The 285,528-nt window shown below is 43.0% G+C and overlaps 5 protein-coding genes across 14 annotated transcripts; all 5 read left to right on the top strand.

Annotated features, from left to right (window-relative positions):
• The first annotated feature begins 42,963 nt into the window (after nt 1-42,963).
• LOC109893000 (beta-2 adrenergic receptor) lies at nt 42,964-50,225 on the top strand. Its single transcript, XM_020485962.2, has 2 exons — nt 42,964-43,161; nt 45,035-50,225. Exon 2 carries the CDS (start codon nt 45,038-45,040, stop codon nt 46,265-46,267), a length of 1,230 nt encoding a protein of 409 aa, XP_020341551.1. The 5' UTR covers nt 42,964-43,161; nt 45,035-45,037; the 3' UTR covers nt 46,268-50,225.
• Nucleotides 50,226-60,969: 10,744 nt separating this feature from the next.
• LOC109891851 (actin-binding LIM protein 3) lies at nt 60,970-179,815 on the top strand. Of its 3 annotated transcripts, XM_031826965.1 has the most exons (23): nt 60,970-61,611; nt 90,112-90,264; nt 120,853-121,036; nt 133,703-133,815; nt 136,824-136,950; nt 137,233-137,326; nt 139,254-139,341; nt 142,264-142,322; nt 142,637-142,708; nt 153,963-154,118; nt 154,705-154,734; nt 156,851-156,986; nt 157,864-157,962; nt 159,114-159,164; nt 162,692-162,808; nt 171,453-171,517; nt 171,956-172,109; nt 176,047-176,079; nt 176,690-176,748; nt 176,923-176,983; nt 177,095-177,102; nt 177,392-177,472; nt 177,620-179,815. In XM_031826965.1, the coding sequence occupies exons 1-23, from the start codon at nt 61,599-61,601 to the stop codon at nt 177,731-177,733; spliced, it is 2,067 nt and encodes a 688-aa protein (XP_031682825.1). In that variant the 5' UTR covers nt 60,970-61,598; the 3' UTR covers nt 177,734-179,815. The 3 variants fall into 3 exon arrangements, with proteins under 3 accessions (XP_031682825.1, XP_031682826.1, XP_031682827.1); XM_031826966.1 differs by lacking the exon at nt 159,114-159,164 and having other exon boundaries at nt 162,674-162,808; XM_031826967.1 differs by lacking the exon at nt 153,963-154,118 and having other exon boundaries at nt 61,008-61,611.
• Nucleotides 179,816-179,917: 102 nt separating this feature from the next.
• LOC109893001 (actin filament-associated protein 1-like 1) lies at nt 179,918-219,977 on the top strand. Of its 6 annotated transcripts, none has more exons than XM_020485964.2 (18): nt 179,918-180,065; nt 210,974-211,099; nt 211,258-211,341; nt 211,484-211,569; nt 211,653-211,773; nt 211,886-211,984; nt 212,056-212,267; nt 212,445-212,717; nt 215,028-215,121; nt 215,732-215,887; nt 216,177-216,388; nt 216,547-216,692; nt 216,845-216,917; nt 217,614-217,743; nt 217,882-218,055; nt 218,244-218,434; nt 218,805-218,933; nt 219,123-219,977. In XM_020485964.2, the coding sequence occupies exons 1-18, from the start codon at nt 179,963-179,965 to the stop codon at nt 219,147-219,149; spliced, it is 2,436 nt and encodes an 811-aa protein (XP_020341553.1). In that variant the 5' UTR covers nt 179,918-179,962; the 3' UTR covers nt 219,150-219,977. The 6 variants fall into 6 exon arrangements, with proteins under 6 accessions (XP_020341553.1, XP_020341552.1, XP_020341554.1 ...); XM_020485963.2 differs by having other exon boundaries at nt 179,919-180,065; nt 217,611-217,743; XM_020485965.2 differs by having other exon boundaries at nt 179,919-180,065; nt 217,611-217,728.
• Nucleotides 219,978-231,913: 11,936 nt separating this feature from the next.
• On the top strand, nt 231,914-244,541 carry LOC109893002 (grpE protein homolog 2, mitochondrial). Of its 3 annotated transcripts, none has more exons than XM_031826968.1 (4): nt 231,914-231,955; nt 241,505-241,664; nt 241,814-241,895; nt 242,213-244,541. In XM_031826968.1, the coding sequence occupies exons 2-4, from the start codon at nt 241,599-241,601 to the stop codon at nt 242,536-242,538; spliced, it is 474 nt and encodes a 157-aa protein (XP_031682828.1). In that variant the 5' UTR covers nt 231,914-231,955; nt 241,505-241,598; the 3' UTR covers nt 242,539-244,541. The 3 variants fall into 3 exon arrangements, with proteins under 3 accessions (XP_031682828.1, XP_020341557.1, XP_020341556.1); XM_020485968.2 differs by having other exon boundaries at nt 231,919-232,034; XM_020485967.2 differs by lacking the exon at nt 231,914-231,955 and adding an exon at nt 234,206-234,405.
• An 11,544-nt stretch (nt 244,542-256,085) lies between these two features.
• LOC109893003 (H/ACA ribonucleoprotein complex subunit 2-like protein) lies at nt 256,086-259,986 on the top strand. The gene is made up of 4 exons (XM_020485969.2): nt 256,086-256,416; nt 256,676-256,745; nt 256,847-256,952; nt 259,027-259,986. Exons 1-4 carry the CDS (start codon nt 256,251-256,253, stop codon nt 259,150-259,152), a joined length of 468 nt encoding a protein of 155 aa, XP_020341558.1. The 5' UTR covers nt 256,086-256,250; the 3' UTR covers nt 259,153-259,986.
• The last annotated feature ends 25,542 nt before the right edge of the window (nt 259,987-285,528 follow it).

Consider the following 285,528-nt stretch of genomic DNA (forward strand, 5'->3'; position numbering starts at 1 on the left):
CAAAGGTGATGAGAAGAGTTGAAGGAGAGATAAGTGTGGAATTCTTTCCTAGCCACCGTGCTTCTACACCTGCATTGCTTGCTGTTTGGGGTTTTTAGGCTGGGTTTTTGTACAGCACTTTGAGATATCAGCTGATGTAAGAAGGGCTATATAAATACATTTGATTTGAATTGAATTAAAAATGGTAGTAGAGCAACCAGTGAAATTATTCTGATTTATTGCATGTGAAAAAGTGGTCTTTATATACTTATTGCAAATGTTATCAACTCTACAGCACAAGCAGAGAATACATTGGAGAACATTGGCATCATTGTGAGTGCAGAGTGCAGCTGAATGCTTTTTTGGTACCCGCGATTTCACAGCCGAAGCCTTGCAAGTAATCGTTTCTACGAATTTCTACCCTCACAAGTCTCTGAGACCGTGTAGTCAAATTTATTTTGTTTGTGTAATGCTGTTTCTCTTTTCCGCAATGGACTTTCATTTTTTCTCCAGTTCACTACCCGTACAGTAGATGGCGGCATTGCACATAACATTTGCGGGTTCACCATTATACCAGAGAAGAAAAAGAGGCATCGGCCACCCATCAGGCCCAGCTATAGTTCTTCTTACTGCTTTCCCTGGCTTGTCGCTGTCTCAGTGCAGTTGTCCTTTGTGGCTAATGGTTAGCCTATTATTGTGCCTGTAATATCTGCATCAAAACCTTACACTTCTGAAGAAATTCCAAGAGAACCCTACAAGAAACAACAAAAAAGGAAGCTATACTGTTAGCCGCACACTGACGTCGGTTTCCCTGGTGCCGTTCGATCCGTATCGGCAGTTGGGCTCAGCTCAACAGACAGGGTAGCTCACTGTGTAGCGACTTTAGAAGGGGTGAGTGCAACGGCGTTAAGAACGTGCTGTAAACTCACTCCACAGCTAGCTTGATATGTTGATGATGGAGCTATTCAGTTTCCTTTTGTGTAGCTCAAACGGTTGGTACGTTGTCAAGGACGGTCAAGTGTGTTTGTGAGCAGAGGATCACTGGTTTCAGGCCGTTGGGGACAGGGACAGTGGAGAAAGATATCCTGTGAGCAGCACATCTCAGTTGCAGGACCTGTACTGGGCTGCAGGCCTTTTGTGTCTGCCTGGAGCCAGAGTGGCAAACTTAATCTGACACATTTCAAAAGCAAACCCCTCAATGTCAGCGCTCTCTCAATCAAGCTTGATTATTAAATTCCTCAATTTATCCATCAGTGTGAAGGCCCTGGTGTAAGTGAATAGGGTGATTCCTCACGAAATTAGAACAAAAAACAAACATGGTTTTGGCGATATTCATGACATTTAATTCATTCAATTACTGTAAATATGCCAGCTGTTCTGTGCTTGCTCTCAGAACGTGCCCTGGAATACCATTGGTCTCCACGGCCTTGCGGGTGTTGACCTGATTAAAGATCTTGCTTACGTTAGCCACGGAGAGCAAGATCAGCCAGTCCTCTGGGTTGGTGATGGACCTCACACTCGGTGCAATGTGTTTATTGTTGAAGCGTGCAAAAAATGCATTGAGTTCATCTGGTACAGAGTCATCGTTGAGCAGGTCATGGCTGGGTCTTCCTTTGTAATCCGTAGTAGACTGTAGCCCCTGACACATGTGGCGGGCAGCGTAGCCTGTGTAGTATGATTCAACCTTATCCCTATATTGTCCTTTTACTCCTTTGATGACTCTGCAGAGGCCATAGCGGGACTTTGTGTACTTGTTCATGTCCTCGGTTGTAGCCTCAGGGTCCTCTACGATGGCACTGTGTGCGGTAGCCCTGTCCTTTAGTGTAGTGACAACCTTGGTGTTAATCCATTTCTTTTGATTGGGGAAGCAGGGAACCCTCACCGTGGGGACAACGTCGCCGATACATTTTCTAATGAAGCCGGTGATGGAGGTGGTTAGCTCATTGATGTTATCGGCGGAGTCCCGAAACATATTCCAATCAACAGTAGTGGTTGTGGTTGAAACACCAGGAGGTTGGTGGAACCTTAATTGGAGAGAACGGACTCGTGTTAATGACTGGAGCAGAATCAGTGGAATGATATCAAATACATCAAACACATGGTTTCCAGGTGTTTGACGCCTTTCCATTTGCTCTGTTCTGGCCATTATTGTGAGTCGTTCTCCCCCTCTCCTGTGGTTGAAACATTTGGTTTAGGTGCACCACAGCCTCTTTCAATGGCCCCTCAGGGAGGCCTTTAAATGACCTTGTTTTAGATAATATATCTAGTGATTAGGCATGGCATGGGGGCACGAAGCTCCCTAATGATGTTATCACATGAGTCTTCCTTCCTCGTGGTAAATAACAAGGTAGTCTGTCCTTTTTCCCTACGGTTGCTGAACGTCACATTTGTCATCTGACACTGAAGATAATGTGTTGCCTTTGTGTGTCTTTGATGCTCATGGCTGTGTTTGAATATGATCTTCTCATTGTGAAAAAAAACTATTTCGTACAGTATCAGCTCTTTTTTTACGGACCATGGCAAATAGGCCTACAGCGTGACGCACAATATAAACAGCTCATTTAGCAGATTCAGATCTCACTTCATACAATGATCTTTTATTGTTGCGGCCATGTTAATTAATCAAGTTGCAAAATGGGATATTTGGATGCTGTGATATTTTAAACGGATTCTTCTAAGATGTAAAGACTTGTGTTGTCCAATATTGTGCACATTGAGGCTCTTATAAGAGTTAACATCAACAGTACTTTTGAACATTGAGGAGTAACAGAAATGGGGCAATAATGATGATGAAGCATCCCTCCTCTCTGGACCTGTCCTGGTGCCAGGCGTGTCCTGCCAACACCAGCCATACGTTTAGAGGGGTGATATTGGCATGCACAGCCCAGATTATATGCATTATCCACATTACTTTTCCTGATAAACATTATCCAGTCAAGCGTATGAGTGGCAAAACAGGGTCGATCAACCTCCTTTGTAGATATGTTTGCATCAAACAAACGTTGTGGCTCCTTTGAAATAATGACTTACTGTTTTGTCTTTTAGTTGTGATAAACATATATTGAATTGTGTATTTGTGTCAGGGTAATGTGTCGCATAATGACATTGGTGTCACGCCCTGGTCTTAGTATTTTGTGTTTTCTATATTTATTTGGTCAGGCCAGGGTGTGACACCCGATTATCGTATTAACCCCTCGTTCCATGTGCCTCTACTCAGGCCGGTGGTGGCTGGCCTGCTCCAAGAGTCTTAGGTGCGGGAGGTTCCTCAGCCCCCTCTGGACATCCGGGGGGGGGGGGGGGGGGCTGGCGTACTCCGTTCGCTCCGTACTGGATTCGAGGCGTCGTGCTAGGGGCCTTCATTATCTCCTGGAGTGGGAGGGGTATGGTCTGGAGGAGAGGTTCTGGGTTCCGGTCGAGGACGTGTTGGACCCTTCTATGCTGCAGAAGTTCCACCGTCTTTGTCCAGATCGCCCTGCGCCTCGCCCTCCGGGTCGTCCCCGAGGCCAGTGTCGACGCGCTACTGTCACAACTTCCTCCGAAGTCCGTCCCTCTCCTTGTTCGGGCGGCGTTCGGGGGTCGACGTCACCAACCTTCTTGCCATTGCCGATCCACTTTTCATTTTCCATTGGTTATGTCTTGTCTTCCATTACACCTGGTTCCAATTCCATCAATTCCATGTTGTGTATTTAACCCTTTGTTCCCCCCATGTCCTTGTCTGTAATTGTTTGTTGTCAGTGCTTGTTCACGTTATGTTCTGGTATGCATTGTGTTATGTACTCATGTATTTTATTGTTCTGTATCCGGTGGGTTTTGATAATTAAACTTAGCCGTTGGAAACACAGTTTTGCTCTCCTGCGTCTGACTTCTCTACCGCCAATATGCACCCTTGACACTAAGAGCTTTCCAAACTGGGATTGTGCAACATTCGCCCATTATTCTTAACAAAATTATTCAAGCTCTGTGAAATTAGTTGTTGATCATTGCTAGACAACCATTATCAGGTATAGCCATGTTTTTTCAAGTAGATTTAAGTCAAAACTGTAACTCAGGCCACTCAGGTACATTCACTGTCTTCTTGGTAAGCAACTCCAGTGTAGATTTGGCCTTGCATTTTAGGTTGTTGTCCTGCTGAAATCTGAATTAATCTCCCAGTGTCTGGTGGAAAGCAGAACCAGGTTCTCCTCTAGGGTTTTGCCTGTGCTTAGCTCTGGTCCGTTTAGTTTTCTGTTGTGAAAAACTCCCCAGTCCTTAACGATTACAAGCATACCCATAACATGATGCAGCCACCCCTATACTTGAACATATGGAGAGTGGTACTCAGTAATGTGTTGTATTAGATTTTCCCCAAACGTAACACTTTGTGTTCAGGACAAAAAGTGAATTGCTTGATCACATTTTTTGCAGTTGTCACGAGTCCGACCGAGGGTGGTTTCCCTTCCCGGTCGGGTGGCGCTCGGCGGTCGTCGTCACCGGCCTATTAGCTGCCACTGATTGTCTTTCCTCCCCCTCCTTGTATGTTTATTGGTAGCACCCGTTTGTGATGATTAGTTTGTCTTTATTAGACAGCCGGCCCGCCTGGTTGTTGTGCGGGATTATTCATTGTAACCTTCGGCTCTGTAGTAGAGGAACGTGTTAGTTCCTGGTCGTGCATTTTTCAGTAGTCATTTTTCCCTGTGTTTTGGGGCCGTTATTATTGTGAGCACCCTGTGGTGCGTTGGTGCAATTAAAGAGCACAGAATTGTACTCTCTGTCTCCTGCGTTTGACTCCACACCCACGACACCCGGAGTATTAAAGCAGTATTACTTTATTGCCTTGTTGCAAACATAATACATGTTTTGGAATATTTGTATTCTGTACAGTCTTCCTTCTAACTCTGTCAATTAGGTTAGTATTGTGGAGTAACTATAATATTGTTGATCCATCCTCAGTTTTCTCAGCCAAGTCTGTAACTGTTTTAAATTCACCATGGCCTTGTGAAATCACTGAGCAGTTTGCTTAATCTCCGTCAACTGAGTTAGGAAGGACGCCAGTATCTTTGTAGTGACTAGGTGTATCGATGCGCCATCCAAAGTGTAATTAATAACTTCACCATGCTCAAAGGGATATTCAATGTCTGCTTTTTTATTTTTACCCATCTACCAATAGGTGCCCTTCTTTGCGAGACATTGGAAAACGTCCCTGGTCTTTGTGGATGAATCTGTGTGAAATTCACTGCGCGACTGAGGGGCCTTACAGATAATTGTATGTGTGGGGTACAGAGATGACGTAGTCTTCAAAAATATATGTTAAACACTATTATTGCACAGTGATTCCATGCAACTTATTATGTGACTTGTTGAGCACATTTTTACTCCTAAACTTATTTAGGCTTGACATAACAAAGGGGTTGAATACTTATTGACTCAAAACATTTCAGCTTTTCTTTTTTAACTAACTGGCCTCCACACAATACCCCATAAAGGTCAAAGTGGAATGATTGTTTTATTTTTTTCAAAAAAATTATCACAAACATTGTGATTCCACTTTGACTTTATGGGGTATTGTCTCTAGGCCAGCGACAAAAGAAAATCTAAATTTAATCGATTTTAAATGCAACAAAAAAAAAGTCAAGAGGTGTGAATACTTTCTGTAGGCACTGTAGCTCAGTATTTGAATTGTTTATTTCATACAGTAATTTTAGCTCATCTTTGTCAAGGGTGTCAAATCTGTACAATTCCATCTACAGTATACACTATTTCACTATTTCTTCCACAGCCATGCAGGCAGGACGTAGTTTTACAGCAGATACGTCCCACAGCCCAGTGTTAACCACCAGATGAGGCTGATAAAAACCAAAGTACAGCTCTGACACAGGACACCCACCCTAATAATCAGGGGTGTGGTGGGTGAGTAAACCATAACCGCCTCTCACTGTCATATATTTAAATAGGGGATCACACACAGCCAATAAACAGCTGAGCCAACAGGCCTTATTGACTTCCTGTAGTCAGTGTGTGTGTTTTGAATGTCAGGGGAGGACAGTTATTATTCTGACTTGCCTCCTCCCACATACTCAGAGTGGTAGAGCATTACATAATACTCTGTTTATAAGGTAGTACAACACACTGGCAAAAGGAATAGAGAGAGATGAACATTTCCTCCTGGCCATATAGATATGAAGAGTTCAAAGTGCTTAATGCCACATCGGTGGGTTAGTTTGTAGTTGGTACTTTCTGTATGCAGGTATTTATAGGAGTGGTTACTTATACTGTATAGATCAGGGAATTGGTTTTATAGAACAACTGTGAGAAGGCCACTTCTGGTAACTTTTTAAAAGGACATTCTACTCCAAAATGCATGAAAATGTAATTACGTTGATACCGTCTGAAACATAACTGATGCACGCCACTGCTTGCTCTGTTTGATACAAATATGTTTTTAACTTGTCACTCTGTTCTTAAAGGAATAGTGCGAGATTTTGGCAATTGAGTCCTTTTTCCACTTATCAAGAGTCAGATGAACTCGTGGATACCATTTTTATGTCTTTGCATGCATTAAAAGCAGTTGAAGGTAGTTACACATGCCATTGTCTATGGGAACAGCTAGCTGTTCCATAGCTATCTGTTCCATAGCTATCTGTTCCATAGCTAGCTGTTTCCATAGCTAGCTGTTTCCATAGCTAGCTGTTTCCATAGCTAGCTGTTTCCATAGCTAGCTCTTTCCATAGCTAGCTGTTTCCATAGGTAGCTGTTCCCATAGCTAGCTGTTCCCATAGAACGCTAGTTAGAAACTTCCTTCAAACTGCACGCAGAGACATCTGACTCTGGGTAAGTAGAAAAAGGGCTTAATTGCCAAAATCTCGCACTATTCTTTAAAATCTCATCTTGGCAGAAATATATATATATACACTGAGTGTACAAAATATTAGGAACTCCTTCCTAATATTGAGTTGCACCCCCTTTTGCCCTCAGAACAGCCTCAATTTGTCGGGGCATGGACTCCACAAGGTGTTGAAAGTGTTCTACAGGGATTCTGGCCCACGTTGATTCCAATGCTTCCCACAGTTGTGTCAAGTTGGCTGGATATCCTTTGGGTAGGGGACCGTTCTTGATACACACGGGAAACTGTTCAGCATGAAAAACCCAGCAGCATTGCAGTTCTTGACACACTCAAACCATTTCGCCTGGCACCTACTACCATACCCCGTTCAAAGGCACTTCAATATTCTTTCGTCCCCATTCACTCTTTGAATGGCACACCTAATTCATGTCTCAATTGTCTCGACGATTGTCTCGATTTTATTAACTGAGGAAACACTGACAGACCATCCATACTACAGCCTACAGATAAAGGAAGTGTCCATGCACAACATTACTGTCTGATAGGGCTCCTGGAATGTTTGGGTGGCTGGTCAACACCATAACTGATGTGTGAAGTCTAAATTAATCCTGGTCCAAAATAGTTCTGGTTTATGCCCAAGACGTTGGTCCCAAGTACCATGTATTGTGACGTACAGTGTCTATTTATTGTACAAAAACAATCTACTGGCAAGCTGACATTATATAGGCTATTTGTAACTTGTAAAGTGAACCGTGTGTGGTGTGTGTGTGTGTGTGCGGTAAGCCCAACGAAGCTGACTGCAGACGAAAGTCGGCCGGGGGGAGGTGCATCCGCGACAGCTGAAAGTCGGACACTGTAGTGGTTTTCCAACAGCAAGGCTGAGATCAACATGGCAGTGTCAACAGCTGCTATTTTGAAGGTTTTTATGTATGAACGTCAAAATAAACTTTTCTATACCCTTATATCCCACACTCCCAAACTGAAAACGCGTACAATTATTTGATTAGAGCGAGGTTTCCAATATTAATTTAGTTTGTATCCCCTGTAGCTTTAGAATCATGGCAAAGTTGGTTCCTGTTTCAGCCATGCCTATGGCCACGTTCACATGGGTCAAACAAAAACACCCTAATGATTGGTTGACAAATAACGCCTCCCACAATTCAGGTGATGGCTGCATAGTGCGAGCGAGCGTGTAGTGTGTGTGTTTGACTGTGTGTGGGTGGGTGGGTGTGTGTGTATGCAAGTGAGCGTGCCGTGTGTGTGTGTGTGCGCGCGCTGGCGCGTGTATGCAAGTGTACATGAGTGTAGATGTGGACAGTAATACAGTATGTTTCTTTGTGTCAGTGTAATAAAAATGGTGAATTAGGCCACCCAAACAACTTTGAGCTAAGCACACACGTATGGTTGTCAGCCCTTCTTGCGTTGCTGGTTGTAAATAGGCCACTGTTCAAATCAATACGTATTTTCCTGATAGGGTCCCACTGTGTTGCTGCTGAACAGAATACTCTGTACAATGATGACTGTATTGAGCTCAATGTTGTTTACATTCCCCTCATTTGTATGAGATGGTTATGAGCGAGCTGTCCTTTTAAGGCTGACGTGTGGCACCATGCATGCATTCTCAGAGAGCTGATACATATGGCTCACGTAATAAAACCTTACTGCCTACTTTATGTTCTAACCTAGGGGATCATTTTACCTGGCAGGGGAAGGAGAGGTGTACAGTGCCAGAGCCCTGTGGCGGGGTGGCGGCACTCTGTAAAAGGTCACTGGAGGACTGCCAGCTTGGCTCTTTACATAACACACTAAGCCAATGCTACACTGTCCTCAGCTCAGCAGAGAGTCCTATTGGTTTCTGTAGTCATTCTCCATGGTAGACACCCACCCAGTGTAACCCGCCTCCTCTCCACCCCTCCTGTCTCGTCATACTGCCCGACTGTTCTCTCTGAGGAACAAAAGAATGCAACACCCTGGCTGCTGCACATGTTGGGCTCTGGCTGGCCTAATGTAGTACTGTCTTTGACCTGTAGGGGTGGTAGTGGTCATGCACTCTTAAGGAAAGGGGGATACCTAGTCAGTTGTACAACCGAATACATTCAACTGAAATGTGTCTTCCGCATTTAACCCAACCCCTCTGCCATAATCAACATCCACATCTTCAGTGCCTGGGGAACAGTGGGTTAACTGCCTTGTTCAGAACAACAGATTTTTACCTTGTCAGCTCAGGGATTCGATCCAGCAACCTTTCAGTTATACAAAAATAAACAGCTCAGGGATTCGATCCAGCAACCTTTCAGTTATACAAAAAGAAACAGCTTCATATTATAATAAACAAAACATGTAATGCTAGCTCCATCCTTGTGGTGCAGTTGACTAATTCCATGGATAGAGAACAGAAGATCATAGCTTTTGAATCTCACTGATGTGGTGCCATTTGTATTTTTTATGATTAATTCCTGCATTGCCTGTGTCCTATCTGTGCTTGGAGGTCAAAACAGTTAACCCAAACTAGTTAACCCCCAAAATGTATTGAAACATGTTCTCAGATTTTCATTTAATTACCTTATAATAATTTCCATTCTCAGAACGTTAACAAAACGTCCCAAGAAAACCCTAGTAAAACTTTCTCTGAACCTCCCTGCAACCTTAAAAGGAACATTCCGAGAAGACACTAAATGTTCACTTCCATTCTCAGAACATAAAAAAAAAAAATCAGTTTTACCAATCAGGAATCTTATGGCTTCATTCCCAGAACCAATGGGAAACCAAATACATACATTCCCACAACTTCCAAGGAACCAAATAGCTGGGTTGTCAAATGCTAGCTGGGTTGTCACCTATAGCATAGATTGGGCAATGCTCGAAGAAACATGTGTGCATTTAAGTGCAGACAGATGAGAACCTTGACGACTCCACCCAGGTAGTGGCAGTGCTGGCAACACTAGCATGTAACCCATGGGGAGGGGGGTCACACTCAAACATTCAGAGAGAGGGCATTATTGTAGACCAGGTGGCACAAAATAATCAAAGGTCTGACTGCACAAAGATGCTTGGGAAAATGGCCACAATGGGGGACTAGCATGTGTATGTTTCAGGGGAAGGGGGTGTATCTGATCTCCATCACCTAGGACTTGACAATTGTTAATCAAATCTCCCTATGTTTCCCCATTTTTGCTACATTTTGCATGCCTTTTCAAACAGCTGCAACTGTATATGCATTCGTAGTTGGGCTCTGGGATGGAACAACTTTTGAGCATCTGAGTTCACGGTTGTTTGTGGGGGAAAGGGGTTGAGTGTGTATGAGTGTGTGTTTGTTTGTGCCTCAGCTAGCTCGTCGGGATTCCACACCTTAGCTGGCTCGAGAGGTTTTCTTGCCTCGGTTTTCCTCAGCAGGCGCCCACCCCACGTCATGCCGGCCCATCAGGCTCCCACGCCTCAGTCGGTTCATCGGGCTCCCACGCATCAGCCGGTTCACCAGGCACCCACGCGTCTGCCGGCTCGACGAGCTTCTACGCCTCAGCCTGCTTGTCTAGCGCCCATGCCTCACCCGGCCCGTCAGGCTCGCCCAGGTGGGACGCCTGCTCCCACTCACACTCTCTGGCACTCGTGGATGCCAGGTTCCCTTCATTAGGTTGCCCTGTCACCATCATTACACGCAGCTGTGCAATATTTGTCTCACCTGGACTACATTACTGTTGATTACCCCCTATACAGTGGCGTGCGAAAGTATTCAACCCCTTGGAGTTAATTTTTTATTTTGTTGCCTTACGACCTAGAATTTTTGATTTTGATTTTTTTGGGGGGGTTTGTATCATTTGATTTACACAACATGCCAACCACTTTGAAGATGCAAAATGTTTTTTTTGGTGAAGCAAACAAGATATAACACAAAAAATTGAATTTGAGCATGCATAACTATTAACCCCCCCAAAGTCAATACTTTGTAGAGCCACCTTTTTGCAGCAATTACAGCTGGGGTATGTCACTATAAGCTTGGCACATCTAGCCACTGGGAATTTTGCCCATTCTTCAAGGCAAAACTGTTCCAGCTCCTTCAAGTTTTTTTATTTCATTTTTATTTAACCAGGTAGGCCAGTTGAGAACAAATTCTCATTTACAACTGCGACCTGGCCAAGATAAAGCCAAAGCAGTGTGACAAAAACAACATCACAAAGTTACACATAAATAAATGTACAGTCAAAAACACAATAGAAAAATATATGTACAGTGTGTGCAAATGTAGAAGATTAGGGAGGTAGTAAGACAATAAATAGGCCATAGAAGCAAAATAATTACAATTTAGCATTAACACTGGAGTGATAGATGTGCAGATGATGATGTGCAAGTAGAGATACTGGGGTGCAAAAGAGCAAAAAGATAAATAACAATATGGGGATGAGGTAGTTGGGTGTGCTATTTACAGATTGGCTGTGTACAGGTGCAGTGATCGGTAAGCTGCTTTGACAGCTGATGCTTAATGTTAGAGAGGGAGAAAGAAGTTTCCAGCTTAAGTGATTTTTGCAATTCGTTCCAGCAGCAGAGAACTGGAAGGAAAGGCAGCCAAAGGAAGTGTTGGCTTTGGGGATGACTAGTGAAAGCGCGTGCTATGGGTGGGTATTGATATGGTGACCAGTGAGCTGACATAAGGTGGGACTTTACAGAGCAAAGACCTATGGACCTGGAACCAGTGGGTTCGGCGATGAATATGTAGCAAGGGCCAGCCAACGTGAGCATACAGGTCGCAGTGGTGGGTAGTATATGGGGCTTTGGTGACAAAACGGATGGCACTGTGATAAACTACATACAGTTTTCTGAGTAGAGTGTTGGAGGCTATTTTGTAAATGACATCGCCGAAGTCAAGGATCGGTAGGATAGTCAGTTCTACGAGGGTATGCTTGGCAGCATGAGTTAAGGAGGCTTTGCTGCGAAATAGGAAGCCTATTCTACATTTAATTTTGGATTGGAGATGCTTAATGTGAGTCTGGAAGGAGAGTTTAGTCTAACCAGACACCTAGGTATTTGTAGTTGTCCACATATTCCAAGTCAGAACCGTCCAGAGTACTGATGCTAGTCGGGTGGGAGGGTGCGGGCAGCGATCGGTTGAAGAGCATGCATTTAGTTTTACTAGCATTTAAAAGCAGTTGGAGACCTTGGAAGGAGTGTTGTACGGCATTGAAGCGATGATGGTTTAGCGATGATGGTTATGATATCGTTTAGGACCTTGAGCGTGGCTGAGGTGAACCCATGACCAGCTCGGAAACCAGATTGAATAGTGGAGAAGTTACGGTTGGATTCTAAATGGTCGGTGATCTGATTTTAGAAAGGCAGGGTAGGATGGCTATAGGTCTATAACAGTTTGTGTCTAGAGTGTCTCCCCCTTGAAAAGGGGGATGACCGGGGCAGCTTTCCAATCTTTGGAGATCTCAGACAAAATGTGAAAGAGAGGTTGAACAGGCTAGTAATAGGGGTTGCGACAATTTCGGCAGATAATTTTAGAAAGAGAGGGTCCCGATTGTCTACTAGCCCAGCTGATTTGTGGGGAACCAGATTTTGCTGTCTGGATTTGGGTGAAGGAGAAGCGGGGGGGCTTGGGCGAGTTGCTGCAGGGGGTGCAGAGAGTTTGGCCGGGTTAGGGGTAACCAGGTGGAATGCATGGCCAGCCATTGGTGATAGCTTATTGAAATGATTGATTATCGTAGATTTATCGGTGGGGACAGCGCTTCCTAGCCTCAGTGCAGTGGGCAGCTGGGAGGAGGTGCTCTTATTCTCCATGGACTTTACAGTGTCCCAAAACATTTTGGAATTAGTGCTACAGGATGCAATTTTCTGTTTGAAAAAGCTAGCCTTAGCTTTTCTAACTGACTGTGTATATTGGTTCCTGAAAAGTTGCATGTTGCAAAGTTGCATATTGGGGGGTGGGGGGGGGGGATGTTTTTGTGCTGGCAAAGGCAGTCAAGTCTGGGGTGAACAAAGGCTTATATCTGTTCTTAGTTCTACATTTTTTGAACGGGGCATGCTTATTTAAGATGGTGAGGAAAGCACTTTTAAAGAGCAACCAGGCAGCCACCTGCTTGCTGTATTGTTTTAGGAAGCGTTTCACAGTGATGGGGGGGGGGGGGGGGGGTTGGGGATATGAGGCAGTGTATTTAGAGGGCAAGTTGGGCAGGATGATATCTACAGTACCGTGCGAAAGTATTCGGCCCCCTTGAACTTTGCGACCTTTTGCCACATTTCAGGCTTCAAACATAAAGATATAAAACTGTATTTTTTTGTGAAGAATCAACAACAAGTGGGACACAATCATGAAGTGGAACGACATTTATTGGATATTTCAAACTTTTTTAACAAATCAAAAACTTAAAAATTGGGCGTGCAAAATTATTCAGCCCCTTTACTTTCAGTGCAGCAAACTCTCTCCAGAAATTCAGTGAGGATCTCTGAATGATCCAATGTTGACCTAAATGACTAATGATGATAAATACAATCCACCTGTGTGTAATCAAGTCTCCATATAAATGCACCTGCAATGTGATAGTCTCAGAGGTCCGTTAAAAGCGCAGAGAGCATCATGAAGAACAAGGAACACACCAGGCAGGTCCGAGATACTGTTGTGAAGAAGTTTAAAGCCGGATTTGGATACAAAAAGATTTCCCAAGCTTTAAACATCCCAAGGAGAACTGTGCAAGCGATAATTTTGAAATGGAAGGAGTATCAGACCACTGCAAATCTACCAAGACCTGGCCGTCCCTCTAAACTTTCAGCTCATACAAGGAGAAGACTGATCAGAGATGCAGCCAAGAGGCCCATGATCACTCTGGATGAACTGCAGAGATCTACAGCTGAGGTGGGAGACTCTGTCCATAGGACAACAATCAGTCATATATTGCACAAATCTGGCAAGAAGAAAGCCATTTCTTAAAGATATCCATAAAAGGTGTTGTTTAAAGTTTGCCACAAGCCACCTGGGAGACACACCAAACATGTGGAAGAAGGTGCTCTGGTCAGATGAAACCAAAATTGAACTTTTTGGCAACAATGCAAAACGTTATGTTTGGCGTAAAAGCAACACAGCTCATCACCCTGAACACACCATCCCCACTGTCAAACATGGTGGTGGCAGAATCATGGTTTGGGCCTGCTTTTCTTCAGCAGGGACAGGGAAGATGGTTAAAATTGATGGGAAGCTGGATGGAGCCAAATACAGGACCATTCTGGAAGAAAACCTGATGGAGTCTGCAAAAGACCTGAGACTGGGACGGAGATTTGTCTTCCAACAAGACAATGATCCAAAACATAAAGCAAAATCTACAATGGAATGGTTCAAAAATAAACATATCCGGGTGTTAGAATGGCCAAGTCAAAGTCCAGACCTGAATCCAATCGAGAATTTGTGGAAAGAACTGAAAACTGCTGTTCACAAATGCTCTCCATCCAACCTCACTGAGCTCGAGCTGTTTTGCAAGGAGGAATGGGAAAAAATGTCAGTCTCTCGATGTGCAAAACTGATAGAGACATACCCCAAGCGACTTACAGCTGTAATCGCAGCAAAAGGTGGCGCTACAAAGTATTAACTTAAGGGGGCTGAAGAATTTTGCACGCCCAAATGTTCAGTTTTTGATTTTGTTAAAAAGGTTTGAAATATCCAATTAAATGTCGTTCCACTTCATGATTGTGTCCCACTTGTTGTTGATTCTTCACAAAAAAATACAGTTTTATATCTTTATGTTTGAAGCCTGAAATGTGGCAAAAGGTCGCAAAGTTCAAGGGGGCCGAATACTTTCGCAAGGCACTGTATATAGACATGGAATCACTACTCACTTTAATAATGTTTACATACTGTTTTACTCATTTCATATGTATATACCGTATTCTACTGTATTTTAGTTTATGGCACTCAGACATTGCTCGTAAGAATATTGATATATTTCTTAATTCCATTCTTTTACTTTTAGATTTGTTTGTATTGTTGTGAATTGTTAGATACAACTGTACTGCTGGAGCTAGGAACACAAGCATTTCACTGTGTCCGCAATAACATCTGCTAAATATGTGTATGTGACCAATAACATTTGATTTGTTTTGAATAGTGAACTCTCCAGGGACTACCCTAAGTGCTCCAGGATTTCTACAGTGCTAGCTCTGCAAATATTTGTGATTATTCTGAATAGATACTGATTGTGAACTGCAAATTATGTTGTCTGTATCGTGTCCACCGCACGCTTGACTCTATTGTACTTTAGGTTATACTACAGTACACACAAACAGTATCTACTGTAAATGTCCATTGAGAAACATAGACAGTAGTGCATTAAATTGTTTGAAGTTGTACTGACAGACACAGCATATACTCTCTCTAGTACATCTGTTTTTCCAGGCCAGTGACTGACAAAGCATGTATTTTATACCTGTGTTTACTCCCTCCAGGGGCCTGATGCATTACTCTGGCCCAATTAGCATTGATTGAGTCCTGATGAATGTCCTCTGCCTTTAATGTTTGCCACAGGCCGCACTGACATTGATGATTGTGATTAATGGCTTGCTCTACAGGGCTTTGCAGATTGATAGCATATTACAGGGATCAGGGCCGGCTCTAGTCTTTTGTGACCCTAAGTGTGATTTGGTTGGGGGTCCCCCCCCCCCACCTTGCAACAAAACATTTTAGTGGCCCATCGCTTGACGGTGGAGAGAAAATGTGTAGATTTAAAGTACATTTCCCGCAATTCTACACATTGCCATTGGACGTAGAGAAAATGTAGTAGTTTTAGAGCAAGTTTTCTGTGCTTTGCTGTAGATGTCCTGAAGGGCGGCAGTGTGCCCCCGGTGATGCGTTGGGCTGACCACACCACCCCAGGCGGAGATACAGCCTGACAGGATGCTCTTCAGCCTCCTGAAGTTGGAGAGGCACTGTCGCCTTCATCACCACACTGTCTATGTGCATGGACCATTTCATGTGGTCAGTGATGTCCGAGCCAAGGAACTTGAAGTTTTTAGCTCTCTCCGCTGCGGCTCTGTTGATGTGGGGCGTGCTCTCTCTAATGTCTCCTGAAGTCCACGATCAGCTCCTTTGTTTTGTTGATGTTGAGGGAGAGGGAGAGGTTATTTTCCTGGCACCACTCCGCTGGGGCCCTCACCTCCTCCCTGTAGGCTGTCTCATCGTTAATCAGGCCTACTACTGTTGTGTCGTCTGCAAACTTGATGATTGAGTTGGAGGCGTGTGTGGTCACGCAGTCATGGGGGGACAGGGAGTACAGGAAGGGGCTGAGCACACACCCCTGTCTTGAGGATCAGCGCTGTAGAGGTGTTGTCTCCTACCTTCACCACCTGTGGGGCGGCCAGTCAGGAAGAACAGGACCCAGATGCACAGGGCGGTGTTCATACCCACGGCCCTGAGCTCAATGATGAGCTTGGAGGGTACTATGGTGTTGAATCCACGAACACCATTCTTAAGTAGGTATTCCTCTTGTCCAGGTGGGATAGGGCAGTGTGCAGTACAATGGCGATTGCATCGTCTGTGGATCTATTGGGGCGGTATGCAAGTTGAAGTGGGTCTAGGGTGTCAGGTAAGGTGGATATGAAACTTAACTAGCCTCTCAAAGCACTTCATGATGACAGAAGTGAGTGCTATGGGGTGATAGTTCAGTGATGCCTCTTGCACTGAGATGCAGTGTCTTAGACCACTGCACCACTCAGGAGCCCATTTGGTTTTGAGTATGAGAGAGTGGAAGTATGGATGTGTTTGTATTTATCATTTGATATACTGACCAGTATCATAATCAATCCATATTTAATCAATTCACAGTTATATGCATACTTTCATCATTACAACCTGATCCGTTATTGTTAAGTAGTTGTGTGAAGGAGAGTATGTGATGTCATTTTGTTGTATTATCATTTTGTTCTTTTTGTTCCCTCTCTCTCCTCAATCTCTCTCTAATCACACTTGATGAGTTGCACCTGTGACAGAGGGGAAGTGTATTTATTTGGGTGCTATGGGGTGGTGCGTCAAGTCTCCTCGGTTCTAGGCCATTGAGAACACGCGAGAGGTTGTCTCCGTGAGGAGCCTTTCTGTATTGCCATCCGCACCCTGATTTGTTTGTTATTTTCAACCGAGGGTCATGTAAGAAGCTACATTAAAATTCTGGGTGGATTTTCCTCGGGATTTTGCCTGCCATATCAGTTCTGTTATACTCACAGACATTATATTAACAGTTTTAGAAATGTTTCTAGCCAATGCTACCAATTATATGCATATCCTAGCTTCTGGGTCTGAGTAACAGGCAGTTTACTTTGGGCACCTCAGTCATCCAAAATTCCGAACAATAACCAGTATGCCGAAGAAGTCCAGCAGCCTGGAGATAGCTTTTCAAGAACGAAATAATACTGGTTTAATGTCATCCATTTCACTGGACACCTGGTATAATTTTCAGAGCCAAACATACAGTACCAGTCAAAAGTTTGGACACTCTGTTACAGTTTTCTTCTGGTGAAAGCCAAAACAGCCCTATTCTGGTGCAACAAACACAGAGACAGGAACAATCACCCACGAAATATCCAAAGAATATGGCTGCCTAAATATGGTTCCCAATCAGAGACAACGATAAACACCTGCCTCTGATTGAGAACCACTCTAGGCAACCATAGACTTACCTAGAATACTATACTAAACACAACCCCATTAATCTACAAATCCCATAGACAAGACAAACACATAATCACCCATGTCACACCCTGGCCTAACCACAATAATAAAGAAAACACAAAATACTAAGGCCAGGGCGTGACACACACCTACTCATTCAAGGGTTTTTCATTATTTGTACTATTTTCTACATTGTAGATTATTAGTGAAGACATCAAAACTATGAAATAACACATATGGAATCATGTAGTAATCAAAAAAGTGTTAAACAAATCAAAATATATTTTTGATTTTAGATTCTTCAACTTCGCCACCCTTTGCCTTGATGACAGCTTTGCACACTCTTGGCATTCTCTCAACCAGTTTCACCTGAAATGCTTTTCCAACAATTTTCCAACATATGCTGAACACTTGTTGGATGCTTTTCCTTCTCTCTGCTGTCCAACTCATCCCAAACCATCTCAATTGGGTTGAGGTCAGGTGATTGTGGAGGCCAGGTCATCTGATGACCACTTCTTGGTCAAATAGCCCTTACACAGCCTGCCGCTTGATGCTTTTGCAACTGCATTTGAAGAAACGTTTAAAGTTCTTGACTGACCTTCATGTCTTAACGTAACGATGGACTGTAATATTTATTGCTTATTTGAGCTGTTCTTGCCATAATATGCACTTGGTATTTTACCAAATAGGGCTATTTTGTGTATACCACTCCTACCTTGTCACAACACAACTGATTGGCTCAAACGCATTAAGAAGGAAAGAAATTCCACAAATGATCTTTTAACAAGGTACACCTGTTAATTGAAATGCATTCCATGTGACTGCCTCATGAAAACTGGTTGAGAGAATGCCAAGAGTGTGCAACGCTGTCATCAAGGCAAAGAGTGGCTACTTTGAATATTCGCGCTTTCAGTTTTGCGTGAATACTTCCATCTATGCAAGTTTTTTGGTTTGGATAAGTTCTAACTCTCACAGTGTGTCACGTTCTGACCTTAGTTCTTTTGTTATGTCTTTGTTTTAGTATGGTCAGGGTGTGAGTTGGGTGGGTTGTCTATGTTCCCTTTTCTATGTGGTGTTTTTGTGTTTGGCCTGGTATGGTTCTCAATCAGAGGCAGGTGTCGTTAGTTGTCTCTGACTGAGAATCATACTTAGGTATTTTCCCACCTGTGTGGTGTGGGTGATTAATTTCTGTTGTGTGTTTGTATTCTGCACCAGACAGAACTGTTTCGGTTTCGTTCCTTCACTTTATTGTTTTTGTTCAGTGTTCAATTTCTTTATAAAAAATATGGACACTGACCACGCTGCGCATTGGTCCTCACCTTCCACCACAGACAACCGTTACAGAATCACCCACCAACCAAGGACCAAGCACCGTGGTAATGGGCAGCGGCAGAAATCTCAAGACTCCTGGACATGGGAGACGGCAGCGCGGCTGGGACGAGAGGCAGCCCCAAAAATGTCTTGAGGGGGGGCACATGGGGAGTGTGGCTAAGTCAGGTAGGAGACGTGAGCCAACTCCCCGTGCTTACTGTGGAGAGAGGTGGACCGGGCAGGCACTGTGTTGTGCCGTGAGGCGCATGGTGTCCCCGGTGCGCAGGCATAGTGGGCATCGAGCCAGGTGCCATGAAGCCGGCTCAGCGCATCTGGTCTCCAGTGCGTCTCCTCGGGCCGGGGTACATGGCACCAGCCCTACGCATGGTGTCCCCGGTTCGCCAGTACAGCCCAGTGCGGTCTATTCCACCTCACCGCACTGGCCTGGCTACGGTTAGTATCCAGTCAGGTAGGGTTGTGCAGGCTCAGTGCTCGAGACCTCCAGTGCGCCTCCACGGTCCGGTCTATCCGGTGCCTCCTTCACGCACCAGGTGTCCGGTGGCAGCCCCCCGCACCAGGCTGTCCCTCCGTCTCCTCCCTACAGGTGCTCCCGTCTGTCCTGAGCTGCCAGAGTCTCCCATCTGTCATGAGCTGCCTGGGTCTCCCGTCTGTCCTGAGCTGCCAGAGTCTCCCGTCTGTCCTGAGCTGCCAGAGTCTCCCGTCTGTCCTGAGCTGCCAGGGTCTCCCGTCTGTCCTGAGCTGCCAGAGTCTCCCGCCAGTCGGGAGCTGCCAGTGTCTCCCGCCAGTCGGGAGCTGCCAGTGTCTCCCGCCAGTCGGGAGCTGCCAGTGTCTCCCGCCAGTCGGGAGCTGCCAGTGTCTCCCGCCAGTCGGGAGCTGCCAGTGTCTCCCGCCAGTCAGTCGGGAGCTGCCAGAGCCGCTGGTCAGCTGCCAGAGCCGTCCGTTACTCCGGTGCTGCCGGAATCGCCCTTCACTCCGGAGCTGCCGGAGACTCCCGCCTGTCCGGTGCTGCCGGAATCTCCCGTCCATTCGGGATCCGTTGCTAGGGTCCCCAGTCCGAGGTCGGCGGCAAGGGTCGCCGCTCGAAAGGCGCCACGGAGGCAGGTTAAGAGGCGGAGAAAGACTATGGTGGAGTGGGGTCCACATCCCGCGCCAGAGCCGCCACCGCGGACAGACACCCACCCAGACCCTCCCCTATAGGTTCAGGTTTTGCGGTCGGAGTCCGCACCTTTGGTGTGGGGGGGGGGGGGGGGGTACTGTCACGTTCTGACCTTAGTTCTTTTGTTATGTCTTTGTTTTAGTATGGTCAGGGTTTGAGTTGGGTGGGTTGTCTATATTCCTTTTTCTATGTGGTGTTTTTGTGTTTGGCCTGGTATGGTTCTCAATCAGAGGTAGGTATCGTTAGTTGTCTCTGATTGAGAATCATACTTAGGTAGCCTTTTCTCACCTGTGTGGTGTGGGTGATTATTTTCTGTTGAGTGTTTGTATTCTGCACCAGACAGAACTGTTTCGGTTTCGTTCCTTCACTTTGTTGTTTTTGTTCAGTGTTCAATTTCTTTATTAAAAATATGGGCACTTACAACGCTGCGCATTGGTCCTCACCTTCTTCCACCAACAACGGCCGTTACACAGTGGGAACAACATCCTTTATGCACTTCCTGATGTATTCAGTTATAGAGTCCGTGTATACGTCAATACTATTCTGAGGCAACCCAGAACATTTCCCAGTCCGTGTGATCAAAACAATCTTGAAAAATAGAATCCGATTGGTCAGACCAACGTTGAATATTCCTTACCACGTGTACTTCCAGTTTAAGTTTCTGTATATAGGAAGGGAGGAGAAAATGGTGGCGTGTTCTGATTTGCCGAATGGAGGGTGAGGGAGGGCCTTGTAGCCATCCTGGACGGGGAATTAGCAATGGTAAAGAGTGCTCAATGAGCGAGTGCACAGGAGATGTTTATAGAAGTTCGTTAGAGTTTTCCTCAGAATTCCTTTATTAAGTTTCCACTTTGCTCAAAGTCCAGTGTAGTTCCTTGAGAGCCATTGTGGTTTCGGCTTGGGGAGGCAATTACATGGCCGTGATGATGACCAAAGAAATTCTCTCGGGAGGTAATGCATTTGATGGTGAGGTATTCCAGATCAGGAGAACAGAAGGACTTGAGTTCCTGAACTTTACCATAATTCCATCATGAGTAGTTCACAATGAAACGTACACCTCCAAATGTATTTTTCCCAGAGAGTTCTTTTTTCAGGTCCATGGGACGAATATTGACGATGATGATGTAGGCTAAATCAATTGTTAATCAAATGTTATGCTGCTGTGGCAGTACTGTTGACTGCATCTCTCAAGCCATCCACATCTGGATACCGGGTGCGCGCAATCTCCGTACAGGGCAGATCACCAGGCTCAACCAACTGACGGGGATGGGAGATGGCAAACTTGATGACGACCTGCGGGCAGTGGGTTCTAAACAACAATGTCAATTTTTTTTATAAACAACGTTTTGGTGGGTGGAAATTATACCACCAACCAAAAGGGCACTTAGGAGACTGGAAGGGGCATGTGCTCTGTACAGGTAGCGTCCGGGGGCCCTAAGCAACCGCTTATGTCACATATGCCTGGAACTGGCACTGGCAGGTATGATAAATATGCTAAATCACCTTGTGCTTTAGTTTGGCTGCTTTGCATTATGGATAGGCCTATACAGTACAGTACAGTAGATTGTGATCTTGATTCCTTTCATCGTTTCCCCATGTTTGTGTGTGACTGGGGGAGGATAGGGAGGATGGGAAGAGGGACTGGGTGTGGTGGCTCTCTGGCCTCTCTATAATGTGACTCTCCTCCCAGCCGGCCCTGACCTGTAGGGAGCAGAGGAAGACAGATGTGCAGTGACTAAGCAGTGCTGTGGGCGTGACCTCACCTTCAACTGCTTTATATCCGGTCTTTGTCCTCCATGACGGGTGACGCCCCAAATCAGATCCAACGTCTGCTAAATCACAGTTGTAAGATTTTTTGAGTGTTTTCAGCTGTTTGGAAACAACCAATGTGTTATGTTTTTCCACGGTGGTCATATCTTTTTAGTTTGGAGAGAAACATTTATTTTGTTCCTATTTGAGAACCTTATCTGACATAGCGAAATTATTTCATGCTTCAGCACTGAAATCCACCACCTCAGGCATTCATGATAACAATTTGCTGTGTGTGCTTATGTTTGATGACATTTGCACCAAAATACAAATTTTTATATTACTTTCATAATGGATAGTGATGATAGTGTTTTATTTTATAGGGCTTATTGACAGAAAACAAATATGTGACTGACTGGCTCAAATCGGGCTTATCTAGCAACATTTTAAATGTTTTTTTTGTTGTTTTACATTGGATAAAAGTAGAGACTCTGAGCTACAAAATGGTATTTCATACACTGCATTTTGAGGAACATTTGGGAAGTAATTCTGCTTTGAAAGTTGAGAAACTTGTAAACTCACGTTTGAGAAAAGGGCCTTTGAATTTTTTGGTACTTACTGGAGAGCTCTCCTTTGTCTATGCCCATTCAGAATTGTTCACACCCTCTGAAGCCAGCCCCACCCATCTCTTTAAGGATTCACATGTGAGGTCATGTGCTAAACAGTGAGTAATGTAGTAAAGAATAAGACTTAAAGTGGTAAAAGTAGTAACCTACAATAAGGAAAAATTACAGGTAAACAGATCAAAATATTTTAGAAATATTAGATGACTATTCCCCAGACACACTTGTCTAAATTGATGGGTCATGTGAAAGAAATGCTATAACCCCCAGCCACATCGAGTGGTGGAAAAAGTCAAAAATAAAAATTCCATATATTAAACCAGACAGCACAATATTTTTATTTTTTATTGACGGATAGCCAGGGGCACACTCCAACACTCAGAAATAATTGACAAACAAAGCATTTGTGTTTAGTGAGTCTGCCAGATCAGACGCAGTAAGGATGACCAGGGATGTTCTCTTCATAAGTGTGTGAATTGGACAATTTGCGTCAAAATGTAATGAGTACTTTTGGCTGTCAGGGAAAATGTTTAGAGTAAAAAGTACATTATTTTATTTCGGAATGTAGTGAAGTAATCATGTCAATCATGGCTAGCAGGAAGGTTCCTGACTTTTTATTTTGCTAAACCAACTAGGCTCGTAATTTAACAACTTTATTCGTATTTACAGATTACATAAACGTTTGTTGTTAAGGTACATGATAGTTCACATGTTCGAGAAGGCATTTTTGTCCAAAAATGCATTTTAATTTAAAAAAAATATTCCTTCGTTCAAGCGGATCTCCTGTGAAGTCGTGACTTGCGACATATGCCTAGTTTCCTGAAACTGGTCACATATGAAACTGTAACCAGAAATACATATCCTTGAAGTTCATTGAAGTATATCTGATAACAATATGGAGCATAGTGAGGAACAGACACATGGATGGAGACAAAGAGACAGACAGACAGACAGACAGACACAGCTCATTCTGAATGTCATGCCTGTGTCATCCATGTGAATGGGGCAATTCACTTTTTACATTCCCACTGAGAGATAAATGAGGAAACCAATATGCTGGACATTGCATGGACAGAGGAAGACAGAAAGCCCATCTCTTCCTCATTACTGTCACTCAGTCAGAGATTGCCAGGAGAGAGTAAGCAGTGCGTATGGGCTTGTGGCATGATCATTTTTTATTTATACTATTCATTTAGTCCGTCAGTCCAAGTATGCCTCTCACTCCTTGATTTATTAAGAATTCATGCATCCAATACAGCATTCTGGGACTGATAGAGAGCAGTGACTGATTGAGGATAGAGTTCTCTCTGCCTTAGGTTTATATCGCACAGGGACGGTAAGCACTCAGGGACAGCGAGAGAACTCTACTACCGGTGGTCATTTTGGCAGTTCAGAGATCACACTCACATTCTCTGGAAAAGCATAAACAATACAAAGTGTAATGTACAGACGACATGGATGAAGAGGGTACTGTATGTAACAAGCGATGTGGCCCAAGGGACACCTTATCATGTTACTGTCGGGTTTGTTAAATACTGCCTGTAAAGTGATTGGTCAGAAGCTCCTCTTCCGGCCCGCCAAATCAGTCATCCTACACAACAAACCTGTCTCTTTGAATCTGCTGTAGCACTAAATGTTGGACTGAAGTGACTCCAAAGGAAACCGAGGACAGTCTAGCCATACTTGGTGACAATTCCAGAGCTAACCCCACAAGGCTCATGAAAATCTGATATGGACAGGTTCCTGGGAAACATTCACGGAATAGGTCACATATAAACCACACTTGTTAAATGCTTTGTATTGTGCTTTGAATTGGAGTTTCTCATGGTTACTGTAACCACCTTGAGTGATAAAGGTCTGCTAGAGGTCTACATCATCCTGTAGTAGTCTACAGTATGAAGTCATAACATGAAAAAGGCCCCAGAGCTTAGAACACTTCTTCTACTGATATACCGTTGCTTATGGTTGATGTTCCATACAGAAAGATGTATAGATAGTGAGACTTCAGGCTTAGCAGCCAATTTGTAAATGCAGTTTTCTCATTGGAGAGGGATTAGGAATGTGTTGCATCAAATTTAGTGATGGCTGTACTTGTTACTTACAACCTCATGCTAATTAATCACATTAGCGCACGTAAGCTCAACTGTCCCGCGGGGGGGGGGTTACCATTCCTGTAGAGGTTAAATTCATACACACTTTCCATATTCATTCCTCAACTTTAGGTGCTATAAGTTCTCCAAACTTTGTTATTCAGTATTGTAAATGTTTTGTCTAAAAGCCAAACTATCCTCTTCTCTCTTTTGCGTCACACTGAGAATGGTGGTGCTGACTGGGAGGAAATGACTCTGTCTGGTTATCTGTGCTTCATAAATCTTTCATCTCTAAATGAAAAGGGCATATTTATTATATCCCATTTGTCTTTTCCTGCATCATCGCAAAAACAGAGCCCCACAGTCATAAAAAAACAATTAAACTCATTATTCTAATTCATTATTCTATACATACAGTATAGGCCATACATACAGTGCCTTCAGAAAGTATTCATACCCCTTGACTTCTTCCACATTTGGACTTCTTTCATATTTTTTTCTCACCCATCTACACACAATACCCCATAATCACAAAGTGAAAACATGTTTTTAGAAATGTTTGCAAAGGTATTGAAAATGAAATGATAAAATTATTTCTTTACATAATTCACACCCTGGAGTCAATATATGTTAGAATCACCTTTGGAAGCGTTTAGAGCTGGGAGTCTTTCTGGGAAAGTCTCCAAGAGCTTTGCAGACCTGGATTGTTCCATAGGCCGGGATATGCAGTCATTGTAAATAAGAATTTGTACTTAACTGACCTGCCTAGTTAAATGAAGGTTAAATAAAAAATATAAAAAAATGGTACAACATTTTTTTTTTTTCAAGCTCTGTCAAGTTGGTTTGCTAGACAGACATTTTCAAGTCTTCCATAGATTTTCAAGTCAATTTAACTAGGCCATTCAGTAACATTATATTTAATCTTGGTAAGCAACATCAGTGTATATTTGACCTTGTGCTTTAATTTATTGTCCTGCTAAATGGTGAATTTGTCTCCCAGTGTCTGTTGGAAAGCAGACTGAAGCAGGGTTTCCTGTAGGATTTAGCCTATGCTGTCACGGTCGTCGTAGTGAGGAGACCAAGGCGCAGCGTGATATGAATACATGTTCTATATTTAATGAAGAAAGAACACTGAAACAAACTTACAAAACAACAACGAATGTGACACTATATAATCTAAATATTCAGACACAGGCAAATAGACATAGATAATAACCCACGAAATACCCAAAGATGCCCTCAATCAGAGACCAAAAATACCCTCAATGTCACGGTCGTCCTCCTCTTCATCTGAAGAGGAGAGGCGAGAAGGATCGGAGGACCAATATGCAGCGTGATATGTGTTCATGTTGAATGTTTAATAAAGAAAGAACTGAACACTAAAACACTATACCAAAGTAGTAAACAAAATAACAACCGTGACGCTAATGTGAGCTGCGCTGAAACAAGCCATAAACATAGACAATCACCCACAAACAAACAGTGCAACCCAGGCTACCTAAGTATGATTCTCAATCAGAGACAACTAATGACACCTGCCTCTGATTGAGAACCATACTAGGCCGAAACATAGAAATACCCAAATCATAGAAAAACAAACATAGACTGCCCACCCAACTCACGCCCCGACCATACTAACTAAATACCAAACACAGGAAAATAAAGGTCAGAACGTGACACTCAATCAGAGACAACGATAAACAGCTGCCTCTAATTGAAAACCAATCTAGGCAACCACAGACATGCATAAACACCTAGATGGTAAACAACCCCATAAACCTACAAAACCCCTAGACAGTACAAAACACATACATCACCCATGTCACACCCTGACCTAACCAAAATATATAAAGAAAACAAAGAATACTCAGGTCAGGGTGTGACATATGCTTAGCTCTATTCCATTTCTTTGTATCCTAAAATAGTCACTAGTCCTTGCCAATGACAAACATACCCATAACATGATGCAGCCACCACCATGCTTGACAATATGAAGAGTTATATTACGCTGTGTATATTACGCTGTGTATTCAGGACATAAAGTTAATTTCTTTGCCAAACTTTGTAGTGCCTCATTGCAAACAGGATGTATGTTTTGGAATATTTGTATTCTGTACAAGCTTCCTTCTTTTCACTCTGTCATTTAGGTTAGTATTGTGGAGTAACTACAATGTTGTTGATCCATTCTCAGTTTTCTTCTATCATAACCATTAAACTCCTATCATTGGCATCATGGTGAAATCCCTGAGCGGTTTCCTTCCTCGACAACTGAGATAGGAAGGACGCCTGTACCTTTGTAGTGACATACCATGTGCAATTATTAACTTCACCATGCTCAAAGGGATATTCAATGTCTGTTTTTTTTCTTCCATCTACCAATAGGTGCCCTTCTTTGCGAGGCATTGGAAAACCTCCCTGGTCTTTGTGGTTGAATCTGTTTTTGTAATTCCCTGCTAGATTCAGGGACCTTACAGTTAATTGTATGTGTGGTGTACAGAGATGAGGTTGTCATTCAAAAATCACGTGAAACACTATTATTTCAATTTATTATGTGACTTGTTATTAAGCACATTTTTACTTATTTTGGCTCGCCGTAACAAAGGGTTTCAGTACAGTACTTATTGACTCAAGACATTTCAGCGTTTCATGTTTTATTAATTTGTAAACATTTCTAAAAACATAATTCCACGTTGTTATTATGGGGTATTGTGTGTAGGTCAGTGACACATCTCCATTTAATCCATTTTACATTCAGGCTGTAACACAATTCTTTCTGGAACAAGTGAAGGTTTGTGAATTCTTTATTTATTAAAGAATTAACACTGACCAAACTAAGCCGCTATACAAACGACTGCTGACAGGCAACTACACAAAGACAAGATCCCACGAAACACAAAAGGGAAATGGCTACCTAAATATGATCTCCAATCAGAGCCAACGATAAACAGCTGTCTCTGATTGAGAACCATAACAAGCCAACATAGAAATACAAAAACCCCTAGACCTACAACAACCATAGACATACAAAACCCCTAGACAATTCAAAAACTAGTGTACCCACCCGTGTCACACCCTGACCTAACCAAAATATAAAGAAAACAGAGATATCTAAGGTCAGGGCGTGACAGGAAAAATGTTTAGAATTGGAGGAAATGTACTTTATAACTACAAAAATGTATCTCAGCTTAATGGAGAAATGTGTAGAATTGCAGGAAATTGGCTTTAAATATTAACATTGCTCTACACCACCAAGATTGGCCTCTAAAATGTTCTCTAAAAACATGACCCAACAGTTCCCACAACTTTAATGTAAACACTTAGCACGAACATAACATCTCTACTAATAAACTGTGTTTACAGAGAGGTGCAGTGGTGAACTCCTGACGTAGTATATCCAGGACAGAGGCTTAACAAGCCAGTGTTAAGCCCTGATAGCCTTTCAATGAATAGCCTGAGTCAAAATCAACAAGATCATGTGTCATCTTGTCTAGAAGGCATTAAAAGCTTGTTTTCATCAAAATGTGGTCCATTGATGCTTTTCTTTTTCTGAACTGGTGGTTTTTCTTGTATCATCTTCCTACAGGCCAAATTCACACTATTACGATAATGAAATCAAAATAGATAAATGGGAAGCTTTGGAGGCAGTTGTTTACCTGGTTAACTCTGATGGTATAGGATAGAGATGGATTACTTAGTATGTGTCGAGAAAACAAATAAACCTATATTGATCCAAATGTACATTTTCAAAAAACAAAGCCAAAGCAGATCATTTCTGGAAGTTCTGAAGAACAACATTGTGTCTCAGTAGTTTTTCTCAGAGACTTTGTCTTGACTTTGTCTCGGTCTTTGAACTTATCCTCCATCCTTTTGATGTAACAGGAAAAGATGTTCAGATTAAATCTGGAAGGAGCAAGTCCATTTCATTTGTTAAGTGCACCAGATTTGTCTTCCTGATTGCTTTGGAGCACAGAAAGCTTTCATCTATAATTGACCGGATTGCATCTGTGGCTATTTTCATTACTTCATCACTTGCTTGTCTCCCCTGTACCAATAAGAAATTAATCAGGCTGGAGAGAACGTCGCCTTCCCTCCATGGGGACAAAGCAGACCTTCGTCCATCACTGTTACTGTGGAGACAGAATAGGTAGAACTGGACTTCCTCACTCACTCTGTTTCCCTCAGCATGCTGCCTTTAAGGCTAAAATCTGGGATTTGTTTTCTAGCAAAATGACAGCCCAGCCACTTGTTTGAGTGTACTGCCGAGGGATGGGTCTAGGGAAATGTAACCCCTCTCATGTTCATAGACATTCATACTGTCCAGTAGGTTTTCACTCCAACCGTAATCTAGTGCACCTGATTCTAATTATTAGATGGTTGATATGCTGAATCAGGTGTTATAACTCGAGATGGAGAGAGAACCTACAGGAGAGTAGCTCTCCAGGAACCGTGTTGAAAAGTCCTGCACTAGTGTCTAGATGAGTCTCTAGAAGGACTGACAGTTCATGATATATATATATATATATATATATATATATATATATATATATAATCTTAATTTTCCTCATAATTGAATGTAGAAACGGACTGCTTCGCTCTCTGAACCCTCGAAATAGAGTCTTACATTAGGGTTTATATATATATGGTATTGTTGTTTGTAAACATTAGAGGAATAAACCCTGATGTAAGACGCTATTTCGAGGGTTCAGAGAGCGAAGCAGTCCGTTTCTACATTCAATTATGAGGAAAATTAAGATTAGACAGCGGCAGCGTACAGGAGCTCATAAAACATGACTTGATCCTCTAGAAGCAACTATAATCTCTCGTGACAGACAGGAATTTATAGACACTCGTCAGGTATTACTAATCAATGATCATCAACTCCAATTTCCACTCTTACGGTAAGATTTGTACTAAGCTTATGAGGCATTTGTAAGTTATATTCTTTAAGAATCAATCTGTAAATATCAAGATTTGAAATGTCCATTCAACAGATTTCCAGATCCCAGACTGCACCTTTTAAACATGTCACCAGTGGAAAAATACAATATTCATTAACCCATTGTTAACCTCTTGGTCACCTCATTGGGCATGGGTAATAAGCAACCTCCTAGTTCCTAGGATCTCAACACACATGCATTTCCTTGTAATACTTTGTAACACTCACATCAAATATTACGCTTAGTACAAAGACGTTTGATTCTTTATGTATGCATGCATGGGATACACCCCCCCCCCCCCCCCTACAGTATGAAATATATGCCTTAGAAAACACCCAGTCTCTCCCCCTCGGCAGGAACCAGAGCTGAACTGCACCACTTCCCCTGGACCCACACTGTCCCTCCACGTCTCATCACACTGACCTGGCACCGAGGTTGTGTCCAAATTGGCACCCTATTTGCTAGTATGTTTGATGGCCAATAGGGCTCTGATTAAAAGTACAGTAGTGCGCTATGTAGGAAATAGGGTGCCATTTGGGACGTATCTTGAGACACCATCTGATTTAGACAGTTCAGCAGAGTGAATGTGGTCTGCTGTCTGCTTGGTATCTCCTTCCTGTGGAACAGACCAGACAAAGTATGGAGTTGTTATGAGGAGGGGATGAAGCGTTTGACTTATTGTTCTGCTGGATGTTATATTGTAGATGTCTCCTAGGTTAGATCACAGGGCTCACGCCACTTGACAGTTATCTCTAGGATGCAGTTGTACAGATAAACTGGAATACGGATGCGCAGATACTGGAAAAACTGTGCCGTCACTTCATGTGAAACTAAACCTGGGGGACATTTATAGTAAAGGCATTCAAAGTTAATCAAGCTGGTGGCATTGTAGTATATAAATAAGTTATTGTACTGTGTTGATTGTGCTGTGTCAAAGTGGTTGATATAAGCTTTGCATTCTGCATGTGACATAACCTACTGTAAAGCAATCACTTTTGCATTTGAAAACACAGATTCCTACTCATTATTGCGTGTACTACATCACTTTTGTTTTGAGCCAACCTTGCAGTTGTCCAGTGCCGGGCACCTGACTCACGCTCAGGAGGCAGCCCGGTTCTAAAACAAAATTTATCCGCTGGGCATTGATGTCAGTTTGAAATTTAGTTGAGTTGTCAACTAACCATGCCATTAGATTTAGGTCAAAATTAAGGTGAAAAAATATAGTTCTCTTACGTTTACAACTTTTTACAAATCCAATCACTTTTCCACATTGATTCAACGTCATCACATTGAATTGTTTTGTTTAAATGACGCGGAAACAACGTTGATTCAACCAGTTTTTGCCTAGCGGGTAATCCCTGTGCAAACTCCTCCCATCGGGGCAACCCAGGCCAGATAATCGAATCCCTTCATTCAAAAGACTATTTGTACTCTCTTGGTATATTAAGACAACCTGCTCCATGAAGTACTCCAAATTCATGCTCAGGTGAGACCGATGGGTGTCCAGATAAGTCAAACAGGAATTGGAATTGGAATTGCCAATGAGCAAGGCAGAGGCTAAGGGAATGAAATGGTAGGGGCAGTCTAACAGAGACTCTAAAGGCAGGCATCTTCCAAGTACAGAACAAAGTCTGGGAGGACGGCAGGAAGAGACAGAAGAAGGAGGTCATCTTTACAAGGCTAAGGATGGGACACAGCTGGTTGAATAAGGCGTTAAATGTGATAGGAAAGCATCCAACAGGAAGGTATAATTAACTCCAGGAAACAGAGACAATGGAGCATGTACTGATACAATGTGGGCAGTGTGAGAGATGACTGAGATGAGGGAGAGGGAGAGGGAGAAGGAGATACAGGAATTGAGTTTAAAGAGAATACTGAGTAAAACATCATTAGATACAGTGTAAAATATTTAAGTTTTTTTTTAAAGAGAAACAGGGCTGCCAGTTAGAATTCAGTTCCTTCCTGTCTCTGGCCCAAACTCCAGTGCAGTAGGAGGCAGTAACGTTGGATGCCAACAACAGATAAACACCATAGAACAAGATGTTGGTACAGTGTGTATAGCAACGCGCATGCCCGCCCACCTGAGGATCTCTCCTTTTCAACCATCTATTTCCTGTGTTTGAGGGGTGCAAAATCATATCAAATCAAATGTATTCATAATGCTCTTTTTACATGAGCAGATGTCACAAAGTGCTTATACAGAAACCCAGCCTAAAGCCCTAAACAGCAAGCAATGCAGATGTAGAAGCATGGTGACTAGGAAAAACTCCTTAGAAAGGCAGGAACCCAGGAAGAAACCTAGAGAGAAACCAGGCTCTGAGGGGTGGCCAGTCATCTTCCGGCTGTGCCGGGTGGAGATTATCAGAGTACATGGCCATTAAGGCCAAATAGTTCTTCAAGATGTTCAAACTTTCATAGATAATATTGACCAGCAGGTCAAATAACAATCACAGTGGTTGTAGAGGGTGCAACAGGTCAGCACCTCAGGAGTAAATGTCAGTTGAATTTTCATAGCCAAGAATTCAGAGGTCGGGATAGCAGGTGTTGGAGGGAGGGAGAAAGAGAGGGAAAGAGAGAGAGAGTTGAAAACAGCAGGTCTGGGACAAGGTATCACTTCTGGTGAACAAGTGTTTCCGTAGCCGCAGGCAGAACAGCAGAAACTGGATCAGCAGCACTACCAGGTGGACTGGGGACAGCCAGGAGTCATCAGGCCAGGTAGTCCTGAGCAGAGTATGTCAACAGAGTGGAGCTGGAGCAGATGGAGGAGCGGAGAGGTCCCAATTTCGATTCAAATCTAATTTCATTTGTCACATGCGCAGGGAAATGCTTACTTACAAGCCCTTAACCAACAATGCAGTTTTAAGAAAAATACCTGAAAAAAATTGAAATAAAAGTAACAAATAAGTACAGAGCAGCAGTAAAATAACAATAGCGAGGCTATATACAGAGGGTACCGGTACATAGTCAATGTGCGGGGTCACCAGTTAGTCGAGGTAATTGAGGTAATACATACACTATCGGTCAAAAGTTTTAACACCGTTTCAAGGTTTTTTCTTGATTTTTACTATTTTCTACATTGTAGAATAATAGTGAAGACATCACAACTATCATGCAGTAATATATATTTTTTTTAATGAATCAAAAAATATTTTAGATTTTAGAATAGCCACCCTTTGCCTTGATGACAGCTTTGCACACTCTTGGCATGCTCTCAACCAGCTTTACCTGGAATGTTTTCCAACAGTCTTAAAGGAGTTCCCACATATAGGTTGTAATCAAAAATCTCAAATTTGGACTCCAGAGCAAAGGACATTAATTTCCACCGGTCTAATGTCCATTGCTCGTGTTTCTTGAACCAAGCAATTCTCTTCTTATTACTGGTGTCCTTTAGTAGTGGTTTCTTTTCAGCAATTCAAACAAGAAGATTCCCAGAGTCTCCTCTGAACAGTTGATGTTAAGATGTGTCTGTTACATGAACTCTGAAGCGTTTATTTGGGCTACAATTTCTGAAGCTGGTAACTCTAATGAACTTATCCTCTGCAGCAGAGGTAACTCTGGGTTGTCCATTCCTGTGGCGATCCTCATGCGAGCCATTTTCATCAGAGAGCTTTATGGTTTTTGCGACTGCACTTGAAGAAACTCTCAAAGTTCTTGACATTTTCCCTATTGACTGACCTTCATCTCTTTAAGTAATGATAGACTATCATTTTCTTTTTGCTTATTTGATCTGTTGCCATAATATGGACTTGGTCTTTTACCAAATAGGGCTATCTTCTGTATACCCATCCTACCTTGTCACCAAAGAACTGATTGGCTCAAACGCATAAATTTTTCGGGAACGGTGTCCCTTCCACGGGACGGTTGAGCTAACGTAGGCTAATACGATTAGCATGAGGTTGTAAGTAACAAGAAAATTACCCGGGACATAGACATACAGTGGGGTAAAAATTAGAAAAGAAATCCAGAAAATCACATTGTAGGATTGTTTATGAATTTATTTGCAAATTATGGTGGAAAATAAGTATTTAGTCACCTACAAACAAGCAAGATTTCTGGCTCTCACAGACCTGTAACTTCTTCTTTAAGAGGCTCCTCTGTCCTCCACTCGTTACCTGTATTAATGGCACCTGTTTGAACTTGTTATCAGTATAAAAGACACCTGTCCACAACCTCAAACAGTCACACTCCAAACTCCACTATGGCCAAGACCAAAGAGCTGTCAAAGGACACCAGAAACAAAATTGTAGACCTGCACCAGGCTGGGAAGACTGAATCTGCAATAGGTAAGCAGCTTGGTTTGAAGAAATCAACTGTGGGAACAATTATTAGGAAATGGAAGACATACAAGACCACTGATAATCTCCCTCGATCTGGGGCTCCATGCAAGATCTCAACCCGTGGGGTCAAAATGATCACAAGAACGGTGAGCAAAAATCCCAGAACCACACGGGGGGACCTAGTGAATGACCTGCAGAGAGCTGGGACCAAAGTAACAAAGCCTACCATCAGTAACACACTACGTCGCCAGGGACTCAAATCCTGCAGTGCCAGACGTGTCCCCCTGCTTAAGCCAGTACATGTCCAGGCCCGTCTGAAGTTTGCTAGAGAGCATTTGGATGATCCAGAAGAAGATTGGGAGAATGTCATATGGTGTGAAGCATGGGGGTGGAAACATCTTGCTTTGGGGTTGTTTTTCTGAAAAGGGACCAGAACGACTGATCCGTGTAAAGGAAAAAATGAATGGGGCCACGTATCGTGAGATTTTGAGTGAAAACCTCCTTCCATCAGAAAGGGCATTGAAGATGAAACGTGGCTGGGTCTTTCAGCATGACAATGATCCCAAACACACCGCCCGGGCAACGAAGGAGTGGCTTCGTAAGAAGAATTTCAAGGTCCTGGAGTGACCTAGCCAGTCTCCAGATCTCAACCCCATAGAAAATCTTTGGAGGGAGTTGAAAGTCTGTGTTGCCCAGCAACAGCCCCAAAACATCACTGCTCTAGAGGAGAACTGCATGGAGGAATGGGCCAAAATACCAGCAACAGTGTGTGAAAATGTACAGTAGCTATTACTTTGAAATAATACCATGCTATTGTTTGAGGAGAGTGCACAATTTTGAACATAAAAAGTTATTAATAAACAAATGAGGCATATTTGGGCAGTCTTGATAAAACATTTTTAACAGATCAGTCTAAAATGTTGCACATACACTGCTGCCATCTAGTGGCCAAAATGTATATTGCAACTGAGCTGGAATAATGCATTATGGCCTTTCTCTTGCATTACAAAGATGATGGTACAAAAAAAAGAACGGTTCTTTTTTTCTTTGTATTCTTTGTATTATCTTTTACCAGATCTATTGTGTTATATTCTCTTACGTTCCTATCACATTTCCACAAACTTCAAAGTGTTTCCTTTCAAATGGTACCAAAAATACTCATATCCTTGCTTCAGGGCCTGTGCTACATGCAGTTAGATTTGAGTATGTCATTCCAGGCGAAAATTGAAATAACTACCTCATGAAGCTGGTTGAGAGAATGCCTAGAGTGTGCAAAGCCAAAGGGTGGCTATTTGAAGAATCTCAAATATAAAATATAGTTTGATTTGTTTATCACTTTTTTGGTTACCACATCATTCTATATGTGTTATTTCATAGTTTTGATGTCTTCATTATTATTCTACAATGTACAAAATAGTTAAAAAAAATAAGAAAAACCCTTGAATGAGTAGGTATTCAAAATCTTTTGACCGCTCGCTAGTGTATGTGTAGGTAGAGTTATTAAAGTGACTATGCATAAATAATAACAGAGAGTAGCAGCAGCGTAAAGGGGAGGGGGGGGGGGGTCAATGCAAATAGTCTGGGTAGCCATTTGATTAGATGTTCAGGAGTCTTATGTCTTGGGGGTCGAAGCTGTTTAGAAGCCCCTTGGACACTTGCTGTGTGGAAGCAGAGAGAACAGTCTATGACTAGGGTGGCTGGAGTCCTTGACAATATTTAGGGCCTTCCTCTGACACCATCTGGTATAGAGGTCCTGGATGGAAGGAAACTTGGCTCCGGTGTTGTACTGGGCCTTACACACTACCCTCTGTAGTGCCTTGCGGTCGGAGTCCGATCAGTTGCCATATCAGGCAGTGATGCAACCTGTCAGGATGCTCTCAATGGTGCAGCTGTAGAACTGTTTGATGTTGTTGGAGTCGTGCCTGGCCATGCAGTCATGGGTGAACAGGGAAAACATAAGGGGACTGAGCACACAGCCCTGAGAGGCCCCCGTGTTGAGGATCAGCATGTTGGATGTGTTGCTACCTACCCTTACCACCTGGGGACGGCCCATCAGGAAGTCCAGGATCCAGTTGCAGAGGGAGGTGTTTAGTCCCATGATGTTGAACGCTGAGCTGTAGTCAATGAATAGCATTCTCACATAGATGTTTCTATGTCCAGGTGTGAAAAGGCAGTGTGGAGTGCAATAGAGAGTTGCATCATCTGTGGATCTGTTGGGGCGGTATGCAAATTGGAGTGGGTCTATGGTTTCTGGGATAATGGTGTTGATGTGAGACATGACCAGCCTTTCTTAGCACTTCATGGCTTGCTACGAGTCGGTAGTCATTTAGGCAGGTTGCCTTAGCGTTCTTGGGCACAGGGACTATGGTGGTCTGCTTGAAACATGTTGGTATTACAGACTCAGACAGGGAGAGGATGAAAATGTCAGTGAAGACACCTGCCAGATGGTCAGCGCATGCCCGGAGTACACATCCTTGTAATTTGTCTGGCCCTGCGGCCTTGTGAATGTTGACCTCTTTAAAGTTATTCCTCACATCGGCTGCGGAGAGCGTGATCACACAGTCGTCCAGAACAGCTGATGCTCTCATGCAAGTTTTAGTGTTACTTGCCTGGGCTGCTCTCAACTGTACTTCCCCTTGTAGTCTGTAATAGTTTGCAGGACCTGCCACATCCGATGAGCGTCAGAGCTGGTGTAGTACGATTCGATCTTAGTCCTGTATTGACGCTTTACTTGTTTGATGGTTCGTCGGAGGGCATAGCGGGTTTTCTTATAAGCTTCCGGGTTAGAGTCCCGCTCCTTGAAAGCGGCAGATCTGCCCTTTAGCTCAGTGTAGATGTTGCCTGTAATCCATGGCTTCTGGTTGGGGTATGTTCAGTTGAAGTCAGAAGTTTACATACACCTTAGTGAAATACATTTAAACTCAGTTTTTCACAATCCCTGACATTTAATCCTTGTAAAGATTCCTGGTCTTACGTCAATTAGGATCACCACTTTATTTTAAGAATGTGAAATGTCAGAATAATAGTAGAGAGAATGATTAATTTCAGCTTTTATTTCTTTCATCAAATTCTCAGTGGGTCAGAAGTTTACATACACTCAATTAGTATTTGGTAGCATTGCCTTTAAATTGTTTAACTTGGGTCAAACGTTTCGGGTAGCCTTCCACAAGCTCCCACAATAAGTTGGGTGAATTGTGTCCCATTCCTCCTGACAGAGCTGGTGTAACTGAGTCAGGTTTGTAGACCTCCTTGTTCGCACATGCTTTTTCAGTTCTGCCCACAAATGTTCTATAGGATTGAGGTCAAGGCTTTGTGATGGCCACTCCAATACCTTGACTTTGTTGTCCTTATTAAGCCATTTTGCCACAACTTTGGAAGTATGCTTGGTGTCATTGTCCATTTGGAAGACACATTTGCGACCAAGCTTTAACTTCCTGACTGATGTCTTGAGATGTTGTTACAATATATCCATATAATGTTCCTCCCTCATGATGCCATCTATTTTGTGAAGTGCACCAGTCCCTCCTGCAGCAAAGCACACCCACAACACGATGCTGCCACACCTGTGCTTCACGGTTGGGATGTTGTTCTTCGGCTTGCAAGCCTCCCCCTTTTTCCTCCAAACATAACGATGTTCATTATGGCCAAACAGTTCTATTTTTGTTTCATCAGAGCAGAGGACATTTCTCCAAAAAGTACGATCTTTGTCCCCATGTGCAGTTGCAAACCGTAGTTTGTCTTTTTCTATGGCGGTTTTGGAGCAGTGGCTTCTTCCTTGCTGAGCGGACTTTCATGTTATGTCAATATAGGACTCGTTTCACTGTGGATATAGATACTTTTGTACCTGTCTCCTCCAGCATCTTCACAAGATCCTGGGATTGACTTGCACTTTTCTTACCAAAGTACGTTCATCTCTAGGAGACAGAACGCGTCTCCTTCCTGAGTGGTTTGATGGCTGGGCTCCGACTTTCCTCCATCGCGTCATCCCTCTAAGGCCTTTCTGTTAGCCTGCTAGCCCCGTGCCGCTAGCTGCCTGAAGCCACGCACTGGACTTGTATGATCACCCGGCTATGCATACCTTTCCCTAACGTAACCATGCCGTGTCGATTGCTGTTCTGGTTTGTAACTATTGTTTTATTTCACTGTAGAGCCTCTAGCACTGCTCAACACGCCTCAGCTAACAATTTAGTTCCACCTCCCACACGCAGTGACATAACCTGGTTTAAATGCTATTTATAGAGATATCTCTTTCATTATCACTATATGCACAGGTTTACCCCCACTGTATTCACATCCTACTATACCTTTGTCTGTACATTATGCCTTGAATATATTCTACCATGCCCAGAAATCTGCTCCTTTTACTCTCTGTTCTGAACGTACTAGGTGTCCAGTTCTGTTAGTCTTTAGCCGTACCCTTATCCTACTCCTCCTCTGTTCCTCTGGTGATGTAGAGGTTAATCCAGGCCCTGCAGTGTCAACCTCCACTCCCATCCCCCAGGCTCTCTCATTTGTTGACTTCTGCAACCGTAAAAGCCTTGGTTTCATGCATGTTAACATTAGAAGCCTCCTCCCTAAGTTTGTTTTATTCACTGCCCTAGCACGCTACACCAATCTGGATGTCCTAGCCGTGTCTGAATCCTGGCTTAGGAAGACCACCAAAAACCTTGAAATTTCCATTCCTAACTATAACATTTTCCGACAAGATACAACTGCCAAAGGGGGCAGTGTTGCAATTTACTGCAAAGATAACCTGCAGAGTTCTGTCTACTATCCAGGTCTGTACCCAAACAATTTGAGCTTCTACTTCTAAATATGAAACAAGTCTCTCACCGTTGCCGCTTGCTATAGACCGCTCTCTGCCCCCAGCTTTGCCCTCGACACCATATGTGATTTGATTGCCCCCCATCTATCTTCTGAGCTCGTGCTGCTAGGTGACCTAAACTGGGACATACTTAACACCCCGGCCATCCTACAATCTAAGCTTGATACCCTCAATCTCACACAATTTATCAATGAACCTACCAGATATAACCCCAAAACCGTAAACACGGGCACCCTCATAGATATCATCCTAACCAACTCACCCTCCAAATACAGCTCTGGTGTTTTCAACCAAGATCTCAGCGATCACTGCCTCATTGCCTGCATCCGTAATGGGTCTGCGAGCAAACGACCACCCCTCATCACTGTCAAACGCTCCCTAAAACACTTCTGCAAGCAGGCCTTTCAAATCGACCTGGAATGACATTGACCTCATCCCGACAGTAGAGGATGCCTGGTTATTCATTAAAAGTGCCTTCCTCAACATCTTAAATAGGCATGATACGTTCAAAAAATGTAGAACCAGGAATAGATATAGCCCATGGTTCACTCCAGACCTGTCTGCCCTTGACCAGCACAAAAACATCATGTGGCGTTCTGCATTAGCATCGAATAGCCCCCGTGATATGCAACTTTTCAGGGAAGTTAGGTACCAATACAGTTAGGAAAGCTAAGGGTAGCTTTTTTAAACAGAAATTTGCATCCTGCAGTACAAACTCAAAACATTTCTGGGACACTGTAAAGTCCATGGAGAATAAGAGCACCTCCTCCCAGCTACCCACTGCTCTGGGGCTAGGAAACACTGTTACAACCGACAAATCCATTATAATTGAGAATTTCAATAAACATTATTCTACGGCTGGCCATGCTTTCCACCTAGCTACCCCTACCCCGGTCAACTGCTCGGCACCCTCCACAGCAACCCACCCATGCCCCCACCATTTCTCCTTCACCCATATCCAGATAGCTGATGTTCTGAAAGAGCTGCAAAATCTGGACCCCTACAAATCAGCCGGGCTAGACAATCTGGACACTCTCTTCCTAAAATTATCTGCCGAAATTGTTGCAACCCCTATTACTAGCCTGTTCAACCTCTCTTTCGTATCGTCTGAGATTCCCAAAGATTGGAAAGCTGCCGCGGTCATCCCCCTCTTCAAAGGGGGAGGACACTCTAGACCCAAACTGTTACAGACCTATATCTTTCCTACCCTGCATCTCTAAGGTCTTCGAAAGCCAAGTTAATAAACAGATTACTGACCATTTTGAATCACATCGTACCTTCTCCTCTATGCAATCTGGTTTCCGAGCTGGTCATGGGTGCACAGCCACGCTCAAGGTCCTTAACAATATCATAACCGCCATCGATAAGAGACATTACTGTGCAGCTGTATTCATCGACCTGGCCAAGGCATTCGACTATGTCAATCACCACATTCTTATTGGCAGACTCAACAGCCTTGGTTTCTCAAATGATTGCCTCGCCTGGTTCACCAACTACTTCTCTGATAGAGTTCAGTGTGTCAAATCGGAGGGCCTGTTGTCCGGACCTCTGGCAGTCTCTATGGGGGTGCCACAGGGTTCAATTCTTGTGGCGACTCTCTTCTCTTTATACATCAATGATGTTGCTCTTGCTGCTGGTGATTCTCTGATCCACCTCTACGCAGACGACACCATTCTGTATACTTCTGGCCCTTCTTTGGACACTGTGTTAAGAAACCTCCAGACAAGCTTCAATTTCATACAACTCTCCTTCCGTGGCCTCTAACTGCTCTTAAACTAAAATAAAACTAAATGCATGCTATTCAACCGATCATTGCCCTTACCTGCCCGCCCATCCAGCATCACTACTCTGGACGGCTCTGACTAAGAATATGTGGATAACTACAAATACCTAGGTGTCTGGCTAGACGGTAAACTCTCCTTCCAGACTCACATTAAGCATCTCCAATCAAAAATTAAATCTAGAATCGGCTTCCTATTTCGCAACAAAGCTTCCTTCACTCATGCTGCCAAACATACCCTCGTAAAACTGACCATCCTACCGATCCTTGACTTCGGCGATGTCATCTATAAAATAGCCTCCAACACTCTACTCAGCAAACTGGATGTAGTCTATCACAGTGCAATCCATTTTGCCACCAAAGCCCCATACACTACTCACCACTGCGACCTGTACGCTCTCGTTGGCTGGCCCTCGCTTCATACTCGTCGCCAAACCCACTGGCTACAGGTTATCTACAAGTCTCTGCTAGGTAAAGCCCCGCCCTATCTCAGCTCGCTGGTCACCATAGCAGCACCCACTCGTAGCACGCGCTCCAGCAGGTATATCTCACTGGTCACCCCCAAAGCCAATTCCTCCTTTGGTTGCCTTTCCTTCCAGTTCTCTGCTGCCACTGACTGGAACGAACTGCAAATATCACTGAAGCTGGTGATCCCTCACTAGCTTTAAGAACCAGCTGTCAGAGCAGCTCATAGATCACTGCACCTGTTCATAGCCCATCTGTATACAGCCCATCTATCTACCTCATCCCCATACTGTATTTATTTATTTAGCTCCTTTTGCACCACAGTATCTCTACTTGCACATCCGTCTTTTGCACATTTACCATTCCAGTGTTTAATTGCCACATTGTAATTACTTCGCCACCATGGCCTATTTATTGCCTTAACTCCCTTATTTGACCTAATTTGCACTAACTGTATATAGACTTTGTTTTTTTTCTGCTGTATTATTGACTGTATGTTTTGTTCATTCCATGTGTAACTCTGTGTTGTTGTATGTGCCGAACTGCTATGCTTTATCTTGGCCAGGTCGCAGTTGCAAATGAGAACTTGTTCTCAACTAGCTTACCTGGTTAAATAAAGGTGAAATATATATATATTTTTTTGGGGGGGGCTAAGGTGTATGTAAACTTCCAACTTCAACTGTACATAAGCATGCAGACCCTTTAGTCAGTACTTTGTTGAAACACCTTTGGCGACGATTACAGCCTCCAGTATTCTTGGGTATGAAGATGCAAGCTTGGCACACCTATATTTGGGGAGTTTCTTCTCTCAAACTCCGTCAGGTTGGATGGGGAAAGTAGCAGTACATTTTTTCAGGTCTCTCCAAAGATGTTTGATCAGGTTCAAGTCCAGGCTCTGGCTGGGCCACTCAAGGACATTCAGAGACCTGTCCCGAAGTCACTCCTGCAATGTCTTGGCTTTATGCTTCGTGTTATTGTCCTGTTGGAAGGTGAATCTTCGGCCCAGTCTGAGGTCCTGAGCGCTCTGGAGCAGGTTTTCATCAAGGATCTCTCTGTATTTTGTTCTGTTCAACTTTTAATCCTGACCAGTTTCCCAGTCCCTGCCGTTGAAAAACATCCCCACCGCATGATGCTGCCACCGCCATGCTTCACCGTAGGGATGGTACCAGGTTTCCTGCAGATGTTGTGCTTGGCATTCAGGCCAAATCGTTTAATCTTGGTTTCACCAGACCAGAGAATCTTGTCTGACAGTCCTTTAGGTGCCTTTTGGCAAAATTCAAGCAAACTGTCATGTGCCATTTACTGAAGAGTGGCTTCCGTCTGGCCACTCTACCATAAATGCCTGATTGGTGGAGTGCTGCAGAGATGGTTGTCCTTCTGGACGGTTCTCCCATCTCCACAGAGGAACTCTGGAGCTCTGTGAGAGTGACCATCGGCTTCTTCATCACCTCCCTGACCAAGGCCCTTCTCACCAGATTGCTCAGTTTGGCTGGGCGTCCAGCTCTAGTGGTTAGTGGTTTCAAACTTTTTCCATTTAAGAATGAAAGCCACTGTGTTCTTGTGGATCTTCAACACTGAAGACATTTTTTGTTACCCTTCCCCAGATCTGTGCCTCAACACAATTCTGTCTCTGAGCTTTACGGTAAATTCCTTCTACCTCATGACTTGTTTTTTTCTCTGACATGCACTGTCAACTGTGGGACCTTAGATAGATAGGTGTGTGCCTTTCCAAAACATCTCCGTTCAATTTGATTTACCGCAGGTGGACGCCAATCAAGTTGTAGAAACATCTCAAGGGTGATCAATAGAAACAGGATTCACCTAAACTCAATTTGAAGTCTCATAGGAAAGAGTCTGAATACTTATGTAAATAAGGTATTTCATTTTTTTTTTATGTGCAAAATTTATTCAAACATGTTTTCGCTATGTCATTATGGGGTAATGTGTGTAGATTGATTGGGGGGAAATTATTTAATCAATTTTAGAATAAGGCTGTAACATAACAAAATGTGAAAAAGGTCAAGGGGTCTGAATACTTTCCGAATGTACTGTAAGTGAGATTGTATATAATAACCCAATCTATGCAGTCATGTTAATATTTAAGAGGGTCTAGTGTCTACTGTATGTCAATGGACTATGCCTAATTTCACTTGTTTAAGTGAAAAAAACTTTGTACTGTGCTAAAAGGCCCTTATTCACTGCTCCTGTTGTCTACCTGCCTGCTGATTGGCTGCTGCCAGAGTGTGATGTCATTCTTGCCTGCTATAAGGGCTATGACTAGATCAGGAGCTACATTCAACAGTGAGAGAGAGTGGTGTTTTAGAACACAGAGCAAAGTGGGACTGTGAGTGTGTGACACAGCAAAAGAGGAAGGGAGAAGGCAGTCAGCCAAAAAACATTTCTAATGAAGTACAAACGCATAATGGGAGCTACAACATAAAAAAAGGAATACTTTTAGATTTTATGGGAGACCAGGAGAACATTTGGAGGTGGGTAAATGGCTTTAAAGATTAAATTATTTATTTATTTGTGTTTTCTGATTGAGCAAATGCATTAAGAATGAAGTTAGAATTTTCTTTATGATATTTTAAATACAATTGCCTCTAAGAGATCTTGGATGAAATATTTCAGAATTCATATCCAACTTAACTTATGCATCCTATCTTGACTTTATATACTTTACAGCCTATATACAGTGGCAAGATGTGAACCCTTTGGAAATACCAGGATTTCTGCATAAATTGGTCATAACATTTGATCTGATCTTCATCAGACTAACACAGTTTGCTTAAACTAATAACACACAAACAATTATATGTTTTCATATCTTCACTGAACATACCGTGTAAACATTCACAGTGCAGGGTGGAAAAAGTATGTGAACCCTTGGATTTAATAACTGGTTTGAGGCTCCTTTGGCAGCAATAACCTCAACCAAACATGTTCTGTAGTTGCGGATCAGACCTGCACAATGGTCAGGAGAAATTATGGATCATTCCTCTTTACAAATCTGTTTCAGTTCAGCAATATTCTTGGGATGTCTTGTGTGAACTGCTCTCTTGAGGTCATGCCACAGCATCTCAATCGGGTTGAGGTCAGAACTCTGACTTGGCCACTCCAGTTGGGTGTATTTTCTTCTCTTGAAGCCATTCTGTTGTTGATTTACTTCTGTGTTTTGGGTCATTGTCCCGTTGCATCACCCAACTTCTATTGAGCTTCAATTGGAGGACAGATAGCCTAACATTCTCCTGCAAAATGTCTTGATAAAATTGGTAATTCATTTTCCCGTCAATGATAGCAAGCTATCCAGGCCCTGAGGCAGCAAAGCAGCCCCAAACCTTGATGCTCCCTCCACCATACTTTACAGTTGGGATTTTGATGTTGGTGTGCTGTGCCTTTTTTCTCCGCACATAGTGTTGTGTGTTCCTTCCGAACAACTCAACTGTAGTTTCATCTGTCCACAGAATATTTTGCCAGTAGCACTGTGGAACATCCAGGTGTACTTTTGCAAACTTCAGACGTGCAGCAATGTTTTTTTTGGACAGCAGTGGCTTCTTCCGTGGTGTCCTCCCATGAACACCATTCTTGTTAGTATCATAGAATCGTCAACAGAGATGTTAGCATGTTCCAGATATTTCTGTTAGTCTTTAGCTGACACTCTGGGATTCTTTTTAACATCATTGAGTATTCTGTACTGTGCTCTTGCAGTCATCTTTGCAGGACGGCCACTCCTAGGGAGAGTAGCAACAGTGCTGAACTTTCTCCATTTATAGACAATTTGTCTTACCGTGGACAGATGAACATCAAGGCTTTTAGAGATACTTTTTAAAACTCTTTCCAGCTTTATGCAAGTCAACACTTCTTAATCTTAGGTCTTCTGAGATCTCTTTTGTTTCAAGGCATGGTTCACATCAGGCAATGCTTCTTGTGAATAGCAAAATCAAATTTTATGAGTGTTTTTTTTATAGAGCAAGGCAGCTCGAACCAACATCTCCAATCTCGCCTCATTGATTGGACTCCAGGTTAGCTGACTGACTCCTGACTCCAATTAGCTATTGGAGAAGCCATTAGTCTTGGGGTTCACATACTTTCCCCAACCTACAATGTGAATGTTTAAATTATGTATTCAATATAGACAAGAAAAATACAATAATTTGTGTGTTATTAGTTTAATCACACTATGTTTGTCTATTGTTGTGACTTAGATGAAGATCAGATCAAATCGGATGACCAATTTATGCAGAAATCCAGGTAATTGCAAAAGGTTCACATACTTTTTTGCCTATTTATTCTTTGTTTTATGGGTCCTTTTGACAACATGTTTCTTATCTCCTGTGGTTTGTTGATTCAACTGGGCCATAGATCATGGAGAGTGTGAGCACGCCTGCCGTGTTCAACATATCAGATCTATCAGTGGAGATGAACTCGTCGTCTCGCCAGTGGTCTTACTCGGAGTACAGCGAGGCTGTAGCAGTGCTACTAGGCATCCTCATGGCCCTGCTAGTGATGGGCATCGTCTTTGGTAACGTGCTGGTCATCACCGCCATCGTGCGCTTCCAGCGGCTGCAGACGGTCACCAACATGTTCATCACCTCTCTGGCCTGTGCTGACCTGGTCATGGGCCTGCTGGTGGTGCCCTTCGGCGCCTGCTACATCCTCCTCAACACCTGGCACTTTGGCAGCTTTCTCTGTGAGTTCTGGACGGCGGCGGATGTCTTGTGTGTGACGGCCAGCATCGAGACGCTGTGTGTGATCGCACTGGACCGCTACCTGGCCATCACGTCGCCGCTGCGCTACCCATCCCTACTGACCAAGCGCAAGGCGTGCGTGGTGGTGGTGACGGTGTGGGGGGTGGCCGCCCTCATCTCCTTCCTGCCCATCCACATGAAGTGGTGGGTGTCTGATGAGCCCGAGGCGCTCAGCTGCCTGGAAGATGCTCACTGCTGTGACTTCAACACCAACGCTGCCTACGCCGTAGCCTCCTCCGTCGTCTCCTTCTACATACCCCTGGCGGTCATGGCCTTTGTCTACGGACGCGTCTTCCAGGAGGCCAGGAAGCAGCTGGAGAAGATCCGTGGCAGCGAGGGGCGCTTCCACGCCCAGATGATTGACAACAACCACGGGCAGGATGGTGGGGACGGGAGCGGCGGAGGAGGGGGGAACGGAAAGAGACCTAAGTTCTGTCTGAAGGAACACAAAGCTCTAAAGACGCTGGGAATCATCATGGGCACCTTTACCCTCTGCTGGCTGCCCTTCTTTGTGCTCAATGTGGTGGTGACCATCTGGAAGGTGGACAACATTAAAATGCCTTTCAGGATATTGAACTGGATAGGATACGCCAACTCAGCGTTCAACCCCCTCATATACTGCAGGAGTCCTGAGTTCAGGTATGCCTTCCAGGAGATTCTGTGCCTGAGAGGGGCTGCTTTCCCCACCAATGGATACATATATAGGGGTCACAGCTTGCGCCTAAGCCCCAAGGACAAGCCAGGCAGTCTTTCACATAACGTTGGGACCGTGGAGCTGGGCTCTCTGTCTAGTGTCACCAACATAAACGGGTATTGCAATAATCATCCTCTTGCCTCCATTGTCTGAAGCGCAGGGTGTTACAATGAGACTTGTCTTTCTCGTTTAGTCAGACCCGGTATGCAGACACGGGATAGGAAATGACATGTGAATCTATGTGAATCTATTTCCATATTTAAATGCATTACTATAAGAATATTATTCTATGTGTAGGTTATTAAATGTTTAATACTTTTCCTCTTAATATTGAACAAAAGTCTGCAAAATACATAGGAAGGCTATGGTTTGCGGATGTGATCATGTGTGTGTGTGGTTTGTGGACATGAGTATGTGCACATGTTATGTTCTCTAGTGCTTATTCCTGTGTGCAAACACCACGGTTCAGGTACTAGGTTCAAGTTTCAGTTGCACAAACATTTGTTATATTGTTCTAAGTTAAAAACAAATTACCTCATCAGCATCATTTTCGATTCAGCTCCTTATCTTAGAGCTCCGAGAACAAATATTTATAGTCTGTTTGTATGTTGTATGAAAAATGAATAATGTTGTTAGTTGAACTGATTGTTCTTTACTGGCAGCGGGCTGAATGAGATGGAAATGCCAGGGTAGGAGAATTAACAGGCAGAACAAGAGATCAAATCAGGGTTAACAGTAATATCTGTGACCCCCACTAGTGGCTGTAGCCAGCTCTCTGTCTGTAACACATTCCATATTGATCTGGGTCTCTCCCAGAGCCAGCTCAGGGACTTCTGTCTGTGTGATTCTGTACACTCCCTCTGCCATGGCCCAGAAATCCAACTCTCTGATGAGGGACAGCAGGTGCACATAATCACAGGCAGGCGCTATTACCAGCTACACCACACACGTTGCCCCATTCCTCCAACCACTCTTCAATACCTCAACCTTCACCCCCCCTTCCCAATATCACCATTTCATAACTGAGGTCACAGACGCCTGTCCTGCCGCCTCTCAGACAGTGAATAAGGACACACAGACAGAAGCCTTTAGTGTGGACCTTACTTTTGTGACTCAGTAACCCCTGCAAGTACAGTGGTCAGAGCAGCAATACCTTAATGCTGGGTAGTGTGGCCACCACTGTACGTCATTCTGATACCAATATCCAGCCAGTATACTTAGTCTGTAAAGCTATGTTTAGGAATTGCTTTCACACTCTACCGTGCTGGTTTTCTTTTAAATGACTAGCGTGGATACTGAGAACTGTTGCTGATGTTATTGTGCTGCTCTCTGTTAATGTTGCTCTTGTGTTGTTGCTGTGAAGTTTCAGTGTTTACAGAGATTGCTGGACAAACTGTCTGATTGGGGATACAATTAAAGTGTACCATACATTTACACAATGTACTGACTAGCTAAAAAATATAAGGAAATAAACCCCTACACTATAGCATCGGCATAACCTGCACACATTCTTGTCTGAGGAAGATAAACTGATTTTCAGAGCAATTTACAGAAGCAATTCTACGTGCCTTGCACAAGGGCACATCAGATTTTTCACCATAGTCACCTCAGGGATTTGAACGAGAAACCTTCCAACTACTGGACCAATGCTCTTAAACGCTAGGCTATCTGCCACCACAGTAGTGATGAATGATGTAGGAGTCTGGGTGGATTTTGTCCAGGTGTTAATGAATAGAAACCTTGGTATCACATTCAGGCTGTAATGAACTAGGTTAACGGTGTAGCACACAGTGTACTTGCACTACAATGTATTCGTAGACTGTATCTCAGCATCATGTCAGCCAAGTGAAAAAAGTTAATCTAAAATGTTCACTTGCTGTAAATGTTCATAATTATTGAAAAAAATTCTTAGTATATAGGCCTATACTAAATCCTATTACTTTACAATTGTTTGGATAGCTATGTGTGTGTATGTGTCTGTCTGTATATACTTGTGCTAACTGTATGAGTATGACTGTGTTTAGACCATTTTTGAAGCTTTGAATTCATAGGAAAAGATGACGTACCGTGTGTGGTAACTCACTAACCCACCCCCTTTTTTTATGGACACGAGGACACTTTGATGTATGTACTGTACATGTGAATAATGTATTATCCTAACATCGCAAAATGTTACCATGAATGTATTGTCAACTTCAGCCACACACAAAAGTAGGAGAGACATGGGCTTAGATATTTACATATACAATTATTTCATTCCACTGAAATCTTTTGTCATTTGCCAAATGAAATTACATTCTCAGTGAGTTATCAAAGGCAGAATATTTAACAGTGGGAATTTTTGCTAAATATAATATTTGCTGGAAATATTTGCTGGACATTTCATTTTGTGATCTGTGTCTTTTCATGTCTGACATGTGACATGTCTGATATTAAACCCATTTTTGTTACATTCAGACCCGGTTCTGTGTAAAGGGTGAGAACCTGTCCACCTCTGGTAGTGCTGTTAACTACCCAGCAGACAGAAGGATCACTCACCACTATTTTGTATGACAGTCTATTGCTAAGGCCAATGTCCTACATTATGGGACTGGACATTGTGCCTGGATTCCATGGACAACACAACATTGCACATGCCCACAGCTGTTTGCACATGCCCACAGCTCCCCACAGACTTCCCTCTGCAGGAGTTTAAAAAAAATCTGTTCCGGGAAGGAGACTACAGAGATGTCATGCAAACAGCTGCGTCCATGTTAAACAGCAACACTGCACTGAAGAGCAGCTCCTCTTTTTCACAGATCATGACCTTCTCCACTGTAGGGTGGAATGGTGCCCCTGAGCACTGATCAAAGGAACTGAGTTTACATTTCTCAATCTCTGCTGGCCTGAAATGAATCACAATCTAATGCCCCTGAGTGGTTCCCTGCATTGCAGGTTCCACACTGTTGCTGTGCCATGTTGGTAAAATGGTTAAAAAAAAGAAGGAAAGTGTACAGTACAGTTTCAATTGCAGATACAGTATATTTCAGTCGTGTCAAATTATTCTGCAAGTGTAACGTATTTCCAGCATTCTGTATTCGCTATTACCATTGTAAAGCCATGGCTTCTTTCTGCATTGTTGCACTTCATACGTCCGTGGGTCTGCTGCTGCCAGCCAGTGTTGTGGTTACTGTATATCTTCTCATAAACAGAGGTGATTTATATGGTAACTGGAGAGACCTCTACTGCTGACCAAGAACAGAATCCGGAGGTGACATTTTGTGGTGACGGCAGCATTTTCCATGCTGCTTGACGGTCACATGGTATTTGTGAAGTACTCCAGCACCAGTCACTATTACTCCAGGTAATTGTTCACAATTATTCTTATTTAAGGCTAGAATCCTTATTTAAAACAATAACAAATTGGTCACCCTGGCTGTGTTTTGGTTGAAAGCTGAGGGGTGGGCATGGAGAAATGTAATCACTCTCAAAATTATAGACAGAGCAATGGATGTAAGGAGTGATCATCCATGATATCAATATTATAGTGATATCATTGTTTTGAGGCTATACAGTGTTTGTTTATGTTATATTGTTTACAAACATTGGAGTAAAACAAGCTTGTATTTTGGGTTATAGTAGGGTACGACAGTTGAACTAAGCTCAATAGGCACTTATAAGTTATATTCTTCAAGAATCAATGGGTTTATTTCATTAATATATAGGTCCAAAATGGGTGTAGCAACTAAGGATTCTAGCTTAAAGGGATACTTCTGGATTTTGGCAATGAGGCCCTTTATCTACTTCCCCAGATTCAGATGAACTCATTGACATAATTTTTATGTCTCCGCGTCCAATAAGTTAGAGGTAGTTTTGCGAGCCAATGCTAATTAGCGTTAGCGCAATTGCTGGCGATACTATACTAGCTTCTAGTTATTGCGCAAATGTTAGCTAGCAATTGCGCTCGCGCTAGTTTGCAACTTCCTTCAAACTGCACGCATAGACATAAAAATGATCCACTAGTTCATCTGACTCTGGGGAAGTAGATAAAGGTTAACCTAATGTGACATGGTATTTTTATTTAATAAATTGTTTATTGTTCTTAAATGGTCAAATATACTTTTTGAAGTTGTATGAATCTGTTAGCATCTTATTTTCAACAAATATATCTAGACATTCTCTAAAATACACACACATACACACACTGAAACACACAGACAAGTTAGTTGTGTGAATTTCTTATTAGATCATTTCAGTGGGGCATCAGCCGGTAACCCAAAGACACTGAGGAAAGATTTCCTGGGTGTTCTCTGGTCTGCTCTGTAGTAAACAGACCCTATCCAGCAAATATGCCCCACCTGTTGACAGATTGTCTCACTTTAATTCCCCAGAACAAAGCAACAAGCCCAGTGCTTAAACAGAGCCCTATGGGGCTGGACACTAGCAGGCAGGAATGTTGGCCAGGGTCATAGACCGGTAGCCACAATAGAGACCAGTGACACAGACCGATCTGACAGTGTCTGAGATATGGCCAAAGTCCAATGTTTTGCATTTCTCTGCTTTGACACTCTGCTCTGAGAGCTATGAGTTAATCATTTAGAGGTTTTTCAGGCCCTCTGATTCACATTGTTTGAAGAGAATGATGTTCACCATCTGTTTACATCACTGTCGGCCAGCTGTAGTGGACGCGCTGCACAGCATGTAGCCATAGACTCAATATGCTTTTTGAAATGTGCCACCATTTTGTCCTCCTGTGCTGCGCGTCATCCTATCCAGCTGCTTATATCCAGGTTACAGGTCATGCTGAGAAAAGGTCAGATAGTTGTACTATGTACAATAGTGTAGTGTATATAGTACCAAATGTTAGTTAACAGATTATAAAATAGTGCTTTGCCAGACAGTGTTTAGGGTTTTGAAGCAAAATGTCTGACACCAAGCCACTACAAATAAACTATTTAAGACTAATGAGACATTTCAACTTTTTTTTAATAAAAAACATTTAAACCAAAAGACTGACAACACATTTAAACCCGGCTGAACTCACACATGCTTACAATTAATATCTGCCTTGCTGTGCTTGGCAACTGGTGGAAGGGTGAGAGAAAATGATGGCTTCATGGCATATTCATCATCAGAATTCTGGAATAGGAAGGGCTTAGTCGTAATACACTGCTAATCGAGGAGTCTATTACATTTACCCAGTTTGGCCATCAAAATGTGCCTAAATTCCAATGATATGAGATCCTCCCTTCCAGGGTCAGAACATTTGCAGTTTTCAAGTTAATTTCCTGCAATTCTACACATTTTGCCATTGGGTAGAGAGACAATGTTATAGTTTTAAAGCTAATTTCCTCAAATTAGTCACATGTTGCCATTTATGGAATGTTCATATGATATCTGAGTGAGATTGACTAACAAAATCAATGCGGCCCCTGGAGGTCAGGGCTAATGGGTCAGTAATTCGGCCATGATTACTACAAGGTTTAAATAGCTGGCTAGACTAACCTAGCAATCTGAAAAATATGTTAGCTGACATGGGCTAATTGATTGACTGTCATTGAGTGACATAACAAGAGGAAAGCTGCTGATGCACTGCCAAATTTTGAAATTGCACCTTCCTTGTTTTGGTCTGGAGCTCCCTAGAGGTCGGGGGCCCTAGGCGCAGAGCATGGTCTGCGTCTAAGCACTGCTCCCTCCCTTCTTTATCCTCTATTGAAGATATTTTTACAGTATGTTCATTTAATCTGGGAGTCCACCTCATAGAGCTGAGCATAGAGCTGAGGTGTTCAGGGGAGTGAGGTGGGTGGTGTTGATACCTGGTGTCTCCTGTAATCACATTACCCTGGTTGGGCTCAGGGAAGGTTTAGACTGAAGTGTGTAGATACACAGTCTCCCGAGGAGAACGGGTCCACTCCAGATGGGCTAAGTGGACATTATGCAGACAGAATCAGACTGAGGCTTTGCCACTGATCGCCCATTTACACAGTGTAAATAATGAATGAGAGGTGTTGGATCACCTGTTGAATCCCAATGAGGCTCTCATTTAGTGATGAGGTTGTCAATAAAGCAAGAGATGCCATCATTTTTGAGAGCTAATAAAGTTTCCATTTATAGTCTTATGGGCCAATCCAGTAGTCCAGCCTAAATCAAAGGTGATTGTTGATTCCCGCATTCACATGAAAAACCTTTTGCACATGGAAAAGTTCAAAGTTTTCACTGAGTGTACAAAACATTAGGAACACCTATGACCTACAGCACGGTCAAACAAGTTAATGTTGCCAACATTTTCGGGCCCACTAAACAACTATTGATTTAGAACCACAGAGTTACCACAAGTCGCAAAGAAAACAGGAGCTGTCGCCATTATTCCAGCACCATTTCGACTTCAACATTTCGACATCATCAAATCACCTCTGCTTAGTCTAATACAATGACAACTAAAAGATACCAAAAAACAATTTAGTCCAATCTTCGTAAGCTAAATATGATGTGCCTGTCCATGGTTCTGATTTCTGTTGTGCATGTGTGCGTGTATGCATTTGTGCGTGCGTTCATACAAGTAGAAAAACATTTTAGTCTCACCCTACTTATTGAGAAATGCCAATTTCATCCTCCTCTCTTTCATGTTGTCGAAATGGTCTATGACTCCGTTATACAGTACACACTTACATTTCTTTGTAGTCCTAGACTACCTAGCTAAAATGCTTGCTCACTAGCCTAACTTCTATTCATGGGCAACGTTATAGCTAGTTAACATTAGCCTTCTACATCTAGCAACCAGGACCATTCACAGATGAGATCGCTCAGTTTAGATTAACGCTGATTGGCAAATTTGTTATACTTTTTTTTTTGTCAAGATAGGCCAGATGCTAGCTGGCTTCCCTTGCCTTCTATGCTACGTGCAGCAACAATGTCATATTCGTTTGGACCAGACAGCATCAGATAGATGGCCTACACATAGAGAGACAGAGGAGCGCTCTTTTTCTCACTCGGATACTTCCACCTGTGAGATACATTCAGCCTCTTTAAAGGAAGAGGCTAAATGGAAAAATATATACATTATTTGATTTAATTATTTTTTATTGTTCAATTTTTTGGGGAAAAGTGGCTTCATCATCCATGAATACACACCACTGCAGGAGAATCCATGTGAAAGCAATGATCCCTTATTTATGTCACCTGTTAAATCCACTTCAATCAGTGTATATGAAGAGGAGGAGACAGGTTAAAAATTATATTTTTAGAGACAATATTTTTTAGAGACAACTGAGACATGGATTGTGTATGTGTGCTATTCAGAGGATGAATGGGCAAGACATAAGATTTAAGTGCCTTTGAACGGGCTATGGTAGTAGGTGCCAGGCACACCGTTTTAATTGTTTCAAGACCTGCAACGCTGCTGGGTTTTTCACACTCAACAATTTCCCTGGGTATCAAGAATGGTCTTACCACCCAAAGGATATCCAGCCAACTTGACACAACTGTGGGAAGCATTGGAGCAGTCTCTGCTGCAGTCTCTGCTGGTCCTTGCTTTTGGCATTGCTTGTTCTTGGCATGCGTGCTCACTTATGTTCCCTCTTCTGGATCTTCCTGGTCTAATGTATGGGAGTGATGAGGAATGTAAAGGAATATGTCTTTTACAGTGTTCTTTGTCTTCAAATAAGGGTTTATCTGTCTTCTTAGGCAATTAAATTCTATGATTCACTTCTCAGTACAGTATCTGTCTACATACAGTAACACTGGCAGTGTACAGTTCTCCATTCTTTGAATGTCTCTTTACACTGCTCATTAGCAATGAGTTAGTTATCCTTGCTAAAATCATTCGTGGAGACCTGAGTCATCCACACATGGGATTCTGCAGAGGCAGAGATGTCTAACATGTGAGGAGAAAGGGCCTTGAGGTGTGTGTGAGTGTGTGCGTGTGTGTCATGGTGCCCACAAAGACTTTGGTCAATGACCAGATACCGATCTGGCAGATGAACAGCATGTGAGACCCTCAAGATGTTGTGGTCCTTATATAACTACATTTTACAATCTTGCAAGAAAAAATGTTTGATTTTAGAATTCAGTTGTTCACTTAGCCTTGCCTTGTGATCAAGAAAAGCTTCAAGGCAAAAAATAATCACATTCTGTGATAGGTATCTGGATTTGTTGTGGTGTGATAGAAGCAGGAACAACCAAGTTCCCCAGTATGATTCTGGTTGTCAAACAGGAGGATTAAAGGTCATTCTCTGAGGTGGGGGCACCGGCAATGTGTCCTGTTAGCATTAATAAATACAAAGTTAGCTTTTGGCAGCTTTGCTTGTCATCCCCCGCTTGGTCTTGGGTCACAAAGAAGACCAATGGTAACACAGTACTATAGGAGCAACATGATGCTGCTTCTCCCATCCCATGTACAGTGCCGGCCAAATATATTGGCACCTTTGCACTTTTCTTAAATAATTCTTTATCTCTTCTTAAAATGTAAAATAAATACAAACTTTTGGTCGCCACACATTGTTATTGGATTTTCAACATTGCAGAAACATTATTTTGTAGCCATCATTGAGCTTGCTGCACCTTTCTACTAGAAGTTTGTCCCACTTTTCAGCATTAACTTCTCTATCTCTTCCATGTTTGAGGGGTGTCCTCCACCAACTGCTGTTTTCAGCCCTCGCCATAGGTTTTGAGTTGATTCAGATCTGGACTCTTGGCTGGCCAATCTCTTCTTGAACCATTCCATTGTTGAACATTGCACTGGGTTGAACATTGCTCTGGATGGAACATTGTAAAACAATGTAAAGGTTGAACATTGCACTCCAAATCACCTTGATAATCTCCTGATTTCATAATGTCTTTCACACGTTCAAGGCCTCCAGTACCAGAGGCATAAAAGCAACCCCACAGCATAATCAAACATCCCCATCTTTGATTGTAGGGAGAGTTATTTGCTTTGAATGCATCATTAAATGACAGAATCTCGCAGTATCCCTTTAAGTACTAAAACTATGTAAATCTTCACCTGAATGCGAGTTTGTCTTTAACTCCTGAATGAATCATACCCCAAACACATGCTAACCAATGTACACATTACCAATAACAGCGGAGGTTAGCGTGTCTTGGGGGTATGATCTTTGACCCTCTGTAACTTTCTCACTCATCATTATTCACGACTCATTCAGGATTATCCATAATCATGGTAGCATCCACATTTATGTAGAAGTGTTTAGAAACATATTATATTCTTATTTACAATAAAAGTGACTCAAAAATGACACAATACATTATTTAACATTCATTTCTATTGGGTACAAAATCATCTGAAACACAACCCGCCACCATGGCACACTTTGTACACAACATTCACATCAGCAAACTGCTTTACCACACGATACCATACATGAATATTATTAATATTAATACATAGTTTTAATATTTAACATACCTTGTCGTGCCCGGAGTCTGGTATGGTGGTTTAATCAAATCAAATCAAATGTTGGTCACATACACATATTTAGGAGATGTTATTGCAGGTGTACCGAAATGCTTGCGTTCCTAGCTCCAACAGTGCAGTTGTATCTAACAAGTCACAACAATACACACAAATCTAAAAGTAAAAGAATGGAATTAAGAAATATATAAATATTAGGACGAGCAATGTTGGAGTGGCATAGATTAAAATACAGTCGAATAGAACATATGAGATGAGTAAAGCAGTATGTAAACATTATTAAAGTGACTAGTGTTCCATTATTATTTAAGCTCCTGACCATTTATGCCTCCTGCTGATGGGGGTTTGAACCCTCTGTCTATGACCCTACTATCTGTCTCTCTCTCTTTACATTTCCCGCTGTACTGTTAAAAACAAAACAAAAAATAAACATGAATTGTCTTTGTAAGCTGAAATGTATGATGCCTCTCAAGTTGGATATTAAATCAATACATGTAAATTAAGCATGGACCAAGGTCTCCCCTCCAACACGCCCTGTCCCCTCCAACTGCTCTCCCCTCTGTCTGCTACTGTTATCCATCTATCAGCTCTCAGGGAAGCTCACTGGGCTGCCCATGTGGTAACCATTGGTTACTGAGATGCTGTCATCCCCAGTGCCTTACTCAGTGGTATTCCCATCATAATGAAAGACTCCCGCAGTTTCTGTGGAACTAAATCAATACAATCAATAAAAAAAGAGGGTCCACTATGGAGAAATAAAAGAGCAAGTCTATAAGAAAAGAAGAGAGCAGCAACGAAGTTGATTTATGTTTTGCTTACGTTTTTACTCAGTGGCTTATTTGCTACTGCTGTTCAGTAGCTGGACAATAAAAGACCTCGCTTTAGTGTATGTCAACACTGTTCCACATGGCACTTACTGTTCGAGGAACTGCTTATGTTTGACTCCTGTTGCTCTGTGTTTATTATTTAGGGAGGAATGGACAGTGCGTGCATATATGTGTGTCTGTCTGTGAAGTATGTTTTGTGGATGATAGGCTTTCATTATGTGATGGCAAGAAAAAAAGGGTTGAGATTTGTCGCCAAATAGGATCAAAACGATGGCTTTAGAGCAGTGGTGCATTTCACAGTAGAACACAATGTTTTTCTCACCTAATGTGCCTCCAATTAAATGAAGGGAACATTGCAGGAGCAAAACAGCGGTCCTTGTCTCCTCACTCAGGCACACACTGACTCACCTTCTCAAGACCCCACAGCAACACACATTATATGATCTCCTTTGTCATACAGCTGGTTAAAAAAAGAGGCCTCACATCCTTTATGTAAAGACAAGAATACAGTCACTCGACCCTGAGTAAGTTGGTATGAATGTATGAATGCAACACTGATTCACTGTTAGTCAGGAGACAGAGGTTAACTTTCATTTATTCCTTTTGATAAAAAAAATAAAAAAACACATTTATGTTTTTCAGCCCTTATGGCCTTCACCAGAATGATACAAATATCTGTATCGTATTCTTACATGGACCTGTGTGTTTTTTTTGGGGTTGAACCTCAACTTGCGTTGGTTGAAGCACTGTACAACTGGAAGCTGTACAGTGCTTCCTGGAAGCTGCTGCTCACTGCAGTTATTCAAATCAGTCAGAGGGTCAGGTCATCTGATGAAAACAAATAGATCATTGATTACCTGTTAAGATTTGCCCAATAAATTACATTCCTACCGGTTCCACAAACTGTATCTATTGAAATGACTATGTATTATAGTCAATTTGATTTCATTCACCTAGGAGTTATACAAAAATAGTGATATTGTATATTCTTTTGGTGAAAAGATGTAACAAGTGTGCCTTCGACACAGTCTCACATCTCTGTGTGTCTACCAGGCTCACAGAGATGCATGTCGCCACCTGGGTGTCAGAAGTGTGGAAGAAGAAAAGTAGTTGGGTGTCATCCGCATAGCAATGATGTTACGGTTTTCTAGGTGTGAAGGAGAGTCGGACCAAAATGCAGCGTGTAGATTACGATTCTTGTTTAATGACAAACACACTAAACACAAACACTACAAAACAATAAACGTAACGAAAACCGAAACAGCCTATACTTGTGTAAACTAACACAGACCAAGGACATCAGGACACTAAGGACAATCACCCACGACAAACTCAAAGAATATGGCTGCCTAAATATGGTTCCCAATCAGAGTCAACGATAAACACCTGCCTCTGATTGAGAACCACTCCAGACAGCCATAGACTTTGCTAGATAACCCCACTAGCTACAATCCCAATACATACACACCAAAACCCCAAGACAAAACACACCACAATACAAAAACCCCATGCCACACCCTGGCCTGACCCAATACATGAAGAAAAACACAAAATACTTAGACCAGGGCGTGACAAATGATAGGAGAGACCATGTGGGGATATGACGAAGCCGAGTGACTTGGTGTAAAGAGAAAGGAGAATAGGGCCTAGAACCGAGCCCTGCGTACACCAATAGTGAGAGCATGTGGTGCAGACACAGATCCTCTCCATGCAACCTAGTAGGAGTGACCTGCCAGGTAGGATGCAATCCAGGAGTGTGCAGAGCCTGAGATGCTCAGCCCTGAGAGGGTGGAGAGGAGGATATGATGGTTCACGGTGTAGAAGGCAGCAGATAGATCTAGGAGGATGAGGACAGAGGAAAGAGCGTTAGTATTGGCAGATCGGAAACCTTCTGTGAAACTGGTTAGGTTCAAGAAGATTGTTCTGGGAGAGAAAACGAGGGAGTTAGTCATAGACAGCAGGCGTTTTGGAAAGAAATGAAAGAAGGGATTCTGGTCTGTAGTTTTTGATGTCAGAGGGGTCAAGTGTTGGTTTCTTGAAGAGGGGAACAACTCTGGCCATCTTGATTTCAGAGGGGACACAGCCAGTGGTCAGCGATGAGGGAAGTGAGGAATGGGAGAAGATCTCCAGAGATGGTCTGGAGAAGGGAGGAGTGGACGGGGTCAAGTGGGTGGACGGAAATCATTAGTCGCAGGATTTCATATGGAGAAAGAGGGGATAAAAAGATCAAGGCGTAGGTGAGTTACACTATACAGTATATACAAAAGTATGTGGACACCTCTAAAAATCAGTGGATTCAGCTATTTCAGCCACACCAGTTGCTGACAGGTGTATAAAATTGAGAACACAGTCATGCAATCTCCATAGACAACATTGGCAGAAAAATAGCCTTCCTGAAGAGCTCAGTGACTTTCAACGTGGCACCGTCATAGGAATCCACCTTTCCAACAAGTCAGATGTAATTGCTGTTATTGTGAAGTGGAACGACTGAGTCATGAAGTGGTAGGCCACACAAGCTCACAGAATGGGACCGCCGAGTGCTGAAGCCTATAGCAGGTAAAAAAACGTCTGTCCTTGGTCTCAACATTCACTACCGAGTTCCAAACTGCCTCTGGAAGCAAAAACAGCACAAGAACTGCTCGCCGGGAGCTTCATGAAGTGGGTTTCTATGGCCGAGCAGCCTGCACACAAGCCTAAGATCAACATGTGCAATGCAAAGCGCCGGCTGGAGTGGTGTAAAGCTTGCCACCATTAGACTCTGGAGCAGTGCTAACGCGTTCTCTGGAGTGATGAACCATGCTGCACCATCTGGCAGTCTGACGGATTAATTTGGGTTTGGCGGATGCCAGGAGAATGTGTCCACATACTTTTGGCCTACGTAATGTATGTGTGAGTGGGACCATTGGACTCAGTAGGCTAAGTGAATGACAAAGTCATCCGCAGAGAGAGAGGAGGAAGGGGTAGGAGGTGGAGGATTAAAGAGTGAGGAGAAGGTGGGGAAGAGTTTCAATGGGTTGGAGGCAGAGGCTTGACGTTTAGAGTGATAGAAAGTGTCTTTAGCAGCAGATACAGAGGAAGAGAAGGTAGAGAGGAGGGAGTGAAAGGATGATAGGTTGAGTTTATTCATTTCCGCTCAGCTGCCCCGCGAGCCCTGTTCTGTCAGCACGCAGTGAGTCACTCAGCCACAGAGTGGGAGGAGAGGGCTGAGCCGACCAGGAGGAAAGGGGATAGTGAAAGTCAAAGGATGCGGAAAGGGAGGAGAGTAGGGTCGAAGAAGCAGAGTCAATGTAGTGGGGGAGACAGATGCAAAGATTGCGATGGCACATGATCATGTGGGTAGGAGACTAGGAATTCTACATGTGTTGTGCATGCAGGGTACCCTACATTAGACAGTTCAAACAGCAAAGATTAAGTAGGCTAGTGGGTAGAGTGACAGCACTTAAATTCAATTGCCCAAGCAAGACAATACCAACGGTAACTTATGTAAAGTGCTTTGTAAAGTGCTTTTCATTATACAGAATAATCTCAAAGTGCAATAAACTTGCTACTCTTGTAGGAGTTGATATCCTTCCAAACTATTGTTGGTGCAGTTTTTATTAGCTTGACCTAAGACTCATCAATACTGCTCACACAGACAGTGTTGGGTCCAGACAATGTTTATTCCATACCGTACAGCAGACAGTGATAGCATCCTAATTATCCACCCTTCTCCTAAAGTGTGCACTTGCACACTGCCAGTCATAGATTTAAAAACATTGCATTGGTGTAAGCAGTGCCTGGAGGGAGTTTTCACCATTGGTAAATCTATGATGGGAAGTGTGCAAGGGCACACTTTGGGCAAAGGTTGGAGAATTGTGATGCAGTCTTGTACACTCCAGTCCAGTATTAGAGTTTCATCTTGATCAACACTGACCCCCTCTGGATGTAAAACCGTCATGATTCAGTGTATTAATATTAATATTAATAGGGAGATCAACTAATGAGAGTGGATTGATTTGGAATTTGCCTATGACACTCACTTATTTTCTGTTACTGTTAGTGTCGATATGTGGCTTTGCAACAGAACACTTTCCGGAGTTTGTGGGCATTGATGCGCAGGTATCTAAATTACCATGTCAGTAAATGCATAACAGAGCACAATGACATCTCATAAATCAGGGGATTCAATCATTTGCAATGACTAGGCTATGATTAGGCTGTGTTGGTTATAATCCTTCTAGTCATAAGCAAAGCCCAAGTCGTGCACATGATTCTTGAAATAATGAAAATAATAAAATTGTCAGACTAATGTACATTTCCAAAATCGTGTAGTTCAGTAGTCACATTTATGACTAAAATTAAAAAGAGAAGACGTTTTACAACAAACTATCTTTATACTTCTGTTTTTAGTCACAAAGATGGCTAGGAGTTGAAACCTGTGTGTATCCTAAGGCTAAATATAGGCTACATTAGCCTATGTATTTACTAGCTCTGAGAATAGAAAACGAAAACATTTACAATTGTTTTAATACGGACTAATTCCGTTGTTTCTATGTCATGTGCTCACTCACGTGTAGGCCGACTGCCAATGAAACCGAGCCTGCCCCATGTTCCTCTCAGAGTGAGTTGTTGAGTAAAAAACATGTGTGAACACTGTTCGGCGCTCGTGTGCCATGTCACTGCTGCTCACACCGCCACCGCGCTCAGATCCAGTCGAGCTCTCTCATCGCGAAAGCATCTCCTCTTTACCGAAGCGCGTTGACACCAACGATGTTCAAGTAGGCTACCCTCAAAAGCGCAGCCGCTCTATTGTATTCCCCGGAAGAAAGGATGCGGAAAGGATGAAACAAGACAGAGCAGCTCTGTAGTAGCCTTCTGCACAGCAATTTCAATCCGGATTTAGTGAAATCCTCAACCAATTAACAGTCTTTACCGCGGCTCTGTTGTAATCTGCTTCTCAACACACCCCGTCGTTCCAATCAGGTTTCACAGGTTTATTATTCACCCTGCAGCGAGGACAGACACTCTGGACAGGACAGAGCTGAGCAGAGGCTGAGGAGTTGAGAGCTGCCCTAAACTGAGACAAATGACACATTTCATTCAGCCTTGCTCTAAAGTGGTTTGTTTCCTCTACGGTTGAATTTGAAAGGACATTCTTAGTTGTATCTTCCACCTTCTACACAGCATGAAATGGTGCATATGACAACTGTATTTATACAGTAACCTAATAATAGTTTGGGGATATCACTTTTCGAATGCCAGCTCTGCCATGAACAAAAATGGTAAGTAACCTACCACTTATTGTTACACTGTGTCATACTGTTTGTTACACATTTGTAAACAAGGTGAGAGAGGTTTTGAACCGTTATTCTGGTCAAGGAAACTTAACTTGCTAAACCTCCCTCTATTTATTTGACTGCTTTTGCAGTATTTATTGTGGCAATTAATGCCTTACTACTGTATAGGGCTCAGTTGTGCTATAGCCTAGTGAGGGGTAGTGGTATGTAATTTTATTGTATTGGTAATGCTCATTACAAAAACACCTGCACACATTCTAAATGACCCTCACATGCTTGACCCTCACAGTCTAGTACAACATAACCCCCCCCCCCCCCCCCTCTATCTAACACACATGCACACACATAATTGTTTATTTCAATATTTCACATAATAATACTCAGGTTGTATTGTCTCAAAGTGCTGCTGTGTGCTCGACCACGTGGTGGGGCAAGGTGTAACCTGCCCCACTATCTGTGCGTTAGAGATGTCTCTAAGGCCCAGGAATCTCCGATTCAAACTCTGCAAGCATTATAATACGTTTGTTTAGTGTTATTACGATACCAGAATTTTTTACTTTGATACCGATAACAGGTTTAGTATCATGATACCGAAACGATACTAAACACCAAAACGAATACTTGATACAGAAACAATACCACAGCAAAAAAAAAGCGTATTAGCTAAAATCCCAGAATAACCACTGGGCATTATTTTATTAAACATTGAACAATGTCACGAACCGGCTCAAAGCACGTAACAAATAAGGCGCCAACGTGGAGATAGGGAATAACAAAATATATTTAACTAAAGTAAACTAAATATAATTAACAATGGTGTGTGTAGTCAGGAATCAGTAGTGTAAGTGAGTGTTTGCGTGCATAAATGTGATAATGAGGGGTGTTGAAAAGGTGCCAACACAAACAACCGCAAACAACCAAAAACCGCCACAAAAATGCCACAACCAAAATCTGTGTCTGCATGGAGAGAGTCTTCTCAATGAATGGGGAAGAGGTGCGTTTATCCTTGTGTGTCCCATTTCACTGACGACCCTCCCGGCTCCGCCCACCGACATCCTGTTAAGGAAAACAAGAGCAAAGAGAAAGAATTCGGCAGACAGAGTGGGAGGGTCGTCACAACAATATGTTGATAACTGGTACAACTAAAATAGCAAATAGAACAGTTAAACACCATATTAAATAACAGGAGAATATCTTCAATTTCCCATATGCAAAACCATATCTGAGACTCACCGCATACAATAATATTTTACAATTGACATCTAAACTGTTTTAGGTAAGGTAATAAATAGGCCATGATGGCAAAGTAATTACAATATAGCAATTAAACACTGGAATGGTAGGATGTGCAGAAGATGAATGTGCAAGTTGAGATACTGGGGTGCAAAGGAGCAAGATAAATAAATAAATACAGTATGGGGATGAGGTAGATTGGATGGGCTGTTTACAGATGAGCTATGTACAGGCGCGGTGATCTGTGAGTTGCTCTGGCAGCTGGTGCTTAAAGCTAGTGAGGGAGGTAAGAGTCTCCAGCTTCAATTAGCTTCACTTTGAAGCTAAGTGTGTAATAGTCTACACACTAAGTTTGCCAATCGTTTCTTCAACCTCAGAAGGCTGAAGAAGGGTGGTGCTCGTTCTGTGGGTAAGCGAATGCTCCTACCGCTGTCTCTGCCAAGAATATTTGACTGGTGTTTTGGCTGTTTATCGTACTGGTACATGTGTGATCAAGTGTGTGTTGCTTGTGTGTGTTTGCCATTTCACTGGCGGAGCTTGTTTTCAGGAGACGGGGTGTGGGTTTTGTTTGCGAACTCCTTTTAGCTCACAACAAGCATGTAGCATGGCAAATGCTAGACAGAAAAATGCTGCAAAGCTCAATGCGGAAGAGGACCACATACCAAGCACTACTGTACACTCCATTAACTACTCAATGAACAAAAATAGTTTTATAAAGATCAAATAGATCTTCAGGAAAATAACTTTAAGTCCTTCCTGCAAATCTTTATGGATTATACCAACAAAAGGGTTGATGAGCTGTATAAGGATGTAATGGGATTTAAACACAGTTTGGAATTTATGCAGTCGGAGGTGGAGGAGTTAAAGGTTACGAATGTCACCAGCCAGACTGCATTCAAAACCATGTCTGAGGATTTCGCAATTTTCCAAGCAACACTTGACACTCTTCCAAAGGAGACTACCTTGAAAACCAATTTAGGCACAATAACATTTTAATCAATGGAATTGAGGACGTAAAGACTGAAACTTGGCATGACACAGAAGTCAAGGCCAAGAAACTCCTGGCAGATCAACTCATACTGGACCCTAAAATCATTGAGATGGAGAGGAGAGGGCGCACAGGAATATCACTTTCTTCCCCGATGGACAGCCCAAATCTACAATGGTGAAACTGCTCAGGTTCAAAGACAAGGAGGAGATTCTCAGGAGAGCCAAGTGCCTGAAGGGAACCAACATATTCAATGAAGACTTCTCTGAAAAGTTATGCCTCAAAAGAAAGGAACTACTGCCACGATTAATTGAAGATAAAGGCAACATCACATCCCTGAAGTATGATCAGCTGGTTGTTCACCCCCCCCCCCCCCCCCAAATAGAAGTATGCCTATGGCAAGTGACTCTGCTATTGTCAACTGATTTGACATACACGTGTACGTGTGGTTGTGTGTGTACACACACACACCATTTACATGTTTTGTATTTTAATAGTATTAACCCCCCCTCTTCGGCAGACAAATATCTAGATTTTTAACAGCTTTTCTTCTACATATACATACACATTTTGCATACACATTTTAAATACATGGTACTTTTATATAAAGCAATCACATAATAATACATTACCAAACATAAGCTCTTTAATACCACCTCTCAGCCTATCCCACCTATCACCATAGACCACCCTCGTTTGGTTTGTGTGTCATATATTTTTCAATTGTGCTGGGAAGTTTTACATATACACTACCGTTCAAAGGTTTGGGGTCACTTAAAAATGTCCTTGTTTTTGAAAGAAAAGCTCATTTTTTTGTCCATTAAAATAACATCTAATTGATCATAAATACAGTGTAGACATTGTTAATGTTGTAAATGACTATTGTAGCTGGAAACAACTGCTTTTTAGTGGAATATCTACATAGGCGTACAGAGACCCATTATCAGCAACCATCACTCCTGTGTTCCAATGGCATGGTTCCAATGACACTTAATTGGAGCCAATTTTCTCCTACAACAGGACAATGACCCAAAGCACAGCTCCAATCTACACAATAACTATTTAGGGAGGAAGCAGTCAGCTGGTATTCTGTCTATAATGGAGTGGCCAGCACAGTCACCGGATCTCAACCCAATTGAGCTGTTGTGGGAGCAGCTTGACCGTATGGTTTGTAAGAAGTGCCCATCAAGCCAATCCAACTTTTGGGTGGTGTTTCAGGAACCATGGGGTGAAATCTCTTCAGATTACCTCAACCAATTGACAACTAGAATGCCAAAGGTCTGCAGGGCTGTCATTTCTGCAAATGGAGGATTCTTTGACGAAAGCAAAGTTTGAAGGGCACACTTATTTAAATAAAAATTATTCATTTTGCAACTCATTTCATGTATGTTTTCATGGAAAACAAGGACATTTGTAAGTGACTCCAAACTTTTGAACGGAAGGGTAATTTGAACCTTTCTAATCGTATAGTCTCCACAGATTGTGAGCTAAAGATGAAAACCTTTCCTACGAGTATTATTATATTATTTATTGACAGACAATGGCTTTCCAGATCGCTCAACACTGCTATTTGTAAGGTTAATTTGCAGTGCATGTTGTGATTTCTAAAGCATTCTTGAACCGGTGTCCAGAAACAAGCTACATAGGGGCAATACCAGAATAAATGATCTAGTAATTGTCTCTTTGCAGAAGAATTTACAGAGATTAGATTGTTGTATGCCCCATATATATGTAGCATTATGTTGGTGGCAAGAATTTTGTATAATAATTGAAAAATTCAAAGTGTTGAATCAAGTATTGTTTTTTTGTGCCAGGTCATAAACCATGTGCCATGGAATCAGTACATCGAAATTCTCATCCCATTTATTTTGCAACATTTATGGCGTAGCTGTCAACATTTTTGTGCTAATGCTGCAATAAGTTGGTTGTAAGTTTTGATTGAGCTTACGTTCACATACATTTTCGATAGCTGCATATGTGACATAACTCCACTGTTTCTATCCATAATAGCATTCATAAATATTAAGATTTTTTATTTTTATTCATCACTATATGTGAGTTTAACCATAGCATTTGTTCTATCTTTTCTGGAAGGATAAAACTGAAATGGTAACAGCTTTGTATGGCTTGTTTAAGAGTGGGTGATACCTTTTCATGATCAATTAGTCAGAAATGAGAGTTTGTAATATGTATAAAGGCAAAAATGAAATTTGCAACAAAGTATGAGTCTTAATAATTGTAACATGTATGCTGGGAGTTGGGAAGCAAGTTCAGGGAGTGTATTTAATAAATAATTGAACATAGAATAATATAAGAAACACGGGTACCGTACAGACATGAACAGAAACAATAATGCCTGGGGAGGGAACCAAATGGAGTGGCAGATATAGGGAAGGTAATCAGGAAGGTGATGAAGTCTGAGGCGCCGGTGTGTGTAACGATGGTGACAGGTTTGTGTAATAATGAATAAATAGGTACCTTTCATTTTGTCTGGCTTAGCGTTCCAAATAACTCATATGATTTAAAAAACGAGTCGTTTGAAGTAGGCAGTGCCATTAGTAAATAAACTGTGATAGGAGTTAATCAATGTGATTTTCCATAAACAAGTACTTACCTCTCCATGGTTGCGGAATCTTATCTATTTTTGCAAACTTTCTATTGAAATTGATTGTGGTATGTTTTTTCAGATGTGAATACCATGTATGTCTACTTCACCATCTGCCAATTTTATTGGTAAATTACAAGGTAGTGTAAACACTGTGTATTTAGCGATCCAATACGTAATATGGTACACTTGTCATAATTAGGTTTAAGTCCAGAGAGGCAACAGAAATTATCAAGATCTTCAGTGAGACTCTGCTGGTATCCAGATTGCGGACTTAAATAAAACATCAGTCATCGGCAACATGAGTCACCGGCATACATTGACACTTTTGTTTTTATCCCCTGGATTTCTAACTAAGACAACAAAAAAATCATAATTGACTTTTTTTCTGCACAACATAGGTACAGCAGATCCCCCTTATTGTATGGGACACGTTAAAATTGACTTTCAGAGGCCATTCAATACAATACCCATCATTAAAACAAAAGCAGTTTAGGTCAAGATATTAGACTAATAAAGGAATAGAGAAAATAACAGCACAGGTAGACAGTAATGGAAACTGTACTATAGAGGCAAAAAATAGGTTAGAGGAAAAACAAAAATAATTGGAGGTATTTATTCAAGAACGATCAAGTGTAATGTATTACAAAAATAAAGCAAATTGGATGGAAAATGTTGAAAACAGCAAACTGCTACCAAAAGTATATTTTTTTACAGAAAGTCGTTACAAATGATGGAGTTATCTATGAATCATCAAATTAGATTTTGAAAGAGGAAGCCAATTATTTTAAGCATATGTTTTCCTTTCAGTCTCCTCCATTTCCACTGAATGATGTTAACTGTAAGGATTGAATGATAACTGTAATGTAAAATTAACAGAATGTACAGAAAGGCCTGTGTGTAGGCCAACTCACAGAAGATGAACTTGAGGCAATTAAATATTTTCAGTCTGGAAAAAAAACTGGGCTTGATGGTATACCAGTAGATGTATTTCAGACATTTTTGATTTACTCAGAGATCCATTATTAGCATGTTTTAATAACTCCTAAAAAATGGCAGACTTTCAGGTACTCAAGAAGGTCTGATTTCATTACTACTATTACAAGACCCAGGTGGTAAGTATAAAGATCCAGTCTATTTAAAACATTGTAGGCGTCTTGCACTTAATTGTTGTGACGTAAAATCCTTGTGAAATGCATAGCACATAGAATAAAGGTTTTACCAGATACTGCTCATCCTGATCAGACAGGTTTTTTACATGAACGATATATTGGAGATAGTATACGACAATTACTTGAACAATTGAACATTATGAAACATCAAAGATACCAGGTCTGGTCTTTATAGCAGATTTTGAAAAGGCCTTTGATAAAGTACACCACAATTTATATATAAATGCCTGGATTACTTTAATTTCTGTGAATCTCTTATACAATGGGGTAAAGTTATGTACAGCAACCCCAGATGTAAAATAGTAAATGGTTACTTCTCAGAAAGTATTGAGCTTTTAAGAGGAGTAAAACAAGGCTGTCTGTTGTCTCCATACCTATTCATTATGGTCATTGAAATGCTAGCAATTAGATCCAACAAGAACTTCAAGGGGTTACCTAAAAATTGTCATCCTATAGGCTTTGATTAGGAAGTAATCAAGATGGCTAGTTTAATTAAGCCTCCTCCATGTACAGTATATCTCGCTAGTTCAGGGGTTTTCAGCCTCCATTTATCCACTAGTTCTAATGTATCCATGATATTCGTGATCTCCTTAAGTGCTTGAGGGTGAAAGTTTAGTGTTATTTCCTTTACGATCCATTGAGGTACTTAAAACTGTATTATAATCTTCCACCATAATAAAATATAAAATATATATTCGAAGTGTGGATCATCAATATTTGGCCCATATAGATTAATTAGCCAGATCTGTTTTTGGTCCAATAGCATATTTTAAAGAATCCATCTTCATTGAGGATCTGTTTGCACAGTTTGCACAATCGGATCAAATGTTTTAGTAATTAGTATAATCACCCCTTTTGAGTTTCTTTGCCCATGACAAAATATATTTCTCCTCCAAGTCCTTTTTCCACCCAACCTCATCTATATTTGTAGAGTGAGTTTCCTGTAAACAATATATATTATATTATCTTAGCCAGGGAAAAATTGATTTAAAGAAATGATCTGCTAAGCCATTTCAATTGTAACTGGCTATACTTGTTTCCCCACTTACCATAATAAAGTTTCAAATATACTTACCAAAACCAATGTTTGTAAACATACCATTAAAAAGCACCATGATGTTTAAGTGTCCATATAGCTGTACCATAATATTTGCACTGTTAAGCATACTCTAGCTGCAACTTTGTTAACCTTCAATTGTCCTTATATTCCACCCACTAAAACCTCCCCCATATCTAGCTCTGTTGTCACCAGTGGCGATTTTAGCATGTAAATCTTGCTGGGGCAAAAAAGAGAAGTGGGATGCAACACAACACTAAACAATACATTAATTGCACTATACCACTGATACACCTGGCTATCAGCGGAGCCTTGTCTGGCAGCGAAACAGTTCATTCAGGGTGCGGCAGGTAGCCTAGTGGTTAGAGCGTTAGGCCAGTACCCGAAAGGTTGCCGGATCGAATCCCTGAACGAACAAGGTAAAAATATGTTGTTCTGCCCCTGAAAAAGGCAGGTTACCTACTCTTCCCAGGAGGATGTCATTGTAAATAAGAACTTGTTCTTAACTGACTTGCCTAGTTAAATTCAGCCGTTAGAAAAATATATAGCTAATTTGGCTGACTTGCTTTAACAAATGTGGTTTCTACTGACAATTGAGATGTACAAACTATGGCATAAGGGGACGACAAGCGGATAAGGGGCTATCCATAATTTTGATTAAGACATTAGAGGGAGCTAGGACGGACATAGTCATTATAACTATTTGTTCAGCACATTGTACAGCAACATAATTCAGAACATGGGCTGTTATTACAGTGTTCCCCCTGTACACCAAGTCAGAACAGTAGGATAAATAAAGGGGGTATAAAAGCAGACAATGAAAGCTCTTACAATATGCAATGGTTACATTTCTCAAAACAGGTTATAGGCTACATGTGCACCACCAAGTCAGAACAGTAGGCGAAATTAAGAGGTGAAAATAGATCAGATTATTAGGGTGAGGCACATGGGCTACTAACAGCTTACTACACAACATACACTTAGTATTGCTTTCTTTGTTACTGTATACATATCTCACTGGAATATTACATCATTTATGCAGCAGAATACAATACATTTTTGGACTCAACTTGTTGTGCTGTGCTCACTTGAAAATATTTACAATTCCGAGTTGGATGAAAGTTCACTGCGTATTTTCCCAGTCGTAGCTCGTTTTTCCCGAGTTCCCAGGTGTCTTAAACTCACTAAAGCTGGATTTTGCAGTTACGAGTTAACAGTTGTTTTGAGCGTGGCACAAATCATGCTTCATTGACAGCATGACCAATGTTAAATGTTTATAATTTTTATCCTGGAAAAGAGACCCTTAGTCTTAGACTTGGAACCACACAGCCACTCCACTGAATAGCAGGCTAGTGATTGCTTTGGAATGCTTGTAGTTAGCCACTGATTCCTTTGTTAGCCACTCATTGTTGAATTTGCAATTTCCAACTTGTTGTGTAATGTTTATGTCCAATGGCTGATGAACACTGATACATTTTATCTATAATTTCTCTTCATATGACAAGGATTAAAAAGGATTTGCCAGTAGATTGTCGACTTGATTCATGATGATGACTGCTGGCTAAGATTTTGAAAGTATGATGTTGACGTGATCAGTCCAATCAAAGTTACTGTACATATAACGTGATTTGACGTACTTTTATCTATGGCCGATGACCTTGAGACTTCTTGGATGGGCACTTCTAATGTAACTCTATGGCAGCACCCAAGGGGCTTGACTTTTCGAGCTCTACCCTTAGACTTGGCGGTGATGTGGTGTCCCCACGAGTGACAGAACACTGAGCCAATCAAGGCGCAACGCTCCGTATTTTCTGCTGGCTTGGCTTACCCCACCACCTCAGAAAGCATTTAGCTAGGCTGAAACACCTGCATTGTGGAGCTGCCTTACTCAAGAAAACACAAAAGAGACCGTGTTTGTATGTGGCTTTGCAAACTGATATTTGACACATATTAATGCCAAAATAACATGCAAAACAGGCAAGCCCAAATAAAATGTATTTATTTTGCTAAAAATGCGAGTCGCCACTGGTTGTCACTAAGACCATCAGACCATCTCCCTGACCCAATGTGGAGTCTGCTTACCAGACTTTTCTCACATCTTTCAATTCTGTATTACACCACCGCTTTCCCTTAGTTAAACATGTAAGAGAGCAGCAGATGGCTTCTGGAAACCTTGGTTTACAAGCGGTCTAAAGACATTTTTAAAAGTTGTGTAATAAGTTTCTTACAAATCCCTCTCCCCTGAATTCTGAAAAGAACAAATTTGCTCACCTACTTCAAATATCCCCCAAAATATATTTTTCAATATAAAGTCAACTTTGAAAATCAATCAACATAACAAAAATGTATTGTTGAAAATAAGACCTATATTGATCCTCATGTTATTTCATGTGAATTTAATTGAACGTGGGTTCCTCTCTGTCAAAGAAAATAGAGAAAACTGATGGAAATTCCCTGGATTACATTAAGGGACATTTCCCTTCTCTGTATCAGTTTGATACTCTTGATGGATGGAGGTAATTGGTAACTTAAAGATTTCAGGAGCAGATCATGATGAGATTGGTGCTTCTATGGGGAAATCAATGTCTTCCTCGAATACTAAGCCGCTAACATACTGTATATCCTTACCGAATCAATGCAAACTGGTATTGTTCCTAAATATTAGAAAATTATCAAAGTTATCCCCCTCTATAAATCTGTGGATCCCAGATCTTTTACAAAGTATTGCCCAATATCTGTACTACCATGTTTTTCTAAAATCGTAGAAAAAATTGGTGTATAAGAGGATGTTGAAACATTTCAATTGACACTATTCTATATGAGCACCAACATGTTTTTTGTAAAAACTACTCCACAGACAAGGCTCTATTTCAACTTGTGAATTAAGTCTTTACAATCCTGAACAACAATGAATATGCTCTTGGCATATTTTTAGATGTATTAGATGTATTCGTGATTATGCATATAATTGGCCGAAGATATCCTGTGATGTGCCTCAGGGTTCGATAATTGTACCTTTTTATTATTCCTAATCTATATCAATGACCTTGCTGCTCTGTCTTCTACCGTACTCCCGATTGTTTTTGCTGATGATACCAATTTCATTTTATCGCATAAGAATTTCGATTCACTAATTAATGAAGCCAACTCAGGCATGGTCAAATTTTCTGAATGGTTCCAGATTAAAACATCACATTTGATTGTATTCACTAGTAAGAATAAGAAAATTGTAAAAAAATAAAATAATTTAAAAGCCAGAATCTCAGGTGGTGGGAATGAAATGGAACAAGTTACATCAAATAGATTCCTAAGAGTTCTAATTGATGAAAAGTTATTCTGGAAAGGTCATATTACATTTTTCTGTAGCAAGGTAATGACATCTGTTGGTATCATCAAAAAGATTAGTGGTTTGGTTCATCAGGCTTGCTTCCTAACTCTATACTATAGATTAATTGGCCCATGTCTCATTTACTGTAATATTATCTGGGTTGGTACATATGCCTCCTACCTACATAAATTACAAATCATACAAAATACAATTGCAAGACTAGCCACCTCCTCTAATTACCTGTTTCCCATCTGCACCTTTGTTTAAGAAACATAATATCTTGTCTATTTATGACATTCATGTTGGTCAATTATGCTCTTTCCATCTACAGATATTCATACCTCCCTGACAGTTTACCTAAACCCTTCAATGGATTCTTCCAGGTCAATTCTGACATCTATCTATATAACACAAGACATTGCGATAACCTTCACCCTCCCCACTGCCCCACCTCACATAGTCAATTCTCAATCAGATATTGAGGTACCATACTCTAGAATTCTTATATTCACATTGCCAAAAATCATCATCCCTCAATAACTTCAAGCGAAGACTGGGGGTCAGCCTGATGAACCAAACTACTCAGTAATCTCCTCCATATAGCCTAACTCTCACGCGGGCGCGCGCACACACACACTTAAACAAAACAAACATTATAATTGTTTTATGTGATTACTGATCAATTCATTTATATATATTTATAATTAGTAGGTTTACTTATCTGTTTCAACAATCCTTTTTTTGTACTTCTATTGTATATTGTTTTTTTTGTGGTGTGGTTTTCATATAAGCCCTTGGCCTTCCAACCACATCTATCTGTATTGTTGTATATCACTTGTTTTCTGTAGTGCAAAAAAAATTTGAACAAATGAAAAAATAATAGAAATTCAGCTTGGCAAAAGAGACCTGCAAAGTTCTACAGATGCACAATTGAGAGTCATTCTGTCGGGCTGTATCACTGCCTTGTACGGCAATTGCATCTATAGATCCAACTGCAGGGCACTCCAGAGGGTAGTGCGGTCAGCCCACTGGGGGATGACCTGACCTCCAGAACATCTACAGCACCCTGAAGTCACAGGAAGGCCAAGAAGATCATCAAGGACCTCAGCCAACCGAGCCAAGGCCTGTTCACCCAGCTACTATCTAAAAGGCAGAGAGTACAGGTGCATCAAAGCTGGGACCAAGAGTGAGAGCTTTTATCTCCAGGCCATCAGACTGTTAAACAGTCACCACTAGCCTTAGTAAATGTTCTAGCTGTCTACCACCTGGTTCTCTACCCTGAACCTTAGAGACTGCTGCCCTATGTACAGTACATAGTCATTGAATACTGGTCACTTTAATAATGTTTACATACAAAACACACCATTATATGTATATATATTTATATACATGATATGTATATATATATTTATAGTCTGGTCTCTGACATTGTTTGTTCAGATATTTCTTAATTTCTACATTTTTTGGATGATGTGTTGTATTTTTGTAATTTTTTTTATTGCTAGGCATAACTGCACTGTTGGAGATAGAAACACACGCATTTCGCTGCACCTGCGATAACATCTGCAAACCTGTGTACATAAGCAACTAATACAATTTGATTTGATTTGACACCGGCAATGAAATACAATAAATCCTACACAGCATACTAACATTCCCAGGGTGCATTTAAACTCCCTGTTGCAATGCTCCACCCAGGGCTGCTGTCTGGCTACTTTTAGCAAGCCCAGAAAAACGCAAATGAGTCTAAATATAATAGCCAAGTTATGAGTGCATTTCACATTACTTTTGGGTTTAATCATATTGTAATGCTCACATGAATGTCATGCTGAATATACACTACATGTACATAGCCTAAGGTATGTGGATACCCCTTCGAGTTAGTGGATTCGGCTATTTCAACCACACCCGTTGCTGACAGGTGTATAAAATCGAGCACACAGCCATGCAATCTCCATAGACAAACAGCTGTAGAATGGCCAGTACTGAAGTGCTCGGTAACTTTCAACGTGGCACCGTCATAAGTCGGTTCAGCGTGGCACATTTCAACAAGTCCGTTCGTTAAATTTCTGCCCTGCTAGAGCTGCCCCAGTCAACTGTAAGTGCTGTTATTGTGAAGTGGAAACGTCTAGGAACAACAACGTCTCAGCTGCGAGGTAGTAGGCTACACAAGCTCACATAATGGGACCGCAGAGCGCTGAAATGTGAAATGTGAAATCCTCACTTGCTACACTCTCAACCGAGTTCCAAACTGCCTCTTCAAGCAGTGTCAGCACAAGAACTGTTCGTCGGGAGCTTCAAGAAATGGCTTTCCATTGCAGAGCAGCTGCACACAAGCCTACGATCACCATACGCAATGCCAAGCGTCGGCTGGAGTGATGAATCATGCTTCACCATTTGGCAGTCCGACGGATGAATCTGGTTTTGGCGGATGTCAGGAGAATCTTAACGCTACAGCATACAATGACATTCTAGACTATTCTGTGCTTCCAACTTTGTGGCAACAGTTTGGGGAAGGCCCTTTCCTGTTTCAGCATGACAATGCTCTGTGCACAAAGCAAGTTCCATACAGAAATTTGTTGAGATCGGTGTGGAAGAACTTGACTGGCATGCACAGTGCCCTGACCTCAACCCCTATGGGATGAATAGGAAAGCCGACTGAGATTAATTGGAATTGGAACGCCGACTGCGAGCCAGGCCTAATCGCCCAACATCAGTGCCCAATGCTCTTGTGGTTAAATGGAAGCAACTCCGGGCAGCAATGTTCCAACATCTAATGGAAAGCCTTCCCAGAAAAGTGGAGGCTGTTATAGCAGCATATTAATGCCCATGATTTTGGAATATGATGTTCGATGGGCAGATGTCCACATACATGCAATGCCTGTAATCAAATCCACGAATGCTGATGCTCCATTCACTCAACTAGTCAATAGAAGGCCAGTTTTATTGCTTCTTTAATCAGAACAACATAATTGCATAAGGGTTTTCATGTCAATTAGCCTTTTAAAATGATAAACTTGGATGAACTAACACAACATGCCATTGGAACACAGGAGTGATGGTTGCTGATAATGGGCCTCTGTGCGCCTATGTAGATATTCAATTAAATATCAGCCGTTTCCAGCTACAATAGTCATTTACAACATTAACAATGTCTACATTGTATTTCTGATCAATTAGATGTTGGACAAAAATGTGCTTTTATTTCAAAGACAAAGAGATTTCTAAGTGACCCCAAACTTTTGAAAGGTAGTGTAATAGATATATATATATCTATATACAGTTGAAGTTGGAAGTTTACTTAGGATTGAGTCATTAAAACTAGTTTTTCAACCACTCCACAAATTTCTTGTTAACAGACTATAGTTTAAGCAAGTCAGTTAGGACATCTACTTTGTACATGATACAAGTCATTTTTCCAACAATTGTTTACAGACAGATTATTTCACTGTATCACAATTCCAGTGGGTCAGAAGTTCACATACACTAAGTTGCGCACACACGCACACACACAAGACGCAGAAGATAAGTTCGTAAGTACTGTATCTGATGTGATTGTTTAAACTGCTTTGTCAGAGAGAGCTGTCTCCATCAGTGGCCCAACCCTTCTGGTGTAGTAATTACAAAAGTGTTAAAAGCACAACAGTGGCTGCCAATAGCCTGCTATTAAATGTTTCCATTCACATCAGCCATGCGGGATGATGCTGTGATGACATGGCACTTTTTAACCGCACTGACATTGATAGCAGTTAACAGGCAGCCTGGGATTTGAGTATAGTTTTGTTTGGCATTAGTAAGGCAAGGCATTGAGTGGTATGGCATGGTTGCTGGCCTGGCATGTTGTCATAGGAAATGACAGATCAAGTGGTCAGGGATGTTGATAAAGAAACTGTCAGATCTCTCCAGCCAACATCAGCTTGGCGGGCTGTGTGAAAGGATTTGGTCCCCAGCTGGTGTAGTGACAAGCATGTAAATTGTGACAGGGTATGGAAATCTCCATCCTCAAGGAACCTTGGGAAACTCAGTCTCTTGTCCCACTGACTGCACTTCTCTCGTCAAACCTTATCCTTCGCACGTGAGCACACGCACACACACACACACACACACACGCTCGCACGGACACACGCACGCACGCACGCTCGCACAGACACACGCACGCTAGCACGGACACACACACACACACACACACACTCGCACGGACACACGCACGCACGCACACTCGCACGGACACACACACGCACGCTAGCACGGACACACACACACACACACACAGCCTTCATTTCAGAATGTGCTGTATCAGCACCAACCCCCGGGGCTGTCACTGTTAGTCCGGCCTGAGCAGTGATGTACAAAATCACCTGCAGCAGTAGTTCACTGAAATGGCTACACTGACCATCCTCTACTACTGTAGTGTTATGTCACTGGTGCTGGTGCTGGTGTTAGGGGTCATCTAGTCTCAACGCCATGCCTTGTTGAGGTCCATCGATTGGAAATTGGCAGTGTGCAGATTGCAGAATTTTCTCTGTGAGATACGGGCAGTAAAGGGCAGTAAAGGTTAAGTACTGTGTTATGGCTTTACAGTCAATTGCTGCTATAATTCATAATGAACATTTCTGTTATGTTAATTCAACTATACCAAACCATTAAACAAAGCACAAGTCCCTCCTCTCTTTCAGTTGACGCTCTCTCTGCATGTAGTAAACTCAGCATGTGTGACCTGTTTCAGGAAACTAGGCGTATGTCGCTGGTCACTACTTCACAAGAGAGCCGTTTAAACGTAAACTTTTTTTAAATCAAAATGCGTTTTTTTGGCAGAAATGCCTTCTCAAACTTTCATGTGCCTGAATAACAAACTTGTATGCCATCTGTAAATATTAATACAATTGTTAAATTATGAGCCCAGTTGGTTTAGCCACGTTTCTAATTTTGACAGAAAGTGGTTTTAGTGTTACTGTTAGCTACTGTAGCTAACGTTAGCTGGCTGGCTCGCTACGTGTATAATCTTACGTGTTACGTGTATTATACACGTTATGTGTATAATCTAATTATTCGTATCTCAGAGCCAGTTGCATTGATAGTTATAGCCTAATGTTAGCTAGCTAACATTGAACCTGGTTGGTTAGGTACCCGCAGATTCATGCAGGGTAGTAACGTCATGAGTTGGGATTATGGTTCATTGTTTAGCTAGCTACCTACAAAGGACTCCACTATGCAAGTAACCATTTCGGGTGCGTTTGTAAATTCAGTCTGGCCACCTACTCCGAATTCAAAGGACTCTCGTCTGAGTGTGCCAGAGCGCAGAATAACTGATGAATATACATACACTCAACAACCCGATGAATATATGACCGGTGTCAGTAAACGTTGGCAAAAAAAGCGTATTTAAATTGTTGCTAGCAGCACAGTTAGTCATCAACGCTCCGGGATAACATGAAAACAGCCTAACCAGCTCTGCTGGTCAGACTTTGGGTGGGGGCTAGGTCAGAGTTTGGGTGGGGGCTATGCTGAGAGGGTGTGAACGATGCTGAATGGGTGTAGACAAAGGAGAGCTCTCCAGTAGGCCCTAAATTATTCAAAGGACATTTTCTCAAACGAGAGGTTACAAGTTTCTCAACTTTCAAAGCAGAATTGCTTTCTCCCGGGTGGTGCAGGGGTCTCTGTGCCACCAGAGACTCTGGGTTCGAGCCCAGGCTCTGTCGCAGCCGGCCGTGACCGGGAGGCCCATGGGGCGGTGCACAATTGGCCTAGCGTCGTCTGGGTTAGGGAGGGTTTGGCCGGGCGCAGTGCACATGTCACTAGGTGTACAGTGTTTCCTCTGACACATTGGTGCGGCTGGCTTCCAGGTTGGATGCGCGCTGTGTTAAGAAGCAGTGCGGCTTGGTTGGGTTGTGTTTCGGAGGACACATGGCTCTAGACCTTCGCCTCTCCTGAATCCGTGTCGGAGTTGTAGCGACAAGACAGTAACCACTAACAACTGGAAACCATGAAATTGGGAAGAAAAGGGGGGTCAAAAAGAAAAATAATTGCTTTCCCATTGTTCCTCAAATGATATACCATTTTGTAGCTCTGTGTCTTTGCTTTTATCCAATGTAAAAAACACAATTTCAAATTTTGCTACATAAGACCGAATCAAGGCGGTCGGTCACATATGGTCAGGTCTAATCCATTGTCACTACTGTATTTATCTTGTTTTCACTCAGGCCTGGATATTGGCTATTGTCCATATAGACTGACTGTACCACAAGGTCAGATAGGGTTGAAGAGTTGAGTGTAAAAAAATGTACATCTCCCTGATAACACCACCCACAAATAGACCTTTAATTCCCCTCTCTGCCCTGGAGTGGCAGACATATGTTTCCATAGCCGCAGTCTCCGCCTGTGACAGGGGATACACGTGACTCCTGGGAAGTGCAGCTTCTACCAGGAGATTTATCGCCCCATCCCCCCTGTCGATGGGGTGGTAATTGAGTCGCCTTATTTTTGGAGAAGGCGAGAGCCAAATCGGCATATTCAGGGGGAATGCGCACGGTGGAGACCTGGTCTGGACTTTCCACCATAGTAGCACCAACGGAAACCCCTAAACATCTCCCCGAGCCCTCTCGTGACCACCCCGTGAGAGCCCTCCGTTGCCATGAAACAGTGAGGTCATGACAGGCTAACCAGGGTAGGCCTAGCACCACTGGAAACGCAGGAGAGTCAATGAGAAAGATACTGATTCTCTCCTTGTGACCCCCCTGCGTCACCATGCCCAGGGGAGCGGTGGCCTCCCTAATTAGCCCTGATCCTAATGGTCGACTGTCTAAGGCGTGAACGGGGAAGGGCACAGCCACGGGAACAATGGGGATCCCTAAACTATGGGCGAACGATCTGTCTATAAAATTCCCAGCCGTGCCTGAATCGACAAGTGCCTTATGCTTGGAATGCGGGGAAAACTCAGGAAAAGTGACATACCAAAACATGTGTGCAACGGAGGGCTCTGAGTGAGAATGGTGCCGGATCACCTGGGGTGACACCAGAGTGCCCTGCCTGCTGCCTCGATCCCCAGAGGAACCAACCCGGCACCGACCAGTAGTGTGACCTCTGCGGCCACAGATGGTGCACGAGACGAAACCTCCTCTGGTCTCCCTCCGCACAGCACCTCCAAGCTCCACGGGCATCGGAGCGGTGGTGCTGGGGGATGGAAGTGACAGACCCCGCTCTGGACGTCCGCGGGTAGCCAGCAGTTTATCCAACCGAATGGACAGGTCCACCAGCTGGTCGAAGGTGCGGGTGGTGTCCCTGCATGCCAACTCCCGAAGGACGTCCTCGCGCAAACTGCAGCGATAGTGGTTGATCAGGGCCCTGTCGTTCTATCCCGCACCGGCGGGCAGGGTCCGAAAGTCCATTGCGAACTCCTGAGCGCTCCTCGTCCCCTTCCTCAGATGGTAGAGACTGCCCAGAAACGGCGGGTGAAATCCTCTAAATGGACCAGTGCCGCATCTCCTTCTCCCCACACGGCGTTGGCCCACTCCAGGCATTTCCCTGAGAGGCACGAGACGAGGGCGGACACCCTCTCATTGCCCGAAGGAGCTGGGTGGATGGTTGCCAGGACTCCAAATTAGGGGTGTGGGATTCTGTAAGGGGTGCGTAACCGGTGGCAGGGAAATCAGACGCAGGAGAGCAGAACTAGATAATAGCCGAAGCAGTTTAATAGCAAAACCAACAGCATAAAGAATAACAAAACATGGGTACAAAACCCGTCGCGCACCAGTCAACATGTGCACAAGCACTTACAATAAACAATCCCACACAAAGACATGGGGGGAACAGAGGGTTAAATACACAACAATTAATTAGGGAAATGGAAACCAGGTGTGTAGGAAAACAAGACGAAACAAATGGAAAATTAAAAGTGGATCGACGATGGCTAGAAGACCGGTGACGCCGAATGCCGAACGCCGCCCGAACAAGGAGAGGAACCGACTTCAGTGGAAGTTGTGACAGTTGTAATGCAACAAAATGCCAAGGGGGATGAATATTTTTGCAAGGCACTGTATTTACTCAAGACATTTCAGCTTTATATTTTGTATTAATTTGTAAAAATGTCAAAAAACTTAATTCCATTTTTACATTATGGGGTATTATGTGTAGGCCAGTGACAAAACTCATCTATTTAATCCATTTTATATTCAGGCTGTAACACAACAAAATGTGGAAAAAGTCTAGGGGTGTGAATACCTTCTGAAGGCGCTGTATTGAGTTGCAGAGTCTTCCTAGCAACGCGATGACAGAGTAGCATCCAAAGAGAAGACAGAAGCTTGGTTGGTTCTGCTGCCAGTTCCGGAGGGGCACTCTGGATGCTGGCTCTGCCTCTCTACCCAGATGGTACGAGAGGGAAAGGGAGAGTGGCACAGCGGCCAAAGAAAGCTGCGAGGCGAGCCACCTGGAGTGTGTGTGTATGTGTGTGTGCATACGTTTGCGTGTGACTGTGTCTGTGTGTGTGGGTGCGTGTGCACCTTATCATGTCACTTTTTATTCTACCTAACAAACGGCGAAGAGCTGTGACCTGTCAAATTATCCTGTTGTAAAGTCTTGTAACAGAATTTAAAATCTTGTTCAGTTTTTTATGTGACCACGTTTTCACAAAACTCTCTTTTTATTTGATTTATTTAACCTTTATTTAACAAGGCTAATCAGTTAAGAACACATTATAATTTACAAGGACGGCCTGCCAAAAGGCAAAAGGCCTCCTGCGGGAACAGTGGCTGGGATTAAAAAAATATGTAAAAAATAAATAAATATAGGAAAAACTCATCACGACAAGAGAGACAACACAACACTACATAAAGAGAGACCTAAGACAACAACATAGCAAGGCAGAAACACATGACAACACACCATGGCAGCAACGCAACATGACAACAACATGGGACCAACACAACATGGCAGCAGCACAAAACAGGGTACAAACATTATTGGGCACAGACAACAGCACAAAGGGCAAGAAGGTAGAGACAACAATTCATCATGCAAAGCAGCCACAACTGTCAGAAAGAGTGTCCATGATTGAGTCTTTGAATGAAGAGATTGAGATTAAACTGTCCAGTGTGAGTGTTAGTTGCAGCTCATTCCAGTCACTAGCTGCAGCAAACTGAAAAGAGGAGCGAACCAGGGATGTGTGTGCTTTGGGGACCTTTAACAGAATGTGACTGGCAGAACAGGTGTTGTATGTGGAGGATGAGGTCTGTAGTAGATATCTCAGATAGGGGGGAGTGAGGATTAAGAGGGTTTTAGAAATAAGCATCTTGCAATGGGTATACAGAGATAACCAGTTTACAGAAGAGTATAAAGTGCAGTGATGTGTCCTATAATGAGCATTGGTGGCAAATCTGATGGCCGAAAGGTAAAGAATATCTAGCCGCTCGAGAGCACCCTTACCTGCCGATCTATAAATTATGTCTCCGTAATCTAGCATGGGTAGGATGGTCATCTGAATGAGGGTTAGTTTGGCAGTTGGGGTGAAAGAGGAGCGATTACGATAGAGGAAACCAAGTCTAGATTTAACTTTAGCCTGCAGCTTTTTTGATTTGTTAAAAAAGTTTGAAATATCCAATAAATGTCGTTCCACTTCATGATTGTGTCCCACTTGTTGTTGATTCTTCACAAAAAAATAAAGTTTTATATCTTTATGTATATCTTTATGTTTGAAGCCTGAAATGTGGCAAAAGGTCGCAAAGTTCAAGGGGGCCAAATACTTTCGCAAGGCACTGTATGAGAGCTGGTGGTTCCTTTTAACATGAGCCTTCAATATTCCCAGGTAAGAAGTTTTAGGTTGTAGTTATTATAGGACTATTTCTCTCTATACCGTTTGTATTTCATACACCTTTGACTATTGGATGTCCTAATAGGTACTTTAGTATTGCCAACCTAATCTCGGGAGTTGATAGGCTTGAAGTCTTGCGAAGAGCTGCTGGCAAACGCAGGAAAGTGCTGTTTGAATGAATGCTTACGAGCCTGCTGCTGCCTACCACCGCTCAGTCAGACTGCTCTATCAAATCATAGACTTAATTCTAATATAATAACACACAGAAATACGAGCCTTAGGTCATTAATACGGTAAAATCCGGAAACTATCATTTCGAAAACAAAATGTTTATTCTTTCAGTGAAATACGGAACCGTTCCGTATTTAATCTAACTGGTGGCATCCATAAGCCTACATATTGCTGTTACATTGCGCAACCTTCAATGTTATGTCATAATTATGTCAAATTCTGGCAAATTAGTTCGCAGCGAGCCAGGCGGTTCAAAATGTTGCATATACCATGACTGCGTGCAATGAACGCAAGAGAAGTGACACAATTTCCCTAGATAATATTGCCTGCTAACGTGAATTTCTTTTAACTAAATATGCAGGTTTAAAAAATATACTGTTTTATATATATAGTGTTTTATATATGGTTTTTAAGAAAGGCATTGATATTTATGGTTAGGTACATTCGTGCAACGATTGTGTTTTTTTCTCGCAAATGCACTTTTGTTAAATCATCCCCCGTTTGGCGAAGTTGGCTGTCTTTGTTAGGAAGAAATGGTCTTCACACAGTTCGCAACGAGCCAGGCGGCCCAAAGTGCTGCATATTCCCTGACTCTGTTGCACAGAACGAAAGAGAAGTGACACCATTTCCCTAGTTAAAAGAAATTCATGTCAGCAATATTAACTAAATATACAGGTTTACGAATAAATGCTTGTGTATTGATTTTAAGAAAGGCGTTGATGTTTATGGTTAGGTACACATTGGTGCAATGACAGTGCTTTTTTCGCAAATGCTCTTGTTAAATCACCCGTTTGGCGAAGTAGGCTGTGATTCAATGATAAATTAACATGCACCGCAACGATTATATGCAATGCAGGACAAGCTAGATAAACTATTAATATCATCTACCATGTGTAGTTAACTAGTGATTATGTTAAGATTGATTGTTTTTTATAAAATAAGTTTAATCCTAGCTGTAAAGCTTGTCGTCTGAGGAAGGAGAGGAGGACCAAGGTGCAGCGAAATATTTTAATGAACACTGAAAACAAAACAATAAACAACCAACGAACAGTCCTGTAAAGTGCAACACAACACTAAACAGAAAATAACCACCAAGCCAAACACAATGGAAAACCGGCTACCTAAATATGGTTCTCAATCAGGGACAACGATTGACAGCTGCCTCTGATTGAGAACCATACCAGGCCAAACACAGAAATAGAAAATCATAGACAAACTAACATAGACAACCCACCCAACTCACGCCCTTACCACACTAAAACAAATACTTAAATAAAAGAAATAAAGGTCAGAACATGACACTAGCTAGCACCTTACCTTGGCTCTTTGCTGTACTCGCAAAACAGGTAGTCAGCCTGCCACGCTGTCTCCTCGTGGAGTGCAATGTAATTGGTGTCCAGAAATGGCGATTACCAATTGTTATGAAAACTTGAAATCGGCCCTAATTAATCAGCCATTCCGAGTAATCTGTTGACCTCTAATATGGGGCAGCAATCTTAAAGAAGAAAGGGTTGAAACCATCTGACCCAGATGGTTTAATGGGGTCAAGTTTCAGGAGCTCCTTTAGCTCCTCTGCCTGCAGGGAGAAACTTTATAGCGGGGCAGGGGAAAAAAGAGAGATGCATCAGGGCTAGTCACATTAGAAGGGGTGGGAGATGAGGAAATGTTGGACTGGCAAGGAGACATGGCTGAGTCAAATAGGAATCCTGACTTAATGAATTTATGATTAAAGAGCTCAGCCATGTGCATCAGTTGGCAACAAGATCATATTGTACAGAAATGTTATCAGGTAACATTAATACAAAGCCGGCTAGAGGTGGTTAGAATAGGATGGGAGGCCAAAAGTCAGTGTAACCAGTAGAGAGTCAAAAGTGTGTGGACATCCCTTCAAATTAGTGGATTCTGCTATTTCAGCCACACCCGTTGCTGACACGTGTAAAAAAATCAAGCACACAGCCATACAATCTCCATAGACAAACATTGGCAGTAGAATGGCCTTACTGAAGAGTTCAGTGACTTTCAACGTGGCACTGTCATAGGATGCCACCTTTCCAACAAGTCAGTTAAGTCAAATTTCTGCCCTGTTAGAGCTGGCCCGGTCAACTGTATGTGCTGTTATTGTGAAGTGGAAACATCTAGGAGTAACAACGGCTCAGCCGTGAAGTGGTAGGCCACACAAGCTCACAGAACGGTACTAGTGAGTGCTGAAGCACGTAAAAATGGTATGTCCTGGGTTGCAACACTCACTACCGAGTTCCAAACTGCCTCTGGAAGCAATGTCAGCACAAGAACTGTTCGTTGGGAGGTTCATGAAATGGGTTTCCATGGCCGAGCAGCCGCACACAAGCCTAAGATTACCATGTGCAATGCCAAGCGTCGTTGTGATTGGTGTAAAGCTCGCCGCCATTGGACTCTGGAGCAGTTGAAATAGGTTCTCTGGAGTGACTAAATCACACTTCACTATCTGGCAGTCCTGCGGGTGAATCTGGGATTGGCGGATGCGAGGAGAATGCTACATGCCCAAATGCAACTGTAAAGTTTGGTGGAGAGGGAATAATAGTCTGGGGCTGTTTTTCATGCTTCTTAGGCCTCTTAGTTCTAGTGAAGGGAAATATTAATGCTACAGCATACAATGACATTCTAGACGATTCTGCGCTTCCAACATTGTGGCAACAGTTTGGGGAAGGCCCTTTCCTGTTTCAGCATGACAATGCCCCCGTGCACAAAATGAGGTCCATACAGAGATTATTTACCGAGATGAGTGAAGAACTTGACTGGCCTGCACAGAGCCCTGACCTTAACCCCATCGAACACCTTTGGGATTAATTGTTTGACGATGGTGTCCACATACTTTTGGTTATGTAGTGTGATTGTATTATTTTGCCTCTGTGTTCTTCTGCCTGAGCTTGACCTTGACCTGACGGTGCCAATCATTGAGTTTCCAGATCCAGTCTGAGCCCTGTTGTCTGACGTCTCACCCCGTCACAGAGGCAAAATAATACCCATAAATCCTGGTGGCAGGTCACTCTTGACATGACGGAGTCCCTATTGATTAAATCAAATCAAATCAAATTTATTTATATAGCCCTTCGTACATCAGCTGATATCTCAAAGTGCTGTACAGAAACCCAGCCTAAAACCCCAAACAGCAAGCAATGCAGGTGGAGAAGCACGGTGGCTAGGAAAAACTCCCTAGAAAGGCCAATAGTGGATTACACCATCAAGATTACACCATCACGGTGAGGTGACAATGATGCCTGGCCCTCCACTTTTCCCCTCCCCTCTAAGCTTGTCAACACAGCCAGACCTCACAGCTCGGTCTCAGCCAGAGATAAAATGTACTCAGCAAATCATACTGGTTGTTTACCCAGGATCATATGCAAACAAATCACTTTTATGTGGCAATGTAGGCCATTTCTGATGAGTGTTTTTACAATAGATTGAAACAATCATAAGGATACTTACATTACATTTAGTTGACCCAGGAGTGAGTGCAGACATTTTCGTACTGTTCCCCCGTGGGAATCAAACCCACAACTCTAGTGGTGCAAGTGCTTAGCTCTACCAACTGAGCCACTCGGGACCACATAAGGAAGTTTGCCATGTCAAAGAATTTCTCTATTGTAAAGAGGTGAAGCTGTCGTCAGCTGACAGAGGGAAAAAAACATGACACACAATGGAATTGCTGAGACTATTTGTCAGTGTCATCGATACCAAAGCATTTCCACCCGATGCAAATATTCATCAAAACCCACTGTAATGTTTTCCTAATGGAGCGTGGGATGTGGGGAGTTTCTATTGGACTAAAGCAGTGTATTGCTTAAAGCCAGCAGCGCATTATAAGCAGGTGCACAGCTCCTCTCACAGACTGATTTACAGCTCATATCCTTAGTCAATAGCAGTCACACCTGATACATGCCTGGCCTGTGCTCCACTCACACACACACGTGCGTTCAGAGAGCTTGGGTGTCGTTCCTTGGCGGAATAAACAGCACCATCAGACAGAGAGCCCGATGAATGGAGGACAAGAGGGAGCTGTCACTCTCAGTGAGTGGCGCTGTGGCTGAGGAAGTTAACTGGATGTTTGTCTCATGCATCTCTTCCTTCCTTTGTTCTCTTAGTTCTCTCCTCTCCTCAGATGGGAGTTGATTTGTGTTGAATTGTAGGCCTACAGATTTGATCCAGTGTTACAGTAGAACTGCCATGCTGATGAGGATGATGACAACCATGCATCATTATCTTTAAAAAAAAATATATATTATTATTATGCTATTTTATTAGGATCCCCATTAGCTTTTGCAGTAGCAGCAGCTACTCTTCCTGGGGTCAACAGAAATACAACAAAAACAAAACAACAACTAAAATGATCATATGACTGGCAATCAGGAGCACGTTTAACTTGAGACCTGTCTTTTGTCTACGTAGCCAGGCCCATCATTATCTATTTTGTACCGCCCCATCCTGTACTCCGTCGGCCTGGCAACGGATTCGCTGCTGGTCTCCGGCTCTTGTCCACACTGAGTCTTAAGTGTGGGAGTTGTATACTATAGTAGTCTACTACAGACAAAGTCTGAGCCTTGGTTGTCACGTCCAATCTAGGGCCATCCTCTCAGACACTAATCTCCCAGGCAGAACACACTCACACCGGTGACAGGACAATTAGAAGCACAATTTAGAGCTAATAGCCCTGATTTCAGTGCGAGGCCATTGGACCTCACTGGTGTGGTTATACTGTAATAGGCCTAATAGCATCAAATGCTTACCGTAAAGCATTTGGTTTAAGGAATACTTTGGGGTTACTGTGGATTAGAACCATAACATGGATATTTATGACAAAATAACAAGGAAATATATTGGATTCAAGTTTGTGGCATATTTCTGCCGGGTTTTATTGGGACACTGCATTTAGGCCGGATGTACACAACACATCATCGTTTTGAGAGATTAACCATTTTATCTACATGCACTGTTCCAGTAATGTCAATTGAGGGAGGGGAAATGAGTGTAAGGTTTCCTCTCCTCTAATAGGGATTTAGACAGTTCCACACAGAGGATGAGAGAACTGTAATTCCCCATGCCCCCTCTAAAAAAACACTCTGTAGTGTGTGTGTGTGTGTGTGTGTGTCGCACCCCTCGTCACCAAGCAGCATACATAGATTACACCTGTCATTGTGCAGTCTGCGACACAGGCTCCCATGGGCTGCACTGCCACACTGTTCAAACCCAAACAACCCCCACAAACACAACAGCTCAGGGAAATGGGTAATCTCATGATTCATAGGTGTTATGAATGCCAATGTCAAGTGCAGTATTAGGCCTACCAAATAAATAACTCATCCCACAAGAGATAAAAACATAGATTTTGTTGTGTGTGTGTCGTGTAGTGTTCTCTTAAGTGATCAGGCTACTGCAGAATGATGGAGAACCAGCTCAATGCGTGTTCCTTCCTTCCTGTGGTGAATGAATACAGCCTTTGAGTGGCTGGCGACTCTGTGAGTTATTTAGGAGGCCATTGTTTGGTGATCCTTCATGAGGAAGACTTGTTGATTGTTCCCACTCATCTTCAGCCCCCTTTTGTCTGCTGTCCGCTTTGCTTCTGCGTATGTCACAGACACTAATGGGACTGCTGTAGCTGTTCTGTATCACTCCCTGCTGTAGCTGTTCTGTATCACTCCCTGCTGTGAATAAATTCAGCTGGACAGCTTCAGACTCTGGCTTAACATCGTCCTGGGGCCACCCTCTTAATGTGGCCTTCTTCTCCAAAGTGCTGACACTGAAAAGGCATTCTGTAATCAATTGGATCCCAAATCCCACTTGATCTCTTGAGAGTGAGTGGCTTTCCAAGATACCCTGGGTGATGTGTGACTATCAAGCCCAGAACAAGCCAATATGTTATCTCCAGTAGGTCTCCGTCTGTCGGTCTGTTTCAACGAAACATCGAGGCAGTCAGTTGGCAGGTCAACCAAGCACCAGTCACCATAGCTCTTCTGGGCTTCACTAAACCACTACTGCCTCATTCTCACTGGATGTTTTCTACTTCTCATCCCATTTTAGTTACATTTTCAGCCCTCTGTTAATGCGAGCCATTGGGAAAAAGTAATCCTCCCAGACAGAGAGTCTAGTTAGAGAGAGATAAGATAAGACCAGACAGACTTTGTTTCAAATCGCTCTATTTCAGATTTCAAAAGTAGAGCTGGACCTGAGGACATGACCTCCTGAGTGATGACGGGGCATTAGGAATGATGGATTTTGGTCCAGCCAGAGGACATGCTGCACACTCTAGGGCTGTTTTAAATCCCTTTGGCGTTAGACTATTTTAGTTGTTTAGAAAGAATAGATTTAGCTTCCAAAAATATCACTAATACATATAGGTCTTGTGGTCAACCATGCTGCATCATTCACTATTTGACATTCACACATATTGTACACATTGTACATATTTCCATCTCTGACTGACATCTCTGAGAGACGCATACAAAGATCTCCCACGCCCACCATTTGGAAATATGACCATGACTCTATCCTCTTGATTCCTGCTTACAAGCAAAAACTCAAACAGGAGGTACCAGTGAAACACTCAATTCGAAAGTGGTCCATTTAAGCAGATGCTGAACTACAGGACTGTTTTGCTAGCACATCATCCGATGGCATTGAGGAGTTAACTACCACAGTCACTGGCTTCATTAATAAGTGCATCGACAATGTCATCCCTACAGTGACCGTACGTACGTATCCCAACCAGAAACCATGAATTACAGGAAACATCAACACTGACCTAAAGGCTAGAGCTGCCCCTTTCAAGGAGCGGGACACTAACCCGGACGCCTATAAGAAGTCCCTCGTCAAATACAGGACTAAGATCGAATCCTACTACATTGGATCTGATGCACGTCAGATGTGGCAGGGCTTGCAAGCTATCACGGATTACAAAGACTCGTTTCGGCTGCATGGGGACGAAGGCCATGCAGCCGAAACGCGTCGGATTTTTAAAACCTTGTCTCTATTGAACATGCCATACAAAAAAAGGCATTTTAATGAATTATATGACGAGTACTACGTAATCATATTGGATGACAAATAACCTAGTTATGATAAGCTAGAAGTTAGTCTACTAGCGCAAGTCTGCTTGGTTGGTTGCTGCCTATCCCTCCCTACTCCTTGCTCTCATTTCACTCACTCAAAGTACACACACTGCAAGGCCCCTCCTCCGCCTGTTCCAACTCGCGCTGTATCATCTCTGGTTAATAAGATGGCTTACAAATGGACCTTCCTGCTAATTCCCTTAATCAGATCCGACCACGTCTATAAGGAACTGGACGTCTTCGGGTCCGTTTGGGAACGGGTCTCTATATTGGAAAAAAATTTTTATGCATATTTGTCAGGGTGGGAGGTCCAGGTCCAACTTTTTAGACCTCTACTTGAGCCCGACATAACAATCCCTGTCACAACAGACAATGCCAGGCGTTGTTTATGATGTCACAGAAACTGGTTTTGGGCCACAAATAGGGTGCTTTTTAATTTAGCATATTTTGCCCCCCCCCCCCCCCCCCCCCCCCCCACACACACAAAAAAGAATTAACTACAGTATCTGTTGGCATTTCATTTTTCCGCTGTACCGTAACTAAATCTGAACCGTGACCCCAAAACTACCAGATGTACCGAACTGGGGAACCATTACACCCCTACTGATGGCTGCATGTTAATTGCATTGGCAGGTCTAAAAGATGGCCATGCCTGTGATTTAGGTCCACGCTGACAACCATACCCGCAACCCTTTATCTGAGGGTACTATACATTTTGTTGGCTGTTCCTCGACTCATTAGCACTGATGAAGTGTAACATTGATTGACCTTGAGTTACACCTTCTGGTTGCTGGCTCTGATTCCACGATGTGTCTTTTAATCCAATTCTCCACCACAGATGTTGCCCCTTATTTTTTGCACTGTTGTGCACATTGCTGTTTTGTAGTGCCTGCTCTGCTTCTGCTAACAACTGAGCAGATGTACAGTACAGCAGCTGTCCAGCACTTGTGATGACTGATCTAACCACTCCTCTCCTGTGGTCTCTAGCAGGGCCGTACCAGCACAGCGGAGGCAGCCCGAGCAGCAACCGCGGGCGTGGTGCCGCGACTATCCACTGTCTCCGCTGCCGGGAGCTCTGTAAGGGAGAGGTAGTGCGTGTGCAGAATTTCCACTTCCATGTCAAGTGCTTCACCTGCCAAGGTAAGACCCTCAGCTTCCTTTCTGTCTGTCTGCCTGTCTGTCTGCCCGTCTGCCTGTCGTTCTGTCTGTCTGTGTGGCTATTCTCTAGACAGCCCAGCCTCCACAGTACAGCAGCACTCAGCCAGTCCCATTAGAAAGCATTAGCTGTCAGAGAGAGGCAGAGATTATGTGTCTCCATGACACCCCCTGGGCTGCTCAAAGGCTCTGATCAGGAGAAAAACACACATCCTAAATAAAGGAATAGCAAGGGAATCCTGCTAAGAGCTCACCATGGTAGACAAGAAAATAAAGACAAGCTCAACTTCCATCGGGTAATTTTTTCCTTATTATTAAACCTATAAATGAGCATTTAATATGTTCAGAATGCTGTTTTCTAAGACTTGAAAAGCAGCTTGGTTTGCCTTTAACAGTCTGTATTTGTAAGGAGAAGAATAGGCAAGCCATTTCACCTCCCATTGTCAGGAAGGATTTCCAAAATGCCGGAGCTCACGTGGTCTTGTTTATTATGCAAGCTGTTGCTGTGGTAACGGTGTTAGGGGGCAACCTGCCTTAAATGATGGGTCCTCTCCCCGTCAGTATCAACCAATAGGAGCCCTTCCTGCACGCTCTGGAGCACAGCAATCGGGTTTGCCATTACAACATATAGAAATCTCCCTTTTTCTCTCTTCTCTTTCTCGCTCCTTTTCTTCCTGTTTGTCTCTGTTTATCTCTCGCCCCTTTCCCTTCTCTTTCTTTCATTATCTGTTCAGTCTCTCTCTCTCTGTCTCTATATTCCTCTCTGTCTCTATTTCTCTATCTATCTCTCTCTCTCTGTCTCTCTCTCTGTCTCTATATTCCTCTCTGTCTCTATTTCTCTATATATCTCTCTCTCTCTCTGTCTCTCTCTCTCTGTCTCTCTCTCTGTCTCTATATTCCTCTCTGTCTCTCTCTCTGTCTCTCTCTCTCTATTCCTCTCTGTCTCTCTATATTCCTCTCTGCCTCTATTTTCCTCTCTGTCTCTATATTCCTCTCTCTCTCTCTCTCTCTCTCTCTCTCTCTCTCTCTCTCTCTCTCTCTCTCTCTCTCTCTCTCTCTCTCTATATATATATATATATATATATATATATATATATATATATATATATATATATATATATATATATATATATATATATATTCCTCTCTCTCTCTCTCTCTCTCTCTCTCTGTCTCTATATTCCTCTCTGTCTCTCTCTCTCTCTCTCTCTCTCTCTCTATATATATATATATATATATATATATATATATTCCTCTCTCTCTCTCTCTCTCTCTCTCTCTCTCTCTCTCTCTCTCTGTCTCTATATTCCTCTCTGTCTCTCTCTCTCTCTCTCTCTCTCTCTCTATATATATATATATATATATATATATATATATATATATTCCTCTCTCTCTCTCTCTCTCACTCTCTCTCTCTATATTCCTCTCTCTCTCTCTCTCTCTCTATATATATATATATATATATATATATATTCCTCTCTCTCTCTCTCTCTCTCTCTCTCTCACTCTCTCTCTCTCTATATTCCTCTCTCTCTCTCTCTCTCTCTCTCTCTCTCTCTCTATATATATATATATATATATATATATATATTCCTCTCTCTCTCTCTCTCTCTCTCTCTCTGTCTCTATATTCCTCTCTCTCTATATTCCTCTCTCTCTCTCTCTCTCTCTCTCTCTCTCTCTCTCTCTCTCTCTCTATATATATATATATATATATATATATATATATATATATATATATTCCTCTCTCTCTATATATATATATTCCTCTCTCTCTCTCTCTCTCTCTCTCTCTCTCTGTCTCTATATTCCTCTCTCTCTATATTCCTCTCTGTCTCTCTCTCTCTCTCTCTCTGACTCTATTTCTCTATCTTTCTCTCTCTGTATCTATCAGTCCCTGCCTATGGTATTTTCCTTTTCCAGTCCCTGCCTATGGTATTTTCCTTTTCCAGTCCCTGCCTATGGTATTTTCCTTTTCCAGTCCCTGCCTATGGTATTTTCCTTTTCCAGTCCCTGCCTACGGTATTGTCTGTTTCCTCCATTAGAACCAACAGCAGCACTCCCTCCACCCACACTCTCTCATTCACTGTGCCCTACCAAGGCTAGTGAGAGTCTGAGAGCTGCAGACTGAGGGTGCTGATCTGACAGCTCCAGCTCCGCCACCACAGACACCTCAGCTCCTGGCTGACCTGCCCTCCTCAGCCTCTCCTCCTACAGCAGAGAGGAGGCTGGGCCCTGGGATGCGTGCTGGGGGGAATGCTGGTGGAAATCCTGCTGAGGATCTGGCCAGTATGTGTGTGTGTGTGTGGTGGTGGGGGTGTAGTGGTGGTGGGGGTGTAGTGGTCCGGGGGCTAGTGGTTGGTTGTGGATTGTGTGTAGGGTTAGGTAGGGTTAGGTAGGGCTGGTAGTTGGTTGTGGAGAATGTGGATTGTGTGTAGGGTTAGGTAGGGCTGGTGGTTGGTTGTGGAGAATGTGGATTGTGTGTAGGGTTAGGTAGGGAGGTGGTTGGTTGTGGAGGATGTGGATTGTGTGTAGAGTTAGGTAGACCTGGTGGTTGGTTGTGGAGGATGTGGATTGTGTGTAGGGTTAGGTAGGGCTGGTGGTTGGTTGTGGAGGATGTGGATTGTGTGTAGAGTTAGGTAGACCTGGTGGACAGCAGGTGTTTTTCCTAACCTGCCGCAGGTCTCAGGCGTTTAGCTCAGAAACACAGTCTATACACCTGGTAGCCCACTGTGAGCTGATAGTGTCTGTCTGCCTTTCAGAGCAGATGTTTCTCACTGTAGTCTCATGGCTTTAGGCAGAGCACACCAAGCAGTGTCTGCTACACTGTGCATTTGTTTTCCACTGGCCATCATTAATCCTCATGACAAATCTAATCTCCACCTGTGTACTCCTCCCACACACAGCAGATTTCTAGAAAGTTGTGTTGCAGCAGCGGTACTGAGTTGGTGAAAGTGTGCCTGACCTTTTAACCGAGCCAAACAACAAGCCTACGCCCCTGTGTTGGAGAGGGAGTCAAATGGAATTAGGGAAGGAAAAAAACATTTTGTAAAAGCCTCATTGTTTTTGTTTTTTTGTCACGCACATTCGAAGTCCTCTGCTCGGGTTGGGATGATGTCCTTTTTCAGTGTGTTGCGTGCTAGCTGGGAGGGAGACAGTGAGACAGGGTGGGATGCAGCGATGCGCGGGGGACATCCATGCCAAGATGTGTGCCTGACCTGCTTCTACACCAATACAGACGGTCTGTAGTGTTCCGACAGCCCAAGCATGAAATTGATTTTCCCTCGCCACACAAAAAGCCATTGATGAGTCTTGTGGTCGCCGAACGAGCCATCATCCCACACTGGGAGCCAGTGGCCAGATGAAAACTGAAACGCAAACGTTTCATATTATACCTTATCAGTGTGAGGAAGCGTAAAGAAATACAATGACATGAGCACCTGGAAAGAACTGACCATGTGGAAACAGAATACCTAATATAGAATCCTGGAGTCAGCAGTCTATCCAGTATCCACAGTCAGCAGGTACCTAACCAAATCAGCCTCTTAGTCTGGGCCCTCTCTGGCCCTCTCCCGCTCTCTCTGGCCTGTATGTGCCTTCCCTGGCCCTCTCTGGCCCTCACTGGCACTCCCTTTCTGAATGATGTCAGGTCTGGTGTAGAAGCAGGTAGTTAGCACAGAGGGTCTCATCTCTTCAAGACAATAGTTACTGTTGTCGCAATATTGTGGGCACTAGATTGTCTATGTTAATCTAGTATTCCTAAGAACAGGGTTTCCCAAACTCGGTCCTGCCCCGCCCCGGGTGCATGTTTTGTTTTTGCCCTATCACTATACAGCAGATTCAAATAATCGTTGGTTATTTGAATCAGCTGTGTAGTGCTAGGGCAAACACCAAAATGTGCTCCCAGGGGGGGGCACAGGACCGAGATTGGGAAACCCACGCCTTAGAACACCACAGAGTTGCATACAAAGATGGAGGAGAACAAGTGAGAATTGCCTCTAAAGTTGCCTAGCAGTTAAGAGTGTTGGGCCAGTAACCTAAAGGTTGCCGGTTCGAATCCCCGGAGCCGACTAGGTGAAGAACCTGTCTTAAGTGTCCTTGAGCAATGCACTTAACCATTATTTCTCCTGTAAGTCACTCTGGATAAGAGCATATATTCAAATGTAAGATAAAGAGAGATAGAGCAAACATCCCCTGTAGGTGTATGAGAAGCCGTTTGGAGGTCATCTGTTTTAGGAGGCCTAGATATTTAGAAGAAGGACATGTATTATTTTGTATAGTGTTCAGATTAGCTGTTGTTGAAGCAGCAGCTACTCTACTTGGGGTTCACACACACACAAATAAAACGTGACTTAATACAGAAGAACACCAATAGTCAAGAACAGCTCAAGGACTGAACTACACAAATGTAAAATAAGAACAGTAGATAGCCTTGAATCACTGATGGATTTGGAGACTGTGACGAGACCCCTGGTGGCATGTCTGGTGGGGTAAGTATGTCTGTCAGAGCTATATGTAAGTTGATTATACAAACATTTTGGAATTTTCAACACAATAGCATTTCTCACCCAAAAAACTCAAATGTATGCAGTCAATCTCTCTTCTATTTACATTTACCATTTTTACATTTGAGTCATTTAGCAGACACTCTTATCCAGAACGATATACAGTTGGTGCATTTATCTTTAGTAAGTGAATGCACTGTAAGTCGCTCTGGATAAGAGTGTCTGCTAAATGACTAAAATGTCATGTAAATGTTGTTCAGGGTCACGCCAAGGTTCTTTGCACTCTGGGAGGGGGACACCATGGAGTTGTCAACTGTGATGGTGAGAGACTGACATGCATACTGTTGACATTAGCCTTCTGTGTACATTGAAGGGCAAGACATGCTGCTCTGTTCTGGGCCAGTTGCAGCTTTTCTAGGTCCTTCTTTGCGGCACTTGACCATATCACTGGGCAATAATCAAGATTAGATTCAACTCGAGCCTGCAGGAATTGTTTGGTCGACTGTGGTGTTACAAATGCAGAAAATGTCTTTATCACAGACAGACCTATCCTCATATTTACAGCAATTGAATCAATATGCCTCGACCATGACCATTTACAGTTTTAAGGTGACACAACATGTATTACCATATTCAGCTGAGGTCTAAAATGTAGGTAGCCAAATACAATCCTTTGAGTTTTATATATGTTCAGGACTAGGTTATTACTCGCCACTCATTCCAAAACCGACTGCAACTCTTTGTTTAGCGTTGCAGCAATTTCACTAGCTAAAATAGGGTCATTAGTGCAGTGTTTTCGCTAACTACATATGGTCGTTATTGTCCTCAGGCAAAGAAACTTGTAGAAACCAAAATGTGTTAATAGACCAGAAAGAGAGTACCAAACCTCTCAACTAGTTTTCAGTTCCCCTCCCACTCAGACCACTCACAGACAGTCCTAGCAAAATTGTTGCTTGAGAAATTGTTCTTTACTAAGAAGGTTTTTTTTCTTCTTTTTTTAAAACTATTTTAATTGAAACAATCACAGTAAGGTACTTAATTGTCACCCAGAAATGTTTTGATGTTGAGATGAAAACAGCTGCATTGGCCCTTTAAGGTTGAAAGTAATTAATACTTTATAATATTGATTCAGTAGTTTTCTCTCAACAAGGGCTAATGATTCTCCGTTGGCCATCGACATTCTGTTTAGATGAAATCTTCTACCGTATCAAGCCATGAACTCTTAAGTGCACTAATGAATCAACCATCTCCTCCAACTGGGTCTGTAGAGACTTCTCTTTTTGCCTCAGTGTTTCTAGCTTTGAACCTCACCGATCCACAGAGCCTATCTGTGTCAGAGACAATGCAATCTCTTGTTAGTTGTTGGGAGATGTGTTGGGGGATGTGTGAGTGAGCGTCCTTGGACAAACTCCAGGCAGTAGAAGGAGAGTCCGCTGGGATTGAAGTGGGGAGGAGGCCAAAAAGGACAGGGAGGAGAGGCAAAAATAAGTCATTTCTACACAAACAGTGTCTGCCAAGCCATATATTCCCATTAGGCTCCACTTGTGAGGACAGTATGAGTGGTTTCTCGTGAATGGAGGCTGTGTGGGGGGGGAGGAACAGGGCTGGACCTGCCCGCTGTCTCTCTCTGTCTCTGTCCTGGGGGTATGGGGCGGCCCAGGAAGTCATCTGTCGGCCCAGGAAGTCATCTGTCGGCCCATGGCGAGGAGGACAGAAGAGAAAAAAGCAGGAGGGAGGAGCCAGTCATACTGTAGAAATAGACCAGTAGCCTGCAGCTCCCACATTCATCTGATTAAAAAAACAAGCACACTCACACACGCACACACACACGGACAGACACTCACCCACACTGGTCCAGTCTTCTTGGCATATACTGTAACTATTGTATCTAGATGAAAGAAGATGAAATGAACATTGTCATGAGGAGGGGATTTTTTTGGGGACTCATTGATGTTTATGATGCTATTTATAGGGATGCAACGTATCACATCTGTCTTTTTTTACGGTAATCTAGTAGTGCACTTCTCTCTAAATCACATCAAAGTTTATTGGTCGCGTACACAGATTTGCAGACACTATCGCAGGTGCAGTGAAATGCTAATGTTTCTAGCTCCAAAAGTGCAGTAATACCTACAAATACAAAACAATACACACATAATCCAAGAAATTAAAAGAAAGAAATAAAGAAATTTCTGAACGAGCAATGTCAGAGTCCGGAATATATATATATATATATAAATATAAATATATATATATACAGTGGGGAGAACAAGTATTTGATACACTGCCGATTTTGCAGGTTTTCCTACTTACAAAGCATGTAGAGGTCTGTCATTTTTATCATAGGTACACTTCAACTGTGAGAGACGGAATCTAAAACAAAAATCCAGAAATAATATATATACACACGTGTATAGACATTATGGTCAGTATATGAATAGAAAAGTTGGGTACAGCAGTAGTTAGCAAACTAAATTCCACAATACCTCTTTCGCCATCTGGCTTGGATTCTCTGTCGACACGGCCACCCGCCGCACCACCATGACTGGTCTGCCGACGAATACTCCATCCGCTGTGCCTTCATCCGGCCTCCTTCATCCTTAAACGCTGTGTCGTTAGCGTAGTGGCGGCTCCCCTGTTCCATCTACTGTTGCCCCCTGGACACTATGATCACTTGGTTACATAGCTGATGCCTGCTGGACTGTCCGTTAATCACGGTACTCCATTCTGTTTATTTATTTTTTATCTGTCGGCCCCAGCCGCGAACTCAGGCTCTGTGTGTAGTTAATCCGACCCTCTCTGCCTAGTCATCACCATTTTACCTGCTGTTGTTGTCTCACCTGTTGTTTTAGCTAGCTCTCCCAATCAACACCTGCGATTACTTTATGCCTCGCTGTATGTCTCTCTCAAATTCAATATGCCTTGTATACTGTTGTTCAGGTTAGTTATCATTGTTTTAGTTTACAATGGACCCCCTAGTTCCACTCTTCATACCTCTGATACCTCCTTTGTCCCACCTCCCACACATGCGGTGACCTCACCCATTACAACCAGCATGTCCAGAGATACAACCTCTCTTATCATCACCCAGTGCCTGGGCTTACCTCCGCTGTACCCGCACCCCACCATACCCCTGTCTGCACATTATGCCCTGAATATATTCTACCACGCCCAGAAATCTGCTCCTTTTATTCTTTGTCCCCAACGCTCTAGGCGACTAGTTTTGATAGCCTTTAGCCGCACCCTCATCCTACTCCTCCTCTGTCCCGCAGGTGATGTGGAGGTAAACCCAGGCCCTGCATGTCCCCAGGCACCCTCATTTGTTGACTTCTGTGATTGAAAAAGCCTTGGTTTCATGCATGGTTTCATGAAGCCTCCTCCCTAAGTTTGTTTTACTCACTACTTTAGCACACTCTGCCAACCCTGATGTCCTTGCTGTGTCTGAATCCTGGCTTAGGAAGGCCACCAAAAATTCTGAGATTTCCATACCCAACTATAACATTTTCCGTCAAGATAGAACTGCCAAAGGGGGAGGAGTTGCAGTCTACTGCAGAGATAGCCTGCAAAGTAATGTCATACTTTCCAGGTCCATACCCAAACAGTTCGAACATCTAATTTTAAAAATTAATCTCTCCAGAAATAAGTCTCTCACTGTTGCCGCCTGCTACCGACCCCCCTCAGCTCCCAGCTGTGCCCTGGACACCATTTGTGAATTGATCGCCCCCAATCTAGCTTCCGAGTTTGTTCTGCTAGGTGACCTAAACTGGGATATGCTTAACACCCCGGCAGTCCTACAATCTAAGCTAGATGCCCCCAATCTCACACAAATGATCAAGGAACCCACCAGGTACAACCCTAAATCTGTAAACAAGGGCACCCTCATAGACCCTCATGGCCCTCCAAATACACCTCCGCTGTCTTCAATCAGGATCTCAGCGATCACTGCCTCATTGCCTGTATCCGCTACGGGTCCGCAGTCAAACGACCACCCCTAATCACTGTCAAACGCTCCCTAAAACAGGCCTTTCTAATCGACCTGGCCCGGGTATCCTGGAAGGATATTGACCTCATCCCGTCAGTTGAGGATGCCTGGTCATTCTTTAAAAGTAACTTCCTCACCATCTTAGATAAACATGCCACGTTCACAAAATGGAGAACTAAGAACAGATATAGCCCCTGGTTCACTCCAGACCTGACTGCCCTCGACCAGCACAAAAACATTCTGTGACGGACTGCAATAGCATCGAATAGTCCCCGCGATATGCAACTGTTCAGGGAAGTCAGGAACCAATACACGCAGTCAACTTTTTCAAGCAGAAATTTGCATCCTGTAGCTCTAACTCCAAAAAGTTCTGGGACACTGTAAAGCCCATGTAGAACAAGAGCACCTCCTCCCAGCTGCCCACTGCACTGAGGCTAGGTAACACGGCCACCACCGATAAATCCATGATAATCGAAAACTTCAACAAGCATTCCTCAACGGCTGGCCATGCCTTTCTCCTGGCTACTCCAACCTTGGCCAACAGCTCCACCCCCCCCCCCCCCCCCCCCCGCAGCTACTCTCCCAAGCCTCCCCAGCTTCTCCTTTACCCAAATCCAGATAGCAGATGTTCTGAAAGAGCAAAACCTGGACCCGTACAAATCAGCTGGGCTTGACAATCTGGACCCTCTATTTCTGAAACTATCCGCCGCCATTGTCGCAACCCCTATTACCAGCCTGTTCAACCTCTCTTTCATATCGTCTGAGATCCCCAAGGATTGGAAAGCTGCCGCAGTCATCCCCCTCTTCAAAGGGGGAGACACCCTGGACCCAAACTGTGACAGACCTATATCCATCGTGCCCTGCCTATCTAAAGTCTTCGATAGCCAAGTCAACAAACAGATCACTGACCATCTCGAATCCCTCCTTAACTTCTCCGCTGTGCAATCTGGTTTCCGAGCCGGTCACGGGTGCACCTCAGCCACGCTCAAGGTACTAAACGATATCATAACCGCCATCGATCAAAGACAGTACTGTGCAGCCGTCTTCATCGACCTGGCCAAGGCTTTCGACTCTGTCAATCACCACATTCTTATCGGCAGACTCAGTAGCCTCGGTTTTTCTAATGACTTCCTTGCCTGGTTCTCCAACTACTTTGCAGACAGAGTTCAGTGTGTCAAATCGGAGGGCATGTTGATCGGTCCTCTGGCAGTCTCTATGGGGGTGACACAGGGTCCAATTCTCAGGCCGAGTCTTTACTCTGTATATATCAATGATATTGCTCTTGCTGCGGGCGATTCCCTGATCCACCTCTACGCAGACGACACCATTCTGTATACTTCTGGCCCTTCCTTGGACACTGTGCTATCTAACCTCCAAACGAGCTTCAATGCCATACAACACTCCTTCCGTGGCCTCCAACTGCTCTTAAACGCTAGTAAAACCAAATGCATGCTTTTCAACCGTTCGCTGCCTGCACCCTCACGCCCGACTAGCATCACCACCCTGGATGGATCCGACCTAGAATATGTGGACATCTATAAGTACCTAGGTGTCTGGCTAGACTGTAAACTCTCCTTCCAGACTCATATCAAACATCTCCAATCGAAAATCAAATCTAGAATTGGCTTTCTATTTCGCAACAAAGCCGCCTTCACTCACTCCGCCAAACTTACCCTAGTAAAACTGACTATCCTACCGATCCTCGACTTCGGCATGTCATCTACAAAATGGCTTCCAATACTCTACTCAGCAAACTGGATGCAGTTTATCACAGTGCCATCCGCTTTGTTATTAAAGCACCTTATACCACCCACCACTGCGACCTGTATGCTCAAGTCGGCTGGCCATCACTACATATTCGTCGAATTGGAACGAATTGCAAAAATAGTTGAAGTTGGAGACTTATCTCCCTCACCAACTTTAAACATCTGCTATCTGAGCAGCTAACCAATCGCTGCAGCTGTACATAGTCTATCGGTAAATAGCCCACCCAATTTACTTACCTCATCCCCATACTGTTTTTATTTATTTACTTATCTGCTCTTTTGCATACCAGTATCTCTACCTGCACATGACCATCTGATCATTTATCACTCCAGTGTTAATCTGCTAAATTGTAATTATTCTCCTACCTCCTTATGACTTTTGCACAGAATGTATATAGACTCCTTTTTTTTCTACTGTGTTATTGACTTGTTTATTGTTTACTCCATGTGTAACTCAATGTCTGTTCACACTGCAATGCTTTGTCTTGGCCAGGTCGCAGTTGTAAATGAGAACTTGTTCTCAACTAGCCTACCTGGTTAAATAAAGGTGAAATAAAAAATAAATCAAATAAAAAATATAGGATGAGCCATTACTAGAATACAGTATATACTGTGCATATAAAGTGGGTACAACAGTTTTTGTTGTGTCACAGGCTGAATTCAAACTTTATGAAATATATTTTTTCTCGCCGATCTACATACAGTACAATACCCCATATTGTCAAAGTGAAAACATGTTTTTAGTAATTTTTGCTAATTTATTGAAAATGAAATACAGAAATATCTCATTTACATAAGTATTCACACCAATACATATTAGAATCACCATTAGCAACGATTACAGCTGTGAGTTTTTCTAGGTAAGTCTCTAAGAGCTTTGCACTCCTGAATTGTCCAATATTTGCACATTATTCTTTTCAAAATTCTTCAAGCTCTGTCAAAGTGGTTGTTGATCATCGCTAGACAACCATTTTCAAGTCTTGACATAGATTTTCAAGCAGATTTAAGTCAAAACTGTAACTCAGCCACTCAGGAACATTTACTGTCTTCTTGGTAAGCAACTCCAGTGTAGATTTGGACTTGTGTTTTAGGTTATTGTCCTGCTGAAAGTTGAATTAATATCCCAATGTTTGATGGAAAGCAGACTGAATCAGGTTTTCCTCTAGGATTTTGACTATGCTTTGCTTTGCAAAAAACCTGTTTCAGGTGTTTGAAAAATGCTAAATTCTCCAACTTCTGGACAGCCTCCTGACCACTGTCGTGATGTGACTTTCATTAACGTGATGACTGTTGTTTATCGAATCAACTAACTATGTTTAATTGTTACCCGATTAAATTAATAATGTAACAATTAACTCATTAGGAATTTGGTGCACCACGGAAGAAGTTGTTTATAGAGTTACCATCACCATTCGCCTCATGGTGACATTTCTGGCAACTGAGTTAGGAAGGACGCCTGTATCTTTGTAGTGACTGGGTGCATTGATACACCACCCAAATTGTAATTAATAACAACACCATACTTAAAGGGATATTCAATGTCTGCTTTTTTTTTTACCCATCTACCAATAGGTGCCCTTCTTTGCTGGTTGGAAAACCTTCCTGGTCTTTTTGGTTGAATCTGTGATTTAAATTCACTGCGCGACGAGGGACCTTACAGATAATTGTATGTGTGGGGTACAGAGATGAGGTGGTCATTCAAAAATCATGTTAAACACTATTATTGAACAGAGTGAGTCCATGCAACATTATGTGACTTGTTAAGCACATGTTTACTCCTGCACTTATGCCATAACAAAGGGGTTGAGTACTTACTGACTCAAGACATTTCAGCTTTTCATTTTTCATTCTTTTGTAAAAATGTTGAAAAATCAACAATTTCACTTTGACATTATGAGGAATTGTGTGTAGGCCAGTGACACAAAACCTAAATTGAATCCATTTTAAATTCAGGCTATAACACAACAAAATGTGGAAACAGTCAAGGGGTGTGAATGCTTTCTGAAGGCAAAGAAGTCTCTAAAGTGCAGGGTAGAGTACCGGGTGGTATCCGGCTAGTAACAGTGACTGAGGTTCAGGGATGATACTGGGCAGGGGCTTGGGTGGCTGAGGTCCTTGATGATCTTGTTGGCCTTCCTGTGATACCGGGTTCTGTAGATGTCCTGGAGGGCAAGCAGTGTACCCCCAGTGATGCGTTGGGCTGACCGCTCCGACCTCTGGAGAGCCCTGCGGTTGCGGGTGATACAATTTCCGTACCGGGCTGCGCATCATCCCACTCATATTTGGCTTTTTTTGTCTTGTTGTTTCTCTGTAATAGCTACCAAGAAGCCTTTTCACACTATCGATCAAGTTAGAGTAGCTAGTTTGTCTAACTATTTTAGCTGGCATGCTCGCTGGTAAGGTTGGTAGACTTTAGAAAGCAAGAAATAACTAAATAAGACACATTCCTTTCAATCTTTTACCCAGATTTTTAGCAGCGATGCAGAGAAGCATATTTCTGGAAACACCAGTCAGGAGGATACAGACAGCTCAAGAAGTATGCTTAGATAGACATATCTTTGACATTGATTTAAGCACAATGATTATGGCGCTAGATTGCAGGAAAAATCTGTTTCAGGTGTTTGAAAAATGCTAAATTCTCCAACTTCTGGACAGCCTCCTGACCACTGTCGTGATGTGACTTTCATTAACGTGATGACTGTTGTTTATCGAATCAACTAACTATGTTTAATTGTTACCCGATTAAATTAATAATGTAACAATTAACTCATTAGGAATTTGGTGCACCACGGAAGAAGTTGTTTATAGAGTTACCATCTCCTGAATGAAACTCTAAAAGATATAAAAGTTATCTACCGATAACAGTCACTTATTAATCATTAACTCATATCAGTCTCATCAGAACATTGCATACTCCTTGGATCTGCAAGAACCCCAGCTTTACTTATGATTTAGCACTATACAAAATTTGTTGAATTATTTATTTACTAACTAACTAAATAATAACACAGAATAACATAAACACTTAACACATGCGAAGAAGTCCCTAGATGACTAACAACAGCATAACTGCTTGGTTACCACAAGAGGGAGGGTTAGATAGGGAGAGACAAAGAGAGAGTCAAACTTATTGTTGATACATTTGTAAACTTATGTTTACTCTGCACATGAACCACCGCTCGTTTGGGTAAGAGATCATGAATGTATTGTCATGGAATTATCAGAATTTGTTGGTAACATTTGTAAGATGTTTAATATTCATCAAATGTGTGTAAGTTACTTCTGATAAGAATGTATTTTGTTGTACTATAGTGGTGGCCATTGGCAGTTATCTGTTCTATGTCAGGACTAAGTTGCATGGGCCACATGAGAGGGGAGAGGTCAAAGTGTCATCATGTGTAAACATATCTTTTACTCCTTACCTTTCCCAGTGGGGAAAGGAGGGGTTGCAGTGTCTGGAATCATTCTATGCTCCCTCTTTGTTGACCTGTAGGGTCAGTCTCCTATCTGTGAGTTTGTCCAGGAGGTTGTATTTTGAGTTGTTTGTATATAAATGACAATTTGATATATGCCTGTTGATATCGAGGATTTGGTTTATGGTTCTGAGGTTTGGGAAAGGAGACAAAGCTGAACGATGAGTTATGTCTATGCTGTCTGACTATGTGTGTCTTTGCTATTAAAGGAACTCAGTTGCATTGTAAGGGGACTCTCAGAAAATTCACTGGGGAGACACTGAATTTATCTGAGAGTCACAGGATTGTGATAAGAGCTCATATAATTAAAGATGGACTTTTATAACTAACTCTGACTTGTGTGTGTGGTTTGCTCCCATGATTTGGTAAATAGAGGACATTTCCACGACAATATTTACGTGTAATGTCTTTGTTTGTCTCTCTGTTGAAACCAATCAATCCTTCTATGGGGAAGTTGCAGTGTTCCGCTTCGGTGTAAGGCTCTGATTGTCCTTCTTCTTAGTTGTCTTGGTTTTGTAGTGGAGTGCTCAAGTAGAACAGATACTCAGATGCACCAATGATTATCTGAGATGATGTGTTCTCCTTCCCACCTTGTGTTTTAGTCAGAGTTTGAAGCACATTACACAGACCTACAGAATGGCAATGTTCAGGTCTAGTCTAGGAGTTATTTTCTTCAGCTCAGTTTGAGGTTATGTTCTAACCATTTCCAACATGTTGCTAGTCTGGTAGGTGGACCACAGTCTCTTGTCTTTTAGTCTGATATGTTAATTCTTACCCAGTCCTTTTAAGCACTCTTGTCGAAAAGGGCTGTTCCATCACGCTGAGAAGCTCTCTGACCTAATTCGGAGCGTGGCTAGTTACTGTGCAAAGAAAAAAACATTTATCTCATTAGACACTAACATCACATTCCTATCTTAACAAAAATAGTTCCATCCATTTTCCTATCACATAGACAACGTATTGGACGGAAACTTGACGGATAAAATGTGTACACTTTCCAAGTTACAGTATTTTCTTGATACCATTCTCAATGACATCACAAAATAATAAAAAATGTGACATGATTATTATTTTCATCCCCACTGACCATTCTTAACATTCCTATCTTAGAAATATTGTACCAATATTCACATTTTGGGTGTTTTTGGCGGCAAAAGTCTTCTGTGGGACAAAGAATTCCTTTGGTTGATACTGAAAAGCAGGAGGGAGATTCCCCTCCCTAATTTATGACAGAGTGTTAAGGTGTCAAACCCCTCTCCTCTTCATCGTCAGCCATTTGCCAAGATGATCTGAGGCCTTGGATCCTCAGCCAGGAGAGTCATGACACCATAATCCAGCTATCCTCATGCACTTTGTGCCACCTCAGATTTTGCTCTCAATGGTGCATCTGTAGAAGTTTGTGAGAGTCTTAGGGGCCAAGCCAAATTTCTTCAGCCTCCTGAGGTTGAAGAGGCGCTGTCACCACATTGTCTGTGTGAAGGGACCATTTCAGGTCGTCAATGATGTGCACGCCAAGGAACCTCAAGCTTTTGAGTTGGACACATGCGTGGCCATGTAGTCATGGTGAACAGGGAGTACAGGAGGGGGCTGAGCAGGCACCCCTGTGGGGCCACCATGTTGAGGATCAGCATGGAGGACGTGTTGTTGCCTACCTTTACCACTTGGGGTCGGCCCGTCGGGGAGTCCAGGACCCAGTTGCACATGGAGGGGTTCAGACCCAGGGCTCTGAGCTTAGTGATGAGCTTGGGGGGCACTATGGTATTGAAGGCTGGGCTGTAGTCGATGAACAGTATTATTACATAGGCACATGTGCAGTGCATTTGGAAAGTATTCAGACCGCTTTCCTTATTCCACATTTTGTTATGTTACAGCGTTATTCTAACACAAATGTATAAAAACAAAACAACAGAAATACCTTATTTACATAAGTATTCAGACCCTTTGCTATGAGACTTGAAATTGAGCTCAGGTTCATCCTGTTTCCATTGATCATTCTTGTGATGTTTCTACAACTTGATTGGAGTCCACCTGTGGTAAATCAAATTGATTGGACATGGTTTGGAAAGGCACACACCTGTCTATATAAGGCCCCACAGTTGACAGTGCATGTCATAGCAAAAACCAAGGCATGAGGTCAAAGGAATTGTCCGTATAGCTCCGAGACAGGCACAGATTTGGGGAAGGGTACCAAAAAATGTCTGTAGCATTAAAGGTCCCCAAGAACACAGTGGCCTCCATCATTCTTAAATGGAACAAGTTTGGAACCACTAAGACTCTTCCTAGAGCTGGCCGCCCAGCCAAACTGAGCAATCGGGGGAGAAGGGCCAGGGAGGTGACCAGGAACCCGATGGTCACTCTGACAGATCTCCAGAGTTCAATCAGGCCTTTATGGTAGAGTGGCCAGACGGAAGCCACTCCTTAGTAAAAAAGCACATGACAGCCTGTGTATAGTTTTCCAAAAGGCACCTAAAGGACCCTCAGACTTTGAGAAACAAAATGTTCTGCTCTGATGAAACCAAGATTGAACTCTTTGGCCTGAATGCCAGGTGTCTGGAGGAAATCTGGCACCATCATGCTGTGGGGATGTTTTTCAGCAGCAGGGACTGGGAGACTGGTCACCATCGAGGGAAAGATGAACGGAGCAATGTACAGAGAGATTCTTGATGAAAACCTGCTACAGCGCGCTCAGGACCTCAGACTGGGGCGAAGGTTCACCTTCCAAAACGACAACAACCCTAAGTACACAGCCAAGATAACACAGGAGTGGCTTCGGGATAAGTCTCTGAATGTCCTTTGGGCCAAAGCCCGGACTTGAACCTTATCGAACATCTCTGGAGAGACTTGAAAATTGCTGTGCAGCAATGCTCCCCATCCAACCTGACAGAGCTTGAGAGGATCAACAGAGAAGATTTGGAGAAACTCCCGAAATACACGTGTGCCAGACTTAAAGCGTCATACCCAAGAAGACTTAAGGCTGTAATTTCTGCCAAAGGTGCTTCAACAAAGTATTTATTCAACATACAAAATATGAATTTCTCAAAACTACACTTTTGTTCATTTGAAGACATTGTTTGGAACAATATACTCAACAAGTACAGTACATCACATTTCAAGAGTGGGCTCTCTGCTAATTCTGAAGGTATGATACGTTTTATGATCACCACAATACAGTGAATGGGAAAGGGGATTCAAAAGGAACTCCCTCTGCTGGTGACTTGCTGAATGTGCAATCCTGACGGAGGGCTGTGACTGGTTAATGGCATATAATGTCAATTTCTATGTATAAAATGGGTCATATCATTAAAAGTACCAGAGAGTCCACTCTGGAAATGTGATGTGTTTGAAGAGTATATTGTTACAACCAATATGTCTAAAAAATAAACTGAATCAAAAAGGGTAGTTTTGAGATATAAATATTAATATTTGTAATGTCTAATAAATTCATGTGTATTTCAGAATTTAGGCATACTCAATATTTGAGAGAACACTATAAGGAGTATAATGCCAACAAAATGTTGTCTGTATCATATACAGTTCACAGAGGCGCCTATACTGTAGGTCTAAAATAGCTAATTTCAGCATGATTTTCAAAAAATATTGTTTATGATACAAATGTAGAAAGCACGTTAAACATCCTTCCTCCCAATCAAGTTCCTATGTGAGAATTGCCAGAACAATCGGAGATACCACAAATATATTCCACTACCGCTGTCTTGGATTCGCCCTCCTCCATAAACTGGGCTAATATAATCTTGTATCTCTGACAACTTTCTACAGAAAGCCACGGAGAGAGATTTGTATGTGTTTGTTTTTTTGTCTGACTGACTGACTGACTGACTCTCTGTCTGCGTCTCCAGATATACTGTAACTGCCTGCATGAGATGAGCCGAACAACATGTTGTAGGATGCCAGCAGGAGGGCTCCTCTCCTCCCCCCCTCTCTCTCCATCTCTCTATTCACTTTGCCAACAGTAAACATGGAAGATGGGAGTTGTGTAAAGTCGTTATCATCTTTGTCTCTGTCTTTGACAGGCTGGCAGCACTGCTGCCGCTGCGAACGCTTTGTAGCCTCCATCCCACTGGCTCTCCCCTCCAACAATGACTACAGGGTAGCAGATATGAACGTGTTTTTCATTGCGGTGATGCCGACTATCGCTTCTCTCTTTCTCTCGTCCGTCTCCATTCTCTCTCTCTCGTCTATCTCGACATGTATTTTTCTCTTGTTTTTTTTTTCAATCTCTCCGGCTTTCTCTCCCACACTAGGGAGCAGTCACTGTATAGCAGAGGTCTTCTCATGTACAGAATCAAGCATTAGCTACACTACCAGTCCAAAGTTTTAGAACACCTACTCATTCAAGAGTTCTTCTTTATTTTTACTACTTTCTACATTGTAGAATACTAGTGAAGACATCAACACTATAAAATAACACTTATGGAATCATGTAGTAACCAAAAAAGGTGTTAAACAAATAGCCACCCTTTTCCTTGATGACAGCTTTGAACACTCTTGGCATTCTCTCAACCAGCTTCACCTGGAATGCTTTTCCCACAGTCCTGAAGGAGTTCCTTCATATGCTGAGAACTTGTTGGCTGCATTTCCTTCACTCTGCAGTCTGACTCATCTCAAACCATCACAATTTGGTTGAGGTCTCTCCTTCTTGGTAAAATAGCTCTTACACAGCCTGGAGGTGTGTTGGGTTATTTTCCTGTTGAAAAACAATTGATAGTCCCACTAAGCTCAAACCACATGGGATGGCGTATCGCTGCAGAATGCTGTGGTAGCCATGCTGGTTAAGTGTGCCTTGAATTCTAAATAAATCACAGACAGTGTCACCAGCAAAGCACCCCCACACCATAACACCTCCTCCTCCATGCTTCACGGTGGGAAATACACATGCGGAGATCCTCCGTTAACCCACACCATGTCTCACAAAGATACAGCGGTTGGAACCAAAAATCTCCCATTTGGACTCATCAGACCAAAGGACAAATTTCTACCGGTCTCATGTCCATTGCTCGTGTTTCTTGGCCCAAGCAAGTCTCTTCTTCTTATTGGTGTCCTTTAGTAGTGGTTTCTTTGCAGCAATTCAACCGTGAATGCTGGATTCACACAGTCCTCTGAACAGTTGATGTTGAAATGTGTCTGTTACTTGAACTCTGTGAAGCATTTATTTGGGCTGCAATTTCTAATGCACTTATCCTCTGCAGCAGAGGTAACTCTGGGTCTTCCATTCCTGTGGCGGTCTTCATGAGAGCCAGTTTCATCATAGCGCTTGATGATTTTTGCAACTGCACTTGAAGAAACTGACCTTCATGTCTTGATGATGGGTAATGATGGGCTGTCGTTTCTCTTTGCTTATTTGAACTGTTCTTGCCATAATATGGACTTGGTCTTTTATCATGTGTCTGTTACTTGATCTCTGTGAAGCATTTATTTGGGCTGCAATTTCTGAGGCTATTAGCTCTCATGAACTTATCCTCTGCAACAGAGGTAATTCAGCATCTTCCTTTCCTGTGGCGGTCCTGATGAGAGCCAGTTTCATCATAGCGCTTGATGGTTTTTGCGACTGCACTTGAAGAAACTTTTGAAGTTCTTGAAATGTTCTGTATTGACTGACCGTCATGTCTTAAAGTAATGATGGACTGTCATTTCTCTTTGTTTATTTGAACTTTTCTTGCCATATTATGGACTTGGTCTTTTACCAAATAGGGCTTTCTTCTGTATATCCATCCTACCTTGTCACAACACAACTGTTTGGCTCAAACGCATTAAGAAGGAAATAAATTCCCCAAATTAACTTTTAACAAGGCACACCTCTTAATTGATAAGCATTCCAGGAGACTACCTCATGAAACTGGTTGAGAGAATGCCAAGAGTGTGCATTATGAGAGTCTCCACTATTTAACATGGAGCTGTCATCAAGGCAAAGGATGGCTATTTGAAGAATCTCAAATATAAAATATATTTTGTTTTGTTTAACACTGTTTTGGTTACTACGTGATTCCATATGTGATATTTAATCGTTTTGATGTCTTCGCTATTATTCTACAATGTAGAAAATGGTAAAAAAAAAAAAAAAAAACCTTGAATGAGTAGGTGTTGTAAAACTTTTGACCGGAAGTGTACAGTATATTGAACCAACCCGATGTTGAAGCATACGAGGAATACAAGCCTGATGATTCTAATGATTTTAAATGAAGAGCCTACTGTGATGGAGTTGAAATTAAAGCATACTTGTTACTAGGGATCCAGTTGTACACTCCGCCTCAGAAGAGGAGATGGGAGGCTCTGGGTTACAGCGTCCACTTCCCTGGGAGTAACAATATCCCCCCTACTAATGACGGCCCTGGCTTATGACCTATACTGCCCTTCACCCTGCCTCCTCTCATCTATTTCCCTCTTTCCCCTTCTGCTGTCTGTATGACTGGACTGGCTCCTGTGGAGTAGGACACAGTTGTACATACCTTTCCTTTAAATCATTGCGGCATGTTTCTGTTCTCCTGTTTCTCTCCCCCGTTGCCTGTCTGGATCAGCAGATTGGGCTGGATCTGGAGCAGCCGGGAGGATGTGGACTGTTTGTTAATGTGCTTGTTCCCTGTTCACGCTAAGAAAAAGCGGGATTTTTTTCTTCTTCTTTGAATTGAAATCGAGGGAACCTAACCTAATTTAGGACCCCTCAATATCACTACTAAGTTGCATTCCTAGATTAATCAATGTTTGGGTGATATAATGACATAGTTAGGCCTATATGAATAGAAGTGAATGATTGGAAGAGAGATTGAGTGTGCCAGTGCTTGTTTACAGTGGCAGGCTCCGCTAGCCATGAAGGTTCATGGGAGGATTATGAAGGTCACACAGGTAATCAAGGTGCTGAGTCTCTTACTACGCTGTCATGGATCAGCTCCAAGGTCGTGTCTTGGCCAATCGAAATCACCAGAACGCTTAATGTGATTACGAAACAGACTGAATGTAGACCTGAATATCTGTACGTTTAGAATCAAGTATAAACCCTTAACATGGTTCTAAAATGGTAATGTGGACAGGGCTTTACTGTCTGTCTGCCTTCATACTAGACTGTTGGCTGGAATGTTAGAGGTGAGGGCTGAGGGGGGAATGTTAGAGGTGAGGGCTGAGGGGGGAATGTTAGAGGTGAGAGCTGAGGGGGGAATGTTAGAGGTGATGGCTGAGGGGGGAGTGTTAGAGGTGAGGGCTGAGGGGGGAATGTAAGACAGACATGGAACTATTTAACATGGAGAGTAATGCACTGACAGGTCAGAGGTCAGAGACCTCTTGACTGTCTGCCCCCACCCTCAGCCCTCTGCAGGTCCCCCAGGGTGTGACCTCTGTCCTGCTGGGTCAGTCCTGGTCAGTCCCAGCCCAGTGGGTGATGGGGGGGGGGGGGGGGGGTGTACCTCTGACACTCTCTCAAACAGCTGCCATGATACGCCACAGCTCCACTCTCTCTGGCTGCGTTTGGACTCCGACAGTCGCTTTTGATCGGCGTGTAACGTGTGCGGTGTTCAGAGTTTGTGATTGGTGGAGACTATTCCTGGTTGCAAGGATAGTCGTCTGAGAGTGAGAGAGAGAGAATAATAGCGAGAGAGAGAGGGTTTGGTGGTGGTAGAGGGGGTTCTGTTGCCATGGCAACCCCCTGGCTGCCCCATGTTTCTTATCGCCAAGTCAGAGAAAGAGTGAGAGAGAGAGGTTTTTGCTGCCAGCATGTGTATGTGTGTGTGTGTGTGTGTGTGTGTGTGTGTGTGTGTGTGTGTGTGTGTGTGTGTGTGTGTGTGTGTGTGTGTGTGTGTGTGTGTGTGTGTGTGTGTGTGAACACCAGGCCTGGGCTGTGGCTGCAGCTGGGACCTGGGACCAAGATTCTGCATTGCACCGTAGGAGCCCTGGCTGGCCTGGCATGCTGCTCCCAGATTGGTGATAGATGGCCAGGATAATCCCTTTGCTTACTGCTCAGCAGGCCCAGTGCCAGAGCTAGGGATTAAGACATACTACTGCTGTCTGTCCATGTTCACTTTCCCTAATCTGCCTGCTAGAAGAATGTTCTGAAAAATGGACACAAGATGAAATATGTGGGAAACAAAAAGCTCTGCTTTGAGAGGAAAACGTAAACATTGACCACAGGAGAGAGGACCACAGAGACAAAATGTACATAATATGATGATAAACTGGAACTATATAGCCCAATATGATACTATATGGCAGGTTGAGAGGATTGTGGCGCCACCATGGTGAAGTTGTGTGTGTGTGTGGTCTATGTAACACACAGCCTGTCCGAGCATGCCAAATTGACACACACAGACAGGTAGGATTAGTGACTGCTCGTCCTCTCTGTTTGGGAGTGCAAGGGCATCCTATGACTGGGCTGTGGGAGGTGCATTGTGGGAATCTGATGTCATGCATCTGTTCGCATGCTAGGCAATATCCTTGGATGTTCTTGGAGGTAGTAGGGTGCCTTTTGGAACCCACCCTTTGTGTCTCTGTGGGAAGCTGTTGAGAGGTGGGTCTGTGGAGATGCTAAATTCATCTGTGGTTGGGTCAACACTAGAAGTTGACCGACTGTGATTTTTCAATGCCGATACCGATTATTGGAGGACCAAAAAAAGCCGATACCGATTAATCTGACGATTTTTATATATATATTTGTGATCATGACAATTACAACAATATTGAATGAAGACTAACTCAGGTTCTAAACCTGTTCTAAACCCAGACTAACTCAGGTTCTTAACCTGTTCTAAACCCAGACTAACTCAGGTTCTAAACCTGTTCTAAACCCAGACTAACTCAGGTTCTAATCCTGTACATGTAGGTAGGGGTGAAGTGACTATGCATATGCAATCCCATGATGTAGCGATGGAGAACTCTGAACTCCAAGGAGGGGTCATCTCAAGGGAATCTTTTTCTGACCACCTCACCTCATGGTGTCTTCTTAGAGTGGGATTGACTCACTGGGTTCCTGGAAATTAAATCCATTAGATTGACTCTGTATGCTAACTAGAATTGATGACTCTAGTCTAAACTGCTGCTCCACTAGGGAGTGAGTAATATGATTGCCTCCATTTGAATTAAATGAAGAATCCAGGGGCTGAACAAGGCTGACATCATTCACAGCCTCATCTTACAGTCAGGCATCTTACTAACAAATGGGAGGAAGCTTATCAGTGTTATAAAGGCAACTCTTACACTCTAAGCTCTCTGGCAGTCCCTTCACCATCTCCCTTCCTGTGCCAAGGTGACACAGAGACTTGGGTTGTGTTCGCCTGGTGATATCTGCAATTCAGATCCTGCGGTATATGCATTTCAAGGTGCTTGTTCATCTGCTACCCTAGACACGTACAGCCCAGCCCAGCCCGTGGCTTTCCAGGAGCCTAGGTGGTAGAGCCATAGTGTTGTGTTCATGCCTCTAGTTCATGAGGGATAAATCATCAGCACTCCCGTTTCTCTGCTGGTGTTGCTTTGTGAACAGCTGTTAGTAAGGTAGCGTACAGTAGGTAGCGTCTGGTTGGTTCTGCTGCCGAAGCTCATGTTTGAAGTCTCAGGGCCTGAGTTAGTCTTGTTTTAGAACAGGTTTAGAACCTGAGTTAGTCTGGGTTTGGAACAGGTTAATAACCTGAGTTAGTCTTAGTTTAGAAATGGTTTAGAACCTGAGTTAGGCTGGGTTTAGAACAGGTTAAGAACCTGAGTTAGTATTGCTTTAGTACAGGTTTAGAACCTGAGTTAGTCTGGGTTTAGAACCTGAGTTAGTCAGGGTTTAGAACAGGTTAAGAACCTGAGTTAGTCTTAGTTTAGAACCTGAGTTAGTCTGGGTTTAGAACAGGTTTAGAGCCACTGAACTGAGGTCTTACACTACGATTATGCAGCCCATAGTTTAAGGAAGGGACAACTCAAATTATTTGTGGATATTAAGGCCGGCCAGACAACTGTATCTGTAGATTTATCCAGTCATCCATTACTGTGCTGTAAATTGAGGGACAAACTAGATTTATGCTGACTCTTTGAAAATCTAGCATTGAATATTCGTAATGATGGTACTGTCCTTCATTTCCCATCCACCAGTATCTCTTTTACTGATATATTACATTATTTTATCGGCAATATAATTTCCCTTATAAGTACTACCCCACAAGGTCTCCCTCCCACTTCCACTATGACCCAGCAGACAGTGCTGACTGGTTTGGTCCCCCACACATTCGTACTGCATCCTGAGTCAAACACACATCAAAGGGATCATCTGACGGGCCCAAAGGCGTTGGGGAGTGGAGGAGCGGAGGGAGCAGAGGCACGGTCGACACGTTATGAACGCCAAGGAGAGGCAGGCAAGCGGCGCGGTCTCGGTGGGGACTAAATTAGCCGTGGCGAGCGGCGTAGCACCCGCGCTCCATTAGCATTTGTTACGCATGAATGGGGAAAGGTCGTTTCAGTCACGGCTGGGCAGCGACAGGAGAAGAATAATGCAGAGGAGAGATATAGAGGAGAAGGTATAGTGATACCTTTCTGTGACTGTAGACCTGTACTGAACCCAGCCCTGCCAGAACACCACAGCTCATCTTGAAACCACTCAATTACAGTCTCTGGCTGCTCTTCTAGCCTGAGTGATTTTCATTGTCAACCCCGACATATACTTAGAGCCCTGGATCTCTCTCTCTCTCTCTCGCTCTCTCTCTCTCTCTCTCTCTCTCTCTCTCTCTCTCTCTCTCTCTCTCTCTCTCTCTCTCTCTCTCTCTCTCTCTCTCTCTCCTTCCATTCCTTCCCTCCATCCTCTGGGGTATTGTGTTAATCATTCTGGGTGAGTGTTTTCACAATGTCACTAATGAAACTCTATTGATTAGTAGTTTGCTCTGTACCTGCAGGCCTCTGGCATGGTAACACGTTCACGTCTGGAGCTACAGTAGTCAGGAAAGCAGCACACCGTAGAAATGACTGCTCCTAGATCAGCATTAGATTCCCCCTGCTCAGCTATCTGTTATCTGTTGGTGATGTAATGCCTTAGGAAGAGAGCCCTGGCTGTAGAGTACCATTCTTATGGGCGTTTTATTAACCAATTATGAGCCTGGCCAGCTGCTGAGATAGCCAGTCAGAGTGAGTCAGAGCCATGAAACACATTACATGAGGCACACACAGCTTTAAACAGCGGGAAATGGTGCGTATGGAGTCAAAACAAACAAACCCCTAGCACCCGTATGCTCAAACACACACACACACACACACACACACACACACACACACACACACACACACACACACACACACAGACAGATTTACTCATTGTCATTTCAGGGTTGGCCTCTTCAGATGTTTGCTACATGTGTAATCAACCCATAATGTGGCAGTGTTTGCTTTACTCTGTGTGTGTTTGCATACAGATGCCCAATCCACGTAACAGGAGACCAAAGCCAACTTGGCCACCTCTTTAATAGACGTAAATTTGCATGCTAGCTCTTAGTTAAAATGTGTACCTTGGCATCATTTCTGGTTTCCGCCGGTGCTTTAAGTATCAAACAACCACTTGCCGTCCTTTCTGCCTAGATTCCTCCTCTGATGTGAGCAGTGCTTTGTTGACTGGCCATCTCCTGGCTGTGGAACGGAAGACCAGGCTAAGCGTGGGCTCTGATCCCAGCCCAGGCTAAACAACTCACTCTCTCAGAGGACGGCAACTGCTCCTTATCTGGCCCAGGCTAGGCGATCCTGCCTGCCTCCTGCCTCTGCCCGCCTCTACCGCCACAAAGAGCTGGCGGAGGAGGAGGAAGCGATAAAGCCTAATTGCGTGCCTTGCGATTACCAGGGGATGGGAGGGGAGGAGAGGATGAGGGCATAGAATTTTAATTGTGTCTGTTGGCTGTTGATAAATACATACCCCCCCCCCCCCCATCCGGTCCTGGCTGAACTGGCATCAGACTGTAGGAGTAGCAGCAAGTGTGGCACAGCTGGGAGCAGCATGCTGTGGTGTAGCGCTGTGTGGTGTGGTGGCCGCTGATTCCTCATGCACAACACAGCCAGTCTTTATTTACAGCCGCGCTGAATTATTCATTGGGCCAGATAGAGAGGGTAAACTGTAGGGCGCGCAGATGTCACCGCTAGCCTTTCAAAAGCTTTTTTTCTCTGGCAGTGAATGGGCTGTGGTAAGCAGTGATTTGTCTCGCTGGCTGGCTGGCATGGGCTCAGGCTCTGCTGTTGAAAGGCAACATGTGCACCAGGTGGGTCAGTGAGACAAAGAGGAGCCGTGTGTTACAATAGAAGAATAGTGTAGCTAACTGTACTACTGCTGATGCTCTACAGATGATGGTAACAGTGGATCCTCTTGATTGTGAATCTCAGTCCTGCAAATTTAGCACATGCATTGCGATTCTTCAGGTTTAACTGAATCATTTACACACTTATAACTTTTGTTTTCATGGTTGGTGTGCTATATTTGGTGCCGTATTGCTTCATTCAAAGGTCCCCAATGTGGGGAGTAGAAGTGGTACCCATGACACACATACTACTGATGTATGAAAGTTAAACTGAACCCAGGGGCGGTGGTTAATTTGCTCTTCCACTACCTCATCTGCTGCTGTGACACACTCACACAGCATGGTGCTGTAGCAGAGAAAGGCAGGGCCTCCCTAAGAGGGAGGCTGTCTCCCCGGCTGGCAGCATGTGGAGCTAGGTGCCCCAAGGGGCCGTGTGTGTCTTGTCCTTGCTGCAGCGTTCTGTAGCCCGCCGGTGTTATTGGAGACGCAGGGCACAGGATCATGTTTCACTCCTCCCTGAGGGGCAGCTGCTAGATGGGATCAGATATTCAAATGCTTTATTCAAATTCTCATGCCGTTCATTACAGCCAGGTGACCCCGTGATACAAGTCAGTGTTCGACATCCATCCGTGTCTGAGGACGTCGAAACTGGACCACTAGGGGCGACAGTGAGCGCTGTTACCTTCAAGTAGGTTTTAGTTTGGCTAGGAAGTTGTGGATGGGCATAAGCATCTGCCTCTGATTCCATAGGTTGCAAATTTAAATCCAGCGATAGAAAATAGTTTTTTAAGATTTTTTGTTTTAAGCCTATCCCAAACCTTCACCGTTACCTTAACCATTCGGAGTTAATGTCTAACCTTAAGATTTCGGAGTTAATGCCTCTGATTCCAAAGGTTGCAAGTTTGAGTCCAGCAACAAAAAAGATTGTTCTTGAGACTTTTGTTTTAAGCCTATACCAAAACTTAACCATTACCTTAACCATTCAGAGTTAATATCTAACGTTAAGATTTTCAGAGATAATGCTTAAATTGAACCCTAACCTTAAACAATTGGAGTTCATGCCTAAACTTAACCTTAAACACTTGAAATTTGACTTGCACAAACAACTTCAAAATTTGACGTTTGAAAACATGGATAAACGTCTAATTCTGTTGTAAGACTGTGAGAGCTAGTTGGTTCCTTCAGCAAGAATTATGTAAGGCCTCATTTACCCGTCATTCTCCATTTGAAATCATATTGGCTGACAGTTGGCTGTCCTACCTATGCTTAGAGAGATAGTACCTCTGTCTCTTTGTCCCCGTCTCATAATCCTTATTCTTTGTCAGTGGCTGCATCTCTTAGGAGTCAATAGGAGCCTGATGGTTTTAGTGGGGCTCTTTCTACACAGGTAGGCTTCTACACACTTTGCCTCAGGTACTGTCACACTCAGCTAGATCTAAAGCCATTCAGCTAATTGACTGCCTATTTATTTGAACGTGAACACTGACGTTTAAGTTACAGCAAGAGCCATATCAATGTTTTTTTACAGAGCATTTACTCTACGTCTACATGTGGATTGATGTAGTTGTGCAGTATTGCTGTGATAATTATTATTCAATTCACTTTTTTAAATCCTCACGGATGGATTATAAAATTGAATTTATATGGGGTGAGGGGTCATGCAGGCCAGGTTAACATACGCATTGACACACACACACACACACACACATACACACACGTCTACGTACAGCCGGGCTAAAATAAAATCCATTTAGCACGCCCTCTTGTGTACAATTGCTTTTCAACAACGGGATTCCAATTAAGTCAAAAAAAATGTATTTTGATAAATGTATTCATAGGCTACTATTTCATCCCTTCGCGAAAATATAGTCCCACCACAAATCTATGGTTGCTAGCCAAGCCGGCTGGTCGTTCCTTCCATTGGAAGGAAATTGAATTGTTGCTATGGGCATGCACTGCTAATGATGCTGACAGTGATAGAGATGTCCATGGTGCTGAATTTAGCCCATCAATCATCATGCTCATCTAGCAGAAATACACTATACATTTGTAGCCTACTGCCAGACTATTTTACATAAAGAGGAATTATTTGAATCATAACATTGACACGGTTTGGTTATTTCAATCATCCACTACTTATTGTAAACGAGAATGTGCACGTTGCCGTTCATTGAGCAGCCTGTGAAGTATCATGCATCTGATGGGGCCACGTCAGCAGACTGCCATTTAGCTGGAACGGGCGGTTGGTTCTTGGAGTCGGAACCTGTCTGGATGTTGCTCCATCTTTCCCCGCTGTCCAGGGAAGGGGTTCAGTAGCTCTCCGCCCTGGTCATGATCTCTATGACCTCCAGGTCAGCATCAGACAGCTGCCGGATGGTGATGCTTATGATGGAGTGGTTTGTGTATTTTTGTGTTCCGACCTCCTAGAGAGAGAGAGGGAGAGGAGAGAGAGAGAGAAAGATAAGTAACTTGGACTCAACAAGATTTGAGAAAACTAATATAGTGTCTTAGCTCTAATATCAAAATATGTAGGCTACTTATTCTACCAGCTGTCACAGCCTCAAGTCAGAATTAGACGTTCATCCATGTTTCTCAAATGTAACATTTCAAAGTTGTTCCAAACGTCAAAAGTGTTTAAGGTAAAGGTCAGGCGTTAATTCAAAATTCTTAATATTAGTCATTAACCTGTTAGTGATCCCTTCGCGCGCCAATCCCTTTAGCGGGATCGATTTCACAACATCCAGAGCGCCAAATTCAACCTACAGAAATATCAATATTCAAGATTCACGAAAATATAAGTGTAATACATCAAAATAAAGCTTAACTTCTTGTTAATCCAGCCGCAGTGTCAGATTTCAAAAAGGCTTTACGGTGAAAGCAGACCATACGATTATCTGTGGACAGCGCCCCGCATACAAACACATGAAAATAACTTTCAACCAGGCAGGTGGCGACACAAAAGTCAGAAATAACGACATAATAAATGCCTTACCTTTGAAGATCTTCTTCTGTTAGCACTCCAAAATGTCACAGAAACATCACAAATAGTCCTTTTGTTTGATAATGTCCTTCTTTATATCCCCAAAATGTCAATTTATTTGGTGTTTGATTCAGAAATACACCGGTTCCAACTCGCCCAACATGACTACAAAGTATCTAATAAGTTACGTGTAAACTTGGTCCAAACATTTCAAATAACGTTCCTAATCCAACCTCAGGTATCCTAAAACGTAAATAATCTATAACATTTAAGACGGGATAAACTGTTTCCGACACCAGATAAAAACAACGTGAAGCGCATTCCAGTTCATGCGCACCAAACAGCAGAGTCCACATTAGAGTGACACTTAAAAAGAACAGCCATACTTCTTCATGTCCTAAAAGAATAACATCAACCAATTTCTAAAGACTGTTGACATCTAGTAGATGCAATAGGAACTGCGACCAGGTTCCTTTTAAATAGGGCTTCCCATAGAAAACCATTGGGGAATACGATGACCTCAATTTTTTTCCCTCTGGATGGTTTGTCCTCGGGGTTTCGCCTGCCAAATCAGTTCTGTTATACTCACAGACATTATTTTAACAGTTTTTCGAAACTTTAGAGTGTTTTATATCCAAATCTACCAATTATATGCATATCCTAGCTTCTGGGCCTGAGTAACAGACAGTTTTCCTTGGGCATGCTTTTCATCCGGACGTGAAAATACTGCCCCCTATCCATAAAAAGTTTTAACTCTGAATGTTTAAGGTTTGGGATAGGCTTAAAACAAAAATATCAAAAACAACTTTCTATAGCTGATTTTGAACTTGCAGCCTTTACGATCAGAGGCAGATGCTTACACCTATCCCCCATCCTCATCCACAACGCCAAGCAAAACCGAAACCTACTTGAAGATAACAGCACACTCTGTTGCTCATAGTGGCCCGTTTCCACATCATCTCCCTACATCCTGAGACATGGATGGACGTCGAATACTAGCTTGTATCACGGGTGACCTGGCTGACTTACTTGTACAACAAACCTTGGATCCCAGTGTGTTAACTCCGACTGCTTCTCAGCTGTACCACACTGTCATCCGCGGAGACCACCCCCCTGGAATGCAGGTAGAAGGCCGGAGCATTTGCAACCATGTCAGGTTCGTCATGTCTCGCTCCGATGGATCTTTAAGGTTCTTAGTGTGTTCGTTAAATTACAATTCAGATAGCACAGAGAAAACAAGATGCCCATTTCTGTGTCATATGCCTACCCGTGCTAAATAGGTTTATCAGAATGGCTTAGAACACGTCTCAAACTATCACAATGCTTGTTTTGAGCAACCCGTTGTAGAACAAGTTGTTTATCAGGCACGGTAGTGTACAATTGCATGAGGATCACTGCTTGTCCAAACATGTTGTGTGCTCATGCTATTTGCAATGGAGGCTATTATCCAAGTTTACTCTGTACTGTTGGAAATTTGTACTTAGTGTTTACCAGGCTTTTGATTACCGATTAACTGTGCATTTTGCTCTTCCTTTTTCCTCTATTGTGTATATACAGCCTGATCAATCTTTTAACCATTTTTGTCTTTGCTAACATCTCACTTCTGTGTCTCTGTGTGTCTCCAGTGTGTGGCTGTGACCTGGCTCGTTCAGGTTTCTTCCAGAAGGGAGGAGAGTACATCTGTTCAGAGGACTACCAGCGCCTCTACGGTACCAAGTGTGACAGCTGTGGAGACTTCATCACAGGGGAGGTGGTCTCGGCGCTGGGGCGTACCTACCATCCAAAGTGTTTTGTCTGCAGCATGTGCAGGTAGGTACCGTGCGGAAACACACACACGCACACACACACACAAACTCAGCAAAAAAAGAAATGTCCTCTCACTGTCAACTGAGTTTATTTTCAGAAAACTTAACATGTGTAAATATTTGTATGAACATAACAAGATTCAACAACTGAGACATAAACTGAACAAGTTCTACAGACATGTGACTAACAGAAATTGAATAATGTGTCCCTGAACAAAGGGGGGGGGGTCAAAATCAAAAGTAACAGTCAGTTTCTGGTGTGGCCACCAGCTGCATTAAGTACTGCAGTGCATCTCCTCCTCATGGACTGCACCAGATTTGCCAGATTTGCCAGATCTTGCTGTGAGATGTTACCCCACTCCAACAAGGCACTTGCAAGTTTCAAGACATTTCTGGGGGCAATGAGCCCTCACACTCCGATCAGACAGGTCCCAGACGTGCTCAATGGGATTGAGATCTGGGCTCTTTGCTGACCATGGCAGAACACTGACATTCCTGTCATGCAAGAAATCACGTACAGAATGAGCAGTATGGCTGGCGGAATTGTCATGCTGGAGGGTCATGTCAGGATGAGCCTGCAGGAAGGGTACCACATGAGGGAGGAGGATGTCTTCCCTGTAACGCACAGCGTTGGGATTGCCTGCAATGACAACATGCTCAGTCCGATGATGCTGTGACACACCGCCCCAGACCATGACTGACCCTCCACCTCCAAATCGATCCCGCTCCAGAGTACAGGCCTCGGTATAATGCCCATTCCTTTGACGATAAACGCGAATCCGACCATCACCCCTGGTGAGACAAAACCACAACTCGTCAGTGAAGAGCACCTTTTGCCAGTCCTGTCTGATCCTGCGACGGTGGGTTTGTGCCCATAGGCGACGTTGTTGCCGGTGATGTCTGGTGAGGACCTGCCTTACAACAGGCCTGCAAGCCCTCAGTCCAGCCTCTCTCAGCCTATTGCGGACAGTTTGAGCACTGATGGAGTGATTGTGCGTTCCTGGTGTAACTCAGGCAGTTGTTGTTGCCATCATTTACCTGTCCCGCAGGTGTAATGTTCGGATGTACCGATCCTGTGCTGATGTTGTTACACGTGGTCTGCCACTGCGAGGACTATCAGCTGTCCATCCTGTCTCCCTGTATCACTGTCTTAGGCTTCTCACAGTACGGACATAGCAATTTATTGCCCAGACCAAATCTGCAGTACTCATGCCTCCTTGCAGCATGCCTAAGGCATGTTCACGCAGGTGAGCAGGGACCCTGGACATCTTTTTTGTGTTCTTCAGAGTCAGTAGAAAGGCCTCTTTAGTGTCCTAAGTTGTCATAACTGTGACCTTAATTGTCTACTGTCTGTAAGCTGTTAGTGTCTTAACCTCTTGAGTGTAGGGGGCAGTTTTTTGATGTTTGGATGAAAAACGTACCCAAATGAAACTGCCTATTTCTCAGGCCCAGAATCTAGAATATGCATATAATTGTCAGATTAGGATAGAAAACACTCTAGTTTCCAAAACTGTCAAAATATTGTCTGTGAGTATAACATAACTGATATTGCAGGCGAAAACCTGAGGAAAATCCAAAGAGGAAGTGCCTTCTATTTTGAAAGCTCCCTGTTCCATTGCATGCCTTCCCTCCATTTAAAGGGATATCAAACAGATTCCTCTTCCCATGGCTTCCACATGGTCTGAACAGTCTTTAGACATAGTTTCAGCCTTTTATTCTGAAAAATGAGCGAGAAAGATCACATCGCGTCAGTGGATGGCTGCGTGCCAGCAGAGTTTTGCATGCGCGAGCAGCTTGGAGTAGACATTTTCTCTCTCTCCTATCTAAAAATAATCTTTATGGAACAAAAGGAACATTCATTGTGTAACTGGGAGTCTCGTGAGTGCAAACATCCGAAGATCATCAAAGGTAAGCGATGCATTTTATTGCTTTTCTGACTTTCGTGACCAATCTACTTTGCTGCTAGCTGTTTCAAATGTTTTGTCTTCTGAGAGAGATGTCCTTACATAAACGCTTGGTTTGCTTTTGCCGAAAAGCTTTTTTGAAATGTGACACACTGTCACGTTCTGACCTTTATTTCCTTTGTTTTGTATTTATTTAGTATGGTCAGGGCGTGAGTTCGGTGGGCAGTCTATGTTTGTTTTTCTAGGTTTTGGGTATTTCTATGTTTCGGCCTAGTGTGGTTCTCAATCAGGTGTCATTAGTTGTCTCTGATTGAGAATCATACTTAGGTAGCCTGGTTTTCACTGTGTGTTTGTGGGTGATTGTTCCTGTCTCTGTGTTTGCACCAGATAGGACTGTTTAGGTTTTCGCACATTTATTGTTTTGTTAGTTATTTCATGTCTAGTTCCTTTATTATAGAACATGAATAACCACCACGCTGCATTTTGGTCCGCTTCTCCTTCACCACAGGAAAACCCTTACACACGCCAGGTGGATTAACAACAAGCTAAGCTGTGTTTTGCTATATTGCTATATTTATTTCATGAACATTTTATATTTTTAGTAATTTAATTTGAATTTGGTGCTCTGCAATTCAGCGGATGTTGACGAAAATGATCCCGCTAAAGGGATGGGTGCGCCAAGAACTAACAACCGTTCCACAGGTGCATGTTCATTAATTGTTTATGGTTCATTGAACAAGCATGGGAAACAGTGTTTAAACACTTTACAATGAAGATCTGTGAAGTTATTTGGACTTTTACGAATTATCATTGAAAGACATGGTGCCGCCAGTCTGCCCAGCGCCGCCAGTGCCGGCAGTCTGCCAAGAGCCGCCAGTCTGCCAGGAGCCGCCAGTCTGCCAGGAGCCGCCAGTGCCGCCAGTCTGTCAGGGACCGCCAGTGCCGCCAGTCAGCCAGGGGCCGCCAGTCAGCCAGGGGCCGCCAGTGCTGCCAGTCAGCCAGGACATGGTCCTGAAAAATGGACGTTTCTTTTTTTGCTGAGTTTATGTAGAGTATATCCACCACATTGATCATTGCTGGCCCTTCGATGCACATCGGAGGCCAACGTTGTGCTGGATAATGGTTGATTAAATTATTGAGTTTACCATGGAGGCAACGAGTGGAGGAAAGTAGTGAATAATTTGTTTTATTGGGGATGCTGGCATATAATCAGTGCTGAATAAAATTGATAAAGAAGAGAAATCAGCATAACCAGAAAACAAAGAAATTATCAGATGTTTCATCAGATCTTCCAAGACAGGGAACAGTTCAGTGAGGAGGGACGTGTTCTTTAGAGGAGAGAAAGGGACATGCAGCCTCTTGTTTCTGCTTGTCATGCTGGGTATCTAAGACCTCGGGGGTATTACAATGTCAAAAGCCCTCTCTCTGATTGTGTGGTTCACTGTCATTGTTTCAGAGTCTTTAGAGGGTTTTTGACGACTTTGTGGTTTCTTCTATATTGGTCTGCTGGTTGAGATGACTCGGGATATTTAGTAGCAGGAGGATGTTAGTGAGGCCAGACACACACTGCGGCATACGCTAGTAGAAATATGTGCACAGTATGTACAGTCGTGGCCAAAAGTGTATTATTTTCCACAAAGTTTGCTGCTTCATTGTCTTTAGATATTTTTGTCAGATGTTACTATGGAATACTGAAGTATAATTATAAGCATTTCATGAGTGTCAAAGGCTTTTACTGACTATTACATTAAGTTGATGCAAAGAGTCAATATTTGCAGTGTTGACCATTCTTTTTCAAGACCTCTGCAATCCGCCCTGGCATGCTGTCAATTAACTTCTGGGCCACATCCTGACTAATTTTCTAGCCCATTCTTGCATAATCAATGCTTGGAGTTTGTCAGAATTTGTGGGTTTTGTTTGTCCACCCGCCTCTTGAGGATTGACCACAAGTTCTGAATGGGATTAAGGTCTGGAGAGTTTCCTGCCCATGGACCCAAAATATCGATGTTTTGTTCCCCGAGCCACTTAGTTATCATTTTTGCCTTATGGCAAGGTGCTCCATCATGCTGGAAAAGGCATTATTCATCACCAAACTTTCTGGATGGTTGGGAGAAGTTGCTCTCGGAGGATGTGTTGGTATCATTCTTTCATGGCTGTGTTCCATTCATGACTGTGTTCTAAGGCAAAAGTGTGAGTGACCCCACTCCCTTGGCTGAGAAGCAACCCCACACATGAATGGTCGCAGGATGCTTTACTGTTGGCATGACACAGGACTGATGGTAGTGCTCACCTTGTCTTCTCCGGACAAGCGTTTTTCCGGATGCCCCAAACAATCGGAAAGGGGATTCATCAGAGAAAATGACTTTACCCCAGTCCTCAGCAGTCCAATCCCTGTACATTTTTCAGAATATCTGTCCCTGATGTTTTCATGGAGAGAAGTGGCTTCTTTGCTGCCCTTCTTGACACCAGGCTATCCTCCAAAAGTCTTCGCCTCACTGTGCGTGCAGATGTACTCACACCTGCCTGCTGCCATTCCTGAGTAAGCTCTGTACTGGTGGTGCCCCAATCCCGCAGCTGAATTAACTTTAGGAGACGGTCCTGGCGCTTGCTGGACTTTCTTGGGCATTCTGAAGCCTTCTTCACAACAATTTAACCGCTCTCCTTGAAGTTCTTGATGATCCGATAAATGATTGATTTAGGTACAATCTTACTGGCAGCAATATCCTTGCATGTGAAGCCCTTTTTGTGCAAATCAATGATGATGGCACTTGTTTCCTTGCAGGTATCCATGGTTGACAGAGGAAGAACAATCATTCTAAGCACCACCCTCCTTTTGAAACTTTCAGTCTGTTATTCAAACTCAATCAGCATGACAGAGTGATCTCCAGCCTTGTCCTCGTCAACACTCACACCTGTGTTAACGAGAAAATCACTGACATGATGTCAGCTGGTCCTTTTGTGGCAGGGCTGAAATGCAGTGGAAATGTTTTTGGGGGGATTCAGTTCATTTGCATGGCAAAGAGGGACTTTGTAATTAATTGCAATTCATGCAAATTGCCATCATACAAACTGAGGCAGCAGACTTTGTGAAAATGAATATTTGTGTCATTCTCAAAACTTTTGGCCATGACTGTACAACACAAATGACCACATACAAGCGAAGCCACATGCACCACCCCCACACATACATACCCTACTGAAACAAGTTGACCTACTACCCCAGCTCCGCTGGAATTTTGACCTGAATTGTTTCCTCTAAGCCATTTTATTCATTTTTATTTGATTTATTATGTTATTTGTTTTGTTATTGTTCAAACACCCACACTCTCAACTGTCATGTCTCTCTCTGATCTAGACTCTCTGTGTGGTGTGCCAAGGCAGACTTGGGTCTGGTTGGTTGGTTGGTGTAGGTGGCATGCTGTGTTGTACTATGGAATGCCCAGGTGGTCTGGGCAGGCAGGGGGTCACGTACGGTGGCAGGTGGCCGTAGCAGGTGGCACCAGCGCTGGGGTGGGTTTTAGAGTCTGACCCACAGTAACCTCCCCACCTAGGGCCCTGATAGCCTGAGAGCACTACTGCTTACATGGCTGTGCGTGTATGTCCCATGGTGCACAGATGTGTATGTTAATGAATGTGTGTTGCACTGTTTGCAATCTGTAGTTCAATGCTATTACATAGTGACCTGACACTGAATGGTGTTATGAGATGTAATTTGGGCACAGGCTTGACAGTGATATGCAAGGTGATAGGGAATATTCCACCGTCAGTTGGCTAGTGAACTAGTAAATGATATTGAATGACGCTACTGAGTAGTCCATGTTTAAGGATCATGAATCTTTACCAAAAATGGCCCTAATAGCTCTGCCTGCCCTGCTAGAGATGCTGACTCTTAGCTTTCGGTGGCGGCAGCGGAGCTGGCATTCCGCTCATGCAGTCAGCAGTCACTACACGTAAAACACTCATCATCAACCACAGATCATCCCCACTTCTCCCAAACCTCACTATGCAGGGGGTAGGATGCGTTGTTTATGCAAGTACATTGGACAGTATTGTCTGTCGTTCATAGCACACTGCCTCGTCCTCAGCATGTTTGAAACAGCGCCTGCATCCCAAATGGGCCCTGGTCACAAGTAGTGCACTATCTAGGGAATAGGACACCATTTGGGACGAACCCGGTATGTTTGTTTCAATGTGCAGCATGAAGATCACCTCTGCTGGCCCAGTTTAGCTGCTGTGGCCAAGCGGGTGTGACGCATATTCCCCTGCATGCCTGGTTGCCGTGTGGCTGGATACAGGATCTATCCAATGGCCCATTATGACTCAAGGGAGGGTGGATATCTCTGTGAGCCTCCCTGTCACCGGATATTACCACTGAAGCCCACAGGGCCACCCTGTCAGCACACAACACACCAAAGAGATTGTGTGTGTGTGTGTGTGTGTGTGTGTGTGTGTGTGTGTGTGTGTGTGTGTGTGTGTGTGTGTGTGTGTGTGTGTGTGTGTGTGTGTGTGTGTGTGTGTGTGTGTGTGTGTGTGTGTGTGTGTGTGTGTGTGTGTGTGTGTGTGTGTGTGTGTGTGTGTGTGTGTGTGTGTGTGTGTGTGTGTGTGTGTGTGTGTGTGTGCGTGTGTGTGCTCAAACATACATGCATGTGGGAGTCGTGCGTGCGTATAATGAATGCAGAGCAGAGGGATTTGCCTTTTGAGTTGTAGCCCTAAATACCCATCCTGTCTGCTTTAGTATCTCCATGTGTCTTTTCTCTGTTTTGTTAAGAATCATTTGTCTTGGCGCCTTTCTATGCAGGTTGTCTACATAGCGATATTGTTTATATAGGCTAGTTGTGTCACTGTCTCACAACCTATTACATTTGCATAAGTCTTCAATTTAGGTTGCCCCACCACAACCCCATACTTCAGAGCCCCACCCAAACCCCCCAACAGAGCCCCACCCTAACCCCCCATGCTTCAACAGAGCCCCACCCTAACCCCCCAACAGAGCCCCACCAACCCCACATTCTTCATCAGAGCCCAACCCCACCCCCCACTCTCCAACAAAGCCCCACCCAAACCCCCCATGCTTCAACAAAGCCCCACCCCAACTCTGCATGCTCCAACAGAGCCCCAACCCCCCATGCTTCAACAGAGCCCCAACCCCCCATGCTTCAAATGAGACCCAACCCCTCATGATAAAAAAAACTCCCACCCCAAACCCCCCATGCTCCAACAGAGTCCCACCCCAACCCCCCATGCTTCAACATAGCCCCACCCCAACCCCCATGCTTCAACTGAGCCCCTGCCCCCCATGCTTCAACAAAGCCCCACCCAACCCCACCCCAACCCCCCATGCTTCAACAAAGCTCCACCCCAACCCCCCAAGCTCCAACAGGGCCCCACCCCAACCCCCCATGCTCCAACAGAGCCCCACCCCAACCCCCCATGCTTCAACATAGCCCCACTCCAACCCCCATGCTTCAACTGAGCCCCTGCCCCCCATGCTTCAACAAAGCTCCACCCAACCCCACCCCAACCCCCCATGCTTCAACAAAGACCCACCTCAACCCCCATGCTTCAACTGAGCCCAGCCCCCCATGCTTCAACAAAGCCCCACCCAACCCCACCCCAACCCCCCATGCTTCAACAAAGGCCCACTGCAACCCTCCATGCTCCAACAGAGCCCCAACCCCCCTTGCTTCAACAGAGCCCCACCTCAGACCCCTATGCTCCAACAGACCCCTACTCCAACCCCCATACTCCAACACAGCCCCAACCCAACCCCCCATGCTTCAACAGAGCCCCATACTAACCCCCATGCTCCACCAGAGCTCCACCCCTACTTCCCATGCTTCAAAAGAGCCCCACCCCTACCCCTCATGCTCCAACAGAGCCCCACCCCTACCCCCATGCTTCAACAGAGCCCCACCCCTACCCCCATGCTTCAACATAGCCCCACCCCAACCCCCATGCTTCAACATAGCCCCACCCAAACCCCCATGCTTCAACATAGCCCCACCCCAACCCCATTCTCAACTGATCCCCAACCACCCATGTTTCAACAAAGCCCCACCCCAACCCCCATGCCCCAACAGAGTCCCACCCCAACCCCCATTCTCAACTGATCCCCAACCCCCCATGTTTCAACAAAGCCCCACCACAACCCCCCATGCTCCAACAGAGCCCCACCCCAACCCTCCATGCTCCCACAGAACCCTACCCCAACCCCCCATGCTCCAACACAGCCCCAACCCAACCCTCCATGCTTCAACAGATCCCCACCCCAACCCTATACTTCAGAGACCCACCCAAACCCCCCAACAGAGCCCCACCCTAACCCCCCATGCTTCATCAGAGACCCACCCTAACCTCCCATTCTTCAACAGAGCCCACACCCTAACCCCCAACAGAGCCCCACCACCCCCCATTCTTCAACAGAGCCCCACCCTAACCCCATGCTCCAACAGAGCTCCACCCCTATCCCCATGCTTCAACAAAGCCCAACTCATACCCCCATGCTTCAACAGCACCCCACCCCAACTCCCCATGCTCCAACAGAGCCCCACCCCAACCCCCATACTTCCGAGCCCCACCCAAACCCCCCATGCTTCAACAGAGCCCCACTCTAACCCCCATTCTCCAACAAAGCTCCACCCCTACCCCCATGCTTCAACAGAGCCGCACCCCAACCCCCCATGATCTAACAGGGCCCCACCCCTATCCCCATGCTTTAACAGAGCCCCACTCCAACCCCCCATGCTTCAACAGAGCCCCACCCCAACCCCCCATGCTTCAACAGAGCCCCACCCTACCCCATGCTCCAACAGAGCTCCACCCCTATCCCCATGCTTCAACAAAGCCCCACCCCAACCCTGCATGCTCCAACAGAGCCCCAACCCCCCATGTTTCAAATGAGCCCCAACCCCTCATGATTAAAAAAATTCCCCCCCAAGCCCCCCATGCTCCAACAGAGTCACAACCCCCATTCTTCAACAAAGCCCCACCCCAACCCCCAATGCTCCAATAGAGCCCCACCCCAACCCCCCATGCTTCAACAGAGCTCCACTCCTACCCCCATGCTTCAACAGTGCCCCACCCTATCCCCCCATTTTTCAACACAGCCCCACCCCAACCCCCCATTGTTCAACAGAGCCCAACCCCAACCCCCCATACTTCAGTGCCCCACCCAAACCCCCCATGCTTCAACAGAGACCCACCCAACCCCATGCTCCAACAGAGCTCCACCCCTATCCCCATGCTTTAACAGAGCCCCACTCCAACCCCCCATGCTTCAACAGAGCCCCACTCCAACCCCCCATGCTTCAACAAATCCCCACCCTACCCCATGCTCCAACAGAGCCCCACCCCTATCCCCATGCTTTAACAGAGCCCCACTCCAACCCCCCATGCTTCAACAGAGCCCCACTCCAACCCCCCATGCTTCAACAAAGACCCACCCCAACCCTGCATGCTCCAACAGAGCCCCAACCCCCCATGCTTCAAATGAGCCCCAACCCCTCATGATTAAACAAATTCCCCCACAAGCCCCCCATGCTCCAACAGAGTCACAGCCCCCATTCTTCAACAAAGCCCCACCCCAACCCCCCATTGTTCAACAGAGCCCAACCCCAACCCCCCATACTTCAGTGCCCCACCCAAACCCCCCATGCTTCAACAGAGACCCACCCAACCCCCCATGCTTCAACAGAGACCCACCCCAACCCCCCATGCTTCAACAGAGCCCCACCCAACCCCCCATGCTTCAACAAAGCCCCACCCTACCCCATGCTCCAACAGAGCCCCACCCCTATCCCCATGCTTTAACAGAGCCCCGCTCCAACCCCCCATGCTTCAACAGAGCCCCACTCCAACCCCCCATGCTTCAACAAAGCCCCACCCCAACCCTGCATGCTCCAACAGAGCCCCAACCCCTCATGATTAAAAAAATTCCCCCACAAGCCCCCCATGCTCCAACAGAGTCACAACCCCAATCTTCAACAAAGCCCCACCCCAACCCCCAATGCTCCAATAGAGCCCCACCCCAACCCCCCATGCTTCAACAGAGCTCCACTCCTACCCCCATGCTTCAACAGTGCCCCACCCTATCCCCCCATTTTTCAACACAGCCCCACCCCAACCCCCCATTGTTCAACAGAGCCCAACCCCAACCCCCCATACTTCAGTGCCCCACCCAAACCCCCCATGCTTCAACAGAGACCCACCCAACCCCCCATGCTTCAACAGAGACCCACCCCAACCCCCCATGCTTCAACAGAGCCCCACCCCAACCCCCCATTCTTCAACATAGCCCCACCCTAACCCCCATGCTCCAACAGAGCTCCACCCCTATCCCCATGCTTCAACAGAGCCCCACCCCAACCCCCCATTCTCTAACAGAGCCCCCCCAACCCCCCATGCTTCAACAGAGCCCCACCCCAACCCCCCATGCTTCAACAGAGCCCCACCCTACCCCATGCTCCAACAGAGCTCCACCCCTATCCCCATGCTTCAACAAAGCCCCACCCCAACCCTGCATGCTCCAACAGAGCCCCAACCCCCATGCTTCAAATGAGCCCCAACCCCTCATGATTCAAAAAAATCCCCCCCAAGCCCCCATGCTCCAACAGAGTCACAACACCCATTCTTCAACAAAGCCCCACCCCAACCCCCAATGCTCCAATAGAGCCCCACCCCAACCCCCCATGCTTCAACAGAGCTCCACTCCTACCCCCATGCTTCAACAGTGCCCCACCCTATCCCCCCATTCTTCACACAGCCCCACCCCAACCCCCCATTGTTCAACAGAGCCCCACCCCAACCCCCCATACTTCAGTGCCCCACCCAAACCCCCCATTCTTCAACAGAGCCCCACCCAACCCCCCCATGCTTCAACAGAGACCCACCCCAACCCCCCATCTTCAACAGAGCCCCACCCCAACCCCCCATTCTTCAACATAGCCCCACCCTAACCCCCATGCTCCAACAGAGCTCCACCCCTATCCCCATGCTTCAACAGAGCCCCACCCCAAACCCCCATTCTCTAACAAAGCCCCACCCCAACCCTGCATGCTCCAACAGAGCCCCAACCCGCCATGCTTCAAATGAGCCCCAACCCCTCATGATTAAAAAAATTCCCCCCCAAGCCCCCCATGCTCCAACAGAGTCACAACCCTCATTCTTCAACAAAGACCCACCCCAACCCCCAATGCTCCAATAGAGCCCCACCCCAACCCTCCATGCTTCAACAGAGCTCCACTCCTACCCCCATGCTTCAACAGTGCCCCACCCTATCCCCCCAATCTTCAACACAGCCCCACCCCAACCCCCCATTGTTCAACAGAGCCCCACCCCAACCCCCCATACTTCAGTGCCCCACCCAAACCCCCCATGCTTCAACAGAGCCCCACCCCAACCCCCCATTCTTCAACATAGCCCCACCCTAACCCCCATGCTCCAACAGAGCTCCACCCCTATCCCCATGCTTCAACAGAGCCCCACCCCAACACCCCATTCTCTAACAGAGCCCCACCCCAACCCCCCATGCTTCAACAGTGCCCCACCCTATCCCCCCTTTCTTCAACACAGCCCCACCCCAACCCCCCAATGTTCAACAGAGCCCCACCCCAACCCCCCATACTTCAGAGCCCCACCCCAACCCCCCATTCTTCAACAGAGCCCCACCCCAACCCCCCATTCTTCAACAGAGCCCCACCCTGACCCCCATGCTCCAACAGAGCTCCACTCCTACCCCCATGCTCTAACAGAGCCCCACCCCATCCCCCATGCTCTAACAGAGCCCCACACTAATATCAGAAAAAGCAACAAACAAACATAAAGTAAAGAAAATACAAGTGCAAATAATGATATCAATTCTTATTTGGGTTCGTTTAATGAGTTATGAAATTAGCTGGGTCCATGCCTTCTAGAAAGGATAAGAAAGTTTGGCAGATTATCATATTTAATTGCAGATCCTCTAACGGAATAATGTATTTTCTCTGCTTTTAAATGTTGCATGACTTCCTTTATCCACTGGCTAAAGATGTTTGTTTTGATGAATATTTTGGAAGGGGGCTCCGTCCTCGCTCTTTCATGTGCGAGCGTGTCTGTGTGTGTGTCTCCATGGAGAGTGACCTTCTAATCAGTATGAATGCGATTAGAACGGAGGTCTTGCCTTTGATGCCTTTTCTCTCTCATGTGCTACTAAAGAGAATCACATTGCCCTCCTTGACCAAATGAAGCGCCCTCTGCTCAAAGGTTTTTTATTTAATTTTTTTGAAACATTTTCTAAACATAATAGAATCCCAAATGCATGCGGGAATAATCACGTCTAATCTTCTTCAGTCACATCAAAGCATCATTAGTCTCAGTGCTCAGCTGTTCAGTGTTGGGTAGTTAGTTAGTGATACATTAGCGAACACTTCCAGAATGGCTATATATAACGGTACCACTGCTGGGCTGTAGTCGTCTCTGCTCTGTCCTCCGGCAGGACCCTGGATTTCACTGTCATTGTTGAACAAAAGCAAATATGGCGCCCCCCGGACACAAGCCTACTGCAGGATTTACTCATGGATTTATTTTGAGCGTTTTTTTTAAGGAAGAATTTACAAAATGTATTATAATTGGACCACCAAAACAAGTACATTATGAAAAATTACCAAACACAAAATATGCAGTTGTGTGAAATAATATTGCCTAGCTGTCATTACACAGTATATGTACTGTATGATGTTACAGGTTCAGCAGAATACATGTCTGATGTCTTCTTTTGTCTTGTCTCCCAGAAAGCCTTTCCCTATCGGAGATAGGGTGACCTTCTGTGGGAAGAAGTGTGTCTGTCAGCAGTGCTCTCATTCGCTGGTCAGCAGCGAGCCGGTCAAGATCCACGGACCCAGCCGTAAGTCTCCATATCAGAATAACCTTCTCATAACACAGGGGCCTCAGCTGGACTTAACACATTCAGTGTCATACAGCAATGGTCCCATAGGACAAGGCTCCAGCACAACGCACCTCTCTGGAATCACTATATCCTGATGATGACCTCAGGAATCTCTGATGCAATAGTAGCATCTGTAGATTCATCTGCGACAACAGCACATACAGGAGATGCAAAGACCAGACCTCAACATACAGTAGGACCCCCCCCCCACCAGATCTCAACATACAGTAGGACCCCCCCACCAGATCTCAACATACAGTAGGACCCCCCCCCACCAGATCTCAACATACAGTAGGACCCCCCCACCAGATCTCAACATACAGTAGGACCCACCCCCACCAGATCTCAACATACAGTAGGACCCCTCCCCACCAGATCTCAACATACAGTAGGACCCCCCCACCAGATCTCAACATACATTAGGACCCCCCCTACCAGATCTCAACATACAGTAGGACCCCCCCCCACCAGATCTCAACATACAGTAGAACCCCCCCCCACCAGATCTCAACATACAGTAAGACCCCCCCACCAGATCTCAACATACAGTAGGACCCCCCCCACCAGATCTCAACATACAGTAGGACCCCCCCACCAGATCTCAACTCAACATACAGTAGGACCCCCCCCCACCAGATCTCAACATACAGTAGGACCCCCCCACCAGATCTCAACATACAGTAGGACCCCCCCACCAGATCTCAACATACAGTAGGACCCACCCCCACCAGATCTCAACATACAGTAGGACCCCTCCCCACCAGATCTCAACATACAGTAGGACCCCCCCACCAGATCTCAACATACATTAGGACCCCCCCTAGCAGATCTCAACATACAGTAGGACCCCCCCCCACCAGATCTCAACATACAGTAGAACCCCCCCCCCACCAGATCTCAACATACAGTAAGACCCCCCCACCAGATCTCAACATACAGTAGGACCCCCCTACCAGATCTCAACATACAGTAGGACCCCCCCCCCCCCCCACCAGATCTCAACATACAGTAGGACCCCCCCCACCAGATCTCAACATACAGTAGGACCCCCCCCCCACACCAGATCTCAACATACAGTAGGACCCCCCCACCCGTCATATAACCAGTGCATACGGTTGTTAATCATGTTAATGCACTACTACAGTCCCATTAAATCTTCATTGAGTTGTGTGTAGAGATTTCATGATGTACATCGGACACCTGGTTAAGTACATGGAGTGCAGGGGGGGGGGGGGGTACAGTAGCAGTAACACACTACAGGGCTGAGCGGGTGACGGGCTTGATATCACATCAATCAATAATATCTCTCATCTGCAAATGACTGCTATCAATCTACCTGGCAACAGACACATGCTTTGATATAGCTCCAGCTCCAGCTCCAGTCACAGTGCGATCAGGCAGACATGTGCTGTTGTGAATAAGAATTTGTTCTTAACGGACTTGGCTAGTTAAATAAAGGTTAAATAAAAAATAAATGACCTAAATGAATGGGAGCTTTGATTACGAAACAACTTCCCTGCTCGGCATCTGGTGTCTTTTGTTTTAATGGCTATCTATAAGACATGAATAAATGAAATTGTCACACAATATCCCACGGTTATGACCTAAAATAGATGATAATGTCTGCCTTAGTTTGACTGGCAATATAAGGTATTTGAACTGAGTCTCCCAGGATCCAGGCGGACTGGTACAGTGCCTACCTGCCCTGAGGGAGTGGTGTTGTGTTGGCCACCTTGCCCTGTCCAGATGGCTGCCTTGTCCATGTTTCACCAGGTGGAAATACGGCCCGCCTGTCCAGCAAAGCCATTTCCCTATGGTTATTAACTGGAAGATACGTTTTTATCTGAGAACAGCCAGAGTGTTAAACGCTCAGTATGGGTGTGGATGTGCCAGGCAGAGTAGCCCTGACAAACAGCACTGAGCCAGAGTGGTGAGAAACGCCTGTTAACCAAACAGCCAGTACAGCAGGCAACAGAGTCACATCAAATGAGGACTGAGGAGCCCTGGGTGTGTCCGTTGTGACCTGAGACTGGAGTGTGAAATATGTACAGGCATGACCGAACTCAAGATGTTTGTGGAGTGTAAAGGATGATTCATTCAGTGTGGGTGAGTTTGGAGTAGGACTCTCCATCTCTCTCTCTGGGAGGAGAGCAGGAGTGGGGGACAGACGATACGTCGAGCTTAAATGATCACAAATGGGAGCCCGACCCTTTTCCAACGTTTACTGTCATGTATCTTGCCCTGGAGGCAGAACTGAGCGATTTCTGCTAGATGGGCCAACGGCAAAGTCAAAATTGGCTATATCGTAAAAATGGATTAGAACAGCAATTTATTTAGGGTTAGGCATTAGGGTTAGCGATGTGGTTAAGGTTAGGGTTAGGTTTAAAATGCAGTTTTGCCTCCAGGGCAAGATTAATGACAATAAATGCAACCTTCCCCGTGACGGCCATGAATCATCGTCTGCCATAACTCCCTCTGCTCTGCTCTGCTCTGCTCGGCTCCTCTCTGCCCACTCCTATCCTCCACTCACTACACCCACAGCCTCCAGTAGAGCTACTTGATGCTCTAGACTATATCTGTACTGGATAGTACATCACATCCGATCTGATGCACATTTGTGATTCCTTACCGGAGAGAATACATGTTTGGTTCAATGTTGTTTTAGCCCCATCTTGCCGCTCTTCCACTTTGATTCTCTGTTCATCTCAATCTCTCTCTGTCTCTCTCTGTCTCTCTCTGTCTCTCTCTGTCCCTCCCTCCCTCCCTCCCTCCCTCCCTCCCTCCCTCCCTCCCTCCCTCCCTCCCTCCCTCCCTCCCTCCCTCCCTCCCTCCCTCCCTCCCTCCCTCCCTCCCCACACCAGCACACTTGCATATTGGAGGCTTATTTTAATGTGAATTCAGCAGTGTATGAAATATTTAAAAAGGCGTCTCTCTCTCTCTCTTCTCTCTTTCTTTCTCTCTCTCAGACTGTGCGGGTTGTAAGGAGGAGATCAAACATGGACAGTCCCTCCTGGCCCTGGAGAAGCAGTGGCATGTCAGCTGCTTCAAGTGTCAGACCTGTGACACTGTGCTGACCGGGGAGTACATCAGCAAGTAGGTGCACTCTGTGGTAACATCACAATAACAGTAAAGTACTAGTAGTATATAGTATAGCAATAGTAAACAGTATCTTCCTCAGAAGAATCTTCCTAAATTTACTGCACACATAGCCGCGACATGCCATCCATGGACTGTGTCCATCTGTTATAATGGACTGTTATCATTGTGTCCTTTGACTAATTGAAAAAAAGACTAGCTACTGACTGTACTACGTGTGTGTTTATCTGTGTGTGTGTGTGTGTGTGTGTGTTTGTGTGTGTGTGTGTGTTTTCTCAGGGATGGTGTTCCGTACTGTGAGACTGACTACCACGCTCAGTTTGGCATCCAGTGTGCAACCTGTATCAGATACATCAGTGGCAGAGTGCTTGAGGTGAGTCAGTCTAGTCTGTCTGTCTGTCTGTCTGTCTGTCCGACCATCTGAGACCTCATCTCACACTGCTTCCTACCGCTCACTAATTATAAACCAATGACAAGCTTCACCACAAAGTGTTGATTTATGAATGAGACATCAGCGTCAATCTTTTCATTAAGTGTGTATCGTGCCTATTCATTACCTCACAGACGAGACAGCAGTTTTGAAATCTTGGCATCGGATCTAATTTTAAAGAAACAAACGTTGACAGACATGGAGGGGAAGTGAAAATCAACCTCTTGTTTTGTCCTCTTGATATGAACCACATTAAATAAGTAAAGTACTCTGGTATTTCTTAGAGATCATACAAATGAACAAAACACTATGACACCATCAAAGGTATCGCTACATTGCAAGTCATAATGTCCATTCATGTGATTAGTGCTTTTGAGTTGAAATCAATCCAGGCTCCTTGAATGCGCTGAGTGCAGACAAGAGAGCAAATGTATTCAGACTGCGTGCCGTCACAGCTCTAAAAATAGAGAGGCTTTTAATGCTCTGTCATCATGGCTAAACATGAGGGCCTCTGACAACCCCTGCACCTTAACACACACACACACACAGACACAGACACACACACACACACAGACACAGACGCACACGCACACGCGCACACACACACACACACACACACACACACACACACACACAAATTATCCAAGATGACTCAACTGGCTTGCTTTCCATCTCTTTGTGGTGTTAGAACTAACTGTTTTAAACTTGTAGCGCTATACTGCATTTGTATGTGATGATTGAGGTTATTTGTCTGACTGCTAGAATCCATCCAGAATAATTTCACTCCCTAAAGAGAAGCGTAATGGGTGTATTGGTGCTGCTCGTTTTGTGTTTTTCTGTAGGCGACTGTAGAATATGCAATATACTCTTAACAGATATCTGCTCTGCTAAAATGACATTTCATTTTAGAGGGACATTTTGTAAAATACTGGAATCTTCTCCTCTCTGCGCCGGATCAGATGTGCCTGTCATTTTCTATGAGTAGTCTGTGAACTTTGAATCTACTGGCGTGTGTGTATAAAACATTGTGAAAGGCACACCTTGGACACACAGTGGCTAATTGAATCTACTGGCGTGTGTGTATAAAACATTGTGAAAGGCACACCTTGGACACACATTGGCTAATTGAATCTACTGGCGTGTGTGTATAAAACATTGTGAAAGGCACACCTTGGACACACAGTGGCTAATTGGCCACAGTGGCTAATCACTGAGTGATTATGAAATAGCTTTGGAAGAGAGTGGAATTGGAGTGTCCAATTACTGGAGCTGTGTCTGAGTAGCATCCATCACTTACAGGCCTCTTTTTCCATCTTCTCACCTCCGCGCCTTAAATCACCTGGGCTGAAATCCACTCCCCATGATGCCTTTTTCTCTCACTCTCTTTCCCTCTCTCTTTCCTTCACTCTTTCCCTCTCTCTTTCCTTCACTCTTTCTCTCTCTTGATCTCTCTCTTCGTCCCTCCCTCCCTCTCTCACTCTCTCTCAATTCAATTCAAAGGGCTTTATTGACATGGGAAAAATATTATAAACAAAAGTGAAATAATCAATCAAAAATGTACAGTAAACATTACACTCACAAGTTTCAAAGGAATAGACACATTTCAAATGACATAATATGGCTACAGTATATACAGTGTTATAATGATGTGCAGATAGATAAAGTACAAAAGGGAAAATAAATAAACATAAATATGGGTTGAATTTACAATGGTGGTTGCTCTTTTCTCCTCTCTCTCTCTCTCTCTCTCTCTCTCTCTCTCTCGCTCGCTGTGCCTCTCTTTCTCTCTCCCTCTCTCTTTCTGCCTCTCTCTCTCTTTCTGCCTCTCTCTCTCTTTATCTCTCTGCCTCTCTGTCTCTCTGTCTCTCAGGCAGGAGGAAAGCACTACCACCCCACCTGTGCCCGTTGTGCCCGCTGTCAGATGATGTTTACAGAAGGAGAGGAGATGTACCTTACAGGTAAGTAAAGCTCTTTTCCTGTCGACGATAATAACATCATGATTTACTTTGATGTGCTGTATCATTAACTTTAATGCACTTTGATGGTGAGCCCTATTCACTTGTGCAATTCAGTGGTAATTTGCTCTTGGGTGATAATAACCCTTCCCTAAAATAACACAAAGTAACATCCATTCTCTAAAATGGATTTCCAGACATCATGCACTTCCAAAACTCAGTATAGGTTGAATAGGACAAACTCCTCAGTTCAGACTGTTATTCAGCAGGGCCTTGGCCTGCCATTACTTTGAATTATGACAGTTTCATAAACAGTCTCCCACCATTATTGATCACAGCGATACTGTACATAATTGAATAGACTGGCCTTAACTGACTCTTCTACAGTACACTCTGTTCAGCTACTATAGCTCACTGTGAAGAATGTTAAAGTGGTCTGCCTGGCTTCTCATCGCCCGTTAGCTCCATCATTATATGCAGTCTTCGTCCCAGAGGCCACCCTATTCTCTATATAGGGTACTACTGGTCTAAAGTAGTGCACAGACAATCAGACAATGCTAACCCATGCTACTCCACATTATTAACATGCTACTCTGAATCACGGCGAGACCGTTAACACACAACATTAGCATATTGTAACACAAGCGCATGCAGCCCCCAAGGTTATGTTTCCCCTGGATGGTTAATTTAAGAGGGGGACATCAAGGAGGGCTGAGTGATCGGGGCTCAGGGAGCTACTCAATTACCAGCCACATAACAAAGGCCAGTGAATCAATCCAACACACTGCATGGCTGGACTGAGAAGTGGCAAATTGTTAAAGGTAGAGATTGATCCTACAGAGCATGCCATGTGGCCGGCCTCCCCTATTGCTTCTGCCCCTGATATTCACTACATATGTCAACACCGCAGCAAGCGGCCCAGCTGTGCAACACTGAAAGTTCCTCAACAACATTAAAGGAAAATTCCACCCAAAAAATTCCACCCAAAAACTATATTTTGTTTCATTTTAGTCCATTGTATATAATCCCAAAATGATTTAAATGTCAGCAAAATGTTTTTCAAGATACAGTATATAACTTTCAAAATACAGAAATACAGCCGGTATGATACATTTTGCATCATATGATGCAAAACGCACAATATGTTTTCCTTTAACCTGCTGGAGGTAGAAAGAAGCCTTTCAGGTGTCCGAAAAAATTCTCCAACAAAATTCTCCAATTTACAGATGGGGGGGGCATAGCTATCATTCTGGGCATAAAATACAACGGCTACAGCTGCCCCAATCTGCCCTCCCTGCAAACATATCGGGAAAACCTGAACGTAGAGTTTGCAAAGACCCTCCTCAATCCGGCCCCCTTACCACCAAGTGCTGTCCCCGAACACAGCTCCATCTCTCGTCGTGTTACCCGGTCCTCAACCATGTTGAAACCCATCACGTCCAGAACCAAGCGCGACCAAAGCTGCACGATGCCATACGTGACTATGCTGCTCATCCACTAAACTATGGACTACCACTCCTGTCTTACCCTCAGCACTGACGGTTTTCCGAAATATATCTATTTTAAGTTGTAGTTTTTATTGTGTCGATGATTTTCTTGTGCACAGTGTATTTATGTAAATTGTGTCAAATAATTCAGCATCGGCTGCCATTGATACTTTGTCATTTCGAATTTGTGAAGAAGAAAAAAAACATTCTATGGAGCCTTTGTTCTGATTTGTCTCTGCCTGAAGGCTGCTACCTCTCAGGTTTAGCTATTTAGATAGTGTAGCTACAGTATTTCTACCTATTTTCAGAGTGGGTTGAAAAGCATTCTTTATTGTTATTGTTTTTTAAAGTTTAATGCATTTTTGTAAAAGGTTAATGCATTTAAGTTGATGCGAATTAGATATATTTCCTGTAACCCTTCATTCACAATTAGGGTTACCGAGGTTGTGTTAGGAAACTTGGGGAGGAGACTTCCTCTCTCAACATTCATGCAGGAAGTTTTGAAGGGGTCTAACTATCGATTGAGGGAGATAGTCCTAGGTGCTGTTGCTGCGTCAATTGCATGGTGGGTGGACTATTGATTCCCACAGATCGTGCTGTAGGCCTATCTATGGCTGTGCTCGATTTATAGGACTGATATTAACTGTAGATTGTAAGCATGACATCCTAATTGAATTGACTGGAGGCCAAATGCTGCATTCTGTACCGGCTTCCCGCAATGCTTCTGATGTGGAACGTGATATCCAGGCAGGCAGCCACTCAGTCCCGCGTACAGTAACAGTGGTGTATCGCCCTAGAGCCTGGGGAAACCGGATGTATGAGAGGAAGTACCTGGTACTCTCTCATTATCATTATTTGTTAATATGCACTGAGGAGCACTGAGGAGGAGCATGACATTAGTGGTTTAGTGTTTCCATCCCTCCCAGGAAGAACTAGAATGAGATAACATTTTAGTCTATCTCGCTGTGTGTGTGTGTGTGTTTGTGTGTGTGTGTGTGTGTGTGTGTGCGCGCGTGTGTGTGTGTGTGTGTGTGTGTGCGCGTGTGTGGGAAAAAGCGCGAGAGAGAGTGAGAGCGGAAGGGGAGAGAGAGGGAAAAGAGAGAGGGAGAGTTACGACTTCAGCCTCCAAGCCTCTCTCAGATATGTACTCTAGGTCACCTTTGATGTATGGCTGTTGTTGAGAAGTGCTGATCTACTGACACATGCGTTTGATCGGTGTGTGTTAAAAAGTTTGCGAACACGAGACACTGTAAAAACATTTCTGAGCTGTGAGCCGCAGAAGAACTGTGGCCTTCTACTCCAGTCATCAATAATGAAAAGCACCCCGGTGGTGTAACAGTATTGTAATTGCAATAGCCGTTGTGTGGTGGAATGAATGTGACGTTTTTTTGTATTTTTTTTAGCCGTATGTTTGATTGCGGATGTGTCCCCGCTACAGGTTCCGAGGTGTGGCATCCCATGTGTAAACAAGCAGCACGGCTGGAGAAGAAACTCAGGGTGAGTAGAACCCTGTGTCTCTGTCTCCCTTCCTGTTAGTAACACTTTGACCTCAACTATAAAACACCACTATTACACTACTATATCCGCCTAGAAACTCCTGCAGTTTAGTCCGAACTGAATCCCTCGCGTTCCTATTCTTGGACTAATGACGTGTCAGGCTGGGGGTATAATCACACAGCCTCGCGGTAGGGAGAGGATCTGAGGTAAATGCAGGGGTGTTGTTGTTTGTCTCCCTCAGCGGTAGTCTGGCCTCTGCAGGCTTACTCTGACACACATGGTGCGCGTGTGTGCGTGTGTGTTTGTTCCCACAGTTAAGACGTACCTCTGAGGCCTCCATTTCCCCCCCTGGCTCCAGCATCGGTTCCCCGAGCCGCGTCATCTGTGTGAGTAGTCTGTCGCCAAGGCATCGCCATGGTTACTTGTTTACATGTACACCTTCTGTTGGCTGCCAGACTGTCTTGGAGGCGTAGCCCCCTTTGCAGGACCTGTCACTCAGAGCCATCAGTCATTCACATGGGTCGACAGTCCACCATGTGCGGTTGTGTGTTTATGTCATTTATGTGGTTTGCTTCAGGTGTTTGTATGTCTGTTTGAGACAACAGTGTTTGTTATATCCAATGTATTATTGATGTATGTTTAAAGTAGGTTCACATACTTTCTCCATTGTTGACTGTTGCACTGTGAAGCTGACATTCGGTATAGTCTTTATTCCACTGTAGAGGAAAGCAACCATGGTAAAGATCTTGTTTAGAGACATCTGCTGTCGTTGAGTTGAGTGTGTGCTGAGCCTAAAGAGGTCCTTTAAATTATCAATGAAACGTCACAATACGGTGCCAAGCGTTCGATTTGGCTGCTGGGGAGCAAGGAGAACCCCGGCTCCGCACAAAACCATTGACAACCACGTGCCGTTTTCAAGGGGATTGTTAAATAAATGTTAGAACTACTTGGTTTTAATATCATCACCTCTTGATTCCACATTTAGCTCTATCACCATAGTTATACAGTAAGTAACTGTATGCTTTTCAGTTGATCATGTAATTTCAGATACGTGAGGGTAGCCTATCCATTTGACATGTAGCTAGCTAGCTAGCTAGCTAAGCAAACAACGTGCCATTTAGCTTGCTTCATCAGAGATTAAGCTTTTGGAAAGAGCTTGAATTCGGTAAGTCCTTGTCCTGGTAAAGTTGTCAGTCGGACTACTGTCATCACCACTATAGATGGCTGCCATGCCCTGACCTTAGTATTCTTTGTTTTCTTTATTATTTTGGTTTGTTCAGGGTGTGACATGGGTGATGTATGTGTTTTTGTACTGTCTAGTGGTTTTATATGTTTATGGGAGTGTATACTATCTATGTGTTTATGTATGTCTATGGTTGCCTAGATTGGTTCTCAATTGGAGGCAGCTGTTTATCGTTCTCTGATTGGGAACCATATTTAGGCAGCCATCTTCTTTGGGTATTTCGTGGGTTATTGTCTATGTGTTAGTTGCCTGTGTCAGCACTATAATTAGCGTCTCGTTTGTTTATGTGTTTCTTCGTCGTCATTAAAGTAACATGTATTCATATCACGCTGCGCCTTGGTCTCCTCCATTCAACGAACGTGACAATGGCAAGCAAATGAAACTATATTTGGATATAGCCATCTCATTTATCCACTAAATGTTAGCTTGTTAACTAGTCAAATTGATCCTTTCATAGCCAGCTAGACAATTTGACGTGGTCCATCAATCAATGCAACCTATCATGTCTGTAAGCAAAAATTGGGATTAAACACTCTTTATAACAATGTAAAAAACGGTGATGTTTGCTAACTTCGCTAGTTAGGCCTAATTGGATACAAAATTATATTAGAGGGCCTCCCGAGTGGTACAGTGATCTAAGGCACTGCATCGCAGTGTTTGCGGCGTCACTATAGCCAGGCTGTGTCACAACCGTCCGTGACCGTGCTGCACACAATTGGCCCGTCGTCGGTTCGGGGAGGGTTTGGCCAGGGGGGGCTTTAATTAGCTCATAAAATAAACTCAGCAAAAAAAGAAACGTCCCTTTTTCAGGACCCTGTCTTTCAAAGATAATTTGTAAAAATCCAAATAACTTCACAGATCTTCATTGTAACAGGATTAAACACTGTTTCCCATGCTTGTTCAATTAACCATAAACAATGAATGAACATGCACCTGTGGAACGGTCGTTAAGACACTAACAGCTTACAGATGGTAGGCAATTTAAGGTCACAGTTACGAAAGCTTAGGACACTAAAGAAGCCTTTCTACTGACTCTGAAAAACACCAAAAGAAAGATGCCCAGGGTCCCTTCTCATCTGCATAAATGTGCCTTAGGCATGCTGCAAGGAGGCATGAGGACTACAGATGTGGCCAGGGCAATAAAATGCAATGCCCGTACTGTGAGAAGCCTAAGACGGCACTACAGAGAGACAGGACAGACAGCTGATCGTCCTTGCCGTGGCAGACCAAGTGTAACAACACCTGCACAGGATCGGTACATCCAAGCATCACATCTGCGGGACAGGTACAGGATGGCAACAACAACTGCCCGAGTTACACCAGGAACGCACAATCCCTCCATCAGTGCTCAGACTGTCCGCAATAGGCTGAGAGAGGCTGGACTGAGGGCTTGTAGGCCTCACCAGACATCACCGGCAACAACGTCGCCTATGGGCACAAACCCACCGTTGCTGGCCCAGACAGTACTGGCAAAAAGTGCTCTTCGCTGACGAGTCGCGGTTTTGTCTCACCAGGGGTGATGGTCGGATTCACATTTATCGTCAAAGGAATGAGCATTACAACGAGGCCTGTACTCTGGAGCGGGATCGATTTAGAGGTGGAGGGTCCGTCATGGTCTGGGGCGGTGTGTCATAGCATCATCGGACTGAGCTTGTTGTCATTGCAGGCAATCTCAAAGCTGTGCGTTACAAGGAAGTTATCCTCCTTCCTCATGTGGTACTGACATGTCATCCTGACATGACCCTCCAGCCTGACAATGCCACCAGCCATACCGCTTGTTCTGTGCGTGATTTCCTGCAAGACAGGAATGTCGGTGTTCTGCCATGGCCAGCGAAGAGGCCGGATCTCAATCCCATTGAGCACGTCTGGGACCTGTTGGATCGGAGGGTGAGGGCTAGGGCCATTCCCCCCAGAAATGTCCGGGAACTTGCAGGTGCCTTGGTGGAAGAGTGGGGTAACATCTCACAGCAAGAACTGTCAAATCTGCAGAACTTAATGCAGCTAGTGGCCACACTAGATACTGACTGTTACTTTTGATTTTGACCCCCCCTTTTGTTCAGGGACACATTATTCCATTTCACATGTCTGTGGAACTTGACATGTCTGTGGAACTTGTTCAGTTTATGTCTTCAGTTGTTGAATCTTGCTATGTTCATACACATATTTACACATGTTAAGTTTTCTGAAAATTAACACAGTTGACAGTGAGGACATTTCTTTTTTTTATATACAGTACAAGTCAAACGTTTGGACACACCTACTCATACAAGGGTTTTTCTTTATTTTTACTCTTTTCTACATTGTGGAATAATAGTGAAGACACCAAAACTTTGAAATAACACAAATGGAATCATGTAGTAACCAAAAAGTGTTCAACAAATCAAAATATATTTTATATTTTAAATTCTTCAAAGTAGCCACTCTTTGCCTTGATGGCAGCTTTGCACACTCTTGGCAATCTATCAACCAGCTTCAACTGGAATGCTTTTCCAACAGTCTTGAAGGAGTTCCCACATATGCTGAGCACCTGTTGGCTGCTTTTCCTTCACTCTGCGGTCCGACTCATCCCAAACCATCTCAATTTGTTTGAGGTGTGGAGGATTGTGGAGGCCAGGTCATCTGATGCAGCACTCCATCACTCTCCTTCTTGGTAGAATAGCCCTTACACAGCCTGGAGGTGTGTTGGGTCATTGTCCTGTTGAAAAACTAATGATAGTTCCACTAAGCCCAAACCAGCTGGGATGGTGTATAGCTGCAGAATGCTGTGGTAGCCATGTTTGTTAAGTGTGCCTTGAATTCTAAATAAATAATTAATAATAATAAATAATTTCTAGTGTCACCAGCAAAGCATCCCCACACCATCACACCTCCTCCTCCATACTTCAAGGTGGGAACCGCACATACAGAGATCATCCGTCCAGCTTCTCCGCATCGCACAATGACACAGCGGTTGGAACCAGAAATCTAAAATTTGGATTCATCAGACCAAAGGACAGATTTCCACCAGTCTAATGTCCGTTGCTCGTGTTTCTTGGGCCAAGCAAGACTCTTCTTCTTGTTGGTGTCCTTTAGTAGCTCTTTATTTGTAGCAATTCTTCCACGAAGGCCTGATTCACGCAGTCTCCTCTGAATAGTTGATGTTTAGATGTGTCTGTTATTTGGGCTGCATTTTCTGAGGCCAGTAACTCTAATGAACTTATCCTCTGCAGCAGAGTTAACTCTGGGTCTTCCTTTCCTGTGGCAGTCCTCATGAGAGCCAGTTTCATCATAGCGCTTGATGGTTTTTGTGATTGCACTTGAAGAAACTTAAAGTTCTTGAAATTTCACTTATTGACTGACCTTCATGTCTTAAAGTAAGTATTTTACCAAATAAGGCTAATGTTTGGAGTACCGCCCCTACCTTGTCACAGCACAACTGATTGGCTCAAACATTAAACGCATTAAAAAGAAAATAAATTCCACAAATTAACTTTTAACAAGGCACACCTGTTAATTTAAATGCATTCCAGGTTACCTTATGAAACTGGTTGAGAGAATGTCAAGATTGTGTGCAAAGCTGTCATCAAGGCAAAGGGTCACTAGTTTATATTTTGATTTATTTAACACATTTGTGGTTCCATATGTGTTATTTCATAGTTTTGATGTCTTCACTATTATTCTACAATGTAGAAAATAGTAAAAAATTAAGAAAAACCCTTGAATGAGTAGGTGTGTCCAAACGTTTGACTGGTACTGTGTATATATATATATTAGATCTACTTACCACTATATGTTTGCCAACTGTACAATGTTTCAACCGTTAGCTTGCAAAGTAAACAAGAGTAAGTTGGCAAATGTGCGCCGACAGGCTGCTTGACGGGCAGTGCCCGCGTACAGTAGGATGGGAAATTAACCTAAACCACTCAACTATCCAATTAATGGTGGTAAATTGAGCGATATCGTGAGGCTACACTCACGTATCTGAAATGACATGATCAATTAATCTTTACTGATCATGAAAAACATGCAGTTACTTGATGTATAATTGATGATTGAGCTAAATGTGCACAATTGTGACCGACCACCCCGATTCATCTTATGGTGCAAAATTGGATTATTTACTCAGAGCTACAAAATGGTATATCATATACTGCAGTTGAGGAACAATAGGAAAGTAATTATGCTTTAAAAGTTGATTAACTTGTAACCCGACTTTGAGAAAATGGCCCTTGAATGTTTTGGTACAGCTACTTGAGTGCTCTTTTTTTGACTACAGCGATTCAGTGTCTTAAGCCTTAGCCCCATCCATCTCTTTAAGGATTCACGTAAGGCCACGTGTTAAACAGAGTGATTAGGGGAGTTTAAACAACCAAATATTTAAAAACTAAAAGTGGTGAAAGTAGTAGCCTACAATAAGGAAAAATTCCAGGTAAAAATACACTTTATCTGATCCTTGAGCTACAGTATATCCTAATCTGACTTTGGTGCAGGTCATGCTGTTCTTCACATTACCGTCTCTGGTAAACACACATTATATCAAATACAATCACATTTTATTTGTCACATGGTTAGCAGATGTTAATGTCAGTGTAGCGAAATGCTTGTGCTTCTAGTTCCGACCATGCAGTAATATCTAACAAGTAATCTAACCTAACAATTTCACAACAACTACCTTATACACACAAGTGTAAAGGAATGAATAAGAATATGTACATAGAAAATATATGAATGAGTGATGGCTGAACGGCATAGATGCAGTATATGGTATAGAGTACAGTATATACATTTGAGATGAGTAATGTAGGGTATGTAAACATTATAAAAAGTGGCATTGTTTAAAGTGGCTAGTGATACATTTATTACATAAATGTTTCATTATTAGAGTGGCTAGAGATGAGTCAGTATGTTGGCAGCAGCCACTCAATGTTAGTGATGGCTGTTTAACAGTCTGCTGGCCTTGAGATAGAAGCTGTTTTTCAGTCTCTCGGCCCCTGCTTTGATGCACCTGTACTGACCTCGCCTTCTGTATGGTAACAGGGTGAACAGGCAGTGGCTCGGGTGGTTGTTGTCCTTGATGATCTTTATGGCCTTCCTGTGACATCGGTGGGGTAGGTGTCCTGGAGGGCAGGTAGTTTGCCCCTGGTGATGCGTTGTGCAGACCTCACTACCCTCTGGAGAGCCTTACGGTTGTGGGCGGAGCAGTTGCCGTACCAGGCGGTGAGGCAGCTCCACAGGATGCTCTCGATTGTGCATCTGTAAAAGTTTGAGTGTTTTTGGTGATAAGTTCTTCAGCCTCCTGAGGTTGAAGAGGCGCTGCTGCGCCTTCTTCACCACGCTGTCTGTGTGGGTAGATCATTTCAGTTTGTCCGTGATGTGTACGCCGAGGAACTTAAAACTTTCCACCTTCTCCACTACTGTCCCGTTGATGTGGATAGGGGGCTGCTCCCTCTGCTGTTTCCTGAAGTCCACAATCATCTCCTTTGTTTTGTTGTCATTGAGTGTGAGGTTATTTTCCTGACACCACACTCCGAGGGCCCTCATCTCCTCCTTGTAGGCGTTTCGTCATTGTTGGTAATCAAGCCTACCACTGTAGTGGTCTGCAAACTTGAGGATTGAGTTGGAGGCGTGCATGGCCATGCAGTCATGGGTGAACAGGGAGTACAGGAGAGGGCTGAGAACGCACCCTTGTGGGGCCCCAGTGTTGAAGATCAGCAGGGTGGAGATGTTGTTACCGACCCTCACCACCTGGGGGCGGCCCATCAGGAAGTCCAGGACCCAGTTGCACAGGGAGGGGTCGAGACCCAGGGTCTTGAGTTTAATGACGAATTTGGAGGGTACTATGGTGTTAAATGCTGAGCTGTAGTCGATGAACAGCATTCTTACATAGGTATAAACAGTACAGCTAAATGGTTACTTGATATATATGCATGGTAGCGATATCAAAGATAGTGTCCAGATAAAAATATTTTATAAATATTTTATAATTTTTAGATGATGCTTACCCAGACACACTTGTCTAAATTGATGGGTTATGTGAAAGAAATGCTATAACCCCCAGCCACATCTAGCTAAGTGGATGGGTCACTATTATCTAGACATGTACACATGTTCATGCAATACAATAGATGGCCGTAATCACCCCCAGACGCACCTGGCTAACTGGATGGATCATGTAATCATCTGGTGAAGTGGAGTTTTTTGTTTAGACATGTAGCTATCTAGCTAGTTAGCTAGCTGAACAATGAACCATAATCCCAACCCATGCTACTAGCAATACAAACAGATTTCTATAGCTAGCCACCATGCATGAAATGCTGTAGTATGAATCTGCAAGTAGCTAAAGCTAACCAACTAGTTTCAATGTTAACTAGCTTGCTAACATTAGGCTATAACTAGCAATGCAAATGGATTTCTGAGATACAAATAATATTACTACACAGATCATTCACGTAATGTTAGCTAGCAAGCCAGCTTGTAATTTAACCATTTTATTTGTATTTACAGATGGCATGCAAGTTTGTTATTAAGGCACAAGAAAGTGCATATGTTCCAGAAGGCATTTCTGCCTTCTGGAACATATTACCAAAATTACCTTCAAATGACTCTCCTGTAAAGTGGTGATGTGCAACATATGCCTAGCTTCCTGAAACCGATAACAATTGTTATGCATGGAATAATCAGAAATTTGTAGTTCTGACTATGCTCTTCAGAAGGTGATGGATGTTGCAACCAAATAGTTAACAACTATGAACTATTAGTTAACGCCATGCAGTTGTCAATGGTTTTAGCAGAGCGGGAGTCTCCTTGCCCCTCAACAAGCAAATTGAATGCTCTGCACCTTATTGTGACATTTTATTGATAACAACCTATTCAATTGATAGAGGGACTATGTCATGAACCCTCAAAGTTCCAGAATGTTATGGAAATGGCAGCCATTGTTGTCAGAAATCCCAACCAGTCTAATAGCGGAGGTGAATAAATATGGCGAATATGGCGAAACAAATTCTAAATATTTGCTAAGTTTGCCGTATTGTATATTGCTCTGTTACTCTTTTGTATGGTCGTTAGCAGAGTATACATGGTTCCAATTTTAGCTTCAAGATGCCAGCAATTAAAATTTAAAAAAGTATAAATAGATTGTGATGATTTATTGGCGTAGTTTAAAAACCCAGTGGATAGTGCTAAAACAATGGCGTCATATCTGAATTCTGCCATCTTTATGCACATTCGCCATTTGAATAAATGGCAGTAGAGGCATAGGTGGTGATTTTCCTGATTTTACTTAAAAGGCATGTCCTGATTTTAAATAAAAGTAAGGCATGTGATGTATCAGAAATCTGTGCAATATAATTATTTTCTCCCCAAAATGTGTCATATAATTCAAAATACAGTTTATGCAGGTTTTATACACATTTGCTATATATATAGCCTATGAAATATATGTAAACAGACCATAAATGTCTCAGGGGCCATTCTTGCGAACATTAGAAAAAGTTTAAAGGCCCCCACCAGAGGGCAATGCTGCCCCTATTTCAAAGTAATTCCTGTCCAATCGCATAAATTGTCCTTTAGGTTCTACCTACGAAGAATGACTCAGGCTGCTAATACAAATTCCAGAATTGAGGATGGGAACGTTGTGGTGATTTCCATGTGAAGTGGAGAAATAATAACATCTGTTAATGTAGCTAGCTAGCATGCTAACCGTACCTAGCTACCTCATTTCTTTTTTTAAATGTAACCTTTATTTTACTAATGTTATCTGGTTTTCTTACACCTTGTTCAAAAGATTAGCTGGATTTGTCATAAGCATGTAGGGAAAACTTTGCCACTTTGTCATCTTTCTCTCTGGCCCTATGCTATCCTCACCAGGCGGCTGTGATTAGATCCAATTCAAATTCCGTATCAACCTATTAAAATCGTTAATGTAGTTGGACGTCATAGAACACTTTTCCATGAGAGCGTCTTTAACAGCAGTCAAACAGCACATTCTGCTGTAACTCTTCTGTTTCTGCAAGTTATTGCTAGTTTGACCACCAGCGGGTGTCTTTGAGAAGCATTTGATAGTATTCCGTTTTTTTTTTTTACCTTTATTTAACCAGGCAAGTCAGTTAAGAACAAATTCTTATTTTCAATGACGGCCTAGGAAAAGTGGGTTAACTGCCTGTTCAGGGGCAGAACGACAGATTTGTACCTTGTCAGCTCGGGGGGTTTGAACTTGCAACCTTCTAGTCCAACGCTCTAACCACTAGGCTACCCTGCCGCCCCATTACCAGAGAATTTAAAACCTTTTTTGTAATAACATGGTATATGGGATTGATTTTAAGAAATTTGGCTTACTTAATTTGATTCATGTTTATGGTGTTAAAATGTAAACAACAAAATGTAAACAACAAAAATAATATTGGAACTCTGCGGACTTCCCATGGTTTCCTATGGGGGAAATATAGGCATGTCTGTCTTTTTCGCCAAATATCTCGCAATGTGTATGTTTTCTTTTTTTCAAGTCGGGTGTAAAACTGGTGTGAAATGGCAAGCTAGTTAGCGAGGTGCGCGCTAATAGTGTTTCAATCGGTGACATCACTGAGACCTGGAAGTAGTTGCTCCCCTTGCTCTGCAATGCTGCAGCTTTTGTGGAGCAATGGGTAACAATGCTTTGAGGGTGGCTGTTGACTATGTGTGCAGAGGGTCGAGGGGAGGGACAGAAGAAAAACTGTTACACTGGCACCATTTTAATCAGGAAAATCTCCCCTTTGTAATTATGTATGTTTGGGCAGCGAGCTCGTTTGTCATCGATCGCTAGACCAGAAATAGTCAGAAGTGTTTTTTTTCTCCCTACTTTTTCATTACGCAGACATAAGCACAGTTGACACCACACAGTATTCCAGCCGGTCTGACGATAGCTCCATTCATTTCTAACAAGGAACAGAAAGTCCTTGTTCTAATTCTTGACTAAAACTACACACCTTATATTCAGTATTATGTATTACATTCATACATTCATACAGTAACAGAGTAGTATTTTGTTTAGTTATAATTCTAAGCTAAATGTATACATAGTTTAGTCATTATTCATAAACATCTACAGCTACACATACCGAGACAGAGGGGCGCTGTTTCACTTGTTCTGATGCTTTCTCCTGTGTGATACAATCAGCCTCTTCATAAATTGAAGGGAAATGATGAAACACAGAGAGATGAGAGAAACATAACAAAAATTGTTTCCGTGAATACATGCCACTGAGCCTGCGATGATCATGAAATATTAGCACTCTACACTTAAAACAGATGAAGTGAAGGGGAACAAAAGTAAACTTTGACTTAGGAGTTTTAAATATACCTCTGGTGGCCAAGTTGACCTATTTTAAGAAATGCCATTGGTCTGTAGAGAAAACGTTTAAGATATTTGATAGGCTAATGCGAAATTTGTTACAGGAAATAATTACGGCCACCTGGTTAGCATACGGCTGAATGTGCCAGGTTATGTAATGGGAACAGCTAACATGTAGCTATTGATCACATGCAACTATGTCAACGGTTTTAATTGGCTGATGTTTAAACTTTTTCTACTTGTTGGCAAGTATGGCCCTTCAATGTTTGTTTTCTTGAAAAGCTGTGAGTGTTACTGTATAATATGATACAATACCAGTACTTGTTGCATTTACAATTTGTCCTATCAATTTCTTTCAGCCTGTGTATGGCTGTGTAGTGACTGCATTGTTTGTATGCAATGTTGGCATATTGGCAGTTAATTGGAAACATTTCTGGAATCATTCCTTTCAAATTGGCTGGCTAACTAGCTAATAAAACACACTGTGAAGATAATAATCAAATTCATTGTTTTACACAATATACACAAAATCACAACCATGGTTGACCAACTCCTTGACCAAAATGCCTGACCCTTTATACTGTTATAATACCTTTCATGTCAATACTAGAATTCTTAATTCTATGGCTGGACCAATGTCCCACCTCCAGCTCTCTCTCTCTCTGCTACAGGGTGTGTGTCTATGTTTGTTTCTGGGATCTCTCTGCGATCTCTCTGCGATCTCTCTGCGTGTGTGTGTGTGTGTGTGTGTGTGTGTGTGTGTGTGTGTGTGTGTGTGTGTGTGTGTGTGTGTGTGTGTGTGTGTGTGTGTGTGTGTGTGTGTGTGTGTGTGTGTGTGTGTGTGTGTGTGTGTTTGTGTGTGTGTTTGTGTTTGTGTGTGTGTGTGTGTGTGTGTGTGCGTGTGTGCGTGCGTGTGTGCTCGAGCTTCTGTCTCACCCAGGATGCCATCAGCAGCTTGCGGCTGACCCTGATTTGGCCTCCCCTCCGGATTTCTCTGTCTGTCAACGCAAGCTTCGTCCTCTCTCTCTCTGTCTCACGCCTGCTTCTCTGTCTTCTCCTTGTTCTGTCTTGTTCTGTGTCCTCTCTCCAGGCCAAAGTGGAAAACGAGGTCCTAAATTACAAAGATCTGGCCGCTCTGCCTAAGATTAAAGCTATTTATGACGTGCAGCGGCCCGATCTCATTCCCTATGAATCTTATCACAGATCCTCCTCTGATGACAGGCTAGAATGCTACAGCTATGGGGAGGTACTGAGACGCTAGTGCTAATCTAGTTGCCTTTTATGTGTGTGGGTGTGTGAGTGTGGGTGTGTGATGCCCCTGCACTGTGCCTGCCGTCTCTGTGTCTCCCTGTTGCTACATCCCCCCCAGCTTCCCACTTTAGCCCCTGTATGGTTGTACCGTGGTCACGTCGCGCACCATCTTAAAACATGACTACATCCTTGTGAGTCTCCTGCTTTGGTCACAGATTTGAATTGATCTTTGATTGACACTCAACAATAAATAATGTCAATTAAGAGCATTATGTTTTCATGCCAAGGCCTCTCTTAATTATTCATTTAGATTATTTCACACCAGTAAGACAAAGCCGCAGACACAATGGATTCCTCATGTTTACTGTCAGATTTCATATGTGCTTGTCTTAACGTAATAACTTTATGAACAACTACACAGAAGAAGGACTTATTATTCAGTCATATTATTCAGTCATATTATTCATGGTTTAGTAAGCTCACAGGTCTCATTTGAATAGAACACTGCTAAATAATTCTGGAGAGCATGATGCTATTGACTGACTGATTCCAATTCCTCTATTCATTCCTCTTCTCTACAGTCTCTGGGAACTCTCTCTCCATACTCTCAGGTAATTACATTCCATACACTACTGCACTGAATCAGTTGACAGATGGTGTCACGCCCTGACCGTAGAGATCTTTTTATTCTCTATGTTTGGTTGGTCAGGGTGTGACTCGGGTGGGAAACTATGTTCTGTGTTTCTATGTTTTGGCCCGGGTAGGGTTCTCAATCAGGGACAGCTGTCTATCGTTGTCTCTGATTGGGAATCATACTTAAGCAGCCTTTTTTCCTTTTGTATTTTGTGGGTAGTTGTCTTTGTTAGTGGCCTGTATAAGTAAGCTTCACGTTCGTTTTTTGTTGTTCCTTGTTTTGTTGGCGACATTTATAATAAAGAAAAATGTACGCTTACCACGCTGCACCTTGGTCCGATCATTTCCACGATTTCGACGAGCGTAACAGATGGCTGAATAGGAATAAGTCTGGGATGGGCATATTTGGATTGTGTACACTGTATGTGTGATATATTTGGGTCCATGTGGCCTTAGAAGGGACTCATTTGACTCAATTAAAACTCTCATTGGACTTGATTAAATAAAGTAAGTTATTAGATGAACGGGAAAAAAAGTGAATAGTGTGTCTAGAGGGTAATGTTTTGATATACAGTGCCTTCGGAAAGTATTCAGACCCCTTGACTTTTTCCAAGCTACATACGTTTTCCAACCTACAATGTGAATGTTTAAATTATGTATTCAATATAGACAAGAAAAATTTAATCATTTGTGTGTTATTAGTTTAAGCACACTATGTTTGTCTATTGTTGTGACTTGGATGAAGATCAGATCAAATTTGATGACCAATTTATGCAGAAATCCAGGTAATTCCAAAGGGTTCACATACTGTTTCTTGCCACTGTATATAAGATCCCACAGTTGAAAGTGCATGTCAGAGCAAAAACCAAGTAATGAGGTCGAAGGAATTGTCTGTAGAGCAGGATTGTGTCAAGGTACAGATCTGGGGAAGGGTACCAAAAACGTTCTGCAGCATTGAAGGTCCCCAAGAACACAGTGGCCTTCATCATTCTTAAATGGAAGAAGTTTGGAACCACCAAGACTCTTCCTAGAGCTGACCGCCCAGCCAAACTGTGCAATCGAGGGAGAAGGCCTTGGTCAGGGAGGTGACCAAGAACCTGATGGTCACTCTGACAGAGCTCTAGATTTCCTCTGTGGAGATGGGAGAACCTTCCAGAATGACAACCATCTCTGCAGCACTCCACCAATCAGGCCTTTATTGTAAAGTGGTCAGATGAAAGCCACTCCTCAGTAAGGCACATGACAGCCCCATTGGAGTTTGCCAAAAGGAACCTAAAGACTCTCAGACCATGAGAAACAAGATTCTCAGGTCTGATGAAACTAAGATTGAACTCTGAATGCCAAATGTCACATCTGGAGGAAACCTGGCACCATCCCTACAGGGGAGCAAGGTAGTGGGGATGTTTTTCAGCAGCAGGGACTGGGAGACTATTCAGGGTTGAGGAAACGGAGCAAAGTACAGAGAGATTCTTGATGAAAACCTGATCCAGAGCACTCAGGACCTCAGATTGGAGCGAATGTTCACCTTCCAACAGGACAGGTGAACATTCAAGACTACGCAGGAGTGGCTTCGAGACAAGTTTCTGAATGTCCTTGAGTGGCAAAGCCAGAGACCGGACTTGAGCCCAATCAAACTGCTCTGGAGAGAAGGAATGGAATGCTCTCCATTCAACCTGAAAGAGCTTGAGAGGATCTTCAGGGAAGAATGGGAGAACTCCCCAAATACAGGTATGCCAAGCTTGTAGCGTCATACCCAAGAAGACTCAAGGCTGTAATCAATGCAATAGGTGCTTCAACAAAGTGCAGAGTAAAAGGTCTGAATACTTATGTAAATTTGATATTCAGTTTTTTATTTTGGATAAATTTGTAAAAGAAATCTAAAAACGTGTTTTTGATTTGTCATTATGGGATATTGTATGTAGATTGATGAATGGAAAAATTATTCAATCCATTTTAGAATAAGGCTGTAACGTAAACAACATTTGGGAAAAAGTCAAGGGGTCTGAATACTTTGCAAAGGCACTGTAGATGGTGCCAGACAGACAGACAGAGCCCTGCAGACAATGACCGGTGACCTGCTACTGTGTTTCCCAGGACATCTATGACAGCATGGAGCTGAGACAGAGGCGCTTGTCCAGCCCAGGCTTCATAGACTCTCCCACCTACAGTCACCATGGCATGTCCCCCACCATGTCCACCTCCCGCTCCCCACAACACTGCTACCGCCCAGGTGAGTTACTTCACGTCACTCGACCACGTCACACAGCGCTACCCATAGGCAGGAGAAACTCCTCCATGAAAATGTTCATAAAGATGAAATAGCGTAAATCGTTTAGCCGTAAAATGTCAGCAAGAAAGCAATAGTGGACTGAGTTTGATCAGGTTCGGAGTGTGTGGAGATGTGTTTTATCCCTATGCCTTATGTTTGCTTCCTGTATAGGTGACTGGAACAACATTAGTTTCAGGTTAACCCACTCAGGGTTAGGCGCCGCTCATGCACCCACATCACAATCCCCTCCAGTACTACCACTCACATCACACCACTGCCATATCTTCTCCAGACTCCTCTTTGAGTCTGATAACACTTTAGTATATACAGTACTGTGCGTATTATGTTCAGGTGGTGGTGGTGGTAGTGGTGGTATACTACTGGGGATTGCTCTTCCCACCATTCTCTCACGCTACAACATCCATCCCTGTCTAATAGCAGGTCATGAACCCTCGTTAGACCCTGCTAAACTAAACGAACTGAAGCAGGCATTAGATAGTTTGTATCACGCTTTGCCACTGTTCAAAAGACGTATAATTCTCCTCTAGTGGCGATGCATAGAGCTATGCTAGTTTTAAAGTCATCAAATATGTAGAATACCATCATGGCAGACTTGGCAGTTGCTTTATATTTCTGTTTCCTCTGCACACAGTCAGGCATAGTAGACATTTAGTCCTAATAACTAAACTCTCTACTGTCTCTGACTGGCTGTGTCTCTGTGAGTGTGGGCTGAGCTTTGGCTGTGGGATGGAATGGGTCTGGTTAATGGATGGTGCCAATCCTTGGCTCATGCTCTCGTTTCTGTCACTGTCATTGGTCTTGGGCTGACTGTCTGCAGGCACTGAGAGTGGCAGGAGCTCTCCCTATTACAGTCAGCTTGATGCCAGACCCACCACGCACACCGCCTACCAAGCCCCCAAGCATTTCCATGTGCCAGGTAGGCCTCTGCTTTTCCTGCCCTTCACACCCATCCTCCTTCCTCTTCCTCCAGACCTCTACTGAAGTCAGACCTCAAAGGTCACAATATGGGGGGACATGTTACGGCCTACTTACTTCATTACCCCAGCCTCCACCTGACTGTGTGTATTACCATGTCTCTCTGCATTGCTCATATACAATGACATCCTCACCCCATCAATCATGGGCCGTTATTCAGGCTTTATTACCCGTATGGCTTTATTACCCTGTGTTGTCTGCCAGTAGCTGAGCAGTAGCTCTTCCTCTTCTATTCTCTGTACCGAGCGTCTGTTGAAATCAGATGCTGTGGCCGTCCCCGTCCATCTGTTGATACTGTGTATCATTTGCCTGTGCACATGCACATGCAGTAGCCATTATGCACTCATCTGTTTTTATTGATGGTGTCACTTTTACCTCAGCCGCCTTACTCATGCTGCGCCGTGTGTTGACACGTTCATTTCCAGCTGAGCTAAGGGTTTCTGTGTGGAGGGAAAGACAGTGAATACATCAAACAAACGTGGATTATGAGTCAGCAGACAGGCAGACAGAGAGACAGGCAGACAGAGAGACAGGCAGACAGAGAGACAGGCAGACAGAGAGACAGGCAGACAGAGAGACAGGCAGACAGAGAGACAGAGAGACAGGCAGACAGAGAGACAGGCAGACAGAGAGACAGAGAGACAGAGTCAGAGGTTTGTTAAGGATCCAACATGTGAAAGAGATATAACAGGCTCTGTAGGTGAAGAGTGGCCTACTCTGGGGGTTGTCTGTTCTCTACTCTGTCCAGTCAAGGATGGCAAATTATTGGCAAAAAGTGTTATTTATTTCATATGTAGGATGCATTTCTCAAAAAAAGTCTACAGTACAACTTCTAACAACTTTAACACCTTCAACACTTTCTTCTTCTACCATGAACCATGGCAGGTAGCCTAGAGGTTAGTGTTGGGCCAATAACTGAAAGGTTGCTGGTTTGAATACTCGAGCTGACAAGGTGAAAAATCTGTTGATTTACCCTTGAGCAAGGCACTTAACCCTAAAAAAAACACATTTTACTGCACCTCCCCCCTCTTCTCTTTTTTCCCTTTTCTCTTTTCACTGTTTCATTTCCTCTCTCTCATGTTGTGTCCTCAGCCACAGGCGAGCCCAACATCTACAGGAAACCTCCCATCTATAAGAGACATGGTATATGTGTGGGGCTGCCTGTCACGAGGCACGGCTCCTCTCTGTTTAGAGACATTTGTCTGTGATGTGTTTCAGCTGTGATTGATGTGTGTGTTGTGTGTGTGTGTGTCCCAACAAAACCCCACATCTGAATGTGTCAGCCTCTTACAACGATAATCAAGCTAAAACATCAATGGTAGCTACCTGATTGGAAGCAAAAAAAAGATTGAGAGGATGGAATGCTATTGGCCATATTTATCTTCCATAATACCCGATTAATTTGATAACCACAGATCTAATCTGATATGATACCTATTAACCCTCCTGATGTGTTCATTTCATGTTAATTCATTCTGTGTTCCCTATCCAAAAGGACCGCCCCATTATAGCTGATTATAAATCCATAATAATACATATATTATCACCTAATGTTGTGTTAGATCTTTTTATCAACTTACGCTCTTGTGAACATTACAAGTTTTGAACTTCTATTTGCTATTTATGGCCTGTAGGCCTCATTGACCTGAGCTCATACAACTCGTTTTTGAGTAGAAAAAAGCATAATGTATGGATTATTTTGACTATAACAAATACTCCGATGAAACATATTGTGCTATTTATCACAGACTACTTTTTGTCCAAGTTTAACAAGGACTCTCTTCTCCTCACCAGTGTCATGATCAAAGATATGATCAAGAGCCTCACATACAGTGTATCGGTTGGTCATTGTGCTGCCACAGAATGACTTGTGAGCAAGGCCTCAAAAAAGCTTTAAATTCCAGAGCTACGAGAAATGGTGTGTGTGTGTGTGTGTGTGTGTGTGTGTGTGTGTGTGTGTGTGTGTGTGTGTGTGTGTGTGTGTGTGTGTGTGTGTGTGTGTGTGTGTGTGTGTGTGTGTGTGTGTGTGTGTGTGTGTGTGTGTGTGCTCAAACATACATGCATGTGGGAGTCTGGGAGAGGAAGTGTGTCCATTTGATGAATGGGCATGTGCCTGAACAAAATGTTATACACTAATTGTAGTCTCACCCATTCATTTCTAATGACCGGGAACACCACAGGTGTAAAAAAGTTCAATAAAACACCCAAAATGTAATGAAAATCATCCAAATGTATTTTGTGCGTTCAGATGCCCTGTGTGAACAAAGTCATGGAACCTTATGACAATCAGATTGATTAAATGAGCTACATTTTTTTCCAGAGAGAACACAGCAGGAGGGTTAAAACACTTCTCAGTGCTGAGGCTCCACATCCTAGTTTGAAGCTAGCTAACTGTTTCTGTCGTACTGTATATACTTTGCATGCTATTAACCAACTTGAACAGAGTGTACCTCAACCTAATTCCCACCACGGTTCACTGAGAAGGAACATGCTGATCTTGTTTCATGGATTCACTGGGTTTATTCGTGAGACTTGTCTTGCATGATCTCAATACATTATGCTAATGCTAGTACATTATGTCACACTGCTGTTGGCAAGAAAGAAGCATCAATATTCCTTCCTTTTTGCTAATATTTTGAACGAAATTGTATTTTAATGGCCCAGTAATGGCAGCTTCTTTTTTTTTTACGTACTTTTTTCATTTGCGGTGTGACTGTGAATATCATTTCTGTTTCTTGTGCTGCAGTATGTGATGCACGGTCATTTTACCTCTAGACTTCAGAGATACTCAGTTTCCCTATTTCATGGTTAAGTAGTTGTGCATGTCATTAGGCTGCATTGCTCACCGTAAGAGTATATACAGTATATATATATGTGTCAGTGTCTCTCTGTACTGTTCACTCTCCTGTATGGTTGTGTACATTACAGACTCATGGTGTTTCTCTGTTAAGATACAGTAGCATCAAACATACCACAGAGACGTTGGGATAATATGCTTCAGCATTAATATAGCCTACAGTAATTATTTGCGCATAAAACCATTGCTCCCAAGTTGTTGAGCTAGTAAAGATCCCCTCTCAACAGGTACTCACATTAGACAAAGACTGTGCATTGAGGCCAAAAAAAAATGTCCTTCCTGCTACTCTGAAAAAACACATCATATTGAGCAGCACAATCTCAGTGTTCACTGAGAGGAAACATGGTTTGAACACGTTCCCATTTCCCATTCAAACGCCAGAGAGAGGAGGAGAAACAGAGCAGAAATGATCTCTTTCATTCATAATACATTCAAGGGGATGTCACATCTCTGGGTACAAGCAATAGGGATACACGCAGGCTGTCGTATTCGCACAGGCTCATAATAGCACTATGGATCACAACAGTGTGTAGACCACACTACACACACACACACCTAACACAAGTATAATATGTTGAGAATGAGACACCTGCCTTTAGGTTAAGGGTTACCACTTCCACAGCCCCTTGTGATCCAGCCTGGGCTCATTGTCCGACCTGTTGAGAGCTGATTCTGAATTCCATCAGCACACGCAGCTTTCTGACTGACTCAGTGCTCCTGTCCTCCAAAAGTTATTGCCACCTTATGATTTGCAATGCAATCGTCTCATGCTGGAGTCCCACCAGAACCTGTGCAGAGGTGGCTAGAAATGGATAGAAATCATTGTGAGCATAGTGGTCATCTATCAACAGAGAGGTGGACAGAGGTACGATAAGTTGACATCAGGCGCTGAGTTACAGGACTTGACAGGGTTCCTTCCACGGTCCACCTAGTAATTTATGACAGAGGGGGGGGGGGGGGGGGGGGGGGGGGGGGGTCACACTATGTCTGTGTGTGTGGTTTTACCTGTGGCCTGTAATGCACATAACTGTTTGCTTAATCCACATGGAGGGTAACAGTGTTAACTTTGCTAGAGAGCTTTACAAGTTTCCTTGTCTGTTTAAATACTAGCTGATTGGTTTACCTTCATGTGTGTAGAAGATCTGTTTGGTCCTTTATTTTTTTTATCTATGTGGATAATATAACCTTCCTTCTTTTCACTCTCCCTCTCCCTTTATCCTGCTTTACTGTCCTTGGTCAACTCTCCTCTTTGTAAGTACCTGGGCCAGTCTATCCATCTGCAGTCTATCTTTATCTGAACACTTACCAGTGCCTCAGATACAGTATTATTTGTGGTTAATATTGGCATCTCTATCCTTATTTACCTCCCCCTCTCCCCCTCGCTCTGTCTTTCCCTCTGTCGTCCATGGCCTTGAGAGTCATCTTGCTGTGTATTAATTAGCTCATTAACCTGAGTGGTCTTTTGTCACTCCTCTTAGAGACTAACTAGACTGCCTGCCTTCCCACCACATCTCTGACTGCCTCACTCGGTCTGCATTACTGCAAGACCTAAAGAAACAGGCTAGACACAGTCATTACTGGGAGAGGAATACTGTTCTCTCTCAGGCAGGCTGTCATCGAGGGTGTGTGTGTGTGTGTGTGTGTGTGTGTGTGTGTGTGTGTGTGTGTGTGTGTGTGTGTGTGTGTGTGTGTGTGTGTGTGTGTGTGTGTGTGTGTGTGTGTGTGTGTGTGTGTGTGTGTGTGTGTGTGTGCGCGTGTGTGTGTGCTTTCACCTCATCGTGTTCCCTCCCTACAGGTGATTCTGACTACTCAGCCACGAAGAGTAAAACCAGCGAGGACATCCTCCAGACCTCCCAGTTTCCCGACTCGTATTCTCCTGACCACTACCACCAGCAGTCTAACTACTACCCCTACACCCCCTCTCCCAAAGGTACTGCTTCCGGAGGACCAAGAGCACTCACTGTTGGCTAAATGGGTTATTGAGAAATTGACTGGATGTATATCGATCAAGTTGTTAGATATTTAAAGAGAGCACGTCTTGGTCATAGATTTCCCGTGTCATTTCAACTCTCAACTCTGTCTTACAGTAACCAGGTTTCCATCCAACTTTTTTAATGTACATAGGATAGAAAAAAATTCACGACAGGCCTGATGGAGACAGCTAATTTGTCGATAAACTTTCCAAATGTCGACAAAACAAAATACGCTAGACAAGGTGGGATCTTTTTTGTCTGTAAAATGAATACTGCGGGAAATGGCAGTGGGGAAAACCTTTCTGATCAAATATTGAGATAATAACCTTCCAATTGATGTAGAATTGGAATCACCTGGTGACATGTTGTGTGGTCGCCCCACTACCACTCAGGAAAGCTGGCAGTTTATTATACCACAGCTGAAATAAATGATGATTAACATCACAGGGTGGTGAATGTGCACGGTGATGAGTTTGATGCTCCTTTCCAATAAATATTGAGGGTGACATGATGATTGATGCTTGGCTGCTGTTGGACAAGCAAAAATAATCTCTTTTGTCCATAATAATCTCATCATGTAGGCTATGTCTGTGAGCTGTTGGCTAGAGCACACGTGTCAAGACCAGAGTGGGCACAATCACTATATAACAAATCAAATTAAATTTGTCACATGGTTCATAAACAACGGGTGTAGACTAACAGAGAAATGTTTACTTACGGCCCTTGTCAACAATACAGAGAGATTTTAAAAAAAATACAAAATAGTAGAAACATTTAATAACACAACATAAATACACAATGAGTAACGATAACTTGACTATACAGTACATTCGGAAAGTATTCAGACCCCTTGACTCTTTCCACATTTACGTTGCAGCCTTATTTTAAAATCTAAATTTTTCCCTCATCAATCTACACACAATACCCCATAATGACAAAGCAAAAACGGGTTTATCTGAAATATCACATTTACATAAGTATTCAGACCTTTTACCCAGTACTTTGTTGAAGCACCTTTTGGCAGCGATTACAGCCTTGAGTCTTCTTGGATATGACGTTACAAGCTTGGCACACCTGTATTTGGGGATTTTTTCCCATTCCTCTCAAGCTCTGTCAGGTTGGTTGGGGAGCGTTGCTGCACAGCTATTTTCTGGTCTCTCCATAGATGTTCAATCGGGTTCAAGTCCGGGCTCTGGCTGGACCACTCAAGGACATTCAGAAGCCACTTCTGTGTTGTCTTGGCTGTGTGCTTAGGGTCGCTGTCCTGTTGGAAGGCAAACCTTTGTCCCAGTCTGAAGGAGAATGTTTTCATCAAGGATCTCTCTATACTTTGCTCCTTTCATCTTTGCCTCGATCCTGACTAGTCTCCCAGTTCCTGCCACTGAAAAACATCCCCACAGCATGATGCTGCCACCACCATTCTTCGCCATAGGGATGGTGCCAGGTTTCCTGGCATTCAGGCCAAAGAGTTCAATCTTGGTTTCATCAGACCAGAGAATCTTGTTTCTCATTGTCTGAGAGTCCTTTAGGTGCCTTTTGGCAAACTCCAAGTGCGATGTCATGTGTATTTTACTGAGGAGTTGCTTCCGTCTGGCTACTCTATCATAAAGGACTGATTGGTTGAGTTCTGCAGAGATGTTTGTCCTTCTGGAAGGTTCTCCCATCTCCAAAGAGGAACTCTAGAGCTCTGTCAGAGTAACCATCGGGTTCTTGATCACCTGCCTGACTAAGGCCCTACTCCTAGATTGCTCAGTTTAGTCAGGTGGCCAGCTCTAGGAAGAGTCTTGGTGGTTCCATACTTGTCCATTATAGAATGATAGAGGCCACTGTGTTCTTGGGGATTTTCAAGGCTGCAGACATTTGTCAGTACCCTTCCCCAGATCTGTGCCTCGACACAATCCTGTCTCGAGCTCTATGGACAATTCCTTCGACCTCATGGCATGGTTTCTGCTCTGACATGCACTGTCAACTGCGGGACCTTATATAGACAGGTGTGTGCCTTTCCAAATCATGTCCAATCACCGCAGGTGGACTCCAATTAAGTTGTAGAAACATCTCAATAATGATCAATGGAAACTGGATGCACCTGAGCTCAATTTCTAGTCACATAGCAAAGGGTCTCAATACTTATGTAAATAGGGTATTTCAGTTTTTTATTAAAAAATATATATATTAAAAAAATAATAACTGCTTTGTCATTATGGGGTAATGTGCGTATTTTTAAAAGCAATTTTAGAATAAGGCTGTAACATAAAAAATTGTGGAAAAAGTCAAGGGGTCTGAATACTTTCCGAAGGTATTGTATACACGGGGTACCCGTATTGAGTCGAGGTAGATATGTACACTACTGTTCAAGTACATTACATTAGAGTGTCTAGTTTGAGAAACAGTCGCCTCAAGTCCTCAATTGGCAGCTTCATTAAAATAGTACTCGCAAAACACCCGTCTCAATGTCAACAGTGAAGAGGCGACTCCGGGATGCTGACCTTCTAGGCTAGCCAGATAAATAATATACTTTCTATGTTCTGAAATGGCATGTTGAGCTCTGGTGGAACTCATTGAAACTCTGCAAAGATGCCAAGAAACATTTGATTTAGATATGTGGTATGAACATTTTTGTGATATTATATTTTTTGAAATGGGAAAAAATGTGAATTAAGAATACAGCCCCAAGTCCAGGAAAGTTTACAAGTGGAACAAGCCTTATTGGCATGATGAGTTAAGGGATGTATGGTCAGTAATGCGCAAGGCTGAATACTTATTTTTACAGTGTAAAGATAGGAATACAAGAGAACATTTTAGGAAGGAATTTAAGAAAGAAACAGCAAATGTTTAATAAAAGACTGCTCCTATTCAAACAGAGATATCAGAGAGGGCAGTTATTACACCTTGAGGAGATACAGACAAGAAATCCTCAACTGTTTTGGAGCCAAATAAACAAGTTAGGACCAAAACGACATAAGAAAATTCCAATGGAAGTCAGGGGGAGAAGGGGTTTGCTTGTTGGTTCTCAGGTAACAAAAATGTGGCAAATTTTGAGGAAGACTTTTATAAGGACATATGTTCCCTGAGAACTAAAATGGAAAATGCAACGTTAGAACCCTCTTACATATGTAACAAATACTTCAATGAGGAGCTGTTTGTGGCAGAATATAAGATTTTTTTTTTTTTAAGCATTTGGCATTGATGAACTGCCTAATGGGGTTTTAAAATCCCCTAAATTAATTGAGGTCCTATATGATTTGCTCCAAATGTGTTTTGAGTACAGTATACTGCCATCCATTTGGTATAAGTCTATAGTGAATCCCATTCCCAAATCTTCAAGAAATGACCTGAGAGTGCCACTGAACTACAGAGACATGCGTTTATTAAGTACGGTTTATAAATTACATTCATCCATCCTCAACAATAGGCTAATGACCTTTTTGGAGGATCAAAACATGCTGGTGGAAGAACAAAATGGTTTTCGTAAATCCAGAGCCTGAATAGATAATATGTTCTCGGTCTGTACATTACTCAGAAATTGATCACGCGAAGAGAATCCTACTTTTGCATGTTTCATTGATTTCCAGAAAGCTTTTGATTTTGGAAATAGGGATCTTTTAGCCTATAGTTTGTTAGAGACAGAGATTGATGGGACATACCAATTGCTTGTGTGCATGTTAATGAATATCGTAGAGATTGGTTTCACACACCCTCGGGTGTAAAACAAGGAGACGCCTTATCACCAACTTTATTTGCCATGTTTATAAATGATTTGGCAAAATAAAATAAACAGTTAAATATTGGAGTAAGATAAGATGATGAAATGCTAAGTAGGAAAGGCTTTTATATGCTGATGATATTATTTTGATGGCAGAAACTGAACAAGACCTGCAGAACATGTTATTATGTGCTGTCAATTGGTGTATAAAATGGAGACTCATGATTAACCAGACAAAAACACAGATAATGACTTTTAGAAAACCAGGTACTAAGAGAAATGTTTTTCAGTTTCGTTTGGGTGAAGATTGTGATTTACCTGATTTATTTGATATGAATAGTTAACGATTATTTACATAACAAATAGAAGGACATTTCTGTTCTGTTTAATTCTGTGTTTCTGTAAAGAGATGGTTTCCACTCTAGCTTCCTGCTGTTAGTCTGGGCGTATGGTCAAGGAAATGGGTTTTGCTAGAGCTGACAATGACTTGGTGATGAAAACCTAAAGCTGGCATTCCATACACAAGACGTGGTGTCTGTTACCCGGGATAGAGATAGCCTGGAAGAGTTTAGAACAATCCCTCATCGTCTCATTTTCCTGGCATCTGGGAAACTAAGCCGGGTTGTGGGTAAAACAACATCCCGTGCAGATAACCAGGAAATGGACCAACATGGCTTATGAGAGGGGTGGAACCAGCCCTGACTAAGCATTTTATGTCATATATAAGATCTATATTTTTTCATTATCAGTTAGTCAAGACTGTTGGGTTGACTAGTCTCATTTTTGCAATAATGAATCGATATTGAATAAAGATGATTGTTTGAAGAAATTACGAAGTCTCTCTCACGTGATTAGAATATTCCAAGACAAGACATTCTTGAGTTTACTAGCAATTCTAAATATTTGGGTCTTTTTATTGATGAACTTATTACCTTTCTATATGGAACATCTGCCCTGGCCGACTCAGCAAGTAGAGCTCTTGGGGAAGTTATAGGAAAAGCCAAAAACACTCAAAGATTGGTTATGCTATGTATTCCAAGACATACGTGTGTCCTGTTCTGGACTATTCAGCAGGAGTGTGGGGTGCTAAGAGGTATTTTAAAAATGAACATGTTCATAACAGCAGTACGTTACTTTTTAGGTGTCCACAAGTTTGCACCTATACTTGCAATAACTGTGGTGATGGGCTGGGAACCCTGTGAGGTGAGAGGGAAGGTGTGTAGGGTGAGAATTTGGAATAGACTGTTGGATGTGTCAACTTCCAGAATAACTAATAATGTATCCATAAGGGATCTATCCATAGTGGGAGCCTGGGCAACTGAAATGTCTGACCTTTTTCAACAGTCTGACTGTGAACATCTGTATGAAAACCAAATTAAGGGAGACAGATGTGATTTAAAAAACAATTGTTGGTGCAATGTGAAAAAAAAATGGGTGGAGGAGATTAATAATGAACCCAAATTGACAACCTTTTGTTTGATTAAGGGTGCATTTGTGTGTGAGAGATATATTATTTTTAACCTACCTAAAAAGAAGAGATCGCTATGTGCACAGGTAAGATCAGGGATATTGCCTCTGTGTATTGTGGTGAAATGGAAGTGGAAAGACTATGCAACTATTGTGACCTCGAAGAAATAGATAATGAAACTAATTTGAACCTCTATTGCCCTTTCATCCTTTATATACGCATGCTCTTATTCTAGAAAGCACACCAGATATACCCTGGCATTATGTAGCTGAGTAATGAAGAGAAACTGAAATGTTTTTTTTTGTCCATTGTGTATTTCCGTTTGCGGAATATTTAGATAATGCCTGGAATAAAAGAAAAAGGGCTACCTATAATTAGATTGTAAAAAATATTTTGCTCTTATGTGGTAATTGGCACGTGTGTACAGTTGAAGTCAGAAGTTTACATACACCTTAGCCAAATACATTTAAACTCAGTTTTTCACAATTTAATCCTAGTAAAAAATGTCCTGTCTTAGGTCAGTTAGGATCACCACTTTATTTAAAAACAAAATGTGAAATGTCAGAATAATAGAAAAATAGAAAAATAATACAACTTTTTTTCTGAGGTCTTGGCTGATTTCTTTTGATTTTCCCATGATGTCAAGCAAAGAGGCACTGAGTTTGATGGTATGTCTTGAAATACATCCACAGGTACACCTCCAATTGACTCAAATTATGTCAATTTTAAGAAGCTTCTAAAGCCATTACATAATTTTCTGGAATTTTCCAAGCTGTTTAAAGGTGCCTTTAAACAGCTTGGAAAATTCCAGAAAAGTATGTCATGGCTTTAGAAGCTTCTGATAATTGACATAATTTGAGTAAACCTCTGACCCACTAGAATTGTGATACAGTGAACAAATAGTGAAATAATCTGTCTGTAAACAATTGTTGGAAAAATGACTTGTGTCATGCACAAAGTAGATGTCCTAACCGACTTGCCAAAACTATATTGTTAACAGGACATTTGTGGAGTGGTTGAAAAACGAGTTTTAATGACTCCAACCTAAGTGTATGTAAACTTCCAACTTCAACTGTATATAGATTCTGTATAGGCTTGTCTCCCATATAAATCTTCTCTTTGTGCCAGACTGGGTTGAAATGACTTCTGTGTCTTTTTTCTGTATTTATTTACCTGTATATGTTATGCATGTGTATATATACAATGTGTATGTATGTATGTATGTATGTATATATATATATATATGTATATTATTTTACTGCTCTGGGGATATAATTATTGTTTCGATAACCTTATTTACTGGTTTTTACCTTACATTTTTTCACTCTTTATACAATGTGCAATGCAGAGAACACCAGAAGAAGAATTATAATTGAATTACCACTGTGAAATATTGTAATGTTTGTGTCATTTAATCCCATAAGGGATGGGTTGCCAATTGGTGATTAAGCAGTGTATTTGATGAGTCAAAAGAGATCCAAAAGGGTCAATGCAGAGATTGCGGGTAGCTATTGGTTAACTATTGGGGGTAGAAGCTGTTCAGGGTCCTGTTGGTTCTCTACCCTCTGTAGTGCCTTGCGGACAGATGCCAAACTGTTGCAATACCAAGCAGTGATGAAGCACGTCAAGATGTTCTCAATGGCGCAGCTCTAGAACTTTGTAAGGATCTGAGGGCCCATGACAAATCTTTTCAACCTCCTTATGTGGAAGAGGCGTTGTCGTGCCCTCTTCACGACTGTGTTGATGTGTGTGGACCATGATAGTTCCTTAGTGATGTGGACACAGCGGAACTTGAAGGGTGCTTGCTTGGCCCTACGTTTCCTGTAGTCCACGATCAGCTCCTTTGTCGTGCTGATGTTGAGGGAGAGGTTGCTGTCCTGGCACCACACTGCCAGGTCTCTGACCTTGCCCCTGTAGGCTGTTTCATCGTCGTTGGTGATCCGGCCTTCCACCGTAGTGTGGTCTGCAAACTTAATGATGGTGTTGGAGTCATCCGCGGCCACATAGTGGTGTTCCTTTTGTCCAAGAGGGAAAGGGCAGTGTGGAGTGCAATATTGCGTCACCTGTTGGGGCGGTATATGAATTGGAGTGGGTCCAGGGTGCCTGGGATGATGGTGTTGATGTGAGCCATGACAAGCCATTCAAGCATTTCATGGCTATCGATTTGAGTGCTACAGGGCGATAGTCATTTAGACAGGTTACCTTGGTGTTTTTTGGCACCGCGTGGTGGTCTGCTTGAAACATGTTAGTAAGTCTTACAGACTTGGTCAGGGAGAGGCTGAAAGTGTCAGTGAAGACACTTGCCAGTTGGTCAGTGCATGCTCTTGAGTACCTGTCCTGGTAATCCGTATGGCCCTGCGGCCTAGTGATCGTTAACCTGTTTGAAGGTCTTGCTCACATTGGCTATGGAGAGCGAAATCACACAGTCATCCGGAACAGCCTCGAAGCACGCATAGAGGGTATTTAGCTCATCTGGTAGGCTTGTGTCACTCGACAGCTCGCGGCTGGGTTTCCCTTTGTAATCCATGATAGTTTGCAAGCCCTGCCACACCCTCCAAGCATCAGAGCTGGAGTAGTAGGATTCGATATTGGTCCTGTATTGACGCTTTGCCTGTTTGATGGTTCGTCGGAGGACATAGCGGGATTTATTATAAGTGTCCGGATTAGTGTCCCACTCGTTGAAGCGTCAGCTCTAGCTTTTAGCTCAGTGCGGCTGTTGCCAGTAATCCATGGCTTCTGGTTGGGATATGTACACTTAATTTGACCACTTGCTGGAATTCCTGTTTGAGTTTTTGCTTGTAAGCAGGAATCAGGAGAATATAGTTATGGTTAGATTTGCCAAATGGAGGGTGAGGGAGAGCTTTGTATGCTCTTTGTATGTGGAGTAAAGATGATCTAGAGTTTTTTTCGTTTCTAGTTGCACAGGTGACATGCTGGTAGAAATGAGGTAAAACTGATTTCAGTTTTCCTGCATTAAGGTCAACGGCCACCAGGAGCGCCGCATCTGGGTGAGCATTTTCTTGTTTGCTTATGGACTTTTACAGCTCGTTGAGTGCCATCTTAGTGCCAGCATCGGTTTGTGGTGGTAAATAGACAGCTACAAAATATATAGATGAAAACTTATTTGTCAACATTTTTTGTGACAAAACCATCAGTAGAGTTAAAAATGTGATGGAAACCCATTTAAATGTGATGGAAACCCATTTAATCGCAAAAGTTATTTTTCTGTGCATTACGTCATCACGTACAGTCTTTTATCCACAGTTTGATGGAAACACATCTCTGGTGGGAAAATGTGTATATTGTTTTTATGCAGATTTTTTTTATATTCACATGAAAGTCTGTCGCCAATTGGATGGAAACCTAGCTAGAAATGTTGATTTCTCTCTCTGTCCTTGATCTCGCTTTCTTTCTTTCTCTCTCATCTCAGCTACTCGTGCTCGGAGGTTTTCCTCGGGTGGAGAGGAGGATGGATGGAATCAAAGTCTTAACAGGGTCAGTATGACACAATAAATGCTATTCAAAATATTGTTCATTTGTATTTGTGACTGAAAAAGAGTGGACCAATAAAAAGGAAATCATAGAAATATACATTTGATTTCATATGATTTATTTCTCAGAATGTTTTATTTCTTTGAAAGATTTAAAATGCAGAAATATTCAGTAAATATCTCTAAGACTAGCATTACTCAACATTGCTTGTTTGTTGTGTGGTAAAAAACAAGGCTGTAAATATTTAATGAATGTTGTCAACAGGGCTAAATAAGGCTTCAGCCCCAGACATTATTCATATTGCACTGGTCAGGCCATATTCCTCTCTTTCTTTGTCTGATTCACCTCTCTCCTTTTCCTTTCATCTCTCTCTCTCTCTCTCTCTCTCTCTCTCTCTCTCTCTCTCTCTCTCTCGCGCCCCCCCCCCCCCCCCCCCCCCAGCTCCAAGGTGGTATAGGCCGTATGATTCTGAAGGAGGAGATGAAAGCTAGGTCGGGTTCCTATGACAATGACCCATGGGGCAGTGCCCGAAACTCCCGTAGCGGCAGCAAAGAGGCCCTGCACAACGTGGGCTACAACAACACTGTCAACGGATGTAAGAACACCATTATCCACTTATATTACAGCTCTGATAAAAACGTAGTCCATAAACATCACTGTCGTCCTTTTATCCACACTGACATAGCATTGAGGCTAGATTGTGAATCTCAGTGTCGGCAATATTTGACAAGCCAGTTGTTTTCTCTGTTCTCTCATGTGCATTGCTCATCCGGATCCTGGTGCTATATGAATAGCTATGGGGAAGGTGTGCCTGTCCGTCCTTAGCTAGCTCCTCGGCAGCAGTGTGGAGGTGAGAGGAGGGCAGAGTGCCAGGGGTCTGAGCCAGAGAGAGATGGGAGATGAGTCAGTTAAATCCCAGCCTCTGACGGACTGACTGACTGACTGACAAATGCTGTTATGAGAGGAGCCGCTCCATAGTGACTCAGCGGTCCAAAAATATAATATATACCTCCCAAATGGCCCCCTATTCCCTCTATAGTGCACTGCTTTTGACCATAGTAGTGCACTACATAGGGAATAGGTTGTTATTTGGGATGGACACCATGTTATGTACCACCTGGAAGTTATGCCTGTACGTCAAGATTGTGTATTAATTCAAGTGCGCTATGTTGTTGTGATTGAGATCCCCCTCAGGTTGCCATACCTTATATGTGGTCAGATCTTCCATCCCTGTGGTTTTGGGAATTAATGCATCTGTCTCTGTACAAACAGACAGACAGAGAGAGAGAGCTAGACAGAGAGAGAGAAAGAGAGAGAGAGAGAGAGAGAGAGAGAGAGGTGTTGCTGTGTCCTCTCCTGCTGTTAATGAATTAGTCAGGGAGAGACAAAGTCCCCAGCTTCAAGTTGCAGCACATAAACATACCCACCTTGATACACACAGAGGTAATTGAACATTCTGTGTGGTGCCTTGCAAAAGTATTCAGACCCCTTGGATTTCTTCATATTTTATTGTGTTACAAAATGGGATTCAAATTGATGTAATTGTCCTTTTTTTAAACAATCTACACAAAGTATTCTGTACTGTCAAAGTTCAGCAACAACAAAAAAGAAGATTAATAGAAAATAAATAACTAATATAGTCATTGCATAAGTACTCAGCTCCCTAAGTCAATGCATGTTAGAAAGACCTTTTGCACTGATTACAGCTGTGAGTCTTCTTGGATAAGTCTTAAAGAGCTTTTCACACCTGGATTGTGCAATATTTTCCCATTATCCTTTTCTAAATTCTTCAAGCTCTGTGAAGATGTTGGGGATCATGTCTAGACAGCAATTTTCAAGTCTTACCATAAATTTTCAAGCATATTTAAGTCAAAACTGTAACATTCACTGTCTTCTTGGTAAGCAACTCCAGTGTAGATTTGGCTTTGTGTTTTAGGTTATTGTCCTGCTGAAAGGTGCATTTGTCTCCGTGTCTGGTGGAAAGCTGACTGAACCAGGTTTTCCTCTAGGATTTTGCCTGTGCTTAGCTCCATCCCGTTTCCTTTTTATCCTGAAAAACTCCACAGTAGTTTCCGATGACAAGCATACCCATACCATGATGCAGCAACCACCATACTTGAAAATAAGGAGGCACTTTCCTCAGTGATTTGCCCCAAACATAAAGCTTTGCATTTAGGCCAAAAAGTGTATTCCTTTGTTGTGTTTCTTTTGCAGTATTATTAATACTAGTATTAATTTAGTGCCTTGTTGCATACAAGATGCATGTTTTGTAATATTTTTATTCTGTGTATTTGTATTCTTCTTTTCACTCAGTCATTTAAGTCATTATTTTGGAATCACTACAATGTTGTTGAGCCATCTTAAGTTTTCTACCATCAAAACAATTCTGTAGCTGTTTTACATTCACCATTGGCCTCATGGTAACATCCCTGAGCAGTTTCATTCCTGTAGAGAGCAGAGCAGGGAGGAAACGGTGCTCTGCTGGAGATGTCAATCAGTCCACATCCCTCATAGAGCTGATGTAACAGTATAAATTTAGACCGTCCCCTCGCCCATACCCGGGCACAAACCTGGGACCCTCTGCACACATCAACAACAGTCACCCACGAAGCATCGTTACCCATCGCTCCACAAAAGCCGCGGCCCTTGCAGAGCAAGGGGAACCACTACTTCAAGGTCTCAGAGCAAGTGACGTCACCGATTGAAACGCTATTTAGCGCGCACCACCGCTAACTAGCTAGCCGTTTCACATCCGTTACACTGAGACTGTGTCATAGGTAACCATGCGTTTCTGGCTGCTCTGATGAAGGATGTGCACACTTACATCGAGCCTCCTCTCTCCTATCTCCTGTTAGGGTGTGGAAACGAGAGTGAGAGAGCGAGAAGGAGAGAGAGGGAGAATGTGCGTTTTGTTGTGTACTGCAGGGCATACATACATATGACTTCCCCCACCGCCCCACTCCAGTTGAAGGCTTATGTCCCTCTTCCTGTTTTATTGATGAGTCATTAAAGCTGCCGCCACGTTTAAAGGATGTTGTCATTCTCTTTGGGGAAAGTGAGAACACAACCAGCAACAGCACCAGCCAGCCACACTGACTAATGTGATGCACATGAAAGCTTTCTAAAGGAGACATTGATTTGGGTGTTTAACCTGACTGTTGGGTTGCGTCCCAAATGGCACCCTTTTCCCTGTATTGTGCAGTACTTTTGACCAGGGCCCATGGTTAAAAGTAATGCACTACACTACCGGTCAAACATTTTAGAACACCTACTCATTCAAGTTATTATTATTATTATTTTTTTTTTTTACTATTTTCTACATTGTAGATTAATAGTGAAGACATCAAAACTATGAAATAACACATGAAATCATGTAGTAACCAAAAAGTGATAAACAAATCAAAATATATTTTATATTTGAGATTCTTCAAAGTAGCCACCTTTTGCCTTTATGACAGCTTTGCACACTTGGCATTCTCTCAACCAACTTCACGAGGTAGTCACCTGGAATGCATTTCAATTAACAGGTGTGCCTTCTTAAAAGTGGAATTTGTGGAATTTCTTTCCTTCTTAATGTGTTTGAGCCAATACAGAAGATAGTATACAGAAGATAGTCCTATTTGGTAAAAAAAAAAAAGTCCATATTATGGTAAGAACAGCTCAAATAAGCAAAGAGAAACAACAGTCCATAATTTCTTTAAGACATGAAGGTCAGTCAATATGGAAAAGTTCAAGAACTTGAAGAAGTTTCTTCAAGTGCCGTCTCAAAAACCATCAAGCGCTATGATGAAACTGGCTCTCTAGAGGACCGCCACAGGAATGGAAGACCCACAGTTACCTCTGCTGCAGAGGATAAGTGTTATTTAATAGTTTTGATGTCTTCACTACTATTCTGCAATGTAGAAAATAATCAAAATAAAGATAAACCCTAGAATGAGTAGGTGTTCTAAAATGTTTACTGGTACTGTAAATAAGGAATAGGGTGCCATTTGGGACACACACGTTAGTACACATATTGTTGGAAGATGAAATGGTTATTCATCTCACTGAACCCACTTTTATTGAAGTCCTCCTTGTTGTATATCTCTTGTGTTCTTGTTATAGTCCTTGTTATATGTGTTAAGTCCTACTAGGACAAGCAGTGGCATTGTTGTCTGGCATTGTTCGTGCAGACCTCTTCCATCTCTCCATCCTCACTGTAATCCACGAGAAGCTGTGTCATACTATAGCTCCTAGAACATTGTTTTTCTCAAACTTGAGAACCGCAGTTGCTATGTGTTTGGTATCTTTCATCATTGTCATGACCCTTGATTCAAGACTGATTGTATCAGGAGGGTCTTTTAAGATTCTGTTGAGAAACCGGTATAGGATCTTTATGAGACCAGATGAGAACACTTAACCATGCACCTCTACAAGCAGAGGCTGTATCTAACCATGTCAACCCCCCCCCCCCGCTCTCTCTTTCTCTCACTCTCTCTCTGTCTCTCTCTCTGTCTCCATCTGTCTCCACCTATATATTGCTCTCTCTGCAGCTCCCACCAGATCCCACTACAATGCAGGCAGTGGTGAGTGATATGACTCAGTGTCCTACTGTGCCTTGTCTGTCTGTCTGTCTGTCTGTCAGTCTGTCTGTACAGCGCTGAGGGTCATCACAAGGGCACAGTACAGTTATATCAGTGTATGCAAGATGAGCTCTTTAGCCATGTCACTCATCTGATATTGATTGATTCGTGTATATTACAATGATCATCACAATGACAACAAATGCCGTTTTAATGAAATCAATTGTGCTCATAGTTGTTTACACAAGGATTACAAATCATGCATGTTGCCTAGTAGAGGTTGAAAATATCAATGAATTAAAAATGTAAGATACAGTACATATTCTGCTGCATAAAGGCTTTTGATACAGGCTTTGACATTTCTTTTTAATGTCATTGCCCGTAAATGAAAAAGACAGAGAGAAAGACAGGGATTCGCCATTGTGTTTGCTCTTAGCGCCCCCTGCTGTCTCTTATACACATCTGCATGTGTTCTCTGTTAGAAATGCTAATTGCCCCACCCGTCACTGAGTGTTTCCAATGATGTGTGCAGTGTTCTGCTGTGGCCCAGTGTGTGGGTGTGTTGTAGCTCACAGGCTGAACGGCAGGGATGCTTGTGTTTGCTCACTTCCAGATTCCTTCATCGCCAAATCATCCTCGTTGCCTGGGTACGGCAGGAACGGACTGCACAGGGTGAGTTCCCTGAGGGTGTGGGGTGTGACGAATGAGGGGGGTGGGGGGTTGTCACAGGGTGTGGGGGTTGAACATGGGCCCTGTGGATCCAAATCAGCTCAAGACCAATAACTTGTGGCTATGGCCTGATGTGGGCTTTGGGTAATAATTGTACTTGTTGTCTGTCTCTTTCAGCCCCAGAGTGCGGATTATTTCCAGTACGACAGCAGCAATGTAGTGAACTGGGGAATCAGAGGTTAGCAAAAATGGGTTTGCCTTTCAATGTCATGACTTGAATACAAAATACATAACCAATGAGAATATGTATAAATGTGCTGATCAGTTCTTTTTCTCTCTTTTTCTACAGAATACAAGGTAAGATGTTATGCAAATTCCGTAACAAACTGACCGCCACTTAACCAAAGATAAGGTGACAGTAGAGAACTCTAGAACAGAAAAGAGGAAATTGAGCCCAATAAGAAAGGAACAGTGAGAGTGTCGTCCTACTGATCTGCTGCTATGGCCCCTGAGAGGAAGTCATTCATCTGTACTTCAGAGGCGTTGGCAATAGGATGGGCGGCATTGCTTTAGTCTGCGTCTGGTGTGAAAATCTAAACACGTTAAACGTTTGGCTCATAACCACAGTACGCCACTCCTCCCTCAGATCTACCCATATGACGTGTTGGTAGTCACCGTAAGGGGGCGCAACCAGCCCCCCAATGACGTGGACAGAGCCAGACTAGAGGTGAGTTTCTCTCAGGTTTGTAAACATGCAAGTAATGCAAACCTCTCACTTTACGTAGAAAGTCGATTGTATTCTATTTCTGAGATGGTTCTGACTATGTCACTCCGACAAACACTAACGTATGTGTTTAATCTCTCTCTCTGCCAGCGCCACCTGTCTCCTGAGGAGTTCTACCGGGTGTTTAGGATGACTATGGCTGACTTTGACCGGCTGGCACTGTGGAAGAGAAACGAGCTGAAGAAACAAGTCAGGTTGTTCTGAAAGGACTGGTGTGTAGAAGCTCAGTGTAGCAACCTGCTGGGCTTAACGTTAGAGACGCCCAAGTCCTCACTGAGAGCCATTAACAACTAGTCTGGATAGTCCGCCACACTGGCCAGAGACACAGCAGAACCTGAACTAGAACCAGCATGGTTCTAGCCATAGACATATAATGCATTTTAATTCTCCGGTTCTATGGTTCCATCACATGCTCTGGGTCATGGAAACCCATCCAGTCTGAGTCTATACATCAATAATATCTCTCTGGCGAAAGAGGACTAACATACTACTACTCCTCCCAAGCTATGTCTGTCCGTGGAAACCTACATCTGCAGAGAGGTCTAGACCATGCTAGTTCTGCCTAAGCTTTCAGTATTTTCAGTTTTGTTATTAGGAGTTTTAACTATAGTTTATGGCTGTCGTGTCATGAGGTTATAGCATCTTTGAAGCCTCTTCTAGGTTGCAGGTTTGGGAAGTTCTGAGACATTGCCTTATGGCCAAGCAGGAAAGAGAACACCAGCAAACTGTCCAAACAGAACGTGCTACCAGTTTAGCCTTGTCTTTGATTTCTTTACTCGAAATATATTGTTTCATACACAACATTTTTTTGTTTGTTTTTTAACAGTGAGACTAAAACTTTATTTCTTTAATAGAGCGAGGGTTCACCTCGGAGCGAAAGGCTAGATTGATATATTGTGGTAGCCTACAGTTGAATTAAATGAGTGGATTATATTGTATGTTTACTGAAAAGCCAAAGTAATATTATTATGTTAAGAAATTATGATTTTCATTCTTTTTGTAAAATGCATAAACAGACTGAATGCATGTTTCCAGAAATGGTTCCCGTGTGAGTATGAGACCAGGCTCTTGCCTTCGCACTGAACGTTCATTGATTTGCTATACTAAATTGATGAAAGGGATCTGAACAATGCAATGTACGTATTGGAGTTCTGGATTATTTAGTACTCTCAATTTCAATTGAACCAAAGGACATGTCATTTACAGTAATGGAATATCATGTTATAAATGGATATTGGATTGTAATTTAGAGCTGGGATTGTATTTAGGATAACAGCTGACCTGTGATTGACTTGTCATGGGGAGACTTTACCTGATTCTATCTCAACACATAGAGATGGAGAAAATGAATAGAGATAGAAATGAATAACATGGAATCTGAACTGCTTCTAAATACATATTTTGAAAGTGGATTGAAGGGATTGGTGACCAGAGGTCTGGATAACAGGTGAGGTATGGATCTGAATTAGATTACAACTCAAAGGGGTTGAACGGAATCTTCCCTTAACAATACAATGTTAGGAAGGAAGGAATCGGGGTGAGGGAATTTTGTAGATGTTGGAGTGGAATTGATTTGATGGAATTGTCCTGATTGGTCTTTGTTGACGCCGGTCCCAAATGATAACCAGGGTTGCTGTGCTAAAGCTTACACTATAGTGTACATACAGTAGAACTACTAATTCCCCTGTTGGTTTTTGAAGAGGTGACTCATAGTTATCCAATAGATTATCCAATATTGTTGGTACATTATATACATGCAAAACTGTCCCTTTTCAATTTGATTTGAATAGTCTGTTATGAGGTTGTGTCAAAGGAAATAATGCTTCTGATTGTTAGTGTATGGAGCACTGCCTTTATCAGACTGTAATATTAGTCATACTGACTAGCAGTCATCTAGTATAACTACTCTTACTGCCATCTTTGTAATGGCTGTTTGTTTTATTGATTTGTTTATGTATGTGTGTGTGTGTGTGTGTGTGTGTGTGTGTGTGTGTGTGTGTGTGTGTGTGTGTGTGTGTGTGTGTGTGTGTGTGTGTGTGTGTGTTTGTCACAAGATATCATAGACATTTACAATACTAACAATACTGTCAATAATGTACAAACAGTACTCATAATTTACAATCTCATCTCATCGACATTAACTATAAAAGCTTTGGGCGACTTTTACATTGACGTTTTCGTTTTGTAACTGTACAAAGCAATCTGCTTATTATTTATTTCCCTGTCAGACCTACTGCCCAATAAATGATGTATATATCGTATTTAAATAAATGCAGTTTACATGTGGATAAATGTCTGTGTTGATTGTGCAAAGGTGATGTCATCATGTGTAGTAGCACAGCAGCCAATAGGATTCGCTCTACATTCGCTTAGGTCCCTGTGAGCGCGAGCAGTTGAGGTGAATTCGCATTTCTGTGTCACTTTACGACACGCATGGGGGATACATCGTGTAATGCAGCGCAAACTTGGCCAAAATCAATGAATGTCAAAGAAAAACCGTCTTGGAAAGCACACATGGATACCAGTAGCGATAACTGTAAGTAACGGTCCTATTTCTACCATAATGGCATGCAATGAATAGCGATTGGTAACTAGTGAAGGAAAGTTTGGACATATCTCTATCCCTATATCTCTGTTACTGACGTGATAGATTAGTCTGATTTATGCTATGTCATATCGCAGTAATGTAAAGTCGGTGCATAGATTCTGTGTGAGTGTAACACGGATTCATTCATCTAGTTTCAGCGGGGTGATGCAATCTAATGCTAACAGTCCCTGTGGGAAGCTGAGCTGGAGTATGTGATGTGGAAGCGCGCTGTGTTGGCTTGCCTCTGCATCTTCTCTGCGCATAGCAATACACTGTATTTTGTGGTGGAGGGAGAAATGAATTATTTATTTCCTAAATGTTCATTTCTTTTTATCAGAGGACTATAATAATTTTTTGAATGACTAGAAAATAAAATCAATTAAAGTTTCAAATAGCCTACACATAGTAATACAACATTATTATCTCCATGTAGATACAAAGGTATTACTTCTTGATCCAAATTTGAATAGAAAAAGGCAAGACTAGTTAGTAGAAAACAGTTGTGGTTTTTTTTCTTCTGTGTTATAATAAATCCTGTCCACCTCTCCCACTACTCTGCATCATTGTCATGGACCTTGACCTTTATCAGTGTTTCCTAGTCTTTCCCTTCCTCTCACTACCTCCTGTCCTCTGTGCTCTGCTAGTTGAAGGCCAGGCTGCTGGGATCACTATTTATGACTGGAGTGAAAACTCTGCATCCAGGAAGTCATTCCGTCTTGTGCCCCAACAAACACCAGGAAAGAACACTCATCACCATGCATGCTGTTTGTTTCTAGCCTGTGTGTGTGTGTGTGTGTGTGTGTGTGTGTGTGTGTGTGTGTGTTTGAGAGAGTGCATGAGTGCGAGCATGCCTGTGTGTGTGTGAGCATGCCTGTGTGTGTGTTTACATGCACAGCTGAATGGAAATTATTTTAATTTCTCACCCTCGTAATTACTCATTCACAAAATAGGCAGCCATAGCACAAAGACACACATTGCTCAGTGACCTACAGTACATGTTGCATATCTAATGTGTTTTGCAATGGTATGTTCTAGCTACAGTACATTCTCTGTACTGTCTTTGCACATTTGTGTTTGAGCCTTTAGTCTTGGCCCACATTCTGTTCCCACAGGGTCGTTCCACCTCAAATAGCACAAGAAAGAGGATTTCGACATCCACGTCTCAGATTGTGCTGAAATTGTTTAAAACATTATTTTGTTCAAATATAATTTGATCTCTGAGAAATTAAGCTAATTGATTGCACCCAAATGGGCAATTTTAATTTATAGGATTCATATAATATATAATATAGTACCAAACATCCGATTTGGACCAAACTTCTTCATATCATTGAATAAGACATGAGGAATCCAATTAAATGAAGAAAAAAAGCCACCCACAGTCCCCCCACACCCACACCCTCGCCAAATCCCACCCCAACAACCGGTATATAGTTTCAGTTCTCTATGTCTGACAATTAGTATGGAGCTGTGGCTTGGAGTATTGCCTTTTCATTTTATATAATGTATTCCCTGTGAGTCTCGTGATGTCCTCCATGAAAGCAATTCGGTTTTGTGTGTGTGTGTGTGTGTGTGTGTGTGTGTGTGTGTGTGTGTGTGTGTGTGTGTGTGTGTGTGTGTGTGTGTGTGTGTGTGTGTGTGTGTGTGTGTGTGTGTGTGGTTTATTCCCTTTAAAAAGGTCTGGATTATTTAGACCATTCCTGGTGAAGAAGCAAACCATTAGGCTACAGCAGTTCTAATTGTTTCAATGTTATGTTCTCTAATGGTCTTCTATGGTAAAAGACTCAAACATACACTGTAGTATTTTCCAATGGTAATATTTTTTATCTTTTTTTACCGTTATTTTAAAGTTAAAGTTGGGTTTAATGGTAAATGTCCCTAATCACACTACATAAAGAGATGTTTTCTCATATTTTTATTGAAAAATGTATGACTGCCATGGAATGGTTTATAATTGTATTATTTTATTAGGGTTTTCACAATATTTTGGTCACTAGCCCATTTTGCCATCAAAGTTTTGGGGTTGTAGGAAAAGTCTTCATATGAGCATTGCACCATAGGGATAGCCCTCTCAGAGAGATGCAATTGTTCAAGGAGAGTTGGGTGGAAGCATTAGGTTGTGAAGAGAAGTACACATTTAATTGCTTTCATGGAGGACTGGCTTGATTTGTGAAGATGACCACACAATTCATTTTCATTATCGGTTGTCTACCCAAAATGCAAAAAAAAAATGTGATTAATTTATAAATAATAATAAACACAAGAGAACAGCAAACTTTAAAAAAGGCAAAACCTGGTACTTTAACATGGTTTAACAGGAAATAAGGCAAGCAACTTGAATGACAAATTTCTCTGAAAAGGGAAAGAAAACCTCACCAGATTCACAGGGAATACAGATGCCATATCTTCATTTGATCATCCTGTTGTTGCAGGAATTTTCCTGCACAGCAGGAAATGCAAATTTGTACCCTATTTTAGGTTCAAAAAGGCTACTAAAGTTTGTAATTTCTACTGTAAAATGTCAGACTTGATTTGCAAAAAATGGCCATTCATTATAATCTACATAATAATTCACATTTCCTGTTGATGCAGGATTATTTTTCTGCTGTAGAAAACTCAGATTACGATCCTACATCTGTACATTCAGGCCCGGCTCCAGGATGACATGCCCGAAGGGACATTTAAAATTTAACTAGAGCCCTAATAAAACAGAGGTTCAAACAAATATGAAATGTAGCCATACACAACAACCGTTGTTTTATATAATAACACAAGAAAGATATGTGCCCCACTAACACATACTGTACAAGTGTATCCGAAATGACCTGAGTGGTGCAGCGGTCTAAGGCATTGCATCGCAGTGCTTGAGGCGTCACTACAGACCCGGGTTCGATCCCTGGCTGTGTCGCAGCTGGCTGGCCCAACGTCTTCCGGGTTGGCCGGTCAGGATGTCCTTGTCCCACCGCGATCTAGTTACTCCTGTGGCGGGCCGGGCGCATGTACGCTGCCAGTTTTACAGTGTTCCTAATGTTTGGTATACTGTATTCTAGAAATGATTCATACCTCATACCTAAATTATTCCACAGTTTGTTGTCTTACAGCCTGAATTCAAAATTGATTAAATATATATTTGTTTAGCCATCTACACACAATATCCCATAATGACAAAGTGAAAACATGTTTAGATTTTTTTTTTTATCCAGAAATATCTCATTTACGTAAGTTTTCACACCCCTGAGTCAATACGTGTTAGAATCACCTTTGGCAGTGATTACAGCTGTGAGTCTTCATGGGTAAGTCTCTAAGAGCTTTGTAAACCTGGTGTCACGGCCGTCGAAAGAAGTGGACCAAAGTGCAGCGTTGTGAGCGTACATTTTCCTTTTTATTTCAAATGTCCGCCAACAAAACAACGCCACAACCGTGACGCTTACAGGGCTATAGCACAAAGATAACTACCCACACTGAAGGAGGGGGAAAAGGGCTACCTAAGTATGATTCCCAATCAGAAACAACGATAGACAGCTGTTCCTGATTGAGAACCATACCAGGCCAAAACATAGAAATAAAGAAACATAGAAAACAAAACATAGAATGCCCACCCAAATCACACCCTGACCAAACCAAAATAGAGACATAAAAAGGCTCTCTCAGGTCAGGGAGTGACACCTGGATTGTACAATATTTGGTCATTATTCTTTTTTAAATTATTGAAGCTCTGTCAAGTTGGTTGCTGGTCATTGCTAGACAGCCATTTTCAAGTCTTGCCATAGATTTTCAAGTAAATTTAAGTCAAAACTGTAACTAGGACACTAGGAACATTCAATATCGTCTTGGTAACCAACTCCAGTGTTTACTTGGCCTTGTGTTTTATGTTTTTGTCTTGCTGAAAGGTGAATTTGTCTCCCAGTGTCTGTTGGAAAGCAGACTGAACCAGGTTTTCCTCTAGGATTTTGCCTGTGCTTAGCTCTGTTCTGTTTATTTGTATTTATTTGTATAAAAAACTCCCTAGTCCTTTCCGATGACAACCATAATGTGATGCAGCCACCACCATGCTTGAAAATATGAAGAGCGGTACTCAGTGTTGTGTTGGATTTTCCCCAAACATAATGCTTTGTATTCAGGACATAAAGTGAATTTATTTTCCTTATTTTTTTTGCAGTTTTACTTTAGTGCCTTATTGCAAGCAGGACGCACGTTTTCAAATATGTTATTCTGTACAGGCTTCCTTCTTTTCACTGTCATTTAGGTTAGTATTGTGATGTAACTACAATGATCCATCCTCACTTTTCTCTTGTCACAGCCATTAAAACTCTGACTGTTTTAAAGTCACCATTGGCCTCATGGTGAAATCCCTGAGCGTTTTCCTTCCTTTCCGGGCAACTGAGTTAGGAAGGACGCCTTTATCTTTGTAGTGACTGGTTGTATTGATACACTATCCAAAGTGTAATTATTAACTTCACCATGCTCAAAGGGATATTCAATATCTGCAATAGGTGCCCTTCTTTGTGAGGCATTGGAAAACATCCCTGGTCTTTGTGGTTGAATCTGTGTTGGAAATTCACTGCGCGACTGAGGGATCTTACAGATAATTGTATGTGTGGGGTACAGAGATGAGGTAGTCATTCACAAATCATGTTAAACACTATTGTTGCACACAGAGTGAGTCCATGCAACATTATGTTACTTGTTAAGCACATGTTTCTCCTAAACTAATTTAGCCTTTTTTTTAAATTAATTTGTAAACATTTCTAAAAACATAATTCCACTTTGACATTATCTCAATTAAACCCATTTAAAATTCAGGCTGTAACACAACAAAATGTGGAAAAAGTCAAGGGGTGTGGATACCTTTTGAAGGTACTGTCACTACTGCTTTACTCACCTTTTCTATTCATATACTGTCCATACTGTCTATACACACCATGCAATATAACTACTGCTGTACTCACCTTTTCTATTCATATACTGTCCATACTGTCTATACACACCATGCTATATAACTACTGCTGTACTCACCTTTTCTATTCATATACTGTCCATACTGTCTATACACACCATGCTATATAACTACTGCTGTACTCACCTTTTCTATTCATATACTGTCCATACTGTCTATACACACCATGCTATATAACTACTGCTGTACTCACCTTTTCTATTCATATACTGTCCATACTGTCTATACACACCATGCTATATAACTACTGCTGTACTCACCTTTTCTATTCATATACTGTCTATACACACCATGCTATATAACTACTGCTGTACTCACCTTTTCTATTCATATACTGTCCATACTGTCTATACACACCATGCTATATAACTACTGCTGTACTCACCTTTTCTATTCATATACTGTCCATACTGTCTATACACACCATGCTATATAACTACTGCTGTACTCACCTTTTCTATTCATATACTGTCCATACTGTCTACACACCATGCTATATAACTACTGCTGTACTCACCTTTTCTATTCATATACTGTCCATACTGTCTATACACACCATGCTATATAACTACTGCTGTACTCACCTTTTCTATTCATATACTGTCCATACTGTCTATACACACCATGCTATATAACTACTGCTGTACTCACCTTTTCTATTCATATACTGTCCATACTGTCCATACACACCACCTAAATACATAGATATTTATATTACTGACTCTGACATTGCTCGTTCTGATATTTCTTCATTCCTTTCTTTGAATGTTTTGAGATGTGTGTATTGTTAGTTGTTACCACACTGTTGGAGCTAGAAACATAAGCATTTCGCTGCACCTGTGATAACATCTGTAAAATATTTGTACGTGACCAATGATATTGTTTTTGATTTGATTTGAACCTGCTCTGAGCTCAAAGGCTTATTGTTCCTCTTTGGAAGACCTTTTGAGAGGCCCAGTCATTAACATTCATAACAAAACAATCAAATAAAAGGTTCCTGGAGTATCCGTTAGGGGTCCTTAAAATTGAAACTGTGGGGGAACCCTATAAGTTCTTCGAAGAACCCTTTTAATGGATCCTCGAAGATCTTTTTGAAGAACCTTTAGGGGCTATTTTTTTTCTTAACTACCCCCCCTATTATTATTATCATTATTATTAATTATTATTATTATCATTACTACTAATAATAATAGTAATAATAATAATAATAATATGCATGACAATAACAACAATAAACACAACATTTTAGTTGTCAGTGTTTCTTATGATTTTAGTGGCAAAGCTGAATAAAAATTATCCAAATATGAGGTAAACTCCCAGCAGAGACCCACGTCCAATGGGTATATCCTCTGGTATGTTGATGTTAAATGTGTCGATGTTCTCTGTATCCATAGCCAGAATGATTTTGCAGTGCGTGGTGATCGAACAGGTTTCCTGTTATATTCATCAGAGGTGTAGGGAGGGTGTGTGATTAACAAAACATGCACATGACAGAATTCATACCTTGGTTTTTGTGGTGAATGTGAATGAAAAAAACTGTTTTGATAATGGTTTTCAGACACATACCTTGACCACAATGTAGAAAGAAGCCTATGGGATATTCATTGAAGAGGTAAGGGAGGAGGATGGTAAATGTGATCTGCATAATATACCAACACCAATTGACATACCTTTGTATGCCTCCTCGTCTGTATACCTGCAGACACAAAAGTGAGCAGTTCAGTCATCTCCACCCAATACAGCTAGCCTTCAACATATTCTTATAGCCCACATAATCCTACCTGATATCCGACTGATATCCATTGAATTGTGTCCCTTTTGTGTTTTTAGAAAGATTTGCACATGTGAAAAGATAGATGGTAACTTCATAAAACAATATCAGTTTAGATCATACAAGGGACAAACGGTACCTTAAATTCAGATCTTTACATTTTTCAGTTAAGTGCCTGCACCTGCTGTCCTTTCAAATCCAAATGTATCGGTTAGGTCTTTTTTAGAGTGCACCATAAGTCCCATTAGAATAAATATGTGATTCATGTTCTCCTTGTCCAAATAATAGAAGCTTAACTCAAAGGTCTCCACCTATGCACTGAGCGCTGAGAGAAGTTCACACTCACTTGGGACACATCAATACATATGTATGTAAAAACACATCAAAGTTGGAGTGGAGTGGAGACTCGAATTCAACTTGAATGTAAAAGTGGACAAGGGATGTCTCACAAGATGAGGGCTTTGGATAAACATTATAGTGCTTGTTGATTTAGGAATGTATACAGAGTGTGATCTACTGCAGAATGTTACCATATAGAATTCTGTGGGGCATGAAAAGGTATTTCCTTCTGAATCTTACCATGACAGTCTGTGATTTTTTTTGTTCTTCTTCTCCTGAACACGTTACCCGACTTGGAAAAACTGGGTCCTTACTTATATAATATACACCAAAAACCACTGCACATGGTAGGTAGGCCAATTCTGATAGAGTTGTACATATTTTGAGGTACAGTATTTTGGTGGCTATCGTCGAGGATTCATCGAGTGGGTCTGGGATTAAGACCCCTCTCACAGCTGTGCACATGGCACACTCCTATAAATACCCTGGGCCACAGAGACAAAGCCCCCAGTCTTCTGCTGCTCATAAGGCCTGACAGCCTAACACTGTCTGTCTCACACACTGGAATGCCTGCTGAGACCAGCCTGACCAACAGCTCTCTCTCACATAGAGGCAGGGTGAAATCATATGCTATTATGGAGATATGAATAGAGATGTAAGAGCCAAAGTGGTCTTCGTCCGAGAGTGGCCCGCCACACTTTGGCTCATGCCCCCAATGCATGAAGGGGCGCTCTGTATCTGTTGACCCAAAGGTCAAGGCCCCTAGCAGGGGAGGCTGAGATACTCTGACTGGGCTGTTTTTTTTTTATCATGGTCATAGATGGGAGTTTGCTGAACTGAGACCTAATTTTCATGACCTGTCCCTCCTCTGACCTCTGAGAGTGTCACGGATAGCCAAGCAGGTCGTAGAATAACGATAAGAGACATAGAGAGAGCTGTTCAAGCACGCACATCCCTAAGAGGCTTGGAGACATTTTATGAATTATTTGAATTCCCTCCTCAAATCTCACAAAGCGCCCTAGTAAGCCCATTACACAACCACCCTCACTGTTCACTTCTCAAGTATGTCGGTTATACTGTGTAATGTGTGTGTGTGTGTGCAGCATATTCTAGACTTCACAATATTCCTCCATCTCAGTGGAGCTGTTGGGGCTGTTGTTCTGCAAATGCACAAATATAACTCCCGTGACTACATGATTGTAGGTCTCATGACTGGGTCTTTAGCTGAGGAGTCTATCCACTCTCACACACACACACACTCTTGTATCTCTTCCATTCTTCGGCAGTATGGTCTAAAAAAAGGGTTTTGTGAGGAATGGGGGGGGTTCCTCTGCAGAGCATTGTCACAAACTTCCTGTTGATTTCCACTAAACTGTTTTGTGTTGAAATAATGGAGAGCAGCATCCTGAGTCTAAATAGAGACATTCAAAAAAACAACTGAGACTGTAAAAAAATTGTTGATGCTATGGTATGTTATTCTTGCGATGTGGTGGTGGCGTCTTGACAATGAGGATGCGGCCAAAGTAAAAAAAAAAAATTGTAGACTTCCTGAAGACTCAAAGTCAGTCACACTGACCAGTTGTTGTGATGGAGCATAGACCACCTCTGGGAGTTGGATGTTCTCAGGAGATATCTCTTATCTCCTGAACGTGTCTTATAATGCTTCACTTCTGTTCTCATTACCTTTTAATCTTCTGAGGACTGCCCTGGTGTCATTACTATGTAATGACACATGTTGCCAATGTCATCCTACAATGTTGTCCTGTTCTTCCCCTCCCTCTGAGTGCTGTGGCCTGTTGTCTGTCTGAGATCTGTGATTGACCCAATCCAACTTGTTGTTGTTGTCAACATTGAATTACATCCTCCCTCCCACCAAGGCCATGTGGCCTCCATGTGACCGGGCTCTGGTTGCACAAAGGCCCTCTCTGTGGATCCCTCCGCAGTCCTCACTGAGTGTGATGAACAGCAAGCCTCTTTCCCGCAACAGCTGATGTGCATCTTCAGAGGGAGTCTGTCCTGTCCTTGGTTGTGTACTGTAGGGAGGACAGGGCAGGTCAAACCAGAACACATAGCTCTCTTTCCTCTCAGCTCTCTCACATAGCTCGCTCTTCTCCTAGACTGGAGACCATCGTTGTGTGCAGATATATCTCCCTAAGCTTTGGTCTGGAGAGCACATTACTGGACAGCGAGATAGGAGACACAATGTGATATCATTAAGACTTACAGACAGAGATAGAATCAGCTGATCTTATGTGCGATGCAAAGGTAAAAGAAGGTGATGGGATGAAGGCGATGATAAAGTGCGTTTTGGATGTAGCAGGGACGAGCGTATAGGAATAGGAAGCAAAAGGGTTGATAGAAGCTGCTTAATCAGCCTAGACGGGAAATCTCAGCTGCAGGACATAAGGTGCTGATCGTGGACTATAGAAAAAGGAGAGCCGAACAGGCCCCCATTAACATCGACGGGACTGAAGTGGAGCGGGTTGAGAGTTTCAAGTTCCTTGGTGTCCACATCACCAACAAACTATCATGGTCCAAACACACCAAGACAGTTGTGAAGAGGGCATGACAACACATTTCCCCCCTCGGGAGACTGAAAAGATTTGGCATGGGTCCCCAGATCCTCAAAAAGTTCTACAGCTTCACCATCGAGAGCATCCTGATTGCATCACCGCCTGGAATGGCAACTGCTCGGCATCTGACAGTAAGGCACTACATAGGGTAGTGCCTACGACCCAGTACATCACTGAGACCAAGCTTCCTGACATCCAGGACCTATATGCTTTGCCGTGTCAGAGGAAGGCCCAAACAATTGTCAGAGACTCCAGCCACCCTAGTCATAGACTGTTCTCTCTGCTCCGGAACAGCAAGCGGTACCGGAGCGCCAAGTCTAAGACCAAAAGGCTCCTTAACAGCTTCTACCCCCAAGCCATAAAACTGCTGAACAATTAATCCACCCGGACTATTTACATTGACCCCCCCCCCCCCCCACCCTTTGTTTTTACACTGCTGCTACTCGCTGTTTATTGTCTATGCATAGTCACTTTACAAATTACCTCAACTAACCTGTACCCCTGCACATTGACTCGGTACCGGTACCGCCTGTATATAGCCTCGTTATTGTTATGGAAATGTATTGTGTTACTTTTTGATTGATTAGATTTAGTAAAAATTTTATTGACTCTATTTGAACTGCATTGTTGTTTGATTTAATATCCATGTACCCATAATGCGGATGGATGCCTCTGGACCGCACACAGCTGCCTCCCAACGCCTCTGCACATATCAGCTACAGTGTGTGTGTGTGTGTGTATGTTTGTGTTGTTGTTTTTTGTTCTAGTTTCTAATATTGCCTTGTCGCCCTTTCTTATTTTGTGTGAGCGGTAAAATCAGACTATAATCTTCCAAAAGTATATATATATATATACACAAAAGTTTGTGGACACTTTTTCAAATTAGTGCATTTGGCTATTTCAGCCACTCCCATTGCTGCCAGGTGTATAAAATTGAGCACACAAATATGCCATCTCTATAGACAAACATTGGCAGTAGAATTGTCTTACTGAAGGCTCAGTGACTTTCAACGTGGCACCGTCACAGGTTGCCACCTTTCCAGCGAGTCTATTCGTCAAATTTCTGCCCTGCTAGAGCTGCCCCGGGCAACTGTAAGTGCTGTTATTGTCACACCCTGATCTGTTTCACCTGTCTTTGTGATTTTCTCCACCCCCCTCCAGGTGTTGCCAATCTTCCCCATTATTCCCTGTGTATTTATACCGGTGTTCTCTGTTTGTCTGTTGCCAGTTTGTTTTGTTTATCAAGTCAACCAGCATTTTTTGTATCAGCTCCTGCTTTTCCCCAGTCTCTCTTTTCTTGTCCTCCTGGTTTTGACGCTTGCCTGTCCTGACCCTGAGCTGCCCCCCTGGCAGCTCTGCATGCCCCTGACCCTGAGCCTGCCTGCCATCCTGTACCTCTGCCCCTGTTATAAACATTGTTACTTCGACACAGTCTGCATCTGGGTTTTACCTTTATCCTGATAGTTATTGTTAAGTGGAAACGTCTAGGAGCAACAATGGATTAGCCACGGAGTGATAGGCCACAACAGCTCACAGAGCGGGACCGCCGAGTGCTGAAGCTTGTTGCACCCGAGGACGTCTGTCCTCGGGTGCAACATTCACTACCAAACTGCCTCTGTTCATTGGGATCTTAATGAAATAGATTTCAAAGGCTGAGCAGCCCAACACAAGCTTAAGATCACCATGCGCAATGCCAAGCATTGGCTGGAGTGGTGTAAAGCTCGCCACCATTGGACTCTGGAGAAGTGTGAACGTGTTCTCTGGAATGATGAATCATGCTTCATCATCTGGCAGTCAGATGGATGAATTTGGGTTTGGCAGATGCCAGGAGAACGCTACCTGCCCAAATGCATAGTGCCAACGGTAAAGTTTGGTGGGAGAGGAATAATTGTCTGGGGCTATTTTTCATGGTTTGGTCTAGGCCCCTTAGTTCCAGTGAAGGGAAATCTTAACACTACAGCATACAATGACATTCTAGACGATTCTGTGCTTTCAACCTTTTGGCAACAGTTTGGGGAAGGCCCTTACCTGTTTCAGCATGACAATGCCCCCGTGCACAAAGTGAGGTCCATACAGAAATGGTTTGTCGAGATCGGTGTGGAAGAACTTGACTGGGCTGCACAGAGCCCTGACCTCAACTCCAACGAATACCTTTGGAACGCCGACTGCGAGCCAGGCCTAATCGCCCAATATCAGTGCCTGACCTCATTACTGCTCTTGTGGCTGAATGGGAGCAAGTCCCCTCCCAGAAAAGTGGAGGCTGTTATAGCAGCAAAGGGGGGACCAACTCCATATTAATGCCCATGATTTTGGAATGAGATGTACAGGGAGCAGGTGTCCACATATCTTTGGTCATGTAGTGTATATACAGTGGGGCAAAAAAGTATTTAGTCAGCCACCAATTGTGCAAGTTCTCCCACTTAAAAAGATGAGAGAGGCCTGTCATTTTCATCATAGGTACACTTCAACTATGACAGACAAAATGAGAAAAAAAAATCCATCCAGAAAATCACATTGTAGGATTTTTTATGAATTTATTTGCAAATTATGGTGGAAAATAAGTATTTGGTCACCTACAAACAAGCAATATTTCTGGCTCTCACAGACCTGCAACTTCTTTAAGAGGCTCATCTGTCCTCCACTCGTTCCTGTATTAATGGCACCTGTTTGAACTTGTTATCAGTATAAAAGACACCTGTCCACAGCCTCAAACAGTCACACTCCAAACTCCACTATGGCCAAGACCAAAGAGGACACCAGAAACAAAATTGTAGACCTGCACCAGTCTGGGAAGACTGAATCTGCAATAGGTAAGCAGCTTGGTTTGAAGAAATCAACTGTGGGAGCAATTATTAGGAAATGGAAGACATACAAGACCACTGATAATCTCCCTCGATCTGGGGCTCCACGCAAGATCTCACCCCGTGGGGTCAAAATGATCACAAGAACGGTGAGCAAAAATCCCAGAACCACACGGGGGGACCTAGTGAATGACCTGCAGAGAGCTGGGACCAAAGTAGCAAAGCCTACCATCAGTAACACACTACACTACTAGGGACTCAAATCCTGCAGTGCCAGATGTGTCCCCCTGCTTAAGCCAGTACATGTCCAGGCCCGCCTGAAGTTTGCTAGAGAGCATTTGGATGATCCAAAAGAAGATTGGAAGAATGTCATATGGTCAGATGAAACCAAAATATAACTTTTAGGTAAAAACTCTACACGTCGTGTTTGGAGGACAAAGAATGCTGAGTTGCATCCAAAGAACACCATACCTACTGTGAAGCATGGGGGTGGAAACATCATGCGTTGGGGCTGTTTTTCTGCAAAGTGACCAGGACGACTGATCCGTGTAAAGGAAAGAATGAATGGGGCCATGTATCGTGAGATTTTGAGTGAAAACCTCCTTCCATCAGCAAGGGCATTGAAGATGAAGCGTGGCTGGGTTTTTCAGCATGCCAATGATCTCAAACACACTGCCCGGGCAACGAAGGAGTGGCTTCGTAAGAAGCTTTTCTAGGTGCTGGAGTGGCCTAGCCAGTCTCCAGATCTCAACCTCATAGAAAATCTTTGGAGAGAGTTGAAAATCCGTGTTGCCCAGCAACAGCCCCAGAACATCACTGCTCTAGAGGAGATCTGCATGGAGGAATGGGCCAAAATACCAGCAACAGTGTGTGAAAAACTTGTGAAGACTTACAGAAAACGTTTGACTGCAATGACCTGTCATTGCCAACAAAGGGTATATAACAAAGTATTGAGACAAACTTTTGTTATTGACCAAATACTTATTTTCCACCATAATTTGCCAATAAATTCATTAAAAATCCTACAATGTGATTTCTGGAGAAAAAAAATCTCATTTTGTCTGTCATAGTTGAAGTGTACCTATGCTGACAATTACAGGCCTCTCTCATCTTTTTAGTGGGAGAACTTGCACAATTGGTGGCTGACTAAATACTTTTTTTCCCCCACTGTATAAACTACCATTCAAAAGTTTGGGGTCACTTAGAAATGTCCTTGTTTTAAAAAAGAAATCAGATTTTTGTCCATTTAAAATAACATCTAATTGATCAGAAATACAGTGTAGACATTGTTAATGTTGTAAATGACTATTGTAGCTGGAAATGGCAGATTTTTATGGATATCTACATAGGCGTACAGAGGCCCATTATCAGCAACCATTACTCCTGTGTTCCAAAGGCACGTTGTGTTAGCTAATCCATGTCTATCATTTTAAAAGGTTAAGTGATCATTAGAAAACCCTTTTGCATTTATGTTAGCACAGCTGAAAATAAATAAAACGGGCATTCTTTAGACTAGTTGAGAATCTGGAGCATCAACATTTGTCGGTTCAATTACAGGCTCAAAATGTCCAGAAACAAATAACTTTCTTCTGAAACTCATCAGTCTATTATTTTTCTTAGAAAGGAAGGCTATTCCATGCGAGAAATTGCCAAGAAACTGAAGATCGCTGTGTACTCACTTCACAGAACAGCACAAACTGTCTTGAACCAGAACAGAAAGAGGAGTGGAGGCCCCGGTGCACAACTTAGCAAGAGGACAAGTACATTAGAGTGTCGAGTTTGAGAAACAGATGCCTCACAAGTCCTCAATGGACATCTTCATTAAATAGTACCTGCAAAACACCAGTCTCAACGTCAACCGTGAAGAGGCGACACCGGGATGCTGGCCATCTAGGCATCTTCCCCCTGCCCTGTACTATAATGATAGGGTTGAAACATAATGAAGAGTGGGTAATGACCAAATGTTTGGTCTTGACAAGTAAGGGTGGGTAATGAAGAAAAATATAATTAAAATGAAACAAAAAGGAGATATGACTGAAATCATTTTTCTACGGCTGGCCATGCTTTCCACCTGGCTTCCCCTACCCCAGTCAACAGCCCTGCACTCCCCACAGCAAGTCGCCCATGCCTCCCCGATTTCTCCTTCACCCAAATCCAGAGAGCTGATGTTCTGAAAGAGCTGCAAAATCTGTACCCCTACAAATCTGCCAGGCTAGACAATCTGGATCCTCTCTCTCTAAAATGATCTGCCGAAATTGTTACAACCCCTATCACTAGCCTGTTCAACCTCTCTTTCGTATCATCTGAGATTCCCAAAGATTGGAAAGCTGCAGTGGTCATCCCCCTCTTCAAAGGGGGAGACACTCTAGACCCAAACTGCTACAGACCTATATCTATCTTACCCTGCCTTTCTAAGGTCTTCGAAAGCCAAGTTTACAAACAGATTACTGACCATTTCGAATCTCACCGTATCTCCTCCGCTATGCAATCTGGTTTCAGAGCTGGTCATGGGTGCACCTCAGCCACGCTCAAGGTCCTAAATGATATCATAACCGCCATCGATAAGAGACATTACTGTGCAGCCGTATTCATCGACCTGGCCTAGGCTTTCGACTCTGTCAATCACCACATTCTTATTGGCAGACTCAACAGCCTTGGTTTCTCAAATGATTGCCTCGCCTGGTTTACCAACTACTTCTCTGATAGAGTTCAGTGTGTCAAATCGGAGGGCCTGTTGTCCGGACCTCTGGCAGTCTCTATGGGGGTGCCACAGGGTTTAATTCTCGGGCCGACACTCTTCTCTGGATACATCAATGATTTTGCTATTGCTGCTGGGGATTATCTCTACGCAGACGACACCATTCTGTATACTTCTGGCCCTTCGTTGGACACTGTGTTAACTAACCTCCAGACGAGTTTCAATGCCATACAACTCTCCTTCCGTGGCCTCCAACTGCTCTTAAATGCAAGTAAAACTAAATGCATGCTCTTCAACCGATCACTTCCCGCACCTTCCCACCCGTCCAGCATCAAATCAAATCACATTTATTTATATAACCCTTCGTACATCAGCTGATATCTCAAAGTGCTGTACAGAAACCCAGCCTAAAACCCCAAACAGCAAGCAATGCAGGTGTAGAAGCACGGTGGCTAGGAAAAACTCCTTAGAAAGGCAAAAACCCAGGAAGAAACCTAGAGAGGAACCAGGCTATGAGGGGCGGCCAGTCCTCTTCTGGCTGTGCCAGGTGGAGATTATAACAGAACATGGCCAAGATGTTCAAATGTTCATAAATTACCAGCATGGTCAAATAATAATAATCACAGTAGTTGTCGAGGACTGATTTTGCAGGCGAAAACCTCTCTGAACGGCTCTAACTTAGAATATGTGGATAACTACAAATACCTAGGTGTCTGGTTAGACTGTAAACTGTCCTTCCAGACTCACATTATGCATCTCCAATCCAAAATGAAATCTAGAATCGGCTTCCTATTTCACAACAAAGCATCCTTCACTCATGCTGCCAAACATACCCTCATAAAACTGACCATCCTACCGATCCTCGACTTCGGCGATGTCATTTATAAAATAGCCTCCAACACTCTACTCAACAAATTGGATGTGGTCTATCACAGTGCCATCCGTTTTGTCACCAAAGCCCCATATATTACCCACCACTGCGACCTGTATGCTCGCTTCACTCTCGCCGCCAAACCCACTGGATCCAGGTAATCTACAAGTCTCTGCTAGGTCAAGCCCCGCCATATCTCAGCTCACTGGTGACCATAGCAGCACCAACCCGTAGCATGCGTTCCAGCAGGTAAATCTCACTGGTCACCCCCAAAGCCAATTTATCCTTTGGCCGCCTTTCCTTCCAGTTCTCTGCTGCCAATGACTGGAACGAACTGCATAAATCACTGAAGCTGGAGACTCATATCTCCCTCACTAGCTTTAAGCACCAGCTGTCAGAGCAGCTCACAGATCACTGCACCTGTACATAGCCCATCTGTAAACAGCTCATCCAACTACCTCATCCCCATACTGTATTTATTTATTTATCTTGCTCCTTACTCCTTACCCCATTATCTCTACTTGCACATTCATCTTCTGCACGTCTACACGTCAGTGTTTAATTTCTATATTGCAATTACTTTACCATGGCCAATTTATTGGCTTAACTCCCTTACACTACCTCATTTGCACTCTCTGTATATAGACTTTTTGTTTTCCTTTTTTTTCTATTGTAATATTGATTGTATGTTTGTTTATTCCATGTGTAACTCTGTGTTGTTGTACGTGTCGAACTGCTACGCTTTATCTTGGCCAGGTCGCAGTTGCAAATGAGAACTTGTTCTCAACTAGCCTACCTGGTTAAATAAAGGTGAAATATATATATATATATATATATTTTTTTTTTTAAATGCAAGCCTAATGCCTAACCAGTTAAAAATAGGATAGCTGTAGGATCCATATTTTGTCGATTGTTCATTAATTGGTATGGTGTCATCACTGTGTAAATGTCCTGGACCTTAGGCAATATAATTGTAACAAGTTCAATGCTCAGCGATAATAGTAATATTGTTCCTTGTACAAGAGGGGGGTCCTCCTCACTGCCTTATGCTGAGGGCAGCACCATAGCCATAGGCTAGGACTGAGATGCGGCTTCATCCACCACTTGACAAAACTCATCTTGACCTTCCAGAACACAACACACGTTTTCCCACAGCCAAGGATTCTCAAGACTTCTTCGATGAGCATGTCAAGCCCAACACACAAGGGGACAAGCCGACAGATGGAACCTCATGACTGGCTCATTATGCAGGTATGCTATCCACAATATTGGACAGCATACCTGCATCTCAGTCTTAGCATGCGTAGCCGGGATCTCACCTCGTTGTAGGTCTCCCTCTGTTTAGCAATTTGGCACATAGGTCTGGGTAGATGCTGATCCTCTTCCCTGCATAGGTCAGACCCCCGTATTCCGCAGCAAGGTAAACAATTCGCCGCTTGACTTCAAACGTGTGGATCCGCACAATCATACATACGAGATCTGCTGCGGAGTTGACCTGTGCGATGCCCAGTGTTATTCAGCAGCATTAGGACCCAGCTTCTCCTGCCCGAACACTTCATAGAAAAGATTGCTCGTGAAGGAAGGGACTAGCACATTGAATTTACGGGAATGATTTTCGAGTGATTCCGTTTTCTCTTTGAGAAGTTTGTGTTATTCCTTCCAACTTCGCTTGTGCTGTTTCCAGGTCATGGAACCGCACCTCTTGTCACATTGGCGGTCTTCTCCAGGCTTTCCACTTTGGTTGAATTAGGTATCCCCTTTAGCAGTGAGCACTGCCAATGATTAATTCACTGGTTTTATTTGTAAATCGAGGGCAGAGGTAAACACCTCACGAACAATCTCAAGTGTAGTAGCGGCCAGCTCTTTCTGTTGTCTGGTGTTGAGAGCCGCCGTGTTTCCACAGTTGAATTGTGGCCGGACAAATTCTAGCTGCTGGAGCCTCATAAACCTACTAGTTATTTATTGTCACACAATGAATGTCCCACGCCTTGATATGATGTTAGGTATTGACAAGTTTTAAGAAATGCGATTGTTAATTCATAGTAATTTGCAGAAGAAAGCCACGAAAAAAGCCACACGTTTCAATGCATGCCACCAGAACCACAACTCACCGGACTGCATTGTCCCCGTTTCTTCAAGAGCATTGTCATTGTTTCATTTTGGCCCTTTTGGCCCTTGTCTGGACAATGGTATATTGTTAGGGTGCGGAAAGGCTGAATGAAAGGGGCTTGAATGAAGACTCAGGATAACCTCCCCTCTCTGTGTTTGTTACCTATCCAGTGTAGGATGTAGCTTTGTTGAATTACTGGAGACATTACGGTTGTCACTACCCCTTGGCGGTGTCTACTTTGGCTCTGTTGGATTAGCACAAAGATCTTTGGTAAGTACTTGTAAATATAAGAGGCTGTCTGTTTCTTTGTTAGTGGTAGCATCAGTGCTGGTCAGTTGGCTGATTTGACATTACTTTTACCATAAGCCAACTTTGATGATACTGGATGAAGTTCTCAGGGGAGAGAGTACACGTCAGGTTTCATGGTCTTAGCTGACAGCTCTGTGATCTGGGATTGTTGACAGTTGACAGGCAAGGCTTTGTTGACCTGAACTCACAGAACCAGGGCAGGGGTCAAAAGTCATAGTGTTCAATCACTCTGTGTAGGTGTGGCTGCAGGGGAACGTGACTAGAGAAGGCCTCTCTGAGCACTGTGACTGTACTAAACTAACTGTAACACCACCATGATCCCCCGGCCAGGCAGGCTGACACACTTCCCAGAGGTGTGTAGGATTGAGGGTGTTGCATGGGAACACGAGCAGCGCGGAAACTGGGCGGAAGGGTGGACGGGCCCCTCTCTGCCCCAGGCAGTAGGGTTCACACACAGACAATAGATCCCTGGAGACCCAGGGCCGTGGAGTTGTGATTGCACCCCACACCGCTAAAATAACACACACATCCTACCGCACCGCTTAGCCTGCTTCCGCTCCGCTCCCCTTTTCCCTCATCCTTGTATCCTCATACACACATACTGTATTATATTCATGCACTCTCCCTCTCTCTTACACACTCTTTCACACACACACACACACACACACACATCTTTTGTATAGCAGCAGAACTACGTTTTTTTTTTCTTATTTTGTTTGGCTTCATTTCCTTGTTTCAAGGGGAAGGAAACCGACCATTCTCTGTGGAAACAATCTGCTGTCCTTCAAACGTCTCTCAATAAATTAGAGTGAAATTCCATCTTCTTACTGTGAGAGAAAAAAAGTCAGCAGCCATTCATTAGCTTACAAACAGTCTCTCTAAAGACACACTCAAACGACAAGTCTTTTTTTAAAAGATGCAACCAAAGGAGCAGTGAAACTGATTCATATGCATATGAAGCTCCCTGGTATGTCTGAGTGTTGAGTCTAGTGAGTTGGAGGAAGTGCTGTCCTGCTGTGAGTGCGTTGGCAGGTATTTGGCTCAGCTCAGTCAGCGGCTTTTGGGGTCACCATGTTTTTCTTGTGTGTCGGCTGTAGCCGTGAGGACGTGTCAGAGTGTGTCAGTGTGGTGAGCAGTTAGAGAGAGGCAGCAGTGCCAAGGTCACTGGATCATCCTCACCCCCCACCGGATATTCTTTCTGGAGCGAGAAACCCAACCCAACGCTATTCTTGTTGGATGGAAACCTTTTACTGACTGACTATGCACGCAATGAGACATCCATGGTGGTTTCTTAGACATTGCCCAGTGATCTGTCATGTAATTACGAGTCGATAACCCCATCACATCATCTCCAGCAGAAGTCACTTACTTCATAAATCATTGAGCTTTGACTATCATCCCCTTCCTTTTTTTTGTGATCCAGTTTCAACCACCAGAGACCAGACCCTGGGAAGTGGAACTCCTCAAAGAGAAATAGAGATGAAAGTCTTTTTGAGTAGTTCCACCCCCCAGAGGGAAAGAGAGAGGGAGGAAGAGAGAGTATAGGAGGTGGGCTGTAACAGCGGGAGAGTCAATAATTTGAGCCCAGCCTACTGTATACCACAATACCAGGGAAGGAGAGAGGGAGTGAGGGTGAGGGTGAATGAGAGTGACACCTCAGCCGAACTGTGTGTTTAGAGCTCTGCAATCCCAGAGACAAGCACAGCTGATGTGTGGATTACCACAGCAATTCTCACTGGAGCTGTTTTTGGAAAATGGTGGGCTTCTCTTCCTCTTCAGCTGTTGAAGCCGGTAAGTAACCAAATTGACTGCATGCCTGCATTATACTTGGTCTTGGCAGCCCGCTATTTGTCCCTCAGTGGTCTGTGTGTGTTGTGTTTGTCCCAGTCTCTCAAGACTGTAACATTTGAGTTGGAAATACACTAAAAGTATGTGGACACGCCTTCAAGTTAGTGTATTAGTCTTTTTCAGCCACACCTGTTGCTAACAGGTGTATAAAACCGAGCACACAGCCATAAAATCTACATAGACAAACATTGGCAGTAGAATGGCCCATACTGAAAAGCTCAATGACTTTCAATGTGGCACCGTCATAGGATGCCAACAACCTTTCCAACAAGTCAGTTCATCAAATTTCTGCCCTCCTAGAGCTGCCCTGGTCAACTGTGAGTTGTGACGTGGAAACGTCCAGGAGCAACAATGTCTCAGCCGCGAAGTGGTAGGCCACACAGGCTCACAGAAAGGGACTGCCGAGTGGTGAAGCATGAAGCGTGTAAAAATCATCTGTCCTCGGGTGCAACACTCACTACCGAGTTCCACACTGCCTCTGGAAGCAACGTCAGCACAAGAACCGTTTGTCTGGAGCTTCATGAAATGGGTTTCCATGGCTGAGGAGCCGCAAACAAGCCTAAGATCACCATGTGCAATGCCAAGCGTTGGCTGGAGTGGTGTAAAGCTTGCCGCCATTGGACTCTGAATCAGATTTCCCCATCTGGCAGTCCGACGGACAAATCTGGGTTAGGTGGATGCCAGGATGCCACCTGCCCGAATGCAAAGTGCCAAGTGTAAAGTTTGGTGGAGGCGGAATAATGATCTGGGGCTGTTTTTGATGGTTCAGGCTAGGCCCCTTAGTTCCAGTGAAGGGAGATCTTAACGCTAAAGCATACAATGACATTCTAGACAATTCTGTGCTTCCAACTTTATGGCAACAGTTTGGGGAGTGTCCTTTCCTGTTTCAGCATGACAATGCCACCGTGCACAAAGCGAGGTCGATACAGAAATAGTTTGTTGAGATTGGTGTAGAAGAACTTGACTGGCCTGCACAGAGCCCTGACCTCAACCCCATTGAACACCTTTGGACTGAATTGGAACACCGCCTGCAAGCCAGGCCTAATCACCCAACATCAGTGTTTGACCTTACTAATGCTCTTGTGGCTGAATGGAAGCATATCCCTGCAGCTATGTTCCAACATCTAGTGGAAAGCCTTCCCCGAAGAGTGGAAGCTGTTATAGCAGGAAATGGGGGACCAACTCCATATTAATGGCCATGATTTTGGAATTAGGTATTCGACGAGTGTGTGTCCACATACTTTCGGGCCATGTGGTGTAGTTGTCTGTGTGTAGATCGTGTGTACAGTCTTATCAGAGGTCCTACTGAAGACTGTTTCTCCACTTCCTGAGGCTATGTGGACGTTTTCTCAACTAATTATCTCTGACCCTGTCTACTTTTCAGAGTTCTGTTTTGATAGGACCAATTAATTTCCCTTGCTCGTTCATTCATTCATTTCGACGTTGGTGTGTTATGACAGAGATATCTGTTTTACGTCTTGATACCTGCCATGTTTCTCTGGATAGCTGTGTTCTAATACAAACCGTCCAAGTTCATCTCATGAACATTTTTGCCAGTCAAGGCCCTTTAGACATACAAAGACAATTTTATGACCGAATCCGGTGTTGTTACATGCTGGAGCTCTGTCATGTTAATTAGGTTCCTTCTGTGTGGTATAACCTGAATGTTGCCTCAACTGTTCAAATAAGCTGACCAGGCAACGTCTGACTCTCTGACCACCCCAGACATTACGGCACCCCACTTCTAAACAACACTCTTACTGGGCTATATTCAGACGATTGCAAAATCATTTTAAATCATAGTGTGTGTGTTTTGTGCTGAACTTGTTTGCCCTTGTTTCAGAGGTAGGCCTAATGGTTTTGTTGTGTTATGATGGAGTAACTGCTGGCAATGCAGACATTCAAGAGAGCAGACCGCTTTTGATAAGATTGTGGAAGATCCTGACTGTGCTAACATAACCTTACAATTAGACTTGTTTCCACATGAATGCATCTGCTCATAGAGCACTTCAGGTCTGTGCTTTGAGGCATGTAAGTCATGATGAAGGTCCAGTGGGCAGAGAAATGAAACACTTTAACCGACAGGTTGTTTGATCTGCTATGAGCAGAGATAAAGACAACAACCTTTTGGACTAAAGCAAAAGAAACAGTCCCATATTGTAGTGATTAGACCAGGGGAAAACATCTCTCAGATCCAGAGACCTCAAAGAAAAACAGGTGGTCTTGAGATTACTGAGATTACTGTCTGCACACGCTGAGTTTTTCAGTCTCTTCCCTACCACTGTGGTGTGTGTGTGTGTGTGTGTGTGTGTGTGTGTGTGTGTGTGTGTGTGTGTGTGTGTGTGTGTGTGTGTGTGTGTGTGTGTGTGTAATGCTCTGCTCCAGGAGAGACCCAGGTCCAGTGACTGGTACTGCAGTTCTGGTGTCTCTTCACTCAGCTCCAGGAATGCCCCACCAAATCGAATCAAATCAAATGTATTTATATAGCCCTTCGTACATCAGCTGATATCTCAAAGTGCTGTACAGAAACCCAGCCTAAAACCCCAAACAGCAAACAATGCAGGTGTAGAAGCACGGTGGCTAGGAAAAACTCCATAGAAAGGCCAAAACCTAGGAAGAAACCTAGAGAGGAACCAGGCTATGTGGGGTGGCCAGTCCTCTTCTGGCTGTGCCGGATGGAGATTATAACAGAACATGGCCAAGATGTTCAAATGTTCATAAATGACCAGCATGGTCAAATAATAATAATCACAGGCAGAACAGTTGAAACTGGAGCAGCAGCACGGCCAGGTGGACTGGGGACAGCAAGGAGTCATCATGTCAGGTAGTCCTGAGGCATGGTCCTAGGGCTCAGGTCCTCCGAGAGAGAGAAAGAAAGAGAGAATTAGAGAGAGCATACTTAAATTCACACAGGACACCGGATAGGACAGGAGAAGTACTCCAGATATAACAAACTGACCCTAGCCCCCCGACACATAAACTACTGCAGCATAAATACTTGAGGCTGAGACAGGAGGGGTCAGGAGACACTGTGGCCCCATCCGATGACACCCCCGGACAGGGCCAAATAGGAAGGATATAACCCCACCCACTTTGCCAAAGCACAGCCCCCACACCACTAGAGGGAAAACTTCAACCACCAACTTACCATCCTGAGGCAAGGCCGAGTATAGCCCACAAAGATCTCCGCCACGCGAACAACCCAAGGGGGGGCGTCAACCCAGACGGGAAGATTACATCAGTGACTCAACCCACTCAAGTGACGCACCCCTCCTAGGGACGGTATGAAAGAGCCCTAGTAAGCCAGTGACTCAGCCCCTGTAATAGGGTTAGAGGCAGAGAATCCCAGTGGAAAGAGGGGAACCGACCAGGCAGAGACAGCAAGGGCGGCTCGTTGCTCCAGAGCCTTTCCGTTCACCTTCACACTCCTGGGCCAGACTACACTCAATCATATGACCCACTGAAGAGATGAGTCTTCAGTAAAGACTTAAAGGTTGAGACCGAGTTTGCGTCTCTCACATGGGTAGGCAGACCATTCCATAAAAATGGAGCTCTATAGGAGAAAGCCCTGCCTCCAGATGTTTGCTTAGAAATTCTAGGGACAATTAGGAGGCCTGCGTCTTGTGACCATAGCGTACGTGTAGGTATGTACGGCAGGACCAAATCAGAGAGATAGGTAGGAGCAAGCCCATGTAATGCTTTGTAGGTTAGCAGTAAAACCTTATAATCTACAGATAAGATAAGAGATGTGAAGCCTCTCATCTACTGAGAGAAACAACTGATCACCAGGGTAGCTGATGAGCAGATGTTTCTGTATAATGAAATGGTCCTGTCATGGGTTTGAGGGTGCCAGGAAGAGAGGTGTGGAAATTCATCCAAAATGTGTAATCCAAAATCTGGAGTTCATCCAATCCAAGATGGCGTAGCAGTCGGAAGCGTGTCTTTGTCTTCTCCTGTCCTGTCCCATGTATATATTGTTTTCTTCGTATATATTTCGTATAGATTTTAATCTCACTTTCCATCTACGGACTGACAATACTCTCCTGCAACCTGCCTCACCCAATGTGTTACAGATCTGCTATTTTTATACTTTAGAACCGGAACCCCTTTCAGAAGCTAGCCAGCTAACTAGCTACTAGCTAGTAGTCAGTTAGCCAATGCTAGCGGTCCTCACCGTTAACTCGGATATCAGCCGGCCTCAACCCGGTCAATTCCTGCCAGTCTGCACAGCTCGATATCAACCCCGAGCATATCGGACTGCTTTTTTTCTACCACCGGATTCCTACCGCAAGGTCTGCACCTTTACACCGGAACTTCGCAGATAGCTAGCTGCTATCCGAGTGGTTACTCCTGGTGAACGTCTTGTCCCGAAGCAAGCACCAGTTAGCCTGGAGCTAGCCTGGAGCTAGGCCCATCTCCCGGCTAGCCAAAGAGGTCCACCAGCCAATTCTTGGGCTCTTTTACAAATTGGCCTGGACCCTTTACTACAAACATGGAGCCCTGCCGATCCATCACGACTGGTCTGCCGAAATAACCGTCGGAGGTGGTCTCAACAGGCTCTTTCGTTGCGACGTCACCGGATGCCCATCTGCTATCCCCGGGCCCGCTAGCTGTCTGAATCGCCGTGTCTCCAGCTCGCCTAGCGTAGCAGCGACTACGGAGTTGGCTCCTTGACTCATCTAGTGCTACTCATTGGACCCTATGATCACTCAGCTACCCATGTCTCTCCCTAATGTTAATATGCTTTGTTTATTGCTGTTTTGGTTACTGATTATTGTCTTATTTCACTGTAGAGCCCCTAGCCCTGCCCAATATGCCTTAGATATCCCATTTGTTCCAACCCCACACATGCGGTGACCTCACCTGGATTAACTGGTGCCTCTAGAGACAAAACCTCTCTCATCGTCACACAATACCTAGGTTTACCTCCACTGTACTCACATCCTACCATATCCTTGTCTGTACATTATGCCTTGAATCTATTCTCCCACGCCCAGAAATCTGCTCCTTTTACTCTCTGTTCCGAACGCACTAGACGACCAGTTCTTATAGCCTTTAGCCGTACCCTAATCCTACTCCTCCACTGTTCCTCTGGTGATGTAGAGGTTAACCCAGGCCCTGCAGCCCACAGCAACACTCCCATTCCTCAGGCGTTCTCATTTGTTGACATCTGTAACCGTAAAAGCCTTGGTTTCATGCATGTTAACATTAGAAGCCTCCTCCCTAAGTTTGTTTTATTCACTGCTTTAGCACACTCCGCCAACCCTGATGTCCTAGCCCTGTCTGAATTATGGTTTAGGAAGGCCACCAAAAATCCTGAAATTTCCATCGCTAACTATAACATCTTCCGACAAGATAGAACTGCCAAAAGATGCAGAGTTGCAATCTACTGCAGAGAGAGCCTGCAGAGTTCCGTCATACTATCCAGGTATGTGCCCAAACAATTTGAGCTTCTACTTGTAAAAATCCACCTTTCAAGAAACAAGTCTCTCACCATTATCACTTTTTATAAACCTCCTTCAGACCCAAGCTGTGCCCTGGACACCAAATGTGAATTGATTGCCTCCTATCTATCTTCATACTGTTAGGTGACCTAAACTGGGATATGCTTGACACCCCGGCCGTCCTACAATCACACATATTATTAAGGAACCTACCCGGTACAACCATGGGGCACCCTCTTAGATATCATCTGAACCAACTTGCCCTCCAAATACACCTCTGCTGTCTTCAACCAGGATCTCAGCAATCACTGTCTCATTGCCTGCGTGCGTGATGGGTCCGCGGTCAAACGGCCAAACCTCAACACTGTCAAACGCTCCCTAAAACACTTCAGCGAGCAGGCCTTTCTAATCGACCTGGCCCGGGTATCCTGGAAGGATATTGACGTCCCGTCAATAGAGGATGCCTGGTTGCTCTTTAAAAGTGCTTTCCTCACCAACTTAAATAAGCCTGCCCCATTCAGAAAATGTATAACTAAGACCAGACATAGCCCTTGGTTCACCCCAGACTCGATTGCCCTTGACCAGCACAAAAACATCCTGTGGCGTTCTGCATTAGCATCGAATAGCTCCTGCGATATGCAACTTTTCAGGGAAGTCAGGACCCAATATACCAATACAGTCAGTTTGGAAAGCTAAGGCTAGCTTTTTTTTCTTTTTTTGGGTTGTTGAATTTTACCCCTTTTTCTCCCCAATTTCATGGTATCCAATTGTTTAGTAGCTACTATCTTGTCTCATCGCTACAACTCCCGTACGGGCTCGGGAGAGACGAAGGTTGAAAGTCATGCGTCCTCCGATACACAACCCAACCAAGCCGCACTGCTTCTTAACACAGCGCGCATCCAACCCAGAAGCCAGCCGCACCAATGTGTCGGAGGAAACACCGTGCACCTGGCAACCTTGGTTAGCGTGCACTGTGCCCGGCCCGCCACAGGAGTCGCTGTTGCGCAATGAGACAAGGATATCCCTACTGGCCAAACCCTCCCTAACTCGGGCGACGCTAGGCCAATTGTGCGTCGCCCCACGGACCTCCCGGTCGCGTCCGGTTACGACAGAGCCTGGGCGCAAACCCAGAGTCTCTGGTGGCACAGCTGGCGCTGCAGTACAGCGCCCTTAACCACTGCGCTACCCGGGAGGCCCCAAGGCTAGCTTTTTCAAAGAGAAATTTGCATCCTGTAGCACTAATTCCAAAAAGTGTTTGGAAGCTGTAAAGTCTATGGAGAATAAAAGCACCTCCTCCCAGCTGCTCACTGCACTGAGGCCAGGAAACACTGTCACCACCGATAAATATAAGATAATCAATCATTTAAATAAGCATTTTTCTATGGCTGCTTTCCACCTGGCTAATCTGCACCCCCTGCAGCAACTTGCCTAAGCCGCCCTGCTTCTCCTTCACCCAAATCCAGACAGCTGATGTTCTGAAAGAGCTGCAAAATCTGAATTACTACAAATCAGCTGGGCTAGACAATCTGGAACCTCTCCCTCTTCAAAGGGAGAGAAACTTTATACCCAAACTGTTATAGGCCTATATCCATCCTGCCCTGCCTTTCTAAAATCTTCAAAAGCCAAGTTAACAAACAGATCACCGAACATTTAGAATCCCACCGTACCTTCTCCACTATTCAATCTGGTTTCCGAGCTGGTCATGGGTGCACCTCAGCCACGCTCAAGGTCCTAAATAATATCATAACCACCATCGATAAAAGACAGTACTATACAGCCGTGTTCATCGACCTGGCCAAGGCTTTCGACTCTGTCAATCACCGCATTCTTATTGGCAGACTCAATAGCCTTGGTTTCTCAAATGACTACCTCGCCTGGTTCACCAACTACTTCTCAGATAGAGTTCAGTGTGTCAAATCGGAGGGCCTGTTGTCCGGACGTATGGTAGTCTTTATAGGGCTGCCACAGGGTTCTTATCTCTGTATATATCTATGATGTCGCTATTGCTGCTGGGGATTCTCTGATCCACCTCTACGCAGACGACACCATTCTGTATACATCTGGCCCTTTTTGGACACTGTGTTAACAAACCTCCAAACAAGCTTCAATGCCACACAACACTCCTTCTGTGGCCTTCAACTGCTTTTAAATGCTATTAAAACATGCATGCTTTTCAACTGATTGTTGCCGGCACCCGCCTGCCCGATTAGCTTCACTACTCTGGACGGTTCTGACTTAAAATATGTGGACAACTACCAAAAGGTGTCTGGTTAGACTGGTAACTCTCCTTCCAGACTCACATTAAGCATCTCCAATCCAAAATTAAATCTAGAATTGGCTTCCTATTTCACAACAAAGCATCCTTCACTCATGCTGCCAAACATACCCTCGTAAAACTGACTATCCTACCGACCCTTGACTTCGGCGACGTCATTTACAAAATAGCCTCCAACACTCTTTTGTCACAAAAGCCCCATATACTACCCACCACAGCTACCTGCATGCTCTCGTTGGCTGGCCCTCATTATATATTCATCGCCAAACCCACTGGCTCCAGGTCATCTATAAGTCTTTGCTAGGTAAAGCCCCGCCTTATCTCAACTCACTGGTCACCATAGCAACACCCACCTGTAGCACGCACTCCAGCAAGTATATTTCACTGGTCATCCCCAAAGCCAACACTTCCTTTGGCCGCCTTTCCTTCCCGTTCTCTGCTGCCAATGACTGGATGAATTGCAAAAATCACTGAAGCTGGAGTCTTATGTCTCCCTCTCTAACTTTAAGCATCAGCTGTCAGAGCAGCTTACTGATCACTGTATCTGTACACAGCCAATCTGTAAATAGCACACCCAACTATCTCATCCCCATGTTGTTATTTATCCTCTTGCTCTTTTGCTCCCCAGTAATTCTACTTGCACATCATCATCTGCACATCTATCACTCCAGTGTTAATGCTAAATTGTAATTATTTCACCTCTTTGGCCTATTTATTGCCTTACCTCCCTACCCTTCTAAATCTGCACACACTGTACATAGATTTTTCTATTGTGTTATTGACTGTACATTTGTTTATGTGTAAGTCTGCGTTGTTATTTTTGTCACACTGCTTTGCTTTATCTTGGCCAGGTCGCAGTTGTAAATGAGAACTTGTTCTCAAATGGCCTACCTGGCCTACTATTTGAACACTGCTGAGAAGTTCTCAGGGATAGACATTAAAGTTGCTCTATTTCCTGGGCTAAGTGACCTGAGCAGGGGATTTTTTTATTACTGATAACAACCAGGATGCAAAGAATTCCAGTAGTCTGGTCTTTCTGGTTTATTTCCCTGCATGTAGTTTAAAATAGCTCCTTAACTTCTTGCGTCGAGCCATCCCGGATCCGGGATCGTGAATACAGCCTCAAGCTCATTACCATAACGCAACGTTAACTATTCATGAAAATCGCAAATGAAATGAAATTAATATGCTAGCTCTCAAGCTTAGCCTTTTGTTAACAACACTGTCATCTCAGATTTTCAAAATATGCTTCTCAACCATTGCAAAACAAGCATTTGTGTAACAGCTAGCGCAGCTAGCATAGCATTTAGCGTTAGCATCAGCAGGCAACATTTTCACAAAAAACAGAAAATCATTCAAATAAAATAATTTACCTTTGAAGAACTTCAGATGTTTTCAATGAGGAGACTCTCAGTTAGATAGCAAATGCTCAGTTTTTCCTGAAAGATTATTTGTTTAGGAGAAATCGCTCCGTTTGGTGCGTCACGTTTAGCTACGAGAAAAACCTGTATCCAGGAGTGTAATTATCCCCGCAGCTCATTAGCATAACACAACGTTAACTATTCATGAAAATCGCAAATTAAATTAAATTAATATGCTAGCTCTCAAGCTTAGCCTTTTGTTAACAACACTGTCATCTTAGATTTTCAAAATATGCTTCTCAACCATAGCAAAACAAGCATTTGTGTAACAGCTAGCGCAGCTAGCGTAGCATTTAGCATTAGCACACAACATTTTCACAAAAACAAAAAAAAAACGAAAATTCAGTCTTCAAAACGCCAAACTTTTTTCCAAATTAACTCCATAATATCGACTGAAACATGGTAAACGTTGTTTAGAATCAATCCTCAAGGTGTTTTTCACATATCTCTTCATGATATATCGTTCATTGAAAGCCTCCTCTCTCCTCTCAATCACTGGATGACTGCGTGCAGCTTGTAGATTACGCACCAATTTAGACAAAGGACACCGGGCGGACCCCTGGTAAATGTAGTCTCTTATGGCCAATCTTCCAATGATATGCCTACAAATACGTCACAATGCTGCAGACACCTTGGAGAAACGATAGAAAGGGCAGGCTCATTCCCGGCGCATTCACAGCCATATAAGGAGACAATGGAAAACAGAGCTTCAAAAATTCTGCACATTTCCTGGTTGAAGTTTCATCTTGGTTTCGCCTGTAGCATGAGTTCTGTGGCACTCACAGATAATATCTTTGCAGTTTTGGAAACCTTAGAGTGTTTTCTTTCCAAAGCTGCCAATTATATGCATAGTCGACCATCCTTTCGTGACAAAATATTGCGCTTAAAACGGGCATGTTTTTTTTATCCATAAATTAAAAGAGCGCCCCCTATATCCAAGAAGTTAACATTTACGGCTAAGTGATCATAATCTTCGGGCAACCAAAAAACACTCCTAACTTGCCCAGTGGGCGAATGCCTCTCAGACCTTAAATGGTTACTTCAGGATTGTATCTACTTAAACAGAGTCAGATGAACACATGGATACCATTTGTATGTTTCTGTGTCCAGTATGAAGGAAGTTATAGGTGGTTTTATGAGCCAATGCTAACTAGTGTTAGCACAATGACTGTCAATCATTGATTCTGCTTTTGTGACTATCATACCCGTTTATTGCATTAATCTGCCAGACCCCACATTATTATTATATTGTCTAGGTTCTTCCAGCCACGTGTCTATATAACCAGATATCTGAGGTTAGCTCTTCCCAAAGCCACTTATGTTGTCAGCACAGAGTTGACCTATGAATATAGATTTGCTCAGTAATTATATTGTACAATCTCTTGAAATTGTCTATCATTGTGTCATACATGACCTCTGACCTGTGTTCTTTCCCACCAGCGATGGAGTACCTGGTGAGTGAACTGAATGTGTTGCTGAAGCTGCTGGACCATGAGAGTGTGAGCACAGCCACAGCAGAGAAGATGAGTGTGATCCGGAGCCTACTGGGGCAGCTGCAGCCATCAGGTGAGTGTGTGTGTGTGTTCCAAGGGGGGGTTAATTGTCGACCATGTCATCGACGCCCAGAAAGCAGTTGTTGTTGGGGGTTAACTGCCTTGCTCAAGGTCAGAACGGCAGATTTTTGTTCATTGTTTACATGTACTCAGTTTTCTTCTCTGTTAAAGTGAATGGATCAGACTTCGTATACATGAACACTTCCCTTTATGGAAATGGCACCAGCTTTGTGGAATCTTTGTTTGAGGAATTGGGTGAGTTAAATATCATATCTGTATTATTTCATATGACAGAAGGAGAACTTGCTAGACAATCCTAGTATACAGTAGCACATTATTTAATTCTTAAAGGAAATCTTGAAAATGATTTGATATTTTATTGCCCCACTCCCAACAGATTGTGACCTGCATGAGCTCAGAGCCTCCCCAGAAGAACTGAAGGATCAGGTAGAGGAGAAAACCTCCAAAATACCGCCATCGAAAGTAAGATAGCCTTTTTGACTCTACTATATAATTGCGTGTATAACACATTCGTTATTTTGCCTAACCCTAACCCTTTCCCCCAGAGTCCCACTGACACCCCCCCTCCTCTGCCAACCACCCCTCCACCAGAGGACTACTATGAGGAGGCAGTGCCCCTGGACCCTGGCACGGTGCCCCAGTACATCACCAACATCGCCACATGCAGTGAGTACTCACATTTCCTCCCAACAGTCACCTATAACCATCTGAAGTCATTGTCCATACACATTGTTATTATTAGGTTACATCTAATCGGTTACCTCCTGCTTCCTTCTAGTCAGCTCAAGTCCCCCAAATTCCATTGAAGATGCATACTACGAAGACGCTGACAACAACTACCCCACCACCCGAATCAATGGCCCGCGCAAGAACTCCTGTGAGTATGAAATCGTATTAGGAGGGAGAGAGGAGGAACCTTCTTATCCATTAACCTTTGTTTTTCTCCAGATGCTGATTCAGATGCGCTGAGCAGCTCCTATGAGTCGTATGATGAAGAGGATGAGGAGGCGAAGGGCCAGGACAGGACTCGGCGGTGGCAGTCAGAGGAGAACTCTGTGGGCCCCATGAAGGACTGTCGCATCTGTGCCTTCCTGCTGCGCAAGAAACGCTTCGGACAGTGGGCAAAACAGCTGACCGTTGTCCGTGACAACAGATTACAGGTAGGACAACAGGAACTTTTCTGCTGTCTGTTGCATGTGTTTATTGTTAAATGTTTATTACACACCAGGGCTGAGGTAACTAAGACACATTTTGACATAAGTGATATGCAGTGAAAATTATTTTTAAAGTCCCTTGTAAAGTATGAAAAACTATTGTTTGTGTGTCTTTCTCTGCAGTGCTACAAGAGCATCAAAGACAGCAGCCCACACATTGAGCTGCCGCTGAACCTGTGTAACGTCATCTACATCCCCAAAGAGGCACGCCGCAAGAAGCATAAGCTGCGTTTCTCCCTGCCTGGGGGAGAGGCCTTGGTGCTGGCTGTCCAGAGCAAGGAACAGGCGGAGCGATGGCTCAAGGTGATCCGGGAGGTGGTCAGTCAGGCCAGCAGCAATGATGGATTAGAGGGCTCCTCCTCTCCTATGATCCAGAGGAAGAAAGATCTGGACAAGGTGGGCTGCCCCTCAGTAACCCCGTTGGCTACCACACTCAGCCTATAGGTCTGTAATCCAACACACTGTATGCACTGAACAGACCCCTATGGGCCCCCCTGTTTTCCTCAAACACTCAGACACTCTGGGAACTGGTGCTATGTTTAACATCCACATATATCACCATGCTGCAGTAAGCAGACAAACAAAGAGGTGTGATTGGTCCGCACTCAAAAAGATGTCACATAAAGCTTCCTGCATTATTTTTCTTATTTTCTTTTTACCGCATCAGGGATAGTGTACACAGGCGTTTTGGCTTCACAGCCTTCTTCAGAGTGTAGGTACAGTTTTCTTTTAATTCAAAGAAGAATTTGTGAAGGACAACATATAAGTAGCAGGTGCTTCTAATCAGGGTTGCCACTCATCTGCCAATCAGGGACGGGTCTTTTCTGGTCTACCTGTATACAAATTAGTCAGAAAGAAGTACGGAGTTAAAGGGTATGGCAGTGGGCACGAAGGGCAACTCTCAAATCAATCGCCCCAGGTGTCCACTCACCTGAATATATCACATCTTTTCATGAGTTAGCCCACCACATAGGACATCAGGCAAAGCTGTTTATGAATATGTGGGTCCAACTCATAAACAACATACAAAATCTGATATGGATAGTGTTCTTGTATAACAGTATAATTGAGGCTTATAGGAAGGAGGTGAAATCGAATTCATTAAGATAGAGAATTTAATTTATATATCCACATGGCTTCTCTTTGGAGTCATTTGTTGTCACAGTAAATAACCAGACAGAATGAAAACAGTCCAGTGAAGAGACAGACAGACATACTCCCTGTTTTGACACCCCTGGTGTAACACTGCCTGATCTTTATCAGTTGATGATGGTGTGTTTACTCAGTGTCAACACACGATAGGAGGGGGGTTGACGCTCATGCTGCCTTGCTGACTGTGGGAAGGAAACAGCTGTCAAAGTAAAAGGCTAGCAATCAGCAATCAGCAACTGAAACTCCACATAGAGGACAACAGAGTGATTTCATTACAGACTAAATGTATGGCTTTGGACAGGCTTTGGACAGACAGACTGTTGATCCCATTTCAGGATTATTCTGAGACGATAATGGCTTTTATGTCCTAGCTGGAAATCGTTCTCTCGTTGCAGGGTCTACAGTTGAAGTCGGAAATGTACATGCACCTTAGCCAAATACATTTAACCACAGTTTTTCATAATTCCCGACATTTAATCCTATGAAAAATTCCCTGTTTTAGGTCAGTTAGGATCGCCACTTTATTTTAAGAATGTGAAATGTCAGAATAATAGTAGAGAGAATGATTTATTTCAGCTTTTATTTCTTTCATCACATTCCCAGTGGGTCAGAAGTTTACATACACTAAATTAGTATTTGGTAGCATTGCCTTTAAATTGTTTAACTTGGGTTAAATGTTTCGGGTAGCCTTCCACAAGCTCCCACCATAAATTGGGTGAATTTTGGCCCATTCCTCCTGACAGAGTTGGTGTAACTGACTCAGTTTTGAAGGCCTTGCTTGCACATGCTTTTTCAGTTCTGCCCACAAATTTTCTATAGGATTGAGGTCAGGGCTTTGTGATGGCCACTCCAATACCTTGACTTTGTTGTCCTTAAGCCATTTTGCCACAACTTTGGAAGTATGCTTGGGGTCATTGTCCATTTGGAAGACCCATTTGCGACCAAGCTTTAACTGATGTCTTGAGATGTTACTTCAATATATCCACATAATGTTCCTCCCCCATGATGCCATCTATTTTGTGAAGTGCACCAGTTCCTCCTGCAGCAAAGCACCCCCACAACATGATGCTGACACCCCCGTTCTTCACGGTTGGGATGGTGTTCTTTGGCTTGCAAGCCTCCCCCTTTTTCCTCCAAACATAACGATGGTCATTATGGCCAAACAGTTCTATTTTTGTTTCATCAGACCAGAGGACATTTCTCCAAAAAGTATGATCTTTGTCCCCGTGTGCAGTTGCAAACCGTAATCTGTCTGTAAACAATTGTTGGAAAAATTACTTGTGTCATGCACAAATTAGATGTCCTAACCGACTTGCCAAAACTATAGTTTGTTAACAAGAAATTTGTAGGGGTTGTTGAAATGGTTGAAAATGTATTTTTAATGACTCCAACCTAAGTGTATGTAAACTTCCAACTTCAACTGTGTGTGGATGCGTGTGTGTGTTTTAAGTATTTAAAGCCACGTGCACAAGTACAGTGACATGCCTTTCTGGCGAGCATGGCATGCCCCGCCACAAACCTAATCCCCCCCCCCCCTCCCTTCTTCTGTATTAGTTACTAGGAGCTGACAAGCACACCTCCGACTCTGACAGCGTGGCCACTGGTGACAACCTGCCTTCTGGTCAGCTCCGGGACAACTGTGACCAAGGTTAGGCCCCAATCTGCCTCAAAATACCTGAGCATCCCCGTATGTCTGTATTCTTATATACATACTGCGGCTTTGTATTTACCTGTCTGCATTGTGATAGTTCTACATTGTTTTCAGACCACGTCAGTTACAAGATGTAAGGAGGATCTGTATTTTCATTTTAGAAAAACATTCTGTTCTGTATTTTAAACTGTGAGTCACAGGCCCAAGCAGAGTGCAGTGTAGCACTATGTTGGGCAGTAGATTGTCTACATAGAGAAGGAGAAAAATCTCATGAATAAACAAGGAGAGCGATCCATGTTCTTGGGTCAGAAGAGGGGTAAACATTTTGATGTTTTACCTAAAGCACATAAAAGACAGGAAGTGTGGCTCAGAGCAGAAACATCCTTCCTGCCCTCTTCCTGCCTTTGTCTCACAATGACATCATAGGACATATACTGTACGTACACAAGGCAGAGAGAGTAGCACCTGATAGACAGAGCGGGGAGACTTCCAACCCCCCCCAAAAAATATTGTGCCACATTATAACTTGAGCTTCCAGTAAATAAGAATCCTAACAAAAAGAGGTGTTTTCAGACACATTTGTAAACGACTGTGTGTTTCTATTCAGGGAAGGGGAAGAGGGGGGCATTTACAGAGCTGACAGGATCTATGAGCAGAGCGGCTGGACGGAAGATCAACAGGATTATCAGTTTCTCTAAGAAGAAGCCTCCTCTCCCAGGAGACACTCTGACCTCTTCCTACCGTGACGACAATCCCCGCTGTGGTGAGCACATCCATGTCATATTTTACATTTTTCTCTCTCTCAGTCATAATCTCTGGGCTGAATCCTGTGCATAGCTAGTTGTAGCTACTTATTACTGCAGCTTTATGTGTTACAGATTGAGATTCTGCAGCCTCCCAGGCTCTACATTATGTACTCTGCATTATGTTACTATTCTCATCTTTCTTTTGTCCTCCCACCTTTAAAATCTATTTTCCACTTCCCCATATAATAACCTTTATGGAAAGTCCAACAGTGAGAATATGTATGTATTCCTTTCCCTTGTCCCCAGGTTATCTGAATGTGCTTGTGAACCAATGCTGGAGGGAGAGATGGTGCTGTGTAAAGGGTGGAACACTGTACCTGCACAAAGAAAGGGGTGACCTGCGTACTCACGTCAGCGCTGTGGTCCTCCATGGGGCTGAGGTCGTACCTGGACTGGGGCCCAAGCACCCCTTCGCTTTCCGCATCCTGCAAGGAGGCAACGAGGTGGCTGCATTGGAGGTATGTCTGTGTGTGTGTGTATTTTTATCCCAATATATGATATTTTCTCCCCTATTACAGACTTAAATCTCTTGCCCAGTATCTCCGGTTTGTCTCATGGGTTCTAGTCCCCTTTGGGATCAGTGACATGTGGTGATGTGTCTCTGTGTGTCCATCAGGCCAGCTGTTCAGAGGAGATGGGTCGCTGGCTGGGGGTCCTGCTGGCAGAGTCTGGCTGCGCCACCACCCCAGAGGCCCTGCACTACGACTATGTGGACGTGGACACCATCACTAACATCACAGACGCAGCAAGACACTCCTTCCTGTGAGTCTGATAGAGTGGGGCTTGGCCCTTTGGCCTGGGATCATTTCTAAATGCTCAAAGTGCTTTACATTGTAAGGGGAGTACATTGCTAATGCTAGATGGTCATTATTGGTAAACGCTTACGTCTCTTTCCTCCTCATCTTGTCCCATAGTTGGGCTACCTCCTCCAGTGGCGCCTCCACAGACACCAGAACCTATGATGAGGTTCCTTATGAGGGTGTATTGGTAAGGAGATTTACAGTAAATTGAATGAATCCGCACGTCTGTGTCCACCCTTAACTGCAGCTGAAGCTTAAAGGATCTAGTTGATGAATGATCTGTTCCACGATCCTCTCATATCTCAGGGAGTAGGAGTCAGAGGGCTTTTTATTCTAGCGCAGTTTGAAGGCCTGCTGAAAGTCGATAGGCTCCTCTGTGTGTATGTGGGAGGGAAGATAGTGTTCCATGGAGCTTCTTTCAGAAAAGTTGTGTAAGCAGTACAGCGAGCTCGCACACAGCCCGGACTCTTTTGGGAAAACTCTTTGCTGGAAAGTATGACAATCATATCCAACTGTGTATCCAGCTGTGTCAAGTCTTTTCATTCAATCCAGCTTTCACAATTTGACTGTAATACTTTGTGATACATCTCTCACATTCCAGTTTACTCAACTTGAAGTGGTTCATTTATTTAACTTGTGGTCTAGTTTCTCAAAAACAGTACGTTTCCAGTAACTTTTCCAATTCCAAACTTTACATATCACACATTAGTGACAGAGTTCATCTGAGTTCATCCTCTCTCCCTCACCACTGGCCATCACCTCTTTTCAACTCGTTATTCTCTCATATCTTTCACCACTACACACCTTTCCCTCCATGTTACCCTGTCTTTCTTATCATATCTCCTTTCCCGATCCCCTTTCCCTACGCTTCCCTCCACAGCAGCCAGAGGAGCCAGTACCCAGACCAGGAGCTCAGGTGAAACGCCACTCTTCTTTCTCCAGCAGCAGAGAGATAGAGAAGGCGGATTCCTTAGTCACCATAAAGAGACACGGCTCCAGTAAGTCCCCCGAAGGTCAGCCAAGACTGTGTGTGATGCTGGGAACATAGCGGGGAATTGGACATTATCTTTTTAGACTATGCCTAGAACATACCTATATGATTTATAAATGTGACCACTCAGAATGTGTTTTCGGGGTTTCTCTGTCTTTAGATGTGAATCAGTATGTATCAGGGAAGTATGGCAAAACACGAGCCGAGGAGGATGCCAGAAGGTACCTGAAAGAGAAAGAACAGATGGAGAAGGAGCGAGAGGTCATAAAAAATGCCCTACTCATATTACGCAATGATAGGAAAGAGGTGAAGGAACAACTGAAGGATGTTACAGGTAAGAAAGTAAAACACATTCAATCTCGGATTGAATTTCCTTAAATAGAGAGAGCAAACCTAGACCATTTATTTTGCATAGATTAATGGTCCACCTACTGCTTGGCCACAGTATAGGAATTCATCACTCAGACATATTGAGGAGCCATGGAGCCTAACAAATGGATGGCTGTGTGTGACTGTGTTCAGGTAAGCAGCAAAAGCAGCTAGAGAAGCGTTTGGCCCAGCTGGAGGAAAGCTGCAGGGGGAAGGAGGGGGAGCGGGTGGACCTGGAGCTGCGTCTCAATGAGGTGAAGGAGAACCTAAAGAAGTCCCTGGCTGGAGGGGTGCTGGGGCCGCTCACAGAGAGCAACCCCCCCACTAGCAAACCACCCAGAAAGGTACCTGGCCTACAGCTTAGCCTACAGCACATCATGAAGAGTTATATCAAGTCTACTCTAGACCATGGTTTATTGTAGATAAGCTAAACCGTATACTTTCGGGGTCAATTCAGGAAGTCATTTGAATTTAAAATAAGATAAATGGACCAAGGTTTGAAAAAAAATTGCTTCTACGTTTCAGTTGATTGAGAATTCATTGAATTGACCCCAACACTGCTTTGCATTATTAGGGTTTTTATGTTGAAGATTTCTTACCGTCTTAGCATGTATTTCCATCTGAGGTGTTTTGATGAGTATTGTATGTCGAAGTAGTATTATTTACCCATAAACAGATATTCTCAACTTCTCTTTCCTCATACTGTATGTCCAGGTCCGCATCAGTAAAGTGGACAACACATACACTGAGGCATCCATGCCAGTCAACTGTGCTGCGGAGATGCGGAAGTGCCCCCCATCCATCTGTTCATCTAGCAAGGGGAACGTCATGCAGAAAGCCAAGGTAGGCTGTCATAAAACAAGATCCAGGGCACCCATTGACATTAGCCTGTTTTATTAAGTAGCACTGTGTCTCAATGTTCTACATCACAATCAGAACGCAGACTGTGATGAACGTACAGCATGATCAGCCCTCATAGGTGTAATTTTACGTACAAACACTAAATGTGTGTCCTGTTTATTTTATTTTTAGGAATGGGAGTCCAAAAAGGGGACTTAGAGAGACACTGCTCATTCAGATGGTCAGTCAAATGCTTGTTGTCTTGGAACATGTTGGAGCTGATTTGGAAAAGGAGGAGGGGTGAAGCAGGGACTCCATTTTCTACTTTTCCACTTCCCTCTTGAGAGCCAAATATTTACTGCCCATCGCTGAGCTGAGAAAATTGTGACAGGGGAAGACAACTCTGGAATTGTTGAAAAACATAATTCAAAGCCCTATCAGTCACTAGGAATCACTGAATGCTCATTCTGTGGCATGACACTTGTTTTGTGATCCAGTAATTGCTTGTGTTGCATGTGGTATTGTTGTTCCTTCAGAGTGTGGAAGAGGATATGTTATGAGGACTCCATGTGGACACATCAGGCTGGACTTGAGATGTTGAGAGGAGAGATTTTTAGAGGGTGAATATGCATACACATTATGCACATATCTGCAAGAATAGATAATAAAGGGAAAGAGAATATTGTATTGACTGTGAGAGTTTGTTGTTGGAATAGTTGCCTAAAAGAGATACTGTATCCCATAGAAATACCGTTTTATGCTGTATCCACTATGTAAGTCATTTCAAAACATGCACTTTCATGAAGTGCATCAAACATTATTCCAGATCTTGTTTTAAACAACTTGCTGGACCACAGACAGAAAAACAGACACATTATGACACCTGTATAAATGAATTGTTATGGAAATGTGAGACTAATTATGTGACTATACAATGATGTTTCCTTATTACGTAATTCACTCACTGTAATGAGCCTTTTACTTCTAATGACTTGTGCACTTTACTTTATTTCTATGTGTATTGTACATAAAAGCTCTTCAATGAAATTGTCTGACTTTTTCAAACCTATCTGATGGTCATGTCACAGAAAGGATAGCAGAGGGTGTGTGTGTGTGTGGCAGGAAGAACATGTTAACCTCTCTTGGGTAGGGGGCAGTATTTTCACGTCCGGGTGAAAAGCGTGCCCAGAGTAAACTGCCTGTTACTCAGGCCCAGAAGCATATAATTGGTAGATTTGGATAGAAAACGCTCTAAAGTTTCTAAAACAGTTAAAATAATGTCTGTGATTATAACAGAACTGATATGGCAGGCGAAACCCCAGGACAAACCATCCCAAAAAAAAAGAATTCAGCCTACCACTATTTTCAATGGCTGTCACTTTTATTATAAGGCAAAGTCCTCCCAGATTGCAGTTCCTACGGCTTCCACTAGATGTCAATAGTCTTTAGAAAGAGTTTCAGGCTGGTTTTTAGAAAAATTAGCCAGAAATTGTCATTTTTCTAGGTGGCTCCCATTTTGGCTGTAGTGTTTCCAAGCGCGTCAGTGAGAGCGCGTTCTTTGGTATTTTTCTCCGGTAAAGACAATAACGATTCTCTGTCTTAAATTTGATCATTTATTTAAGTATTAGGGTACCTAAGGTTTGATTATAAACATTGTTTAACTTGTTTGGAAAAGTTTATTAGTAACGTTTGGGATTCATTTTGTATGCATTTTGATGGAGGGAAACTGGGTGGATTATTGACTGATGCACGCCAGCTAAACTGAGTTTTTATGGATATAAAGAAGGACATTATCGAACAAAATGACCATTTGTGATGTAACTGGGACCTTTGGAGTGCCAACAGAAGAAGATCATTAAAGATAAGGCATTTATTATATAATTTATTATATATGACTTTCGTGTCGCACCTGCCTGGTTAAAATATGTTTTTAATGGTTTTGTATGCAGGGCGCTGTCCTCAGATAATCGCAGGGTGTGCTTTCGCCGTAAAGCCTTTTTGAAATCTGACACAGCGGCTGGATTAACAAGAAGTTAAGCTTTATTTTGATGTATTACACTTGTGATTATATGAAAGTATAATATTTATAATTCTGTAGTTTGAATTTCGCGCTCTGCAATTTCACCGGATGTTGTTTATACGCCTGTAATAGACTATTGGAGAATTCATTGAAAGAATGATGATGGGATGACACACCTCCACCAGTTGTGTCCTTGCTATCCGGTATCCTTGGGATGCCCCTACCCCATTGAAGTTCAAATTGAAAATGGTTACGGTATTTGGTGTATTATTAGGATCCCCTCTAGCTGTTGCGAAAGCAGCAGATACTCTTCCTGGTAAGGGTTAAGGTTAGGTAAGGGTAGGTGTTAGGGTTTGAGGTAGGGATGTCCCAAGGAACCCTGTATAGCACTAACCCAACAGTTGGAAGGAGGAGCAGGACAAGGGTGGGGCAGTCCTCACTAGCTTCTATAGCCACAAAGTAATGAACCCTGCCCATTTCTACAATTTCTCTTAAAATTGTATTTTAAACCTAACCTTAACCATACCACTAACCTTATGCCTAACCCTAACCTTAAATTAAGACCAAAAAGCTAAGTGTGAAAAAGTTTGCACTCACCACTGTAAGTCGCTTTAGATGAGAGCGTCTGCTAAATTACTAAAATGTTGACTTTGTGGCTGTGGAATCTGACTTTGTGCCTGTCATGTACGCACATGTATTTACCTGGAGTGCCTGAGGGTGGCGCTGTTAGTATTTATGACCGTACATGTGATCATCTGTACTTCCACTTGACCGATGACATAAGATAAACGTTATTTTACCCGCATCCCTGCCTCAGTGTGCTAATATATTACATGGTGTCAGATGTTAAAAAGTAATACAAAGGGAAGCTCAACATTATGGAACAAATTAGACCACCGACTACTCTGAACCTAGAGGGAAATCTAGCACAAAATTGGAGAGTGTGCTTAGGGTCGTTGTCCTGTTGGAAGGTGAACCTTTGCCCCAGTCTGAGGTCCTGAGCACTCTGGAGCAGGTTTTCATCAATAAAAGGCCTGAAACCAGAATCCGAAAATGTCAGAGCAATACAAGAAATGCCAAAGCAGCGCTTCAGAGGTTCATGGGAATTTTGCATTATCTCACAAAGTTCAAAGTTCATCCCACCACCAGCACACCACTGAGACATCTGCTGGAAGGAGCACTGAGAGTCTTCAAAGGAACAGAGCTTCAAAAGCTTGAAAACACCCGTCAGTAATGTGCCAGTGTTAAAGTACTACGATGTGACAAAAACACTGACACTATCTGTGGATGCAAGGTCAGAAGGCTTGGGAGCTGTCGTCCTGCGAGATGGTCAACCAATTGCATATGGGTCAAGGTCCCTCACAGACTGTCAAAAGAGATACACTAAAATTGTAAAAAGAGCTACTGCCGATAGTGTATGGCTGCGAGAAGCTTCATCAATACCTGTATTTCATCAATACCAGATCCAAGTGGAATCAGACCACAAGCCCTTGGAAACAAGGAATCTTCAAGAAGTTGCTTTGGAAAGCACCAGCTAGACTGCAGAGAATGCTGATAAGACCACAGAGACAGAGTCTACAGTGCCTTGGGAAAGTATTCGGCCCCCTTGAACTTTGCGACCTTTTGCCACATTTCAGGCTTCAAACATAAAGATCTAAAACTGTATTTTTTTGTGAAGAATCAACAACAAGTGGGACACAATCATGAAGTGGAACGACATTTATTAGATATTTCAAACTTTTTTAACAAATCAAAAACTGAAAAATTGGGAGGAGCTAAGGGCCAATCCCCCCAGAAATGTCCGGGAACTTGCAGATGCCTTGGTGGAAGAGTGGGGTAACATCTCACAACAAGAACTGGCAAATCTGGTGCAGTCCATGAGGAGGAGATGCACTGCAGTACTTAATGAAGCTGGTCGCCACACCAAATACTGACTGTTACTTTTGATTCGCTAAAAATAAATGCAGTTGACAGTGATAGGACGTTTCTTTTTTTTGCTGAGTTTATATATATATATATAATTATGTATTTACATGGAGTGCCTGATGGTGGCGCTGTCACTAATTACTACATATGATCATCTGTACTTGCACTTGAACCATGACATCAGATAACCGTTATTTCACAAAGCATCCCTGCGTCAGTGTGCTAATATATTACAGTGTCTATAGAGCAGGGGTGTCAAACTCATTCCACGGAGACCCAAGTATCAGCGGGTTTTGGAGTTATTCAGCCCCTTTACTTTCAGTGCAGCAAACTCTCTCCAGAAGTTCAGTGAGGATCTCTGAATGATCCAATGTTGACCTAAATGACTAATGATGATAAATACAATCCACCTGTGTGTAATCAAGTCTCCGTATAAATGCACCTGCACTGTGATAGTCTCAGAGGTCCGTTAAAAGCGCAGAGAGCATCATGAAGAACAAGGAACACACCAGGCAGGTCTGAGATACTGTTGTGAAGAAGTTTAAAGCCGGATTTGGATACAAAAAGATTTCCCAAGCTTTAAACATCCCAAGGAGCACTGTGCAAGCGATAATATTGAAATGGAAGGAGTATCAGACCACTGCAAATCTACCAAGACCTGGCCGTCCCTCTAAACTTTCAGCTCATACAAGGAGAAGACTGATCAGAGATGCAGCCAAGAGGCCCATGATCACTCTGGATGAACTGCAGAGATCTACAGCTGAGGTGGGAGACTCTGTCCATAGGACAACAATCAGTCGTATATTGCACAAATCTGGCCTTTATGGAAGAGTGGCAAGAAGAAAGCCATTTCTTAAAGACATCCATAAAAAGTGTTGTTTAAAGTTTGCCACAAGCCACCTGGGAGACACACCAAACATGTGGAAGAAGGTGCTCTGGTCAGATGAAACCAAAATTGAACTTTTTGGCAACAATGCAAAACGTTATGTTTGGCGTAAAAGCAACACAGCTCATCACCCTGAACACACCATCCCCACTGTCAAACATGGTGGTGGCAGCATCATGGTTTGGGCCTGCTTTTCTTCAGCAGGGACAGGGAAGATGGTTAAAATTGATGGGAAGATGGATGGAGCCAAATACAGGACCATTCTGGAAGAAAACCTGATGGAGTCTGCAAAAGACCTGAGACTGGGACGGAGATTTGTCTTCCAACAAGACAATGATCCAAAACATAAAGCAAAATCTACAATGGATTGGTTCAAAAATAAACATATCCAGGTGTTAGAATGGCCAAGTCAAAGTCCAGACCTGAATCCAATCGAGAATCTGTGGAAAGAACTGAAAACTGCTGTTCACAAATGCTCTCCATCCAACCTCACTGAGCTCGAGCTGTTTTGCAAGGAGGAATGGGAAAAAATGTCAGTCTCTCGATGTGCAAAACTGATAGAGACATACCCCAAGCGACTTACAGCTGTAATCGCAGCAAAAGGTGGCGCTACAAAGTATTAACTTAAGGGGGCTGAATAATTTTGCACGCCCAATTTTTCAGTTTTTGATTTGTTAAAAAAGTTTGAAATATCCAATAAATGTCGTTCCACTTCATGATTGTGTCCCACTTGTTGTTGATTCTTCACAAAAAAATACAGTTTTATATCTTTATGTTTGAAGCCTGAAATGTAGCAAAAGGTCGCAAAGTTCAAGGGGGCCGAATACTTTCGCAAGGCACTGTACATGTGACATACAAACCAGGAAAGGAGATGCACATTGCTGATGCACTGAGCCGAGCACACCTGAAGGAACAGCGAGAAATTGCTGGATGTAAACTACATCGCTCATCAACTTCCTGTTTCAGAAGAGAAATGGCAGCAATTCAAAACAGCACCAGCAGAAGATGAAGAGTTAAGACTGGTCACAGAAACAGTTAAAAAATGATAGCAAGACATGAGAGAGAAAGTTGCAAAGAAAATAAAGCACTACTGGACCTTCAGTGAGGACTTGACATACTCAGATGGACTGCTGTTCAAAAGTTCAAAACTTGTCGTTCCTCAGAAAATGAGAGAAGAAATTATGGAAAAAAATCCATGAAGCACACATGGGAATCGTGAAATGTAAGGAACCAGCAAGGGATGTTCTGTTCTGGCCAGGCATGGCTAAACAGATTAATGTGCAGTCTGCAACACACACAAAAACAACAACCAAAGGGAGCTTGTCTCATCCAGTCCCAGAGAGAGCTTGGGCCAAAGTTGGAGTGGACCTCCTCCATTACAACGACGCAGAATATCTACTATGTGTGGATTACTACACAAAATACCCAGAAATCTCCAAGATCAGTGGAACAACAAGTAAACACATAATTACGGCACTCAAGTCAATCTTTGCAAGGTATGACGTTTTGTTCTCCGACAATGGAAGACAGTTGGTGAGTCAATAAATGTCAGAGTTCTCTACCAGTTGTCACGTCGAGCCCTAGATTTCCACAGTCAAACGGCCAAGCTGAGAGAACAGTTCAGACTGTGAAAACCTGTACAAAAAAGCACAAGACAGCAATGGAAATCCTTACATAGCTCTCCTTTGACTACAGAAACACACCCCTGGACGGAGTAGGTCTCTCACCTGCACAACTAATAATGAGAAGAAGGCTGAAGGCAAAGATTACGGATTCAAAGAGATTTTTAAAGCATGTCAGGAGCTGTCTCACAAGCAGACAACAGACACAAAAACTACTTTGACCAAGGCACACGTAAGCTTTCGGTCATGAAGGAAGGAGAACAAGTAAGGATCAGACAAGTCAACAAATTGCAACCCGCAATTGCACTTGGAAAACGTGACCAGCCAATGTCATACATAGTACCAAAACGAATCTACAGAAGGAAGCAGAAATACCTGTTACAAACCCATGAAACAACACACTCAGAAACCATAATGGACTTACCTTATCTGGTGGAAAGAGAACCTGAAACAAGTGTCAGCCTGGAAGAAAACTACTCACCTGTGTGTTCTCCAGCACCAACAACACCAAAACAAACAGTGGAAAGCAACAATGTAAACACTGACACACCAGTGAAATCAACTATCAGAATGCCAAAACACCATCAGTACTGAAAAGACTCAAATAGAAAATAGAAGAAAATAATTTTAAATAATTTTGAAAGACATTAATAATAACAATGTGATGACAATTATGGTCTATGTTATGTTGTAAAAAAAAGAAAGTTTATTTGCATATTGTTTGCAATGTGAAACACTGAGTTACAATAACATATCTATAAACTCAGCAAAAAAAGAAATGTTCCTTTTTCAGGACCCTGTCTTTCAAAGATAATTCATAAAAATCCAAATAACTTCACAGATCTTCATTGTAAAGGGTTTAAACACTGTTTCCCATGCTTGTTCTGTGCATGATTTCCTGCAAGACAGGAATGTCAGTGTTCTGCCATGGCCAGCGAAGAGCCCGGATCTTAATCCCATTGAGCACGTCTGGGACCTGTTGGATCGGAGGGTAGGAGCTAAGGGCCAATCCCCCCAGAAATGTCCGGGAACTTGCAGATGCCTTGGTGGAAGAGTGGGGTAACATCTCACAACAAGAACTGGCAAATCTGGTGCAGTCCATGAGGAGGAGATGCACTGCAGTACTTAATGAAGCTGGTCGCCACACCAAATACTGACTGTTACTTTTGATTCGCTAAAAATAAATGCAGTTGACAGTGATAGGACGTTTCTTTTTTTTGCTGAGTTTATATATATATATATAAAATTATGTATTTACATGGAGTGCCTGATGGTGGCGCTGTCACTAATTACTACATATGATCATCTGTACTTGCACTTGAACCATGACATCAGATAAACGTTATTTCACAAAGCATCCCTGCGTCAGTGTGCTAATATATTACAGTGTCTATAGAGCAGGGGTGTCAAACTCATTCCACGGAGACCCAAGTATCAGCGGGTTTTGGAGTTTTTAAATTCAATTAAGACCTAGACAACCAGATAAGGGGAGTTCCTTACTATTTAGTGACCTTAATTAATCAATCAATTACAAGGGTGGAGCGAAAACCTGCATACACTCGGCCCTCCATGGAATGACTTTGGCACGTGTATAGAAGCTAGTGGGAACCGGCTGGGGCGTGTCCAAATACCCCATGCCACGGCACATGGAACTGGGTGTGGTTGGCCTAGGCCGGTCTTGCCCACCATTCATTTTCATTGGTTGAGGCTCATTAAACCACGCTCTACACAACGTAGCCTGCGTGGTGATATACGTCAGCACGTACATGTAACAGATCAGCTAGCTAGCCACTCTAGCTAGCTAGTTAACATAATAGGTTTGCAGAGTCACATCTAACAATACAAAACATTGTTTTCTAATCGATTTTTGGGTTCATAATTTCTGGAGTCTGTAAATACTTTTCATGCAGGCTTACGGTGTTATAGCGATTCACTTTTCCACACATGGAAAGTGTTAGTTTACTCCGTTTCTATGGTCACAGATGGCTGTCGTCTTCCGTGTGTGGTGGTTCTTATGCCACGTTCACGTACTACTTGGAACTAGGAAACTCGGAAATGTCTGACTTGCTAACTGGTTATAGTTTCAGTGGGGAGAACAAGTATTTGATACACTGCCGATTTTGCAGGTTTTCCTACTTACAAAGCATGTAGAGCTCTGTAATTCTTATCATAGGTACACTTCAATTGTGAGAGACGGAATCTAAAACAAAAATCCAGAATTTTTATTTTTTTATTTTTTTATTTCACCTTTATTTAACCAGGTAGGCTAGTTGAGAACAAGTTCTCATTTGCAACTGCGACCTGGCCAAGATAAAGCATAGCAGTGTGAACAGACAACACGGAGTTGCACATGGAGTAAACAATTAACAAGTCAATAACACAGTAGAAAAAAAAGGGGAGTGTGTGCAAAAGGCATGAGGAGGTAGGCGAATAATTACAATTTTGCAGATTAACACTGGAGTGATAAATGATCAGATGGACATGTACAGGTAGAGATATTGGTGTGCAAAAGAGCAGAAAAGTAAATAAATAAAAACAGTATGGAGATGAGGTAGGTGAAAATGGGTGGGCTATTTACCAATAGACTATGTACAGCTGCAGCGATCGGTTAGCTGCTCAGATAGCAGATGTTTGAAGTTGGTGAGGGAGATAAAAGTCTCCAACTTCAGCGATTTTTGCAATTCGTTCCAGTCACAGGCAGCAGAGTACTGGAACGAAAGGCGGCCAAATGAGGTGTTGGCTTTAGGGATGATCAGTGAGATACACCTGCTGGAGCGCGTGCTACGGATGGGTGTTGCCATCATGACCAGTGAACTGAGATAAGGCGGAGCTTTACCTAGCATGGACTTGTAGATGACCTGGAGCCAGTGGGTCTGGCGACGAATATGTAGCGAGGGCCAGCCGACTAGAGCATACAAGTCGCAGTGGTGGGTGGTATAAGGTGCTTTAGTGACAAAACGGATGGCACTGTGATAAACTGCATCCAGTTTGCTGAGTAGAGTGTTGGAAGCAATTTTGTAGATGACATCGCCAAAGTCGAGGATCGGTAGGATAGTCAGTTTTACTAGGGTAAGTTTGGCGGCGTGAGTGAAGGAGGCTTTGTTGCGGAATAGAAAGCCGACTCTTGATTTGATTTTCGATTGGAGATGTTTGATATGAGTCTGGAAGGAGAGGTTACAGTCTAGCCAGACACCTAGGTACTTATAGATGTCCACATATTCAAGGTCGGAACCATCCAGGGTGGTGATGCTGGTCAGGCGTGCGGGTGCAGGCAGCGAACGGTTGAAAAGCATGCATTTGGTTTTACTAGCGTTTAAGAGCAGTTGGAGGCCACGGAAGGAGTGTTGTATGGCATTGAAGCTCGTTTGGAGGTTAGATAGCACAGTGTCCAAGGACGGGCCGGAAGTATATAGAATGGTGTCGTCTGCGTAGAGGTGGATCAGGGAATCGCCCGCAGCAAGAGCAACATCATTGATATATACAGAGAAAAGAGTCGGCCCGAGAATTGAACCCTGTGGCACCCCCATAGAGACTGCCAGAGGACCGGACAGCATGCCCTCCGATTTGACACACTGAACTCTGTCTGCAAAGTAATTGGTGAACCAGGCAAGGCAGTCATCCGAAAAACCGAGGCTACTGAGTCTGCCGATAAGAATATGGTGATTGACAGAGTCGAAAGCCTTGTCAAGGTCGATGAAGACGGCTGCACAGTACTGTCTTTTATCGATGGCGGTTATGATATCGTTTAGTACCTTGAGTGTGGCTGAGGTGCACCCGTGACCGGCTCGGAAACCAGATTGCACAGCGGAGAAGGTACGGTGGGATTCGAGATGGTCAGTGACCTGTTTGTTGACTTGGCTTTCGAAGACCTTAGATAGGCACGGCAGGATGGATATAGGTCTGTAACAGTTTGGGTCCAGGGTGTCTCCCCCTTTGAAGAGGGGGATGACTGCGGCAGCTTTCCAATCCTTGGGGATCTCAGACGATATGAAAGAGAGGTTGAACAGGCTGGTAATAGGGGTTGCGACAATGGCGGCGGATAGTTTCAGAAATAGAGGGTCCAGATTGTCAAGCCCAGCTGATTTGTACCAGGTTTTGCAGCTCTTTCAGAACATCTGCTATCTGGATTTGGGTAATACAATCACATTGTATGATTTTTAAGTATGATTTTAATGGATTTTAATCCATGACGGCGTAGTGTGTTACTAATGATTTTCTTTGAGACTGTGGTCCCAGCTCTCTTCAGGTCATTGACCAGGTCCTGCCGTGTAGTTCTGGGCTGATCCCTCACCTTCCTCATGATCATTGATGCCCCACGAGGTGAGATCTTGCATAGAGCCCCAGACCGAGGGTGATTGACCATCATCTTGAACTTCTTCCATTTTCTAATAATTGCACCAACAGTTGTTGCCTTCTCACCAAGCTGCTTGCCTATTTTCCTGTAGGTCATCCCAGCCCTGTGCAGGTCTACAGGTCTACAATGGCCACCTACTTGTTGGTAGGTGATCAAATACTTATGTCATGCAATAAAATGCAAATTAATTACTTAACTCTGATGCAGAGGATAAGTTCATTAGATTTACCAGCCTCAGAAATTGCAGCCCCAATTAATGCTTCACAGATTTCAAATAACAGACACATCTCAACATCAACTGTTCAGAGGAAACTGTGTGAATCAGGCCTTCATGGTTGAATTTCTGCCAAGAAACCACTACTAAAGGACACCAATAAGAAGAAGAGACTTGTTTGGGCCAAGGAACACAAGCAGTGGACATTAGACCGGTGTAAATCTGTCCTTTGGTCTGGAGTCCAAAATGAAGATTTTTGGTTCCAACCGCTGTGTCTTTGTGAGACATGGTGTGGGTAAACGGATGATCTCTGCATGTGTATTTCCCAATGTAAAGCATGGAGAAGGTGTTAGTGTTATGGTGTGTGGATGCTTTTCTGGTGACACTGTCTGTGATTTATTTAGAATTCAAGGCACACTTAACCAGCATGGCTACCACAGCACTCTGCAGCGATACACCATCCCATCTGGTTTTGGCTTAGTGGGACTAAAATGTGTTTTTCAACAGGACAATGACCCAACACACCTCCAGGCTGTGTAAGGGCTATTTTATAAGAAGCAATGTGATGGAGTGCTGCATCAGATGACCTGGCCTCCACAATCCCCCGGTCTCAACCAAATTGAGATGGTTTGGGATGAGTCGGAGCGCAGAGTTAAGGAAAAGCAGCTAGCAAGTGCTCAGCATATGTGGGAACTCCTTCAAGACCGTTGGAAAAGCATTCCAGTTAAAGCTGGTTGAGAGAATGCCAAGAGTGCACAAAGCTGTCATCAGGGCAAAGGGTGGCTATTTAAAGAATCTCAAATATAAAATATATTTGGTTTAACACTTATTTTTAACACTTATTTTCTACAAAGTAGCACCAGCCATCCTCATTGTGAAGGAACTCTACGATGGCGTTTGTATCAACTTCTTTGTTTTATTATTCTAGATAATTTTTTACAAGTGGAAATAGTATTTTTAAATTTGATTTAGTGTCATCCACGATTATTTTAATATGCCTTGTGTCCACATGTGTTTTAAATTGTCATATAAATTTGGAAAAAAAAAAAAAATCTTAATTTGTGTTAATGTTTTTTCATCAGCCTACTCAGTGACACCCACAGATCAGAACTATGTAGAGTTTACACAAATATTTGCACCTTAATTCTTACTGGATGACTGAAACCACTGAAATGAGCTACATTAGCTATGAATGTTCAATACACATATAGCAGAAGTTTGACTGGCGAGCTAATGTGGCTTATTTCACAGTGGTTTTAGAGTCCTGTAAGCTAAGATGCTAATATTTGTGTAAATTCTACATAGTTATGACCTGTGGGTGTCACTGAGTAGGCTGATACCCCATTCCACGGGTGCACATTCCATAGGTTAGGCTGTACAGTGCAATTTGAATATTCAATAGGCACAATAGGCTGACTGTGAAGGTGATTTCCCACAGTCAAAGTCCTGCAATAAGAGCTAAATTGCTAATATTTGTGGAAACTCCTGAGAATTGTTTTGTGTGGGTTTCACTGTGTAAGCTGATACCTTGTTTCAGGGTGCACAATTCACAGCTAAGGCTGTATAGTGCAGTACAATGTAATATAAACAGTGTTTTCTGTTTATTGTCAAACTCATTCATTATTGTATTTAATCTTAAATTATGTAACATTCTCTAGCATTATCTAGTCTAGCCCAATATTGGACAAAGGGAGCCTATAACATTACTCCTTAGTCCAAGGACCTTACATGTTCTGTATAAAGGGAAAATTGTCTCTGGAAGCCAAAACAGTGAGTCGATTCTCAATTGCAATATGGTTCTAGAAACATAAATCCCTGTACTTTAATATCACATCAAAATAATTTCACAAATGTAAAATACACACTTACTGTACAAACTACACACTTATATAAGCGGGTTTAACAGTTGCAGCCGACAGTATTTTTCAGTGACAACACGTTTGTGGCGCCCGTCTTCCGTTTATACACAGGTGTTTGAAGATGCAGATAGCTAATTAGCACAGGTAATCCACTCTGTCTTCCGTCTGTTTTCCGTTAACAAGCGCTGTAACCAGGAAATATGGCCATGCAAGAACCGTAAGGGTGGGTATAATTAAACTTTTGAAAATTATTATTATTTCTGCTTTCAAAACCGTACTGCAAGCGATGCGTGTTAATGTTCAGACAGAGCGTTGCGGCTGTAAACAAAACTCCCACCTACAGAAGACGCCTTCGTCCAATGACTCTTATGTGTAATGTAATGGAACTTAGAGTCATGATCAAGGGCTATATCTAGTACAAATATGGAATGATTCTACTCTTTGTATCTGTTTGCATCACTTTCAAACGATGGACTTTTATTTTGAAGGGGAACCTCAAATTCGTTATTGTGGCTAGCTTCACATAGGTAGGGAGAAGGCCAGGCCCGCGTTCAGCAGGAGGACGGACACAACGTTGTCCAGCGTTCAAATAGAAATGTATTATGTTGAACAAACATGCAGTGGTGTAAAGTACTTAAGTAAAAATACTTTTAAGTACTACTTAAGTAGTTTTTTGGGGTATCTGCACTTTACTATTTATATTTTGTAACTACTTTTACTTCACTAAATTCCTTAAGAAAATTATAATAATTTTTACTCCATACATTTTCCTTGACACCCCAAAGTACTCGTTATATTTGGAATGCTTAGCAGGACAGGAAAATTGTAAAATTCATGCACTATCAACCGAACATCATCCCTACTGCCTCTGTTCTGGCGGACTCACTAAACACACATGCTTCGTTTGCAAATGTCTGAGTGTTGGTGTGTGACCATGGCTATCCGTAAAAAAAAATTCAAACAAGAAAATTGTGCTGTCTGGTTTGCATAATATAAGGTATTTTAATTTATTTATACTTTTACTTATTGACACTTAAGTATATTTTAGCAATTACATTTACTTTCGATACTTAAGTATATTTCAAACTAACTACTTTTAGACTATTACTCAAGTAAAATATTACTGGGTGACTTTTACTTAAGTCATTTTCTATGAAGGTACCTTTACTTTTACTCAAGTATGACAATTTGATATGTTTTCCACCACTGCAAACATGCCTCTCTGATTCTAAGGAATCATGTCAGTTCTATGCATGGCATTTCTAACTGCAACTTTGCAAAACGTTTTTGTACTGACATGCAGAGGCGAACCCACTGAAAGAGGGGTTTGTGCTGATTGTACGGAGATTGTGACAGCCGGTTAAATGGCGTCCCTTGACAAGTCAAGAACAAAATCAAATCAAACTTTATTTATCACATGTGCCGAGTACAACTAGTGTAGAAATGCTTACTTACAAGCCCATAACCAACAGTGCAGTTCAAGAAGACTTGGTAGGTGTGGCGAAGTTCTCGGAAACTGTGGTCAGGATAAAGATGAGGTCTGTGATGGTAGGAGTGAAGTTTTTGGAAAAAGTGGACCCTTGCCTTTTGGCTGATTCATTTAAGATTTCAGCACGGATGAAAACAGAGTTGGGTGCTGTGGAATCAGTGAGGGTAACCAGAGGTTGTCTTGTATGTGTTTCTGCTTGTCAGAGGGAGCAGGTGCTCCATGTTAAACGAATGGGGGACAAGAGATGTGAATTGTTTTGCTCTCAAGAAAAGGGTGCCATTGAAAGGAGTGATTACTTTGGTAGAGGTAAATGTGAAAGCTGACCAACTGAAGGGGAAGATTCCCTGTGTTTGTGATGCTCGTCGTTTGGTGCGACGTAGACAGGGTGGCGTGATTGGAGAAACAGAAGATCCCATGGCACTTATCGTAAGAGTAGGGGTGCTAATTGTAATCTCACCCATTCATTTCTTTTGACTGGTCATTTTTGACCGGGAACACCACAGGTGTACAAAAGTTAAATTAAACACCCCAAATCATCAACATTTATTTTGTTTGTTCAGATGCCCTGTGTGGACAAAGTCATGGAACCTTATGGCAATCAGATTAAATGAAAACGTGTAAATCGGTCCAATTCAACCGGAACACAGCGGAAGGGTTAAATAGGGGAGTATGGTATTTATTATTATTTGTGAGTTAGATGGTAGGGTATTTGTTGTATTAGATTTTTTTGTTGATAAGCAAAGTATAAGGGAGTTATACTCCAGTCTAGTAGGTGGCGGTAATGCAACATTTATTGGATGCCAAACACCGTTAAACCTCATCGAAGAAGAACCCACTGAGCAAACGAACCCAGCTTTGCCCATCGCTTGTCTGTCTGGAAAGCCTCCGCAAATGAAAACTTGTGGTGGTGGGGAACGACCCCGCCCACAGCCGACGGTGTGCCCCTGCAAGTGGTTTCTCTCCACAGGTCTGGCTTTGTTCTGCTGTAATTGAATGTAACTAGCTAACAGAGTCTGAATAATATGGCCGTGCGCTGTCTTTTCTTGGCTCGGAAAAGTCTCAACTGCGCCGGCAGATTACAACTATTTTTGTCGAATGATCACAGGTGAGGTTTGTCAACATATCCCTCTAGCCATTGAAAACAAATACAGTGTAAAGTAAAGACACAACTTTCAACGCTGCGGGAACAAGCTTGCTGTACAAAAGCTAGCTAGCGAGCTAACGTTGCTTTTAGCTAAATTAGTTCGTTTAATAGCGTTAACGGTTAGCTCACTTTTGACAGTTTTAGATTAAGTCAGTGTTCGCTAGCTAGCTAATTTATGCTTCATAACGAGTTAACTAGTTATTTGTAGGGAAGTCGAAGGAATGGGCTGCTGCCATAAAATAGCGGTCCATCCCAATTGGCGACAGTTTTCATGCGACTATTCTAAAATCTGCATAAAAACAATGCATTTTCCCACCAGAAATGTTTCCATCATATTGACTAGTCTTTGCGTGATGATTTCAACATACATTTTGGGGTTAAATTACCATGTACCGAATAACAAATACAAGTTAAATAGGTTTCTATCGCATTTAACTATACTGGTGATTTTGTCACATAGAAAATGTGCGTTATGTAGCGAATGTGCCCACTGATGTTGGCATATGTACTCTAGCCAACATCTTGCATATACAGTGCGGGTGTAGGGTATAGCCTACATGATGAGATTAGTATGGACAAAAGAGCGAAATTATTTTTATTTGTCAAACAGCAGTCAAGCATCGATTGTCTTGTCACCAGAATAAAACCCTCGATATTTATGAAAAGGGGCATCAAGCCCATCACCTTGCACATTCACCACCCTGTGAAGTTCATCATAATTTATTTGATCTGTAGTATAATAAACTGCATACTTTACCGAGTCGTAGTGGGAGGACCACACATGTCATCGCGTGACTCTAAGTTAACTTAGATATGATGGTTATTATATCAATATGTGCGCATAAAAGCGTTTCCACCGCCATTTCTCGCATAATTAGTTTTACCGACACAGAAAGATCTCACATTGTCTAGCATGTTTTGTTGACATTTGGAAAGTTTACGAGAAATCTGTAGTTCCACCAGGCCTGTGATTACGTTGTTTATCCTACATATACTTTACTCTAAAAGGTTGGATGGAAACCTGGCTACTGACATTAGAACCAGGATCTGCACATTCAATATGGGAGTTATTTCTAAACTAGAGCGCACAGTTACTTTGTGCATTTTTTAAATCTTTAGCTAAATGTTTATACTAGTGAGAAATGCGATTATAGAAGAAACAAATCTTGAGTTTGCTTCATTTACTATCATCTTAAATGAAGATATAGCAAAATAATTGATTATGTAATGAATTTATATTACGCTCTTTTCCATGATGTGGACAGTATGTTATTACATGACATAAACAGACGTTTTGACCATGTCAAATTGAGGGGAATTACCTTTCTTTATACCTCAGTGGGAATTACACATCCCTTTTGACCAAAAATTGGGAATGTTAGTATAAAGCTTTTTGGTCAACAAGATCATTTGCTTAAAACGGATCAATATCTTTGGTGTTGTACTGTTGATTTTGTCATATGTGCTGGGGGTCGCAGCTGTCATTTTCCTTCTCAAGTGGCACAAAAAGTTCAGGGGGGTTTCTCTATGAAAGTTGCCGGCCATACACACCAAGACACAGATTTGACAGACAAAATATCAGTTAAATAGCAGCCAACTATTGTCACAGATTATGTTTACATACACACTAATAATTAAATATTAAACTGATTATGGCAGTTATGGAAGTAGTCTTGTAAACACCATACTCTGCTTATCTTGTTTGGCTTAAGGTCAAAATCGAAGTAAGCATACACCAATTAAAACACCTGGTTTTCTGAGCAATCTTTCAAACTATTAGAACATGTAATTCGGCGTTGCAGCGGCAAATTTGATCTGCACATGTGCAGCACCGGTAGCGCAAGTCTCCCTCTTATGTGTGAGTGAAGTGAGTTTGGAAAAACTGAAAGTATGCATCTTAGAAATAGTTTTCACATACAAATAAAAAATTTATTCACAAAAATAACATGGTCAATGTGGTAGAAAGTTTGTTTTGATTGGCGATTTTCTGCATTTATCAAAGTCTCATCGGCTAGACTGATTTCAGAGGTGTCCATGTAAACAGGATTATTAGGGAAATCATTATTCTTGCAAAGGATGTAAACGTTTTTAACAAATTATTATATTAATCTGACTATTCACAATAATCGCATTATTGTATGCATGTAACTGTGCTCACTGTTGATATCCTATGGCAGGTCTAGCCAGCAGATCTGACCAGCTTGCTTACAGCCTGCACTAGGGTCAGACAGTATTTCTATGTATATTAAGACATTGTGGAGCCGGTTCGAGATATGGCTTGGAAAACATACCTCAATTCAGGGATGAGAAATGCGTTGTACTCCAAGTTGCCTTTTATCTCAACTGTTACACAGAGAAGATTAAACGACTGCTAGTTTTTAAGTTAGCAGTCCTTCAATCTTCTGTGTAACAGTTGGGATAGTAGAACCATTTGGAGTGCAATGCATTTCTCATTCCTGGATTGAAGTATGTTTTCCAGAGCCAAATGTTACCGGTATTGATGCTGACGTCTAGCAGCTTTGGGTTGACTCTCTCAGGCAGGATGAAAACGACTACACCGACCATGATCCTTTGCTAGTTATGGCCACTTTTTTTTGTGCCATTCAGCAAAACGGTACACTTCAAATTCATACTTCTGGCTTCATGTGCCATTGGGAGTTTTCCATAGGAATAAGTGGATGACGTCAGCGCTATCACTATATACTGGTTTTAATGTGTATGCTTTGAACTTCAGAGAGTTGGCTTAACGTTGGACCAGAGCTAATGTTAGCTAGCTAGCTAACAAGCTTCTGGGTGCAGAGCAGCACTAGAATTAAAAACACTTCTTACCTTTTTTTAAGTTAATAAATGCAATGTGAAACGTGAAAACTATAGTATCCTCAATTAACTTTTTCAATGCTAGTTATTTCTTCTCTAATTAAAAATCTCTCCCAAATTTCAGAATCATGCTTCGGAGGGGCAGATAACCTACACACACACAGGCAAAAACTTGCATAAACACAGTGAATATAATGTAGGCCTCCCTGTTTGTGTAACTTGGAGTAAACCGCCAACCGGGATAACAAGTTCCCTGCCTGTACTTCACATAGAAATGACTTCATGTCACAATTTTTTCGCCCCAACACTTTCCCTGGTTGCCACTACCTTGCACTCTAAATATGTAATCTGTCTCGTCACAATTTTAAGTCACGGCCCCAAAAAATGTTGAGGTAGGGTGGCGTTTTATCCCAAGTTACTCTACAATTGACCAGTGTTACATTTTTCCCCACTCTCCTCTATACACTCACTGTGAATTGCCAAGAGGTGATGTGCATGGCTAAAAAGTATTTGTTTTAAAATGGTGCTGTAAGCGCATATTTAGAATTTCAGAAAAAAAGTAGGGATGGAAAGCTGGGATCCCCCTCTTCAAATCAAATTGTATTTGTCACATGTGCCAAATACGACAGGTGTAGACTGTACCGTGAAATGCTTACTTACAAGCCCGTAACTAACAATGCCGTTTTTAAGAAAAATATTTACTAAATAAACAAAAGTAAAAAATTAAAGAGCAACAATAAAATAACAATAACGAGGCTGATACTGATTCAATGTGTGGGGGGTACAGGTTAGTCGAGGCAATTAAGGTAATATGTAGATAGGGGTAAAGTGACTATGCATAGATAATAAACAGTGAGTAGCAGCAGTGTAAAAAAAAAAAAAAAAAAAAATGTCTGGGTAGCCATTTGATTAGGGGTATAAGCTGTAAACCTGTCTAGGACTAGCGGAGCCCCTCACCAACAGCCAATGAAATTGCAGGGCGCCAAATTCAATCAACAGAAACCTCATAATTCAATTTTCTCAAACATACACGTATTAGGTATCATTTTAAAGATAAAGTTCTCATTAATCCAACCACAGTGTCCGATTTCAAAAAAGCTTTTCGGCGAAAGCAGATTATATCATTATGTTAGGTCAGCAACTAGTCACAGAAAGCATACAGCGATTTTCCAAGCAAAGGGAGAAGTCACAAAAAGCTGAAATATTGATCAAATGAATCACTAACCTTTGATATTCTTCATCAGATGACACTCCCGGGACAACATGTTAAACAATACATGTATGTTTTGTTCGATCAAGTTCATATTTATATCCAGAAACCTCAGTTTACATTTGGCTTTGCCTCTAAAACATCCCGTGAATTGCACAGAGCCACATCAAATCACAGAAATACTCATAATAAACATGAATAAAAGATACAAGTGTTATTCACAGATTTAAAGATGTACTTCTCCTTAATGCAACTGCTGTGTCAGAAAACTTTACGGAAAAAGCAAACCATGCAATAATCTGAGTACGGCGCTCAGACGACATACACAACCCACGAATATATCCGCCATGTTGGAGTCAACATAAGTCAGAAATAGCATTATAAATATTCACTTACCTTTGATGATCTTTGTCAGAATGCTCTCCCAGGAATCCCAGTAAACACAAATGTTTGATTTGTTGCATAAAGTCCATCATTTATGTCCAAATTCCTCCTTTTGTTAGGGTGTTTAGTCTACAAATCAAAACTCACGAGGCGCGGGCAAGTCCAGCGGAAATGTCGGACAAAAATTCCAAAATGTTATATTACTGGTCGTAGAAACAAATCAAACGATGTATAGAATCAATCTTTAGGATGTTTTTATCATAAATGTTCAATAATGTCCCAACCGGAGAATTCATTTGTCTGTAGAAAAGCAATGGAACGAGAGGTATCTTTCTCATGACCACGAGACCGAGGCTGCTGGCAGATCTCTGACTCAATCCCCTCTCATTTGGCCCCCCTTCACAGTAGGAGCCTGAAACAACATTCTAAAGACCTTTGACGTCTAGTGGAAGCCTTAGGAAGTGCAAGATAACCCATATCCCACTGTATATTCAATAGGGGCTGAGTTGAAAACCTACAAACCTCAGATTTCCCATTTCATGGTTGGATTTTGTCTAAAACAAATTTGCTTGCCTTATGAGTTCTGTTATACTCACAGACATCATTCAAACAGTTTTAGACACGTCCGAGTGTTTTCTATCCAATACTACTAATAATATGCATATATTAGCATCTGGGACTGAGTAGGAGGCAATTTACTCTGGGCACGCTTTTCATCCAAATGTGAAAATGCTGCCCCCTATCCATAAGAAGTTAAGAAGCCTTTTGGACCTAGACACTCTAGTACCGCTTGCCGTGCGGTAGCAGAGAGAACAGTCTATGACAAAGGTGGCTGGAGTCTTTGGCTATTTTTAGGGCCTTCCTCTGACACCGTCTGGTACAGAGGTTCTGGATGGCAGGAAGCTTGGCCCCAGTGATGTACTGGGCTGTATGCACTACACTCTGTAGCGCCTTGTGGTCAGAGGCTGAGCAGTTGCTATGCCAGGTGGTGATGCAACTAGTCAGGATGCTCTCAATGGTGCAGCTGTAGGACTTTTTGAGGATCTGAGGACCCATGCCGAATCTTTTCAGTCTCTTGAGGGGGAATAGGTGTTGTTGTGCCCTCTTCACGACTGTCTTGGTGTGTTTGGACCATGATAGTTTGTTGGTGATGTGGACACCAAGGAACTTGAAGTGCTCAACCTGCTACACTACAGCCCTGTCGCTTTAAAATTGGGGCGTGCTCGGCCCTCCTTTTCCCGTAGTCCACAATCATCTCTTTTGTCTTGATCACGTTGAGGGAGAGGTTGTTGTCCTGGCACCACATCCCTATAGCCTGTCTCATCGTTGTCGGTAATCAGGCCTACCACTGTTGTGTCGTCAGTAAACTTAATTATGGGGTTGGAGTCGTGCTTGGCCATGCAGTCATGGGTGAACCGGGAGAACGGGAGGGGACTGAGCACGCACCCTTCAGGGGCCCCCGTGTTGAGGATCAGCGTGGCAGAAGTTGTTGCCTACCCTTATCACTTGGGGGCGGCCCGTCATAAAGTCCAGGATCCAGTTGCCCGAGGGAGGCATTTAGTCCCTAGGTCCTTAGCTTAGTGATGCGGTTTAGGTGCGCTAGGGTGTTTATCGCTGAGCTGTAGTCGATGAACAGCATTCTCACGTAGGTGTTCCTTTTGTCCAGGTGGGAAAGGGTAGTGTTGAGTACAATAGAGATTACGTTATCTGTGGATCTACTCCAGGCTTTGCTACATATCATCTACAAAAATCCCAATAGTTAAAAAAGCGTTTTTGACAACATACTGAAAAAAGGTAACGGAACAATACTCAGAGAAGTTAATGTAAAAATGGATCTAAACATTGCAAAGTTTTGGCAAAGACAGTGATATACACACTGTTCCCAATCATCTCCACGTCTTGGGTATTTATCCCTCGCTCCAGTGGTGTAGTGGAGGGTATATGCTGCCGTATACCCACTTTTTTGCATATACTCACTTCTTAATCCCCACTGATGTGTATCAAAGCAGTGTAGTGCTGGTGTATGCCGTATCAATTATGTAGTGCAATAGAGAAATTATGCACAAAGTAGCCTACACAATCGCAAAACATGTGAAATATATCAACATGCGTGCCACACCCATAGCTAGTTTCAGTGGAATATCAGGCGGCATTGGCAGCAAGAGCGCTCAGCTTTCAACTGGTTGTTGCATGGAGCAGCTCACAGAATTGAACGACGATCGGCCGTGACTGGGAGTCCCATAGGGCAGCGCACAATTGGCCCAGCATCGTCCGGGTTAGGGGAGGGTTTGGCCAGAGGGGCTTTACTTGGTTCATCGTGCTCTAGAGACTCCTTGTGGCGGGCCGGGTGGCTGCAGGCTGACCTCGGTCGTCGACTGTACGGTGTTTCCTCCAACACATTGAGGCTGGCTTCCGGGTTAAGCGGGCTGGTGTTAAGAAGCACGATTTGGCAGTTCATGTTTCGGAGGACGCATGACTCGACCTGCGCCTCCCGAGCCCGTTGGGGAGTTGCAACGATGAGACAAGATTGGAATTAGGATAAAAGGGGGATAAAATACTAAAAATATTACAAAACAATTGGTCAAAAGTGTTGGTTAAATCTTCGAGACTCTTGCTAGGTGCACAATTGAATAGTGTTTTGCTTTCCAGGGCTTTGATTGGCCTGTACAGCACAGCGGCAAAGCATTGGGGAACAGGTGATAATTGCAATGGTGATGACACCACAGATGACTCCAGCCATGCAATGACCAATGTGAAACTGCTGGAGATGAGGGCCAGCAAGCTGGAGGAGCAGGTCAGGGAGCTCACGGTAAGAGCCTCGATGGCGGTGAGAGTAAGGAGGAAGATTCTTTGTCTTGACTGGTGCTACCTATAGCCGGCATAGATTTGTTTAGATTTTCCCCTGGAAATACGAAGAATTTAATCACGTATGATGTACTATACTGTATTGTATTTCAGGAAAGATACAAAAGGGCCATGGCTGACTCTGACAATGTTCGAAAAAGAACTCAGAAGTTTGTCCAAGACGCCAAGCTTTTTGGTGAGATGTTTTTCTCCTACCCTGACATCATACCTAGTATGGTCCCTCTACTTCAGTGGTATTCATTTTCGCCTGAATTTCTGGGGACCCCAATTTCTGGCGATTCCTCCCCAAACCTAATGACATTTGTACATCAATAAATAACCTTCAATTCATAAAATGAAAATAAACTACATTTACTACAAAATATATTTTCTCAATCAAATAGTTTTTCCAATGATCGTTCTCAACTTTTGTATATTGTTCCCCCCAAAGAAATACCCCACTGCTCTACTTTGTGCAGTTCTAATTCCTCTCCCTTACCACCACTCAAACAGGGATCCAGAGTTTCTGCCGTGAACTGGTTGAGGTGGCTGACCTGCTAGAGAAGACTACAGACAACCTGCAGGAAGAGGAGGGCCAGAGGCTGGCTCAGGTCCAGGACAGGCTGCAGGGGATCTTCACAAAGCACGGCCTGAATAAGATGAGCCCTGTTGGGGATAAATACGACCCGTACCAGCATGAGATAGTGTGCCACACTCCTGCTGAGGGAGGGGAGCCCAGCACCGTTACTGTAGTGAAACAGGATGGGTACAAGCTCCACGGACGCACCATTCGTCATGCCCAGGTGGGCATCGCTGTGATGAAGCAGGAACAGGACTAGGGCTTGTGCTAGTCTCTGTCCTCGCTGTAGTACTCTACTGTCTGCACCTTACAGTTCTAGCTTTGCAGCAATCCTTTGTTTTTGAATGATTTTACTGTTTTAGTGGGTTGTTCCAATTTGGTTAAGTTCTCATTATGTACAGTCATGCAATTAACAACTTATTTAACCCGTTTTCTATATAGATTGTGCCTAATCATGTGAATGTGTTAGTGTTTTCCATAAGTGCCGGTCGTCAGCTAAATAGCCGATAAGACTCATTGTAAGCCGGCTACTTCATAAACTAACTAGGCTTTTAATTTAGAAGTTTCAATTCGCTGGTCAGAAAAGTCTGTATAGCCTTCTCCCACTTGAATGAATGACATGCACCTTCTAGTGATTTATTGATAGGACAGGTACTTGTCAGTCAAAAAGTGAGCAATGACAGGGAAACTGATGGTTTGTCCCTCTGCTGTCTGTCCCATTTCTCAGTACCTATTATTTTTTGTATACTGTGGTTGGCTGCAGTCTAATCTTTTCACGGAGGAGGGAGAGCATGATGCTTATTTTTCGTCTCCTGTGAGTGAATTAACACGTCCCATATAAAGTGGTAACAATGAGTTGAAATCCACTTATTGTTTTATGGCACATTCATTTTTCTTTTGCGTGTTTCATAGGCCAATACAGCCACTGAGTGAGGCGCGTAGGCTGTTTACTGTGCTTTGATTGACGACCTAAGTATTTTACTAGTTTATAAAAGGTGTCGAACTGACGGAATAAAGTCAATCTCCTATATCCCTTCACTATTCATAAATAATACAGGGTAGTTATATGTCCATTGTATCGGGTCAAAGAAACAAAACATCTTGTTTTCTATTTTTCCTAGGATTCGTAGCCCATGACAAGACTTGCCAGTGTAGGGTCTTTTTGAACGGATCTGTTTGGTGAACGGAAACAAATCGCTGCCTTTCTTTTGATCCTATCAGTATCGACACATGCTCCAACTACACACGGCGAATGTTCTTTCTGCGTGGTGTTTTGGGAAACGTTACATCTTTGGTTATTGTGGGAAAGATACATAGTTAAAACACACGCCTTTTGTTCCTTTGGGAAACCGAGCCCTGGGAGGGAAAGTCATTAAACTATTAACGTAATTTAGCTGTGTATATTGGATTGAATCAGGACATTAGAATGTACCAGAGGCCACCAAAATAGAGCTTGTTTTGTCAAAAAAATCTCAGGGGGCATGCCCACCTTGACCTCTCAGGCCCGGATCTCCCTGGCTGGCTGCTTTTTCTATTTGGCTGGCTACTCCATGTACTTGTGGAAAACACTGGCGTTAGCTATTTTACTAACATTTAAAGATATGTAAAGGTACTTGAGGATATTGTTATACTGTATATTTGCATAAGACCTGGTTGAGGAAAACATTTTTGTTTACTAATGTGAATGGAAGATAGGTTTCCTTTAAGGACCCCTTATAATACTGTGAACGTCTCTGGTTTCAGGTCCACATACATTTCGCCCACATTATTATGTGGACTGTGTACATTTCTAGAGGTCACATTAATCACGCTGCACTTCGGAATTGTTTTGTTTTTTCTATATGTGAGCAAGTAAGTAATTAAGTTCTTGACGTTTAAGATAATCTGTGATATTAGAGGATGGGATGGTTACGTAGAATGTGCTGTTACCTGTAATTGTCCCTTATGATGAAGGTAGCACCTTTTACATTGACTATGTAGGGATTTATGTATTTATATAGACAAATGTTTAACATTACCCACAGAGTATTGTGTATGATGCAGCTACGAAATAGGTTCAGTTAAAGCCACTTTTTAAGAAGGATCTTTGAGCCTTTTAAAACATAGATAGTATGGATAACATTTTCTATCAAGTCATTTTGCCTATAAATGAAGCATCACACGTGTGGTTGAGAAGTTATGGTGTTCTCTAACAAACAATTTTGCTTTCAGACTACCACAGTACGTCACATTATTGCCTTAATAAATGTATTGGAAAAATTGTTTTTCACTTGAGTTTAATCATTTGAAATGTGGAGGTGGGTTCTGCAAGGTGATCCATTTTTAGATTTGGAAAAGGGAAGTTTGAAGCTAGCCCTCAAGTTGGAAGAAGAGAACACCAGGAACATGACATTTCTTGCTTGTCGAAAGATTGAGTTTTTCTGAAGGCCCGGTGGTAGTGAAGATCGGTAGTCCTACTCCGCAGCCTGAGTATCAAACATTATTTGTGAAGTGGACTTTGTCATTAACCATGTTTCCATCCACAGTTTTTATGCAAGTAAAGTCATACCGTATATATATATATATATATATATATCTTTTTTTTTTAAATGACAGCTGTGATGGAAACAAAGTTTTGGTACAATTTTATAAAGGCTGACCGATAGTGTTTGTTTGACATGGTGGGATCTTTGTCAAATTAATTATGTGAGAAATGTCGGTGGAAACACCTTTTGTGTGCAAATATTTATATAATAACCGTCATATCGAAGTAAACTTGGAGTGACATAATATGGTGTGTGGTACTATTAGGCTGATGATTACATAAGTTATGAACTTCACAGGGTAGATAAAGTGCACAGTGATGAGTTTAATGTACCTTTCCAATAAATATTGAGGGTCTTATTCTGGTGACATGATAATCAATGCTTGACTGCCATTTGACAAATATAAATTATTTTGCTGTGTGTGCAGGAGGGCATGGGACGAAAGAGTGTAGTTTCAACTGTAATTACCAATTATATACCACGGAATTGGGAGACATCTGGGGATGTCTACACAGACCTTCTGACATTTGTGGCATTCATTGCCACAGTTAATAACTGTACAGTACAAGTGATGAAGAAATCAAAGAAACTGGACATATTTGTGGCTCCAGCAAAAAAAACATTTCTGGGCCTGCAGCGGAAAACTTCAGGTTGCAATCGTAACCCTGGTTCTCTGATAGTATGAGTGAGGTATTTCACTTATGGGATACGCCCCTAGCGTATTCGTCAGAAGCCTTTATTACACTACGCCAGCCATAGTTGTCTGGACGTCGAGACGTGTGCATTGGGGAAGGGTGTCCCTCCTACCCTATAAAAGGTCAGATGCAGTGTGTCTGAGTCATTCAAAATAAGCAACACCTCTTCTTCACTCAAGGAGGGTGGTCTGGTGAAATGCCTCACTTGTACTATCAGAGAACTGGGGTTACGGTCTTAACCTAAAATTATTTTTAAAATATTCGTTTCGGTATTTCCCTCATGGGATATACTGTCTCCCGTATTGCCAGACAAGCTCATCCTGACGACCGACTGCCCTGTGCGATATATCACACAAATGGGCATTTCCCCTCAGAAGATCCTACACATAAAACAGTATGTGCCAGGGTCGGTGCAGTGACATTGAGTCTATCAAATTTTGCAAATGTATGAGGTGAAGCCCAACTCGCTCTTGATCAAATATCTTGGATAGATATGTCCTTAAATAAAGCCCAGGATGTAGCCATTCCTCTAGTAGAATTAGCCCGTAGCCAGCAGGAGACAGAAGACCTTTACTCTCTCACTAGTGAATGCTTTACCTGTGTAAGGTTTCGCAGAGGAAACAAACAGCTGATCACATTTTGTGAACTCTTTAGTCCTGTCCATGTAGATGCGTGCTTACTGGGCACAACATATGCAACCGTTGATGTTCCAGTTCTAGTAATAGCGCTGTCTTAAATGAAAGCATCTTCAGATCCACCTGATCCAGGGTCTCAAAAGGCTGTTGGCATAGAGCATCCAAAACAACTGACAAGTCCTGTGACGGGGCAAGCTTTTTGGATACTGAACGCAAACGACGTGCAACCTTCATAAAACGGGCGACAAGGGGGGTGTTGCCCCCCTGTCGTGCTCCCAAATCCCACATGACAAGCCAAAATAGCTGGCAGATATACCTTAATAGTAGAAAAAGGCTTTCCTTTGTCTAATAATGTCTGTTGAAATGACAGCATTACCGGGACAGAGCACTGGAATTGCACTGTGATCTGTGATTTAGTGCACCCTTTCTCAAATATGCCATTTACAATCTTAAAAGGACCTGGTGGATGAGGCTCTAGCACTCTGAATAGTCAAAATGGCATTTTGGGGAAGCCCGGCAGTGTTCAAATTGAACCGTTCACGGGCCAGGCCCAGAGTGCCAACCGTTCTGGTGAGGATGGAAAATCTCCCTGCACAGTAGGTCCCGACGCAGAGGGAGGGGCCACAGTTGACTGCAAATTAGTTGCGTGATCTCCGCTAGCCAATGTTTCTCTTGCCAATGTGGTGCTATTAGTATGAGAGATAGACCCTTCTCCCGCACCCTGGATAGGGTGGGAGAAATCAGGGACAGTGTGGGGAATGCATACAGGAGGACTCGTAACCACTCGTGCGCCAACGTGTCCACTCCCATCGGTGCATCCCGATCCCTCAGGGAAAAGAACACGGGAGACTGTGTATTCTCCCTTGATGCATAAAGATCACTGCTGGAATGCCGAAGTCCAAACCTGATTGGCTCCCTCTGGGTGGAGCTTCCACTCCCCATATAGGGGGTTCCCCCTGGAGAGTAAATCTGCCCCCAGATTTAGTACTCCTAGTACACGACCCTCCAGATATAGGAAAAATGATTTTAATGCCAGGGACACAGCAAGGAGTTCCAGGCAGTTTATGGCAGTAGAACGGAATAAACACTTTGTTGACCATTCTTCCCTCGTGGGTCGCACCCTAACCCTAAAGAGACGTGTCCCTCATGACTACTTTTCCGGATAAAACAGTGCCTATCTGAGCACCCTGTGACAGAAAAGTCTGGTTTCTCCAGGAGTGCAGTACTACTGTGTAATCTATGGCGACGTGTACACCGTGATGTTTGTGACGTAATGGGCTCAGACCTAGAGAAGTTACCCAGCATTGAAACCCAGTCATATTCAGGCGTCCTAATTGGATGACTACCAAAGCCGCTGCCATCAAACCTAGCAGCTTCAGGCATGTATTGAAAGAGACCAGGTTCCCTCTGCAAAATAGTGCTACGCAATTCTTTCACTGAAAGGCGAGCTTTGAATGATACCGAATCTAGGGTTAAGCCTAGGAAAGAGATTGTCTGCGTGGGAATCACAAAGCTCTTTACTGTGTTTATTCTGAAACCTCAAAATGTCAGGTGTTCCAAGAGCAGCTAACTGCGTTCTAAGACATCTTGTCTCGATTGAGCGCACAGCAGCCAACCTTCTATTTATGTCATCAGCTGAATGCCCCTTTCTCTGAGTGGGGCTATGGTTCACTTCGTAAAAACCAGAGGTGACAATGAGAGCCCGGCAGACTTGTTTACGTGTTGCTGTGCGTTTTGTTGCCAACCTTACTTTGCTACCTGACAACTTTACGGTTTTTACTTTTTAATTACCGTTTATATTTTTGGGTTTTTCCCTCAATCAACTTTTTTTTCATTCAACTTTTTCACTCCGGACACTTTATCTAGACGTGGTTCATCAGGACCTCCAACAGCCAAAGCTAAGTAGTAACATTAACATGATGCCTTCTAATTGCAGTCGCTGTACTCATAATATACAGGAGAATGATCGCCTTACGGCGAGGATAGCTGTGCTGCAAGCCCAGCTTCAGACGCAATCGTTAAGCAAGGGTAATATCAGTGTAGGAAAGGATGAAACCGCGTCTGTGCCACCAGTAAGTACAGATAGTAACGTTAGTATAAATCCCCTCGCACGGTCCCCGCCGCTGGACAAATTTCTCATGGTTTCTGGAAGGAAATGCTGTAGGAATGCTCAACCGGTGTCGCTCATTCAGCCGACAGAAACTTTCAACCGGTTTTCCCCATTAAGCCGTGAGTCGGAGTCTGAGGCCAAGCCTTCTCTTGTCTCTACTCCTCCCGTTACGGGGTCTGAGATGCCGAAGCTTCCCACCATTAGCTCTGACAAATTGAAAACCCTAGTCATTGGCGACTCCATTACCCGCAGTATTAGACTTAAAATGAATCATCCAGCGATCATACACTGTTTACCAGGGGGCAGGGCTACCAACGTTAAGGCTAATCTGTAGATGGTGCTGGCTAAAGCTAAAACTGGCGAGTGTAGAGAGTATAGAGATATTGTTATCCACGTCGGCACCAACGATGTTAGGATGAAACAGTCAAGAGGTCACCAAGGGCAACATAGCTTCAGCGTGTAAATCAGCTAGAAAGATGTGTCGGCATCGAGTAATTGTCTCTGGCCCCCTCCCAGTTAGGGGGAGTGATGAGCTCTACAGCAGAGGCTCACAACTCAATCGCTGGTTGAAAACTGTTTTCTGCCCCTCCCAAAAGATAGAATTTGTAGATAATTGGCCCTCTTTCTGGGACTCACCCACAAACAGGACCAAGCCTGACCTGCTGAGGAGTGACGGACTACATCCTAGCTGGAGGGGTGCTCTCATCTTATCTACCAACATAGACAGGGCTCTAACTCCTCTAGCTCCACAATGAAATAGGGTGCAGGCCAGGCAGCAGGCTGTTAGCCAGCCTGCCAGCTTAGTGGAGTCTGCCACTAGCACAGTCAGTGAAGTCAGCTCAGCTATCCCCATTGAGACCGTGTCTGTGCCTCGACCTGGGTTGGGCAAAACTAAACATGGTGGTGTTCGCCTTAGCAATCTCACTAAGATAAAGACCTCCTCCATTCTTGCCATTATTGAAAGAGATTGTGATATCTCACATCTCAAAACAGGCTACTTAATGTTAGATCCCTTACTTAAAAGGCAATTATAGTCAATTAACTAATCACTGATCATAATCTTGATGTGATTGGCCTGACTGAAACATGGCTTAAGCCTGATGAATTTACTGTGTTAAATGAGGCCTCGCCTCCTGGTTACACTAGTGACCATATCCCCTGTGCATCCTGCAAAAATGACGTTTTCATCTTTTGAGCTTCTAGTCAAGAAATCTATGCAGCCTACTCAATCACTTTTTATAGCTACTGTTTACAGGCCTCCTGGGCCATATACAACGTTCCTCATTGAGTTCCCTGAATTCCTATTGGACCTTGTAGTCATAGCAGAAAATATTCAAATTTTTGGTGACTTTAATATTCACATGGAAAAGTCCACAGACCCACTCCAAAAGGCTTTCGGAGCCATCATCGACTCAGTGGGTTTTGTTCAACATGTCTCTGGACCTACTCACTGTCACAGTCATACTCTAGACCTAGTTTTGTCCCATGAAATAAATGTTGTGGATCTTAATGTTTTTCCTCATAATCCTGGACTATCGGACCACCACTTTATTACGTTTGCAATTGCAACAAATAATCTGCTCAGACCCCAACCAAGGAGCATCAAAAGTCGTTCTATAAATTCACAGACAACACAAAGATTCCTTGATGCCCTTCCAGACTCCCTCTGTCTACCCAAGGACGTCAGAGGACAAAAATCCGTTAACCACCTGAGGAACTCAATTTAACCTTGCGCAATACCCTAGATGCAGTTGCACCCCAAAAAACTAAACACATTTCTCATAAGAAACTAGCTCCCTGGTATACAGAAAATACCCGAGCTCTGAAGCAAGCTTCCAGAAAATTGGAACGGAAATGGCGCCACACCAAACTGGAAGTCTTTCGACTAGCTGGGAAAGACAGTACCGTGCAGTATCGAAGAGCCCTTACTGCTGCTCGATCATCCTATTTTTCCAACTTAATTGAGGAAAAAGAGAACAATTCTAAATGTATTTTTGATACTGTCGCAAAGCTAACTAAAAAGCAGCATTCCCCAAGAGAGGATGGCTTTCACTTCAGCAGGAATAAATTCATGAACTTCTTTGAGGAAAAGATCATGATTATTAGAAAGCAAATTACAGACTCCTCTTTAAATCTACGTATTCCTTCAAAGCTCAGTTGTCCTGAGTCTGCACAAATCTGCCAGGACCTAGGATCAAGAGAGACACTCAAGTGTTTTAGTACTATATCTCTTGACACAATGATGAAAATAATCATGGCCTCTAAACCTTCAAGCTGCATACTGGACCCTATTCCATCTAATCTACTGAAAGAGCTGCTTCCTGTGCTTGGCCCTCCTATGTTGAACAAAATAAACGGCTCTCTATCCACCGGATGTCTACCAAACTCACTAAAAGTGGCAGTAATAAAGTCTCTTTTGAAAAAGCCAAACCTTGAAAACCCAACCAAACCCAGAAAATATAAAAAACTATCGGCCTATATCGAAAATATTAGAAAAGGCTGTTGCGCAGCAACCCACTGCCTCTCTGAAGACAAACAGTGTATACGAAATGCTTCAGTCTGGTTTTAGATCGCATCATAGCACTGAGACTGCACTTGTGAAGGTAGTAAATGACCTTTTAATGGCATCAAACCGAGGCTTTGCATCTGTCCTCGTGCTCCTAGACCTTAGTGCTGCTTTTGATACGATCGGTCACCACATTCTTTTGGAGAGATTGGAAACCCAAATTGGTCTACATGGACAAGTTCTGGCCTGGTTTAGATCTTATCTGTTGAAAAGATATCAGTTTGTCTCTGTGAATGGTTTGTCCTCTGACAAATCAACTGTAAATTTCGGTGTTCCTCAAGGTTCCGTTTTAGGACCACTATTGTTTTCACTATATATTTTACCTCTCGGGGATGCCATTCGAAAACATAATGTTAACTTTCCCTGCTATGCGGATGACACAAATCAAATCAAATCAAATTTATTTATATAGCCCTTCGTACATCAGCTGATATCTCAAAGTGCTGTACAGAAACCCAGCCTAAAACCCCAAACAGCAAGCAATGCAGGTGTAGAAGCACGGTGGCTAGGAAAAACTCCCTAGAAAGGCCAATACCTAGGAAGAAACCTAGAGAGGAACCAGGCTATGTGGGGTGGCCAGTCCTCTTCTGGCTGTGCCGGGTGGAGATTATAACAGAACATGGCCAAGATGTTCAAATGTTCATAAATGACCAGCATGGTCGAATAATAATAAGGCAGAACAGTTGAAACTGGAGCAGCAGCACAGTCAGGTGGAAGTTGAAACTGGAGCAGCAGCATGGCCAGGTGGACTGGGGACAGCAAGGAGTCATCATGTCAGGTAGTCCTGGGGCATGGTCCTAGGGCTCAGGTCAGTTGAAACTGGAACAGCAGCATGGCCAGGTGGACTGGGGACAGCAAGGAGTCATCATGTCAGGTAGTCCTGGGGCATGGTCCTAGGGCTCAGGTCCTCTGAGAGAGAGAAAGAAAGAGAGAAGGAGAGAATTAGAGAACGCACACTTAGATTCACACAGGACACCGAATAGGACAGGAGAAGTACTCCAGATATAACAAACTGACCCCAGCCCCCCGACACATAAACTACTGCAGCATAAATACTGGAGGCTGAGACAGGAGGGGTCAGGAGACACTGTGGCCCCATCCGAGGACACCCCCGGACAGGGCCAAACAGGAAGGATATAACCCCACCCACTTTGCCAAAGCACAGCCCCCACACCACTAATGAAATGTACACACAGCTGTACATTTCAATGAAACATGGTGAAGCCCCAAAATTGCCCTCGCTAGAAGCCTGTGTTTCAGACATAAGGAAGTGGATGGCTGCAAACTTTCTACTGCAAACTTTCGGACAAAACAGAGATGCTTGTTCTAGGTCCCGAGAAACAAAGAGATCTTCTGTTGAATCTGACAATTAATCTTAATGGTTGTACAGTCGTCTCAAATAAAACTTGAAGGACCTCGGAGTTACTTTGGACCCTGGTCTCTCTTTTGACGAACATATCAAGACTGTTTCAAGGACAGCTTTTTTCCATCTACGTAACATTGCAAAAATCTGAAACTTTCTGTCCAAAAATGATGCTAAAAAATTAATCCCTGCTTTTGTTCCTTCTAGGTTAGACTACTGCAATGCTCTACTTTCCGGCTACCAATATAAAGCACTAAATAAACCTCAGTTAGTGCTAAATACAGCTGCTAGAATCATGACTAGAACAAAAAAATACATTCCTAGCCACCGTGCTTCAACACCTGCATTGCTTGCTGTTTGGGGTTTTAGGCTGGGTTTCTGTACAGCACTTTGAGATATCAGCTGATGTACGAAGGGCTATATAAATACATTTGATTTGATTTGAAAGGGAGGACCAGAAATTCTGAGGTTACGCCTAGAAAAGCAAATCTGAGAAATTTCCTCTGAGGAGGATATATTGAGATGTGAAAGTAAGTGTCCTTCAGGTTGACGGATACGAACCTGTTCTTTCCGGCGTACTAGGCCCAAGACGGTGGCAACAGAACACAGCCCAAAGAGAAGACTTTCTACGCCTGAACGTAGCAGAGCAGTGTGTGTCAGCATTCTGAACGTGTACTTTCTCATGTGCCTGTTCAAAGCACGTAGATCTAGGATCGGGCATATGCCGTCCACCTTTTTTGGAACTAGGAAATATCTTGAGTTAAAACCACTGTGGCATTGCTGGGAGGAACAATTCTTATTGCCCTTTTCCCAATTAGCGATGTGATTTCCTCCTTGAGGACAAGCGCTGATTCCCCCTGAGCCTGAGTGTGTGTGATTCCCTTGAATCGAGGTCAGGTGACAGCGAATTGTAGTCTGTATCCCTTGTCTATCGTGCCCTGTACCCAGTTTGAAACTGAGCATGCCCGCCAGTTCTCTCTCCACTCTGGGAGAGGGCTGATGGGAATTCCCCCCACAGACGAAGCAGCAACACCCTCTGTTGCGGGGAGGGTGTACGACAGTCCATGACGCACTGCACATACTTGGCTGGCCCGCACCGGGAGAGCTCTTATGTGGCCTATCATCACAGAAGGAGCGCTAGCTCCCTCAGGTGGCGTTATAGGGAGGCACCCTGTTTGTTTTGATTTTATGAGAAACAACCTGTCTATGGTGTCCTTGGCCTGTAGCCTGGTTGCGCTAGAGTAAACATTTTTAATGTGAACTGACATTGTGGAGTGTTTATGAAATAAGAGGGTGGCCTTGTAGGAGCATCCACCTGAACATTGTCTCTTCTCTTTGGGCTGTGTTCTGTTGCCACCGTCTTGGGCCTAGTACGCCGGTAAGAACACTGAGGTGCCTGGGAACTTGCACCCTGGAACAAGCTCAGGATTGGCGGAGGAGATAGAACCGCGCTGAGGGACGGCCGTTCTCGCCTCTCTGGTGATGGGGACACCGCTAGGCCATCCACTTCTTCCTTCTTACCCCCTGGGTGGGGTTAGGGGCCAGCCGGCTCCTTTGTGCTGTGGTGGAAATTCAACACCAGGGACACCTTAAGCCAATCTTAAAATGAATCCCTCTTTATTATCAGCAAGCTGGAGAGATTCCAACAAACTTAATGCACCATAGTACACATGTCAATCAGGAGCTCTCCTTGAGCCGTCCCAGCATTTGTCTTATATACGGCTATACACAGACAAGTTATATTTGCATCATTTAGTATAGTTAATTCATCACTACCGGTGGCTCGCATGCGTGACTCACCAATACCTCGAGGCTCTCTCTCTCTCTCTCCAAGTTGAGACCTTGACACTGAGATACCTCGGTTGTTCCCATATCAATATTCTGGGCGTACTGCCAAGTTGTGGATCAGTGATAGTGAGGATTCCTCCATACACAACCAGTCAATCACCTGCATGAACCCATCTAATTAGTAATTAGAAAGTAGCATTGATTTGATACATAAACATAACATTTCCCTCACAGTCCCATATGGGTGGGAAGGGAGGCTTCTTTTTGGCGGTGGGACCGAAAAGGCCTTTAGGGTCTACTGGAGCATCCAGGATCTTCAGCTTCTCACTAGCAGACACCGTGGATAGATTGAGCCACCACACCCTCTCCTGGGATATCATGAACCCTATCTCTCTTCCTGATGCCTAGATGGCGGTTTTAAGCAGACGCAGGTTGAGGTCTGTGGCAATGCAGATCTCGTCCCATAAACCCAGCTCCAGTGTGACCGCTATCTTCTCCTGTAGCTCCGCTTGGCATGCCTAGAGCATGGAGGTGGTGCTGAGAGCCCTCCCAGCTGTGACGACCGACCTGTAGACTTTCTCTGTTGCGGAGGACTGTAAAGCCCTCGTACTTGGTTGATAAGGTGGGTCCAACCCCAATCCCTTCCATGTCAACGCAGTCCAACACTGACCCACCTTGGACAGGGTTCTTGGAGGAGAAAGGTGTACTCCAGGTATGGGTAACCACCTCCAGGCATTCTGGAATGACTGTTAGTAATTGCCTGGCCGCCCGTTTGGCTTTGGGTAGTCTCTTACCCTCATAGCGGGACTTGGTGGTCTATGCTACTGCATTGGGCCAGGGAATCACCTGTTTACCCGCAGCGCATTTGTACACCTTCTGCAGGTTCACACATAGAGCTGGTGGGGGTAGCGTACCAACTGCGTGTCCGGTATCAGAATCCCCGGCAGGAGGCTTGGTGGCCTGGCCTGAGGGGATGAAGGAGTCTTCGAAAAACCCTATAGGGTCGTTGTCATCTCCAGTCTGGCAGGGGGGTTGCGAGGTTGTTACTGGAGTCCTTCAACAGTGGGGCAATGGCACCGAGCTGATCGCTTCAGGATTCCCCGTTGGGATATCCATGGCCTCTGATGAGTCATCAGGCTAGCCTGTGACGGGGGCTCTTCACAGTGAAAAGGGCACAGTGTGGACAGGAGCCAAGGGAAGTTAACGCTTCCTGGGCATGTTGCAGCCCAAGGCAAGTGGAGCACACCAAGTGGGTGTCCTTGGCCGATATCTTGTTTTCCAATGAGCATATTCGTTCTGAGAGCTTCTCCTCATTTGGGGTGGGAATGCTTTTGTCGCCATAGCTGGGATGCTATGTTTTTAGCTGTCAGACAGCTAGTGATTGGGATGCTATGTTTTTTTAAAGTCAGACAGCTATTGATTACCGTTTCCGAAAATACAGATTAGAAAAGATAGCTTGGTGTAGCTAGTAAAAACGTCTCGTCGAAGTAAAACCCACAAAAGATAGCTAGTGTGGTGGCTAGCTTCATAACGAATAGTCACTGTTTGGATACAGCTAACTTGGTTGTGAATGTGTTACAGCTGTACTCCTTGCCTTCCTCAAATCATTTTCCTCTAAGGCGAAGGAAAATGTCCACATCCACACAGTCCCGAGAATAGCCCACAGCGAGCGAGTTGTAAGCTAACACCTTTGGACAGTTTAGCTACTCCTGGAAAATGCAGTTGTGTTAAGGTAAGCTTTCTGATGAAAAGCGAGAAGACGTGTTTGAATGACTCAGAGACGCTGCATCAAACCTTTTATAGGGTAGGAGGGACACCCTTCCACACGTCTCGACGTCCAGACAATTATGGCTGGCGTAGTGTAATAAAGGCTTCTGACTAATACGATAAAAACATATCCCATAAGTGAAACACCGAAACAAATAATTGAAAGAGAACCTACATGGGGTACTGGCATTGGAAGATATCCCACCCTCCCCTTGGCTTTTTTGTTTTTAACTAAATAAATAGGATGTTTTTATTGTTGTTGGTCGTCTGAATAGATCTTTTCCCCACCTACACAATGTTCCCGTTTTGTGGGATATTTTTGTTTTCCTCTCGCACAGTAAGTGGCGGCAATACAACTTTTTGGGTGTAGTCCGCCCCCCCAAAATACATGCGTGTCGGAAACACGTCGCAACTACCGGAAACCTTTTTAGGCAGCACGTGTGTAGCATTTTTTCCCCTTGCAAAGCACGCTGCAAACAGCAAGCAAACGTTTTGTTTAATATTATTTGTTTAATCGAAAACATGACCAAGGTAAAGAAGGAAAAGGCCATCAAGGAGGATGCTGGAGCGACGGAGACCGGAGTGACAGAGAAATCGTATCTAGAGTTGATCGCAAACATTAACCCAATCGCGAATCCACTGGCCACCAAGAAGCTAAGCAAGAAACTTTACAAATGTGTAAAAAAGGGTAATTTAACCAGTCTTATTAGCTTCATGTACCTACTGCCAGATACATGCTAAGATATTACATGGATTTGCTATCGATATACAGTCAGGAAAGTTAACTAGCTAAGTGGTGTAGCTTGGTAAATAGTGAAAGTTATCTAGCATGCTACGTTAGCACGTGTCCTAGCTAGCGATTCGGCAACAAATGTTTGTTGCCACACACTGTCAACCAACAAGACTAGCAGGTTTCTTATTTCCAACGCTCTTCTGTCCCTTTTCAGCATCCAAGCTCAAACAAATTCGCAGAGGAGTGAAAGAAGTCCAGAAGTTCATCAACAAAGGAGAAACTGGGTAAGTTTTGTTCTCAGTGTGCTAATGTTAGCTGCGTGGTGCATTATCCCCTGTTCAGGTGTATCAGCCAGATAACTGATATATTCAAACTACTTTTGCAGCATTGTGGTGTTGGCTGGGGATACTCTTCCAATCGATGTTTACTGCCATCTACCAGTCATGTGTGAGGACAGGAGTTTGCCATATGCCTACATTCCCTCAAAAGTGGTGAGTAACCATTTTACCTATACATCTTGGAGGGAAATGTAAACCATATACAGGTAATTGCCGAAATAAAGGAAACACCAGCATAGTGTCTTAATAGGGTGTTGGGCCACCACAAGCTGTCAGAACCGCATCGGTGTATCTTTAGATTCTGCAAGTGTCTAAAACTATTGGAGATGCAACGCCATTATTTGGTGTTTTCTTGGTGGTGGTGGAAAATGCTGTCTCAGGTGCTGATCCAAAATCTCCCATAAGTGTTAGCTTGAAAATCGGCCCAGCCGATTAAATTCAATTTTCATAACAATCGGTAATCAGCATTTTTGGATGCTGATTATGGCCGTCTACGTTACATTCCACGAGGAGGCTGCGTGGCAGGCTTCACCTGTTACACGAGTGCAGCATGGAGCCAAGGTAAGTTGCTAGCTAGCATTATATTGATGATATTACTAGGTTAACTAGCTTGTCCTGCGTTGCAAATAATCAATGCGGTGCCTGTTAATTTATAATCGAATGACAGCCTACTTCGTTTTAACAAAAGCGCATTTGCGAAAAAAGCACAATCGTTGCACGAATGTACCTAACCATAAACATCAACGCCTTTCTTAAAATCAATAGACAGAAGTATATATTTTTTAAACCTGCATATTTAGTTAAAATTGTGTTACAACTTTTGTGTTCATTGCACGCAGAGTTAGGGTATATGCAACAGTTCGGGCTGTCTGGCTCGTTGCGAACTAATTTGTCAGAATTTTACATAATTATAACATTGAGGGTTGTGTAATGTAATAGCAATATTTAGAATTAGGTTTGCCACCCGTTCGATAAAATACGGAACGGTACCATATTTCACTGAAAGAATAATAGTTTTATTTTCAAAATGAATGTCTCCGGATTTGACCATATTAATGACCAAAGGCTCGTGTTTATTATATTATTAAGTCTATGATTTGATATTTGATTGAGTGGTGGTAGGCAGCAGAGCAGGCTCGTAAGCATTCATTCAGACTTTACTGTGTTTGCCAGCAGCTCTTAGCAATGCTTAGCTCTTAGCAATGCTTAGCTCTTAGCAATGCTTAGCTCTTAGCAATGCTTAGCTCTTAGCAATGCTTAGCTCTTAGCAATGCTTAGCTCTTAGCAATGCTTAGCTCTTAGCAATGCTTAGCTCTTAGCAATGCTTAGCTCTTAGCAATGCTTAGCTCTTAGCAATGCTTGACTCACAGTGCTGTTTATGACTTCAAGCCTATCAACTCCTGAGATTAGGCTGGCAATACTAAAGTGCCTATAAGAACATCCAATAGTCAAAGGTATATGAAATACAAATGGTATAGAGAGAAATAGTCGACGCGTCATGATTCCTATAATAACTACAACCTAAAACTTCTTAACTGGGAATATTGAAGAACTGGGAATATTGAACCATCAGCTTTCATATGTTCTGAGCAAGGAAGCCAAACGTTAGCTTTTTTACATGGCACATATTGCACTTTTACTTCAACACTGTGTTTTTGCATTATTTAAACCAATTGAGCATGTTTCATTATTTACTTGAGACTAAATAGATTTGATTTATGTATTATATTAAGTTAAAATATGTTTTCATTGTTCATTCAGTATTGTTGTAATTTTCGTCATTACAAATATATCTTTCTTTTTGTCCTCCAATAATCGGTATCGGCGTTAAAATCATAATCCGTCGACCTCTACTTTAAACCCCCTATGCTCCTTTGAGACCCCTCTTTCAAGGTCGGATCTCTTCTAGCCATGGATGCCAAAACAATGGACACCTGGGCATTTTTATACATGACCTTAAGTATTATGTGGATGTTAATTGCTTCCTTAACTCAGGAACTACACCTGTGTGGACGCACCTGCTTTCTAAATACTTTGTATCCCTCATTTACTCAAGTGTTTCCTTTATATTGACAGATACCTATAGCTTACTATGAATTGCTTACGTGTTAATTTTCCAGCAGTAAATCACATACCGTCCCATTTGTTCGGGGGTTTCATGTCTAATACGACTAAACGTATGGCGATGTGAATGATTGCCTTCTAACCCTGCTATTTGTCTCCTCAGGACCTTGGTTCGTCTGCTGGCTCAAAGCGGCCCACCTGCGTCATCATGATCAAATCTCATGAGGACTATAAGGAGGCCTATGATGAGTGTTTCGATGAGGTTTCTGCCCTGCCTAAACCCCTCTGAACCATGTCACTGGCTAGTGGACTCAGATGGACAGGCAACTCCTATGGTATCTGAGAATGTCTGGCTGTAGGCAGAATTAACGAGTGAGTGAAATGGACTTTCATACTTGAGCCAAGCTACAGGGTGTTGTAGTATATCTCGCTGTGTACGTTGAACCGGGAATATCATACACTAGCAGTGATCCCCGTAAAATGTCAACAGGGCATAAGGTAGATGACACCCCCATTATTTTGGTGTTAAGTATATGCGGTCTTAACTGTAGCTGGACATAACTTTATTTTCCTCATTCTGTGGGAGCCATGCATTGTCTACGGCCAAGTACATTTGGAAAAATCTAGTGTGTAACTGTTGTGATTTAAACGTCGTCTCTACTATGGCTTGCATTGTTTTAAAACATACGTTTGTCATTTAAATATGAAAAGAAGTTTGCACCGACTGATTCTACAATACTATATTGTGACCAGCCTCTTTGTATTTGAATGGTCAGGATTAGGTTGCAGATAATATGCTGAGATTATCTTGTGTGTACTTTTTGTTCGCTTGAACAGACCGTTCTAATTGAGTGACCACATGGGACTACAGGATGCCTGCTCAGTTAAACATGAAATAATTTCTTGCAATCCCATTCTCATTGCAGTTGTAAACTACTGTATCATATCTCCTACTTTGACATTTGGTAGGTAAAGTTTGATTCATTGTTTGTCTTGTGTTTTTTTACAGGCATATAGACATTTCCCTTTGCTTAAAGGTTATTTTGATTTTGTTTTGAGGAAGGTAAATTAGTATGTGACGCAATGCTGTATTGATGCAATAAATACTTGTTTATTTTGTAAATCTCGATGCAAAGTCTGCATTTTGAGGGGGAATACGTTTGCATCATGAATCCAATGATGGTGACTGAGAAAATGAATGACAAATGTTTGACAAAAGCCTAAGTGGGCATTTGAGATTGCCATTATTGAAAGACCAGTGTGGTGGAAACATTAAGTTAGTAGGGCATGTTTGTTTGGTAGCAGGGAACAGCAGACAATCACATTTTCAGATGTTTTTTTGTCTTGACAACTTAGACTAGTATTTCTAAACAAAATGCCCTCATCTGTAAACATACAGCTCGATAATGTAATATTTTTGCATCCATCACCCTTGCTATTGGAGCAAGTTGTGGGCAAAATTATCCTATGATACTGAGTGGTACCATACTCCCATCACTGTCAAGGATGCTATTACAACAACCACAAGGTGGCAGTCATGTTTCAATGTAGACATTCCTTTAGGTGTCAGCTTAGTCGGGTTTCACCTGCTGTTATTCGGTCTTAGTTTAAAACCCATTAATTCGTTAACTTTACATTTAAAGTATGGCTTTCATAATGTAATGGTGCTTGGGTTCTGAGCTTTAGAAAAAAATGCCAATGTTATGTCCACTATCCCTCTCACAGTAAACCATTGTGTGAACTGAATGGGGTGAATCGGGGTAGTACTGCTCTGTATTTGGTAAGGAAATATTGCATGTGTGGGCTATTGAAAGTGATCATTGTGTACCCCTCTGCTCAGTCCCCACCAGGCCAAGCTTTATGTTGCGTGTTTGATCTGTTTTGACAGTTTAATTATTTTCCACAAATCGTGTATAAAAGCAGCGAGATATTTCAGTCCATCGGGGCACCACATCCAAGAAGGAACTTGAGCTGAAGATATCTACTACTTTCCAAATGTATTTCTTTTGACATGGCATGACAAGGATGGAGATAATCCTTTCCATTTTGGATGCTCTCTTCCCCAATCTGGTGGATATCTATGGATATTATTTAGCTTTGAATTTAGATATTTTATTTGAGACCACCTAAATTGGAGGTGTCTGAACAAACAACTTCAAGGGCGGAGGAGTTCATTAGATATTTTTACCAATATACTATTGTCTTTTTTTCTCAGGTAAGATTTAACGTGCTCTCATAGTACTAGTCAGGGTTTATATATATCATACTAACAGATTTGGTTGTAAGGGACTTATCTCGGCTGTTTCATTAAAGAGAAGTGTACTCTCACTTTAGTGCCTGAAACGTATGCTGTTTTTGAGGGGTCATTTGGTTTTATGATACATATTTATTATTTTTCACACCGTTTTTTTAAGAACTTAAGGGAAATTTGTTGACAGGCTTCAGAGACTAGAAAAGTACTTTAGATTGTTTAATTTACCATTGGATGACACACAGTAGTTGGAGAACAGAACAACTTTGTGCAGTTGGAGAGGTGGAGGTTATGACCAACCAAGGACGTGTGGATGTCCTTCCTGTGTGAAACATCCCTGGCTGTTAGTGGCCCTGTTTGCACAACAGAACACCTCGGCATCAGAGGAGTAGGAGACGGGTAGCCTGTGTCCAGGAGCAGGGTGACAGGAACAGAACTGCGTGGTGCTCTCTCTCCGTTTACCAAACAAACCTCATAGGTCAAGTCTGTTTAAGTAAACATCATGGTGGGTGGATCGAGCTGGGCCTTCAGGTTTGGAATGAGGTTTGCTCTCTTACATAAAACCTGATCTCTTCAGAATGTGTGTGTGTGTTAAGAAATCCATAAAGTGTTTTTTTCTGTCCTCCAAACATTCCTCATAGCCCTCAATTCCCTGTTATGTGCAGCCTGGCTGAACCTCTGTGGCAGATGTTACAGCCTTAGTTGAGTTTACAACTTCACAACTGCCAGGAGTGGGTGAAAACACGCTTTGGTGATAATGTTACTTCCTTATGTTATAAAATACATTTTACCAAGACAAATATGATTCTTCATGTTCTGAATCTTTCAGGGGGTTATTTCTCTAACATCAACATTATATCCAAAAAGTTGGATTTTGTAACCTAATATATCCGATAATAGAAACCTAGCAGAGAAATGTTTCCAATAGTTTTCCATCATTCATTTTTCCCATAGGGAATTTTAGAAACACTTAAAGTAAGGGCTGTGTTTTGTGTAGACTTCCCCTTGCTCTGGTGTGACATTTTGATAACTGTAAATCTCTATCGGACAAGGTGACTTTTATCAATATATTAGGCTCTATTTACTCTCAGAAATCAAAAATGCTGATTAGCCTCAAAGTAGACATTGTGCAAGACTACAAATCCCTGCAAGCTCCTGCACATCATGTTTTGCTGTCGCCTTTGCTAACAGGTATTGTGTAAATGTAAAACTTGCCCAAGACAGTTCACAGAATTGTCAATCTAAGGAAATTTTGCCAATTTATTAATTACTACATTATCTAACATTAGATAGTTAATCCAGAGATTCTTACCTTTGCCTCGATTTGGCAGTCTCATCCAGATCATCATGGCATTTGTATATCTGTATGATAGCCACATTAGCAGCTAATTTGCATTTCATTTTTGGGGGTAAATACAGGAAAATATATTGATAAAAGTCACCTTGTCCGAGAGAGATTTATACATGGTTATCAAAACATCATGCCAGGGTAAGCCTACACAAAACACTGCTTATTTTAAGTTTTTCTAAACTACCCTTTGGGGAAAATGAATGGTGGAAAAACAATTGGAGCCATTACTTTGTTTGACCTCTAGGTTTTATGGGTATTATGACTCATACTCTGGTACTCTATAAGCACCAAGCTCTGTTGACAGAGCGGGGCCTCTTTCTCTGTGACTTTTGAGGATTTTACATGTTGTAGTCATCTGTAAAGCTGTTTCCACAGGTCGCAAAAAGCTAAATTAGCATTACACGAGCTGAATTACATGTATAAGGCTTTGAAAATAGAAAGTTTGAGGAGTGCTCCGTTGACATTTCACATCGATCAAAAAAGAACAGGAATTTCTCATTAATATGAAAGCGTATTATACTAAAATATGAAAATACTACATCTCGTGTCTCAAAATGTATGTCTATCTTACCTCAATATTGTTTTATGTCCTCTGGATTTGTGAAGAAAGATGGAAGAGTTCAACGTTGAGCCTGGATTATGGAATGGATTATGATATAGACATGAGGGTTGGACCATTGGTTTTCTTAGAGGAGTATGTACACAAGTAATATATTTTTGCCCATTGTTCAAAATATGTGTTTTTGATTGGACCCCCTACAGCGTGTCTTCTGGACAAAGACTAATAGAGCATTTGACAGTGACCATGTCATTTGGATGCTGCCTTGATGTGTAATTTCTTGTCTCCCTTCATCTGATCCTATTTTCTCGTCGTGTTCCTCTCTGTCATCTTCCATCTGACAGTGCTATATTGACATATTCAACATCTAAGCGGGCTGTCAGAGGGAGATCCATGGATGAGCAGCAGAGATGGAAAAACAGAGAGAAGGCAGGCAGGCAGCGGCACCAAAGGCCGCCTCCTCCTGTGGCATGACTTATGAAACACATACAGCCTAGTCATCACCTTGGCACTCTCCCTCTCCTCTCTGTGCTGTGAGCTGGATGAGTTATTTGGAGTTTGGCTCTGTCCGTGTGGATGTTTATTGTTTCAACAGTGCACCTGCTGCCTGCCTACCCCCTCTCTAACTCACCGTAGCCTAACACGTGCCATTTCCCCTAATCTCACCGAGCGTACAACTCTGCCCCAGGTCACACTGCTGGGCACACCGATAACAACCAACATGTTCACCACCCCACTCAAGCTGACACCTGTTTTTCACTGGTTGATTTTGTTCTTGTTTATTTTAAACACTTCGTTCAAGACGGGGATCAAATGTTATACTGTTCCCCTCTCTATCTCTATCGCTCTCTCTCTTTCTCTCCCCCTCTCTTCTCTTCTCTGTCTCTCTCTCTTTCCCTCTCCCTCTCTGCAGTACAGTCAGTTCATCAGACAGGTGTGTGGATGTTGCACTGAGTGATGGAGGAGGTATAGTGGGAGGTTTATTGATTTTAATCACATTCTGTTGAGCAATAATTCCCAGGCCCGGGCGTGAGGCAGGTGTTATGATACTGATGATTTGTCTCCACATCTGGGTTGTTTACATTTATATTGTCGTGGCTAGATCTCGTAGGCATACAGCTCCATCTAGTGATTGCGTTAGGGACAACAGTTATTGATAAATGTAGCATCGTAGCTAAGCCTAACCCTAACTCTTTTTCTAACCTTAACCTCATTCTCTTAACCTGCTACATTAATTCACCTAACCTGCTGCATTAGTTCTCCTAACCTGCCATGTTAATTCACCTAACCTGCCTCGTTAATTATTCTAACCTGCTATGTTAACAAATCATCTGTGCTGACAAATCATCAGTATCACCACAGGCATGCCCTCCGACCGCGGGCACCCATATTTTTTATTTATTTATTTATTTCACCTTTATTTAACCAGGTAGGCAAGTTGAGAACAAGTTCTCATTTACAACTGCGACCTGGCCAAGATAAAGCAAAGCAGTTCGACACATATAACAACACAGAGTTCAACATGGAGTAAAACAAACATACAGTCAATAATACAGTAGAAAAATAAGTCTATATACAATGTGAGCAAGGGAGGGATAATGCATTAAATAGGCCATAGTGGCGAAGTAAATACAATATAGCAATTAAAACACTGGAATGGTAGATTTGACAGTAGATGAGTGTGCAAAGTAGAAATACTGGGGTGCAAAGGAGCAAAATAAATAAATACAGTAGGGGAAGAGGTAGTTGTTTGGGTTATTGATAGATGGGCTATGCACAGGTGCAGTGATCTGGGAGTTGCTCTGACAGATGGTGCTTAAAGCTAGTGAGGGAGAAAAGTGTTTCCAGTTCAAGAGATTTTTGTAGTTCGTTCCAGTCATTGGCAGCAGAGAACTGGAAGGAGAGGCGGCAAAAGGAGGAATTGGCTTTGGGGGTGACAAATGAGATATACCTGCTGGAACGGGTGCTACGGATGGGTGCAGCTATGATGACCAGTGAGCAGAGATAAGGTGGGACTTTACCTAGTAGGGTCTTGTAGATGACTTGGAGCCAGTGGGTTTGGCGATGAGTATGAAGCGAGGGCCAGCCAACGAGTGCATACAGGTCGCAGTGGTGGGTAGTTTTTGGGGCTTTGGTGACAAAACGGATGGCACTGTGATAGACTGCATCCAATTTGTTGAGTAGAGTGTTGGAGGCTATTTTGTGATGACATCGCCAAAGTCGAGGATCAGTAAGATGGTCAGTTTTACGAGGGTATGTTTGGCAGCATGAGTGAAGGATGCTTTGTTGCGAAATAGGAAGCCAATTCTAGATTTGACTTTGGATTGGATATGCTTTATGTGAGTCTGGAAGGAGAGTTTACAGTCTAACCAGACACCTAGGTATTTGTAGTTGTCCACATATTCTAAGTTAGAACCATCCAGAGTAGTGATGCTGGACGGGCGGGCAGGTGCAGGCAGCGATCGGTTGAAGAGCATGCATTTAGTTTTACTTGTATTTAAGAGCAGTTGGAGGCCACGGAAGGAGAGTTGTATGGCATTGAAGCTCGTCTGGAGGGTTGGTAACACAGTGTCCAAAGAAGGGCCAGAAGTATACAGAATGGTGTCGTCTGCGTAGAGTTGGATCAGAGACTCACCAGCAGCAAGAGCGACATCATTGAGATATGCAGAGAAGAGAGTCGGCCCAAGAATTGAATCCTGTGGCACCCCATAGAGACTGCCAGAGGTCTGGACAACAGGCCCTCAGATTTGACACACTGAACTCTGTCGGAGAAGTAGTTGGTGAACCAGGCGAGTCAATCATTTGAGGAACCAAAGCTGTTGAGTCTGCCGATGAGGATGTGGTGATTGACAGAATCGAAAGCCTTGGCCAGGTCAATGAATGCGGCTGCACAGTATTGTTTCTTATCGATGGCGGTTAAGATATCATTTAGAAGCTTGAGCGTGGCTGAGGTGCACCCATGATCAGCTCTGAAACCAGATTACATAGCGGAGAAGGTATGGTAGGATTTGAAATGGTCGGTGATCTGTTGGCTTTCGAAGACCTTAGACAGGCAGGGTAGGATAGATATAGGTCTGTAGCAGTTTGGGTCAAGAGTGTCCCCCCCTTTGAAGAGGAGGATGACCGCAGCTGCTGGGCGCGAACCCAGAGTCTCTGATGGCACAGCTGGCGCTGCAATACAGTGCCCTTAACCACTGCACCACCCGGGAGGCCCTGGGTTGCAACAATTTCAGCAGATAATTTTAGAAAGAAATGGTCCAGATTGTCTAGGCCGGCTGATTTGTTGACAGTTTCCTATCCTCAGTGCAGTGGGCAGCTGGGAGGTGTAGTGGGCAGCTGTGCTCTTATTCTCCATGGACTTTACAATGTCCCAGAACTTTTTTGAGTTTGTGTTGCTAGAAGAAAATTTCTGCTTGAAAAAGCTAGCCTTGGCTTTTCTAACTGGCTGTGTATATTGGTTTCTAACTTCCCTAAAAAGTAGCATTTCACGGGGGCTGTTCGATGCTAATGCAGAACGCCATATGATGTTCTTGTGTTGGTTAAGGGCAGTCAGGTCTGGAGAGAACCAAGGGCTATATCTGTTCCTGGTTCAACATTTCTTGAATGGGGCATGCTTATTTAAGCATTCTTTAAATAACCAGGCACCTCTACTGACGGGATGAGGTCAATATCCTTCCAGGATACCCGGGCCATGTTGATTAGAAAGGCCTGCTCGTTGAAGTGTTTCAGGGAGCGTTTGATAGTGATGAGTGGAGGTCGTTTGACCGCTGACCCATTAAGGATGCAGGCAATGAGGCAGTGATCGCTGAGATCTTGGTTGAAAACAGCAGATGTGTATTTAGAGGGCAAGATGGTTAGGATGATATCTATGAGGGTGCCCGTGTTTACGGCATTGGCGCTGTACCGGATAGGTTCATTGATCATTTGTGTGAGATTGAGGGCATCAGATTGTAGGATGGCCGGGGTGTTAAGCATGTCATAGTTTAGGTCACCTAGCAGCACGAGCTCTGAAGATAGATAGGGGGCAATCAGTTCACATATGGTATCCAGAGCATAGCTGGGGGCAGAGGGTGGTCTATAGCAGGTGGCAACTGTGAGAGACTTGTTTTTAGAGAGGTGGGTTCAAATTGTTTGGGTGCAGACCTGGATAAGTAGGACAGAACTCTGCAGGAAAACCATGTTTATTACAGCTTGGTTAGAGCGTAGTTGTCCTGTGGTTATGTTTTATTCAACCTTCCCACAACTTTCTGGTAATGATGCAGGCGAGTTTTGGCTTTGGAACATTCTCAGCACATTTAAATAACTTGAATTTTTGGGGGGTTTCTTGCTTTTTCATTACTTTAACAGAACATTTCCTAAAAGTTCAAACATGGTTAGATTTAATAAATGTTTTGGTAATGTTCCAGGAACATTCTCCAAATAGTTTGACATGGGGAATGTTCTAAAATTTTCTACAGGTTTCGTCATGGATATATTTTAAGTAATGTTCAAGAATTGTTCCTAGAATGTTACGTTTCTTCTTTGGGAATTTCAGTACTTAGCTTATTCATCATTCATAATTAATTAATAATTAACATTTGGTTTGTGCATGTGACTGATCAATACTGGTTCATGCATGTGACAGACCAATACCTCATAAGGCTTCTTCACTCCAAGCTGAGACCTTGAAACTGAGATATCCTTTCGTTCTCAAAACAAGGTTCTGGGCGTACTACCAATTGCAGATACTGATAGTGAGGATTTGTTCAATCAGTCACTTGAGACAATTAGTTGTGTTGTGAAAAGGTAAGGATGGTATACAGGAGATAGCCCTATTTAGTAAAAGACCAAGTCCATATTATGGCAAAAACAGCTCAAATAAGCAAAAATAAATTATCTGTCACTTGCATGAACACAGAAATTGGTTATTAGAAAAGCACAATTTAAAAATGTTCCATCACATTCCCTCCTCTTATTACTCCATCTGTGATAATTATCATTACATTTTAATGTAAGCATTTAGATTTGAGCTACTATATCAAAATACATAATTATAATATATCATAATAAAGGTTCAACTTAAATTAATGGGAGTCAAGCTAATTTAATTTATAATCATCATAATAAAGCTCAAATCTACAATCAAAGTAGTAAGTAAACCTAATCAACACATAAAACAACAGACACTTTCAAACCCTTCGTTCTGAGTTGTACAATCCAATTTGTAAAACCATGGCTTAAGACCTTCGCTTCATACAGTTACACATATGCTTCATTACACACTTTAATTTATGGATTCTGGGAATTACATTTCAGCTGAAGCTTTTGACACAAGTAACATGTTAATGACAGATCGGTATCTCAATGCATTTCTAGTCTAAAGTATTATACATTTTGCAGTGTGGACACCTCCACAATCAACCTGATACCCCAAATATTTTTTGTTGTTGATAAGCCTAAATCAATTACGGGCACGGTTGGCCACCCCCCTCCCTTCAGATAGTGTTCCAGTTCATCCTCCCAATGGCACTTGTTCAAAGTGGATGGCCCTTGACAATGTCCCGTTTTCTCTCAACTGAGCCGCCACTGCCCTTTACGGTCCATTATGTCTTGTCCATTTTCCTACCAGTACACCAGCATCATGAGAGAAGTTTGGAGGGGATCTCCATGCACACTCCATGTGGACTCATGTCACACTCCTGAGAGAAAAGACATGAGAGAAAGGGCAGTTAATAGCTTCGACTGGATGCTGTGTACAGGTTGCTGATCGGACTGAAGTTTCACAGCAGAAGTGGTGAAGGATCACAGTGAACAACATTGTCGCCATTACTTCAGCCAGTAAGAGGGGGTGAGGTTCACACTGTTCTTCGTCAAATTATCCCTTCCATGCATCTAGATACCATCTGTGCTCATATTCACCAAAACTTAGAGAGAGGACAGACCAGAACAACAGTTTAGTTTAGGGCATTTCTGATTCAGGAAATCCAGTCCAATTTCTCACTGTATGACAAATTATTACTACTACCAATATTCTTAATACAAAAACCTTTATTTAACTAGGCAAGTCAGTATAAAGAGAATAACAACACACTGTAAATTGGCTTATACTCCCCTATCATCTTGGCGATCTCACTGCAGAGTTGCAGGTTTAGGGTGTCAGAGGGCTAATCCTTAGGGAGAAATCCTGACCATCCAGCAGACCTAATCTGAACGTAACACGCCAATGTAAAATACGATTTTTGGATATAAATATGAACTTTACCGAACAAAACATACATGTATTGTGTAACATAAAGTCCTATGAGTGTCATCTGATGAAGATCATCAAAGGTTAGTGATTCATTTTATCTCTTTGTGCTTTTTGTGACTCCTCTCTTTTGCTGGAAAAATGGCTGAGTTTTTCTGTGAGTTGGTGGTGACCTAACATAATCGTTTGTGGAGCTTTCGCTGTAAAGCATTTTTTAAATCAGACACTGTGGCTGGATTAACGATAATTTCATCTTTAAAATGGTGCCTAATACTTGTATGTTTGAGAAATTGGATTTATGAGATTTCTGTTGATTTGTATTTGGCGCCCTGCAATTTCATTGGCTGTTGGCAAGGGGTTCTGCTATCTGAGACAGGATAACAGACGGATCTGGGTACCTTTATAATAACTCCCAAGGCACCTGCCTCAGAAAGCATTTCAAAGGGAGCGATACAGAATCATTGATAAACATGAAAATAAAATGGTAGCGGACATTCCATAAGTCCTGGAAGAAGAAAATAAACATGTACTTAGTTTGCACATCTTAATCAGTCCTAAAAATTATTAATCGAGATCGAGATCACTGCATCTTGGGCAGGAAGTGATAAAACCATGCGTATACAGAATTATACTTCAGACACATCAGATGATGTTTATAATGCTGACCTGTTGATGACCTGTTGCATTGACATATGATCTGTACTAACTGTCCCTGGGACATAAACTAGTCAAAATATGAAACTAGTTGTTTAACAAACCTGCTAGGACCTTCAAATGTTGGTGCTGGCTTATTAGCTTAATATTTGGGAGTACTAAATCATTTACTTGAATCTAATTCAATTCTGGACACAGTTCCACGTAATGGAAACAGATAATTGTTTTAGATGACATTACTTTGTTAAATCGCTTCTGTTTTTTGCAAACTATAGAATTGAGTAATAATAATTGGAAATTGTCAAAAACGTCTCTTATTCAATTATTCATAACCTCTTTCCCAAATTTCCCCACTGTCCCCCTTACAGCCTGTTTGAGTTCAGTGAGTACAGGCGGCTATCTATTATTCCAAAGGAAACTTATGTCTAACCAAAACACCAGATGGCGGCCTCTAATTTAATATCAGTCCCTGTTCATCATGTGACCTTGTACTGAAACATTTACTCATCAAATTACTAAGATATTACATTATTAGAGTGCTATCTGAAAGCCACTAATATTACCATTCACTTTATTGAATGGTAATATTGGGGTCCTGAGTGGCGCAGCGGTCAAAAACACTGCATCTCAGTGCTAGAGGCGCCAGTACAGACCCTGGTTTGATTCCAGGTTGTATCACAACCAGCCATGATTGGGAGTCCCATAGGGTGGCGCACAATTGGCCCAGCTTCGTCTGGGTTTGGCCGTCATTGTAAATAAGAATCTGACTTGCCTGGTTAAACAAAGGTTAAATAAAAAATATATTGTTATTTTCACTAGTCTCCATATCTGTATCCCTCAATGACTCCCTTCATCCCAATAGGAAGACCTTCTCAATCTCTACTGTAATAAACTCGGATCACTCTCAAACAATGTTCTGCTTTTCTCCCTATTTAAAGGTTAAAAAACAAAGCAAACATGATAACTTTCTCCGTATTGGAAGACATTGTTTTCATTTTAATCTACCCTAACAATGTTAATCCTAATATTTATGACCAATTTCTGTTGGATATTCACTTTCTGCTTTACACTTATTAAATGTCTATTATTTTAGGATTAACATGATATGCACTGAATTTATAAAATACATCTGCCAATTCAGAAGGGACGAGAATTAACTTTGGAGGGAGCTTCCATTTTTAAGGTAGCTCTCGAGATTAGAGTCACTTTCTGGGATCAACTTTCATAGATGGCGTGCTCTGTCCATACTAAGTCTCTACCTAGCAAGTTAAACTCTAGTAACACATTATACATTGCTATATTGTTACTTTATAAAATATAGTAACCCATTATACTATTAATTTCTCTTCATATGTTTTACACCACTTACGTATGTCAACATGTGGGTGTGCAAGTTGTATATTATACATTTTTCTATTGTTACTTCATCAAATCTCTAGTAACCCATTATACTCTTCATATGTTACTTTATCTCTCTTAATCCATTATATTTCTCATTTGTTACTTTATCTCTAGTAATAGCATATTCGGAAATAGTACTTTCTCCTTTCATCTCCACATACATAATAACGTTCTACATCAAACTCCACTGATGAGTCATGTTATCTCTAATAAGTCATGTTACCGTCTGAGACATGTTATCCTCGTTACTAATGAGACGTGTTATCATGTTATCCTCTAATGAAACATGTTATCCTCGATTGAGATCCTGAGACATGTTATAATATACCTGTAGATCCGACGGGCGGTGGTGGACTTAGGTATTTACACCCACCCCACCCCATCTGCTTCTTCAACCATTACTAAATGCCTACAATAACAATAACACCCTGTGCTATTATCAGTGGTTCAGACCACGTATACTTTTCTATCGTTACATCCTACATCATATGTATCTTCAACGGTTCTCTTGCCGCTACTTCCTATACATATAAAACACCCCGTGCTCAATAACACTTGTGCTAGTAGTCCCAGACCACGATGAGCAGTGGTGGGTGGAACCCCTAGATAACAGAACCGAATAACAGAATAACGTTACAGATCGAAAAACTCAGCTCAAACAGAACTGGAAAAATCAGCTCACACAGAAATGGTTGGGGTATTCATTCTGACGTCTTTCACACCGGAGCTAGTCCCCTGACAGCTCCCATTCACTCAGTACTTAAAAGCTAAATTTCATTACTCTTATTTTACAAATTTCAGTCCTCTTCTTATCCATATTTCAATCAGCTTAGTATCCAAATCTTTTCCACACTCACTCAACTTTCATATCTTCATTCACTTAGAACTATTCCCAAACACACTCTGTAATTTTTGAATTTTGTATTTATTATGGATCCAGATTAGCTGTTGCTAATCAGCCAAATTAAGGCAGTTTATACCATTTAAAAACATTACAATACATTCACAGATTTCACAACACACTGTGTGCCCTCAGGTCCCTACTCCACCACTACCACATACAAGTCGGAAGTTTACATACACTTAGGTTGGAGTCATTAAAACTCATTTTTCAACCACTCCACAAATTTCTTGTTAACAAACTATAGTTTTGGCAAGTCGGTTAGGACATCTACTTTGTGCATGACACAAGTCATTTTTCCAACAATTGTTTACATACAGATTATTTCACTTATAATTCACTGTATCACAATTCCAGTGGGTCAGAAGTTTACATACACTAAGTTGACTGTGCCTTTAAACAGCTTGGAAACATCCAGAAAATTATGTAATGGCTTTAGAAGCTTCTGATAGGCTAATTGACATAATTTGAGTCAATTGGAGGTGTACCTGTGGATGTATTTCAAGGCCTACCTTCAAACTCAGTGCCTCTTTGCTTGACATCATGGGAAAATCAAAGGAAATCAGCCAAGACCTCAGAATTTCTTTTTGTAGACCTCCACAAGTCTGGTTCATCCTTGGGAGCAATTTCTTAACACCTGAAGGGACCACGTTCATTTGTACAAACAATAGTACGCAAGTATACACACCATGGGACCATGCAGCCGTCATACCGCTCAGGAAGGAAACGTGTTCTGTCTCCTAGAGATGAACGTACTTTGGTGCAAAAAGTACAAATCAATCCCAGAACAAGAGCAAAGGACCTTGTGAAGATGCTGGAGGAAACAGGTGCAAAAGTATCTATATCCACAGTAAAACGAGTCCTATATCGACATAACCTGAAAGGCCGCTCAGCAAGGAAGAAGCCACTGCTCCAAAACCGCAAAAAAAAGCCAGACTACAGTTTGCTACTGCACATGACATCGTTATGTTTGGAGGAAAAAGGGGAGGCTGCAAGCCGAAGAACACCATCCCAACCGTGAATCACGTGGGTGGCAGCATCATGTTGTGGGGGTGCTTTGCTGCAGGAGGGACTGGTGCACTTCACAAAATAGATGGCATCATGAGGGAGGAACATTATGTGGATATATTCAAGCAACATCTCAAGACATCAGCCAGGAAGATAAAGCTTGGTCGCAAATGGGTCTCCCAAATGGACAATGACCCCAAGCATATTTGGCAAAAATGTCTTAAGGACAATATAGTCAAGGTATTGGAGTGGCCATCACAAACCCCTGACCTCAATCCTATACAAAATTTGTGGACAGAACTGAAAAAGTGTGTGCGAGCAAGGAGGCCTACGAACCTGACTCAGTTACACCAACTCTGTCAGGAGGAATGGGCCAAAATTCCCTCAACTTATTGTGGGAGGCTTGTGGAAGGCTACCCGAAATGTTTGACCCAAGTTAAACAATTTAAAGGCAATGCTACCAAATACTAATTGATTGTATGTAAACGTCTAAATCATTGGGAATGTGATGAAAGAAATAAAAGCTGAAATAAATAATTATCTCTACTATTATTTTGACATTTCACATTCTTAAAATAAAGTGGTGATCCGAACTGACCTAAGACTTCCCTGTCAGAATAATACTAGAGAGAATATTTCAGCTTTTATTTATTTTAAGAATCCTTTTACTAGGATTAAATGTCAGGAATTGTGAAAAACTGAGTTTAAATGTATTTGGCTAAGGTGTATGTAAACTTCCGAGATTCAACTGTGTCTACAGTACTAAATCCATGTGTATGTATAGTGCGTATGTTATCGTGTGTGTGTGTGTGTGTATGCATGTGTCTGTGCCAATGTTTGTGTTGCTTCACAGTCCCTGCTGTTCCATAAGGTGTTTTTTTATCAGTTTTTTAAATCAAATTTTACTGCTTGCATCAGTTACTTGATATCATGTAGTCATGGCTCTATGTAGTACTGTGTGCCTCCTATAGTCTGCTCTGGACTTGGGGACTGTGAAGAGACCTCTTGTGGCATGTCTTGCGGGATATGCATGAGTGTCCGAACAGTGTGCAGTAGTTTAGACAGACAGCTCGGTGCATTCAACATGTCAATACCTCTCATAAATAAAAGTATTGATGAAGTCAATCTCTCCTCCACTTTCAGCCAGGAGAGATTTTCATGCATATTATTAATATTAGCTCTCTGTGTACATCCAAGGGCTAGCTGTGCTGCCCTGTTCTGAGCCAATTGTAATTTTCCTAAGTCCTTTTTTGTGGCACCTGTCGACATGACTGAATAGTAGTCAAGGTGCGACAAAACTAGAGCCTGTAGGACCTGCCTTGTTGATAGTGTTGTTAAGAAGACAGAGCATCGCTTTATTATAGACAGACTTCTCCCCATCTTAGCAACTGCATCAATATGTTTTGACCATGACAGTTTACAATCTAGTGGTACTCCAAGCAGTTTAGTCATCTCAACTTGCTTCATTGCCACATTATTTATTACAATATTTAGTTGAGGTTTAGGGTTTAGTGAGTGTTTTGTTCCAAATACAATGCTTTTAGTTTTAGAAATATTTAGGGCTAACTTATTCCTTGCCACTCACTCTGAAACTAACTGCAGCTCTTTGTTGAGTGTTGCATTCATTTCAGTCGCTGTAGTAGCTGACGTGTATAGTGTTGAGTCATCCGCATACATAGAAACTCTGGCTTTACTCAAAGTCAGTGGCATGTCGTGAAAATTGAAAAAACCAAGGGGCCTAAACAGTTGCCCTAGAGAATTCCTGATTCTAACTGGATTATATTTGATAGGCTTCCATTAAATAACACCCTATGTGTTCTGTTAGACAAGTAACTCTTTATCCACATCATAGCAGGGGGTGTAAAGCCATAACACATACGTTTTTCCAGCAGCAGACTATGATCAATAATGTCAAAAGCTGCACTGAAGTCTAACAAGACAGCCCCCACAATCATGTTATCATCAATTTCTCTCAGCCAATCATCAGTCATTAGTGTAAGTGCTGTGCTTGTTGAGTGTCCTTCCCTATAAGCATGCTGAAATTATGTTTTCAATTTGTTTACTGTAAAATAGCACTGTATCTGGTCAAACACAATTTTTTTCCAGAAGTTTACTAAGGGTTGGTAACAGGCTGATTGGTCGGCTATTTGGGCCAGTAAAGGGGGCTTTACTATTCTTGGGTAGAGGAATGACTTTAGCTTCCCTCCAGGCCTGAGGGCACACGCTCTCTAGTAGGCTTAAATTGAAGATGTGTCAATATCGCCTGCTATTATCCTCAGTAATTTTCCATCTAGAGTATCAGACCCTGGTGGCTTGTTATTGTTGATAAACAACAAAAATGATTTCACCTCTTCCACACTGACTTTACGGAATTCAAAAGTTCAGTTATTGTCTTTCATAATTTGGTCTGATATACTTATATCATTTTCAAGGTAGTCTTGTTGTTAATCCCACCACAGTGTCCCATTTCAAATAGGATTTACGGGAAAAGCACCACAAACGATTATGTTAGGTCACCAATAACTCACTAAAATACACAGCCAATTTTACCACACAAAGAGAGAGAGAGAGAAAAAGCACATATAGAGATAAAATGAATCACTAACATTTGATCATCTACATCAGATCACACTCATAGGACTTCATGTTAAAGCTCATATTTATATCATAAAATCTGAGTTTACATTGGCTTATTAGATTCACTAGTTCCAAAAACATCCAGTGATTTTGCATAGCCACATAATTCAACAGAAATACTCATCATAAATGTAGATGATAATACAAGTTATACACATGGAATTCTAGATATGCCTCTCCTTAATGCAACTGCTGTGTCAGATTTTTTTTAAACCTAACGGAAAAAGAAACGCATGCAATAATCTGAGACGGCGCTCAAAAGTAAAAACACCACAGCCGCAAAGATGGTGTCACCATAAACAAGAAATTACATGATAAATATTACCTTACCTTTGATGATCTACATCAGAAAGCACTCCAGGAATCCCAGATCCACAATAAATGTTTGTTATGTTCGAAAATGTCCGTTATTTATGTCCAAATACCTTCTTTTGTTAGCGCATTTGGTATACATATCCGAAAGCTAATTCTGGTCAGCATTATATCGGACAAAAACTTCAAAATGTATATTACCGGTCAAAGAAACATTTCAAACTAAGTACAGAATCAATCATTAGGATGTTTTTAACATATAGCTTCAATAAAGTTCCAACCGGAGTATTCCTTCTTGTCTTCGTGAGCAATGGAATGCAATGGTTGCCAGGTGCATGGTGTTTCCTCCGACACATTGGTGTGGCTGGCTTCCGGGTTGGATGCGTGCTGTGTTAAGAAGCAGTGCGGCTTGTATCGGAGGACGCATGACTTTCAACCTTCATCTCTCCCGAGCCCGTACGGGAGTTGTAGCGATGAGACAAGATAGTAGCTACTAAAACAATTGGGGAGAAAACGGGGTAAAATTATTATTATTATTATTTTTTAAAGCATTCCTCACGAAGCTGGTTGAGAGAATGCCAAGAGTGTGCTGTGATTATTATTTTTTATTTAACCTTTATTGAACTGTCATCAAGGCAAAGGGTGGCTACTTTGAAGAATCTCAAATATTAAATATATTTTGATTTGTTTAACACTTTTTGGGTTATTTGTTTAAATTTGTTTATTTTGTTGTTCCTTGCAAGATTCATAAAAACATTGAGGGGAAAATGTTCTTTTTATTTATTTATTAAATCAAATACCACCGCAGACCCCCAGGGGGCCACGGACCTCCGGTTGAATTACCCCTGCTCTATCTTGTTAAGTGCACCCATTAATTTGCCAACCCTGATCTTAATGAGTTCTTGTTCCCTTGAAATGGGGTCTTTTGAATAGACTAAAACAGTGGTGTCAAACTCATTCCATGGAGGGCCGAGGGTCTGCAGGTTTTTGGTTTTTCTTTTCAAGACAACCAGATGAGGGGAGTTCCTTACTAATTAGTGACCTCAATTCATCAATCAAGAACAAGGTTGGAGTGAAATCCGCAGACATTCAACCCTCCATAAAATGAGTTTGACATGTGTACTAAAACAAACAGTTTTGTATACTTAAAAAAAACATGGCATGCTAGCTCAATTTTGTTGGTGCAGTGGACTAATTCCAACGATAGAGAACACAAGATCAAAATGCCACAATAAAAAAGAAATGTGTTTGCATGATTTAAGGCATATTTGCATGATTTATGCATGGCTAAGCAGATTCATTTCCATGTGCCCTGTCTATGCTTGGACTTCAAGGGTTAACACAAAATAAGCTAGCAGTGTTATTAAAAGCCTTATTGAAAAGGAAGTTGTTCAAAAACCTTTAAAATAACCTATAATTAATGTTCTCAGAGCGCTAATAAAAACTCCCATGAAAACTTTCAATGAAAGGAACCAGAGTAAAACGTTCTCAGAACCTCCATGCAGCGTAAAAATAAATGTTTCTCAGAATAGGCAAAATTGTCAGTTCTGTTCTCAGAATGGCTTAGTTTCTACAACTAATGTGAAACCAAAAACATCTGTTACACATCTTCCAAGGAACCAAATGAGCTAGCTAGGATACCGTCTAACATACTGCCAAGGGTGAGGGGGAGTGTGAAGTTTACTGGAAAGGATCCTTTAAACGACTTAACTGTTTTCTTAAACCACCCCCTGTGCTGTCAGTCATATACAGTATTTCAGTCAAATACAAAAAAAACCTGCATTATAATTTGCCATTTTTTCTCTGTATGTGTATGTGCTTGCGCATGTTTGTGCATTTGCTTGTGCAGTGTGTGTGTTATTGTGCATCTGTGTAAGTTTGTGTGTAAAAGTAGGTTGTCAGTGAGCCAACTGGACAACCTTGAGGCGACCTGTATTTGCTTTCTCTGTCTGCTTGTGGGGACTTGTTCTCAGATCCCTCACTTCTGTCTCACTGTTCATAAACTCCTGTCAGCTCCAGCAGTTTACACCTGAGTAGGGCTGTTGCAGTGACCGTATTACGACCACACTGGCAGTCACCAGTCATGAAGACAGTCAAAGAGAAACGACAGTCCATCATTACTTTAAGACATGAAGGTCAGTCAATCCGGAAAATTTCAAGAACTTTTAACGTTTCTTCAAGTGAAGTCGCAAAAACCATCAAGCGCTATGTTGAAATTGGCTCTCATGGGCACCACCACTGGAAAGGAAGACCCATAGTTAGCTCTACTGCAGAGGATAAATTCATTAGAGTTAACTGCACCTCAGATTGCAGCCCAAATAAATACTTCACAGAGTTCAAGTAACAGAAACATCTCAGCATCAACTGTTCAAAGGAGACTGCATGAATCAGGCCTTCATGGTAAAATTGCTGCAAAGAAACCACGACTAAAGGACACCAATAAGAAGAAGAGACTTGCTTGGGACAAGAAACACGAGCAATGGACCGGTGGAAATCTGTCCTTTGGTCTAATGAGTCCACATTTTAGATTTTTGGTTCTTACTGCCGTGTCTTTGTGAGACGCAGAGAAGGTGAACGGATGATCTCCGTATGTATATTTCCCATCGTGAAGCATGGAGGAGGAGGTGTGGGGGTGCTTTGCTGGTGATGTTTTTGGTGATTTATTTAGAATTCAAGGCTCACTTAAACAGCATGGCTACCACAGCATCCTGCAGCGATACGCCATCCCACCTGGTTTGCGCTTAGTGGGACTAAAATTAGTTTTTCAACAGGACAATGACCCAACACACCTCCAAGCTGTGTAAGGGCAATTTGATCAAGAAGGCGAGTGATGGAGTGCTACATCAGATGACCTGGCCTCCACAATCACCCAACCTCAACCCAATTGAGATGGTTTGGGATGAATTGGACCACAGAGTGAAGGAAAAGCAGCCAACAAGAGTTCAGCATATGTGGGAACTCCTTCAAGACTGTTGAAAAAGCATTCCAGGTGAAGCTGTTTGAGCGAATGCCAATAATGCGCAAAGCTGTCATCAAGGCAAATGGTGGCTACTTTGATGAATCTCAAATATAAAATATACAGTATTTTTAGTTGTTTAACACTTTTTTGGTTACTACACGATTCCATGTGTGTTATTTCATAGTTTGGATGTCTTCACTATTACTATACAATGTAGAAAATAGTAAAAATAAAGAAAAACCTTTGAATGAGTAGGTGTGTCCAAACTTTTGATTGGGTACTGTATATTATTTAGCATATGTAAAGACAAGATTGAATCAGGAATAGTCTGATGGGGACAATACTAGCCTATCACTTCGAAATGATATATTATCAATTGTGAATGTTGCCGGAATAAGGCAAGAAAAATGCCTTTTTTTGCTACTTTTTCTAATCATAGTCGCACACCTCATGTAGCTTAGCCCAGTGTGTTTGTATCACAGTTAAAGTGGCCAAATAATGTATTCAAATTAAGCGCATTAATACGCTTTACATGGGAGCCTAACTGGCATACATAAGCAGCGCGTGAGTTTCACGTTTGGGGAAGATCATTTTCACCATAAAAATGCACATTAATAATAAAAGCATTTACTGCCATGTGCGCATTGCTACGCTTATAATGTGAAGAGATAGCCTAATAGTTTAAGAAACATTTAAAGCTAAATGCTCTGATCTGCTGCGTCAGCCACATTGAATTAAAACAAATGTATGCTAGTGGTTGTATTAAATTGGGATCTATCTCATCCCACAACTGTCCCAGACTATGTTTGGAATATGTATTTATTGCACAGAATAGAATAGGTCCTTCTTTTGCAATACAGTGTGGGGGATAGTAGATTGACATAGACTAGTGCTTTTGCTGTTCGTTAGGCCTACTCATATTGTTGGCTGACGAAAAGTAAATGTGGAATGTTCTTCCAATATCTTCAATATGCACCTCGGAATTGGTTAGGGACCATAAGGACAATCACATGAAGGATAGCCGTGTGACTGAGAGGTGCTTAGGAGCGTGCACGGCCACACTATTTTAGGGTGCACTACAGCCACACTATTTGTGGTATTTTCAAGTGATTGTCAAATTGTGAATGCGAGCCTGAAGAAGGCGACAGCCTCCGCAAAACACAAAGCAGAGCTGATTTTTTTCTAATAATTTCTAATCATCATTAGTCGCATCATGCAGTCTTACAATGTGTTAAACATCAAAACAAATAGCCCAACGTTTGTAGAACAACTAAAGTTACGTTAATAACTAAGGTAAGCATATAGGAGTACCTGTTTCTTTGTTAGCCGCTCAACACAGAATAGCCGCATGTCCGCACTCCCTCAAAACGTTTGGAGAAAATATAATTTATATTTCATTCAGCTCTGTTCAGTTGTATTCTTCATACTTTAAAATAATTCCACGTAATTCTAAAATAATCGTGTCTGTTAAATTAACTAGTGTAGCACACAGCCATTTGGCATAACCAGATCAGGACCTAGCATAAGGACAACTCAGAGTTTACTATTCTGTTCTTCTGAAATAGACTACATTTGATTAATATCATGCTTCTTTAGACCTGTCTAAAATAAATTATGGATTTATTGGGAAGGTGTAGGCTATATTACATGGATTTATTCTAATGTAGATGTTCCAAAGGTCTGCATCATGTGGCTTGTAGGCTGTGTGTGGAGCCAGGAGATGCTAAGTGAGACCGAGAGTTATTTGCTTGACAATCACTGGCTGACTAAATTTTGTGACCACCACAGCCTTACACCTGAGTGCAACGAAAAGTTCCACTCTTGACTTGCAATCTGATCAAAGCAACGGATATGACCATAGAAGCTGGGGACAGATAAAATGACTGCCAGGGCTTGTTTCTGTCTCTGTCTGATGTGAGCAAAAGGCTATCAGACAGTATGATGCCATTTTATCAGAAAAGTGTAACAGGTGAAAGGTCAATGGGAAATGTGACTATTATCTACACCGAGCCTTTCCAATCCATCTACTGTACCTGGGCAGCTCAGTATGTTTAACAGCACAGTGGTTGTGGAGGTTAAACGTATGTGTGTGATACCTGGCAGTATGGCCTAGAGGCAGTGGGTATGGGGTTTACCCCTGCAGTTTGTTTCTGTTCCCCCTTCCTGGCTCTGTTCCAACAATGGTGAGGTGCTGAGATAAGTGTCTGAGTGTTGGAAGACCCAGACTCACTTGATTCCCAGCTAGCACATTTGGTTCCTTGGAAGTTGTGGGAACGTATGTTTTTGGTTTTACATTGGCTGTGGGAATGATCTGACAACAGAATTGAACATTTAGCCTTTTCTGGCAAAGTTAATTTTTAAGTTGCAGGGAGGTTCTGAGAATGTTTTACTCTTTTTACCTGAAAGTTTTCCTGGGAGGTTTTATTAACACTCTGAGAACAGAAATGATAGGTTATTTGAAGGTAATTCAATAACATTCTCTAAAGGTTGTGACCTTTTTCCCCCCATTCCAGATACAAACTTATACATACGAACAACAATTTACAGATGCACACAAACAATGACTACATATCATCTGCCCAGACCCTCATGCTCACATCACCCATCCCTAGTGCCTGCATTATTGTTTGGCAATTGGCCTTAAATTGTACCAATTCATTTTTCTCAGTCACCCATGCTATTTCAATATTTCAATAATAATCATTTAGATTTTTCTATTGTGTTAATGATGGCGAATTGATTGAGTGATGAGAAGAGAATCATCTAGCCCTTTTGGGTATCTCACTACACCCCCATATGCCATGTCTTGAAATATGCAGATGGATTCAAAGTATGTTTACATTGTAATACTTCTGAAAGACAACTTTATAGCTCCGTCCATAACTTTTTGACTTGATAACATTCCTGGAAAGAATGGATTATTGAGTCACTATTGGAAAAAGCATACATTTTTCTTAACTGTAATTTCGTTAGTTATGCTCCAACTTTCCCTCCATCTTCAGTTATTTTTAAGTCTTGGTTCCAACAGTTAAGTTTATATACTTTAGGACGTTTAAACAATATTTTTAATATACAGTAACTGTTGTTGTTAATGTTCTTAGTTTAACCCTTTGAAAACAGACATGAGAAAAGATTCTGTTGCAAAACGTTTTGCAACAGAAACAATTTACTCCAAACGGAAAATGCAAATGAGAGTTTCTATTGGACAAATTCAGATAGGTCGCTCCCCGTATCTCTGTTTTCTTGCGCTTGGTTCTTATACGGTAAACGGTTTCTGTAATGAATACACCCCTGGTGTGGCCAATTAGTGGTCCCTGCCAACACACCTGAACACACTTAACAATTCACAGAATATTGCCAAGAACTGACATAAAAGAGAACCATAAATTCTCTGAATGTTCTGAGAACATTGCTTAAGTCACAACATTTTTCTAACATTCCCAGAATGTAGCTAAAATATGACTTTAAATAGAACCACATCGAAACTTGTGTGCAATGGTCTGTGGAAGTACTGAAATTCACAAAGACGAATGTTGTTTCTTAACGTTCTTGAAACATTTCTGAGAACATTGCTTTAAATAGAATCATGAGTACCGAAATTCCCACAGAAGAACATTCCCAATGTCAAACCAGTTGGAGGACATTAAAACGTAACAATTTTTGAACTTTGAGGAAACATTCTGTTAACAACCACACTCTTACCAAGCTCTAAGAAACATATGGTTCTCAGAGAATGATTTGCTAGCTGGGTTGTTACCAAAGAAATAGAATCACTAGAATCTGTGGAGCCCCTCAGACCGCAGCAATTTGGTTCTGGAGATACTTTTTCTATGGCTGTAACTCTATGACCTTACAGTATACATGGCGATAAACGCTGTCAGGGGATAAACGCCTCTGTGGTTTGATATGATGGATGACTGTGTTGATGTGTTTGGGTGTAATGGAAGATGTGAGAGACAGGGAGTATCAGTGGATCTGAGCGTCGTCACACAGTCTGTCACCAGAGACTCTCATCAGACAACAAACATGTAATCGTCTCCTCAGACAGGGACACTGGTGCGGGGGTTAGCTGGCGACAGTCGCCAACATCTCTGTTTCTCTGTGTGTTTGTGTTTGTTTACTCTTGTGTGCTCCCGTCCTATTGAATGAAACCCGTGGGACGAGTGGATGGGTATAGGGGCGAGGTGGTTCGTATAGGGGCTCACAGTGCGGCCCGCCAAGGTGACAAGTGAGGCAGGCTGGGACAAGACCACAAGCAGGCGACCTGGGAGTGGGACACACACTGAACACATAGGGAGTGCTTCCCCTATATTTTTCTATGTCTGCCACTTCCTTAACAGTGCACTTCCACCTAAGACTTACCCCACACCATTGTGTTGCTAGTGTTCTGCTAATGTAAGCTCTAGTGTAATTGTTATTGCATCAGTAGTGTGCCACTAAAGACTTGGGTATAGCAGAATCAACAACCTCTGCATCATCAAGACAGTTGCATTTTGAAAAGGTGTTAGCCTTTGAAATTGAAATTCCAGCTGGCCTGGCATTGGCCCTAAGTCAGAGCAGGTCCCCTGGATCCATGGCCCAGTGAGACACGGATGCTGGCCTGCGTAGATGGAAACAGAAACGAACCCGAGCTATGGAAACACAATTGCACTGGAGTTTACATTAGCACAGTTGCATGTGTTCTTGGACGCCAAGGGAAGCCAGGCTGGCTAAATATTTGATGAACAAAAAAATACAAATGATAAAATAATTTATCTTTTGTCTCTCTGTGTGTTTTTATAATTTTCCGTCAATTCGCAAGTGGCTGAATCTTACCGGAGAAATCATCAGAGCGAGGGAAACAGCATCAATCTGTCTCAGTATGTTTAGCCCTGTATCAGATGCTGTCTGGACCAAAAGAGTATAACATGTTGCTGGCATAGAATTTGATTGATTGATGCCAGCAAGCATTTGTGTCTCCTGACCCCTCCTGTCTCAGCCTCCAGTATTTATGCTGCAGTAGTTTATGTGTCGGGGGGCTAGGGTTAGTCTGTTATATCTGGAGTATTTCTCCTGTCTTATACGGTGTCCTGTGTCAATTTAAGTATGCTCTCTCTAATTCTCTTTCTTTCTTTCTTTCTCTCTCGGACGACCTGAGCCCTAGGACCATGCCTCAGGACTACCTGGCACGATGACTCCTTTCTGTCCCCAGTCCACCTGGCCATGCTGCTGCTCCAGTTTCAACTGTTCTGCCTGCGGCTATGGAATCCTGACCTGTTCACCGGATGTGCTACCTGTCCCAGACCTGCTGTTTTCAACTCTAGAGACAGCAGGAGCGGCAGAGATACTCTCAATGATCGGCTATGAAAAGCCAACTGACATTTACTCCTGAGGTGCTGACCTGTTGCACCCTCGACAACTACTGTGATTATTATTATTTGACCATGCTGGTCATTTATAAACATTTGAACATCTTGGCCATGTTCTGTTATAATCTCCACCCAGCACAGCCAGAAGAGGACTGGCCACCCCTCATAGCCTGGTTCCTCTCTAGGTTTCTTCCTAGGTTTTGGCCTTTCTAGGGAGTTTTCCCTAGCCACCGTGCTTCTACACCTGCATTGCTTGCTGTTTGGGGTTTTAGGCTGGGTTTCTGTACAGCACTTTGAGATATCAGCTGATGTAAGAAGGGCTATATAAATACATTTGATTTGATTTGGCCTCCATTGATAAAAATATTTGGCAATCAGTGTTGAGCTGAGATGAGCTGAACTGTGGGTTGTCCTGATGCAGCAAAACGCCCCCCCAAGGATGGCCAGTTTGGATTTGGCTTCACACTAATGAAATCAATTTCTAAGCAAAACTTAATTGTCTGTTTCTGGTCTGCTTGTGTTGATGTCCTGTATTAGCATTTTTCTTTTTAATCCCAGCCCCTATCTCCCCCAGTACGTACAGTACGTGAGTGCAGAGTTGGATGGTGAGCCGTGCAATTTTGTGCTTTTTCTATCAGGTACATTGTTGAAAATATTATATATTGTAATTGTTGTATCTACGTTGCCCAGTGAACAAGCACAAAACCAGCATGCGTGAGTGCAGAGTTGGATGGTGAGCCATGCATTGCATGACGTGCAATTTTGTGCTGTTTCTATCAGAGTAAATCTCCATGACTGGTGCTATCATGACACAAGGCGAGACCCAGATGCAGACATAGGAGGCAGATGGTTGGAGTCTTACAATGTTTATTCATCCAAAAGGAGTAGGCAAGAGAATGGTCGTGGACAGGCAAAAGGTCAAAACCAGATCAGAGTCCAGGAGGTACAGAGTGGCAGACAGGCTCATGGTCAAGGCAGGCTGAATGGTCAGGCAGGTGGTTACAAAGTCCAGAAACAGGCAAGGGTCAAGACCGGGAGGACTAGAAAAAGGAGAAATG

The sequence above is a fragment of the Oncorhynchus kisutch genome, linkage group LG6, assembly GCF_002021735.2.
Source record: "Oncorhynchus kisutch isolate 150728-3 linkage group LG6, Okis_V2, whole genome shotgun sequence".
NCBI lineage: Eukaryota > Metazoa > Chordata > Actinopteri > Salmoniformes > Salmonidae > Oncorhynchus > Oncorhynchus kisutch.

Excerpts from the sequence above, each read along its gene's own strand:
- LOC109893002 (XM_020485967.2), top strand. The coding sequence starts at position 234,323 with ATGGCCGTGCGCTGTCTTTTCTTGGCTCGGAAAAGTCTCAACTGCGCC. Across the intron at positions 234,406-241,504 it reads TTTTTGTCGAATGATCACAG|GGCTTTGATTGGCCTGTACA; the intron begins GTGAGGTTTGTC and ends TTTGCTTTCCAG. Across the intron at positions 241,896-242,212 it reads CCAAGACGCCAAGCTTTTTG|GGATCCAGAGTTTCTGCCGT; the intron begins GTGAGATGTTTT and ends CCACTCAAACAG.
- LOC109893000 (XM_020485962.2), top strand. The coding sequence starts at position 45,038 with ATGGAGAGTGTGAGCACGCCTGCCGTGTTCAACATATCAGATCTATCA.
- LOC109893003 (XM_020485969.2), top strand. The coding sequence starts at position 256,251 with ATGACCAAGGTAAAGAAGGAAAAGGCCATCAAGGAGGATGCTGGAGCG. Across the intron at positions 256,417-256,675 it reads TTACAAATGTGTAAAAAAGG|CATCCAAGCTCAAACAAATT; the intron begins GTAATTTAACCA and ends GTCCCTTTTCAG. Across the intron at positions 256,746-256,846 it reads ATCAACAAAGGAGAAACTGG|CATTGTGGTGTTGGCTGGGG; the intron begins GTAAGTTTTGTT and ends CTACTTTTGCAG.
- LOC109893001 (XM_020485963.2), top strand. The coding sequence starts at position 179,963 with ATGGGGGATACATCGTGTAATGCAGCGCAAACTTGGCCAAAATCAATG. Across the intron at positions 211,342-211,483 it reads ATCTTTGTTTGAGGAATTGG|ATTGTGACCTGCATGAGCTC; the intron begins GTGAGTTAAATA and ends CACTCCCAACAG. Across the intron at positions 211,774-211,885 it reads CACCAACATCGCCACATGCA|TCAGCTCAAGTCCCCCAAAT; the intron begins GTGAGTACTCAC and ends GCTTCCTTCTAG.
- LOC109891851 (XM_031826965.1), top strand. Across the intron at positions 90,265-120,852 it reads CAAGTGCTTCACCTGCCAAG|TGTGTGGCTGTGACCTGGCT; the intron begins GTAAGACCCTCA and ends GTGTGTCTCCAG. Across the intron at positions 154,735-156,850 it reads CTCTCTCTCCATACTCTCAG|GACATCTATGACAGCATGGA; the intron begins GTAATTACATTC and ends TGTGTTTCCCAG.